The 254,065-nt window shown below is 38.3% G+C and overlaps 3 protein-coding genes and 1 long non-coding RNA gene across 7 annotated transcripts; 3 read left to right on the top strand and 1 right to left on the bottom strand.

Annotated features, from left to right (window-relative positions):
* The first annotated feature begins 25,389 nt into the window (after positions 1 to 25,389).
* Positions 25,390 to 41,225, top strand: zbtb34 (zinc finger and BTB domain containing 34). Its single transcript, XM_053624775.1, has 2 exons — positions 25,390 to 25,468; positions 39,374 to 41,225. Exon 2 carries the CDS (start codon positions 39,408 to 39,410, stop codon positions 40,920 to 40,922), a length of 1,515 nt encoding a protein of 504 aa, XP_053480750.1. The 5' UTR covers positions 25,390 to 25,468; positions 39,374 to 39,407; the 3' UTR covers positions 40,923 to 41,225.
* Positions 41,226 to 51,717: 10,492 nt separating this feature from the next.
* On the top strand, positions 51,718 to 220,865 carry ralgps1 (Ral GEF with PH domain and SH3 binding motif 1). Of its 3 annotated transcripts, none has more exons than XM_053624771.1 (20): positions 51,718 to 51,851; positions 83,303 to 83,433; positions 85,886 to 85,990; positions 87,551 to 87,601; positions 99,551 to 99,634; positions 102,936 to 103,025; positions 115,238 to 115,330; positions 130,902 to 131,028; positions 182,955 to 183,092; positions 191,333 to 191,426; positions 195,220 to 195,287; positions 199,108 to 199,234; positions 199,874 to 200,028; positions 200,798 to 200,846; positions 201,080 to 201,160; positions 206,368 to 206,473; positions 206,682 to 206,774; positions 219,029 to 219,134; positions 219,395 to 219,486; positions 219,804 to 220,865. In XM_053624771.1, exons 2-20 carry the CDS (start codon positions 83,380 to 83,382, stop codon positions 219,831 to 219,833), a joined length of 1,743 nt encoding a protein of 580 aa, XP_053480746.1. In that variant the 5' UTR covers positions 51,718 to 51,851; positions 83,303 to 83,379; the 3' UTR covers positions 219,834 to 220,865. The 3 variants fall into 3 exon arrangements, with proteins under 3 accessions (XP_053480746.1, XP_053480745.1, XP_053480747.1); XM_053624770.1 differs by lacking the exon at positions 51,718 to 51,851 and adding an exon at positions 51,860 to 52,124; XM_053624772.1 differs by lacking the exons at positions 51,718 to 51,851; positions 206,682 to 206,774; positions 219,029 to 219,134; positions 219,395 to 219,486; positions 219,804 to 220,865 and adding an exon at positions 51,860 to 52,124 and having other exon boundaries at positions 206,368 to 206,675.
* Positions 137,321 to 151,903, bottom strand: angptl2b (angiopoietin-like 2b). 2 transcript variants are annotated; one of them, XM_053624774.1, is made up of 5 exons: positions 150,474 to 151,903; positions 144,836 to 145,727; positions 139,596 to 139,789; positions 138,287 to 138,557; positions 137,321 to 137,562 (listed from the first exon to the last, which is right to left on the bottom strand). In XM_053624774.1, the coding sequence occupies exons 2-5, from the start codon at positions 145,686 to 145,688 to the stop codon at positions 137,363 to 137,365; spliced, it is 1,518 nt and encodes a 505-aa protein (XP_053480749.1). In that variant the 5' UTR covers positions 145,689 to 145,727; positions 150,474 to 151,903; the 3' UTR covers positions 137,321 to 137,362. The 2 variants fall into 2 exon arrangements, with proteins under 2 accessions (XP_053480749.1, XP_053480748.1); XM_053624773.1 differs by having other exon boundaries at positions 144,836 to 145,724.
* A 25,966-nt stretch (positions 220,866 to 246,831) lies between the features above and the next one.
* LOC128607683 (uncharacterized) lies at positions 246,832 to 253,095 on the top strand. Its single transcript, XR_008385934.1, has 3 exons — positions 246,832 to 247,081; positions 247,854 to 249,042; positions 252,101 to 253,095. It is a non-coding gene; the product is annotated as an uncharacterized LOC128607683 (long non-coding RNA).
* The last annotated feature ends 970 nt before the right edge of the window (positions 253,096 to 254,065 follow it).

The raw sequence follows: 254,065 nt of genomic DNA, 5'->3' as shown, positions 1-254,065 counted from the left end.
AGGAAATTGTTCAACCATGACTTCCTGTTTCACAGGGGTATAAATATGAGGTAACACATAGGCCAAATTCCCTTAGTCATTCATAACAATGGGTAAAACCAAGGAATACAGCTGTGATGTGTGGCAAAAGGTTGTTGAGCTTCACAAAATGGGAAGTGGCTATAAGAAAATAGCAAAAGCATTGAAAATGCCCATTTCCACCATCAGGGCAATAATTAAGAAGATCCAGTCAACTGGAAATGTTATGAATCAACCTGGAAGCGGACGTGTGTCTATATTGTCTCAATGCACTGTGAAGAGGATGGTTCAAGTGGCCAAAAAATCTCCAAGGATCACAGCTAGAGAATTGTAGAAGTTAGTTGTGTCTTGGGCTAAGTCTCCAAAACTACAATCCGAAGTCACCTACATCACTACAAGTTGTTTGGAAGGGTTTCAAGAAAAAAGTCTCTACTATCATCCAAAAACAAACTGAAGCGTCTTCAGTTTGGCAGACACTACTGGAACTTCAAATGGGTTAGGTTTCTATGGTCAGATGAAAGCAAAATAGAGCTTTTTGGCAATAAATTGGTGGTTTTGGCGCACACAGAGACTATCTCATGCCCACGGTTAAATATGGTAGTGGCTATTTAATGTTTCGGGGCTGTTTTTCTGCCAGAGGTCCTGAACATTTTTTTAGGATACATGGCATTATGGACTCTATCAAATATCAACAGATATTAATTAAAACAACGGTGCATGATGGCTTAGTGGTTAGCACGTTCGCTTCAGACCTCCAGGGTTGGTAGTTTGATTCCCGCCGTTGCCCTGTGTGTGAGTTTGTACGTTCTGCCCGTGCTGAGGGGGTTTCCAAAATGTCCAAAGTGTTTGTAGTGTATGAATGGGTGTGTTAATGTGATTGTGCCCTGCAATGGATTGGCACCCTTTCCAGGGTGTACCCGCCTTGTACCCGATGCTCCCTGGGATAGGCTCCATGTTCCCCGTGACCCAGTAGGATAAGCGGTACAGAAAATGGATGGATGGATGGTTTAAACCTCAAAGACCTTACGGTCTTTGTCAGAAAGTTTAAAATGGGCCGTGGTTGGATCTTTCAGCAGGACGATCCAAAACATGCATCAAAATCAACACAACAATGGTTTACTCACCACAAGATTAAGGTCCTGCCATCCATCCCATAGAAAACCTGTTGGGTGAACTTGAAAGCAAGGATTTTTTTTACTGATATTTGCTGCTGTTAAGCCTGAAAAGGTTATACTTCTCGATTCCTTTATTTCTTTCCAAGATAATTGTGAAATAATTTTTCAGACTTGGATATAATACATGGGGTGTCACTTAATTAATTGAATAACCGGATGTCAACCACAGCAGTAAAATCACCTTTCACCTACTTTATGTGTCTGTAAATTCTTTTTGTTTTTCCTCCCAAGAATCTGTGCTGTTAAATTACATGTTTTGATTTTAAACCTAGGCTGGAATGGTGTTTAGAGGAAGTGGTGAGAGCTGGGAGTGGGATGTTTTCTGCCGCTATGGACTTTAATTGATCCAGATATGATTCAAATGTGCCTCAGTCAGCATGGATTGTGTTCAGGGAGTCTCTGTGATGCAGAGAATGACATGTGTTCAATCGAGTCATCATCAGAGCTGCCACTGTCTAGGTTCTCCACCATCTCTCTCTCTCTCTCTCTCTCTCTCTCTCTCTCTCTCTCTCTCTCTCCAATCAAACCACTTTATTACCCAAAGCTACTGCTGCTGCTGCTGCTGCTGCATAATTGTACCCAAACTAGAGTGAGCTACTGTGTTTTGCCTTTAAGTGCATTTGGTGATTGACAGCAGCTTCAGCTTAATTAATGCAAAACTACTTTGACTGTCTATCATTTTGAGTGGTAGGTGACTGTTTGAAGATGAGTTGCTTTATATGATTGGGAGTATGCGTTTTAATAAGGAAGGCATGATCATTTGCAATGCATTGTGAATATTAGTAGTTAGTTTAAAATGATGTATAAAAGTCATGTTAGGTTATAGCGGTGTCTTATTGCAGCTTAGGGTAGAAGGTAAACTTCACTAACAGTTTACTGTACAGTGGGACTGAGAAAAGTCTCTCAGCTCAATACTGCCCCCTACACCTCAGTCTTTGTATGGCCTTAGGGAAATTTTTAATTCACGATTTATAGATATATATTACTCGATTGTACACAAATTACACTATTTTGAAATTTGAATGTATATAAGGATTTAAACTGCTTTCCTTAAACCCTTTCACATATTTGATTTATATAAATCACCGAGCTATGATAAATTTATACATATTAGGTCAATTAAAATGTTATCCATATATTATTTAAAAGTAATCTTTACTACTAAATGTGATTCTTAATAAATAAACATATCAACCATTTCTACAAATAAATATATTTTGAAATATATAATATCAATGGTGTAAGTGGTCCATTATCTAACCAGTCACCCGTGCTAATATTGCTGTTTGCCTACTGATTTTTAAGAAGTCACTATACTTAGTTATTGGCTGTGTTATTGGGTCACTTTTGCTGAAACAATTATATTGTATAGAAAGGCAATTGTGGTATGAGAAATGTCTATTTATTACTGTACACGTCTAGCATGACACAGATGATGCAAAAGACCATTATCTAATTTGTACATAATCTAATAATACATAAATGTACTGATTAACTTTATTAGTTCCAAGACACATGCTTACCAAACAATGGCTAGAATAGAAAGATGAACTATGGATACAGGGCATCCGTAATGTATTCACAGCATTTCACTTTTTCCACATTTTGTTATGTTACAGCTTTATTCCAAAATGGATTAAATTAATTATTTTCCTCAAAATTTTACAAACAAGACCCCATAATGACAACGTGAAAGAAGTTTGCTTGAAATCTTTGCAAATTTATTAAAAATAAAAAACAAAAAAAGCATATGTACATAAGTATTCACAACCTTTGCTCAATATGTTGTTGAAGCACCTTTGGCACCAATTACGGCCTCAAGTCTTTTTGAGTATGATGCTACAAGCTTGGCACACCTATTTTTAGGCAGTTTCTCCCATTCTTCTTTGCAGGACCTTTCAAGCTAAGGTTGGAAGGGGAGCGTCGGTGCACAGCCATTTTCAGATCTCTCCAGAGATGTTCAATCGGGTTCAAGTATGGGCTCTGGCTGGGCCACTCAAGGACATTCATAGAGTTGTCCTGTAGCCACTCCTTTGTTATCTTGGCTGTGTGCTTAGGGATGTTGTCCTGTTGGAAGATGAACCTTCACCCCAGTCTGAGGTCCAGAGTGCTCTGGAGCAGGTTTTCATCAAGGATGTCTCTGTACATTGCTGCATTCATCTTTCCCTCGATCCTGACTAGTCTCCCAGTTCCTGCCACTGAAAAACAACCCCACAGCATGATGCTTCCATCACCATGCTTCACTGTAGATATGGTATTGGCCAGGTGATGACTGGTGCCTGGTTTCCTCCAGACATGACGCTTGCCATTCAGGCCAAAGAGTTCAATCTTTGTTTCATCAGACCAGAAAATTTTGTTTCTCATGGTCTGAGAGTCCTTCAGGTGCCTTTTGGCAAACTCCAGGCGGGCTGTGTCTTCCGTCTGGCCACTCTACCATACAGGCCTGATTGGTGGAGTGCTGCAGAGATGGTTGTTCTTCTGGAAGGTTCTCCTCTCTCCATAGAGACACGCTGGAGCTCTGTCATAGTGACCATTGGTTTTTGGTCAACTCCCCGACTAAGGCCCTTCTCCCCCGATCGCTCAGTTTGGCCGGGTGGCCAGCTCTAGGAAAAGTCCTGGTGGTTCCAAACTTCTTCCATTTACGGATGATGGAGGCCACTGTGCTCATTGGGACCTTCAATCTGCAGAAATGTTTCTGTACCCTTCCCTAGATCTGTGCCTCGATACAATCCTGTGTCGGAGGTCTACAGACGATTCCTTGGACTTCTCTGGACTGCTCTGACATGCATTGTTAACTGTGGGACCTTATATAGACAGGTGTGTGCCTTTCCAAATCATGTCCAATCAACTGAATTTACCACAGGTGGACTCCAATCAAGTTGTAGAAACATCTCAAGCATGATCAGTGGAAACAGGATGCACCTAGCTCAATTTTGAGTGTCATGGCAAAGACTGTGAATACTTATGTACATGTGCTTTTTTTGCTTTTTATTTTTAATAAATTTGCAAAGATTTCAAACAAACTTCTTTCACGTTGTCATTATGGGGTATTGTTTGTAGAATTTTGAGGAAAATAATGAATTTAATCCATTTTGGAATAAGGCTGTAACATAACAAAATGTGGAAAAAGTGAAGTGCTGTGAATACTTTCCGGATGCACTGTTTGTGAAATTATGTACTTGCCTTCAGTTATGGCCTTATAGAAATAATTATTATAAGAAATAGCTCTTAAAGTATCCTTCATCTCTCAATAACCTGAGGTATGGGTTAAATTGCCTTATTTATATCTTATTTATAGGCTACACCAAAGATATGATAATTGTTTTGTGATAATGTAAAGAAATTATAATAAGAATGTTCTTGTTTCTGTATTTTCGTTTTTTTATATACTACTAACATATATTTTAAAAATATTTGTTTTCTTAATCTTTAAGCAATGTCATGAGTAGACACCAGAATTAAGTGACAGCAGCATAATGGTGAAAGTGTAATTTGTAATTTGCCTGAATATATACTCATCTTCCTTGAAATTTTAAGCTCAAATGAACTGTGTATTTAATTTGATATATGGGACATGATGGTTTGGTGCTTAGCACGTTTGCCTCACACCTCCGGGGTTGAGGGTTCAAATCCCACCTCTGCCCTATATGCATGGAGTTTGCATGTTCTCCCCATGCTTCAGGGGTTGCCTCTGGGTACTCCGGTTTCCTCCCCCAGTCCAAAGGCATGTGTTGTAGGCTGACTGGCATTTCCAAATCGTCCCTAGTGTATGAATGTGTGTGTGATTGTGTGATTATGCCCTGCGGTTGGCACCCCGTCCAGGGTGTACCCCATCTTGTGCCTGAGGCTCCCTGGGATAGGCACCTGCTGGGTGCCTTGTGCCCTTGTGCCCTGAGTTCCCTGTATGTATGTATATATATATTATATAGTATATATATAGTATTATAAACTCTCTCCAGCCTAGGCATCACCGGAACGGCTCTGTGCTGGGCGGAATCCTATCTCTCAGACAGATCCTTCAAGGTATTGTGGAGGGGAGGTATTTCTGAAACTCAGCAACTCACAACTGGCGTTCTGCAGGGGTCAGTTCTGGGTCCACTGCTCTTTTCTATCTACACTACATCTCTGGGGCAGGTGATTGAGTCTCATGGCTTCTCATACCATTGCTATGCTGGTGACACCCAGCTCTATTTGACGATCCATCTGTCTCTGCACGAATCTCTGCTTGCCTGTCGGACATCCCATCTGGATGAGGGAACACCACCTTAAGCTCAACCTGGCAAAATCTGAGCTTCTCGTCATCCCAGCCTGTCCCTCAATAAACCACAAGCTCACTGTACAGCTCGGATCAAGCACACTCAAGCCAACCAGGACAGCCAGGAAGCTTGGGGTGATTCTTGATGACAGCTTGACCTTTACAGACCACATCTCAACTACTGCACGGTCCTGTAGATTCATCCTGTACAATATCAAGAAAATCAGATCCTACTTCACCGAACAGGTTACACAACTACTAGTCCAGGCTCTTGTTATCTCAAAACTGCACTACTCTCGGGCCTCCCAGCCAGCTCCATCAAAGCCCTTCAGATGATTCAGAATGTAGCAGCACTCCTCGTCTTCAACCAGCCCAAGAGAACCCATGTCACACACCTTTTCATTTCCTTCCACTGGCTTCCTGTAGCCGCCAGCATCAAATTCAAGGCCTTGATGCTCACCTACAAGACCTTGTCTGGAACAGCACCCTCCTACCACAACTATCTCCTGAAGGCTTACGTTCCCTCACGCAGTCTGCGATCAATCAACGACTGACGCTTAGTAGTACCTACTCAGCGTGGCTCAAGGTCCCTTTCAAGAACCTTCACATTAACTGTCTCTCAGTGGTGGAATGAACTTCCAACCTCATTCCGGACCTCAGAATCCGTCACCATCTTCAAGAAACAGCTAAAGACCCACCTCTTCCGTGAACACCTAACCAACCCCTAAAAAAAACAAAACAAAAAAAACCTTACTCTGGCACTTACACCTCTACTCTGCACACTTTGCTTCTTCTGGAACTCAATTAATGGATCTTGTAGCACTACTCAGCACTACTTGAATTGTTCTCTGCTTGATATCGCTTTGCTTGGATTTTCTCATTTGTAAGTCGCTTTGGATGAAGGCGTCTGCTAAATGAATAAATGTAAATGTGTATATATATATATATATATATATATATATATATATATATATATATATATATATATTCTCTTTTGTTTCTTCTCATAGGAACATAAAGATAAACTTCCTGTTCCAAGATAAATCTACACAATATGGTATTTTCTGCTGTTCCGCTCAAAAGGTTGCACTTCTCTGTTCCTTCATTTCTTTCCAAGATAAATGTGAAAGCATTTTTCAGACCTGGAAATAATATATGGGTTGTCAATTAATTGATTGAATAACCAGATGTCAACTACATCAGTAAAATCACCTTTCACCTAGTGTCTGTAAATTCTTCTTCTTCTTTTTTTTCCTCTGAAAAATCTCTGCTATTAAATTACATGTTTTGATTTTGAAACTAGGTTGGAATGGTGCTAGGGGAAGTGGTGAGCTCCTCCTTGAATTATAAAACACAAAATTTACCATCTAAAATTAAGCTTCAGAATAGAACTGCTACATAAAGTACAATAATGAAAAGTATAATGGATTCACATTTGTTTGTGTCACATCATGTTCCAGCTCTACTTGGACTTTTAAATTTCTATGTATTTCTAGAGATTTTTCCTAGCAATGACTTGCCAAAGAGCAATCATTCCCAATGCTTAATGTTACCTTTTGTCTAACAAAATAACCGCTGACTCATAGAGGAACAAACAGAACTAGAGTGTTTGATTTAGAGAATCATAAAAGCAAACTGAACTTCACAGGCTGAGACAATGAAGAGGAGAGTGGGCCAAGAGCAGAAATTCCCATCCCAGCTGCAGCCAGTGCCTGATCAACATGTTGAATTCCATAGCACGGATGTGTATGATCCCTGAGGCTGACAGGGTGCAGGGATGGAGAAATGCAGGGGCTGGAGTTTGATACACTGTGCATTCTTGACACCCTTGTGCTTGTGTCTCTCTTTTGTGTGTCTGTGTCTGTTTGTGTTTGTGTGTAACTGTGTGTGTTAGTAAAACATGATGAGGCTCCCAGTCTAGACTCATCTCCCTCTCAGCTTGCCTCACGCTATGTTTGATTCCCACAGTCACCATGGATGGGCTGCAGGCTGTGGTGCAGAGGGGCGATAGTAATAATGTGGGCCATTGTGAGCCTCTCACTCTCAGATTGAGGTACAGTGCATTTCACAAAAACACACACACACCTACACACACACACACACACAGACACAGACACACACACACACACACACACATGCACACAAAGGGTTCAAAGCAGGGTTGAAGGTTCTGTGCTTTCCTATATATACCAACTAAAGCAACCACGGGAGCCAGAGAGAATTGATATGAGAGAGGGAAAGAATTGCCCTCCCACCAAAATATGTTGAGTTTATTTAGAATGCTCTGAAGCAGCGCAGCATATTTAAAACAAAGGGCAGGAGCGGATGTGTCTTCTTTGGATGGAGAGAGAAAAGTGGAGCTCTGGTTTGACGCAAATCCTGTACATTGCTGCTTCAGCAGAATACCAAATGATAAGAGAAAGAGAAAGAGAAAGAGACTCTTGTCTTCTAAATTCTAAATTCTCCCTCATTCAAGAGCAGAATATCATTTAAAGATGCATATCATTGGATTATTATCTGTCTCATTAAGTCAATAGTATGGCATTTGTAACACAACATAGAGGAGACATCACCAGCTCCTCTATGCAGATTCATTCCTCCTTCAGAAACACTTTTACTTGTGATGGCGGTGTGGACAATGAAGCCGTTAATTAAGATGACACAGACTTTTGAAGAGGAGGAATGTATTTTCCCTGGTCTAACCTGAAGGGGCATCTCTGGTCACTGTCCATTAGCTCTAACTGGTACTGCCCGCACAATGGGTGCCCTTTGTGTGTCCATGTTGGAGACACACTGCGGTAGGCTTTATGGCTGGTGGATGAATCTCCAGCCGTTTGCTCACTGGGGTGTGCCATGTCAGAAAACTGTTCATCTGATATTTCTGTCTTAGTATATCAAAACTGCAATCAAAACTAAAGTGAGAAAGGCAGTGAAAGAAAGAAGAGAGAAATAGAGTTTCACAAAATCTGCAAATTATTAAATGTTTTGCCTTTGAATGCTTCTGTGTACTTTGCTTAAAGGGTCATGCTACCAAGAGAAAGAGAAAAAAATGGCCTTTGTTTCTTCATTTCATCTTTTCGCTACTTTAATCCTAAGTTAAAAATAAAGGTCCCATGTGTGTGCTGATCCTGTGTGTTTGTTATTGGGGGAAAAAGTAGAGCAGTCTGAGCACATCTGTGTGTTTTTATAAGCGGGCAATGTATCACTAGCTAATTGTGCATTCTATATGTTTACAGCTGTTCTTTAGTTGAAGAATGAATGGCATGAATGTGTGTGTGTGTGTGTGTGTGTGTATGTGTTTGTGTGTGTGTGCATGTGTTTGTGTGTGTCTGTGTGTCTGTGTGAGTATGCTTTGTGGTGAGGGCACCCACATTAAAGTGTTCACTGGACTATGATGACACTGAGACATGAGACACGCTCATTGGTGTGTGAGGCTTATCGTCCACAAGAAGCTTGTGTGTGTGTGTGTGTGTGTGTGTGTGAGTGTGTGTACGTGTGTGTGTGTGTGTGTATCCAGGGGATAATGATAAATTCGCTCCCACACTCAGAATGCATCAGAATCTCACATCTTCTGCTATCAAACAGGTTGATTTCTGAAGAATTCAATTTAACACTTCAGTTCAAACATTTCTTTCCCTGACAAGTGGGAACTGAGATTCTTTGTAGTATCAAGTTCTTTTCTAGCATTATAATCTGTATTTTTTTCTCCCCACTTTTTTCTCCTCATACATTAGCTCCTGTCTTGTCAGCTGGGCTGCAGATCGAATTCTAGGCTCTTGGTGCTGTCCCATAGATGCCTATTAACAAGCATTTTAAGCAACAAAGTTTTACAAGATCTCCAAAGGGGCCTTTTAAAAGGACAGATACTATGTGTTCACCATCCCATGATGTGATGAATAGAGACAAAAGGAATCATCCTAGATTGAGTTACATGCTGACTTATGGCACACACTAAGAGGTGCTTCTCACAATGACCTGCAGAAAAGGCTGGACAAAAGAGTTCATTCTGGAGGAGGACAATGGAGGAGGTTGAAATGGACACCTGAGACAAGAGCAGCAGTGAGGACCTGTCTTAGAGGACAAAGTCTGATAGGGAGGAAATTATACAGTGGTTTTCATATCTATCTATCTATCCATCTATCTATCTATCTATCTATCTATATATATATATATATATATATATATATATATATATATATATATATATATATATATACATACATACACACACACACAATACTGTGCAAAAGTCTTAGGCACATGTAAAGAAATGCTGTAAAGTAAAGCTGCCTTTAAAATAATTGTTAAAAACTTTCTCAATAAACAGCAATAAAATAAGACAATCAATATTTAGTGTGACAATCATGTATGTTTAGAAATGCATCATTAGTCTCACATACATCGTATGCAGTTTTATAAGGAAATTTGCTGCTAGGTTTTTCTATCCAGCTTTCTTCATTCCAGCAGCCTGCGGTATGTTTTTGTCGGAAAAGTGGTCTATTACATCATAAGTTACTGTCTTTACTGACATATAAATATATAATTGTAACGTTTACTTTTTGTTATAAAAGTAATGTTTGAGAATCTAAAATGTTTTTTTTTTACTGACCAAATAATGCACACTATATATTATACACTACTGAGAATAATATCTCCTCACCTAAGAAGTGATCATTCGACTGTACAGACCTTTTATTTGGGGTGCCAGTCATTAAAGTTTAAAATATCAAAGTAATTTTTCTGTTTTTAGTTTGTCTATATAAGGGCAGCATTTGAGGTCGAAAAGATATTAAAGCATCCATTTCAACTTTTTATTGATTGCCTTGATATTGAGACAGATATTGTAATAGGAGCTCTTATATATACACATTAAACACAGTGGTGTGAGTCAGGGTCAGCTAATTGTGTTGCTGAACCTTCAGGTCCTAGATGATATAGTTGGATTTATTAATTAGAAGAATAAGGCATAATGGGAAGAAGTGAAGAAGCCAGACTTTTTGAAGAAGTTATGCGAGAAAGGCTGTGTTTTTACGGAGTTTATAGTGCGTGTAAGAATTATATGCAGTATCGTCCTTACCTCATTAATATTATTCTGCTAATATAAATAATGGAAATATTATTATTTGACTATATATATTATTGCATAAAAGGAATTCTCACTTTGTTAAAAGCCCAGAATCTGGGTGCCTGATTTGTGGACACATCTGACCGCTAACAGCCTGTCATATGCATTATGTCTATTTTGCAGATCAAACATCATTACAAACTACATGCCTGGATATTACCAATTAATAACTATTAAAAGAAACTTATTTCACGCAGAAATTAATGTTTTAGGTATCGCTCTGGCAGACCTTTTGACCCTCTAACTGTTCAAATTGGACTGAAACATTTTCAGAATTACACAAGAGAGATCATCATGAGACCGAGAAAATACTGTTAATAATACAATAGTTAATAATAAAGTGCTGTCAGGTGCCAATAACTGGTGAGTCTTTATCACTAGCACCAGTCAGAGCCAGCAAAGGGATTGTACTGAGGCTATTGTCTCCATTGATTTGTCTACAATTTCCCAGTATTGATTTCTCTCTGTTATCACTTTTCCATTCTAGTCATTTTAAATAATTTATGAGGAAATACTACTGAAGCCCTTGGGTTCCTTCAGTCACACAAGACATCCTCAGCTCTCATGTAGAAGCTGAGGATATTTAGAGCTAGCTGTTAAAGAATAATTTAACAAATAATGTCCTCATTTGTAAGTCGCTTTGGATAAAATCGTCTGCTAAATGAATAAATGTAAATGTAAATGTAAAGAAAGACTTGTATTTGGAGCAGCTTGTTTTGTTAGTAACATGTAAAAGCTTGTTTGCAGGTTTATTGTAATATATAATAGATCTTGGATGTAAGAGGAATTTTGGTACCCAGATTAATGATACTATCACTATTATACATTTGAAAATATCAGTAAATCACATGCTTCGATGTAGTCATGCCCAGCTTTCATCACAGGGGTGCTGCATGCAGCCTGACACAAAACACACAGAGTATGCTTGCCACTGTCAGCAAAAAGTTTAAGAAAACAAACAGCAGAGACAGGACTTTTAAGTGCTTCCCATCTGCATGTGGTTTGCATCTCTGTAAATCCTTCCATGCTTTCTCCCAGCCCCTCTTGGAGAGTGAATTGCAGATGATCTGGGAAAAGGCACAGAACAACAGATTTAAATGGGCCATTGGGCAATGTGCATCGAATCAAACCCATCTTTTATTAAAGCATTAGAAACATATTCTGTTTGGAATTTTTCATCTGTTTAGGAAAGTTATTGTGTTGGGAATAGGAAGAGTAGGCCAGAGGGATGGACTGATCACCATCTGTTTAAACATGCAAGGATTTAGGGAACTATCTATCCGTGCTAACAGATCAGTGCGTACTATAGGTGCTTTTCACAGTCACAGTCTTAATGGAATAATCCACAGTGAATGAACTAAATACTTAATTCAATTCAAATTTGTTATATCCACATATATACTGTATTACTGAGTACAATTACTGAGTTTTTTAGGTTTTTGTTTGTTTGTTTGTTTGTTTGTTTCATCATAATTGGTTAATGGTTTCCTACATTACCTACAATGCCATTTAACTACTGCTGATAGTGGTGCCAGAGGAGATTGAGCCCTTTCATCTCTACCTAATGAGAGTGATGCAGCAGCACTTTGTCCTTTAATATGTCCAGTTCTCTCACCTCATTTGTACACGCTGCTTAAAGAGATCAGGCTCCAAAGCTCATGCTAATACTGCCATCGACACCACCTTGCTTGTTATCTCTTATATCACTAACTAGCTGAGATGAGTCTCTGCCGTAACTCAGCACAACTGGGTTGAAAAGCTGCATTGCATTCTGGAACTTTGAGTTCAGTATTTGCTGTGTCATTTTGGAATTCTCATTAATGTGAGGAATCCTGGAAAATAGTGAATGAGGGAAGAAGCTCCATTATCCCTTGTGTTTGAGATTGCTGAATTGTAACTGTTCTAGCAATTTAACTACGCTAACAATTAGCCCACCCCACCCACGTCAGCGATTTAGACAACTGCTAAATCCTCACATGGATAAGGAATATACAGCACCAACATTTTATCACAATAATCGCTAAACACATTACAGATATTACAATCTAAAAATATTTAATGTGCTTCACAGTGAAGCTTTCCTTTAATGACTAGTTTTTTTCTCCCTTATTCTTGGTTTTACTACAGTGTTTGTCAGCACAACATTCTAAATTCTTAGTGAAGGTGCTACTTAATATAGTTCCAAAAGATAGCATATGGATTGTCATGTGTTGTCCCCAAAATACACATGATTACTTTGTATTAGGCAGATCTTTTACAAGGCTGTCACTGAGCTTTACTTTGAGCAGCACATTTTGGGACTTGTAAAACTTGTTTTTCTGTCTCTACTGCATTCTGTCACTCACAAGCTGGAACAGCTGCTCTATCGTTAGGAACTCAGCTGCAGAGTCTCGTGGCCTACATAAATGAACTTACATTTTGAAATGTTTTCTATCTCATTCTCTTTGACTTGTCAACATTGTTAGTCTTGCCAATATTTAGACTTTTGGATTTTTGACATGCTATGTTGACAGTATCATAATTGTGCAACGTTCTGTTTCCACTTTCAACATTATTAACATGACTGCTAACCCTCTAGTAACACACTGATGAACTTCCATGTGCATGCACTGTATGCAAATCAATAGGAAACACTGAATTTGGGTGTAATGTAGTGTATTTTCATACTGACACTGCTCACCTGCTTAATCTGGAGCTTCATGAGGCTACATCCAGCATTCTATCATCTACAAGCCTACAAATTTATAGTTTGTGTTGGTGTGTTGACACAAATCCTTTTCTTTTAGTAACCCAAGCAAGGATTTTCCATCAGCAACAGGATGTAAAAATGAAGCCTTGGTTCAGACCACAATCACATTATAGGATAAGAACGTGCCATTATGTTTTATCCAGAAATCTCTATTTGACTTTGAATGGCTGGGATTCATCTAACATTTGTGGAATCTTCAGCAGGTTACACTCCATTTGAAGGCATTTTCATTTAAGACAGCATATGTAGAATTCCCATCATAATTTGTCATTTCTGTGAAACTTGCAATAGCACTGTTCCTCTGTTTCTTCACAATTGCTTTTCTACCATTATTATGTTTTCTTTTATTCATATGATAGCCCTGCCAAGTGAATGAATCCAATTCCTGATCTTTCAAGTCACTTCCAACTTTAAGAAACCTCTTTAGGGAACATATTAAATAGTGCTATAGCTATGCGCCCATTACGCTGTCCTATTTATTAAACACTTAAAACATCACAGTTTTTGGGAAATGGACATTTTCAGTGTCTCAAGAGCCACAGTTTTCTGGCATTTTTAAGTAAGATTTTCTTGATTACCAAACCTCATTCAATGATGTCTCACAAGAAGGAAGTAATAAAACAAATAAGGAAATGTATATAGATTCCTTGAAACTGTGGAAAATTCCATGGGGCAGAGAGAGAAGATTTATCGTTGATGTTGACCCTCGGTGCTAACAGCAGAGACCCTCCAGAGGAGCTGCCTAGGGCTTTATGCCCAACACCCTAACATTTAAAGAGGTGAGGGGGAAAATATCCAGAGGAGACAAGAAACATATTGGAAGAAGCTCAAGTACCACTTTTACCCACACACATACATTTCCAGCAGCTGACCTTGCTTATTTTGGCTGGTCCACATTTGGATCATCCCCAAGGTGGTCATATCGGCTTGTTACTTGCAGGCCAATTCACCAACAGAGAGGATTATGTTTAAGGAGATGAAAAATTAGATGAAAGGGCATTTCGGGACAATTAACCACCACTGGAAGAGCCACTATAGAGCCAGGATCTCCATTTAGAAGCGGAAATCAAGCATTTGTCCAAGCAAGCTGAAGGTAATTACTGTAGGTGAAGCGCTACTCTTGGCCTGGAGCCCAACACATTCTCCCACATACTCTATGAGGTGTCATCAACTAGTTGTCTTTACTTGGCATACATTTTAACGCACAGTGAGAGCATGGGCTGCAGTTACCATAAAGGGTTAAGCTGTTCTAACATGTTCTAATATTTTTGCCCTTTCAAGATTAGAGAAATTACTGGAGCCTTCACAAATTTTCCTTCTTTGGCCTCACCATATGCTTTTCAGACAGGAAACAGACCAGTGCTGTATTGCAGAAACGTTTCTCTGCTCCTAATGGTACAGATGTTCATGCATTACATCATCAAGAGAAACCCAGAGTTGCCCGGAGAATGTCTGACCTTTCACCATATGATTATGTCATGCATGGTAAAATAAAGATAGTCCTTTTATAGGTAAATAAAGATTTCTCGCTAACATGATTCAGATCATTGTCAAGATAATGATTTTTGCCATACTTATAATTTGGCAGTGGTTAGGAAATTTATCCCACCAAAAGATAAAAACAAAGAACCCTTGTTTATCTTTAAAATGCTGTTACACCACTATAAAGTCAGAGGCCACCTTGCGCAGGTGTAGAGGTTAACCTGCTCAATGCAACTGCACAGTGCTCTTAGCAAGTTCATCCAGAAAGGGTTAAGAAAAATCTAACCATATCTCAGCTTGAGGTCATGCCTGGTTAAAGATCGCCTGGCATGGGTTATGAGACAGACAGTGCACACTAGCTTTGATTCTCTTAGGCAAGCACCTGAGTTCATTATCTGCTCCCCCTGTGCTGACCCCACATGGCTGAGATATTACTACTGCCCCGGGCTGTTGCAGTATACAATCTCTCTCTCGCTCTCTCGCTCGCTCTCACTCTCTCATCCCCCTCCAACTCTCTTCAGGTTGAACCTATAATCTAGGGGTTTTCATGAAAGATCACAGGTGCTTATTTATAAAATGACAATTTTCCATTTCCATAATTCCATGTTACCATTGCCAGATCTTATTGCAGAAGTCAGTATCTTATTTCTGAGGTTTTATAACCTAATGAAAGATGCTTAGCTCTGTTCTTCCACATGCACACACAGACACACAAACACACTTTGAGCCACAGGGGCTAGAACAACAATCTCAGGATTGTGGCATGTCTTTGACTAGGAAGCATGAAGAGGTCATAGGGAAGGCAGTCACTCAGAGCAAGTCTGGAAGTCCAGTAAATGCTTTCATCCTACCATAAAAACAGAAGCAAACCATATCTCCAAGGAAAGTCATATCGTCACATTTCTTTTAAAAAAAAAAGAGAAAACAGAAAAGATATGTCCTAAAATGCCTTATTCCTTTTCCCAGTTCTTTATTCCTAAGTCATTATTAATGTTTTGGCTGATTAGTGATCATTTATGTTACCTTCTTTAGGCCCAAAAACAAGGATGATATGTGTCCACAAACTGAGTCACTCCCTTATTATTGCTCAAATTGTGACATTTTATATTAAAATTACATTAAAACATGGATTTATCCCTACAGAGATGTGTGTTAAAAGTCAAATTTCCTGCTACCACCCCCTCTCAGCACAAACGGGACATCTCAGTCTTGGGAGCAGACACTGTCTGGGCCTCATACTGGGGAACTTAGTGCATGGAGAAATATTTTCACAGGATTAACCCTGGCCATGGTGGGCTATTCTCAACAAAGGGTTAAGAGTTCAGGGAAACAGAGACAGGGAAGACCGCCAGGGTGACTTACTTGATAGAATGTTGTTTTAAATAAATTGTCCCCCGTTGTGGCAAAGCTTGAAAAGTTGAGAAGTGCTTGTTGTGAAGCTTTGGTTGTGCTTGCTGTTTCACTGATTCATATTACACAATTAAACTACTATGCATTTCTTAGTGTCACTTTCATAACAGTCAAATAAAAAAAATGAAAAAAGGAGAACGGTAAAAAGGAAACATTGGGCCACCATTATTCTGCTGCCTCCAACAAACCCATGTTTTTGAGGAGATGTAATTTCAGCCACTTAAGGATCATTAAAAAGAGATCATATTAAATATCGCTGCTTGAGAGACATACTGAGAGAGGGATGGCGAGAGAAATACAGAGGAGATTTGTTTGTCAGTCAAATTCTGACTGCCTTAATCTCTTTAGCTGTCTGCCGAGACAGGTGAGGAAGACGCGAATGGCTGAGTGTCATTTTTCTGCAGATTTGCTCATTAAATGTTGACAAAACAGGCAATTTTCTGTAATTTTTGCCATAGCCTTCTTTCAGCACACCAGTCACTCAGAACCCCTTCATTTTAAGTAGCACCAAGACTCGACCTTTGACATGGATCTCATCTTTGGCCTACTTCTCCAGTCTGTGGAAAGGACGTAATAGTTGTGCTTTTCAGGTCAGGTGGATGCAGCTTGCAAGTTTAAGGTTTGAGGGGCCATAAAGGAGGCCTTTGTGCTTCTTTTCCCTCACAGAGCGCAGGCCAAGGAATAAGAAATGTGCTTAATAGCGCAGGAGTGGGCTTATCATCAGTTGCCATTACTGCTCCAATATCAATGAGGATGACAGACTTATCAGTGACAAAAGGCCCACGTGAAGCCTGGGCTGGTCCTCTCATTTTTGATCTCTGGTCCGCTAAGCTGGACCATTCATTCGAGCTAAGCACCGGGCAGCATACCCCTCTCTCTCTCTTTCTCTTTCTCTCTCTCTCTCTCTCCTCCTGCAGCATGCCAGGGATCACTCATTCTCTTCCTCTATCTCCAAACCCCTCTGTTGTGTTCACTCCAATTCCAGCCATTATTGACATAATTTGGCTTAATTTCTTAAGCAACTGAGATATCATGATACATCACTGTGATGAAGGTTTAAAGTCCTAAGATTGCTTTGTATGTTAACCCTTTAACCAACCAGATTGTTGTGCTGCAGAAACATTATAATGATTCTATATAAACCTTTAGACATCTTATTAGCTGCATCTATACCGAAAACTATGTGAAATTTTTAGTCTGATTTAATTCAGGGTAACGACTTTAATCCAGCAACCCTACAAAACCCAGTTACTAGCAAATCCCTATATATTCACACATAATAACATAAATAATTCAGTTAGGGGGAAAATGCACAGGAAATAAACTTATTGTTTATCTGTAGAGATGCACTGATACAAAATTTCTCAGCCGATACTGATAACCAATTATTCAGAGTGATATCAGCCGATACCGATAGTTCTGCCTTTTATGCCTTCTTATAAATTAATAATAATTAATTCCACTATTCTGAAAGAAGTGCAGATAAAAACTTTATTCTCTCCATTTAAACAAGTTGTTTCACAGTAATTGGTCTCATAAACAGAAAACACATTACGCAAATTAACATTAACACATTAATTAAATTCTGAAGATTAAAGTAAGATTTCTTAACTTATTGAATGTTATTAATTCATATTAACATTGACTGAATTCTAAAAAAAAAAAAACTCCTGTTAAGCTCACATTCACTAACCACAAACAAAAGCATTTCTACTTCATCACTGACATCAAACTGGTAATATATAATACAAACTTTTTTATATATTAACATTAACTGGATATGAAATATACTACTCCACAAATATATTTTTCTGTGCAATATATACTTTTTTGTCAACTCATCTTCATTTAAATCTTTCAACGGTGTACTGGCCCTTTAATTCAGCTCGAGGCGTGCGGCAAAAAAAAATAAAAATTACTTGATGCCGAAACTCCCGCTTCACTGCTGCTCACTTCCAGTGTAAAATTTTAGCAGTACAGAGCTTACAAACTGCAGTTTTGTCATCATTCCACACGAGAGACATCTTCTTTACACACAGCACGAAATCGATATATTTTCAGAATATACAGAATATAATAGTGTAATATGATATAATATTACAGAATATAATAGTATAATAGAATATAATAGTGGCAATATACAGAATATAATCGGCCCTGATCATCGGATGTTTTTAAACTATCGGCTGGTAGCCGACAGCGTGAATGATGGCCTTTACATAGAGATCTATTTACTTGTACTGTTTTATGTACACCAGAAACATGTGGGGAATCTCAATATACTGTATCAGTGAAAATACATTTATATAATAACATAATTACAATATATATATATATATATATATATATATATATATATATATATATATATATTTTGTTACAGTATGTAAGTACATAATTATATATCGCTGGAATCGTTTAAAGCATTCAAAGTCCACATTAACAAAATCATAATAATATACACCAATGGTCTATTGTTTTCATTCTTGCTAAAAAAAAAAATAATCTGTAAAATCATGGCTGAGCAATCTTGATCTTTTCACCAGTAAGAAAAGCTGACCCAATATGTTCTGTCTGTGTATTGAGTAACTCAGTAAGCTTCATGTTTGGAGGGAATTAATAATTATCTTTAAAACCTTATGTATTTGGGCTTGTGTCTTGCAAACATAGCTATGCATCTCGAAATGTTAATATTTTAACAAGATTTAATTCAGCCCACTATATTGATAATCTGGTTTCCTTATGGTATGTTTCAACCCTGAATTCCTTCAAATAGTAACCCTAGAAGCTTATGCCAACAAGCACTCACCCACCCACCCACCCACACACACACACACACACACACACGCACACACACGCACACACACACACACACACACACACAGACTTACACACCTGGACAATCCGAGCCATTCATTGAGAGCCATGGTGAGGAGCAGGTACAGACAGACTCAAACACCTGCTATCGTAAAGTATGTTCTCCATCACCGAACCTGGACCTTATAGGACTGGGACTCTATTGTTCTCTACCTGTGCTGACAGCCAAGGTATTTCTGGACTCCTCGAGCTCATACAAGAACAATGGCCAATTCATTGGTGTTGCGCTAGGAAAATTGTATTTCTTACTGAAAAACGTGTACAATTAGAGTTATCAAAGACAGTAATTTCCAGAACTATGTCATTTCACATAAACATTATTGCTAGATATTTTTGATTATAGAATCAGATTGAAAAAAAATTGAATAAGTACACACATTTTTGGATATTAGACAGAGGCAAATGCAGAGTTTATGGCTATTTAAAAATCTGTAATATATTCAAATGTTTTTGTCAAGTCAACAATTTCATCTGTCATTGGTTCCTATCTTTTGGCATTAAATTTAGCGATCACTTAACACCATGCAGTGATAGTCCCCTGTAATAAGGCCTTGCCAAGCCAAGAATGCGGTGCACCTGTGTGCCTGTAATCCTTTCCAGCCTGCACTCAAAAGCAAACATCACTGGCATTTTTATTCACTCACCAGTAACCCAAAGCAAAATAAAATGCAATTTATTTCTCAAAAATTTGGAGATTTTCTTCTTTCAGTTTAACAGAGAAGTCCCTCTCGATCAAATTAATATGACCTTACCATCATGGGCATTTTCATCAACTAAATTATACTCAGACCTCCCTGATTTGTTCTGCATCTTTATGGATGGCACAGAAAGATGACCCACTCCCCTTGTACACTGTGTTAAGCTCAGTTATAGAGGGGAATTTGCTAATTCATCTGGGCAAGAGGCACCTTGGAGGCCTGAGACAGCACATGGGTCTCTCAGCTCTGATCCCTCACTCCTGACCGGCCCCATTAGTTTACTGCAGAAGAATTCTCAGTCAAGTAAATGGCGGTGGTGGCAAACAAAGCCCCATTTCAAGCAAGATTACTGCTTCAACAAGAAAGCTTTTGATGAGCAAGCCTGTTTCAAAATGTTATCTATACCACCATCACTCTTAGAGGTCAACAAAACCATTTCTAATCACCCATGCCTTTGGCTACTTATTTGCTTCGCTGTGGGTGTGTCTTTCTTTCCTGGAGAATGAGAACAAGAGGGGAAAATGAAAGTGAAGTGATGTACTGAGACAGAACAGAGAAAAGTTTAACATGGAGCACTTTTGATAACATGTGAGATGACGAAGCAATTTTTGCTCTCCGTGACGTTCTCCATCTGATACTCACCCCAGAGATATTCACTCCTGGAGCCCTGCTGTCAATCAGAACTGCCGAGGAAAAAGCTGAGATGAGGAATTTTCATCTCTTTGCTCCTGTCACACAGAATGTATATGAGAAGAGTGAGAGATTTGTAAATGTTTGTCCAAATATAGCTAATAATAAAAAGGTTACATAAACGTTTAAAAGCCTCATGCCATTAAAGACTTATTTTTAAAAAATAATAATAATTTTAAAACATGAGCGTCCAGTGCTACCTACATGAAACCCAAAGATATAACTAGGTCCTTTCATTTGCTCAATTTTCTCGTGCTGATAATACTGGACATTAGACATAAGTAATTTAAAGCTTTTTTTTCTAATTCTTTCTCACAAAGAGGTCTATTGCTAAGACATTAAACAACTGCTTGTTGTCATAACTCTTGTGACGGTATCTTACATGGTAGATTACATAGTAGCATGTATTTGTTTATTCCAGTTCATTACATTACAGTCCTCTTCAAACAATACATTTTTTATTATCCTAAACAAATGCCTCTTTGACCTTGTAAGTTGCATTATTATATCACCCCCCCCCCCTTTATTTATTGATTGATTGGTTGATTGACTTATGGGGGAAAAAACATACTGGCCCTTCTCCTGCACCTATATTCTGTATGTTATATTAGACTTTTTGCCACATAAGTCATGGACCTTATTACTACAATTCTCACAATTATTTGATATTGACTCTAATGTATTTACTTACAGTTTTTACAGTACCACTTAATATAATAGTTACTTCAACTCAATTGCACAAATGATTTTCACATTGTTTCATTATGTCTTCTTTTATAGGATAGTAATATATATATATATATATATATATATATATATATATATATATATATATATATATATATATATATATTATCATTATATTTTTTTTAATTGTTAAATCTGCTCTTAGATTATCCATCCATCCATTTTCTATACCGCATATCCTACTGGGTCGGGGGAAACCTGAAGCCTATCCCAGGGAGCCTCAGGCACAAGATGGGGTACACCCTGGACGGGGTGCCAATCCATTGCATGGCACAATCACATAAACACTCACACATACACATACACTACGGACACTTTGGGCATGCCAATCAACCTACCATGCATGTCTTTGGACTGGGGGAGGAAACCAGAGTACCCAGAGGAGACCATGCTAACTCGGCACACACAGTGCCGTGGCGGGAATCGAACCCCCAACCGTGGAGGTTTGAAGCGAACACACAAAGATAATATTTATTTTACATTTATTGAATATAAGAGTACATTATACTATACAGTGCAACATACTGTACTATTTTGGCTTTTACCATTTTATCTCTTTCTGATTAGGGTTTGAACAAATTTTATATACATTTTCTCACATCTTAAAAGTTTGAAATTCCTTTTCTAATTTTTATAATCTCTATAACACAGTATAATACAGTACTGTAAAGTGTCTGTTACTGCATACATTAACTCAGTTACCTACAACTTATGTCTCTACATCTCTGCACTCTCCATGTTACATCCTCAAAATCATAGGAATTTAGGAAACAATAAATTATTTTAATTATTTTAACAAAATAACAGACTTGACAGCAAATGAATGCACATTTTGCATGCACATCCTTGGATCTAGAGAAAGTGCCTGATTGCCATATTATAATATTTAAAGTTATATAATATATAATATTTATGGGGAGCATGGTGGATTAGTGGTTAGTAGGTTTGCCTCACACCTGCCTCTGCCCTGTGTGTGTTTGCATGTTCTCCCCGAGCTTCGGGGTTACCTCCGGGTACTCCGGTTTCCTCTCCCAGTCCGTGCGTTGTAGGCTGATTGGCTTAAATTGTCCATAGTGTGTGAATGGTTGTGTGAGTGTGTATGTGACTGTGCCTTGTGATGGGTAACCCATCCAGGGTGTTCCCCGCCTTGTCTCCCAAGTCCCCAGGATAGGCTCCAGCCCGCAACCCTGTACGGTACAGAAAATGGATGGGTGAATGAATAATATACAGTATAATATGTATAAAATTAGAATTAATTGTAGCATTTATATATTTCAGTTTATAACTCTACAAAAACTGTACTTTATTATAGGAAATACGTAATAATTTATAAAAGACATTTTAAAGCTTAAGGTTTAAACTTTTCAGAAATTATAATCAATTTTGCTGAAGGGACTTATAAGCCCCTGAGTTATGATAAAGACCCTACTGTCAGAAAAGCAAGTCAGTCATTAGTATTTCACACAATTGTGATAAAAACAACAACTACATCAACAACAACTACAACAACAACACCACACAATTATTCTAGAATTCAGAGCAGACCTGCTGGCTTATAGGAATAACTGAGTTTACAATGCCCTCTACTGCTTTATGTGCCATAAAACTGTGGCCATAATGAAAATTGTGACTATATCATATTTTTGTTTTCCAGTGTGGTAGAAAAAAGTTATTAGATTTATTATTTAAAAATAAACCAAATTAATTGATTAATTAAAGAAACAAATAAATAAATATTTGAAATTTATTTAATTTATTAAAACACTTTATTAAAATCAGTATTATATTCAAAATATTGTATATGTATATTATGCATTATCTAATCTGCAGCATCTTTAAAAAATGCTATGCATTCCAAAAGAGGTTTACAACAGTTAAAACAGATCATTTTTACTTTTTTATTTTTAGCTACATCAAGAAATTGTCACTGAAACACTGTTCCTTCTGACTGCATATCAAAATGAGTGACTGATTTGAATAATCCTTTCATCATCTCTGTAACAGACATTATGCATGATGTTGTAGTTAAAAAAAAATATTCCAAACTAGTATGAAGTATTTACCCCTATATCCTATAATAACTTTCATGAAACCAGTGGCCCACGTATGGCCATATTAATTTGTATTTTGTTTTATTAGTACATTCATTAGATTAGAATTATAAGTATTAGAATAGCTTTTTAAAAAAATTATGTTTCAGACCACAGCTTAATATATGTGTCTAAAGATACTCATAGCTATACTGACCTTATATAATAATAATCATGTAATGAATTTGGCCATATGAAGAAGAAGAAAAAAGAATGTCCCGGTCTTGTTTCTTACCAATTTTGTCCAGCAATAAAATTGGTGTTGAGACTTTATATCAGCAGGAGTTACTGGGCACTGTAGGGGCGTAGAATCCACAGGGGATGTGTCTCCCGCACTTTTAATAAAACGTAAATTTTTAATAAACTTTTAATAAATCCCACACTTTTTCACTGGCCAAGGTCAATTTATCTATCTTTAATTTCTGTATGTGTACGTGTCTATAAGTTTTTACGTGACCTGATGTTGCCATGACAATTGGTCACTCGTGTCATGTGTCACGCCCATGCTCACACCCACTCTGACACTCCTTTTTTACTAATGTAAGTTCTTTTGGCATGTGGTCTTTGTGTTGCACAATAATAATTTTCTACATATTTCTTTTGAAATGCTGCCTATTTCCACTGATGAATAATTTGCAAGATTTGATGGTAATATTAGCCTAACGTGCACTTATTTTCAAACTCTTTTGTAATTTTTTTTTTTTTTATTACGGATCTGTTATCTGAGTCCTTCACATTAGAATAAGATGGTGAATTGTTAATGTTGAATTCGGATTTGCATGGATTACATGTGTCTGGATCAGGTAGCATTGCATGTTACATAATGGTTTATTTTACTGTTGATATAACATGTTATTGTACTGATATAAGGTCTCCTTACAGTGACATGTTTGTTAGTTTAGTTCAATTACAGTCTCTTTGCAACAGTGTGATTTGAGTGACATTTCTGTACTGTGGACTGTTGAATAGAACAGAATAGAATAGAACAGAATAGAATAAAGTAGTGTGTGAATATACAAGTATATATATATTATACTGTGATTGATAGATAAAAAAAAATATATACTGAAATTGATAGATAAAAAAAAAAAACAAGCAAATAAAAAAACCCAATAAGAAGTCAACCAAAAGGAGAAGAGCGCCATCTCTGGATTACAAAAGAGAGTGCAGCTAATGATCCCTTTTATGTATTAATTACGTATATAACGATTATATAAATTAGAGATCACAATTACACATACTAATAATTGTAAGTACATAAAGAATCAATAAATTAAGCGTGCACTTTAATATAAACTCATCAGTTTATAATGTATTAACCTAGCAATGTCCACTGAAAAGGAACTTATCATTTATTGATGAGTTGTATATTGCTAATCATATTTTCTCTCCAGTTGAAATAAACTAGGGTTATATAACCTACAAAAGGCTACTACAGCTTAGGTGTAAGCTTTCTCAAATATTAGCCAACTAACTTACTGACCTTTATATAATAAAAGAATAAGTAAGCTACATAGCAGAATCTGTTTGATCATCTACAATTTGATTACTGGAGAGCGTTGATCCGCGACACAGTGAGCAACACATCACTTTCGGTCAGCTGGGAGGAAAAAATGCAAACCAAGAGCTCGCTACTCCAGAGATAAGTAGCATGCATACTGAATGAACGACTATTTACAAATAAACCCCAGTGTAGTACATAATAGATGTAACGAAATTGGGGAAATGCTGCAGCTCGGAGGCTAACAGGCAGACGGGAAAATGGGTGGGGAATCTGTCAATCATTTTTTGCTTCAACCAATAAATACTGCTTGTGACATTTTGCATTGGCCAATCATTGACCGTGTTTCCGCCTACTAGCCACGCCTACTGGTGCTCTGGACTGCAGTGTAACTGAAAGGAATCATTTCTAGTGCGCATGCGTGAATGTTTTGAGCATGCGCGAATGTTTTGAGCATGCGCATTGCCAGTTGGGCCGGAGACAGAGATTGGGTAGTGACAACAGCAGCAGCAGCTGGTGTAGGAGGAGGAGGAGGAGGAAGAGGTGGTGGTGGTGGTGGTGGTGGTGGAGGAGGAGGAGGAGGAGGAGGTTGTTAGACTGGAGCTAAAGCGAGTCGCTCCGGAGGAATGGACAGCATTTAAAGCCGGAACGGTAATGAGCACATTATGTTTTCCCGGATGTATTTTAATCAGAATAATTCCTTGTTTGTGCGACTGATTTAGTCTTCGTTTAATTGCAAATGGTTATGTGGCGATCTATCTTTTGTGCTAGCATTCCATAGCTATGTAGCTAACGCTCGAACTAGCTGTGCTGGAAGTATTTCCATGAAATGTTTGCTGTTTGAAAGCTAGCGAATAGCACTGAATAACTGACCGAATAACTGACCGAATAACTAGCTGCTTTGGCGAATAATGACACCCTAATACAGGCTGTCAAAGTTGACACACTCCAAAAAAAACCCCAAAACAAACAAACAAACAAACAAAAAACATATATGTCTAACTAGCTAGCTAACTTTGCTAGTCAACTTGACGTAAGATGTTTGCTTGAAAAAAATGTTGGCTTGGTGAGTTTTTCCTTTCTGTTAGATCATTCTGCACAAGTTGTTGCAGTGTGTAGTTAGGAAAAACAAGAAGGAGCTCAGTTTAGTTAACAGTTTGGTTGTCCGGTGCTTTGCAGCATGGCTCAGGAGTGGCCAAGTAATATCCTGCTATCTACCTAGCTAAAAACTTGGAGATCACTTTGTTAGTTACTACGTACATGACAGCTGTGTAGTGAAAAGAATATTATTAGCTAGTTTGAGGCTGTAAACCGGTTGAAGGTTGCTAACTAACTACAAACTAAACAACTTATACCAGCATGTCCTTGTGAGTAATTAAAAAAAAAAAAAAAAAAGCTTCTTCACAGCAAGTTCTAAACAACTTCCTCATTTCTGATTCAGTTCTCGTTGGCTTGCATTTTTGTTTTGAATCTTTTCAAATTTCAGTGGTCTTTAGGTTAGTTTTGGCCATCTACTTTATGTAGTACTTTATTTTACATTAACTGGATGATCACTTTACATATTATTCAAACCTTAAGCCAAGTTAACTTCTGTGACTCATTAGTATGCACCAGGATGATTTGGATTAATGTTTGTCAGTTCTGGTTCTGCATATTTCACACACATGTCTGTATGTGGCTGTAAGACACCCATTTAATTAGATTTGTTGGCAACCATGAACATATTAATATCTAGCATTCGGAGATACTCCAGGACCAAGATTGGGAAACAACAGACTTACTGGATAGAAACTGAAGTGTGTTTGCTGTTGTGTACCAACAGAAAGCACTGGGCAAAGAACAGAGTTGGTATTGGGCAATATCAGGTCATGCAGTGCACGTGAATTCTCTCAAAGTTCACACAGGTTGACTGTCCTTAACAAGTTGTTTTGTACAATTTATAAAAGGCAAGGTAGATTACATGTGTATCAATAGTTAGGTTATATAGTTGGAAAGAAGAACGTTGCAGTATAGATGCGAATTAATGCAACTTGCTAAAATGTTTTTTCCCCCATTTAGCTGAAGTTGTAGCCTCACCTTTTTTGGTTTGTCCCCCAGAGTGCTATACTTTCCGTATATATTCTATAGGTAGGAGCATTATGGCATTGTACCCAGCATATAAGCGTTTCCCTGCAGGGCTTGTTACAACAGATGGAGCCAAGCCAATTAAGCCATGTGCCTGAGTAGGCCTTATTGCTTTGCATCTGGTAAACTTTTTTATGTTAGAGGTTTTATGGCTGAGTTTCTCTTTACAAGCCATAAAAGATGTTTTTGGTTCTTTGACTTGCTTGTCTTGCTATCTGCTGATTTGTAACAGTGAGCCTCAACTTGGTGATATCAGCAGTAATCGGAAATACAATACTTTTCTTTTGCTGGAAGTCTGTCCTGTCCTGGGGGATTTTGTAAGTGAAGGTAGGGCTGGGAAAATATATAGATATAATATTGTGATAAATGATTACGCAATAAGGACGCATGTCACACCTCCAGTGTTGGGAGTTCGATTCTCGCCGCTGCCCTGTGTGTGCGGAGTTTGCATGTTCTCCCCGTGCTGCAGGGATTTCCTCCGGGTACTCCAGTTTCCTCCCCAAGTCCAAAGACATGCATGGTAGGCTGATTGGCATGTCCAAAGTGTCTGTAGTATATGAATGGGTGCGTGAATGTATATGTGAGTGTGCCCTGTGATGTTTTGGCACCCTGCCTTCTTGTGCCTGATGCTCCCTGGGATAGGCTCCAGATTCCCTGCGACCCTGAAGGATAAGCGGTATAGAAAATATATGGATGGATTACGCGATAAACTTTTGAGATATCGTTGGCATGGTGATATATTTATATATTATTATTATTTATTTTATTTTTAATAATTACACATTAAATGGTACTAAATGAATGCCGGGGGGCACGGTGACTTAGTGGTTAGTGCGTTTGCCTCACATCGCCAGGGTTGGTGGTTCAATTCCTGCTTCCGCCCTGTGGGCGCAGAGCTTGCATGTTCTCCCCGTGCTTTGGGGGATATTCTGGTTTCCTCCCCCAGTCCAAACTCGTGTGTTATAGGCTGATTTGGCATTTCAAATATTGTCCATAGTATGTGTTTATGTGTGAATGTGCCCTGCGATGGATTGGCACTCTGTTCAGGGTGTCCCTCGCCTCATGCCCCTGGGATAGGTTTCAGGCTCCCTGTGACCCTGTTTAGGATAAGTGTTACAAGAAACTCCAATGAATGGGTGTAATTGATTTAACTTTTTTTTTTTTAAACTTAATCTTCTTTTGTTTTTGTAGGCATTAAAGAATGTGCTTTGCAGTTAGTTTGTTAGCTACATTATATATCATGATGCACATCGTGTATCGTAGAAATCAGGGCTGCAACTAACGAGTATTTTCATAATCGATTAGTTGGCCAATTATTTATTCATTTATTTCCGATTAATCGGATGGGGTGGGGCAAACTTTCAGTACCATTGTTTTTGTTTATTTAAAATAAAATCCACAGAGTGTTACAAATATAAACTTTAGACTAAAACTTTACACAACTGTTTGTCCAAAACAGAAAAGAACCCAATACATACACACACACACCAGAATATATATTATTAATTTAGGACTCTAGTTTTATTCCGTGCTTTTTGTGCACCCATAAAAAATAATGCATAAATACTTGTATACAATATAAACTAAAATACATGAATAAAATAAATTTTATAGATAGATAGATAGATAGATAGATACACACACATATATATATATATATATATATATATATATATATATATATATATATATATATATAAACTTATACATATATACATACATAAGCGGCCCAAGATAGGAACGCGTGGAGAATGATGATCAATAAAGTATCAGCTTCGACTAAACGGATAATTCATCATATGTGTGTGTGTGTGTGTGTGTGTATATATATATATATATATATATATATATATATATATATATATATATATATATATATATATATAATGTATGGGTGTGTATATATATATATATATATATATATGTATATAAAAATTATTTACTTTATAGTATTTCTGCATTATTTTTTATGGATGCACAAAAAGCACCGAATTAAACTACAGTCCTAAATTAATAATAAAAACTCCCTTTCACTGCACCTTGTGGTTTGTTACTCACTCCCTTTAGACATATTATTTTACTTGTGTTGACTTTTGATCATAGTCATTTAATTTGACATTACAGATCTTACTTGCACTCCCACTGTGTATCAGCGCGTCTACACCGCGCGTGATCAGCAATGTGGCCTCGTTACTTACAGATCACTTCCGTTATAATAAACGAGAGAATTTACACTGCAAGCGTGCAAATACAACATATAATGACACTAAACTTAAATTAACCTCAACATTTTAAGCAACTTGAACCAGTTTTCCCTGCCCCTTGCACACAGTGGAGCATTTTGGATATAAACATAACTTTGTGCTCGTGCATCACTGTTTGATCTCCGTGGTGTTTAATATAAAATGCCCCCCTGCCTTAGAGGACTTTCTTCCTCAGTCACTTGACGATTTTGCCTCCGTCTGATGGTGACTGAGGTTATGTTGGGGATAAAAGGTAACGTTGACATAAACAGTAAACTGAAGAAAGTCATTGTCGGTGATTCCGGGTATCTGCTAATGCTAGCGTGCGTATGACGTCATGCGTCGTCGACTAGGAAGCGGCTTATACTTCCGGTTAGTAAAAAAAAAAAACCGCTAGTGATATTTAAGATGATATTACCTTTCTAAAATCCACACACTGGACGGTAGAGTACATAATACATAGTGTAAGTGTATAGTACTTCATTTGGGACACAACTTTAGTATTTACTCTCCAAAGCGTTTTCAAAACAGAAGTAACGTAATGAGTAAATCTCCCCCGTGCCGCAATTTTCATAATGGATTATTATCGATTTTATCGATTAGTTGTTGCAGCTCTATTAGAAATGCCCTCAAGTATCATGATATGATATTTTTGTCATATCGCCCAGCCCTAAGTGAAGGCATCATGTCTGTGTCTGTTGACATTGTTAGCCTCACTAATAAGGTGCCTGTACTGGTTCTGGAACAAGTGCCAACCTCGAGTATGATGCTGGTATGAAACCACTGTTCCCAAGGCGTTGGTAGTAGCAGCATTTTACTGCCAAGACAGGAGCTAAAGCCATTTTCATGACTGCCATTTAAATTAGGACTAACTATCAATTATGTTATTAATTCGTTAATTTATCTATTATTTTGTTTTATCCTGATATATTAAATACTAAAAATATTTATTTAAATAATATATCTTATCTATTTACAGCATTTAAATCGACTAGCACTAACACAGAGCTTTTATTAAATAACATAGGCTTAATTAAATAACAGGTCATTAACCACAATGCAGCATTACTAACATTAAGCAGATCTTTTTTTTTCCCCCATTTTTTCCCCCATTTTTTCCCCCCAATTTGACCACCAGCCAGCTCTCCTCTATCATCTGACAGCTACCAAATGTGGTGGGTGTAGGCTGACACATACTTCCTCTGAGACACGGGAGGCCAGCCAGCTGCTGCACATGTTGCGTTACAGGGCAGGGTAACACACTCGAAGCAACGTACTATCGTCCCTCTTTCGCATATATGTGCTTACAGATGCCAACATTTTACAAGGGAGAGAGAGTATGTCGTCCCTCCCACCCAGAAAGCAGGGGCAGTTTTGTTCCCTTGGCTCCCATACACGGATGGCTGTGAGATTCATTATCGGGATTTGAACTCCCACTTTCTGGATGATAGGATGAGCGCTTTTCTGGTTTACCTGTATTTAAAGCCCAGATTTGTTCAATTATGATCGACCAGAAAGGCAAAATAAATTTTAGCAACGTACCGATTAGATCGCTGTTGGGGCTGATTAAGGCATTTTTCAAACTGATCGGTATCAGCTTTATTGAGCATCAATCCCAGTCCCTTGTTGTACGTCAGCTGTCACTGAGAGCACAATTTTTGGCAGGACTACGCGCCTAAAATGTCTGCTGTGTGGAAATATTTTAAATTGGAAAACGAAAGCAGTCCAACAGCCACTTGTAATGTCTGCAATGCGAGCATTTCATGAGGCTGTAGCAACAGAGTTGAGTTCAACACTATCAATTTCATAAGGCAACTAAACACTCAACAGAATACAACAAGTTCACTCGGGTAACTCAGGCAAAGGCTGCACTAAAGCAACACACACTTGAGGATACTTGTAAAAGGACAGAGAAATCCTCCTTTCCTCTTGACAAGGACAAGGCCAAAAAGATTACAGAGGGGGTAATTGAATTAATCACTTTGGATGACCAACTCATCGCTGTGATAAAGAATTTCAGGTTTTCACCAGCTTTTGGAGCCACAGTATGCTCTACTCTCTCAACTCTACTTTTCAGACACTGCACTACTGGAGCTTTATTTGTTGTTACTGTGATTGTTAAAGTTAAGCATTTACACCACTTCAAAGTGGAATTGTGATTATATTGCTCATTTTGAGTGTTCTAGTTTTACTACTACAGTGCTGCACTAAGTATAATTTAGTTTGTTTAATTTGTAATATATTATTAATAATAAAAATAACTAGACCGGTACATTTCCTGAAGAAAATGTGAGTGGTGCTTGCCGTGGCAAAATTCTGAATGGGCGCCAATACTTTCGAGAGCCGCTGGCGTAGGGCGCCAATACCTTTGAGAGCCGGACAGATAGGGCGCCAGCAGTGTTAGAGCTGGCCGTGTAGTGCACCAATACTTTTTGGAGCCGACTGTCAAGGGCGCCAGTACTTTTGAGAGCTGGCTGTGCGGGGTGCCAATATTTTTGAGAGCCGAACAGATCGGGTGCCAATACATTTTAGAGCCGAATGTGTACAGAGGCAAAACTTTTAGAGCTTTCTCTTTAGAGGGCCAATACTTTCGAAACTCAATGCAAGTCTATGGGAAATTTTCCGACTTTGTGCTTCTGTACCAGGAATACCGCCATTCCGATCGCTTATAAAAGTCATAACACACATCTCCTCAATAAGCCAATCGATTTGACACCTCACCTATCGATCTCCGACAAACGGTGCGGGACTAGTTACGTGCCGAAAAAAAAGTGGAAGAAGAAGAATAATCGTTATAATAATAAGTATGCTGAAGAACAATAGTAGTGCTTTTCAAGCACCACTAATAATTTTGTGCCATGCCCCCAGAGGAGCCCAGACTCGGTACTGAGTGCAAACTCAGGTATTTGGACCAAGTGTGAAAACACCCTAACTGTTGCCCAGGAGGTAGTCATAGCATATGTCAAGTGGCATTTAATGGAAGAAGGCAATTCTTGACCCATGTTCAGGTATTTTAGCCAGTGGGGAAAGTAAGTTAATGAGCAGGCATACAGTAGGTCAATGACCCCCCCATATGTAAAAACATGCCTAATCCAGAGGTGAATATTAATCTCTGACTAGCTTTCTAACAGTGTCGCCATATCATGAAGCATACGTACTCTGGCCATGTTCAGCTGAGAGGCTCGTTAAAACTAGAATAACTACATCCCAAAATCTGTACATTTTGTTTGGGTGCTGAAAACCTGTTCAGTACGAGCATCAGGGTCTTCATGATTACAGCAGAAGTTACGACAACACCAAACACAGATGCAACAGCTGAAGAGCTGCGGTCCCGGTCACCATCGAACATATAGTGAATGACACCCTGATGGTGACACTTAGGAGATAGGAGCTACACTGGGATTTTGCTCAATTGCAACAATAACTGAGTGTGTTTTCATTATTATTATTTTGCTTTAATCGTGCTAAGGCCATAAGCTAAGCTAATTGGCGCTTGCACTTTTGCTGCAGATAGATGGCGGCATTGGCAAACAGCGCACACTGCTTCTCCTTCATCTTGTAGGACATGATGCATATATACACTGGTGAATTTTATATAAGATCCTCTCCCTTCAAAATGTTTCATTTAAGTGGCAAGAAAACTGACTTGTTATCAAAAGTGGAATGCCCATGTTGCTATAGCAACCAGTAGTAGGAATGCCTACTGGCAACTTCATAGTATGGCGATCGGCAACTTGCAGCGATAAAATCGCTGTATGGGTGAACGTACCTTAACTCTTTCAGGGCAACTACTACTGTAGTGTTTGTGGGTGGGTCAAAGTCCATGTTCGCAAGTAACCATTGAACAGCAGAGTCAGAGTTTTTTGTTACAAACCGTTTTTTGTACAGGAGGTAAGTCTGGAATTACTGATGACTCGTTTCAGCTGTTTTTCAGAATCGGCGTTTAATTTTGGGAGTCAATAACTCCATTTGTCCTGCACTTTGTTTTTTTTAAACTTTGCAGACTTTTTACGTTCACAAACAGCTCTGTAACACTACATGGAAGGTAATATCTGAAAAAGCTTAATAGGTGCACTTTAACAAAGATATATTTTTTGGATTGTTTGATATTCATGAGATCTTTTTTTTTTTAAATTTGATCTTTTGTTAAAAAAATTCACAAGAGGTTAAACAATAAAGATAATTTTTCACAGCCTTCTTTGCTATTATTAGTGGAGGGCAGTGTGTGTGTGTGTGTGTGTCCATCCATGAATGAAAAAAAAGTGTCATATAATATTTGTCTTGCATGATTTATATATATATATATATATATATATATATATATTATTTATATATATTATATATATATACACACACAGTGTATATACAGTATCTCACAAAAGTGAGTACACCCCTGACATTTTTGTAAATATTTGATTATATCTTTTAATGTGACAACACTGAAGAAATGACACTTTGCTACAATGTAAAGTAGTGAGTGTACAGCTTGTGTAACAGTGTAAATTTGCTGTCCCCTCAAAATAACTCAAAACACAGCCATTAATGTCTAAACTGCTGGCAACAAAAGTGAGTACACCCCTAAGTGAAAATGTCCAAATTGGGCCCAAAGTGTCAATATTTTGTGTGGCCACCATTATTTTCCAGCACTGCCTTAACCCTCTTGGGCATGGAGTTCACCAAAGCTTCACAGGTTGCCACTGGAGTCCTCTTCCACTCCTCCATGATGACATCACGGGGCTGGTGGATGTTAGAGACCTTGTGCTCCTCCACCTTTCGTTTGAGGATGCCCCACAGATGGTCATTAGGGTTTAGGTCTGGAGACATGCTTGGCCAGTCCATCACCTTCACCCTGAGCTTCTTTAGTAAGGCAGTGGTCGTCTTGTTTGGGGTCGTTATCATAAACAAAATAATCATTATATAACTGTTGTAACTTCTTGTGATCTGTAAGCACAAGGCCTGGAATTAAGCCTGAGAAGGGCTCGTACTGGGTATTTCTGGTTAATCCTTGTTCAATGCCAAGAGGAAAAGGAAAATTGGGATGAAATTCAAACACTATCACTTAATGTTGGGTTAATGTAGACTCAAGCAAATGTTCAAGCTAGAACACTGAAGTGTTCACTCCGCATAGTCTAGAGATTTTTAATATATTTTGCGTAGTTTTGTCTTGCTTAACAATTGATAAAGGACCAAATCCAGGGCTGTAAACCTGTGAGCATAACCTTCTGGAGTTTAGCCAAGGACATTTGCCCCTTGAGTCCACCAAACCACTTCTGTGTACATTCTCTGGCAACTTGTCAAATAAGTACACATGGCGTAGGTGGGCAGCCTCCATTTTGCCTCACACTGTAAGATTCACCTTACATAAAATTGTATCTTTCTTGGTTATTTCTTTCAGTTTAAATAAATCAGTGGTGCTTGCTATCCACAAATGGGACCTTAAACTAAAAAAACCTTGGGAACCACTGCTTTAGACTATGCCAAGATGTAAATACATAGGTAGTGGTACAGCTGTCTTTACAAGCTGACAGGTTCTCACATTGTTGAGACTTCTAGTGCAGATGATAACTAAGGAGCTTTAAAGCAGGCTGAGGAGAGAGTAGTGAGCACTTAAACATCCTAAACATGGTTCTACTTGTTAATACATGGTTCTGCTTGACCCAGGTTTTAGTAAGTTACATATTCTAATGTCCATACAGTAACACAGCCATTCAACGCTGGATGTGTTTGATTAGGTTTTGGCTTACATTGTGGTGCACATCCTCATGACCTCATGTCTATCACAAACAGATGATATTGAAGGTGGCTTGGACTAAAAAGTACACATTCTTTGTAGAACTTGGAGAGACTTAGAGTTCTTTTCTGTATAAAAAAAACAACATTCTTTTCCAAATCATGGTGAAATTGGCCAAGTGCAGTACATCTTCTTACAGTTCATTTGGGGCCAAGAAGAGAAGTTAAAAGTTATGTTAAAAAAAATCCAGTAACATGTAAAATCCAGTAACATGTTCAAATAAGCCTTAATATTAAGAAAAACCAAACATAATTTGATTGAATCAGAGTACATCATTCTACAGAGACAAAAAACAAATCTCAAAACTGACCTAACAGAAATGGACCTAAAATCCATCACCTTCTGTTCTGTAATTGGAAAAAGATCAACAGTGGGATGGTGTGATGTGGCCCAAAATAAACAGAGTTGCTGTTATCACCTCATTGGTTATCACCCAGTTGATTATTTGCTTATAACAGCACATCCCCAAAGTGGTTTATTACTCTTATACCACATCAAGTCAATAACAGTTACACTTTTGTATTTATCAGGGATAAGTTCCATATCTTCAATTATTTGATATTTAGGTGAGTCTTTTTCCATCCTTCATTCAAGGAAGGCCAGTCATTGAGCTATATAGGGCTGTAACTAGCAATTATTTTCATAGTCGATTAGTTGGCCGATTATTTTTCAAGGGGGTGGGACTTTCAATACCCCTTTTTTTATTTATTTAAAATAAAATCCACAAACTGAGTGTTACAAATATAAATTCATACTAAAACGTTACACGATTGTTTGTCCAAAACAGAAAAGAACCCAATACACACACACACACCAGAATATATATTATTAATTTAGGACTGTAGTTTAATTAGGTGCTTTTTGTGCATCCATAAAAAATAATGCATAAGTACTTACATATAATATAAACTAAATAAATAAAATACATTTTTATGCATATATAATATTAGTATTAGTAAAAAAAAATATATATTAGTATTTATGCTTTATTTTTTATGGATGCACAAAAAGCACTGTATTAATCTACAGTCCTAAATTAATAATAAAAACTCCCTTTCGCTGCACCTTGTGGTTTCTGTTACTCACTGCCTTTAAACATATTATTTTACTTATGTTTACTTTTGATCATAATGTTTTAATTAAACATTACAGATCTTACTCGCGCTATACTGTGCATCACCGCGCTTGAGGAGCAACACGGCCTCATTACTAATACATCACTTCCGTTATAATAAACAACAGAAGTTACACTGCAAGCACGCAAATACAACATATAATGACAAACGTAAATTAAACTAAAACTTTTCAGCAATTTGCACAAGTTTCCCCAGCCCCTTGCACACATTGGAGCATTTTGGATATCTCTGCGGTGTTTAATATAAAATGATCCCCTGCCTTAGAGGACTAATCGTTGTGTGACCATTTCACCTCCATCTGATGGTGACTGGGGTCATGTTGGGAATAAAAGGTAATGCTGACATAAACATTAAACTGAAGAAAGTCATTGTCGGTGACTCTGGGTATTAGGCTAAAACTAGCGGCGTCGCATTACATGTGTATGACGTCATGCGCCATCGACTAGGGAGTGGCTTATTCTTCAGGTTAGTAAAAAAAACCTACTAGTGTTCTATTTGAGATGATATTACCTTTCTAAAATCCACACACTAGACGGTAGAGTGCATAGTGTAAGTGTATAGAACGTCATTTGGGACACAACTTTAGTATTTACTGATGCGTGTTTTCAGAACAGAAGTAACATAAATGTACCCCGTGCCACACACAGACCGACTAATCGATAATGAGATTTGTTGAGCGCGATTTTCATAATCGATTATTATCGATTAGTTGTTGCAGTTCTACAGCTGTAACATGGGCTCTGTAGCATGTGCTCCAGAGTCAACAGTTTCAGCCACGTCTGCCACCAGGTCATATACACAAGCGCATTGAAGCTTAAAATGTAATTTGTAGCCTGTGTAATAATGTCCTAAACCAAGTTTTTGGTTTAATTATCAAAAAGACAACTGATCAGCTAGTCGACTACATTTTTGAATTGGTCAACTAGTAAAAGTTAAATGGTTGTGCAACCCCTGCACTTTATTTATTTCTTTATTTTATTAGTATTTTTATGCACGTGTTGAATAGTAACTTTGGTCGAAATCTTCATCCCTAATATTTTGACAGTTATTCATTGAATATTAACGAATAGTGGTTTAGCCAGTGCACTTTGCTAGCTTGGCCAGTGTCTATGTTTCCTCTTGACATGTTTCTGTGACTATTGTGTTTCTCTGTTTAATGCAACCTGGGAATAAGCCTATACTCTGTGCTATAAGCTCTTTGCTCAAGGAGCTATACAACATGCCAAGGGAAGAGTTCTTGTGTTTTGCTGATGTGCCATTGTAGAAACACACACTGGGACAAAAAAGTAAAGCAGACAGAGATTTACAGAAGACAACAGTTTTAGTAAATTAGTTTACATGCAATGATTTCAAAATTCAGTATGAAAATTTTTCCTCATTTTGTACAGTAAAAGAGTTAAATTAATCTGCAAAATGCTTTAGAATAAATAAAAACAGTTTTTAGAAAGTTTTGTAAATTTATTTTAAAAACAAACACAAAAAAACCCAGAAAAATCTGAAAAATACCATCTGCTAAGGCACACCTGTCTGCATAAAACCTTAGATCTGATAGAGCATGTCATCAAAAAATAAGCCATGAGGTTAAAGGAATTGTTTGTAGACCTCCTAGACAAAAATTTATTCAGGAAGGGAAAGTTTATTCAGTTTTGAATATCCCCAAAAAAAACAGGCTAGAGATAATCACCCAGCCAAACTGAACAAACAAGGCAAAAAACTTTACTTAGGGAGGTGACCAAAGAGCTTGAAGGTCTCTGTGACGAAACTCTAGAAATCCTATGTGATGGGAGAATCTGCTAGAAGTACAACCATCTCTGTAGCACTTCACTAATCAGGCCTTTACTGCAGAGTGCCCAGAGGGAAGCCATGCCTCAGTAAAAGGCGTATGACTGCTCAGTTGGACTTTGCCAAAAGACATTTCTCAGGTCATGAAAAGCAAGATTCTATGATATAATGTAATGTAATTATGATTGGACCATTTGGCAGAGACAAGCGCCTCCTTTAAGGGTTTTCTTGCCCAATGTGATCAGCTGCACACATATACACTGTGGTGGAATATACATTTGCACTTTAGTCATATTAACATTATGTTTTATAAGTAATTCTGAAAAGCTTATTAGGGCTAAATGGTCAATGCAGTAGAAATGAAGAAACAACAAGCCCACAAAGGACTTGCTTAAATCTTCCCTATGGACAGTAACACCTAATTGAAAATGGCCATTTCTGACGACTCCTCTTCTTCGATTATGGTCACTCCCCTGAGTATGGCTTAGTGTTGTGATTAGACAGTGATTGTGCTTCAGTGTGTCATGACTGCATCACATTGATTTAAAGTGAAATGCAATGCAAAGAGGAATTACATTCACATCTGACAAGTCAGCATTTGATCCTTAAACATTAATATCCTGCTGCTTTTCACTGAAGAAATCATACAACCTAAGAGCAATGAAGGTTTTACTTTTCAGTGTAGAATGTTTTCTGTATGTCTCTACTGGGTACTGGGTTTAGTGTTTTTCCATTTTAAACAGAACTGCATAGTAAAATGCAGTGCAGAGGTATGGATTTCTTTTAAATGTGAAACACATTCACTTATGACATTAAGACAGCGTTTCATTTTTAATAAATGTGTTATACTTTTCTCTCTGGCACAAAATTTTCTACAAAGTACCAGATCTTTTTGCAAAATTGCCTTGCTTAAAGAGTTGATTTGTAGGAGATGCCAAGTGTCAAATTGGAATTAATAAAAAAAGAAAAGAAATAAATGAAAAGAAATAAATGTGCTGACCAAGTAAGATTTACTTTGAGAAATGAATACTTTTTTTCTGAAAAGGTTTGACAGTGTCCCTTAAATCAGAATAACACTTCACACATTCATTTGTTGTGTTGCAACCGCAATGTGTTATTTAAAGGTCCTATATCTTAGTATCTAACAACCTCATGAGACCTCATAAAGCAGTCCCTTCAATGTTAATTTGTAATTTGTTACTCTGTTAATAGCCTTCTCAACAAAAGAAGCTTTTGTAGTTGTCTTTTGACCACCTTAAATGTTTTTGATGTTTTGTATTAGACAGATTAGGTGATTAAAATCTCACTAATGATATTAATACCTAAAACCAAGAAATAGGGTATTTTTTGCCCTAAATAAACGTTTATTTCTAAATGTCTGTATTGTTCGGCCATATTTCCCAGTTTGTGTTGCTATTTGGTTGTATAATTAAAATTTATTTTAAATAATGTAATTAAACATTTTTCTGTCTCCTTGTAGGTTTTCTGCAAAGCAGGTGGGACATCAGTGAGTCATGGAGGACGACGGCGGCTTCATAGAGTTTGATGTGCCAGAGTTCAGCAACGCTGTCCTTAAGCAGCTCAATGAGCTGCGGATCCAGGGTAAGCTCTGTGATATAATTGTGCACATCCAGGGCCGACCATTCCAGGCACACAAAGCTGTGCTGGCTGCCAGTTCACCATACTTCCGTGACCACTCGTCTCTTGGCACCATGAGTGGACTCTCCATCTCTGTGATCAAGAACCCCGCAGTGTTTGAGCAGCTATTAACCTTTTGCTACACGGGACACATGGAGCTGCATCTGCGTGACGTTGTTAGCTTCCTCACAGCCGCCAGCTTCCTGCAAATGCAGGCTGTCATTGACAAGTGTACACAGATCCTGGAGGGCCTCCACTCAAAGATCACTCTGCCAGTGGTTTCTGGCCGAGCAGAAGCTGAAGAAGACCTTGATTCTAGAGTTGTACACAATGGTGCAAAAGAGGTGGGCATTTTTTTGAATCCTATCCAGATTTCCCCACCCTATTACCCTAGGAAAAGCCATCTAATGGACACAAGTGGAGGTGAAAAAGGGCTTGCGCACTTAACAGAGGAAGGGCAATCAGATCGAGGGAGCGATTGCGCTTCAGAGCAGGAGGCATCAATGGAAGCAGAGCCTGATCAAGTGGACTTGATTGAGAAGAATGGGCAAGTTGCCGACATTCACATCAAGCTGGAAAAAACAGAGCGGCCCAGCTACTCAGACAGCTCATCAGCGGGCGATGATAGCTACCACACAGAATTGGTGGATGGTGAGCAAGTCCTAGCCGTGACTGTGGGACCTTATGGTCCAGTGCCACCCCCTGCTCAGTACACCTATTCGGCACTCCCTTCATCCTGCTTTGTTGGAATCAGTCAATCCAGTCCCTCTCAGTCGATTCTCAGCGGACTTGGAGGTGGCCGCACCAGATCTAAGCGGAATATGCCAGTCCCAGTACTTTCTCAGCTTAAGCCAGGCATAGAGGATGGAGAGGGAATAGCATCAGGAGTTGTTTTTGAGAATGACGTGAGGGAAAGAGGTCTCCGTGGACATTGGTATCCGTTCAACGAGCGCCTTGTATGTGTCTACTGTGGCAAGTCCTTTAACCAGAAAGGCAGCCTGGACCGCCACATGCGTTTGCACATGGGCATTACTCCATTCGTCTGCAAGTACTGTGGCAAGAAGTACACGCGCAAAGACCAACTAGAGTATCACATCCGTGGCCACACAGACAATAAACCCTTCCACTGCCAGATTTGCGGCAAGTGCTTCCCTTTTCAGGGCACTCTCAACCAGCACTTGCGTAAGAAGCACATGGGTTCCGGCATCGAGATGAATAACCACACAGGCTCACAAGGGGAAGCAGCAGATGGCCAGCGAGGGGCACCTGTGGAGGTCTCAGAGAATGTCTTCAGTGATGCCTATAATGATGATGGGTCTACAAAAAATATGAGCGAGGAGAGTGTAAAGGGTAGTTCTGAAGAACCCCCTGGGTCCAGATGTGATTATTAAGCAATTGAGATTGTATTGGGTTTCATTCTGTGATGTGCAGCCTTTAAAAGTTGACCATGTGTAGAGAAGTGGATGTTGAACCTGCCTTGCACATTTTCCACTTGTGCATTTTGTTTAATTTTATTTATTTATTTTTTTTTTGTGATCTGGTTTAAGAAGAGAACACATTCTTAATAAGCAAGTTTTTCAAAGGTGAGGGGAATTGTAGTGAGGGAGGAGAAGGACCGAGTGGGACATGTCAAGAATTCAGGCATTTAAAGAGGTTTTTTTTTTGTTGTTGTTGTTTTATTTGTTTGTTTGTTTATATATATATATATATATATATATATATATATATATATATATATATATATATATATATATATATATATATATATATATATATATATCTTTCCATGTTTTTAAGCATAGAGTAATATAGGCATGTTGCAATAATGAATAATGTGAAAGCTCAGTTAAGATGCTTGTCATATCATGCTTTTACCTGACCATGTTTTTGCACATTTGGCATCAAGTAGGCCAATAACTCGCAAGGATTGGTTTTAGCTACCAGTGCAAAAGCTCTGTGACACATCTGTTCAATACCTCATCATACAATGTAACATACTCTCAGTAAGGCAGTATTGTCAACGTTTGTTCAGCTCCAACCAGGTTCTACCTCAGTCCAGAACCTGAAAGGAAGTGAAGAAGCATCTTGTTTTAAAAGGTTTCAGTTGCTTTACATAGCAATATTGGCACAACACATTTTCACTACATAAAGGTACTACAGTGAACTGTTTGTTTCAGACTGTATGAAATCCAGACTGCTGTCATTGGATTGGTTAAAAATGCTATGTTTTTAAGAGAGGTGCTTTTTGGGTGGTTAGGGTTAAGTTAGGTTATAGTCTACCTGCGCTATGCAGCATTAAGGATGGGGAATTACACACCAGATATTATTAATTGTATAGTTATTTACACTTTGGGTCTACAACAGCAAATATATGTAACAGCTGATTGTATTGCAAAAAAAAAAACAAAAAAAAACCCTCTAGATTTTTAGAGATTTTAATACAAGAAAGTATATTTAAAAAAAATAAATAATAATAAATCAGAAGAGCTGATGTTGATATTAGTTTTTCTATTGCAATATTCATTTGTTGGTCTTTGGCTTTCCAACAACTTCTTGTGCTGGACCACATTTTCCAGTATAAAAAATCCTGACACCCAGAAATATATCGGAGCAGCACAAGCCTAATCTCAGTACTGAAAATCATGCCGAAAATCCTCAACACTAAAGCGTCAAATGCATTTTAGGTTAGTGCAAGATTGTCAGAGTGTCAGTACATTATTTATTTCAAAGGGAATAGATTGTGTGTAGCTTTAGACATTTCTGATGAGCCATATCAACCAGTTTGGGGATGAATGTCTTTTGTTGCCTTTAAAGCTTCCTTTAAGATTTATTCTACATAACGCATACTCACTGGAGGAGATGTAAATTTGAATTCTGTTGGGATAGTCTAAACTAATATCTTTGAAGAAATTTACACAAACCATAAAATTTGTTGAAATTTCAAAGTTGTCTAAGGTCATGTTCCAAAGTTGACACTCCCTTCCTTAGCAATTTGACAAATGGGTTATGATACTAATCTCAAGAAAACCATAATTGGACACCCTGTTTCCATTGTCAAGGTGGCAAAATCTACCAAATTATAGCCTAGATACTCCAACAGTGCTGCACCATTTTACTTAAAAAAAAAAAAAAAAAAAAAAAAAAAAAAAGGTTGGAATATCAGGCGCTAAAAGTGAAATAAAGTCTTCAGCTGAAAATAACTAGGCTGTTCTTGTTCAAATTGTGTCAATATGTTTGTCTTGTTAAAACAAGAATATAAGCACTGTCAACAAGAAAATGTTAACAATACTTCTACTTACAGTCATTAGTTTTATTATTTATGATTGCAGTTTTTAGACATGAAAATATTGTTTTGAGCTGGAAATGTTTAAAAATGTAAAGCTTGTAGATACAGAATTGATTCTAGTAGTGTGTTTGGCTAACAGTTTGGGGAACACTGCTGCACCATTAGCAATATAGTCTGACTCTAGAAATAATCTACAAAACCTGTTGTTGAGAAAATTACATTAATCTGATCTCTTCAGGTTAAAATATGAGTAGTTGTACTGTTTAAAGTTGGTTTACTTTTGCTTTGACGGTGTTCTTAAAAAAAAAATCTACTGAAATTAAATTACTAGCTTTCCAATTAACGCTTGTGTAATTGATGCATGTTGACTTTGAAGGCACCCAAATTTTCATCCCCATGAATGTAACTTTATGTAGAGCAAACTTTACACTGCATGACTATAGGGTTTGCTTTCTTCACTGACCAACATAGATAACGGTGTTTGTTCTAATCTCCAGTCTCATTCTGCACATAGTTCTTGTGTGTAAAATGTGCAGACACACTTCCATTATAAGTCAGGTGAAAAAGTTTACCTGTGACAATCGCTGGAAATTTTTTCTAACAATGTTTTGGAAAACAGTGACTCACAATGCTCTATTTGTACTCTTCGCTATTTGTGTCATGTTGTTAATTCTGTCACTGTAAACTTTAGTGCTCTTTGCTCTGAGAGACACTTGTGCAGATTGCTTAACAGATACCACTTATGCTAGGCATTTCCCATTTGCTATTGAAACCCCCTTATTGAAGATCATAGCACTTAATTTGAAGTAATATGTGTCTACAGTATTGTAAAGTTTACTTTTTCCTCATTTTACAGCATCTTCTTCCCTAGACCAAAGCAGATGGTTTTATGGTTGATTTATAAATGGTGCGCTTTTTTTCTTTTCTTTTTTTTTCTTTTTTTTTTTTGTCTTTACATTATTTTGTAAACACAGGTAGTTTATTTAAATCAGTTTGTCCTTGTATTTGGATGTTTTATATTGTGATGAAACTGTCAAACCCTTTGTCTTAAAAAGTCTTTTCATCTAAGGTGAGATTTCACACTAGAGAAAAGTAGCAGTGCTTCATAGAATCCTGTGGAGGTTCTGTTCTATTTTAACTTTTAGTGAAATACATTTTATTTAGTTGTATTGTTTTGTTTGTTTGTTTGTTGTTGTTTTTTTTTTTATAAAGTTTTTCTTTTCTCTTGTGGCACATCAGTCGAAAGACTTCAAAGCCTATGTTTGCAAGCAGGTATAAACAGATGATTGCTAGTTTCATTTCTGTGTTATGTGGCAGTATGCAGTCAGCAGTGGTCCTCTGATGGTCCCTTTCCATTTTGGAAATAAAGAGTAGCTGATATTCTGCACAGCAGCAGATGGGCTACAGTCAATTATGTATGTACCATAAGATAGGTGTACATGTGCCTAGTGCCCACAGCCATTGTTCTGGTGAAAATGACATGTTTTTGATTGGTTAGATCACATGTAGAAAAGAGATTAGATTATGTCTACCTAATAGTTCATGCAATATTGGCCACTAACCAAAGAGCAAACCAAAAAAACATGCGGTGTTGGTTATATACGCTGCACAGTTGAGTGTTGAGAGCAAACCCAAATCCCACAACCAATGAGAATCATGAAACAGTTTTCCAGCCAAACACCCATGGAGTACCAGTGCTTGACTTCTTGCTATGATTTTGTTTTTTCTTTCTTTAACTGTGTATGAAGAAAAGAGAAAATCTGCTAACTTGCAGTTAAGGTAAATGTTAAGGTGACTTAAGCCATAAATATGCGATAGTAGTGGTGGAATGACTGGAGGTTTTAATTTCTTTGAAGAACAAATGATTTAGAAACATCAGTTCTTATTGAATAATCTGTATTAGGATTGAATCTGTGCCTTGCCACAAGACATGCTAATTTACCTTCTATACCCCTTTTCTAAAGTCATTTACAGGACAGATACCTTGTGCACGAATCAGTTAATTTTGGTCAATATGTATTTATCAAGTAATTGATACTTATGCTTATTAACACCACTTGTCAGAGTTCTTGCTTTATACATGCATATAATCTTTTACCTGTTGCTTTTATGTTATAATATGTTTTATGGAGTTAAGAAGTTAAATGCAGTAGCAGAGGTGTTGCATTAATATATGTAATATGCAGTTTTGACCGGAAGAGATTGTAGCAGGTCATAAAGGGACAATCAGACAGCTTCATACACGAGAAGCTACCTCTTGAAATAAGTGAATTATACCTTCAACTATTGAATTTAACTTTCAATTAGATCTTGGCTGAATGAATCTTTTCATTGTGCCAACCACTCTGCAGTTTAATGTTGAAGTGCATGCTAGACCACTTGTAGATGTAGAAATGTACTGCATGGTGGTTACCACATCTGACAAAAACCGAAATAGAGATGTTTTTTCTGTTTGTTTAATTTGTGTTTTAAATGTTATTGTCTGGCATGCACTTAAGATAAACTTTTATATAATCAAAAGATATTCTACATAGAGGGGACTAGCTTATCATATCTTACTCCTCTTTAAAGGGACTCAAATATAAGGCCTCAAATATTTCACTTCTATGGAGTTTTAACCTTTTTAATGGTGCTTTTAGACTGGTCAGGTGTATTTGATTTTATATGCTAATACATATGTACATAAGGGACATAGTGGTGATTTTTAAATATGGTTGAGTATAATAAGATTAGTATCAGTCAACTCATTTTGGCAGGATAACTGTTCACTGTTTGTGTTCAAATCACAGAAAGGCCAAACAGTTACTATGAGCTGTGCGCATGAATCAGAAAGAAGGGTTCAAAGGAATAGCTATAGGACTACTTTAAGAATTTGCAGCTGGTCCTTATATCAAAGCTGACTTGCTTCAGGTAGTTTATGAACACTGATATTAGTTATAAAGTCTTCCATTGCTTCTCTGCTTCCAACATGTCTCCACTGTGTAATATGCAAAAGCAATATCCTTTTTTTTTTTTTTTTTTTTTTTTTTTTTTTAAAAGCAGTTTGGCACTGCGGTCTGTTGCATGTTACAGAAGTATCATGTCTCAAAGTAAGTGCTGTCAGTGATATCAGGGAGACTAGGAGAGGAGGAGGATTATAATGATTATAACTAAGACTTGTGAACATTTGAATACATTGTGTGAAAATGGTTTCTTGGTTTACTACAGTTCATAGGCCATGTATCAGCTGAAGGCTGTGAGTTTCTGAGCCTCATGCATCTTTTGTCTGTGTATTTGTACTACACCTATCTGCCACTTCACTGCAGCTAGTTCAATGCTGTATCTGTATCAAATATGAACGGCGTCCCGGGAGGGATATGCTGCTTCCCTGAGAACCACAAAGATCTCTTTCATGTCCTCATGTACTTGAGCTTGAACACACCGTACTGAAAGTAATAAGTATGTCTTTTGATGGATATCTGCTATCGAGCAATCCCTGGAATTGTTTGCTTCCAGTTCTCATGTATTCTGTGATATGGCAAAAAAAAAAAGTACAACTCAGGGTTTACTAGTATTCAGCTATGGCCACTTTGGACATACAATGCATTTTGTATGTTCAAATTAATCATGCACTTTTACTTCAGGTTGGGGAAGCATGTCCTCAGTCAATGGTTCCCAAAAAAAAAAAACAGTCTGCCTCATGGGTGTCTATAAGACACCCACCTTTTTTCCATTTTTACTTTCTCTATCCATAGGATGAGCGCAGGGCTTTAGGGTCAAGGAAACGCTGGAGATCATTGGGCTTTTTCCATGGAAGTATCGCTCTGTAATCCACTATATCAATAACCTCACAAACCCTACTGTGAACCTCAGATATTCTACTGTTTTATACAATTATGAAGTACATTAAAGCTAGCTGGTGCCAATGCTGTAAAAGTTAACTCGCCATTTCTCAATTTTTTTCATAGCATGAAATAATATATTTATTCAAATTATATATTTTGCTCATAATCATTCTGTGCTGCTTTTTTTGTTTTACAGAGCTTGTAAATTGCTTTTTTATGATCTATAAATGACAATAAATGCACAAAATGCAAAATGCATTTGTTCGTAAAATAAAGATGCTGATTTGGCAAATGTGTTTTGTGTGATTTTTTTTTGTGTGCGCGCGCGAGTGTGTGATTGTGTACATCACTGTCTTCATTCCCCCACCTGATGTCGCTATTTTCACTTAAATAACAGGCCAAACACTGCCTCTGTGTTTGGTTATATGCATGGTCTGTACCTGAATTTGATATTGAGACTTGATGAGTTTGGTGATGGAGAGGCTAAATCCGGGTATTTTAAAAGTTCATATAATGCCTTTCTGCAGAATGACATCTTTCTATAATATAGAAATATATGATAGTTACTACTAATTAATGTAGTTACATGGATATATTGTTTAAATGTACGAGAGTATTACGAATATTCGTTAATCAACGTATTTGTTCTCATGGTTAAGTATCAGTGGCAGCTGGTCAATTATTTAAACATACTATTTGCCTTTTAGTCATGTTAGCATTTATTAAAAAGTCAAAAAATCTCAATTGTATTTTGTTCATATCTGTGTGCAGTGCGCCGGCCAAATGTGTGTGTATGTAGGTCCCTAAAGGGTCACGAAACCTCCCTCTTTCAGTTTAAGTCTACCTCTCAATGTTTTTGAAAAATGCAGCTTGAATGGGCATGGATGGCTATGCGAAGAAGGGAGGGGGAGGGGCATGGCAGGGAAAGGCAGGAGCGGGGGGCGAGCCTTCAGAACACTCACAGTAAAGAGGGCAAGTGCAAGTTTGCAGATGGGACAGTGGACTTCTCTCCTCCTGAATCCCCAGGGCTAAATGGTGACACGATATATAGCATTGCAGGTCCTCTGACCTATCTATTTCAACCATTAGCCCCTGGCCTGACTATGGAGGAAAAGATAAAATAAAACCGGAGGCAGCGCGAATGGGAGGAGTGTCATAATTCTTGCTAGCTAATAGGCTAGAGCTTTTCACAAATAAAAAGGCAAAGGATCTTCCCTTCAACGCAGACTCTCGTTGCATAGTTTTGCACGCGACGGCCTGCGGAGCTTTAAGCAGTTTAATTAGCTCAAAAAGCAAGTTAAACTGTCATGGTTAAAATTAGACACATACCTAATTTGAAGGGATAGAAAAGTCCTTGGGACTGAGTACCACATCATTGTGTAGCCGCAAACTGCTTTCATGAGCACGTCTGAAGTCCACCTTCCTCCAATTCTTGTAGCTCTCCCGAGAAAAATGCTTGCTACACACAAACAGTTTCTATGCATCAGTAGTTGATGGCCAACCAACCGCCCTCAGCCAGAGTGTAGGCCTGGTAGCATCGTTGGGAAAGCTATAGAACACACTCTAACTCGTACACCACTGAAATAAATACTTGCGACACATTTGAACACCTCTCTCATCTAAGTCTGTTGTAGGAAGGCACCAGGAAAGCACCAAGTGTTGTCGTGAATAATATAGAGACATCTCATAAGAACACGCAGGCTCATGAATAATTATGAGACCCCGACGGGTCATCGAAGTATTATAGTACATTGCCACATCACTGCCAGTGACAACTCCAACCCAAAGACTCGAGAGGAGAACTAATAATTCCTGTTTCCAGTACAGAACCTATGGGGATGTTGCAGCGCCTGCACGGTCAAAACAAAATGAATGAATCACTCTCGTTGTTCCCGAGTCATAGTAAAGATTCGTTCAAAATGAACAAATCGTTCATGGACGACACATCACTGCAAGACTTAAAACATCTCTCTGAAAAATGCAAATGGCACGAAAGAAATCACAGCCATCCCAGATAGCAAGCACATTTGGGCCGATTCCGGTAGAAATGCGCCACTGTCGGCTCAATGCCAGTATCGGTGAAAAGGTAATTGCCCAGAGCCCTGCCAACTGCTCGCACCACTTCTGGCTGACAGACGGTTTTTGCTATGTGGGCCAGTCTCAGCTGAAAGCAGGTGTAGTTGCAGCAGGTCCATACTTGGTGTAGCTGTGTGTACCTACTTTCGGCCCGAGTTCGTTAAATCAGTCGGACGACAGCTAGAATTAAGGAGCTCAACCGCCTGGGAAAAAAAACGTTTTGATGGTTAAATCAATTAGGATCCTTGAGGCTGCAGTCATTCTTCGTTTTTAAGAGGAATGATTTCAGCTGAAGAAGGTAAGTAAATTAATTGAGTAATTTCAGTCTACAATATTGTTTGATGTTTAAAATCAGGAAGAAAATGTTTTTAATTTCTTTATTATGGTATGTGTAATGGCGACGAGACCATAACATCAGATGGTGTACTAGCAGCTAGCTAGCCGGCTAGCTAATTTAGCTAACATTAATGATTTGTATGAGTTAGGAGGATGTGACAAATTGCCCAAATTGTGTATTCATTCATGCAGTAGATTCTGGTGGTTTTTTATTTTAATTTTATGTTTTTAAGTATTTGAATAGCTACCTCAGGGTAGCTAACACGCTAATCCTCGGACAGAAATGATGAAAGGGGGGCGGACCTTGATCTCTCAGTTTTTCTTCGCAATAACAGCAGTCGGGAGATGCAGAGCGCTTAGCATCGTCGTGACAAATGTTGATTCTCACAGCTCGACACTTTTATAAAGTTTTTTTTTTTATTGCTCTACAACTAAGGCACACACTTCGTTTATTCCTTCTCTTTCCCCTTTTATTACTTTTTTATTTTACTTTTTGTTCCCATTGTCTTTTTTTTTGAATGTTTGGTTAGAACTTTCTGGAACATGGAGCTAATGCTAATTTAATATGTTCTGTCAGAAAACCCACAGTTTGCAGCATGCTGTGGTCCCATTATTAGATCATATTGTCCACTTGGCATGATAACAGACCTGTTGTTCGGCTCAACACTGTATTTCTTATGGCATTTGTGCAACTCTTAGCCTTAGTCTAGCAATATACAATTTTTTTTTGTCTCATTGAGTGATCCTGACGGGATTGAATAATGTTTAAATGCAACTGTATTGTACAGATGGCTATAAAGAGGGCAGAAGGAAAGCCAAAGAGAGCAGGACCTGGTCAGACCTTCAGTCAGACGTGGAAGTGTCTGGACAAAGACCACCAAGGTGTAAATCATACGGATATTTGTTCAGCACATCACTATTACAATTGCTTGATGCTCTGAGGCCGTTTACATACACTTGATACTTAATACTGTGTGTCGTTACCTGGATGATCCACGACTGTGTTTGTTTTGTGATAGTTGTTCATGAGTCTCTTGTTTGTCCTGATCAGTTAAACTGCCCACTGTTCTTCAGAAAAATCCTCCAGGTCATGCACTACCCTCCAGGTAACGACACACAGTATTAAGAATCAAGGGTATGTAAACTTTTGAACTGGGTAATTTTTATAAATTCAGCTATTGTCTTGTGGACTATATGTAAAGATCTGTTATGTGAAATATTCAGGACAGCACTAAATAAACAACAACATGGGGTTTTTATGATCCTTCTTATTTTGTTAAAAGTATTAAGATTTTGCAGATTCTGCAAGGGGTATGTAAACTTCCGACCACAACTGTGTGTTCTCTGTATGTTCTCTGTATGTCTTTTCTTTACAAAACTTAAATATATTTGTTTGACTTATTATGTTATTTGTTAATAAATATTCCTATTATATGAATTCACATTGTTCATATTGTGTTTTTTAATTGTTTATAAAAGTCCTTGATGTTTTTAAGTGGTTGAATTTATTTGTGTGTGTGTGTGTTGGTAGCTGTGTGTGTGTGTGTGTGTGTGTGTGTGTGTGTGTGAGAGAGAGAGAGAGAGAGAATTTTTTTGTCTTTAAATATACTGTAAATACATTTACTTGTTGTTTTTAAAAGTGTGTTGTTAATAAATGTTCAGATTGTAGTGTATTTGTTAATGTTTAATAAAAGCCTTTAATCTTATTAAATGGTTGAATTTGTGTTTCCCTGCAAAAATGAAATACATTTAGCAGTTTCTGGGCCACATCTGGCCTGGGGACCAAGCCGACTCTCAGCCAGATCTGTCTTACAGACTGTCTCTGGGCCAGACCCGGGCCACATAAAACAATATAAGTCACTTTACAGTGTCTGGGCCGGAGGAAATTGTATGTGTCGGTTTGCAGTGTGTGGGCCAGTTTTGGGCTGAGGACCCAGGCGTATACTGGGCCAGAACTAAAGCAAGTATGTGGCGCACAAGTGGGCCAGACAAATTTTGCTATCTGGGATCTTGACAATGCTATGGCCATTGTTTAGGCAACATTACATTGTTTTTGTTTGTTTGTTTGTTTGTTTTTTGAGTGATTAGCTTGATTACTTTATAGATAGATAGATAAGTTATTGGTCCTCAAAGAGGAAATTTGTTTCCACCATGGGTGCGTAGAAAAACAAAAACATAACAACATCATACATATAAACCATCATAAACAAACACAGGTATAGAGGGGAGAAGGGGACAAAAAGAAAAACATCATATTACAAAAACATTTATTACTGATAATAAACCCACATTAAACTAAAATTCACTGATTCGTGGTAACGTATTGCATGCTTTAACAGTTGAATTTTCCATTTTTATCTAAAGAGTGGTGATACATTGTTATATCACCTGTTAAATGGCTATTTAACAATTGCATTTTATTCGCAATACCGCATTGCTAACGGTGTTATTTTAAATTCATGGTTTAAACGTATGAATTTAATCGTGTGAAATATACAGGGGATTACATTCCTAGTGAACCATCAAGGAAATGATTTAAAATGACTTTAGATTCGCTCTCTTTTAATGCCCCAGCTGGTAATCTCAGCTGGGAAGAAGTTCGGCCCGTCGTGTACTGCCGCTTATGAACTCGAAAAACAGACGCACCTGCGCGACACAATGCTGACCTAATTCACGATTGGTTGCTTTACATGGGGCGGGGCTTAATAGCAAAATACTATAACGTGATTCGTCCTTATTGCTTTCTATCAGAAACCTGATCGTACCTGACACTAACCGAGGTCCATGGCCAGCTATTGGTAAGTGGTTCTATCCGCCATCCGGTAGTAACGTGGCCAGTAACGATACAATTACATACGTGCTGCGTCATAACGCATGTCTGTGCGAGGTTCTTTAGGAATAATAATCTAAAAGCACAAATTAAACGTTGAACCAGAACAGTGCCATTTCCTTCTACTAGCCACATCAACACTGGGATTAGAGCAGGCGCGGTGGTCTGATATACGGCAGTATACATTCATGAAACGTGCTTAATCTGTGGACTCTGGCTAAAGACACAATACCTTCAACGGGTGAGTTGGAAATTAATTTTTTTTTTTTAAAAAAAAGAAGAATTACGCACATTTGACACATTAAAACACACGGTAACGACGGGGCTTGCGCATGAGACAGAAAGAAGAAGGTGCCTTTTGCACGCTTGTCAATATCGCGCCTGCGCCATTGCTTTGAAAACATCCTTCAGTACGAGATGCTATTCATTATGTCAGTACTCGGATAAAAGGCTAATATTTTGAGCGAACAACACGCTTCGTTATCAAAGAATCGTTTTTCTGTTTGTATTAGAGACAGGGTGTCTATTCACGCGAATTCTGTAGGCTACCCGGTTTGTTTTGATTGTACTTACTTCACGTTAGCGGCTGTGTACTATAAATCAAAATGACAATAGCATTTGGAAATCTGTGCTGTCAGCAGTGCAGCATATGTAGCGCGGTGAAAATCACCCGCCTACATGTTAATGGTACTATAATATACCTAAGAACCGGACAACGAAGTCTTGTGTTTATTGTTTTTGTTTCCTGTTTATAAACAAAGGCAACTGTTTCATTGTAAAATAGGAAACCTGTATTGCTAACGCTGTCGCATCAAGCACTGGTTAAAAGATTCAGGAAAGTACCTGCCTTTTACGTGTGACTTCCACTTTCACATTATTACATACTGACACGCGGGTGCACTTATAGGGAGTAACAACAGTACTAAACTGTACCTTTGCTTGTGGCTGGGGTGGTACCCTCAAAAGTACACCTTTAATTATTTTTTTTATTATTATTTTTTAAAACCTTTTTAGCATGTATATTTTACCTGGAATGGGTCATATAGTATATCATTATATGCTTGCTCTAAAACGAGGGTGTCATTTTAGGTAAACTCATGTTTTTGGTCAACGTGTCAAGTGGGCTGGACCAAAACATCGGTTTAGTAGACAAATGTCCACCGAAATGTGTTGCTGTAACTGCCTTTATCTGAAAGGTACATTCTGAATGCACACACACACACACACAAAATAAATGAAATGTAGATAACAGATGAAAGACTTTTTTTTTTTCCAGGTCATTCCACATTTTATGTCTTACAGCTTGGAACTCTATATAAATAAGTCTAGCTCAGCGTAAGAATCAATATTGTTTGCAAACTAATTCATGAATAAAAGAAATATAGTAAGATTTGCCCTGAACCCTCTACAATAGTTTGTTTGGAAAGAGACATGGTTGCAGGGTCAAATATTTAGTTTGCTAATCAAGAATTACATATTAGCACAGTTTATAGGCTTTTGCTCTGTTGTTTGTATCATAGTGGAATAACATAGACTAGCTAATTTTCAAAATTTTCAATTCAATTAAGGCCCAAAAAATGATACTTATTTAGAGCACAGATTAAAATTTAATTTGGGGAACCATACTAGAATGTTTAACGGGCCGGATCCCATGTTTCCAAGTGAAAGATGTATATTAAAGATACTAAAGATGTACCATTGTCCGTACAGGATTTAACGGAGTTGTTTTGTTTTTTTGTTTATGTATTTTTGTGTGATTATTGTGGCCAAAAATGCTTGAATTTGCTGCAGGTTTTTTTTTTTTGTGTGCAAAATTGCAGTTGTTTTGCACGGTCTTTCACATTGATGTTTGTTGGTAAATGAGCCTTTTTTTTTTTTTTTTTTTTTTAAATATAAGCTTTACTCATATTTGTCGCACGTGTCTCAAAGAGGGCTTTGACTGAATGTGCATTGTGATGTCACATGATGCGTCTTGGCCCAAATCTGCAGTAGCATTGAAAAATTGCAAGCTCCTCCAAATATTGCAGCATTTGCTTGATTTCTGCATTAATTTCCATGATCACAAAATCCTGGAAGGACTGATTTGGTTGTGCCACCCCAGCAACAAGGAAGGGTATAGCTTAGTATGTGTAATGTACAAGGGCAGCAACATCTAAATCAGCAATGCTCGAATACATGTGCTCTTACATAGCCATATGTGATGGGGATAGGTCATTGTCATACATTTAAAGAAAAACAAACTCTCATTAACGTTGATGTAAAATGTACGTTGTAGTGCCAAAATGTAAATACAGAACTGTTAAATCATCAGCTAGGGACATTGTCAGTATGTCATGATCATGATTGCAAGCACTGATTTTTGTAGACTCTAGAAGCATATTTTGCATGCATACACAGTACTTAACAGCAGTCTGGCTCACATTCTTAAAGGGAAAGTTCACCCAAAAATGAAAATTCTGTCATCATTTACTCACCCTCATGTCGTTCCAAACCCATAAGTCCATTGCAGTCTTTATGTGGATGACATTGGTATTTGCTACAGAGGCAAATTCATCAATAACATTGAACAGAAAATCCAATGACAGTTAACAGAATGCAGTCCTGGTCAGTACCAAATGGTTTTAAATTTTCAAAGACCAAAACTGTTTGTATGCATTTTTGTCAGCTACGCTCTCTCCATCTTGAGCCAGGGATATTCATGGACGATGAACACATCTGAGTGGTTAAGGAAACCAAATTTCTTGGAATAACTCTTGACAGTAAACTGAGTTTTATCCCTCACATAAAGATTTTAAATGTCTAAATGTCTTGAAGTTTCAGCTAAAACAAAATGGGGTGCAGAAAGTTCAGTTCTTTTAAAACTCTACAGAACGCTAATTCGATCATGCCTGGATTATGGATGTATAGTGTATGGATCCGCTAGGAAATTATTTATCCGACCCTTGGACACAGTGCATCATCAAGGCATACAACTGGCATTATGGGCCTTTAGAATGTCAAATTAACTTTCTCTGGAGAATAGATGCCTCAAACTAGCCCTACACTATACAACAAAGCTGAAGACCAACAAAGAAAACCCAGCTTACCATCCTGTTTTCCCAACGCCTTCTTCAAGCCTATATGAACAAAAACCAAGACATATCCGACCTTGTAGACTATGGATCAAACCACATTTTACAAAATCTCAAAGTAGATCTGAGCATACTGGAACAGATACATTTCTGTATAATCCCCCCCATGGAACTTTAAAAAAAAAATAATAATAATAATTTGAGATCTAACAAAACTGAAACCCACTCAAATGACTTTCAACAATAACAACTCTACATTAGAGAAATATCCATCATATACCAATGTGTGTATATATAGATGAACCACCAAAAAAAAAGGAATATCCATCCCCAACCACAGCTCAATATTTAAAGCAGAGGCAAACGCTATCGTCTTAGCACTGGACTTCATAAAGACTACAGAACAGCAACAGAAAAACTTTCTGATAATTACAGATTCAAAATCATGTCTTCAAGCACAGTCATCCCTAAAAAAATTATCACCCAGCTCTTGTAAAGATTCTTTGCAAATTACTGGATCTGGAGGCCCAGAATTTTTATATCTACTTCTGCTGGGTGCCTGGACAACGTAGAATCCCAGGAAATTAAAGAAGCGGATTTCAAAGAGTGTCCAGTACCTCCCATTGACCTAAAACCCATAATAAATTTGTATATTAACAACAAATGGCAAACTGAGTGGGACCAATGCACCATGAACAAACTCTATGAAATCGGCCCTATTGTTGGCAAAAGAAACGTTTCTCTGTTTTCAAATCACTGGGACCAGATTGTCTACACCCTCTGTCGAATAAGTCACTCCAGGATGACACAAGTATTTTAATATTAGCAGAAGACTCCCCAACATGTTCCAGAGTCCATTATCCTTGAAACATGCTTTTATTAGACTGTACTGGTCTTAACCACATGCGAAAGCTCTTTTGTTCAGTCATCACTCGAAGAAATTTTTAACAAAGTCAAACCTAATGCGATTTTAGAGTTTTTAGGAAAAATGGATTTTAAAAACTTTATATAGAGTTCCTTACACATTTCTCACCATGGGAATAGCCACAGAAGCTGGCATGGTGTTAAAAAAAAAAACAAAACAAACCCATAAGACTTTTGTTCATGTTCAGAACACAAATGAAGACATTTTAATGAAACCTGGTAGGTTTCTGTCTCCCTGTTTACAGTCCAAGTAACCAAAACTTTCAAGCGCCAAAAGGTTTATAAAAGCGTCCTAAAAGTAATCCATGTGACTCCAGTGGTTTAATCCCAATTTTATGAAGCGATATGAATGCTTTGTGTGTGCAAATAAACTAAAACTTTATTCATTTAAAATATCTTCTCTTCCACATAGATACTCCTCTATGTCAAAATCTGCAGACATCTTTGTTACAAAGCTTGTTCTGTGTGAACAGAAACAGTGCAACGCTTCCGGGTCCTGATGTATCGTGAGAACGTCCACTTGAAAGTTTTGGTTACTTGGACTGTAACTGGAGGGACAGAAATCTCCCAGGTTTCATTAAAATGTCTTCATTTGTGTTCCATAGATGAATGAAGGTCTTATAGGTTTGGAAAGGCTTGAGTAATTGATGACAGAATAAAATTTTTTTGGGGTGAACTATCCCTTTAAGATCAGGACTGCCTCATTAACAGGCTAATCAAAGTTATTACTTCAATAGTGCACATCCAAACCAGTTTGTGCACATACCCAGTGGAGATCAGTAACAGGCTTTATACCCTCTGTCCCAATCTGTATACCGCAGAGATGAGTTATAACGAGCAATTTGCAGCAGCATTTTGAGCCCTCTACAGCAGGGTTCCTCATCTCCAGTCCTGGAGACTCACGGCCCTGCAGAGTTTCAAGTTCTCTCAATAGTCCTTATCTAACCATAGGGAGGGCTTGATAATTAGCCTATTAGTTTAATCAGGTGGGTTTGTGAGCAGGGAAAACTTAAAACTCTACAAGGCAATGGCCTTCCATGACTGGAAGTGACCTGTGCTCTGTCTGGGATGTACTAAGCTTTAGCTTCTATTGAACAAATATACAAACAAAGATTTATATTAATGTATTCTTTCTATTACATTTTCTCGAGTAACAACTTGCACAGGGACTTGTTTGATGGATGTGCCATATAAACAAAACAAAGTGCTTTTTTAAAATTTTTTTTTTTACGTGAGCAGATATTTATTTGGCATTTTTCAGAGGGCTCTCCACTGTCAAGGCATTGTAACAGTTAGAGATAAAGCTGCTATTTTCATTTTTCCGCCATGAGAAAGTCTTCAGGATTGAGGTCTTTGTGGTTTCTAAGTAATATGACAGGCTGTAGTTTTTGTTTTATTAACTTATTAACAGAATCTGTTGAGGGAATGAAAATCGTTTTCAACGAATCTCATTATCGATTAGATGGTCTGCGTGCGGCACGGGGGGAGATTTACTTATTACGTTACTTCTGTTCCGAAAACACACTTCAGAGAGTAAATGCTAAAGTTGTGTCCCAAATGAAGTACTATACACTTACACTATGCACTGTGCACTCTACCATCTAGTGTGTGGATTTTAGAAAGGTAATATCATCTCAAATATAAGATTAGTAGTTTTTTTACTAACCGGAAGTATAAGCCGCTTCCTAGGCGACGCTGCATGACGTCATACACACGCTAGCATTAGCAAACACCCAGAATCACCAACAATGACTTTCTTCAGTTTACTTTCTGTCAGCGTTACCTTTTATTCCCAACATGACCTCAGTCACCATCAGATGGAGGCGAAATAGTCACGTGACTGAGGAAGAAAGTGTGTATCCTCTAAGGCAGGGGGGCATTTTAAACACTGTGGAAATCAAACTGATGCATGAGGACAAACTTATGTTTATATCCAAAATGCTCCACTGTGTGCAAGGAGTTGGGGGAAACTGGCGCAAGTTGCTTAAAAGGTTTGGTTTAATTTAAGCTTATTGTCATTATATGTTGTATTTGCACGCTTGCAGTGTAAATTCTGTCGTTTATTATAACGGAAGTGATCTATTAGTAACGAGGCCGCGTTGCTGATCACGCGCAGTGTAGAAGCGCTGATAAACAGTAGGAGTGCGAGTAAGATCTGTAATGTCCAATTAAAACACTATGATCAAAAGTAAAATATGTCTAAAAGCAGTGAGTAACAGAAACCACAAGGTGCAGTGAAAGTGAGTTTTTATTATAAATTTAGGACTGTAGTTTAATTCAGTAAAATAATGCATAAGTACTATAAAATAATTTTTTTTATATATATAACTTATTTTATAGTATTTATGCATTATTTTTTTATGGATGCACAAAAGGCACCAAATTAAACTACAGTCCTAAATTAATAATATATATTCTGGTGTGAGTGTGTATTGGGTTCTTTTCTGTTTTGGACAAACAGTTGTGTAAAGTTTTAGTCTGAAGTTTATATTTGTAACATTTTAAATAAACAAAAATAAAAATGGTACTGAAAGTTTGCCCCGTCCCATCCAATTAATCAAAAAAATTTAAATAAATAACAATAATCGACCAACTAATCGATTATGGAAAATAATCGTTAGTTTAAGCCCTAAAATCAAAAAAAAAAAAAAAACCCACACACACAAAAAAATGGTGTGTGTGTGATATATATATATACAGTGAGGGAAAAAAGTATTTGATCCCCTGCTGATTTTGTATGTTTACCCACTGACAAAGAAATGATCAGTCTATAACTTTAATGGTAGATTTATTTGAACAGTGAGAGACAGAATAACAACAAAAAAATCCAGAAAAACGCACATCAAAAATGTTATAAATTGATTTGCATTTTAATGAGGGAAATAAGTATTTGACCCCTCTGCAAAACATGACTTAGTACTTGGTTTAAAAACCCTTGTTGGCAATCACAGAGGTCAGACGTTTCTTGTAGTTGGCCACCAGGTTTGCACACATCTCAGGAGGGATTTTGTCCCACTCCTCTTTGCAGATCTTCTCCAAATCATTAAGGTTTTGAGGCTGACGTTTGGCAACTCGAACCTTCAGTTCTCTCCACAGATTTTCTATGGGATTAAGGTCTGGAGACTGCCTAGGTCACTCCAGGACCTTAATGTGCTTCTTCTTGAGCCACTCCTTTGTTGCCTTGGCCATGTGTTTTGGGTCATTGTCATGCTGGAATATCCATCCACGACCCATTTTCAATGCCCTGTCTGAGGGAAGGAAGTTTTCACCCAAGATTTGACGGTACATGGCCCCGTCCATCATCCCTTTGATGCGGTGAAGTTGTCCTGTCCCCTTAGCAGAAAAAAAACCCCAAAGCATAATGTTTCCACCTCCATGTTTGACGGTGGGGATGGTGTTCCAGGGGTCATAGGCAGCATTACTCCTCCTCCAAACACGGCGAGTTGAGTTGATGCCAAAGAGCTCCATTTTGGTCTCATCTGACCTCAACGCTTTCACCCAGTTGTCCCAGTTTAATATCTGTATACCATGTTGATATTTCTGTAAAGCTGCTTTGAGACAATGTCTATTGTAAAAAGCGCTATACAAATAAAATTGAATTGAATTGAATTGAATTGTCCTCAGAATCATTCAGATGTTCATTGGCAAACTTCAGACGGGCATGTATATGTGTTTTCTTGAGCAGCGGACCTTGCGCGCGCTGCAGGATTTCAGTCCTTCACGGCGTAGTGTGTTACCAATTGTTTTCTTGGTGACTATGGTCCCAGCTGCCTTGAGATCATTGACAAGATCCTCCCGTGTAGTTCTGGGCTGATTCCTCACTGTTCTCATGATCAATGCAACTCCACGAGGTGAGATCTTGCATGGAGCCCCAGGCCGAGGGAGATTGACAGTTCTTTTGTGCTTCTTCCATTTGCGAATAATCGCACCAACTGTTGTCCCCTTCTCACCAAGCTGCTTGGCAATGGTCTTGTAGCCCATTCCAGACCAGTGTAGGTCTACAGTCTTGTCCCTGACATCCTTGGAGAGCTCTTTGGTCTTGGCCATGGTGGAGAGTTTGGAATATGACTGATTGATTGCTTCTGTGGACAGGTGTCTTTTATACAGGTAACAAACTGATATTAGGAGCACTCCCTTTAAGAGTGTGCTCCTAATCTCAGCTCGTTACCTGTATAAAAGACACCTGGGAGCCAGAAATCTTTCTGATTGAGAGGGATCTGATTAATTTCTCATTAAAATGCAAATTAATTTATAAAATTTTTGACATACGTTTTTCTGGATTTTTTTGTTGTTATTCTGTCTCTCACTGTTCAAATACAACTACCATTAAAATTATAGACTGATCATTTCTTTGTCAGTGGGCAAACGTACAAAATCAGCAGGGAATCAAATACTTTTTTCCCTCACTGTATGTATGTATGTATATATATAATATATAATATACAAATTTTATTATTAGCTTATTTTACAGACATTCCATGACCTTACATGAATAGTAAGCATGACATGTTCTTTAATACATACAAATTGTAATGGTTGGCAAATTGGTGTGGCCTAACAGAAAATTACACTTTTTTTTTTTGATGAGCTGTTATTGGAAAATAATCAACTTCAGGGTGGTAAGCCAGTCCACATTATAATCCATAATAATCTTTTAACTTTAGTTACAGAATGTCCCATTGTTTTATTCCTTACTTATATTTCACACAAACATGTGCAGCAGTACAGCGGGTAGTGTTGCTGCCTCACAGCTCCAGGGTCTCTGGTTCAATCCTTAGCTCAGGTTAATGTGTGTTTCACTTGTTCTTCCCATGTCAGCGTGAGTTTCTTCCAGATTGGTGACTCTAAATTGCCCCAAAGTGTGAAATAGTGTGAGGAAGTGTTTTTGGGATAAGCTCCAGATACACATCATACTTGACCAGAATAAAGCATTTACTGAACACAAATGGATATATGAAAAATATCATATGGGAAATATCATATGGGATATGGGAAAATCTCTAATATTAAAGCCACTAGATGCCTCTGCTATCATCACTGTTGCCCAAAACCATAAACATGTTCCACCCTTACAAAGTGCTCTCTGAGGTGTTTTTTTATTATTATTATTATTATTATTATTATTATTATTATTATTTTTAAAGGTGCCTTACAAAACAGTTTTTCATTTCAGTAATTAAAATTCACAATCTCCAGTGCTGAAACTTATTCCTATCATTATGTTCATGATCCCGTTGATACCCCTCTCCCCACCACATCGCATTTCTCTGAAGCAAATGGAAAACCCACACTTTGTTGCGCACACATTGACCATTTTAACAGGTTTCTATTTGAATGTGTTTTGTAGCCCCTCTGTTGCTATGCCATCTATTTCACAGACAGCCCCTACACTGTCATTTAATGGAAAGACACCAGCATTAGATAGCTCCTTACCTGTTGGTATTAGGATGGTGGATGATTTTCAAATTTCGCACACATTTTTTTTTCTACACATGTTAACATTTTCAGACACAGTAGCATTGCTGGGGATTTTTTAACTTGATGACCACTTCAATTCAGCTTTATTTGTATAGGACTTTTTAACAGTGGACATTGTCAGAAAGCAGCTTTACAGAAATCTGGATATTCAGTTTTTAAAATTAAATCTTGTAGGTTTATGGTTCATGACTAGATCATTTTTTTTAACATACAATTTTAATGTTTGTTGATTACTTTCCATTGATGGATGAGGTAGGGGGTCCTGACACATTGTGTATAGCAACAGATGGGCTGCAGTCAGTAAGTGTACACCTACAAGTGCACTGGTGATCTCTTACCATGGAGAGTTTACAGAAATGCACGTAGTTATAACATTTCAGGTCCTTCCTAAAAGCATTGTTTAACAGGAATACAGTTTGTTAAATTAGAGTTGGAAATAAACGTTTTTAGGGCCATAGATAAACAGGACCGGACTTGAGCAGCCCTTCCCTGTGTTATACGTACACCTGAGGAAAAGGGCTAATGAACAGTGAAGTAGGGCTGCAGTAGTGTATGTACCGTTAGAATTGAAGGTACTGAGGTTGCAGTTTTTCTGGAACTGAAGGGGACCGCAAATATGTGCAAGTGTTTTAGTCGGTTCACAAGTGGTAAAGAAGAAGAAGAATGCCTACAAGAACACTGGAAAAACTACAGAAGACTATGACAATTTTAGCTCCGCCGCTACTTGTAGAGAGGAAAGGGAGCATCGGTTGCCGGTGTGCAACCGATGCTATCGTTCATTTCAAACAAAGCGAGGAAAACTTGGACTTGGGCGAAGCACCTGAAAGATTGACCCTATATTATGTTTGTTTGAGGCAGCTGGCAGCCATGAAACCAGCTAACGTTATGCTCCATGTAATGTTTGCGATAGCCATTTATTTGTTAACGACGCTAATGCATTGCAATGTTATAAACTACCTCCTAATGGGCCACCATGTATCGCCATTCAGCCTGTGTCCTTTCAGCAAAATGTAGCCTAACTAATAATTATTCAAATGTTCATGCTTTTAATAAATCTTTTTGGCCTGCCACCATATCAGTGAATTTAAACTAATGCTTGCATTCAGAGTGTAAGGGGTGTGTATATATGTGTGCGTGCGCACGTGTGTTTAGGATTGCACCTTAGCACATAGCACTGTTTTATTAGTCATTGTCAGACAGTGTTTGATAAATAAAATCTCTCTCTTTCTCTCTTTTTGCCAGTATTAGTCAGAGGAGGATATCCTCCAGGAGTTTATTTTATTTATTTATTTTTTAAAAACCACACCGTGGTATCGACTTTGGTATCGAGTATCGTGTATTTTGGTGGTATTGGTACCGACTACTAGATTTTTGGTATCGTGACATCCCTAGCTGCAACTAACAATTATTTTGATAATCGATTAATCTGTCGATTATTTCTTGGGTTAATCGGTTAGTTGGATTAAAAGGCCAGTGAAAAATATTAACATTATATTTTGAGAATAAAAAAACAACTGATTGTTCACAAGCTTTAAAACAGAAGTTAAAATTAACTGTTTGTATTTTTAACTGTATTAAAAATGTTAAACAATAAAAAAAGAAACAAAAGCACAAACTAAGTGTTAAGTGGGAAGAGGTTGAATGTTCTGCAGTAACACACACATTCACTCATTTGAACACAGTAACGTGTTACTTTATTCTGTAAATGTATGACACTTCTTACATTTATATACAATTACATGTTATAACCCATTTCAGTTACTGCTCTCATAAACACAATTACTTTTGTTTCTAAATATGCTAAATATAGCATCAAACAACATATTTGATCAAAATGAATATTTTACTCAGTTATTGTGCTTCCTTGTTATTGCACGCTGTTTGACACGCATGCGTGGACTTGCGCTCCTTCAGTGAAGTTTAATGGAGACTCGCTTGCTGGTGTCACTGACTGGGATTATCCACCATGACATCACAGACCCAACTAATCGATATTGACATTTTTTACTAAGAGTTCTTTTTTACAAGTAATTTATTTAAATGATTTTTGTTTATGAAATGTAAGCCGTTCTTGCTGTTACGAGTGTATACAATAAACAAAAAATTAATGGAACTTGGTTCCTATAATTCTGTATTGCAATTCAGTCAAGTGTAGAGCAGTATCATCCATATAAGAAATATTGTTAAGTGTTCATACCTGTTCTGTAGTTAAATGTGCAAATAAAATGCGCATATAAATCCGATCTATTTATTCCATTATAGACCTTTAAAAGTACCACAAACCGGCCGATTTTTGTCACACCTTAGTGCTTACTGTTTTTTGTAATTGTTATAAAAACAATACATCATAATTAGACACTTGGGCACATTGGGTCTTATTCAGAGATTGTATAGAAATGTAACTATGGATGTAAGTGCAATTCAGAGAGTAGAGTATAATAATAGTATATAGAGAGTAGAGTAACTATACACACAGGGTGGAGTTAAAAACAGAGGTGTGTCTATGTGGGCATGTCTCTTAACTTTGACTAAGCCCATGTTTCCAAGTGAGGAACTGTATTCAGTCCAGCACCGCTGTCTGACCATTTAATGTAGTCATAATATGTCATGCTGACATTTATGTTTTAGGCTGTAAATACAGTCAGAAAGCTATGATATGCCACTTGGGGCCAAAGTTAACTACATAAAGATAATTAATTTATAATATAGTCCCTTTAAAGTCCACAACAAGGTTTTTATTTCTACATGCACGAGATCAGAGCCTATATCCTGCGTATCTTGACCTCGATTTTAATCTCAAATAATAACGAAATGGAATATGATAGGATGTGAAGGATCAAGTGCTCTTTAATAAGATGCAATATTACGACAGTGGAAGCCATATAGTTAAATTAAACCAAATTTGCAGTGATTAATACAATCCTTGCAACCAGGACTATTCTTGCAGCAATAATTTTTTTAATGTACTATATTCCTATTAGATGTATATTTCAATACTTCCATTTTCTCATTTAGATCACCGTATTAATCTCTTTTAATTTTTAAATTGCCGCTTGTGTTTGTTTTTGCATTATATTACATTTAACCGTAAAGAAGAAAACCACAATTTCCTTTTTCAGTCTGCATCATCCATCCCTGATTTATTTCAGGATTAAAGGCAAGGGCCTGTGTTTTTAAAGGCAGTTCTGTACACACTATTGGGGGGGGGGAGCTCATCTCAGATTCAAGAAAAATATGGCAACCACAGAGGTGTGAACTATGTGCAGGTGATTTTGTATAATCTGAATGGCTCACATAGAATATGGCTTTAAGCAGCAGGGTAATCTGTATAATAGTAATATTTAGTGGAAACTCAAATTATCCAGTGAATCTTGCCTGTTGGCCATTACTGCTAAATATTTAACCATAACTTTTACTGGCATATAATTGTCCATATGTAAAGCTCTCTGAGCATTTATATTGACTAGCCCAAAGTCTCATACATTGATTATCTTCCAGTACATAAACAAGTTCAGTTGTAGTTGAACAGGTTGTGGTGAGATGTGCAAAACTTTTAACATGTTTATTTTTAATGTTATGCTTCTTAAATATTAGATCATTTAATTTTAAATAATTCAAGGAAACAAGGGCAGTCTTTTTAAAAATGACATTACAGTTGTGTAACATGATCAGTGAGAGCAAGTTTTGTGCTACCATGGCAAGTTACTTCCTAGTTAGTACTAGGAACTGCAAGACTTTGTTATACAATATGCTTAGGTACATTTTTTTTTGGGGGGGGGGAAGAATAGTCATTTTACAAATATAGATATTTACAGTGCCTTGCAAATGTATTCAACCCCCTTAAGTCATCAGATTCATCTGGATTACAAATGACACTTACACAGATTGTTAGTGCATATTTTTTAAAATTGCTAACAAGTGTTCTCTCAATGAATTTTGACTAAGACTTTGACATTTGAAAACAAAAAAAAATGCTGCCTGCGTAAGTATTCAATCCTTAAGACTAGTAAGATTGGTAGAACCACCTTTTGCTGCATTAACAGCTCTAGGTCTGTTGGTACCAGCTTTGCACACTGAATGGGTGATTTTTTTTTTTTTTTTTTTTTTTTTTTTTTTCTTTCACCCATTTTTCCAAGCAGATTTGCTCCAAGTTCTTCAAGTTGGTTGGATATTGTTTGTTGACTTCAGTTTTCAAACAGTGCTGAGGATCCTCAGTGGGATTCAGATCAAGACTTGATTTGGCCACTGGACAGTATTCACTTTTTTTGTTTTTAACCATCCCTGCATTGTTTTTGCTTTGTGACCATTATCTTGCTGAAAGGTAATGTTTCCAAACTTTAGTTGTTGTTGTTGTTGTTGTTGTTGTTGTTGTTGTTGTTGTTGTTGTGTGTTTTAACAGACTGATGCAGGTTCGTTTGTAATATCTCTCCGTTCTCCCTTCATTATTGATAATAAGCCCAGGTTCTGAGGATGAAGAGTGTCCCCAGAACATGATGTCGCCACTATATTTCATTGTAGGGATGGTTTTGAGTTATAGTCTGTGTTAAGTTGGTACCACACATGCTTTGAAAGTTGTCTTGAACAAATATCTTGATTTAGAGCTGCAACAACTAATCGATTATGAAAATCTTTGTCAACGAATCTCATTATCGGTTAGTTGTTCTGCACGTGGTACATTTACTCACTACGTTACTTCTGTTCCGAAAACACGCTTCGGAGAGTAAATACTAAACTTGCCCAAATGACGTACTATACACTTACACTGTGCACTGTGTACTCTACCATCTAGTGTAAATGAGGAGATGTATGTGAGGATACAAAAAATGAGGATTTTAGAAAGGTAATATCATCTCCAATGGAACACTAGCGGGTTTTTACTAACCGGAAGTATAAGCCATTTCCTCGTCGACAGCGCTTGACGTCACACGCGCGTAATGCGACACCGCTAGCTTTAGCCTCAGACTCACCGACACTGACTTTCTTCAGTTTACTGTTTCTTTCAGCATTACCTTTTATTCCCAACATGACCTTAGTCCTCATCAGACGGAGGCGAAATCGTCACGTGACTGAGGAAGAAAGTGTGCGACCTCTAAGTCCTCTAAGGCAGGGGTGCATTTATATTAAACACCACTGAGAAGATTTATAAACTTTATAAAGTGGAGTTTGTAGAGCACGGAAGCATGACAGTGATGCGGTCGCGAGTTGCTTAAAAGGTTTAATTTAATTTCAGTTTATTGTCATTATATGTTATATTTGCGCATTTGCAGTTTAAGTTCTGTTCTTTATTATAACGGAAGTGATCTATTAGTAACGAGGCCACGTTGCTCCTCACGTGCGATGCAGACGCAGTGATACAGAGTGTGGCGCGAGTAAGATCTGTAATGTCTATTTAAAACACTATGATCAAAAGTAAAATATGTCTAAAGGCAGTGAGTAACAAACCACAAGGTGCAGTGAAAGGGAGTTTTTATTATTAATTTAGGACTGTAGTTTAATTCAGTGCTTTTTGTGCATCCATAAAAAATAATGCTATTTATCTATCTATCTAATCTTATTTACTTAGTTTATATTTTATATATAAGTACTTATGCATTTTTTTTTTTTTTTTTTTTTTTTTTTTAATGGATTCACAAAAAACACAGAATTAAACTATAGTCTTAAATTAATAATATATATTCTTGTGTGTGTGTATGTGTGTTGGGCTCTTTTCTGTTTTGGACAAACAGTTGTGTAAAGTTTTAGTCTGAATTTATATTTGTAACACTCAGTTTGTGGATTTCATTTTAAATAAACAACAAAAAAACAAGGCACTGAAAGTGTGCCCCGCCCCGTCCGATTAATCGATTAAGCGAATAAATAAATAAATTTAGTCACCCAACTAATCGATTATGAAAATAATCATTAGTTGCAGCCCTAATATTTATCATTTGTTATTCAAACACAGTTGAGAAATTCCAAGAGCATTGAATACTTTTTGCAAGCCACTGTAAATATCAGAACACCATAAATGGGACATTGATATCAATCAGTATGAAAAAGATTTTACTGTCAAGAATCTGTCTGCATGTCTGTGTAATATAGAGGTCTTATTATTCCATTGCAGGGCTGTAATGACACTATCTCTATCAGTATCTGAATCTGTTTAGTGCTTTAAATATCTGTATTTGTCTGTCGGATCCCACTCCTGATGCACAACCTGATATCTCAACCTGTGAAGCTTTCTGGCAAACTTCCTAAAAAAACAAACAACAACAACAAAAAAAACACTACAAGAATATCAGACCTGAATGTATCTTTATTTGGGTCTTTTTAAGAACACGTTGTCTGCTTGATCCGAATAAGATATTTGTTTTCACTTGTATCTCTATTCCACTGATCATGTGTGATGTGAATTAGCGTTTTATTTATTTCTCACTGTGTTGAACAAGCGTAAAGGGCAAAACATATTTCTATGAATAAAACACATCTGAAAAACCATGGAGGTCACAGAGTGAGCTGCTGCGGGAAAAGTGCACGATCCAGGTTGTCCAAAACATGAGACCGTTTTATATTAAGCGCTTCAAACAGACTCGGGAGTGTATTAACGTGGCTTGTCGTGTCGGATGCTGCAAAAGATGTGTGTGCTGTTTACTGTGTTCCAGACATGTTTTCTTCAGCACAGAAATTAGATTTTTATGTTTGTCCTTATCTGTAAATGTTAGAAATTCATGCCAGTATTTCCGTTTTACATAAAGGCTTGTCCTGACAGCAAGCAAGTTTCCATTAAACTTCACCGAATGAGCCTGAGTCCACACATGTGCATCAATCAAACAGTGTGCAATAGAAAGGAAGCACAATAACGCAATAAAATATTCATTTTGATTAAATATGTTCTTTGATGCTATATTTTAGCTATATTAAGAAACAAACGTAATTGTTTTTTTGGGGCGTGTTTTGAGAGCAATAACTGTAATGGGGTTATAACATGTAACTGTATATAAATGTAAGAAGTGTCATACATTTCCGAATAAAGTAACACGTTACTGTGTTCAAATGAGTCAATGTCTGTGTTACTGCAGAACATTCAACCTCTTACCAGTTAACACTTAGTTTGTGCTTTTTGTTTTTCTTTTTAGCATTTTTAATATAGTGATTTAACTTCTGTTTTAAAGCTTGTGAACAATCAGTTGTGTTTTTTTTTTTTTTTTTTTTCAAAATATAATGTTAATATTTTTTTTAAATCCTTTGCACAATGTATAGCATAGGCCACATAGATACTTTTAATACCTTTTTCATAGCCTTCACTTTGCTCAATGTTTGAAGGACAGTATTGGGCAGAATGTGAAATAATAAAATTTGGGGGGAACAAAATGCAGAAAATAATAACTGGCCTTTTAATCCAACTAATCAATAATTTGAAGAAATAATCGATAGATTTATGGATTTACCAAAAATACTCATTAGTTGCAGCCCTATCATGTACTGTGCTCATGTTGAGTATAAGTGTAATGTTGCTGTTGGTCGATGCAGACTTCACTGCCTCCAGTGTGGCAAAAGAATAAGTCTATGAATGCATGGAGCTCTTTGTGTTGCTACAGAAACCATGGATTTCTCAGTGGTTGGTGTTCAACCGGAGCTTGTCTTTTGTGATGAAAAGAGACATCGATCTGAATGAAAGCTAATCACATACAGGTCACCATAGCTCTTATTTATAGAACATTCTGAATTTATCAGGGCAAATGTCACTTTGGAAATTCTGGAAAAAGGCATTACTTTCTGTTTGTTTTTGTTGTAACTCCAAATTAACAAAGTCCTAAGCATTGAGCTCCAGAATTGATGCATTTCAAATTTTATTGCACAGATCAATATACAGTATCTCACAAAAGTGAGCACACACCTCACATTTTTGTAAATATTTGATTATATCTTTTCATGTAACACCACTGAAGAAATGACACTTTGCTACAATGTAAAGTAGTGAGTGTACAGCTTGTGTCCTAGGTATGTGCACATGGTTACAAAGTGCCCTTTGGAGTCTTCAAAAGGTCATCTTGGTAAAATGCATGGACCTGCCCTTAGAAAAACATGTGTAAAATATTAGTTTTATTTGGTATTGTTATCAAATTTGAACTTGGACCAGGAAAAGCTTCATGCTGTGGTCCAATTGTGTTTTCCAGCTAATAGCTCCCAGCTGTAGTAATCTGCAGGCATCTGTATGCAAAAAAAATAAAAAATCAGGTGGGGGGAAACCCTTCTATTTCATTGTGTTCAAACTTTTATTACTCAATACCAGTAGCATTTACAGTGATCCTCTCTTATATTTGATATAGTTCATCTGTAATGTGTCATGCTTCAGAAATAAAGACTGCAGAACAGAGAGGAAAAAGTGCTCACCACATTCATTTTTCCCCAACAACAGGTGTGCATTGGGACATGCAGGCAGGTATGGTATGAATTTTGTGCTGCAAAGAAAGGCCACATTCATTATCCTAGGAGCATATTGGATGAGGCAGGTTGCTCACATGGTACTGCATGATGCATTCATTCACACATCTTGAGGAACTAGGGGTTTTCATAAGACTTGGGTGCAGTCTGGGTTCCGGCGTGGTGGCAGTGGTGGCAGTTACCCATTACCATATTTGTAAAGGAAAGCTGGCAACACTTTCTGTACTTGTTGTCAAAAGATATTTTGCCAAATAACTAATGAAAATTAGATCTAATGAAAATATACTGTATATGGATTACCTTAACTTGTACAAATGGGTAGAATAAAAGTTGAAATACATATGTAATTATTTTGAAAATGCAGCACAAGGACAGAGATGGACGGAGGATTTCTTGAACTGCAACTGTTCATGCATAACATCTTTTTTGAACCAGTCAGCACCTATTTTACATAATAGGTAATCATATGGAGTAGACAGTGTTTTCAGAAATGTCCTGAGCTGCTTTTGGGACACACTGAGCATTTTGGAACAGCATTATTATATGATAAAAAGCTCTGACCATCGGTTTGCATCAGAAAAAGGCGTTACGTATAAACACAGCCCAACTTACAGCTGGCCTAACCTAGCTTCCAAGCCAAGTTAGTTCAAAGTATGTAACGTTAACTAAGTAGTTTCAGTGTCTAATGTAACTTAATTTAGTACATATGTATGTAAGTTAGCTAGGTTAGCAATTTCTTTAGTTGTAACATAGGCTACGTTATTTATATCCTTTCTCTATCCGCTGTCACTATTGTTAACATCCACAAGAATTGCTCCCTAACAAAAAAAGTTTATACTTCATTTATTCTTTATTGAAGCTTACCTTATCGATGGTTTGTAACTTGCTTATCTGAGTTGACTATACAGAGAAATATCCAATCAGCTGTTTGATTAGCTTGGCGATGAACATCTGTCACACCAATCATACAAAAGTTCGTACAATCACTGATTGTTGATTGGCAGGTCATTCCTGTTGCCAGCTTACCTTTCCGCTTGAGATCAAGCCACCTCTGTGTTATTTTTTAAGCGCATAGAACTCTCACCATTGTTTTTATGTTCATTCTGATATGTCGTCTAAATGCTTTTTTACATTCATTCGGCTCAAGGCGCTCTGCAAAGTGGTAGGGAAAACCTATATTGCTTTATCCTGGTCAGGGTCACTATAAATGCCTTAAATTACTAACTGATTGACATAGGTTTACATTTTGTGAAATATTTCTCATTAAGTTCAGTAAAAAAAACAAACAAACAAACATTGCAGGCAGGTATAAACAAAAATAATTCAACTGCAAAAGTTGGTGAAATTAGTCAAGAGGGTCTGTGTGGATAGGTTGGAGTGGGAAAATAAAACACGTGCGACTACATGTTAAATTTTAATGTAAGCTAATCTAAGCAAGCATACAATATGAATTATATTCTGCACAGATATATCCTATGTTGCATACTAATTGTTGGTTAAGACTGTAAAATTCATGATCGATTTAGTCTTGGTCTTGGAGATGAATTGAATGCATGGAAATTTGCACTCACTGCTGTTGTGATTGTGTACATTAATTCTTAAACCATAAGCACAGAACTGGAGAAGATGGCAGATATGCAGCTAGCAAGATTATTAGAATTAAAGTATAAATCAAGATGAAGCATGACAGTGAAGATAGAGTACTGGTTCAACAATGAATGCAGTAGTTTCTAAGTTTTTCTTCTGAACAGAGGGAGGCGCCAGTGGATAATGCAAAAAAAGATTCACATATTGCTCCTAATCCAGCTGTTGCACATCAGGATTTTGGCCTTTTCCAGTGAGCTCTCCATACTGATGTGCTGGAATTCTGTGATTAAGATAAACAATCAGCAAATTGCTTGAATATGATGCTGTTAGCTTAGTGTATCTGGGTCTGATTAAAAAAAAAATAAAATAAAAAAAGGTCAACAAATGCTAAAGTTGAATTAAAGGTTCTGTTCAATCCTTATGCTAATGCTTCCTGCACAATTCTGCCCTTGCTAAAGGTTGTCTAGCACTTTGTTCCCCTTCCTTGCAATGTGTGTACGTGGCATCTGGGCCTCTTCAGATCTCATTATCATCTGTTTCATTACATCTTCCCCTTGTTCACTGGTCCATTGTAGTTGCTGGAGAAATTTCAAAATTCATTCTTGTAGTTCAGTTTCCTTCCACTTGCTTGCTAATGTCTGCCTGAATAATGGTGATTTTTATGTGCGATTCTGTGTGTGGGTTTGGCAGTGTGTATTAAACACCATATTGTTTTTATGAGAATGCCGTGCGCACCTAGTCTAATATTTATTGGCAGAATTAAGAGCTGCATGTAGAAATACTAGTGCTATACAACTGTTACTTCAGTAAATGGCTAGTAGTAGGCAATTTTAAAATAACCAAAATTTACTACACATATTACATATATTCATAGAACATATTAACTGCTATTATAATATACAATTATTTTGTACTGATTGATTGACTGATTGATTGATTGATTTCCAAATAAATAAATTCATGAACATGAACAGTGAAGACATACAGTGGGGTCCAAAGGTCTGATAATACTAGTGAAAATGCTTCTATTTTCCATTCATTTCTAATTTAATACAACAATTTTCATCACAAATTCAATTATTGACAACAAATTGAGGGAAAAGTCAATTAAATTAAATAAATTACATGGGTTTCAGAGATGCTTAGTATTAGGTACGTCCCCCTTTTGCTTTAACGACAGTGTGCACTCGAGCTGGTATGGACTACACACGTAAAACCTTATGATCCAATTTAGAGCAGATCCATCTGAGTGTTGTCCGAGCACATGCTTCACTGGAAGAGATTAGGTAGGAAAATCTGACCTTTTGTACAAAGCAGTTAACATGATCAATATAACGCCTTTGCTTACGTTTAAATAGTGACCTAGAAATATTTAAGATATTGAGCATTTTAACTTCTTTGTTTTAAATATTTCAAAATTCTAAAACGTTCTGTTTATTTCCAATTTTAAATGGGGACAAAAATCCAAGATTTTCAAGGTGGTCTCAGACTTTTGGACCGTACTGTGTTTCTGGATGAAGTTTAACTGAATTGTAATGCAGATGATGTATGTGCAGTGAGCTTAACTGCAAAAAAACAGCAACAGTACAAAACCACAATCCAAGTTTACCATGGCAAAACAAGATCACTCAAAAGGACAGTAAAATATAGAACAGACAAACCAATCTACAATGTAATCCTAAAAACAGACAATTTCAAATGAAAATTTACCTTTTCTACCCAGTTGCTACCTGATGCTACCCAGTTCATCACAGAACACACACTTGGATAGTCTGTGTTAAACGGTGCTGGGGACGCACACCGATTACATCACTTGCCCACCCAGGCACCGCCCCTACTGTCGTTTTGCTTTGTTATAGTAATAGAAATAATTTAATTCCGTTAGAGAATGGACGCTACAATTGAAAACTGAAAGCGTCTGCTCAATTCAGCATGAGCCAAATGAGTCAGAGTCGCAGCACAGATCAGCAGGAGTCAGATTTCATTTATCATGTGACGAGAGTGAGGCAAGCTGACTGACAAGACGATGGCGGAAGATTTGGATTTCAAAGTGAAATGTAAAAGCGCCTATTTGGCAGTATTTTGGATTCATTGTTGTGTTTTTCAAGAAGAATAATAATGAGCCCATTGCCCCCGAATTGCTGCTAAAGTGAAATGTGCATGGCCCCATGGGCATTCATAAGCGAATTAAAAGCAAGGGGGGGCAAAAGAGGGAAAAGCGCAGATGACGCCCCCGTATTCAGTTTGTGCTGATTAAAAAAACAAACAAACAAACAAAAAAACGCTGCAGTAAAGGTGAGGGTGTGATTTGTTTATTGGTTACTACTAGGGATGTCAATTTACACAAATTCCCATGATCGATCTTCATTTAAATTAATGATTAATTAATTGATTTATCGTTGACCTAAATACCACAAACGCCAGCTTCCTCACCCAATTGAATTTTTTTTATCTATTTATTTATTTTTTAAACTCTAAATAATAGGCTAGTAGGACTGTAAAATGAATTGATGTGATTATGATCATTTGATAAAATGGATTATTTAATAATCAATATAATGACTGTAATATACAGTGGGGGAAATAAGTATTTAATGCATCAACATTTTTCAGTAAATATATTTCCAATGAGGTTATTCACATGAGATTTTCATGAGATTTTCACCAGATTTTCGTATTAACTCAAGAAATCCAAACATCAAGGTCCATATATGAAGTTTTGTAATAAAGGAGAATGGAGCCGGGGGGGGGGACACGCTAGGTGAAATTTATTTAATACTTGGTGGAGTAGCCTTTGTTTGTAATTACAGCTTCAAGACGCTTCCTGTATGAAGAATTTAATCAGCAACAGTATTCATGTGTGATTTTAGCCCATTCATCTAAACATATTGTCTTTAAATCTTGTTCAATTGGATTCAAGTCAGGTGATTGACTGGGCCATTCTAATACCTTGAATTTTTTTTAAAAATTTCCTTCTGAGAGTTATTGAGAGTTTCCTTTGCTGTATGCTTTGGATCGTTGTCCTGCTGGAAGGTCCACCCTCGTCTCATCTTCATGATCCTGGTGGATGGCAGCAGATTCTTCTCAAGAATCTCCCGGTAAAGGGCTCCATTAATCATTCCTTCAATTATATGAAGTCTGCCAGAACCGTGCAATGAAAAACAGCCCCACACCATGATGCTTCCACCTCCAAACTTCACTGTTGGTATAGTGTTTGTAGGGTGATGTGCAGTGCCATTTCTTCTCCAAACATGGTGTGTAGTATGACCGCCAAAAAGTTAAATTTTGCTCTCGTCTGACCTGACTACACTCTCCCAATATTTCATAGGCTTGACCAAATAAGTTGTAGCAAACTTTAAACGAGCTGCGACATGCCATTTCTTTAGTAATGGAGTCTTGCAGAGTGAGAATGAGCAGTGGAGTGCATTGCCTATTGTTTTCTCTGTGACGATGGCACCTGCTGCCTCCAAGTGTTTCTGGATCTCTTTCCGAGTGGTCTTTGGCTCTTGGGCTACTCTTCTGAGTATTCTTCTGACTTCCTGGTCAGAAATCTTGCGAGGAGCTCTTGTGCATGGCCGGTTGATGATGGAGTGATGTTGCTTCCACTTGCGGATAATGACCCCAATGGACCCCAATTGTTCCTTACCTTGCCTTGGAGAACTGCTTTTTCTTAGTGTGTTCAATACTTTTTTCCTGTGTCATTCCACTTTACTTCACAACTTTATTTATGGACTTTAATGTTGTGAATTCTTTATATTTCCAGATTTCTTGCGTTAATACTGATGTCTTGTGAAAAGACAAGACAAGACATGTGAGTAGCCTCATTGGAAATATGTTTACTGAAAAAAATGTTGATGTGTTCAATACTTATTTGCTAACTAAGATGCGCACTCTGGCAACAGAGTGAATGTGAGCCTATTCATATTGTGCACGTTCATGTGAGCAAACAGGTTGTTTTGTTATTATAAGTGGGTTGTTTTTATTCCCAAATGCATATTGGATATTGTGCATATTACGGAAAATTCTGAGAATGCGAAAAAGCGTATTCTCATGAATGTCCATAACCAGTTACAGGCCTACACCATTTAGTTATTACTTCGGCGGTCCTGCTTGAAGTTCAGACTTGCATACCTCACATGAATAACATTTCATTATTTATATATTACATGTTCAGAATTTAAACTTATCCATTAGATGACATGCTGATCCATTTCAGAATCCATTCTTGACTGAATGTTGTAGTCCGGCTGAGTGAAATTTCATAACTCTTGAAAACCATGTTGCCTATCGGTGTCATCGAAGGTGATACATTATGGGATGAAATTAGTCTCAAAACTATTAACAAATGCATGCACAGTTATCCAAGAACTTGATAAATGTTGCAAATGCATCTTACTGTCCACAAACAAATGCCTTACAATTTGAGTCTGTGAAATTCGGCATTACATGAATGTGCAACTATTTGTACATATGGAAACATTTGTGAATACAAATGTTCTATTTTGTATTAATGTAACATAATTTGTGCATACAACAAGAAATATGTGCATTTGTGGATCAGGTGACACACATGCATTCATTTACATCTTTTCTGAGTCTATCCTGTTTGGTTCATTTGGATTTTGAGACTGACTTTCTGCGGTTTTCCTTGCACAATCCACACACGAATATCTCCCCGATCCACACACACCTGTGCCTAAGAAAAGCAGCCACCATGAGATGGCAGTATCCACTTTAGTTGGTGGCACCTGCCTATTTGTGCTTGATTTGAGAGCAAGTGCTACTGGATGTTTTTTGGCATCCTCCCAAAGAAACTCAGATACGTCTATTAAAATGGCTAATACTAATTTAAACCAGCAAGCTGGATGGGTAAGTACAACCAATTTGAACTATGTAACGGTCTTCAATCTTACTTGTATATCTAGTCAAAATAAAAAGAAAAAACAATTACGTGTGGCCTTTGACTTATCAGAATTTGTATCAGACTGATCAGGTAGGATTGTATACATTCTGTATTTAACTTTAGTGATTTATTTTATTTGGACAATACTTATGAACAGTCTGAACTAGTCATGCCCCTGATCAGAGTTGAATCTAAGCTTTGGAGTTGATTCTAGATTAACAACGACTCTGAATCGAAGAATTGATTATTTTTTAAATCAACTCCCAGTCATAGTAACACCTTCAGAAAGAATCAGTGCTGATGCCAGAAGAGGTCAACCGACAGTGGATTTTACAGCTGGTATTTTACACTCAGAGTAAAATATTGCTTAACTTTATTACAAAAATAAACAGTACTGACTGAACCATGAAAATGTACTATACTTTTTAAAATGGAAAAAAAAAAAAAACTAAAATAAAAAAGGAAATCACAGGGCACCATGCACACATTTGTAGTGAAAAGTTTACTCCATGATTAAATCATTTCTCTGACATGGGGTCAAGGCCTATTGATGTGGCTGGAGCATTGTAGGCAATGGGTTCAGTATATGTTTTTATTAGATATGCATGCAGGGGGGTGAGAAGACATATTTAGAACAGATGTTGGCTTTACTGAGTCAAACCTTTCACTCTCTTGTTATGTAATAGACCCACCTAGATTCCAGGAAGTGCCTCTGTATCTAAAATGAGCAACCGAAGCAGTGACACCTGGCAACTAGGCATCATTGCAAATATAAAATACTTGTATATCCACATGCATGAGACTTCTGATAGGACTGCTAATGGGAGGTTTTTGTTATTGTGGTTTCATATACAGTATTTCATTTCACACTACACAGGATAACCTGTGTTTGAGGAGATGCAGGGTTTTTGCACACTTGTCTACTGGTATTATATTTATCACAGTATAAGACTCTTTTTAATCATTGCAATATTATATGGTAGACAGACCCAGACGTTTCTACACTAAATGGCTGCCTACTAGAACATTTAGTTTATGTAAGAAATGAATGATAATTGGGCATGGTGATGTGAGAAAATAATCAACAACATAGGGCCACCTCCAAGTTGTTGACAGTGTGAAGGCGGTTGTTAGTTGGTAGGGGACTGTTGATTGGGGATATGGGGGTGTTGGTTGTTAATAGTTCGTAGGGGCTTGTTGATTGTTGACAGGGGGTATGGAATTTTTGGCTGGTGATGGGAGTTGATGTTAGGTGGTAATGGGCTGTTGGTAGGGGGTAGCGTGTTGGTAATTGGGGGGGGGGGGGTTGTAGGGGTTCTTGATGGTTGGTAGGGGGTTGTTGTTGATGGAGCATGGGGAATTTTGTTAGGTGATGGGGGGCTGTTGATATCATCTACAGTGTGACCATTTCACTCGCATTTGCGATTGAAAAGTACTTTTGTGCGACTGTGAAAAAATATTTAGGCACACCTGTGCAAGTGACCTGTTCGGAGTTGTATAATAGAATCGGAATAAAAACTTCAACTCCAAAATGCATCTACACCGCGCTTAGCTGCTTTCACACTGCTTTTCATCACGTTAGTCAACCGAACAAGTGTGCAAATACTACAAAGAAGCCATTATGATGAAAAGAGTAACACTGTACATCATCTGCATCTCTCAACTTTCCAATCTCACAAACCGCCATCTTTTATTGATCACGCAAAATGACCTGAACCTGTGACTGTGACCTGCTCATGTAGCCACAGTGGCGCCGAGCACCAGTAAATTAATAATAATGCTAACGCTACAAGCTGGGTTTAATTCAAACTTCTTTATTAAATAATTCCTCACCAATCATAATGAAGAGTAGCAACTGTTCAGTCTGCAAACATAATTTACGCTGTCGCTCTCGCTTCACTAACTCTAATGGACGTGAGCACATTCACTTCATTTAAACTCACGGTTTCCAGATATCACTATCAACTCCAGTTTCCATGTTTTCATTTAATCTCACAGAAAACACTATCATCAGCAGACATGGCAACACTGTACTGGGGGAACTGATATAAAACTGATTAACAAAAAAAACTAATAAAATGTAAAGACAGAAAATGTGCTTAGTTATAAATCAATCATTTAATATAAAAATATTAAATATTATATATTAGATATTATAGATATATATAGATATTATAATAAATTCATAAAATATAAATAAAATGAAAAATTAAATCTTTAATTACTATGGGTTGCATTTAATATCAATTTGACTTTAAACTTAGTAGGCTATTTCCTTAGAAGGCTGTTAGCCTTCTTTCTCCTAATATGGATAATTTTTGTGTTGGTCTACTTTTAATTAGGTCTCTTTCTTAAGATATTTAAAAATAAATATTTTATGCTCATCATTTACCCAACAGTATTTCTCATTGCTATTATTTTAATTAAATTAACAGTGACTATGAGCAGAGAGCTTACATTTAACTGTGTATGATAAACCTCCTGATTAAAGTTTAAACAAACAAAAAAAATGGTATGTGGATCGGTTTTGGTCGATCAAGATGACAAGAAATTGGTATCGGCCTTAAAAATCTTGATCGAAGCATCGGTAATGATCACCATTAAACTAAAGCACTTTGCATCTTACGGGTAAATGAACTCACTCAATCACATCCTATATGAGATTATTCAGATTTATACACAATATACGCAGAGCGGTTCGAGAATTGGCTCCAGCCCAGAACCATGACAGTAGAAAATGGCTAATAGTGTAGCTTTAAATATATTTAAGAGGAGCAGACTTTAAAGACTGAACATTGATGTTTATTGTATTTGTTTACAAGGTGGAACAGGTTAACAGTTGTTGTTTTTTGCATGCTGTGTTCCTAAATTCTGTCATGATTGACAAGCTCAAGTTTTCTCTTGCCTACTTGTTATATTGCGGCACATTAACATTACCGTCTCTGTTAAAACAAACAAACAAACCAACAAACAAAAAACCTAAACTTCAACAGTGCTCCTAAATTTTTGACTGTGCTCCTAAAAGAAATTGTTACCATAGAGCCCTGATAAGGGATAGGTTGTTAATGGGGAATGTGGGTTGTTAGTTGTTGATTGGTGGGTAGGGGGTGGTGATGTGGCCCAACACAAAGCACAAATATTTTTTTTCCAATAACCGCGCATCCTGAAATATTTTATTCCCCTAATGCCACATCAGTTAGACAACACAATTTTTAGTCTGTGACTTCGTGAACTGGCATGAGGATATGCTTTAGATCGAGACTACAAAGCACTTCTGTACATCTCTATACATGGATAAGGGAATCTACTAAATGTCATTAAGGACTAAATGTCATTTAAGGGCTGTCTGCAAAACAAGTTAGCTCCTGTCACTTACTGTTACTTATGTTATAGCAGATATAAACAGCTTAATTTTTCTCTGTTTTGAAATTAATAATACAAAAACTGCAGCATGCAGAGAAACTGCAATTCCCTCCATCTTGAAGTCTTCCCATGTTGGAAAACTTGGTTACAGCATTACCTCTGACACTTAAAAAGTGCTGACACTGGAAACTGAGTCCAGAAAATGCTAAATAAACATCTCCTTACAGAAAACTCCATTACATACATTTTTAATACCATTCAAGTTCAAAAACATATTGGAGTGAGCATATTAATATAAACATTTGACACAAAGACTGACACAAAAAATTCTGAGAAATCTATATTTAGATTTCTGGATCTGTAGCACAAAGACTGTGTCTTAGAAGTCCTTTGTTGTTGTGTGTTTGCTTTCTGTGCAATTGCAAACCAAATCATTGTTCACATTTTACATCAAAAGGGATATTTGAGGATGGTGAAGAGATCATTTGCACAGTAGATAGGATAATTGAAATATGAGACTTTATGGTTTCCCATTTCCCAATACAACTAATCGAAATCGCTGGCTCATTAGCTAGCCCTTGATGCGCTTAATCAGTTACTATGTTTATATGGACAGCAATAATCTAATTATTGATCTTATTCTGAATAAGACAATATTCTGATTAAGGTGTTTACATGAGTTTGCTTTTAGAATATTCCTTTCATGTTCCCGTTTAACAGGATATAGGACCTGGATCGATTAATGGCACACGTCATTACGTCCCCACACCACACCGTCCAATGTTACTTCCAGAATTTCACCTGTCCACATGCTGTTCATCTTTGTTATGGTACCATATAAAGTTTTGGGTGTTTCATTTTTACGAAAGCTTCAAGTGCAGATAATTTGTCGTCTATATGTGCAAATGGACAACTGCTTGAAGCCATGGGCTGTAAACGTACTGAGTGTCTTAGTGCAGGAAAACATGAACTTGGGCAGTGAGTAGCTGAATTGCTGAATGTAGGACACATGAATCATGAGAGGAGAGAGGCTCTTACACTGGATATGTTGAGCGTTACACACTTGACACAGTTGTAGAAATGTCAGTTTTAGAAATCTAATCTACTTTTTCATTATAGTTGCATTTTGCAAGAAAATTTTTATGTAAAAACAGCATTGTGTGCATACTTTTAAGACTAACACAGTAAGCATTGCCTATGTATACTGGTAACTGTTTGCCCCCAATACACTATACTATATACAGTTATGAGAAAAATAAAGTACACCCTGCTTTATGGTTTTTATCACTGCTTAAATCTACCATGCGATTGTCTCATTGCTGCGGCCTGGGTTTGATTCCCAGTCAGGGATCCAACCCTAGCCACTGGAGACTTGCATGAGTCAATGCACTCTCAGTGCCAGGCCCCAGGCCAGGAAAATGGGAAGTGTTGCATCAGGAAGGGCATCTGGCATAAAACTTGTGCCAGAATCAAAATATGCTGATCTGCTGTGGCGACCCCAAGTGGGAGCAACCAAAAGAAGAAAAAAGAAACATTTATCATGGCCTAAATAACAAGGTAACAAATTAACAAATAATAGAACAAGTAACCTCAGGTGACAGTAAAAAACTGAAATGATTCAGTATGTATTAATTTTTCCCCCCAAAATAAAACAACATTCAGAAAGCAGGGAGGAGAAAAGTACACTTCCAGTGGAAGCCCAGTGGGCAAAATGTTGGACTACCAATCAGAAGATTGTGAGTTCAAATCCCACCTCTATGCACAGCACCTGCTCAGTTAAAATGAGGGAAATGTAGGTCACTCTTGAAAAAGGCCACCTGCAAAAATGGCTTAAATGTACTAATGAAATGTACAAGATTACTTTACTTAACCATCAAGAAGTGTGACTACCTTTTATAAAAGAAGAACTTTTGGCACTTTCGTGCTCTGAAGCACTCGGGTGTGTGCCTACATCATATGGCCTGACCTCAGCAATTGTTTTTGCTCATCAAGCTGGGAGGGGTTATAAAGCCACCTCCAAACAATTTGAAATTCACCATTCTACACTGAGGACGATTGTTTACAAATCAAGGGGGTTGAAAATCCTATCAGGAGTGGGCATCCCACCAAATTCAGTCCAATGACCGACTATTTAATGCTCAGAGATATAAAGAAAAACCCGAGAGCTGCATCATTTGACCCACAAGCCTTTGTAAGTACATTTAAACGTTTATGTTCATGACCATACAATCTGAAAGACTGAACAAGTATTGCTTTCATGGAAGGGTGGCTAGGAAAACACCATTTCTCTCCAAAAAGAAAATGGAACAAGACTGACCAAACCACAAAAGTTCTGGAACAGTATTCTTTGGACTGATGAGACCAAGGTGGAGATGTTTGGTCCTCATGCACAGCACCATGTTTGGTGAAAATCAAACAGAGTATCACCACAAACACTTCATACCAGTTATCAAGCATGGTGGTGGAGGGGTGATGATTTGGGCTTGTTTTGCAGCCACAGGACCTGGGGGAAACTTGCAGTCACTGAGACAATGATGAACTCTATACCAGAATATTCTTCAGACAAATGTGAGGCTTGCATCATAAGCTGCACTGAAATTTGGTCATGCAGCAGGACCATGATCCCAAGCACACAGTAAATCAACATCTCAATGGCTAAAGAATTTTTTTTTTCTTTTTTTGTTTTTCTTTTAAATAGGTGTTAGAATAGCCAAGTCAAAATCCAGCCCTCAACCCCATTGGCATGCCGTGGCAGGATCTTAAGAGAGCTGTGTATAAATAAATGGCCTCAAACATCAATGAACTGAAGCAATGTTTTAAAATTTCTCCAAAATGATGTGAGAAACTAATGAACTGCTACAGAAAACATTTACTTGAAGTTATTTTTCTTTCTACATGTTACTGAATTGGGCAGGGCAGTGAGTAGCTGAATTGTTACATTGTAAATGTTGGTTTACTTTTGGGGGGAAAAAAATATATTAACCAGATACAACAGATTTTAATGTTTTTGTTGTCATTTCAGGGTATTTGTTTGTTTATAGAAGTTGGTTAGGACCACACTATTTAGTACCTGATAAATAAATAACCTAGAATTGAAGGAGGGTGTACTTTCTTTTTCCCATGACTATACACACCATACTGCCTCGGTGAAACACAAATGAGAGTCTTAACTTGAACTGCTTGCTCTTAATCATTATGCTGTGCCAAACAACTCTGGTGCTAAGATTCACTGGATTCTTTTTGATTACAATTGGACTGTATGTGATTAATGACCCTAAACCTAGAATTATGAATATAGAATGATGCATTTTGAATGAGAAGATCATAGGATCTATTCCAAAAAATAGATTCTTGAGGATTGCAGGTCGGCTCCTAACGTTCAACTAAAAGTGTCAAAAAGTCAACTTGTTCACAAACAATACAAAATATCACTAAATACAGACATTCATGTGAAGTAAATCTAACATAACTGATTTACAAAAATGACTAATGATTACTACAAATGCACTAACCTATGTTGCTATATTTATAAACGTCAGGGCAGTTGGATATATATGGATGTAATATTTTGCATACCTCTGTGTAGTCAAAGAATGCAGATAAAGTACATCCAACTTGTCAACTGAAGCCAAATGAGTGCAATGAAATTTCGCAAAAATCTGTTTTAAGGGATGGCTGAGACGTCGTGTGCGTCAGTGACCAGCTGAGGTCTGCTGAGAGCTCGCTCTACTCATCTGGCTGAGAGCATGTACAGGAAGAATGGACTCCCTGTCAGTGTCAGCATCACCTCTGCCACCCAGGTATGTACGCGCACACACACACTTTATTTAACAAGTATCGTATTGTGTGTTTCCAATTATATGTAGTGATTACTATGTTTAAAACTTGTGATATCATAGATAAAATGTTTGAAGCTTAGCAGTTAAAGCAGAGTAGTCGTAGTAATGATGATAATAATGAACAATATTTTCTAGAGCGCCTTTAAAAGCAGGTTCTCAAAGCGCAGTAGGAAGTTATAACAAAGTTCTGTATTATTTCTGTATCATAATCATGTCCTCAGACAACACATGCATTTAGGCACTGACATAATGAAATATACTGTATATGTATTAGGGATGTACATTTATTTGTAATGAACAGGTAATGTGTCCTAAACTGTGACTGTATTTATGGGGGAGGTCATGAATGGTGTTTAAAAGTGAAGCCACAGTGTCTCTGAGGCCCTCTAGTGGCTGGCCTCAGTACATTTACATTTACATTTATTCATTTAGCAGACGCTTTTATCCAAAGCGACTTACAAATGAGAAAAATACAAGCAAAGCGATACATCAAGCAGAGAACAATACAAGTAGTGTTACCATACAAGATCTATTAATTGAGTTCCAGAAGAAGTAAAGTGCACAGAGTAGAGGAGTTGGTTAGGTGTTCACGGAAAAGGTGGGTCTTTAGCTGTTTTTTGAAGGTGGTGAGAGATTCTGCGGTCCGGATTGAGATTGGAAGTTCATTCCACCACTGAGGAACAGTTAGCGTGAAGGTTCTGGAAAGGGACCTTGCGCCACGCTGAGTGGGAACTACTAAATGTCAGTCGCTAATCGATCGCAGATTCCGCGAGGTAACGTAGGCCTTCAGGAGAGCGTTGAGGTAGGAGGGCGCTGTTCCTGACAAGCTCTTGTAGGTGAGCATCAAGGCCTTAAATTTGATGTGGGCACCTACAGGAAGCCAGTGGAGGGAGGTGAAGAGGGGGGGGACATGGGTTCTCTTGGGCTGGTTGAAGACAAGGCGCGCTGCAGCATTCTGAATCATCTGAAGGGGTTTGATGGAGCTGGCTGGGAGGCCTGAAAGCAGTGAGTTGCAGTAGTCCAGTTTAGAGATAACAAGAGCCTGGACTAGTATCTGTGTAGCCTGTTTGGTGAGGTAGGGTCGGATTTTCTTGATGTTGTACAGGATGAACCTACAGGACGTTGCAGTTGAGATGTGGTCTGTAAAGGTCAAGCTGTCATCAAGAATCACCCCAAGGTTCCTGGCCATCCTGGTTGGCATGAGTGAGCTGAGCTGTACAGTGAGGTTGTGGTTGATTGAGGGACAGGCTGGGATGACGAGAAGCTCAGATTTTGCCAGGTTAAGCTTAAGATGGTGTTCCCTCATCCAGACCAAGATGTCCGACAGGCAAGCAGAGATGCGTGCAGAGACGGATGGATCGTCAGGCTGGAAGGACAAATAGAGCTGGGTGTCATCAGCATAGCAATGATATGAGAAGCCATGAGACTCAATCACCTGCCCTAGAGATGTAGTGTAGATAGAAAAGAGGAGTGGACCCAGAACTGACCCCTGCAGAACACCAGTTGTGAGTTGCTGAATTTCAGAAATACCTCCCCTCCATGATACCTTGAAGGATCTGTCAGAGAGATAGGATTCCACCCAGCGCAGAACCGTTCCAGTTTTGCCCAGGCTGGAGAGAGTTTTAACTCTCCAGTACAGTTTTAACTCTGCCCATTCCCATGTTCGTGAATGGACAACGAGCCAAGCTTACATTTTAAGTTACTTCTCTGCAAATTATTTTCAGGAATAGTGTTTTGTTATTTTTACAAGTTCAGCTGACCTTGATATCGTCCCCCAATATTTTTCTTTACGATAAATGAATAAAATGGCATGGTTGATGAACTAATTGACAGGTTTGGACATAAAGGTGCTTCATGAACATGGATGTCCTTTCCAACACACACCTGAAGCTTTTGACAGTTTGGTATCAAAACCATGTCTTGTTCTGCAGTAATTGTTGTAACAGACCCTAAGAGGAGAGTGCTTGACAGTTTTTTCTGGTATGTTGCTTTTGATATTGTTATGCTTTTGACAGTTTGACTAGCAAACCAAACGTAACTGCATAAATTAATACAGCTAATACTAGCTAAATGTTATATTTACATAACACAGTTGTAAAGTTGAGCAATAGCAGTTAATTTGATTAAGCCTTCATTGTAGAAGAATCAGCATGTTAGTCCGGTTTTCATTATTGATTTATATTGTATCCTGATTTTAAATGCTAATTTTTAAGGCTCCTGTACACATTTCATAATTTTTGCAAATTGATTTTAATTTAAACACTAGGTTAGATCTTCATGAATTTGTGCTGCTGAAGAGCCAGCTCGTTTAACCTTAAATTAAGATCATTATGAACTGTGCATGCATCATCTTATTGTGCTTCATACTTTCATATTGTATTAATATGCACCTTACATGGTTGTGTACTTGCAGGACAGCAGTAGTTCGGAGTCTTTGGATTGGCAGAGTTTGGATTCCGCTAAAAGCTATGACGCGGTGGTATTTGACGTGCTCAAAGTGACACCTGAGGAGTTTGCTGTGAGTTAGTTACTGTACACAAATATAGCAGTGAACATCGTCCTAAGCACTGCTATTGGTCCCTTAGAAGGAAAATATTTTGGATAATCTCACCTGTATACTGTAGATTTCTATCTTCTAAGAACTGTTGATGCAATAATAAAAACTCTTATTCAAAATATTCTTATACTGAACATTATCTCAACACACGGTACTGTTTGCAGTCACTATTCTACACCTGTATACTTTAATGATTTATAATCTCATTATTTGGTGTCACCCAGGAGAGGATGGGCTACTTTTTAAAGTCTGGTTTCTACATCATGTTTCAGGGCAGCTCTCTTTGCCACTCTTGCCTCATTAGAGGTCTAAATCTACATCCATATTTCTGAAAATCTGCTTTGTGATGGTGTCTATTGTTGAATTGAAACATTTACCTTCTAAAAGGGAATTTAATAGAGCATTTGACAAGTCACATAACACAAAAAGCCTTAATTAAAATGGACCAAATTAGACCATGTTTTATGCCTCACTGTTGGGTTTCATGGTTTCAGGTGTGCAGTACTGAACTTTTTTTTGGTTAAAAATGAGCTAAAATCAATTATCGAGCAAGTACATAAAATAAATCAGTGTTTAAAATTGTCTCCTTATCTTATTTTCTTCTCCTTATCTTTCTAATATCTTATCCTTACCCGATTCGCAACAGTAAGCTTATAATATGATTTATAATTTGAAATGTTGGGTCAGATTTCGCAGGAACCATCAGTCTGACCGCATTTGTCTTTGCATGGTTGCATCACATCCGTAAAAAGAAAGAAGAGCTGGCTACTATATCGTGTGTGGGGGCTGAGGATGGTGGAGTGTTTGTAGCTTGTTCTTAGAACAGTTGCTGAGAATTTAAATGTGTAAACTTTTAATCTGGATAGTTCTAAACGCAATCATTGACATCTGGAGAATCGGCTGTTGTCAAAACCAAGAAGCCTCAATCTGCGGATAGCCTGCAGTCAAAAAAGGATAGTGACCGAGAATAAATATCGGCATGGCTTTTGAGAGGTGGTGACAATCTGAAGGGATTGAAGACTCGGAGAAGGCTTTTTTTTTTCTGATGAACAGATAAGATGGCTCAGTAGGTGGCTAGCTAACATTAGCATACTTGTTCGCTTGATTCAGCTAGGTATCAAGTTTCCTGTCTGGTTTTTTATTTATTTATTTTTTTTAATTGTTTGTTTTTGATTCGCTTTGGTCAGTGTGGTAAATTGCACTTATTTTCTGCTAGCTATGACAGAGAGCAAGTCACCTCCACTCCAAGAAAACTGTATCCACCACCACCTCCGTTGTCAAGTATTGGAGCTAATATACAGCCCATACAGTACATATACCTGAAACCATCAGATTCATTTGCACAGAGGTGCAGTTTAAAAAAAAAAAAATACTAAAAAAATAAACTCCCCAAGTAACTTGCAATTTTATGTTTCAAACAGATTTGACAATAGAGAGGCAAAAGTTCAGTACTGCCGCTTTAATGAAATGTTAGGAAATGTCAACTATTAACAGTTTTAAACTTTCTTTCTTTTTCGGAAGGGCCAGATCACTTTGATGGATGCTCCTGTATTCAAAGCAATACAACCTGAGGTAAGGTTCTACAGCTACACTTCATTTTACCAACCTATGTAATGATACTGAAACACTGAGAGGCATTGGGAATTAAAGAATTTTTAATTGTTTTCAATGATTTTATTTGCAAAGCAGTTCACATGCTATAGCCTTTCATCTGTGGAACATCAACCCTTCACAAAACATGTACAGTGCCCTCCACTAATATTGACACCCTTGGTAAATATGAAAAATTGTCTTTGTTTAACTTTTGGAGGTTTTGTTTAAAAAAAAAAAAAAAAAAAAAAAAAAAATCACAAAAATACTCTGCTCTCATGGATAACAAACAATTGCAAACACAACACAGGTTTATTAAAAAAATCTTTGTCAAATATAGGTGTGCAACAATTATTGCCACCCTTTTAGTCAATACTTTGTGCTACTTCCCTTTGCCAAGATAACAGCTCTGAGTCTTCTCCTATAATGCCTGATGAGGTTGGAGTATACATGGCAAGGGATCTGAGACCATTCCTCCATACATCTCTTCAGATCCTTCAAATTTCGAGGTCCATGCTGGCGATCTCTCCTCTTCAGTTCACCCCACAGGTTTTCTATGGGTTTCAAGTCAGGGAACTGGGATGGCCATGACAAGTCTTTTTTATTTTGTGGTCATTAAACCATTTTTGTGTTGATTCTGATGTACGTTTTGGATCATTGTCCTGCTGGAAGATCTAACCTCGGCCTATTTTAATCTTTCTGGTAGAGACAGTCAGGTTTTCATTTAATCTGCTGATATTTGATAGTCCATAATGCCAAGTATCATAACAAAATGTCCAGGTCTTCTGACAGAAAAACAGCCAAAACATTAGAGAGCCACCACCATATTTAACTGGGGGCATGAGGTGCTTTTCCATATGGCTACCTCTCTGTGTGTGCCAAAACCACCTCTGGTGTTTATTGCCAAAAAGTTCTATTTTGGTTTCATCTGACCATAGAACTCGATCCCATTTGAAGGTCCAGTAGTGTCTGGCAAACTGAAGACGCTTGAGTTTGTTCGTGGATGATAATAGAGGCTTTTTTTCTTCAAACCCTTCCAAACAACTTGTGGCGATTTAGGTGACGTTGGATTCTAGTTTTGGAGACTTTCTGACCCCAAGACGTAACTAACTTATGCAGTTCTCCAGCTGTGATCCTTTTTGGCCACTCAAGCCATCCTCTTCACAGTGCATTGAGGGTTAGGGTTGGCGAACTAGCTTTAATGGAATATGTGTTGCCTCATATTTATACTCCTGTGAAACAGGAGGTCCTGGTTGAACAATTTCCTGCTCCTAGTCACCCAGGGGTGCTTAATTTTTTTTTTTTTTTTTTTTTTTTTTAATATCAATGGGAATATATTTTTCTCATACACATTCATAGGGGTGCCAATAATTTTTGCCATCTATATTTAACAACTTTTTGATAAACCTGTGTTTGCAATTGTTTGATATCCATGAGAGCAGAGTATTTTTGTGAATTATTTTGTACAAAAGATCAAAAGGTTAAACAATAGACAATTTTTCACAGCCTTTTGTTGCTCATATTTACCAAGGGTGCCAATATTAGTGGAGGACACTGTACTTGAGCATAAATATTTGTACACTTATTTATTTCTTTATTTCTTTCTTTATTTTTATTTATTTTTTTTTACATGTATTACGTGAATAAAATGCACATTTTAAACTATAGCACAGTTCTTAGCATATAGCTAAGAAATGCAGTAGAGGCATTGTAGCATTTAGAGGCTTTAGGAATGAAAGTATTTTAAATAATATTTCTTTCTTTAGTAGTTCAGAGATAGTAAGCCATGTTATAGCCATGTACCTGTGTCCTTGTGAACCCTTGTACTCAGTCACTGTTGAGATTTTACTGATGTTGCAGATGTGTGTCTGTGACAGACTTCCTCATGCTACGCGTTACCAGCTGGTACACATCACAGTATGCCAAAGATGTTTCTCTTCTAAACTATTCTATAAACTATATTAATCAGTTTAATGAAGTGTGGATGGAAAACAGTCAGGTTTTTTCCTTGTAGAGAGCCAAAATTAATAACCATAACCTCTTCCAAGTGTTCCAGACAGTCTTTCTAGCAATGATGTCATGCTGAAGTGTTCTATACTTGGCCCATGGTTCTTTTCTCCACCATCCGCTGTTTGGATTGTCATAAAAGCTTTTTTTTCCTTCTTCTTCTTCAAATCTGTCATTATGGCCTTTCTCAGCTATTCTGTCCTTGCATCATAGAAACAGAAATGATAGTATTGTCTTCTATTTAAAGTAACTGAGTGAGACTGTGTATGGAAGGTTTAAGCTTGTTCCAGTGTTTAGATTGGTGTGTCTGAGTAACAGTAGTGTCATTAAAGAATGATGTGCAAGTGGTTGACCTACTTTCCAGCAGTCCTTGGTTGCCATGTGTCTCTGCTTACACAACGCTTGGGCACATATCAAGGAAGATGCAACAGTTTTATGCAGCATGTTTTACAATCAATAACGTGAAGCACATTTATCTTTTCCACAAGCTGTTTGGTAAGATTTATTTCTGATTTCTGCAACAGCAATCATGTTCCTGTGAGTATCACATCATTGTGCTAATGTAGAGTCCCACAGCTTCTCTTGGCGCTGTTTACTGTTGAGTACGGTTATCGTTTCCATTCTCGCTTCATTGGAAAACATCTCTGCGGGATATGTTATCAAGGAGGCACATCATGGCTTTGACATTTATACTGTTCCAAATCTGTAATAACGCTAATAATAATAATAATAATAATAATAATAATATATAGCTGCAAGCAGCAATTAAGGGGCCAAGCACTAAAGAGGCTAAACGAGGAGCTAAACAAACATGGCATGGAGCATCAAGACCAACTGCAAAAAAGAGCAATTTTAGACAGTGGTATATGATTTTAGGCAAAATGGTTGAATATTCATAAATGCAATCAATTATGATTTAATTGCTTATCATATTTGACCAGTAGGTGGTGTTGTGACCAAATTGATCTGATATGGTCAGTGTGGGGTCACAATGATGCACACAAAGTTTGGCATCAATATGCCAAAGCCTTGAAGAGATGCAGCCTCTGAATAGTTTTGCCATCGTGCCATCAACTTTGTTGATGCGTTAAACAGTTTAGTATATGAACACAAAATCCATAACTTTTGCCAACATGGTCTGAAGATGATCTGAATCGAAATTGGGCCAATGCTCTAGAAGGAGTTCGAAAAAGATTTTCAACAAAATGCAAAACTGTGGACAGCAAGTTTGATTGACCATGGCATAATTGGTATCATTGTTCTTGGCATGATTCACAGAATCTATCAACACCAGTCTCATTACAATGGGCAAAAGGAGTCAATAGCTATTAGCATTTTTTAGAAATAGCATTATAATTTTTGATCAAGGTGGCGCTTCCCTAAACTTTGAGTCCCTTCAGAGCATGGTGCCAAAGACACATACTGAGCTTTGTAACAATATTTCAAGTCGTTCGTAAAATACAGCATTTTATGACTAAATTCAAAATGGCCGACATAGGAAGTTTTCATATCATTGGGCTTTGTATACCCCAGTGAATGTAAAGAGACAAATTTTATGACAAACTGTTCAGAAGTTATAAGCAAAAATGTGCTTTTTTCATATCTCATGATCACTAGGGGGCACTGTTCCAAAACTGAGCAGGCACCCTCAAGTCATGATGCCTATGACAAATAAGTTTGGTATGAATATGCTAAATTGTTGGAGATATACCCTCCTGTCTATTTTGGCGTGCTCTTTGTCGAATTTGTTGAAGTGCCATTCGAAAATGGTATGATTTATCAAAATTCTGTGAATGTTTTTGTTGTAAGTGTGTACATGATGCACGCCAGTTTTCATGCAAATCGGACAAACAGCCTAAAAAATAGGTTTTTCTGAAAATTCAAAATGGCGGAAAAATTACTTCATAGGGTGCAATCGAATCATCTTGAGCCAAGGAATCAGAGGAAAAAGAACTTAGTTTCTAGGACTTCTGCTTAAAAGTTATTGACATAAACGTGAGTGCAACTTTGGACAGTTGGTGGTGCTAGAGGGATTGAGTTAGAGACTCCAAATTTGCTGGATTAACAGTTCAGTCTGTCCTCTCTGTGTGCCATAACTTTCATAACTTTCCCGCAAGTGGTTCTATGGGCTGCCTTAGACTCAAGAGCAGAAGAAGAAGAAGAAAACTAATGAAAACAATGGGGGTCTTCTCTGGGGCTTGACCCCTAATGACACACATGCCTTCCTGTCCTCCTCCAGAGCTTCATCATTTACTGATCCAGCCCTCTCATATTTAAAAATGAATCCGTGTATCAGGATTCTCTGATCTGAAGGTGGCAATTCAGTGGCACTGGTTTCGTAATGCACCAATAAATTATAATGGATTTTATTAAAATAAATGATCCTGTATTCACATTTGTCATATTTGACCAAAGAGTAACTAAATGTTGTGAAAGGTGTGTATCTTTGATGCGTTAAATTTACACCACTGGCCGAAAACCCCAGTTTCTTTCGTTCATTCATTCATTTGTTCATTTGCATAGTAGTTTTGAGCTAGGGAATTGCAGTGAGCATGAACATCAGGCAAGTGTAGAATACATAAGGAAATTCTGATTTTTCAATATATTGCATATGCAAGCTTGATTTCACAAATGTTAGACATCAAATTAATTTTCATGTAGCATCAGTGGGTGATACCACTGACCTCAAATCCTAATTCACGATACTGTAGACCAATTTCTTACATACTAGATATCCAGCATATTTTAAGATTTATGGATGGTGATTTTATTTTTAGAATTAATATTTTTAGAATTACTTATATTTTTAGAATTAATTATAATTAATAGCAAAAACAGATTTGGCAGCACAACAGATATAGTTAGATATGGAAATAGTTATGCACTTTTTTTTTCCCCTTTACTTTCTTTTGCATTTATTCGTACTTGTTTCAATCTGTAGTGTAGTCTACCAGTAATAAGTGAATTAAAATGCACATTGTAGTTGCATGACATTTAGTGCAAATAGCTTTAAAAAAAAAAAAAGTCAGGTTATGCAGCTAATAATCCACTGGAGGGCTGAGTCAGTCAGTGTTCCCTCCACACCACAGGATGTTAATTTTACACAGGGATGTGAGTAGATGGAAGGGGTTATGATTTTACACAGCTCACACCACAGGATAATCTTGGAAGATAATAGTTTTAGACCAGCCACAAATTGGGACACGTTCTGCGATCATCGGGAGATTTCATCCTGATTCAATTAGAGTAAGATTAAAATAGATGTGAAATCCCCCCTGTATTTTTTGTAACCTAGTAAATACCTTTTAATTATTATAAAGCTTCACGAAAAGAACAGGCCCAACATGCACTGGAGAGAATTGGTCATGGCTAGGGGGCACAATAGGAGGATATTGCTAAAGTATATTTTGCCTGATTTCCTAAACCTAACAGCCTACATTTTGAGACAAATATCAAGGCTAAGAGTTTTAAATAGATATTCGAGCAGGTTTTCTAACCTTATAACTTCAATATTTGTGCTGCTGCTATGTTACTTTCTTTAATGTGACGTACTATGATCAGTGTTCTTTGCTGACTTCTAGAAAGCACTAGATTTGTTCGTTTTATAGAAGACAGAAGAGTGCTAGAAGACGTGCTTCACTTCAGTTTGAATGTGTTTGGGCTACAGGTCATGAATCAACTTGGGTGGTCTAAAATGGTCGCATTAACAATATTTTTCCAATAAGGATTGAATGCAAAACTGCTAAAACACGTGAAATTTCAGCTTCCAGAAATCATGATTTAAACACTTCTGAATAATTCCATCTTTATTTTATCTGTGTTGCCTGAAGGCCTGCTGGAAAACTGTACCATCTGAGCATTTCCATACTTTATGTGAACCTGAGACTCGATCATGGGGATTTAAACCATAAAATAACCCATAAAGTTGGGACTTTATAGCATTTAAAAAAAATAATAATACAGATCACAGCAAATGGTTTGACAGCAGTGGAGCCATTTGTAATGAGAAGGATATGGAACAGATCAGGCAGATACAGAGATAGTCAGAAAGGTAATGGGTTTCATATTATCCTAATTTGTAACCATGACAATGGACTAGAATTCAAGAGCTCTGGTGGCCAGGATGTTTATTGCAGAGCAATGGTATGACCACATTGAGTCCTTATCAGGGTAAGTCCTCGTCATAGGCAATGCCTAGGGTGCAATTTAGAGAAGGGCTTCATTTTATCCGGTCATCAATACATGTTGACGCTCCTGAGTGTTTCTATGACGTGCCAATGCCACTCTCCTTTCCAGCTGTCAAAAACAAAGCATTGATTATACACATTGTAATGTTGTGCTACACTGCAACTGAGCTTTGCACTGGGACTAGTAATACAACTGCACTGGTTGTCAGACTATTGTAAACATTCATTACTGTAAGTGATCAGATCATGTTCATGATTTTCAAACTTTGAGGTTTAAATTACAGCCACTGCTCCTGCAGAAAGGCTGTAGGCTGAAATGGCCTATATACTGTTATGTGCCTAGACTTCACAATATTGCATGTGGTATCAAGCCTTCTCTGATTAACAAAGAGTGTTGCAAATGACTACTGTGGTGCTGATGTTGCCATGCTTGTTGTAAATTGGAATTTTGGACAGGATGTTTAAGAGCTCTGCCCCTGGCCAAAATTTGGTGTTGGTTACTCCATCCAGTGTGTAGCCATTAAGCTCTACAGAGAGGCAGAGGGCAGACATGCTTCTCCCGGATCTCTTTGACTGGATGCATATACCACATTCTTTAACATGTTTCATCTTTGTATTATAAGCATACTGTTGGCTAGTACAGTGGTTTTCAAAGTGGGGGCTGACAGGGGGAGCCCGGGGGGCCTCAACATTTTAGTGTGAAAAATAAATTCTCACTCTCAGACAACCACAGACACACACACACACACACACACACACACACACACACACACACACACACACACACAAACAATCAATTCCTAATGTATTGTAATGTAAAGATGCAAGATGTAATTATTAATAAAAAAAAGGGGGATATATTCAGAAGTCTGTATTTTTAATGTGTGTTGCAAGACATCTTGCAAAAGGGGGGCCTCGGTCAAATGTTAATGCCATTTGGGGGGCCTTGCCCTGGAAAAGTTTGGGAACCCCTGGGCTAGTATTGGATAGAACAACAATAAGCTTTATGGTGGAACACTTTTTTTTTTAAAGGATTATTCAGATCGTGTTAGGATTATAAAATATTCAATTTTGATTGTCTGTTGATGCATTCCAAAATGTTCTTAGCCTATAAACAAATATTTTAATTTGAAATTTAAATTGGTAGCAAATCTGCTTGTGTGTTTATATGTTTATATATAAGTATCTCACAAAAGTGAGTACACCCCTCACATTTTTGTAAATATTTGATTGTCTTTTAATGTGACAACACTGAAGAAATGACACTTTGCTACAATGCAGAGTAGTGAGTGGGCATGGAGTTCACCAGGGCTTCACAGGTTGCCACTGGAGTCCTCTTCCACTCCTCCATACTCACAGAGCTGGTGGATGTTAGAGACCTTGTGCTCCTCCACCTTCCGTTTGAGGATGCCTCACAGATGCTCAATAGGGTTTAGGTCTGGAGACATGCTTGGCCAGTCCTTCACCCTCAGCTTCTTTAGCAAGGCAATGGTCGTCTTGGAGGTGTGTTTGGGGTTGTTATCATGCTGGAATACTGCCCTCTGGCCCAGTCGCCGAAGGGAGGGGATCATGCTCTGCTTCATTATGTCACAGCACATGTTGGCATTCATGGTTCCCTCAATGAACTGTAGGTCCCCAGTGCCGGCAGCACTCATGCAGCCCCAGACTATGACACTCCCACCACCATGCTTGACTGTAGGCAAGACACACTTGTCTTTGTACTCCTCACCTGGTTGCCGCCACACACGCTTGACACCATCTGAACCAAATAAGTTTATCTTGATCTCATCAGACCACAGGACATGGTTCCATAAATCCATGTCCTTAGTCTGCTTGTCTTCAGCAAACTTTTTGCGGGCTTTCTTGTGCATCATCTTTAGAAGAGGCTTCCTTCTGGGATGACCGCCATGCAGACCAATTTGATGCAGTGTGCGACGTATGGTCTGAGCACTGACAGGCTGACCCCCCCATCCCTTCAACCTCTACAGCAATGTTGGCAGCACTCGTACGTCTAATTCCCAAAGACAACCTCTGGATATGACACTGAGCATGTGCACTCAACTTCTTTGGTCGACCATGGCGAGGCCTGTTCTGAGTGGAACCTGTCCTGTTAAACCGCTGTATGGTCTTGGCTACCATGCTGCAGCTCAGTGTCAGGGTCTTGGCAATCTGCTTATAGCCTAGGCCATATTTATGTAGAGCAACAATTCTTTTTTTTTTTTTTTTTTTTTTTTTTTTTTCCCCCCCAAGATTCTCAGAGTTCTTTCCCATGAGGTGCTATGTTGAACTTCCAGTGACCAGTATGAGGGAGTGTGAGAGCGATAACGCCAAATTTAACACACCTGCTCCCCTTTCACACCTGAGACCTTGTAACACTAACAAGTCACATGACACCGGGGAGGGAAAATGGCTACTTGGGTCCAATTTGGACATTTTCATTTAGGAGTGTACTCACTTTTGTTGCCAGTTTTTTAGACATTATTGGCTGTGTATTGAGTTATTTTGAGGGGACAGCAAATTTACACTGTTACATAAGCTGTACACTCACTACTTTACATTGTATCAAAGTGTCATTACTTCAGTGTTGTCACATGAAAAGATATAATCAAATATTTACAAAAATGTCAGGGTTGTACTCACTTGTGAGATACTCTGTGTGTGTGTGTGTGTGTGTATATATATGTGTGTGTGTGTGATTTTTTATATATATATATATATATATATATATATATATATATATATATATATATATGAATGCGTTTCATAACATTTTTTTTTTTAGTAAATATATTTCCAATGAAGCTATTCACATGACATCAGTATTAACTCATGAAATCCACACACAAAGAAATCCAAACATTAAAGTCCATAAAAAAAGTTGTGTAATAAAGTGGAAAAAAGTACACAGGAAAGAAGTATTGAACACGCTAACTGAAATGTATTTAATACTTAGTGGAGAAGCCTATGTTTGTGATTAATTACTTCATACAGGAAGCATCTTGAAGCTGTAATCTGCCGCAGTATTCAGGTGTGATTTTTGGCCCATTCTTCTAGACATATTGTCTTTTTAAATCTTGTTTATTTGGATTCAAGTCAGGTGATTGACTGGGCCATTCTAACACCTTGATTTTTTTTCTCTGAAACCAATTGAGACCAATTTTCCTTTGCTTGTATACTTTGGATCGTTGTCCTGCTGGAAGGTCCACCCACTTCTCATCCTGGTGGATGGCAGCAGATTTTTCTCAAGTATCTCCCGGTAAAGGGCTCAATTCATCGGTCCTTCAATTATATGAAGGTGTGCCAGTACCATATGATGAAAAACAGCCCCACACCATGATGCTTCCACCTCCAAACTTCACTGTTGGTATAGTGTTTTAAGGGTGATGTGCAGTGCCATTTTTTTACCTCCTTACATGGTGTGTAGTATGACAGCCAAAAAGTTGAATTTTGCTTTTGTCTGACCAGACTACATTCTCCCAGTATTTCATAGGCTTGTCCAAATGAGTTGTAGCAAACTGTAAATGAGCTTTGACATGCCTTTTCTTTAGTAATGAAGTCTTGCATGGTGAGCGTGAGCAGTGGAGTGCGTTGCCTATTGTTTTCTCTGTGACTATGGCACCTGCTGCCTCCAAGTGTTTCTGGATCTCTCTCTGAGTGGTCCTTGCCTCTTGGGCTACTTATATTTCCAGTTTTCTTGAGTTAATACTGATGTCTGGTGAAAATTTCATGTAAATAACCTCATTGGAAATATATTTACTGAAAAATATATTGACTCGTCCAATACTTATTTCCCCCACTGTGTATGTATGTATAATATAAACTGTTGATGTGCACAAAAGTGGTATGGGATTACATTTAGTTTTTTTTAATGGAGAAGGAGTATATTTGTTGTAATAGATGGCATTTGTATATAATATTTAGATATATTATATTTAGGTTAATTATTTATTGCCTCAATGTTCTTAAAATTTTGAGACTGTATGTTTATTAGAATGTCTATTAAATTAAAAGTCTGATAATGAAATATGAAATTTGAGAGTTACCACTGAGTGGTTGGTGTTATGGATAAAAATGACATGAAATAAACATGAGGGAGACCTAGTATGAGTAATATGTAATTTTATTGAAAATTCACAGGACTGGTGGGTGCGTAATCTTGAGGAGAGCGGTAGGGGGAAGAAAATGGGGTGTGTCCTGGGGACATGGGATAGTCAGCAAATGTGAAATAAGGAGACCACTGAGAGTAGGGCGGACTGACAGGTGAGAAGAGGGAAGAATGGTCAGAGCCCAGATCAGAGAAGGTGACATCATCCTCAGACTGAAAGCTGGTGGGAGGGTCTGTCTGTGTAGAGGCGTCAATACACACATTCACGGGGTGGATTCTGTATCTGGGGGGGGGGAACCCTGCATTTCCATTTCCAGAGGGGGTGCTGCGAAGAACATTAAGTAGCACCATGATGTCAGCAGTGAGATGCGCGAGCTGATAGTGAGTGTTCAGATCCAAATCCAGTAAAGGGGAGAAGAAGAAATGACGATGGGCACCTAGACACACAGAAGCGGTATTAGGCAGATATTGACAAATTGGATTCACACTTTAAGATCTTTTAAGAGTAACACACTATGGTTTATTAGTCACAAGGAAGTATAAGAGCTGAGGAGTGCAAGCACACACACACACACACACTCGTACAGTCAAGGGCAGGCATGCAGACATAACACACACACACTCTCTCTCACACACACATAACATTATAACTTTATAAGAATAATAAAAAGGAGTATTAAGATATTATAAGGGTAATATAAAGAGTAGTAGGATATGTAGGATAGTAGAAGGGTAATATAATGATATTATGAAGTAGGAAGTACAGTAAACCATTTTGCAAGCAGTATAACTATATATAAAATAGAGATATAGAGCAATTATGAAAATAAGTTATAAACCAGAAATATAGAAAAATGTAACTTGCTCATAATTCAGATGGTGAAGATTCTTGTCTCGCAAGGAAGGCCTTAATTTTAAGAGAAAACCATGAGGAGCCATTTATAAGGGTAGCTGAGTCAAGCTGCCCCCGCGAGATAATAGTGAGACCAAGGTCTCTCTAAATTGTTTTGTCTCTCTCCACTTTCGAACCTAATGGTATCCAGAAAGTCCACTTTCAAAACATAATGGTAAATTTGATAAGCCTCTTTCAAAACGTAATGGTAATGTAGATGAGCTCTTTTTAACCCTATTGGTATTGATATAATAGTCTTTCTGAAATATATTGGTTATCTACTGTGTAAATACAGTATAAATACTGGAGCTTGAGCTCCAGGTGTCAGATCACTTCTGAGAATTCTCATCGGTGTGGATCTCGTGTGGTGGAACTGAACCAATAAATCTGGACCCTTGCTTCTTCTCACTCACGGCTGGTGTCTTTTTTTTTTTTTCTATCTCCAACTGGGTTCAGAGATGTGAGTATTTTGCTTCTGTGTTGAATTTTAAGTGTTTTTGAGTAATAGGCTAAATTTGGGCCAGCATTGGATATAAAAAGCTTAAACTGCAATATTAGTGTGCAGCACATGATTGGTATGGTATTGATGCAAGAGTAAATACTGATTGTCCTTCAGACACATAGATAATATTATAAGGTTCCCATTCATTCTTGACATAGATAGAGCCATATCATACTAAGTATTAGTCAGTGGCCTAAGAGGATGGAATGTTTTGTTTTTGTGTTTCAAAATGTTTCAGGAGTTGGCCAGCTGTGGATGGAATAAGAAGGAAAAGCACAACCTTGCACCCAACGTGGTGGCCTTCACCCGGAGGTTCAATCAGGTGAGTACTGTGGTTCTGATTAATCTGTGAGGAAGCTTTTTAGGCTTTAAAAATTTGTTGGGCAAAAAAGAGCCTGATTGCCACTGTTAAGTATGGTGGAAAAGCTGTGATTTTGTGGGGCTGTTAATCAGAGACCCTGAAAACCTTATTTGGATACATGGCCTCGTGGATTCCATGAAGTACCAGGAATTTTTATATAAAAACCTGCTTGCTTGCTGCCAACTAACTTCATCTGGATTGTGGTTGCATCTTCCCGTAAGACAATGATTAAAAAAAAAAAAAAACATCCAAGTAAAACAAATCCATGCAAAAATGGTTCAGTGACCACAGAATCCAGCTTTTTGACATGATCTCCTAGTCCCCTGACTTAAACCCTGTTGAAAACTTGTGAGCTGAGCTGAAGAGGAGAGCCCACAAGAGACGACAGAGGACCCTGCAGGATCTGGAGAGATTCCGTATCGAGGAGTGTCTCGGATTCCTTTCTTTGTATACTACAATCTCAAGTATTAAAAGAGGAGACTGTGGTGTCATGTTGTCAAATGGAGGTTGTACAAAACCCTAAATATAAGGGTATCAATAATTGTGACACACATTTTACTAAAATATATAGCATACCAATCATTCTGGCACTATCTAGAAGCAAGACTGGAATAAAAAGAAACCAAGGCTTAGACGTGCAGTATAAATATCATGCCAAACCTCCGTAAGAAGGCAGGTTACAAACAAAGGCTCCCTTTACACCTTGCACTGACATGTTTTTAGTGATCCAGTTAGGATCTGATACTTGTTACCCCGCCAAAATGCCTCCAGGATAAAATTAAAATTTCAGTGGGTATCAGGGGTACTAATGTGTGCCAGGAAAACATTTGTCACATGCACCAAATTCAGATACTTCCATCAGCATGATTCAAAAACCAAGCAACTTCTTTGATACTTCTCACTGCTCCAGCTCTAATGATCCCATGTCCATGGGAGATGCACTTTCTTGTTCATCTCCAAGCTTTTTCTGTAGTCTAATAAAAAAAGAAGTCCAATAAATGGGGCCTTTTTGAGATGACATTCTGCTGCCCAATGTTTATTTTGGATGTGATTGATTGTAGCCCTTCTGGTGGCTTACATGCTTCTTCCACAATTGTTTTGCTTCCACAGGATCAATCACAGGTAGCGCTTTGCTTTTTCAGTCATTTAGCTTGAAATATTGTATAAAAGGCACAGGGTGACTGATTGAATTTATATGCCTGACATACTATAATTCCACATTCACTGTCGGCAAGTAACTAGTTTTGCCCATTCCTTCATTGAAGGTAAGGTTTTTATCTATCTATTTTGATGTTTTAAATTTTATTTGTTTGTCTTTATGGTTTAATTATTGTTCAAGCATTTCTTTCTTTATTTGCTTTTGTTTGTCTTACAGTTTTATTATGTAACCCTTTCTTGTGTGGTTTATGCTATTTATTAGTGGTGTAACTGCATCACGATGCAAAAATGTGACTATGTGCATTGTGGAAATGTGCAGTTCTTTATAATAATTTTATTCAAAATATTCTGAGAATTGAATCATGAGTATATCATTACACCCCTACTATTTGTTACTTTATCTTGGTGCTTTTATTTTGCTTTCTTCTTTGACTTGTACTTACCTTTTTTCTCCTTTATCAAGATGATTTGCGTTACCAATAATTATTATATACTATCAGTATACAAGCATAAATCTGATTATACAGTCCACTTTGGAGCTGGCTTTCAGTGACTCACTTTTACTTTCCACTTCCCACTTTCCAAAAACCATGCCAGTAGATGGATCGGCTATGTTTAATTACCCCTGTGTGTGTGTGTGTGTGTGTGTGTGTGTGTGTGTGTGTGTGTGTGTGTGTGTGCATGGTGCCCTGAAGTGGACTGGCCTCCCATCCAAGCTGTATTCCTGCCTCATGCCTAGTATTCCTGAGATAGGCTCCAGATCAACAGTGACCCTGACCAGGATAATGCAGTTACTGAAGATGGATGAATTAATGCTTTTTGATCACATCCTTGGGCATGTTGGAAAAAGGCCAGCATGCACTGTATATGGAAGTGATTCCAATTTACCAAGAGTGAAATGTCATGGAACATTACTATCAGAAAGCATCATATTTCAAAATGACTTTTTTTTTTTGTCATCCTAGTGCCATGTTTTAATGTGATGCTTTTGTTAAGGCAATTATTTCAAGAATGGTTGTCTCCTAAGAGGTACCTAAAATTTCGGTCTTGCTGCAAGACATGTGTTTCCTACATAGACCATGAGAAGTCAGCATTTTCAGTGTGCCTCTTTTCATCTGTAGGAATGATTGTATTCAAGGCAAATAATGGCATGTATTAATTTTTTTAGAGGGCATACCAGATTTACAATGCTTTCCCTTTAGGGGAACTGCAGTTTGCAGCCTACTTACTCTTAAAAGGTCTCCTACTCTTTGGTGGTGTGTTCTTAAGAGGACTGGGAAATAGCTTTAGGTGAAAGGTTCAGTATGAATGAGAGACACTGGAGCTACAACACATGTTTCAGTTTGAAAGAGTGCTTGGACTGTTTTTCTTTGCAAAATGTTGCATGTTCTTTCTACTTCTGCTAATGCTTATCATAAAGATCATTTGCAACTAACAGAATGAATGAATAAAGTGAAACTGTTATGTCTACTATAGCTTTCCAGAGTTTTCTATTTGTTCACAGTGTGAGCGAATGTTGTTTTTATGGATTCCACCCTTGTGTTTTGAGTCTTTTTGTACTCGTATCTGTATGAGTATAGTTTTTTTGTTTTTTACTAGCTCAAATACAGTGCCCTCCTCTAATATTGGCACCCTTGGTAAATATGAGCAAAGAAGGCTGTGAATAATTCTTTATTGTTTAACCTTTTAATCTTTTGTTCAAAAATGTACTCTGCTCTCATGGATATCACACAATTGCAAACAAAACAAGCTATATATATATATATATATATATATATATATATATATATATATATATATATATATATATATATATATATAAAATGTAAATAAAATCTAAATTGTTCCAGGATTAAGTGCATTTTATGTGAATACAGTATAACATACCCGTTCTGGGTATGTTTAAAATATGTTGTCGAGGATGTTAATGAATAATAAAATGATCAGTTGTTTCAACTATGGGGACACATTTTTGAGTGCAGTTACATTGATTGAATGGAGATACTGTAACATTTTAAAATGACTGAGGTTCTGAACTAGGTGAACCATATTCTTTCTTTTTTAATTAAATTTGTTGTTGTTGTTTTTTTAAATCTTTGTTCAGGTCAGTTTCTGGGTGGTGAGAGAGATACTGACAGCACAGACTCTGAAGATCCGTGCTGAAATTTTGAGCCACTTCATCAAAATTGCAAAGGTGGGATATGATTGTTCTTAGTCATCATTTCATCACCACCTTTTCAAATAAACTTTTATTTCTGTTTTATGTTATGTTATGTAACTTGATTTTTAAAGCACTTTCTATTTGCTTTCTATGCGATTTTCCATGGGCTTAACCCAGTCCAGAATGGAACCAGTCTCAAAATCCTGTGAGCTGAGCCTGTTAGTACCTGACATTTATGGCTGTGTTAACAGCCGTGTGTGGTTACGAGATTAACAAGCTTCTTGGTAGGCACTTGAGGAGCACAGAAAATATGCAGACCTGAGTCTGAGCTTTCTAAACTTTTTGCGTTTGCAAAAAGTGTTGATTTTTAAAAAAATTTTTTTATTAACTTAATGGAGCTCTTCTGATAAGTTTAAATGTCTGAGATTTTGCAATGGTTTGTGTAAACACCTCTAGCTTTTATATACCCCACCTGGGTTGGTACAAAATATCTTTCAAAAAACATGGAAATTAAGAAATAAAGTTTTTAATTCCTAACTTAAACTAGCTCATCTTTCTCTTTACATTGTTTATTGAATTAGAAATACACACACACACACACACACACACACACACACACAAAATACATAAAATTGCTCTGTTTTGTATTTCCATTCAGCTGGTTAGTCATAAAACACTATCTTAAGGCTCCACATGGTGCATTTAAGAGCTGTCATGAGTGTTTTCTTACTCTGAATAATGCCTGGTAGTAAATTCAATTAGAATTTATTAGACCAAAATAGATGTTTTAAACACAAAATAGTATTTACTTTCCATTTTCATGCTCACTCTGCCTCACACAGGATGGCTAGGCAACCACATTCAGTAATTGCATTACCATCTTTCCCCCTGCTACCTCCTGGCATGCTTCAGAGAGCTTGATGTGGCCATGCTAACAAATAGTCTAATGGCCAAAACAGATGAGCAAACCTTAGAAAACTTTTTCAGCAAAAGCCATTCAGAAAGACATGCTGTGTAAACTTAAGAAATGGCAAAAACATTGACATCATCTGTGTGCAAGTAAGCTGGGAAAAAATAAGAGGGTGGAAATGATGACTCCCTGCTGTTATATCCCTGTGAATATCAAAGGGACAAGATCTAAAAACTTTCTTCTTCCAAAACAGGCCAACCACCTGCTATGTAAGATTGAAAAGGGGTTCATTCTTAAACTCTACATATATGCATAAAAGAGGTGTGTGTGTGTGTGTGTGTGCGTGCAGTTTCTGATCATCGAAGATTTGTGCCATATGTCTGTCCATCCATCTAAGTTCTTGTTAGTGGGATAGTTCAAGAACGACTGGTTAAAAGTTTGTCTGGATGGATTTGTATGGAATTACCATTGTACCCAACGGATGAACTGATTAGATTTTTTTATTTGATCCAAACAGGGTCAAGGTCACAGCAAGGTCAAATGTCTGCAATAGCTTTTTCTTCCATAGGTTTCTTCCTGTTTGAAGTATATTTTAAGGGTATTTGAGGCATACAAATGAACAGCAAGAAGGACTAGACTTGTTGGCGGTGGAGGCATTGTAGTTGTGGTCATTGGTGTTGAGGTCTGCTTGACCTTACATGAGAGCACATCGAATTAACAAGATAAGTGGCATTATTTTATTCATTCAATTTAAAATGGAGAATTCAAAACACAATAAAATAGCCTACACCCCCACCCCCACACACACAGCGATTTCATGACCTTGATTTAGCCATTTTCTGGCTTCGTTATGTTGTGTACAAGAGTAACTGCACAACATATAAAAATGCATCGCAAGATTATAGGATATCCTGGATCAAGGTGCATCCTATATATTCCAAGGTGACAAATAATGACATGTAAAACATAGGACTAATCATGCATTAATATATAGGTAATGTACTAGACTCCTATTAGATGTTTTTCAGCACTTGGAATCCTCTCATTCATATGATATCATTAAAAGGGATTTTTCTTATTTTTAAATCGTCCCTTGCTTTTATGTTACATTGGACAGCAAAGGGGAAAAAAAAATACTGGCTGCCTCTTCAGTCTGTATCTCTTGTTTTCAGGTTTAAAGGCAAGTGCTTATGTTTAAAGACAGTAGTCTAAATGCTATTGAAAAACCCTGAGTCTGAATGTGTAACTTTCCCCACGTATATATTGGCATAACTTTTGCACTCAAGTCGCCTGAATAACTCATAATTGAAAAATTCTGCGTGCGCATGTAGATTTCCCCAAGTTATAAGTTACAAAAAAAGTTACTTTCAGTATTGGATACAGCAATTTACAGGATTCAGAATTGTGTTTAAAGATCTTAAGATCTTAACCCTCATTTTGTATTTGTCAGATGTTTTTGCTTCATGATGTGTCTTCAAGGATTTTGTATGTGATTTTGTCAGGTGGTTTGCATTTTCCTCACTTTCACGCACTGTGCGAGTGGCAGCCTGTTGAAGCAGCTAGTCACATAGTTTTTATCTATTGTGCTTTTAATTGCTTAGTTTTTTTTCCCTTCTTGTGCAAATTCCGTTATTTCTTTTGCACTTTATTTTCCAAAGTCATTTCTTGCTCTTTCTCCTGCTCTTTTGCACTTTGATTAACTGTTTACGATGTCTGCTTTGTGTTCGGGTTCCATTTGAGTTGAGGAGATGGTACCAGGGGTGTAGAGTTGGGATCAAGCTAAGGGTAAAGAGGAGGAACTTCAAACCCTAGGAAAAATCATGGGTAACACCTGGTCGTTGGCGAATAAGATTGATGAGCTTTGTGCACTGATAAAGACCCTGTGGGAATACAGAGACTGCTGTATTCTGTGCTTTATGGAGACAGCAGCGCTACCATTCCCAGCTTCAAGATGGTGCGAGCTGAAAGAGACCTTACACTCCTCAATAAAAAAAAAAGGAGAGTGGATTGCTGTTTGTTAATGAAATGTGGTGTAATCCTGGACATGGTACTGTGAAGGAGCATCTCTGTAGCCCGAATATCGAACTGCTTGCTGTGGGAATGCAGCCATACTATCTGCCACAGGAATTCACCTCTGTGATTATAGCGACTGTTTACCTTCTGCCATCAGCTGTGGCAGAAGGTGCATGTGTCATTCATTCGACTGTCGAAGTTTTTAAACAAATATCCCAACGCTTTTGTGACTGGGGATTTCAATCATCTCTGTCTCCTCAGTTCTACACACTTTCCCTGAATTTTTTGACTGCATTGCCAGAGAAAATTAAACACCTGGACCTTTTGTATGCAAATGTAAGGAATGCATATAGTACCACTGCCCTACCAACTACAGCTGGGAGTTGACGATACTCTCACCTACTTGCTTCAGCAAGCACACTCTCACCTTGATAGGGCTGGAGGTGTTGTGAGAATCATGTTCTTTGCTGGTGATGCATAAAGCTGAAAAAGCTAATCAGGAAATCTGGCTCCGTCCTAGGCTGCAAACTGCACACCCTGGAAGTGGTGGTGGAAAAGCGGATGGTGGACGAAATTGAGAGGATCATGGACAATAGCAAACACCCCCTCAATGCCACACTGGCCAAACAAAGGCACTTCTTCTCCACTAGATCATGGTAACTTTTGCTGTAACAAGGAAAGGTTCAAGAAGTCATGTTGCCCACTGCTATTAGACTCTGTAATGAATCAGCAATTTTGTTGGGGAGCTTTGTGGACATTACAGACAATGGACATGTCTACTGATTTTGCATACCCAACTACTACACTGCATATTGCACAAAAATGTTTACATAGGGTATCTGCACTTTTTTTTTGACCACTCTTCCATGTAAAATTATCAGTTGCAAGATGTTTAAGCGTTTTCTTGCATGTACTGCCTGTTTCAAATCCTGCCACAACATTTCAATGGGATTCAAATCCGGGCTTTGATAAGTCCATTAATTGCTTCTTTTTGAGCCATTCTTTGGTGGATTTGCTAGTGTACTTAATGATTTATTATCCTGTTGAAAGGTCCACTTTCGGTTCAACGTCAACTTTTGGTCAGATGGCCACACATTATTTTCAAGCACTCTTTGATATGATGCAGAATTCATACCTTGAATCAATGAATGCATGCTGTCCAGTCCCTGAGGCAGCAAAGCAACCCCAAACCATAACATTCCCACCACCGTGCTTCACAGTTGGCATGAGGTGTTTCACCTGAAAAGCCGTCTTTGGTCTGCACCAAATATGTCTGCTGTTACTGTGGCCAAACAGCTCTATCTTTGATTTGTCTGTCCAGAGCACATTATTCCAAAAGGCCTGGTCTTTGCCTATATGCTCATCTGCAAACTGTAGTCTTGCAAAGGCTTTTTCCTTGCACGCAACCCATGCAGGTCAAATTTGTGCAGTCTCTTTCTGATTGTAGAAGCATGCACTTTGACACCAACAGTTGCAAGAATTACTAGCAGATCCTGTGACAAAATTTTGGGGTTCTTGGAGACTTCTTTTTGCATCAGACAGTCCGTTCAGGGGCTGAATTTGCTGGGATGGCCAGTCCTTGACAAATTGGCAGTCGTTTGAAACCTGCACCATTTGTATATGATTCTTTTTTTAAAGTGGAATGATGTATTTAAAATAATTTGGAGATCTTTTTAAATCCCCTACCAGACTCCTAGGCATCCACAACCTTTTTTCTGAAGGCCTTACAGAACTCTTGAGATCTTGGCATGGTGACACCACATACCTCAATAGCAAAGGTAACACCAGATTCTAGATATGAGATGGGTATAACTAAGACCGGTTCCACTTGCACTCCCCAAATAGGTTCTAATCACTGGCACCCAATCTTGAATTCAAATTATATGGATTTGAAGGTGTGATAAATGTAGGGGTGTACTTACATTTTCCATGTGACTGAGCTGTTTTTTGTTAATTTAAAATGAGAAAAATACTAAAAAATGTCAATTTAATGACATTTTATAGTGTATCAACTTTATTAATAGGCACTGCTTCAAAGAGGATCAAATATTTGCTTGTCCAAAAAATAAATAAATATATATAAATGTATATTAATTACAGTATCTCACAAAAGTGAGTACACCCCTCACATTTTTGTAAATATTTGATTATATCTTTTCATCTGACAAGACTGAAGAAATGACACTTTGCTACAATGTAAAGTAGTGAGTGTACAGCTTGTGTAACAGTGTAAATTTGCTGTCCCCTCAAAATAACTCAACACACAGCCATTAATGTCTAAACCGCTGGCAACAAAAGTGAGTACACCCCTAAGTGAAAATGTCCAAATTGGGCCCAATTAGCCATTTTCCCTCCCCGGTGTCATGTGGCATGTTAGTGTTACAAGGTCTCAGGTGTGAATGGGGAGCAGGTGTGTTAAATTTGGTGTCATCACTCTCACACTCCCTCATACTGGTCACTTGAAGTTCAACATGGCAACTCATGGCAAAGAACTCTCTGAGGATCTGAAAATAAAGAATTGTTGCTCTACATAAATATGGTGTAGGCTATAAGAAGATTGCCAAGACCCTGACACTGAGCTGCAGCATGGTGGCCAAGACCATACAGCGGTTTAACAGGACAGGTTCCACTCAGAACAGGCCTTGCCATGGTCAACCAAAGAAGTTGTGTGCATGTGCTCAGCATCATATCCAGAGGTTGTCTTTGGGAAATAGACGTATGAGTGCTGCCAGCATTGCTGCAGAGGTTGAAGGGATGGGGGGTCAGCCTGTCAGTGCTCAGACCATACGCCACACACTGCATCAAATAGGTCTGCATGGCTGTCATCCCAGAAGGAAGCCTTGTCTAAAGATGATGCACAAGAAAGCCCGCAAACAGTTTGCTGAAGACAAGCAGATTAAGGACATGGATTACTGAAACCATGTCCTGTGGTCTGATGAGATCAAGATAAACTTATTGGTTCAGATGGTGTCAAGCATGTGTGGCAGCAACCAGGTGAGGAGTACAAAGACAAGTGTGTCTTGCCTACAGTCAAGCATGGTGGTGGGAGTGTCATGGTCTGGGGCCGCATGAGTGCTGCCGGCACTGGGGACCTACAGTTTATTGAGGGAACCATGAATGCCAACATGTACTGTGACATACTGAAGCAGAGCATGATCCCCTCCCTTCGGAGACTGGGCCGCAGGGCAGTATTCCAGCATGATAACAACCCCAAACTCGCCTCCAAGATGACCACTGCCTTGCTAAAGAAGCTGAGGGTGAAGGACTGGCCAAGCATGTCTCCAGACCTAAACCCTATTGAGCACCTGTGGAGCATCCTCAAACGGAAGGTGGAGGAGCACAAGGTCTCTAACATCCACCAGCTCCATGATGTTGTCATGGAGGAGTGGAAGAGGACTCCAGTGGCAACATGTGAAGCTCGGGTAAACTCCATGCCCAAGAGGGTTAAGGCAGTGCTGGAAAATAATGGTGGCCACACAAAATATTGACAATTTGGGCCAAATTTGGACATTTTCACTTAGGGGTGTACTCACTTTTGTTGCCAGTGGTTTAGACATTAATGGCTGTGTGTTGAGTTATTTTGAGGGGACAGAAAATTTACACTGTTACACAAGCTGTACGCTCATTACTTTACATTGTAGCAAAGTGTCATTTCTTCAGTCTTGTCACGTGAAAAGATATAATCAAATATTTACAAAAATCTGAGGGTTGTACTCACTTTTCTTAAATTGTGTGCGTGTGTGTGTGTGTGTGTGTGTGTGTGTATATATGTATAATTAGAGATGCACCGATACTAATTTTCTCAGCCGATACTGATAAATGAATAAAATATAAAAATAATTCTGAAAGAAATGCAAATAAAAACTTTATTTTCTCCATTTCAACAAGTTGTTTCACAGTAACTGGTCTCATAAACGGAAAACACATCACTCTAATTGACATTAACACATTAACTAAATTCTGAAGATAAAACTAAGATTTCTTAACTTACTGAATGTTAATAATTCATATTAACATTGACTGAATTCTAAAAAAAAACCTCCTGTTAGGCTCACATTCACTCACCACAAACAAAAGCATTTCTACTTCATCATTGAACATCAAACTAAATGATATATAAACTTTTTTATATATTAATATTAACTGGATATGAAATATACTACTCTACAAATATATTTTTCTATGCAATATATACTTTTTTGTCAACTTCATTTAAATCTTTCAACGGTGTACTGAGGCTTTAATTCAGCGCAAGCAGCTCGGCAAAAAAATTAAAAATTAGACTCGACGCCAAAACTGCTGCTCACTACTGGTGTAAAATTTTAGCAGTGCAGAGATCACAGAGCTTACAAACTGCAGTTTTGTCATCATTCCACTCAAGAGACATCATCTTAACACACAGCACGAAATCGATGCGTCTTCCCGCCCTCTTTTGATTGACCAGATATAACCGGCCTGATTATTGGATGTTTTTAAACTATCGGCTGATGTCCGATAGTGTGAAAAATAGCCTTTTCATCGATGCATCTCTGAAATATATATATATATATATATATATATATATATATATATATATATATATATATATATATATATATATATATATATAAAAATAATAATTGTGTATATGTGTGTGTATGTATGTATGTATGTATAAAATCAGTGCCCTCCACTATCGGCACTCTTGTTAAATAAGAAGGCTGTGAAAAATTCTTTATTGTTTAACTTTTTGGTATTTTGTTCTAAAAATACAAAAAAAAAAAAAAAAACAATTGCCAACACAGGTTTATCCAAAAAGATCTTTTGTTAAATGTAGGTGTGCAGCAATAATTGGCACCCCTATGAATTCATATAAGAAAAATATATTTGAAGTATATTCCCATTGATATTTAAAATTTTTTTTAGTACATCTAGTTGACTAGGAAAAGGAAATTGTTCAACCATGATTTTCTGTTTCACAGGGGTATAAATATGAGGTAACACAGGCCAAATTCCCTTAGTCATTCATAACAATAGGTAAGACCAAGGAATATAGCTGTGATGTGCGGCAAAAGGTTGTTGAGCTTCACAAAATGGGAAGTGGCTATAAGAAAATAACACAAGCTTTGAAAATGTCCATTTCCACCATCGGGGCAATAATTAAGAAGTTCCAGTCAACTGGAAATGTTATGAATCAACCTGGAAAAGGATGTGTGTATATATTGTATCAATGCACTGTGAAGAGGATGGTTCGAGGATCACAGCTGGAGAACTGCAGAAGTTAGTTGTGTCTTTGGGTCAGAAAGTCTCAAAAAATTACAGTCCAAAGTCACCTATATCACTGCAAGTTGTTTGGAAGGGTTTCAAGAACAAAGCATCTCTCTCATCCAAAAACAAACTCGAGCGTCTTCAATTTGCCAGACACTACTGGAACTTCAAATGGGATTGGGTTCTATGGCCTTATGAAACCAAAATAGAGCCTTTTGGCAATAAACACCAGAGGTGGTTTTGGTGCACACAGAGAGGTAGCCATATGGAAAAGGACCTCATGCCCATGGTTAAAGATTGTGGTGGCTCTTTAATGTTTTGGGTCTGTTTTTCTGCCAGAGGACCTGGACATTTTGTTAAGATACATGGTATCATGTACTATCAAATATCAACAGATATTAAATGAAAACCTGACTGCCCCTGCCAGAAAGCTTAAAATTGGCTGTGGTTGGATTTTCCAGCAGGACAATGATCCAAAACAAAATCAACACAAAAATGGTTTACTGATCACAAAATGAAAGTGCTGCTGTGTGTGTGTGTGTGTGTGTGTGTGTGTGTGTGTGTGTGTGTGTGTGTGTGTATGATATACAGTACTGTGCAAACGTCTTAGACATATGCAAAGAAATGCTGTAGAGCAAAGATGCCTTCAAAAGTAATGAAATTAAATGTTTTTCCATTAAAAATAAAATACTATAAGGGGCAGTAAACAGTAGTAAATGAAACAAAGGTAATATTTGGTGTGATGACCCTTTTGCTTTAAACAAACAAAAAAACGTAGTCTCGGGGAGAACTAATGCAATTTTATAAGGAAATGAGATGCACCTTTTACTGAGTATCTTGGAGAACCAGCCACAGTTCTTCTAGAGACTTTGACTGTCGCACTTGCTTCTTATTTTTGCAGCAAAATCCAGCAGCCATCATTTGTCTCTTACAACTTAATATGCTGCTTTCTTAACTGACATACAAACATTTTTCTGTAACATTTAATTTTCTTCTGGAAAACTAATCTTTGGAAATCTAAAATGTTTTTGTACTGACTCAACAATGTAGACATCATAAAATAAAAAAACCTATAACAAAGTTTGTACTAAAAAAATAGGCTGCCTTAGAATTTTTTTTGTGTGTATATAATATATATATATATATATATATATATATATATATATATATATATATATATATATATATATATATATGTATGTGTGTGTGTATATATATGTATGTGTATATGTGTGTGTATGTATAATATAAAATACACACACACACACACACATGGGTATGGTGTGTTTTTTGGGGTAATTTTGTGTCTGTTTTATACCAGATTTAACGGGGCCCTGTATTCTAAGCAGTTCCACTTTCGACTCATTAGTTCCACAGAACATTCTCCCAAAAGGTTTGAGGATCATTAATGTGTCTGAATTTTGGCAAAATTCAGATGACCCTTAATGTTCTTCTGGGTTACATTTGTGCTTGAAAGTTTGTGAACCCTTTAGAATTTTCTTCATTTCTGCATAAATATAACCTAAAACTAGGGATGCACCGAATGTTCGGCAACCGAAACTATTTGGCCGCAAATAGCAAAAAAAAAAAGCATTTTCGGTGTTCGGCCGAATAAGTGAAAAGGCCGAATAAATTTGACCGAACAATGACGTGTTTGATGACGCGCCAAATAGCCTAGCAACCAGAGTGAGATGCGCGAATTTCACGACCTCCACTTCCAGCAGCGATGAGGGGGCGCACGCATGCCCGAACTACGTGCACGAGCGCATGCTCTTCGTATGTTGACAACCGTGACATTGTTTACTGTGGAGACGTGCGTTTAATTGTTTCTGTTCCGGAGTATTCTGTCACGTCGCGAGACGTAAGGGAGTAAAGTACGGAAGCAGGTAAAGACGTATTTATTTAAGGGAACATAACATTAACAACGTATCTAACTATACTATATCTACTATAATACTCCGCGAGGTGTACAGGGACGCGAGCGGTACATATCCCCAATATAATCAGCCGTATAGTACCGAATAGAACCATTTTTTGCACTCTTGTCAATGCACTTTTTTGTTGTAGGCCAGAGACTGTTACATTCTTTCAGCAGTCAGTTAAAGGCCTAACATAGGATATTCAAGGGGGGCTCGAAGATGACCACATAAAAATATTTTTATTTTACCAATTTATTTATTTAAAGTTATATTGTGCCTTGTTGGTAGCCTATACCTGCTGGAATGAAAAAAAATGTTCAGTGTTAAATAAATATTTTGAAATTGTAGTTTTTGTAATTGATTTTTTTTTTCTTTGAAAAGCAAGACAAAATAGTAAAAAGCACATTTTGACTATTTAATTTATGCAATGGTGAAAAAAATGGTAAAATAAATGGGAAAAAACGCGAAAAAACGTGTTCAGTATTCGGCCTTCGGCCAAGTTTTTCATTATATTCGGTTTCGGCGTCGGCCAAGAATTTTCATTTTGGTGCATCCCTTTTGCTTTCGGTGCATTTGCTTTCAGTATCTGGTGTGACCTCCTTGTGCAGCAATAATTATCAGTACTGCACATTGGCTTGGAGGAATTTTAGCCCATTCCTCAGTACAGAACAGCTTTATGTTGTTGGGTTTCCTCAAATTAACTGTTGGCTTCAGGTCCTTCCACAACATTTCTATTGGATTATGGTAAGGACTTTGATTCGGCCCTTCCAAAACATTAATTTTATTCTTCTTTAACCATTCTTGGGTAGAACCACTTGTGTACTACAAAATTCATTGTTCCATCAATGATAGCAAGCCGTCCACACCCAGTTGCAGCAAAACAGGCCCAAACCATGATACTACAACCACCATGTTTCACAGATGGGATAAGCTTCTTATGCTTGAATGCAGCGTTTTACTTTCTCTTAACATAATGCTCCTCATTTAAACAAATAAGTTTTATTTTGGTCTCATCCTTCCACAAAACATTTTTCCAATAGCTTTCTGGCTTGTGCACATGATCTTTTGCAAACTGCAGGGGGTAGGCAATGTTCATTTTTGGAGAGCAGTGGAATTCTCCTTGCAACCCTGCCATGCACACCATTGCTGTTCAGTGTTCTCCTGATTGTGGACTCATGAACATTCCTTTGTGACCTCATGGACTATTACACGTCTTGCTCTTGGAGTGATCTTTGTTGGTCGAGAAGAGCACACTTTGATAGATCCCTGTTCTTTAAATTAAATAGGGTGCTCACTCACACCTGATTGTCTTCCCATTGATTGAAAACACTTGATTCTAATTTCACCTTCAAATTAACTGTGCATACTTCTGCCACTCATAGATATGGAACATTGGATCATTGGTCACTTCAGTAAATAAATGACCAAGTATAATATTTTGTTTCATTTGTTTTATTGGGTTCTCTTTATCTACTTTTAGGAATTGAAATCTGACTGTTTTAGTTCATATTTATGCAAATATACATATACAAAGTTCTAAAGGGTTCACAAACTTTCAAGCATCACTGTATATTCTGAGTTTATTGTGTATCTTCACCTTGCCACTGATCCATGGATGCCATTTTTGCCTAGTGTCTATCTGATCGTGGATTCATAATCAGTGACCTTTAGTGATGTAGGTGAGGCCTGTAGGTCCTTTTGATGTTGTCCTTGGGTCTTTTGTGACTTCCTGGAGGAGTCGTTGCTGTGCTCTTGGAGGAATTTTGGAAGGTCGGCCACTTCTGGGAAGGTTCATTACTGTGCAGAGTTTTTTTCATTTGGAGATAATGGCTCTCACTGTCATCCTTTGGAGTCCCAGAGCCTTTGAAATAGCTTTTTAACCCTTCCTAGACTGATGTATTTCAATCACCTTCTTCCTCATCATTTCTGGAATTTCTTTCAATTTTGACATAGTGTGTTACTGGGTAAGACAATTTAACCAACTTCATTCTGTTGAAATATTTCTATTTAAGTGTTGATTTAAAAGAATCTTGAACTGGAATGCATATACTTTAAAAAAGTATCTGTGTTCATGGGACGTGGTAAAACAGGCATCATACTGTTGTGACACCAATAAAGGTATCAATAAAGTACTCAATCTCTATCTATCCCTGCAGAAGCTACTGGAGTTGAATAACCTGCACTCTCTGGTGTCTGTGGTGTCGGCCTTACAGAGTGCACCGATCTTCAGATTGAGCAAGACCTGGACAGTAAGAACACAAACACTTTCTGTTCCAAATGAATATTCATTTAAACAATTGTGATACACTTTATTCTCATCTACCACTTTTGTCTGACTGTTAAAAAGAATTTGGTAGTAACAAGTAAAAAAAAAAAAAAAAATTGCACTTACACCTCTACTCTGTGCACTTTGCTTCTTCTGGAACTCAATTAATGGATCTTGTATGGTAGCACTACTTGTATTGTTCGCTGCTTGATATATCGCTTTACTTGTGTATTTCTCGTTTGTAAGTCGCTTTGGATAAAAGCGTCTGCTAAGTGAATAAATGTAATGTAAATGTAACCCTAAAAACAAGACAACAAGCCCAAATGACTACTATTGGCTTATGTTTTGTCTTGGTACAATAATAGTAAGACTGTGTAGAAAAGTTTAAAGCTTTTATTTTTTTTTAAGACTCAGAAGTGCAGTTCTCCCACTCTTCATGCTCAGGCAAGCTCTTTTTGATCACAAGAAAAAAAAAAAGTTTTCAGAGACACTTGTTTCATATTGGACATTTTGCATAAGCTTGTAAGGACAGTCCTTAAGAGGGAAATCCCATGCTTTGCTCTTCAAGAATCATCGTGGATGGAATTTCCTCACCCCTTTCAGAAAGGTTTTAATAAGAGAAAAATGCTATCCATGGGGTTGTGACTTTCTGTAATTGTGGCCACATATTTTTAGTGTAGATGAGGATTTGTTGCTGTCTAGTAGTTGCTGAAGAAAAGTTAGTACGTTTGGGAATCAGGCAGTGAAACTGATCAAAGCAAAGAGGTAAACGTCTTCCACAAAACAGCTTCCACCTATGGGCCTTATATGTCCTTGTACTAGAGTCTTGCATTCAGTTGTGTTTCCTGGACTGCTAGGTCTTAGTCTTCAGTTTGTGATTCATTCTAGGGGGCCAAATGCACGGTTAAGGGTGCCAGTTATTTGGGATAGCAGATCTGCTTGAGGTGCATGCCACCTGGGTGTCCCAGCTACTAGGAAAAATGGTGTTGGGAACCAAGGCCTCGCCAGCTTAGCATGACTCTGTGGCAAAATTGCAGAATTCTGTGCAATGGGTAGAATTGGTGGTAGAGGAGGAAAGATGTACAGTAGCTGTTCAAGTCAGCACATCCAGTGGGCTGTCCAGCTCTACCAGGGAGAAGCACAATCAGCAATGTGTTGACTTTGTATTTGCGAAGATGTCCTCCTCTGTCTTGCCAGATGGTCTGCTGAACCATTGTACCATGCCAGGAGGTGCGTTACTTTGTCAATCTAACTGTGGCTGTGCCCACCTGAGGAGTTTATGTGCAAAGCAGAGAGAGTCATCTGACCTAGTGCTGCACTGAAGATTGATGTGTCTGACTGTTGAAACAATGTCTGTGTCCCCAGCCACTGATGCAGGCATTCACGATTACTTTGGGGAACTGATCTTAAGTCAGTTATTACATTGGTTCTGGCAAGCCCAAAGAAAAATAACGCTGTCTGCTGTCAACAATCCTATCATCCTCAACAGGAGGCAGTACCGTACTTTGCAACCTGGCTGAATCTGATGGCAGTGGAATAATGTCTGCCACATTATTAATCTACCTCCGCACAGTTGAATTGTTTGGCCTGTTTCAGGGCACCCTTTTCTGAGTTCACAGTGAGTCTAAGCACCTCAGTGTGTCTAAGGTGGGTGGACATCTCTTGTTAGGCCTGTTCCTTGGTGGATGTGTACAGTCATTAAATTATGGCAGTATCCTGATGTATCTGGCCATTTGGGGAGATAAGGCTGCTTGCATACAACTGAAACACACCCGTAGCACTAAAGAGAGGCTGAATGGTAGAATCTTGAATTGGAATGCATATACTTTAAAAAAGCATCTGTGTTCATGGGACTTGGTAAAACATTGGCATCACTTAAATCCAATGATGTGAACCAGTTCTGTGGTGTGTATATATATATATGTATATGTATTTGATTCCCAAGCCTATTAACATTGTGTGGGTAGTATAAATTGAATTAATTAGTTTTGAGCAGACAAATTAGTCTCGGGTAGTGTGAAATAATGAAATGTTTGACCTGTACAATAATCTAAATAAAGAACATCTCAATTTCTGAAAAGATTAACGTTCACTGTTTGGCGCTGGACTTTTGGCTGATGTTAAATGTGTTTGAAATAATTTTACTCTAATCAGTGTGAAAGCATGCTGCTTCTGGGGTTTGCACATGACATTCTGGAAAACAATGTAAGCCTATAAAAAACAATGAAAACAACAAAACCTATTAAAGCAAAACAAACAAACAAAACAAGAATATAAAAAAAAAACAGCCTTAGGGAAAATTGGAGAAAAAAAAACAATTGGAAACCTAGGCTACATGCCAGTAAGTCTATAAATTCTCATAGTTTTTACTAGTTTCTACTTTTTAGCCTACCAGTAAATGTCCAACCACTTCTTGGCCTCTAAAATTACATTTATGAGGCCTGATTTTGGGTGATCTCTCACTAGAATGGAATTAACCATGTGTTTGTGTAAGATAAACACAAACGAAGGCAGCATTTTGACAGCATGGCAAACTTGTGCCCCAAGATGAGCTGAGTTCAGATCAGAGTACCTTACTCGCACCTTCGGCCAGTCCTCAATTTTTCATAATGTAGGCTAGTAATGGACCATTACCTTTATTTAATGCAAGTAGTTATAAAAAAAATGACATTTTGACATTTTACTATTATTGTGCAGCTTAACTCTGTAATAAGATGCAGATACAAATATAATACAGATGCTTACCAGCTTTAGGGACTGTGATTTTGCTAGGCAAAACAAACAAACAAAAACATCTTTACTTAAAGCTTCAGTACTGAACCTTTACTTCTCTATCGCCGTCTCTGTTTGAAACATAAAACTACAAGTTACTTGCAGTTACTTACGATTTTCTTGGAGTAGTGGTGAATTGCTGTCTCTCATAGCTAGTAGATAAGTGTAATTTACCACACTGTCCATAGCAAAAAAATAAATAAAACATAGGAAACTTGATACCGAGCAGAATCAAGCGAACAAGTACGATAATGTTAGCCAGCTACCTATTGAGTCACTGAAATGTCTTACCTATTCAGCTGGAAAAACATGTATGTCATTTTTGTAGGGCTGCAAATAACGATTATTTTCATAATCGATTAGTTGACCAATTATTATTATTTTCCCCGATTAATCGGATGGGGGCAAACTTTCAGGTTAGTAAAAACAAAACTAATGTGTTCCATTTGAGACGATTGAGGCTATATATTTAACAGTCATTTCTATATATGTTGCTTTATTTTATTAATATTTAACATTAATAGTATTAACATTAAAATTGAATCAAAACATTTCAAGATTTTAGTTTTTACATTTTAAATTTTTTATTACGTACACAATTTGTATTTAAATCGAGTGTCCCTGGAGAAAGAGAAAAAAATTACACATGAATTCAGCAGGACCAGATGGGAGACCAAGGCCAAAGTGCACTGCTGTGCTTTTTAAATTTTAGCAATGTAAAAAAATTTTATTAAAAAAATAATTGTTCAATGTATTTTATGTAAGCACTATTAATTATTTCCTCCTATGACTTTGATGCTTTAAAGCAGCCCAGTCTGCTGTGGTTGGGGGGAAAAAATATTTTTGTCTTTACTTTGATGTCACACAGGTGGGAGTGGGGTGGAGAGTCCTTTGTCCCTGAGAGGTGATATGCAGTAAATCCCCATTGTCAGATTCTTTGTCAAAAACAGAAAGAATTTCTTTGTTGCTGAACCCAACCTGATTTAAGTTCAAGTCTGATTTAGTTAACTAAATCCTCATCATACATTTCTTGCATAAATTAAGCTGCTGGCTCAGTTTTCTATCATTGTGATCATGTCGTTTTTCTATGATTAATGTTATTCCCAAAATGATACTTTAGTCTCATAATGCTATGACTTTTTTCAACAACCAGAAAAACATGGGGGCTATAGCCCTAAGCTAGCTATGCCTACAAGACTGTGTACTTAACGTCCTCAATGTGGGAATGAACTTCACTCCCATGAAGCATTGCAAATGACAGTCAAATTAAAACTATGCAGAAATCTAAAACTATGGGCTCCTTTTTACTATTCAGTACACGTCATTCATTTATTTGTTTATTTTAATGAAAACTTTAGTTTTATAATGAAAAAAATTAATATACTTGCACATATTGCACATTTATATTTTTTGACAACAAGAATGCGTTGCAATTTAAACATGTAATGTAAAATAATGCTTGAATGTACTACTAATTCTTTCATTCTATGGCTTTGATGCTTTGAAATCACCCAGACTGGTGTGGTTTTATTCCTCAGTTTGATATCACATAGGAGGTGGTGGGTGAGGAGTCATTTATCCCTAAGATGTGATAATAGGGGGGAGGGGGAGATCCACGTGTCAATAAATAATGGTGAAAAAGTAGCAGCAATCACCCTGGTTCCCTCAACAAAAAGCCAATAGAATTTTTCCTTGGGCTTTTGGATTATTGCAGAAAATAAGCTCTGTGACCAACAAAAGTTTGATTCTTATGTTTTGTTCATCAAGATAATCTTCACAGATTAACATAACTGTTATGAATTTTGAAGTCTCAATACAATTGCCAGAAGCAAAAGCTAATGTTAGGCTATAAACGAACTACACCACTGTCACATGACTGCAAAGTCACCACCGCTACCTTCCGACAACTCTTTCAGTCTATATTTAAAAAAAACAAAAAAAAAAACACTACAATTGGAAAATACTATAAACTGGTAAATCTACAAGTTTGTGTTTGAATAGTTTGCAAGAGCGCGAGTATAAACACAACTAGGCTGCAGTAGATGATATTTCCTGTTCGGTGTGATGACGTTTAATTTCCTTGACAGTCTCTGTTGTCCCATTTAGCCACTTGTTAGCAAACGCCTTTTTCAAGACATGTAAAAACTTAACAAAATCATGAGTAGGGTATTACTGATGTATTTTATGTCGTAGTACAAAATGTGAACATATTTTGAGATTGTGTTAACCACAGACCTCATTTCAGGCATTTAACCAAAACCTTGCATTGATTAAGCTGCTGGTCCGTCTTTCTATCATTGTGATAATCATGCCGTTTTTCTACCATTAATATGTGACATTATCTAACATACCTTAATATATAATATTATATTATGACCTCAATCTCATAATGCTACATTTTTATTTTTGAAACGTGCTCTTGTACCCGGGCAACATGCCCTGAGCGGGGCTCAAACCATCATCGACTGGAATGGGAGGCAGACAAGCTAAAGAATACGCTAAAGTGCACAACCTATAGCATACTGTTCAATGAAATTACTGTCACTATAAAATTAACACAATAATAAAACAGTGGTCAAATATCAGAGCCTTAGCTTTTAAATAACATATTGTCAATAACGATGAGGTAATTCGTTTTAACTGTTCGATGTAATGTCATGTTCACTACACTATTAGAAATCAGTTTGCTCGCTCAAAGAATGTGGCATGACTGCACCTAACAGTATTGTTTCGCCAGTGGTGACTGACTGAATGACATACCGCAGCATCCACGGCGTACTGCAGGATCGCGTTCTCTTTCTCACGCATTTTTAATGGCCACATCTGTAGTTTCTGAGGCCAAGGGTGTACATACTTTTTCCACAGAATAATGTCTCATCTATTGATATTTCTGTTGAATAAATTATTTGAAAATATAATTTTCCGTGGATTTGTTCATCAACTTCATTAATAGGCACTGTTTCAAAGATGATCAAATGTTTGCTTATCCAAAAATGTCAAAAAAGCCAACAATTTCCATATGGTGTACTTACTTTTTCCACATGTCTGTGTTGCATACAATATGCAGACATTATACCTAGACCATAGCAACCCTGCTCACAGAAGGTAAAAAACAATTAAGTTGCACTGTGCACAGAGCTACATATCTGGACGTCATATCTGCTACCATCCATCTGTCTCTGACACATTTAGACATAAAGGACAATTATGTAAGGATGCTGTTCATAGACTTTAGTTCGACATGCAACACAATCATCCCCCAACAACTGATAACAAAGCTGAGCCTGTTGGGTTTAAACACCTCCCTCTGCAACTGGATCCTGGACTTTCTGATTGGGAGACCCCAGTCCGTTAGAATTGGCAACTCCACCTCCAGCACCACCACACTGAACACCAGCGCCCCCCATGGCTGTGTGCTCAGTCCACTGCTGTTTACCCTCCTGACTCATGACTGTGATGCTAAGACCAATCCTAATCATATCAAGTTTGCTGATGACACTACAGTTGTGGGCCTCATCAGCAACAGTGATGAGTCAGTGTACAGGGAGGAGGTGAACCAGCTCACAGAATGGTGTAGAGACAACAATCTATCTCTTAATGTTAATAAGACTAAAGAGATGATTGTCGACTTCAGGGGAGACTTTTTTTCTTTGTATACATTGTTGCACTTGTGTGACACTATTGTGTATTTGCACTTTATGTAGTCTTGTATATTGTTCCGTTGTGTATTGTTCCACCATTTTGTTCTAATGTATACAAGCTATATAGAGGAATGACAATAAAAACCCACTTGACTAAATCTGATCAGATATTATTAGATGGGTATTGTCGTCAACTTTAGCCTAAATAAGTCTCTTGATTTGGGTAAGACATCGTAGTTAGCTTGCTTACTCCGTCACATTAGAAGATTTCCAAATTCAAATTTACCGGACATCTGGCTCAGGAGTTAAATATGTTATGTTCTGCAAATTTATATTTTTGGGGGGAATAAAAAGTTACTTCTTTTTCCAGCAGCCCTGTTTTTATTTTTTCACTGTTTTTTAGTGTTTCTATTGCATTAACATAACATCATAACATAAAAAATCCCTTCTGATACAGGCCCTGCCCACTTCCAGTTTAAATCCAAATATGAAAACAGATACAAATATTTTGAGCACTAAATAGATACAGATAATGGCATTGCATTCCACCTCTAATGCATACATACTGTAATTATTATTATTATTATTATTATTATTATATATACTCACACATGTTTATGTATATAAAACAAAGTACATGACAATCTCACAAACACTTTAGATTCTGTGAACCAATCTAGTTATTAATTAACCAGATTGTATCAATCAGTTCATGGTGTATGATATGATTGCTTGAAGTACCCAAGTAATATTACAATGCCATTTCAGCAGTTTCCAAACTGATGTACAATTATAAAACTGTACTGGAATATCTAACCACAAAATAATACAGTATTACTCTTTATGCCCAAAATGATATTTCAAAACATTGTCATAATATTATTCTTTCCACACCAAGTAAGAGCTTTTTGATTTATAGCTCATTTTAATTTTCTTACCATAGTTCTTCCCACTGTTTCTCATTTCATTTTAAGTAAACACAGCCCTCCACCACATCCTCTTTTTCCATCCTCCATTAAAGTGGTCAAGGAAAGAATTCAGGATGTCTTCCATTCAGATGCTTCAGTTTGGGCCAATAATTCCAGATGAAAAATAGCAGTTGTGCATTTTCATTATGGAGAATAACTGAGGAGTGAAAGAGCCAGGTTTCTGTGAAGTATATTATTTGGGTCACAGCCTATAATGGCCATATTAATGGTTATGTAGAACATTTATACAAATACAGTGAAATAAAAATGAGAAGGAAAAAACATTAGTCTGCATTAGTAATGATATTAATCATATTTTCTGCATTGCACAAAAGAGCAGGTTATTAGGCATCTTATAGTCACTTGTCAGGATGAACCCAAATCTTAATTCTGTCCTTTTTTTCTTCCAACTCAGTTACAGGGTTTGTATTTGGGTTCAGTGGGGTTTGAGTTTGAACAGAGAAAAAATGTACGTCATCAATTAATTAAGAAATAGTATCTATAAACTTTAACTTCTCAGTGGAAGTGGCATCACATCTGTTAATAAGACTGAGTAATAAGTTAATAATCACATTTTCCTTGCAATTTTAACTAACCATTTCCTTGGTTTCAAGTAGATATCAAAGCTATTTTTAAGAGTAATCTCAGAAACTGCACCGGACAACTTTAATGCCTAATGTCGAGTGCACGCTATAAATCTTTCAAAATCCCAGAATTTTTGACTCTTTCATGCTACACAACTTTTAGAAATCTGAAATTAAAACTAATTAGCATTATTAAGCCAGTGAAGAAAAATACTCATTAAACACTGTTCTTGAAGTTGACATGTAAAGCTTATAATATTTTTGTCACTAGTGTGATTGCTTTTCACTTTTTTCCCTTTCGAGCCTTGATTTCCCAGGTGCCAAATAATTTTGAGGCTTGGTCACTATTCTCTACATGACCCCAGACACTCAGTGGTTGTTTTTCATCGCTGTACTTGGGACTAGTTGCAAGTACAGTGAAGAGACCCATCCAATGAGAGTCCAAGAGGAAATCAAATTCATCTGCTTTTATACACAACAGATCCCTGAGCCCAGTTGAAAATCTATTTGTGGGGAAGGCAAGGGCAAAATGCATGCAAACTAACATTATTTAGTATCTTATACCCAAGTGGTCAGTAGAAACAGCAAAAAAAAAAAAAAAAAAAAAAAAGTGACTTCACTGTATAAAAATAGTTGGGTCCATAAGTATTTGGACAGTGACACAATTTTGCCTCTGTACACCACCACAATGACTTTGAAATGAAGCGATCAAGATGTGTTTTCACACATGAAGTGTAAACTTTTAGCTTTAATTCAGTGAGTTTAAGAAAAATATTGCTTTAACTGTTTAAGAAATTGAGTTCCTCCATTTTCTTATTTATGAAACTAAAACAATCAAATATTAGAATTATTTTTATACTTGTATGCAAATACTTCGCAGTCGGTGACTGCCTAAAGTCTGGAACCCATGGACATAACCAAATGCTTTGGGTTTCCTCCCTTGCGATGCCAGGCCTTTACCTCAGCCACCTTCGGTTACTGTTTGTTTGTGGGTCTTTCTGTCTTCAGTTTTGTCTTCAGTAAGTGAAAAGCATGCTTAATTGGGTTGATGTCAGGTGAATGACTCAACCATTTAAGAACATTGCTTTGGATCATGAGCCCTTCCTTTACTTCTCCAAACTGTTCTCTTCCCATCATTCTGGTACAAGTTAATGTTAGTTTCATCTGTTCAAAGATTTGTGTCCCAGAAGTGTCCGGATGTTTTCCAGCAAAGTCTAATATGGCCTGTCTGTACTTGAGTGTTATCAGTGGTTTGCATCTTGGGGTAAAAACCCTCTGTATTTACATTCATGAAGGCATCTCTCAATTGTAGACTTTGACAATGATGCACCTACCTGCTTGAGAATGTTCTTGATTTGGTTAGATGTCGTGAAAGGGTGGTCATCCCCTTTAGTTGTCTTCTGTGGTCTTCCAGGCATTTTGGTGTTGCTGAGGTCACCAGTGCATTCCTTATTTTTAAAGAATGTACCAAATTGTAGATTTGCCAACTCTTAAAGTTTCTGCTATTTCTCTGATAGGTCTGTTTTGTTATTTCAGTAATGATGGCCTCTTTTACTTGCATCAACACTTCTTTGACTGCATATTGAGAGTTCCCATGAACAGCTAGTAAATGCAAATTCAATATGAGGAATCAAGTCCAGACCTTCTATCTTCTTAATTTGTCATGAAATAACAAGGAAACAGGCCACACCTGGCCATGAAACTGCTTATCAGTCAATTGTTCAATTACTTTTGAGCCTTTTGAAAATGAAAGGACTATGTAAAAAAAAAAAAAAAAAATGGCTGTAATTCCTAAACCATTAATGCAGTTTTTTTGTTAAACCACTTGAAGTAAAGCTGAACGTCTACACTTCAATCACATCTTGATTGCGTCATTTAAAACCCATTGTAGTGGTGTACAGAGGTAAAACTGCGAAAATTGTCACAGTCCAAATGCTTATGGACACGAAGGTAGCTGTTTCCTTTCACTATATCTTCAATTCTACTTGCAAAATAACCCTCCCTGCCTGCATCTCTCCAACAGTTTTTTCCACAGTATTTGCTTATTTCTCTCTGTTTTCATACAAAGTAGTGATTAAAAAAAAGACAGCTCTAGCGTTCACTTTTAGAGAAAGTGGGATTTCAATGGGTCCTAGTGAATTGCAGAAAAAATTATTCAGTAGAGAGCGGCACATTTTGTTGACTGTATTAAAAAATGACTCGGTCTGCATCATGTACAGTGTGGATTCAGCTGGTGCTGACATTTGTTGATACTAAACCTCTGCTAAGAATGTGATGGAGTGATAATTCCAGATGGCTGTGGTTAAAGCAAAAAGTATCAAATCAACTGATAGAGTTTTTGGAAATGTTCTTTCCTGGTTTGAGGTGCTGTTTTGAGATACATGTTTTGGAGTGACTTGCTTAATGGCCAATTGCTACAGAATACAGAAAACATTGTCGGGGAACCTGAAACAATTTTTTTGTCAATGACTGATAGTGCTGAATGGGCTAGCCAAGAAGAGACATTTGTGCTAGCTGAGCCCCAAAGTGCTGTGAAAAAATTATTTGATTTCTTCTGTTTTGCGGTATATCTCATACTAAATTGTTTCAGAAATTAAAACAAAGGCAACCTGAGTAAACACAAATACAGTTTTTAAATGATATTTATTGAAGCAAAAAAGTTATGCAATACCAACTGGGCCTGTTTGAAAATGTATTTGTCCCGTAGTTACTAATTCCCCAAATCTATGAAACTACATAAATAATGGAGTTCAGCTGGACTAGACACAACCAAGCCAGATTACTGCAAACCCTATTCAATCAAATCAACAATTAAATTGAATTTTTTTCAACAGCATGAAGTTGGTTAAAAGGTTTTACCCAGTAACACACTGTGCCAAAATTAAAAGAAATTCCAGAAATTATGAGGAAGAAGGTGATTGAAATACGTCAGTCTGGCAAGGGTTACAAAGCTATTTAAAAGTCTCTGGGACTCCATTATCTCTGAGCCATTATCTCCAAAATTGGGGGAAAAAACTGCACAGTAGTGAACCTTCCCAGAAGTGGCCGACCTTCCAAAATTCCTCCAAGAGCACAGCAATGACTCATCCAGGAAGTCACAGAAGAGTGCAGGACAACATCAAAGGAACTACAGGCCTCTCTTGCATCAATAAAGGTCACTGTTCATGACTCCACTATCAGAAAGACACTGGGTTAAAATGGCATCCATGGAAGAGTGACGAGGTGAAAACCACAACTAACCCAGAAGAACATTGAAGCACGTCTGAATTCTTTCAAAACACACCTTGATGATCCTCAAACCTTTTGGGAGAATGTTCAGTTCTATGGACTGATACTAAAGGAGAATGTATAGTCTTCGGTCCGTAAGTTGAAACTCAAACGCAACTGAATTATGCAGCTAGACAATGATAGGAGTACATCCAATTCTGAATGGCTCAAAAAAAAAAAAAAAGCTAAATGAAAGTTTTTGGAGTGGCCTAGTTAAATTCATGATTTGAACCAATTGAGGTGCTGTGGCAGAACCTTAAACAGTCAGTTTGTGCTCGAAAACCCTCCAGTGTTGCTGAGCTAAAGCAGTTCTGCAAAGAAAACTGAGCAAACATTCCACCACAGTGCTGTGAAAGACTAATGTCCAGTTATCGGAAGCGTTTGATTGCAGTTATTGCTGCTAAAGGTGGCACAACCAGATTTTAAGTGTAAGGGGCAGTTTTTCACATGGGTTTTTTTTTTTTTTGCTTCAATAAAAAAAAAAAAAACAACTGTACTGTGTGTTTACTCAGGTTGCCCTTGTTTTGTGTTATTTCGTTTGAAGATCGAAAACTATTTAGCATGAGAGATGCACAAAAACAGAAGAAATCAGGATAATTTTTCACAGCACTGTATCTGTACAATAGGTGTGATATACACCTAAAACATAGATGAGCACTCTAACATGTTTGTTAATCATGGAGGAGTATAAAGGATCGCTTAGATTTTTCCCAAGCTGAAGCTAGATTCTGGAAAATGGAAATGATTATCCTGCCTCTGGTGTGAGCAAACAGAATGGTATCCTGGTAGGGCTGCACAATTAATCGGATATCGATTACGATTTTTACTGCCCACGATTAAATGAACATGAACGACTGCGATATTAATGTTTAAATTTCATTCTCCACTTATAGAAAACTCCGCTGCAGATCAAATCAAGCGCTTCCTAAACTTACAGCCAATCGCCATAGAGTGGCACAGGGATTATGTCATTTTGTAGTGCCAAAACCCGGAAATGGTGTGAGCATTTTAGCGCTCGAGCGGCCAGCTTTGCTGCACGCTCCAGCGCTTTGTGCGCGGGGAAATCATGAAACTAACATGATACTAAATTGCACTACAGAGGTTGTCGGGGACATTAAAGGTCATCACACCGAACAGGAAAAAAAACTTTGCAGATAAACTCAGGGCTCTAGAGTGTGACCATTTCACTCGCATTTGCGATTGAAAAGTATTTTGTGACTGTGAATAAATATTTAGGCACACCGGTACGAGTGACCTGTTCGGAGTTGTATCATACAATCGGAATAAAAACTACAGGAAGTCCAAAATGCATCTACACCGTGCAACAGTTACTTTCACACTGCTTTTCATCTTCTCCGTCAACCGAATAAGTGTGTAAATACTGCAGGGAAGCCATTATGATGAAGAGAGTAACTCATCATCTGCTTCTCTCGACTCTCCGATCTCAAAACCGCCATCTTTTATTGATTCCGCAAAATGGCCTAAACTTGCACATGCTCATGTAGACACAGCATCTTCGCGCGGAGTAATTAATAATAATGCTAATGCTACAAGGTGGGTTTAATTCTAACTTCTTTATTAAATAATTCCTCACCAATCATAATCAAGAGTAGCAACTGTTCAGTCTGTAAACATACAGTACACTGCCGCTCTTCTTCACTAACTCTAATTCACTTCATTTAAACTCATAGTTGCCAGATATCACTAGAAAAGTCGACTCCAGTTTCCATGTTTTGATTTAATCCCCCCCAAAACACAATATTATCAGCAGACATGGACACTGTGCTGGGGAACCGATCTAAAAGGAACAACTGATAAACAAACAAACAAACAGAAAACTAATAAAATGTAAAGACCGAAAATGTGCTTAGTTATAATTAAATAATTTAATATAAAAATAGATATTATAATAACTTCATTAAATATAAATAAAATGAGAAATTAAATGATGTTTCATTACTCTGGGTTGCATTTAATATCAATTTGACATTAAGCTTAGTAGGCTATTTCCTTAGAAAGCTATGAGCCTTTTTCCTAATATGGATCATGCTTGTGTTAGTTTACTTTTAATTAGTACTCTTTATTCTTTAAGATATTTAAAAATAAATATTTTATACTTGTTTATTTATCAATTAACCAACAGTATTTCTCATTGCTATTATTTTAATTCAGTTAACAGTGACCATGAGCAGAGAGCTTACATTTAACTGTTTATGACCTCCTGATTAAAGTTTAAACAAAAAAAGATTGGTATGTGGATTGGTTTCGGTCGTAAAAATCCTGATCGGAGCATCAGTAATGAACACCATTAAACTAAAGCTCTTTGCATCTGATGGGTAAATGAACTCACCCAATCACATCCTATATGAGATTATTCAGATATGTACACAATATACACAGAGCGGTTTGAGAACTGACTCCAGCCCAGAACCATGACAGTGGAAAATGTCTAATAGTGTAGCTTTAAATATATTTAAGAGGAGCCGACTTCAAAGACTGAACATTTGAGGTTTATTGTATTTATTTGCAAGGTGGAAAAGGTTAACGGTTGTTTTTTGCATACAGTCTGTTAAATTTACTGAAAATATTAAATATAGTTTATCAGAAGGCAAATTAATGTGTCTTAGCTCACACTATGTTCCTAAATTCAGTCATAATTGTCCAGCTCAAGTTTTCTCATGATTACTTATATTTACTTATATTGTGGCACCTTAATGTTACCATCTCTAAAAAATAAAAAAAATAAACTTCAGCTGTGCTCCTAAATTTTTGTAATTAGGAGCACAAGTGCTCCAAAAGGAAAATGTCTTGCGTCTCTCCACCTGTAAACACTGTTAAAGATTTGTACAATTGCAGGAATGTAGCACAACATGGAGGTGAAAGCAGTGGTCTGTTTATTTAAATGTGAAAGTGCAATAAAACTATGTTGTCCCTAAAATCAATGAATAATCGAGATCTCAATATTGATCAAAATAATTGGGATTATCATTTTGGCCATAGTTGTGCAGCCCTATATCCTGGTACTAGTCATTAAAAGCAAGCACAAATAAACAGTATACCTGACTATGAAGTTGTGAAGAAAAGCACTTACCTATGTAACTCGTCTCATCTTGCCTGGTACCAAACTACGCTTTAGACACCAGAGACCCTACAGAGAAGGGGTATTGTGTAGCTTGTGATTTCTAAACTAGCCACTAATGCTAACACTATTTTAAGGAACACATAAAAGTGGTTAATTACGGTCTTGTTGTTTGTCTAATGAAGCCCATATTAGACACTTAGACACTTGTAAAAGGTTTTTTCACTATGCATTATTCTTTATGCAAAGTTCTCCTGATCGCTTTCAAAGTCTTACCTGGTCTAACCACCTCATACATTGCTGATCTCATCCATCCCTATACTCCATCACGTTCTTTCAGGTCATCTGATACTGGGCTATTATTCCATCCACATTACAAGCTGTTCTCACTCGTGGTAGGGCTTTCTAATTGTAAAGCGACCTTGAGTGTGTAGTAAGGCACTTTATTAGTAGTAGTAGTAGTAGTAGTAGTAGTAGTAGTAGTAGTATTTATATGTAAATACCAGTATTACTACATAACTGGAGATTTGTTATGTAAAAGTGACTAATAAATGATGCCACAGCCATCCATATCCAGGAGGCAAGGGAGAAAAATGGGCTGTTTTCTCTGGGTTAGAGGAATAGCATAGAGGAATAGCTGAATGTGGACATCTGTGAGCTCATCAATTATTTGTAAATCCTAAATAACATTTAGGATTTTGAAAGTGTCAAGTGACTGCATTTTATGACTTTGACTGTGGTATGGTTGCTGGTTTAAGCATTTTAGAAACTGCTGATCTGGGATTTTTCACTACAACAATTTCTAGAGTTTACACAGAATTGTGCAACAGCAGAAAGAACCATCAGGTACCACGTTTTTTCCCCCCATACTGATGTTTGACGTAAACATGAACTGAAGCTCTTGGCTTGTATCTGCATGATTTTATGCATTATGCATATGTATCCTTTCTGTCCCCGGGTTCAGTTTGATACCAGGATCCTCATTTCTCTCATCTCATCATTCTCTCTATTATAGATATTAATTGCTATACTTTTTGTATGATTTCTAGAGTCTTGTGAATGACTATGAAAAGTTCAATTGGCAGACTGTGATCCAGTAAAAACGTGGCTTCACGAGTCTTGTTTGATCGGCAGCTATGCTAAGCCTATCCATTAAACATATGTCTCTTTAAGACCAAAGGAGGTCATGTCACCCCTCCTTATTGAAAGCCAATGCACTTCTTTTTGTTTTGCTTTTAAATAGCTCATCAGTCGAAAGGACAAGGCCACTTTTGAGAAGCTGGACTTCTTGACATCAAAAGAGGAGAACTACACCCGGATGAGAGAGCACATCAAGTCCCTCAAAATGGTTCCCTGCATTCCTTATCTGGGTGAGTCTCACAAATATATGGATGTTTTATGGATGATTCTTGTTAATCTCTAACAATTAAGTATCCATGAGAAGACAAGTGATTTGAAAATGATTTGGTGTAGATTATTTATTGCCTCATTGTGGAAGTGGTGATGTTAAATCTAGTTTTTTGTCAGGTTGACTGTTTATGTAATTACTATGCATGCTTTTCATACTGATATGTTCTTCAGCATCATTTGTCTTTTCACTGGTTACCAGTATTCACTTCTGCTTTAGATCAAGTGAGTGCTTGTAAAGATCCTAGGCTTTTCACCAAATTTGAACATTTAATGAATAGTTACCCCATTAATGGGAACATATACTTTTATATGCCTTGCTGTTTCCATGGGGCTCTGTGATGTGTTGATTTGCCAGCAAAAGTTCCATTGCCACAAAATCCTCTTTGTTACCCATATTTTTTTAAAATGGTATGCTTTGTCATACTACTGATTTACACTAATTTTTAAAAATGAATGATTAACATATTCTTGTCAGTCAGCATCACTTTATGGTAATCAACTAGTCAGAGGAAGATTCAGCTCTACATTCATTTGAACTATTCATGTGATTAGAATACATTTTAGAATAAGGATCCCTTGTCCGTACATGGCTTTATTTTTATAGCAATAGAAATCCATGACATTTAAGAATGTGGATTCAACAGGGTGGAGTGGTCTGTAATTACAATCACATCATTTCATTGACTACGTTTACATGGACAGCAGTAATCTAATTATTGACCTTAATCTGACTAAGATAATAATGTGATTAAGGTGTTTACATGAGTCGCTTTTAGAATACTCATGTCATGTTCCCATTTTACATGTTTTAGAACATAATTAGATTAACAGCCCGCGTCATTACGTCACCGCGCCACGCCGTCCGACGTCCCTCCAGAATTTCACGTATCAACATACAGTTCGTCTTCGTTATGGTACCGTATACAGTTTTGGGTGTTTTTATTTTTTTTTTTTTACGAACGCTTTAAGTGCAGTTAATTATTTGTCATGCTATACGTGCTAATAGACAACTGCTTGAAGCGGTGGGTGTGTCCCAAATCGCGTAGTTACCATCTATATAGTAGCCGAGATACATGTATTTTTCCCCACTACAGGCCTATAGTAGGAAAGTATGCGATTTGGGACACAGCCGAACTCTCTTGTTCGCCGTAAAAAGTAAAACTGCCGTGTGTGATCGTGTCCTGTCGCAAAATGCGGTGAAAACTCCCACACAACGTTCATAATGTGATTAAGGTGTTTACATGTCACTACTACACATCCATAATGCAACTAAAACAGGAGTACTCCACCTGTCTTAATTAGATTATTGCTTACTTCGATTATGACCTTAATTAGATTAAGGTAAGTAAAAATTGCTGTTTACATGGTAGTTTCTTAATTAGAGTATGGTCTTAATCGGATTAAGAGTGGATTATTGTTGTCCATGTAAACGCAGCTATTGATGTCCTTGTTTCAAATGAAAGTTTCAAAGTTCATTTCAAAGTCTTCCATTCTGGTCGCTTCTTATTTTTACTGTATGTTGTAGATAATGTACATCAGTGTTGATGTTTTGTCAATGTTTAGAGAAGACAGCATTGGGATTATATACGGTTCAAATGTCAACAAGGAATGCTGATCCGAACAGACCCTTTGTTACCAGCCAGATACAAAGTGTGTGTGTGTGTGTGTGTGATGACTGAAATGTCAGGTATATAAATTGAATACAGTCAGGCTTTGGTACTCTATTCACTTATTTATGTACTGAAGAATAAGGACACCTGGCATCCATTTTTCAGCCATTGTAACCACACTCAAATAGCATTGGTGTATAGATATAAATAGATATTTATGTTGTGTGAAATCCATTTTATTAACTGCACTGAAACACTTAAGCAGTTAAATAACAGCAATATTGCCTCTCCACATCTGTGCCATAGATAATGACTAGTACATCACCACCAACACCTGCCCATGGTATTTTCCCTGTGTGTCTATGGAAAATAACTGACAGAGGCACACACGGATGTTAGACAGATCCTAGTAAGCAGGGATTTACACACAAATTAATCTCCCATGGAAATTCAGAAGAGATTAATGGCAACACATCAGGTGAATTCTTCCATCCTGAGTTCATCCAAAACCAACACCCTGCTGTGAAACCACTTCAGCTCATTGAGTCTTACTCATGCTTATTCATTGTAGTTAGCATGGCAGATTCATTATAATGTCTCCAGCTGCTCTGCTCCCATTTGAACTGAATCCATGGGCTTGTTAAACATGTTCAATCTTTGGTCAGGCTTTGCTACACTCCTTGCGTACATGTCCATAACTTTTCATTTAATTTCCTCCTATTGGCATTGGCTTGTTGCATGTAGAAAGTAACTTCCATTGGTCTACCCAGTATCCGTTTGCTATTTTGATTTAGACTAACAGTGGTATTCTAATCAAGGGTTTTCCAGCTTCACCAGGAAGGGGCTCAGGCATGCTTAAGTTTCAGTACACTTTTCCTCCTGATTAATTATTGTGGGATTGAGGTACACTGCAGCGCTGTGTTCATCCTGTGCAATAAAAATTATACAGTATATCTTTTATTATTTATGCTTATGTATCCATGTGCACACTTTGCACAAGGTATGTGCACAATAATGCAAAATGTCTCACCCATTTTGCACAAATTCATTTTTACCTTCAAATAAATCTCATAAATCTGTATGTCTGACTTGTAACTTGGAAAATACAAAGAAATTACTTGGAATTACTAGTTGGAAATTGGGACCATCTATCATATGCACCTTCCTATAAGTCATGTATGAAAAGTTATTTATAGAAATATCTCAGTTGTCTGTAATATAGCGCCTTCCACTAATCTTGGCATCCTTGGTAAATATGAACAAAGAAGGCTGTGAAAACTTGTTTTTATTGTTTAAACTTTTGATCTTTTGTTTAAAAAAATCACAAAAATACTCTGCTGTAATGGATATCAAACAATTGCAAACAAAACACAGGTTTATCAAAAAAAAATCTTTGTTAAATATAGGTGTGCAACAATTATTGTCACTCTTTTAGTCAGTACTTTGTGCCACCTCCCTTTGCCAAGACAACAGCTCTGAATCTTCTCTTATAATGCCTGATGAGGTTGGAGAATACATGGAAAGGGATCTGAGACCATTCCTCCATACAGAATCTCTCCAGATCCTTCAAATTTGGAGGTCCACACTGGTGGACTCTCCTCTTCATTTCATCCCACAGGTTTTCTATGGCCTTCAAGTCAGGGGACTAGGATTGCCATGGCAGGACCTTGATTTTGTGGTCAGAAAACCATTTTTGTGTTGATTTTGATGTGTTTTGAATCATTGTCCTGCTGGAAGATCCATATTTAACTGTGGGCATGAGGTACTTTTCCATATGGCTAACCTCTTTGTGTGTGCCAAAACCACCTCTGGTGTTTAATGCCAAAAAGCTCTATTTTATTTTCATCTGGCCATAGAACCCGATAGTAGAGGCTTTATCGGGTTCTATGGCCAGATGAAAATAAGCTGTGATCCTTGGAGATTTTTTGGCCTCTCGAGCCATGCTCTTCACAGTGCATTGAGACAATATCGACACCCTTCCAGGTTGATTCATAACATTTCCAGTTGACTGGAACTTCGTAATTATTGTCCTGATTGTGGAAATGGGCATTTTCAATGCTTGTGTTATTTTCTTATAGCCACTTCCCATTTTGTGAAGCTCAACAACCTTTTGCCGCACATCACAGCTATATTCCTTGGTCTACCCCATTGTTATGAATGATGAAGAGTTTGGCCTATGTGTTACCTCATATTTATACTCCTGTGAAAAAGGAAGAATTTTTCTCATATGAATTCATAAGGGTGCCAATTGTTGCACACCTATATTTAACAATGATTTTTTTTTTTTTTGCAAAAAAATTAGAGTATTTTTGAACAAAAGGTTAAACAATAAAGCCATTTTTTTCACAGCCTTCTTTGATCATATTTACCAAGGGTGCCAATATTAGTGGAGGGCACTGTATATGACCCTAATCTGCATAGTAAAGATGTTGTCTGACAGTTTCTGACACTGTCGGTGCTCTTACCAAGTTAGAACAAAATCCTTATAATGAAATCTGTTCAATTTTTAGCCATTTTGACAGTGTTTTTTCAGTGTAAATGTACTTTTGGTCTTTGTAGTTTCAAAAACACACCAAAATCCAAAGGTGCTACTTCACATGCATGCAAAAAGCAGGGCAGAAACAGTAAACTTATTTACAGCTGTTTTGTTTGGTAGCACCAAGAGTAGTTTGGCACATTAGTAAGATAAGAAAGACGCATTAGTAATGAATGTGTGTGTTTTTTTTGTTTTTTTTTTAAGAAAACGCTGTCTTGGGTGGTGTCTTGAAAAACAGAGCAGCTGCATGAGCTTCCTATTTCATATATTGATAGATATGTTAGATAGATTTGATAGATATCTTCGCGGTAACTGTTTCTCTTTGCAACTAATTCTCAATAAACTGTATCTCATATATATTCTTTATTAATTATTAGGTTTGGCTGCTGCTTTTGGCAGGGAGAAAGAAAATAAAGCATAATGTGTCTGTTGTGAGAGCTTGCTTAACATTAATCAAAAAAACAGTCAGAGCTGTAGCAGTGATAGTTGTGCCATACACCTGTCTTTTCTTGTTACATATTTACTAACAAGACTATTAGATTCAGCAAATCTCCTCATGTACAAGAGGCTGTACATTTTTGTTTATTGCAACAATTGGATGATGAAGGTACATTTGTTACACTTGAAGGATAAACATTTTCTCCAAAATTATATATACAGAAATATGCTGGGTCTCATTGGTTCCAACATTTAAATTTGTACATTATGTACAATTTTCTGATTATTCAGAAGCAAACCTGGACATGTAGTAAAATCTATAATAAACACAAGTAAAACCTAATCTTGATAGTGACATAGTACAAACTTCATTTTATATCAAAATATATGGCCAGGAACTTGACCAGGAGGTGATGGAATTGATGATAGAATCCCCTGTACCTCAGGCTTTTAACATACTTTAACTGCTTTACTTATACTGTTGCTCTATACAGATTTTCATTCCTAATACAGCTTTATTAATTCATATAATTCATAATATTGCATTTCATTATAATAGTAGTAATACTAAAAAGATGTACTGTAATTGTTTATCGTGTTACATTGATATCAATAGTGCAACAATTTCATATGTTTTATATTGTCTTTAAACTTCAAGAACGTATAAATATGTACCAGATATATGACTCATTGGAACTCTCTCTTTTTTTAGATAGCACCAGAAAGTTTTGCCTGTCTGTTGTTGTGTAGCTCATTAGGTTTGTGATAAGTATCTCTAGAAAGCCATTGTGGGTGTTTATTCCCACTTTTAATAGGTAGTGTCAGCTGCCTTATTCACAACCTAGCCACTGGATTTTTATTTATTAATTTTTTTTTGCCTTTGACTTTTTTCCTTTGGCATTTTTAACTGCTAACAGCATGAAATACATCAGTGAATGGGCATTCTTTGAATATATCAGGACTTAAACATTTCAGCAATTCCAATGTACAGTTTCCCAATGTGTTTCAGATATTTTCCAGCAGACTTATACTTGTATAGGCAAGGCATCAGTCTGCTACTAGACCTACTACTTATGACCTGTTATCCCAATTTCTTTCTGGTATTGCAGATCATCTGTGCATACATTTTCAAGAAATTGGACAGTGATTTGGAATCACTGAAATAAATAAGCAACCATTTATTTTATCAGGAATATTTTTTTTCTTTTTTTTTCTTTACAAAAAACTGAAAGAGCATAACTTGTCTGCCACCAGATTGTGCATCCTGTGTCTTGTCACATAAAATAGTTTTTTTGAAAGGTGTAATTCCTTGCTGTACTATCACGTATTTGATATGACCACTCAAAAATAGATGACTATTCCATATGAACAGAAGTTATAGAGTCTATAAGAGGGCAAGCTGTGTTTTTTGTTCTTTGGGTAAACAAATCCAAATTATATTGGAAATAATTTCTCCAAATTAACTGTTATGACAAGTGCAATAAGGCCATATGTTTTCTTGATGACAATAATTTTTCCCCTTTATCACTCCCAAAGTTGCCTTTTACCATAAATATAAAGATCTTAGCCTTTTCTGTATGTTTAGTATGTTCATATATATATATATATATATATATATATATATATATATATATATATATATATATATATATAATATGAGCATGGATGTTAAGGGATATTATCAGTCTTTTCTTCTGATTTGTATGCTGTTCAGTGAAAAGTGTTGGGGTTGGGGCGGATCATCATCACCACTTTCTTTAGGGAGTAGGCTCCTCCTCTGAATTCAGCCCAGTACACGCCATCTTGGTAGCGGCTGCGGTAGTGCCCACCTCGATACCACACGCCATTGAGGTTGGAGTGGGCACAGGAGTTATACCACCAGCCTCCCTTCTGATAGTGAGCACAGTTACCTGAGAGAAAAATAAGCTGGTTATCTGGTTGTCCAATTAAGCATTCATAAATAGTTCTAATAGCTCAAGTTATTAAGTGTGTTATTTACAGCAGGGTCCAGCACTGCAATACCAACTGGACTGGTTTAATTTATTTTCATGATTATTAAAAAATGAAATAATGTAATGGTATTTTCTAAAAATCCTAAAAAGGAACTTCTTACATGATTTTTAAAAATATAATGTCGTTCACACACCAGTAGCTTATTTTCTTTTAAATCATTGATGACATGTAATTCATTTAAATACAAAAAAAAACCTGTATGAACCTTATACAGTGTTTATGAACCTAATACACACTTTCTCTTAATAAGCACCTGATATTAGAACATGCACTCTATACATAACTGATATGTTACACTTAGAGGAAAATAGCTGATTTTAGTCCCCCTGATGCCCCCCCCCCCCCCCAGCTTATATTACATAAAAACCTTTCTTAGTAGTGGAAAGGGGCTTTTGGACTGTACTTTAATGGCTGTGTAAAAAAATTAAGTAACCTTGATAACTAGGTAAATGGTAAAATGTGTGGAACCATTCACTAACTTTGGTACTTGTTTAGATTACACCTTTTGTGAATGTTTCACTGGTCTTGCCACTAGTTGTTTTGTTATTGTAATATCATGTACAATATTACACATATGATGTATATCATAAATTCAATAAATCAGTAAATTCTAGTCCTTACCGGTGTATGCATCATGATCTCTGTCCAGTGTGGTGAACTGTTTGCCGTTGTGCCAGGTGAGTGAATCACCAGCATTGCCATGGTAGCGTCCCACCCGTAGTTTGTAGAAGTCAGCCTCAGGTTCCAGCCTGAAGCTGGCGTATTCTGCAAATGTTTTGCGCCCAGCCCAGTCCTCCAGGGTCACCAGAAGCTTGTAAGTGGCCTGACTGGTCAGCCAGTAAATGTTCTCCAGCCCTAGCCAGTACTCTCCATCTATATTACCAAAGCCTTGCTGTGAGAATAAAAAGAGACTGTAATCCGAGTAAGTAGTGATATGATGTACACTTCCTGGTTCTCCATCAAAGCCCCCCTGTTCAGTATGGTATTTTGTTCTTTAATCAATAGCATAAGCTATAGTAAAATTGTTTGCTTGGATGTTTACTTCTTATTAATCACTATTTACCATATAATCCATGCACTATAACATACAGGAAAATGGAGCACTCAAATATATGATCTGCAAAATAGAGTATCTTAATACACAGAGATTTTTAATGTGTCCTTGTAATATTTATAAATATCAAAAACCTATAGGTTAACGTTAAGCTTATCATATTACATTCAGGTCTATGTGGATGTAAGGATATTGTGGTTCTAAAGATTCAGCCTCTCCAGCTGTTTTTCTCATGCATATGTTTTTTATCAGTCACCATATGCTTTCAATCAGTGTTAAAATACTTCCTTTTGTGTTTCCACTATGATCAAGCATATCTTACAGACCTGATTTGTCAGTTGTCCATTGTTAATTCTGGAAAGGATTCAGCTAATATTCTTAAAGTATCTGTCTGAGGTTTACTATAAATTTACCAACATCCTGTTGCAAGGCTTGGGACTCTTGTCCAAGATTGCTTAAGTAAAAGATTTGTATGCATGTTTCCCTTCCTTCTTTGTAATAATGTTACATATCCATTGCATAATTAAGTAATGACTTGCCATGTGTGGTCTGGTGATTGTGATTTAAAGGCTTGATGCTGGATAACCTCCGGTCCAGATTATGTCAATCAAATTACATAGTCAGACGCTGTTGTTCATGATGGATTGACTGAAGAGGTCATGGCATCAGAAAGTAGGCATCACTAATCAAAGTTCAGCTCATTAATTTACTTCACTGGTATGCAGCTGAAAATAAATGTAATGCTATGGTTTTGTACTGCCACCACTAGTAAGGTGTGTATGTGAATTTTTAGAATTAGACATAATGCACTGGTCATACTTAAATATATTTCCCAAGATAAAATACTAAGAATCCATTCCCATGTTTTACTCTCACCTTGTAAGTCTCCCAGTTCCTGAAAAAGTTCACAGAGCCATCCATGCGTCTCTGGATGACTGTCCAGCCTCCAGGGTCCTGTTTTTGGTCACACCATACCTGCATCAGCTTGTTGGTATTCTCAGGCTTCACTAGGTACATGCCACTGTTAGTGTGTCCATCTTCCACGGCCTGCAGACAGTCTTTCCAGGGGCCTAAGACAAAAAAAAGAAGCTAGATGACTAAATAAACAATGTGCACCTGACTTGAAAGACTAATGTGAAGGCTCTTCTTTGTAGTGCTTCATTCATATCCCATAGTTTGAATCATAGCCCTCTCCAACAATGTTCTCCTCTTTGAGGAAGTCTCTTACTATTTCTAGTAGGATTCCCCTGGGTTCACATTCCAATTTTGGGATTACTGTAGTGTGGAGGGGGTTATTCTGTTTCAGTGGGCTGCCCACAGTGATCTACTGTGGCTCATGCCTTTGTTTCCTTTTCTCTTCAGCTGGTAAATCTCTCAACATAACACTGGCATTGACTTTGGCTGCCATTTCTGGCCTTGGAAAATAACTGCATTTTGCAGGCCAAGCACAACATGAACGCTAAAGAGTGGCCTGAATCTAATACAGTGTAACAGTTGCAACTTGATTAATGCACTTCCTATTTCTAAAGCTCCCTAGTCAAGTATAATGTTTTTATGTAGATGTGTCAGAAATTATACAAGTTTCATATTTTCCAGTAAATGATATTTTATATAAGCTCTCAGAATCCTTAAGAAAAAATATTTTTGCTCTTTTGGTTTAGTTTTGTTTTAGCCAGTTTTGCATGAATTAGTGCCAAATTTCTTATTGCTCTGAAGTTCTGTGACACATTGCCATAAGCTTTTAGTATTTACTACTAATTTAGCAGATTGTAACTTAATGTGGTGGTATAACTCAAATTTAAAACTCATATCCTTTCAAATCACAATGTACCAAATCTCCATTTGAGGTTCACAACCCTGAGAGCAAATTTGAGTGGCAGTCTGGGAAAACCCTTTATGTGGTGAAATGTTGACCATTTCTATTAATGGAATATGAATATATTATTTAGAATGAACAGATGCATTTACAGAGATATATTTATGGTGTTAATTCATTCATTCATTATAACTGTTTGGTCAGGCTACTAGTTTGTTTAGGCCTATTTTGGGAAATGCAATAGGCCCAACTAAATTTAGGTAGCAATTATCTGGGTTCAAGCCATTTAGGGCCCTTAAAGATGTTAAAAGATATTACTTAATATTGTGCACATATAAGCACCTTAATCAAAGAAAAGGCAAGATAATTTAAAGAAATATCTGCTTTCATTAAGCTTGTCTAATACTTGCTGAATATTGCTCGACCAACATCTTCCATGTTTTTCAAGATACACAATTGTCCTCATATATGCTAATTGGGTCTTGGACAAGGACAATTCTTGCAAGATTTATTTATCAAGTGTATTCGGCCACATTTACTGCCAATTTCATGTTTTGTTCTGCTATAACACCACCAACTGGTCACACGCAGTAATGATTTTTTTTTTACTATCCTCAAATTGAGCCCATACACACGTACCCCAAGTTTCATGAAAATATGTAATTCCTTTCGAGTTATAGCCATTTAAGTAAAAGTGGCCATGTCCACTTGAAACATTTCGATGTGCTCTTGCGAGGGTAAATTCAAAATTTCAAATTTTTTGATGATTATTTATATAAAGTATCCAAAGAATTTTCCTGCAATAGTGTTGTTTCAGTTGAGTGAAAGACCTAGGACTACTTTGCAAAATGAGGGTTTTTTTTTAATAATCTCAAATATTTAATGAACAATTTGATTAACAGCAGTGATTCTAGAGGCAATTTTTTCAGAGCCAGGAGATCTAATATAGTTTACAAAGAACGTGTATCTCTGAAACATTGGGATAATATACAATCATATACACACCATTTATACGTCATTTTAATGTTTTTTTTTATTACTATAGTGCCACCAATTGAGCTCAGACTGAGGCCTTACATAAGCATATCAAGATTGGTGAAAATATCTCCTTTCGTTTAAGAGTTATTATTATGTAACTAATGTGGCCAAGTCCACAAACTTTACTTTTGGCATGCTGTCGACACATAAAATCGAAAATATATATATATATATATTTTGATAATTATTTGTAAATAGACTCCACAGAATCTTGTAGCACTTGTTCATTGATATTGAATCATTTGCCACTGATGTGGTCCCGATCAGACGAAAAATCTAGGATTAATAATAATAATAATAATAATAATAATAATAATAATAATAAGTAGGTTTTACAAAAAAAATCCAAAATAGTGGCAAATTTTTATAGGCGGAAATTAAATATATTTTGGAGATATACATTTAGTTTGGTTTTCACTTGAGTCTACGACAAATGGTCTAGGTGTTATGAGCAGTTTCGTATTTTTGATCACTGTAGCGCCCCCTATTGACTGATTTGGTCAAGTCCTTGTTTCTGAGTAGCGAGCAAAACTACTACCATCTAACCAAGTTTAAAGTCTCTAGGCCTTACGGTTTGGTCTGCCCAATCAGTTTTATGCCATAATAGTAATAATTACAGTAGGGTTTCAGTGCTACACCTACTGTAACCCCTAATAATAATAATAATAATAATAATAATAATAATAATAAAAAATATTTGGCACAGTTAACAGACGCAAATATGTCCGAGCAGGCTGATGAACTAAATACACAGGTTTAGTAAAAACCCTTTTTGAACAGTTCTTTAATTAACCAAAGTAACCCATCACTTGTACCTTTTGTGTAAAATGTGTCTTTGTGTACTTGCCTGGCAGTGTGTTGTTTTGTTTTATACTCAAAATAAGCCAAAGCTTAATAAATATTTATCCTTGCATATTATCAGCCTCAGATTACTTGATAAATGGCCATCCGCAATAAAGCTCTACTGATCTTCTTAATCATCAGTCTAACTACAGTGACAGGCTGTCTGGCTTCCAGTTTTCATTATAGCCTGATGATGTGAAACACCACAGAAACACTGCTGATAAACTTCTCATCTCAAGTAGAGCTGGTTGCAGCATTCTTCTTATGAAATTACCAAAACACCACTTTGTGTAATGTTTTGTTTTCACTCAGTTGATCCCTTAACATTCTAGCATGGACAATAGTTCCTTAAGCTAGATATCAGTGGTGAATATGATTGTTGTCAAACTTGCAAATTAAGAATTGAATCCTGTGCACGTTCTGATTTTCTGAAGTTTCTGAAGTTCTAGATGTTTTCTAGCTGAGCATTAGCTCAGTGTACTAGTCCTGTTAGTATTCATAAAAACTAGCAGACTATTAGACTATTATGTTTGTTGGCTTATTATCCTGGAGCCTGTAAGGCGTTCTTACAAACCTGTGTGTCAGCATTACTAAACTTTCTCCTGGAATCCTCCCCCTGTTTAATTGGTGGTGGAGGATTTTCCAGTATGGACTGGTTGCCACAACACAGACCTTTTTCCAAAAATATGCAATTATGGAATAAGAGGCAATACTTATTTCCCAGCTAGTGGCTTCTATTAGATAATCACTGTGTATATTATTCTTTTTTTCATATTATGTACAGTATTTTCCTGTACATGTTTTAGTTAAGCCATTAAAAGTTTTGACTTATTATATGTTAATGTTTCCACTATGAACTGTTATGAATTGTTCCTGATTTTATTAAATATTCTGTGGCTGATTTGATTTTAGCCCCAATAGCTTTAGGTGTTCAACATAGGGAAGGAAACAAATGGTCGAATGGATGGCTCATTTTTCTAATTTTTCTCCACTTCCCCTAAAATATCTATCACTCTCTATCACATCAATTCAGTTTTATTTTTATACCATAGATATTAGACAATAGACATTGTCACAAAGCATCATTACAGAAATTTGTATGTGCAGTAGATTTGTATTTAGGTCCCTTCTGAGAAAGACAACAGCAATAGTGGTCAGGAAATACTGCCTGAATTTTAAACCCAACCTTTTCCTTACTGTCACCTCATTGTGAGAGCTGTTTATATTTTGTTTTTTTCCATTCATTCTGTTAATTACTCTGCTTCCCATATATAGCCACTTATGGGCAAAATACATAAACCCATAAGTGTCATTTACTCTGAGGTATGATAAGTAACCACAGATATAAATTTCTTTTTCATTTTTCCATTGAGTTTGGTTGCTCAGGTAAATAATAAGGTTATGTTATTGTCACTGCAGAGTTAACAGGAAAATACACAAACTAATTCTGCGGCATAACAAAAGCCTCAAATTCTGATTGTTAATAGCAGGCAGTCTATGCAACATTGAACTGATACAAAGGCTGCACTATGTTACAAAGACCGTTGTGTAAACAAAGGTAAACTGCAGACAGATGTGCAGGTTGAACAACGTGAGCTACCACTGCCTTTTTCCAGGTTTAAACAGATTTGGTGTGGCTTTTTGACAAGAGTACACTCAAGTCTGTTAAAGTACATCTTTGTAAAATAAATGAACACAATCCCTAGAAGGATCAGTTATTTATTTATTTATTTATTTATTTATTTATTTATTTGATGGCTGGTTGGTTGGGGGTATTTGTTTGACTGTTGAATGACTTCAGGTGGAATGATTGTCTTTTTACCACTCTGGTAGTTTTTAGGAAACTGTTACCTGGTCCTATTGTTCTTTTATATTACCATGCTACTGTATTGTATTACATCATGGTCCTGAAGAAATTACATTTCATTTCAGTGTATTTAATTTATTTGAAGGAATGACAATAAAAAACTTGATTTGTATTAATGTTTAAGTCTTTAATATGTGTTTCCTGGGTTTTAGCAGATTGAATGTATTCTCTGGTCAACTGTTGAGTTTTTTTTTTGGTTGTTTTGTGGTTGTGGCCCCTTTGAGAATACAATTGTCCAATTACTTATGTTATTCTAAAATAGCTTGGATGGGTCTATATATGCAAAGGACTGTGATCTCCCATGTTACCATTGTCCAGTTACCAGTTACTGTCATGTAAATTGTTTATTTATCCTTTGGATACTTAATGATGTAATGTTCTTAATACTTGTATGGATCCACAAGTAACCAAACTGAGATGACAAATAATATACCATACTGGAAATCAGTAAGTTTAAGTATACAAAATTCAGACTATAGATAGTACAATTCTTACAGTGTCTAGTGACCTCACTAGTTTAACCCTAGCTTTAGAGTAAAAGCTTAAACTCACCAGAGGGCTTGTTGGTTGTAGATGGACTGTGAGTGCCACTTGGCATGGTGGGTAGTGGTGGTGGAACTTTGAGATTTTGATCACTCTGGATCTCATTGGTTATCTGGTTGTTGCGGTTATACATAGGTGGTTGGTATGACTTGTTAATAGGTGGAGAGGGCCTGGGTTGAGGTTGTGGCTGGGGTTGGGGCTGTGGTCTAGGTGCCATCACTGGGGGTCCCTTCTGACACTGTACCTCAAGTAGAGCAATTAGAGCTGACTGATTGTTTGCCAGTGATGACAAATGCTGGTACTTATGTTCCAGATCTTTGTAGCGGTTGGAAAGCTGCAACAACTCTGATGTCTGGTTCAGAATCTTGTTCTCCAGTTGAGAAAGCTCCAGTGCATTGTCTCGCTTGCGGATGATCTCATGGAGAAGCTGCATGTAGAGTTGTGTTACGCGAGAATTCATGTTGCGCGATTCTTTGCGCAAGAGTTTCACCTCATTGACAATACCACCATCAACTTCCACAAGCTGCTGTAGAGTCTCAATCTGCCTCTTCTGCTTGTGGAGCTCAGTGTTAACAAGTTCCAGCTCCTGCTTATTCACCCGATTCTCCAGTACAGCCTCGGGCTCCTTTGAATTAACGCAGATAGCCCCTGTGACCTTCTGCTGGGGAACAATGAAGGTATAAGAGCACTTGTCCTGGGCAGTAACTTCTGGGGCCCTGCGGGTGCGTGAACCTGAGAGGAATCCAGGCTCTGGGCCTTCATCACTGTTGTCAAACTCCTGAACTCCAGTGCTGCCTTCCAGTAAGGGGAACAGATCACACACCAGGAGTAAGACCATCAAGACCAGTGCTGGGACTTCCATGGTAGCACCAACACACACACCTAATTGTGCTGTGAGCTACTGTCAGATAAGGGGGAGTGTGAGAGATGAGGGAAGGGGAATTAAAGAGTACAGAGAGGAAAGAAAAACCTGTAAAAACTGTCAAACATGCAACTAAAGAATGTTTTCCCTTATGAAACTAAGAGAAACTTACTAAGAGAAATGGGAAACCTGCCTAACTCCACAGCTGGCATAAAACCTTACATTCTTTGAAGACTTTGTATCCAAGTTCTAGTTTACTAATCATTTGAATAAATTGTAAGATCCTCTCATAGCATGTTTTCCAAATCCACTTGCCTGCACATGCCTCTCTAAACTATATAATACCTCCTGCTCTGATCCAGATGGGCAGTGTGTCACCTTTGCTTGCTGAGCTATAGACATGCCAGAGAGTTTGTTAGCACCAACATCAGGCTGCTTCTGTTTTTAATGCAGTCTTGGTCACTCCTGGCCTCCAGGGATAGGTTACATTTCAACAGGAAGAGAGGTCGGACATATTACTATGTTCCTATACAGCTGGTAGGGGAAAAGTGAGGAGTGTATTGGAAAGTATTCATTTGTTTGTAGAGATTATGGCACATCATTGACCTCAGTTTGGAAAGCTCTTAGCCTGACTGGAGATTTCAAAATGAACCCACATTCTTTAAAGCTTCAGATGAGACAGATTATGATTAGTGTTTGAGGTTCAACATTTGTTTACTTAGCGGTGGGTCATTAGACTTAGCAGATAACATATATTATGGGTTCCTATAATAAGCTAACTCTCCCACATTCTCACAATAGTCCATCCCTGACATCCTGTTCCACAGCAAGCGGCCCACACATTGCACCAGATAAGACGCCTAAATCTAGTTGCTAGGTGATTGGGACTGTTTTTAATGATGTAAGTTGAATTTGTTTGTATGGATGTCCTGGCATTGGTTTGATCTGGCTATCTGCCACACCCATGAGTGTTTGCAGACGCCACCTCCTATCTTTGACTTCAGGCCTTAACCTCACAGAGAGTGGAAAGTCTGATGTGTCCAGCAGTTTAGGCCAAATCGCACTTTGTGGCACTTTGATGAAAAGTGCAGATGTTGTTACCTATGATTTCTAACTAAACCTTACAGCAATCAGGCAGTCTGAGATCTAGTCTGTCACCATTTGCCTGCTATAATTCATGCTGGCAGTTATCTGTGATGTTTAGCTAAATTTTAAATTGACTTGACTTTGGTTTCTTATTAAGAAAACTGAATATAGACACATGAATGGAGGTGAATGAGAGGCTTCTACATAGGAATAACATGTTGTCTTGGGGATTGTAATGGAAAGCTGCTGGTGGATAAGATTACATAAAAATGCTCTACCACACATAGACCATTCTGTCCATATGCATGTACACATAAATCCAGTACTTCACTGAGGTTGAGATAGGTCATTTAAATGTTAAAGTGCTTACAAGATTCACTGTCTCTAGAGTTTGTGTTGGCTTTTGTAAATAGTGTATTGAGATTTTGCTCTAGTCAGTATTTTTTCAACTTCTCTTTTTTTTTCTTTTTTTTTCTTTTTTTTTTTTTTTTTTTGAAGTTGTTGTGCATTGAACAGCCTGCTGTAAGCTTGAGCTTGAAATATATCTGTTAAAATGTTTACTCATCTTTCCTAGTCTAGTAATCAAGAATATTAGTCATCTTGTTCTCACTGATCAGAAGACGGACACATTTGACCTTGGGCTCTGTTTGGAATCCTCTGGAGATAATGATGGGAGTGTTCACTTCTTTTGCTTTTCAATATCTTTGTAAATCTGGGAGTAAAGCCAGTGTGGATTAAGTCTCCCTGCTGTCCATGTTAAAAATAAAAAAAATATTACTACTAAATATTACTACAGATGATTGGGTTATGAAAAACACATCTGGGGAAAAAAAAAACAGAGAATAAAAGACAGTTGTGTAATTAGGAGTTGTGATAGCAAGGAACGAGACTGGGGTAATATATACTGTCACATGGAAAGTGTACATGCATGATCTGGAGAAACTGTGATGAGTCTAGATCATTTATTCTGATCAGCCATTTATCTCACCCTGACTAGCCTTTAAAAAAAAATGGATGTTGACCAAAATGCAGCCACTGTCATATTCAGTTTGTCACCTAACTGTAAATTTATTACCAGTCTCACAGTCTCATAGAGCATTCTCTGAGTTTTTGATCACTGGTTATGAACAGATAAAATTATTTTTACAAAGCTCAGCACTTTGTCCAGCTGCTAGTTGAATCAGTGAGATCAAGCACAAAAAATTCACTAACAACCACAAATCCTTTATTTAAATAAATAAAAAAAGAGAATTTCTCGACAGTTCCTCGCCTTGTCTGTAAAATAATTCTCGTAAGAACAACCCTGATCTCATCAGTTTTTCCACTTTCGTGCTTCAAGGAAAAAATAATAAGGCATTCCTTTGTGGGAAGTCTATTTCTCATGGGGCACATGGAGAAAATCCCTGACAGCAGTTCTAATAGATGTGTAATGATGGGTTGAACAGTCAACTGGAGGAGAAACTGTTACTTGACCAATGAGAACTCCCTCTCAACAGTTACTGTCAGCCATGAGGCAGTGCCAGTGTTTAACTGTAGATCAGTTGTGGTTTCACTCTAACATGTGTGGATTCATGTTTGCTTTGAGGAACATGACTTGTGTGTGTGTGTGTGTGGTTGTGTAGATCCCTTTATAAACTGTGTGGAGATCCACAACTGTAGAAACACAATAATATTTGTTGAGTGTGTGTGTGTGCGTGTCTGGGTTTGTGAGTCACAGTGATGGGGCAATCTCCTGGCTAGTGGGGGGGAGGAGAAGATACTAGGGCAGATGTGACTCTGTGAGGGTAATAGTAGAAGAGATTTTGTAAACAAATAATTGTCTCATTTCTACCCCTTCTCCTACATGTACACAAACTCACACCAAGCAGGTCAGAGTGTGATGGTCTCTCTTTTATCAGTCTATGGAAACCAGTGACAGACTACATGCAAGTATCTTATTCAGGCTTTGTAGGTATTTTGGGAAAGCTTGACTTTAAATCTTACATTTACAGCAATTACAGTAATCATGAAAAACATGGTTTAGTGTTTTTGTGTCACACTAAACCTCTGTCTAAGAGACTAAACCTTGGTCTCAGGAGTGTCTACTGTACAGAACAACCAGGTGACAGAAGAAAATTCCATTAGTACAGCCTGAGGTGTCTGTGCAGCTGTGTTTCAGTTGATAATTAGAGGGTGAGTGGGCATGCCTACTATCTTTTGTTCTCTCTCTCTTTCTCTCTCTCTCTCCCTCCCTCTCCCTCCCACCCTCCCCCTTTCTTTCTCCCTTCTTTCTCTCTTTCTCACTTCCTCTCTCTGTTTTCCCTCTCATTTTAACGTGAGCATGGCATTCCATGAATGCTTTCCTTGCCCATTAGAGCAAACTGAGATCCTCTCCCTTCCCACACAAACATGTAGCAGCTGATGAGACTCAAACTCCTGAATACGTGACCTCATACTATTACCTTCACTCCAGGTGCACTTTTAATATCTGACTAACTCCATGTTCTAATCTATCATTAGCCGGATTTTCAGCTTTACAAGTATTAAACCATGTAAGCATCTACTTGCTGAAATGGACAAAATGTTTCATATACATATTCTGTTGTATATCATACATGCTTTATTGAGACAAAGTTGTCTTTTTTCCCAACAATTTATCCATAAATTGTGACTGTAACAGCTGCATATATCACCAGTTGTATATATCACCGGCTACATACTGTAGTGAATTCTGCACTGACACTTATTCAAGTGCAGTTTCTCTGATAAGCCACAGTGATCATCCTAAAGCTCAATTATCCAAACAGAGCCCTGGCAAAGTGTACAAAGCCTAATTCAGTCCTCTCTTCCCCCCTACCTTGTTCTCTCCAACACTGCAGCTGGACAGGGCTTCCTGAGGGATGAAACAGTCCCTAACAGCAGCTTCATCCTGTTCTGTTTCTAACTATGAAGTGTCAGAACATCTTTCTCCCAGGACTTCCATCATAATCTCTTTTCTTTCTACCTGGTCTGTGTTTAGAGTACTCATTTCATTATGAGGGGAAAGGATCTGATTCTCATGTCAAATCATTTATCATTGCCTTCTGCTTCATTGAATGGTAGGTGTCTTGTTAGTAGCAAGTATCTCTTTTAATTTCTTTTCTCTCTATACATTCAAATCTGAAAATATTACTCATGATATGAATAATTATTTTGACCTTGTGGGGAAATATTTGGCTGATCCTCAAGAAAAAAAAGTTTTATGGTTGGGTATAAGCATAGCATTATTTGTATGCATATGTATTCACATCTGTGATGAAAAGGTGTGAATTCATTGTTTTTTAACAGAGCACACATGACCCAGATCTCTCAATCCTCTTGTCTGTGACTCACCGTTGGTTTTCATTTTAACACAGAAGAACTTGGCCCCCAAATTTCAATTTGTCCCATTGTCCTGTGTATCTGACTGAATTTGAGCTCCCAATAGCTCCTAATAAGAAGGCAAAGTGTTTACAGAATAGCTCAAACTACAAAATCTGAACATAGCTTTCTGTTTCTTGGTTTTATATTTCCTAACTTTTGGTTTAGGTAAACACCATGCAATTAGAAAATACAAGAACGTGTTTTTTTGTTTGTTTGGGGTTTTTTTTAAATGTGACATTGTGGTAAGCCAGAAGCAAATATGTTTGCAACTTGTGAACCATTTTCATTTGCAGAGAATGAAGTAAGTGGTTGTCTTACCAGATAATTTCACCACCTTCAGCAGTAGTGCTTCAGTATCTTGCAGACGTTTTAGGAAGATTTACAAAGTCTCTCTGTTACAGCTTGTGATGGCGCTAGGATCCCCCTCACCCTCTTTCTTCTCCCAATCTCTGTCTGCTTTTAGTGTGTAAATCTCCTGCTGTTTGCTGGTATGTGTCCTAAATGTAGTGGAAACAGGTCTCTCTTCCCAAGCTTCCAATTAATCAGCTTTGGCCATTTGGAGACACTAAGGCTGTGAAAGTCCCAAACACTACAGTCCTCTTGAAGACTTCAAAATTGATTAAATTAGACAAATAACCTCTGGGACATGCGAAGTCCTATGCCCTGGAAATGAAAATATGAACCAGTAGCCTTTGATTTAGATCCAAAAATCTTGGTTACAAGACCATGTGAGCTGAACCAGAAGTCCTTGTTTTGTAAATAGATCCTCTACTGTGGGATCCCAGAGGAACCCAGAGCTGTCAGGGAAAAGCGGATACCTTCCAAAGAGAACATAAGAGGAAAAGACCGTTGGTTTAGATCTTCTCCAGGCTTTCCGTAGCAGAGAAGAGCAGCTGCTTGAAGTTCCTCAGTGCTTTGGGGAGACATGAGAATCCCCTAGCGTCAGCCAGCCTGTGGGTGTGAGAGCGTGAATGTGTGTCCTGTCACTTTCTCCAAGATGAATACATCACCTCTGTCATACTAGTGTACATAAGCTCTCTTCAAGTGTATCTCTCTTCCCTAAATGAAAAACTGTTCTGGTACAATGTCTCAACAGTAATGTTTGATAGTACCGCCCCTCTGCCTAGTTCCCTGCCTCTTGGCAAACAGTATCTATGAGCAGGATACAAATCCCCCACCCAGTCTCTCTCACTCTCTTACTCTCTCTCTCACTCACTTACTCTCACACACACACTCTCTCTCACTCACACATATACATATATACACACACAGACCCACACACATGTACATGCACACATAACCCCTCACCTCTCCTCTGTCTGTGGTTATTCCTGTACTGTTGGCTGTCAGCTGTAATTTGCTGAACAAATTTCTAAAACTCTCATGTCACAGCGACACGATTAGAGTTGGTCAGGAATATGAAAACAAATTAGTAGTAGCAGGTAAAATTATTGGGGCAGGGGTGATTTTTTTAGCAATGTTATTAGACTTTGTTAGCTGGTAAACATTTTATACAATTAAAATTAAATCCTAATGTTAACCTCAGTGGTTTGATGGTTCCTTAGCTTTCATACAAGTTGCCTGTTTTTGTTGTTTTTTAAATTCTGGCAAATTTGAGATAATGAGTGCTGCTGGTGTATATATAGGAAATATACCAGATTCTGTATTTGTCTTTTCAAATTTTCTTCAAAATTCAAAATGTCTTTAGTGTTAATAAAGACTTAAGGCCCTGAAAGTAGCAGGGCTCATAAATCTTGCAAAGTCTATGCTAGTGCTATTAAAACCCTTAATTCCCAAAACAGGCAGTGAGTTTTAGGATATTTACAATCTGCCCCATCCCCTGCTCCCCCAGAGTAGGCCCACTCATAGAGAGCTTACTTACATTAGATGTTCCATAAGAAGACAACCTTTATGGAAACGGCAAGTTATTTAACATGTATAAAGAAATCTGCTTACCTCCACACATTCCATTTTGGAAATCTGATCAATGCATTTACAAGCACTTCGGCAATCTGATAATGGAAAACTGAGTCATGAAAACATTAGTCGCTCAAGAATCAGATTTCTTTTTTCACCACTAGAAATAGCCGTCCAAATAATTGTTTGAGTTAGGGTAAAAAGGCGCAGGTTACTTGTTACACAGAATTTGAATTTTAGAATAAGCAGTGGTGATGAGGTAAATAAATGTGAAAATAATTTAATCTCTTGTGATTAAAATGATGTATTACTACATACAGACAGTACAAACTGTTCTTTTTCTATACTTCCACATTCACATTCATGCTTTCAAAAATGAGTACAGTACCAAAAATGTGCCCGTCTCTAACCTCTAACCAGCTTGTTCCACACTTTGGCACCAGTAACTGTGGAACTGTTTCTTAGCTTTTGTCCATAACCATTGGAGTTTATTAGTTTTTAGAACTGGCATACCTATGTATATAGGTTGGCAACATTGGCAGCACAATGTATGTAGGTCTATACTACACAACAATAATCAATAATGGTTTTATATTGTCTTTATTATGTCAGAAACCTGCATTTTGGCCATAAATTGGTTGAAGTTAGAGCTGCAACAACTAATTGATAAAATCGATAATAATCGATTATGAAAATCGTTGCCAACGAATCTCATTATTGATTAGTTGGTCTGCGCGCGGCACGGGGCATGTTTACTCGTTACGTTACTTCTGTTCAGAAAACACGCTTCGGAGAATAATTACTAAAGTTGTGTCCCAAATGAAGTACTATACAATTACACTATGCACTCTGCACTACCGTCTAGTGTGTGGATTTTAGAAAGGTAATATCATCTCAAATAGAACACTAGTGTTTTTTTTACTAACCGGAAGTATATGCCACAATGGCGCATGACGTCATACGTACGCTAGCGTTAGCAAACACCCAGAGTCACCGATAATGACTTTCTTCAGTTTACTTTCTGTCAACATTACCTTTTATTCCCAACATGACCTCAGTCACCATCAGACGGAGGCGAAATCGTCCAGTGACTGAGGAAGAAAGTGTGTATCCTCCAAGTCCTCGAAGGGGAGCATTTTAAACACCATGGAAATCAAACTGATGCATGAGGACAAACTTATGTTTATATCCAAAATGCTCCATTGTGTGTAAAGGGCAGGGGAAACTGCTGCAAGCTGCTTAAAAGGTTTCGTTTGATTGCAGTTTCTTGTCATTATATGCTGTATGCTGTATTTGCGGGCTTGCAGTGTAAATTCTGTCGTTTATTATAACGGAAGTGATGTGTTAGTAACGAGGCCGCATTGCTGATCATGCGTGATGCAGACGCGGTGATAGAGAGGGAGCGCGAGTAAGATCTATAATGTCTAATTAAAACACTATGATCAAATGTAAACACAAGTAAAATAATATTCCTAAAGGCAGCGGGTAACATAAACCACAAGGTGCAGTGAAAGGGAGTTTTTATTATTAATTTAGGACTGTAGTTTAATTGGGTGCTTTTTGTGCATCCATAAACATAATGCATAAATAATATAAAATACGTGTCACCCGGACACGTATTTTATAGTATTCATGCATTATGTTTATGGATGCACAAAAAGCACCCAATTAAACTACAGTCCTAAATTAATAATATATATTCTGGTGTGTGTATTGGGTTCTTTTTCTGTTTTGGACAAACAGTTGTGTAAAGTTTTAGTCTGAATTTATATTTGTAACACTCAGTTTGTGGAATTTATTTTAAATAAACAAAAAAATGGTACTGAAAGCTTGCCCCGCCTCCATTTGATTAATCAAAAAAAAATAAAATAATAATAATAAAAAATAATCGGCCAACTAATCGATTATGAAAATAATAGTTAGGTGCAGCCCTAGCTGAAGTACATTTTTGGTAATTACCCATCAGTTTCAGTTTCTGACCACAGGGCCATTATTAATTGGAGATTTTTATTCGATGCACTGTTTCTCAAACCGACAGTGTTACCGAGATGTTTAATCCTAGCAATGCTGCTGCACATGATCCATTTGTACCAAAATCACACACACTATCATGGTCACTCTTGTGCTGTGAATGAACCACCATCCAAATAATATCTAATAAGCTGTAGCCATCAGCCATAGATGGATGGGGTAGACAAGGTGCTGACACATTGTGGATAGCATCAGATGGGCTACAGCCAGCAAGTGTAAATCTACAAAGTGTAGCTGAACCTAATAAAATGGTTACAGAATGTGGGGAGAGTGACGTACAGTCATGTGAAAAAATAAGAACACGCCATGGAAGTTTTGGCCTTTTTCTGTGGAAAAAGTAAGTATGCCCATGGCCTCAGAACCTAGTATTGCCTCCTTTAGTAGAATTAACTTCTTGTAAGCATTTTGCATAATTGTCCTCCAGGCTTGCTGGAATTTTTTGACCACTCCTCCATAAAATATTCTTTCAGTTGCAAGATGTTTGAGGATTTTCTTGCATGTACTGCCCATTTCAAATCCCCCCACAACATTTCAATGGGATTCAAATCTGGGCTTTGACTAGGCAATTCCATAACCCTCCATATCTTCTTTCTGAGCCATTCCTTGGTGGATTTGCTAGTGTGCTTAGGATCATTATCCTGTTGAAAAGTCCACTTTCGGTTCAACTTCATCTTTTGGTCAGATGGCCTAACGTTATTTTCAAGCGCTCTTTGATATGATGCAGAATTCATACCTTGAATCAATGAATTCAAGCTGTCCAGTCCCTGAGACAGCAAAGCAGCCCCAAACCATAATATTTCCATCACCGTACTTCACAGGGGGTATGAGGTGTCTTTGGTCAGCACCAAACATGTCTGCTGTTACCGTGGCCAAACGGCTCTACCTTTGATTCTTCTGTCCAGAGCACATTATTCCAAAAGGCCTGTTTTTTTTGTCTATATGCTTATCGGAAAACTGTAGTCTTGCTCTAATATTCTTTTTAGACAGCAAAAGCTTTTTCCTGGTATGCCTCCCATGCAAGTCAAATTTATGCAGTCTCTTTCTGATTATAGAAGCATGCACTTTGACAACAACAGTTGCAAGAATTGCTAGCAGATCCTGTGATGAAATTTTGGGGTTCTTGGAAACTTCTTTTTACATCACAGTCTGCTCTTGGGCTGAATTTGCTGGCACGGCCAGTCCTGGACAAATTGGCAGTCGTTTGATATCTGAGCCACTTGTATTCAAATTTCAAATGATTTGGAGATTTTTTTTTTAAATCCCTTGCCAGGCTGATAGGCATCCACAACCATTTTTTCTGAAGGCCTAACAGATCTCTTTCAGTTTTGGCATGATGATACCACACACCTCAATAACAAATCATTTTTTCTTCTACTTGTTCTGGGAAAATATATATATTATATATAATTGAGGTACGTTTCATGAAGACAGAATGTTGAGCTATTAAACAAAATTGTTTTGTGTCATATCTGTGATTTTTGTTTATTTGCTACAAAGTGAAAAAGCCAAGTGAACATCCTCTAAGTATGGTGATTCCATCATTTTGCCAGTGGTTATACAATATTGTAAAGGATTGTGTAAAGCATATCTAGCATTTAGAAATAATTTCTGTAACCTCCTGATATGACTAAAAAGAAGTACCATTTTGTGTGGTAGGTATGTACTTAAGCACTCTGGTCACATGGATAAGGAAAATATCTGTGATCCCAAGGTACTTGGAAATAATTATATGCTGCTTCCTGATATGGCTTGCCATAAAGAAGTAGTAAAGTGTTGTGTGGAAAGTATGTACTGGAGCGTTTTTAGTAAGATGTGTAGGAAAGCTGTGCACATCTGCTCTTGAAGTTGTTCTTTTGCTCTGATAGGTAAGATGGAAAAGAACAAAGCCACAATTGTACAGAAAGCTTATTGTGGTCAATAGACTTCAAAGAAATTTGCTAATATCTGGGGTTTTTTTTGTTGTTGTTGTTGTTGTTTTGTATAATCATGAATACATTGTGTATTGACATTTTTATTTCATGGTGCTCTTATTAGGCTAAATTATAGCCTCTAAGAAAATTGACATCATACCTCTTAAGATGTCTGACTCAAAGAATTGGCAAGGTGAAACCTATAAAACAATTACCATCAACCAATTAGCACTTTGGTTTTGTTTTTTGTTTTTTTTTTAAATATGATGAATTCTTTTGATGTATGTTTTTCATACTCTAATACCTCCACAGCAAGGTTTCTAGACTGACAATGCCCTTAGTCCCTGACCTATTGAACCAGATGAGCATGTATTTATTGATTGAGACTTCAAAGCACTTCTGCAAGCTGCTCTGGATAAGGGCATCTGGCAAATGCCATAAATGTAAACCACAACTCTACTCTGTAGCTTACTTATCCTTCCATTGCTAACTAAAAACCTGTTCAGAGAGGGTTGTCAACTAATCGCAGGGTTTGCAGTTCAATCCCTGGCCCACATGACTCCACATGTCGAAGTGTCCGTGGGCAAGATACTGAACCCCAAGTTGATCCCAATGGCAGGCTAACGCCTTGGTTTGTGAGTGTGTGTGTGTGTGTGAGATAGGGATGTCACGAGAACCGATACTTCGGTACCAAGTCCGTACCAACGTTCTTAAAACGTGACGGTACTTGTTTTTCTACAGTAGCGTAGGTACCGAGGTTGCAATTCTTCTGGAACTGAAGGGGGCAGCAAATATGCGCAAGTGTTTTAGTTGGTCCACAAGTGGTAAAGAAGAAGAAGAACGCCTACAAGCACATGGGGGGGAAAAACTACAGAAAATTGCGACAAGTTTAGCTCCGCCCCGACTCGTTGAGAGGAAAGGTAGCATCGGTTGCCGGTGTGCAGCCGAAGCTATTGTTCATTTCAAACAAAGCGAGGAAACACCTGGAATTTGGCGAAGCACCTGAAAGATGGTCCTATATTATTTTTGTTTGAGGCAGCTGGCATTGTGGCCGTGAAACCAGTTAACATTATGCTCCATGTAATGTTTGCAATAGCCAGTTATTTGTTAACGATGCTAATGCATTGCAGTGTTATAAACTACCTCCTAATGGGCCACCATGTATCACCATTCAGCCAGTGTCCTGTCAGATAAATTTAGAATAATGTCACAAATAATTATTGAAATGTTAATGGTTTTAATAAATCTTTTTGGCCTGCCACCATATCAGTGAATTGCATTCAGATTCCTTGCATTCAGAGTATAAGGGGTGTGTGTGTGCATGCGCGCGCATTTAGGAGTGCACCTTAGCACTTGTTATTAGCACTTAGCACTGTTTTATTAGTCAGTGACTACGTTTACATGGACAGCATTAATCTAATTATTGACCTTAATCTGAGTAAGATAATAATGTGATTAAGGTGTTTACATGAGTCGCTTTTAGAATACTCCAGTCATGTTCCCGTTTTACATGTTATAGATCATAATTAGATTAACAGCACACGTCATTACGTCACCGCACCACGCCGTCCGACTCCCTCCAGAATTTCATGTATCAACATAAAGTTTGTCTTTGTTATGGTACCGTATACAGTTTTGGGTGTTTTTATTTAATTTTTTACGAACGCTTTAAGTGCAGTTAATTATTTGTCATGCTGTACGTGCAAACAGACAACTGCTTGAAGCCAATGGGTGTGTCCCAAATCGCGTAGTTACCGTCTATATAGTAGCCAAGATACATGTATTTTTCCCCACTACAGGCCTATAGTAGGAAAGTATGCGATTTGGGACGCAGCCGAACTCTTTTGTTCGGCGTAAAACAGTTGCGCTGCCGTGTGTGATCGTGTCCTGTCGCAAAATGCAGTGAAAACTCCCATATGACGCTCATAATGTGATTAAGGTGTTTACATGTCTGTAATACACGTCCATAATGCGACTAAAACAGGAGTACTCTACCTGTCTTAATTAGATTATTGCTTACTTCGATTATGACCTTAATTAGATTAAGGTAAGTAAAAATTGCTGTTTACATGGTAGTTTCTTAATTAGAGTATGGTCTTAATCGGATTAAGAGTGGATTATTGTTGTCAATGTAAACGCAGCTACTGTCAGACAGTGTTTGCTAACTAAAATATCCCCCCTCTCTCTCTCTCTCTCTTTTTGCCAGTATTAGCCAGAGGAGGGTGTCCTCCAGGAGTTTAATTTTATTTATTTATTTATTTATTTATTTTTAAAACCACACCGTGGTATCGACTTTGGTATCGAGTATCATGTACTTTTGGTGTTATCGGTACCGACTACTAGATTTTTGGTATCGTGACATTTCTACTGTGTGAATGGGTGAATGAGAAACAGCGTAAAGTGTTTTGTAGAACCGCTAAGGTTAAAAGGCGTTATATAAGTGCAGACCATTTACCATCTGTGGCAATTTTACAGTTCTCATCATTACATGCTTTTAAAGTAAAATGACCTTCCATAAGCTACAGATACACTATATGGCAAAAGGTTTGTGGACATATGACCATTACACCCACATGTGGGTCTTCCCCAAACTGTTGCCACAGTTTGGTTGCCCGCAATTGTATAGGATTTCTTTGTATGCTACAACTTCCCTTCACTGAAACTAAGGGGCCCAAACATGTTCCAGCATGACAATGCCACTGTGTACACAGTGATGTCCGTGAAGAAGAAGAACTCTTTGTCACGTACAGAGTTGGGTGTAACACGTTACAAAGTAACGCTTTACTGGAATCTGATAAATTTTTCTGATGCCAGTTACTGCCAGTTACTGATGCCAATAAAATTGTTACTTGCGTTACAAATTTATTGTTAAGATAAATTTTCCCCTTGACTCCAAACGGGCATAGTTAGAAAAGTTTTATATATTATTGGTCTGGTCACTACAAACAGCGACAAGTCCCGAGGAAGGTTTTATGATAAATCCAACTTTTTCTGATCATGTCATACATTGAAACGCGCTAAAATTACTGAAAGAACTACGAGTTTCTTTGTAGTGTATTTTTTTTAGGTTTTGAAAGTAATGTGTTTTAAAGTAATTACTTTTTACATGCAGTAATCAGTAAAGTAATCAGATTACAGTTTTAAAGTAGCAATTAGTAATCTGTTCTGGATTACTCTTTTTGAGTAACGTACCCAACACTGGTCACGTATACATTACAGCACAGTGAAATTCTTTTCTTTGCATATCCCAGCTTGTTATGAAGCTGGGATCAGAGCGCAGGGTCAGCCATGATACCCTTTGAACAGATCTGGGTTAAGGGCCTTGCTCAAGGGCCCAACAGTAGCAGCCTGGCAGTGCTGGGACTCACCTACTGATCAGTAACCCAGAGCCTTAATCACTGAGCCACCACTGAAGACATGGTTTGTCAAGTTTGGAATCAAAGAACTTGAATGGCCTACACAGAGCCGAGACCTCAACCCCACTGAACACTTTTGGGATGAATCGGAATGCTGACTGTGTCCCAGACCTTCTCTTCCTCAGTAATGCTCTTGTGGCTGAATTGACAAATCCCTACAGCTACACTCCAAAGTCTTGTGTAAAGGCTTCTCAAAGAGTGGAGGTTATTATAACAGCAAAGGCAGGGATTAAATCTGGAATGGCATGTTCAAAAAGCACATGTGGTTGAGATGGTCAGGAGTCCACAAACTTTTGGATATTTATTTCATTACATTTCAAAATAACATGCTACTGTTCAGCGAATGTCCTTGAGAGGCCCAGCCAGAGACTGGATTTGAACCCAATCAAACATCTCTGGAGAGATCTGAAAATGGCTGTCCACTGATCGTCCCCATCCAACCTGACAGGATCTACAAAGGAGAATGGCAGAAAATCCCCAAATCCAGGTTTGTAAAGCTTCTCGCATCATACCACAAAAGACATGAGGCTGTAATTGCTGCCAAAGGTGCTTCAACTAAGTACTGAGTTATGGGTCTGTATTCTTGTTTATTAAATATTGTCACTGTGATATTTCACATATTTCAGTTATCACAAATCTGGATTTTTTTTGTTTGTTTGTTTTTTGCTTTGTCATTATGGGGTATGGTGTGTAGATCGATATGAAAAAAATAATTTAAAGCATTTTAGCATAAGGCTGCAACATAAATTGTGAAAAAATGAGGTCTGAATACTTTTTGAATGCACTGTAGGATTGCAGGGCCTTTTACATTTTTATTTAGCTGTACTTGCCAACTTAACTTTTAAGATACTGTAACATTAGTTACCATTTTAAACATAGTTTGCAGTAGGCACTGAAAACTAAACTAAGAAATAATATGAATATTATTCCTGTATACCAGAATATACATTTATTCTTTTGTGTTATTCTGATAAGTGGCAAATGTAGAGTTAGCATCCTCTTAAGTGGTAAGGACTAAATTTTCTGACTTTTAACTTTTTTTTGTTTAAACTTGATTGATCACTTATCAATACCATAAATTTAATCTCCATAAGAGTATAAGGAACTATGCTTTGGTTTTTATACAAGTATATATAAGTTAATAACAAACTTAAACATTTAAAACATTTTAGTGAAATTTTATTTAAACACTCACTAAAAGGAAGGAGATATTATGCTGAAGCTTTTGTCAGTTAAGAATCTAGGAAGGCATCGGGTGATTTCTTGCTAGGACTTGTCATTACCTAAATGTTTTCCATGGCATAATTCTATTAGCATGTAAACTGACCTCACATAGGAAGAGTATCCTTTTCCTGAACCTTGAACCTCTTGTGATTGCCTGATCATGTATAAGGCTGCAGGCACATGCCTCAAATTTTCCATTCTTGGAAAAAGTTAGAATACAAGGTCATAGATTTTCTTTTCTATTTTTTAAATTGCTGTTAATGCGTTATGTTTTAGTTTGTTAAATTTGTTGGTTTTTTATTTTATTTTATTGTATCTCATTTACTAAGGATTTAATGCCAACATGTTTGTTGTGGTGAGAGTTATGTTCCGTTATGCAACATTGTCCATTATGTGTATGTTGTAGGGCATCGTGTGTTTAAAATGACATGTCCCCTGTCATGCTGTTATGTGTTTGAAGTATCATTGCTCATAGCAACGTGAAGGGGGTACCTGTTTTAAGTATTGTCATTATATCCACTAATCTTCCTCCATTTACAGTGTTTTGATGTCTCCCTGAGAGCTTGTTCTGGGTCATAAAGCAGTGATCCCTGCTGGAGTATTTTTTCCACAGATCAGATTAGTGGCGACGCAGAGACTGCCAAATGAAAGAGTCTGATTATAGCTAAACAAAACAAGGGAAAATCAATGACATCATTCAAGCTGTGAGGTCAAGTGTTACTGGCTAGTATAAACCCCTTCTTTGTGCTGTTGCTGATATTGTAAGATCCTTATTCATGAGGAGTAGATCTTTCTCCCCAACAAACATACACACACTCTCCTTATTTTCATAACTTTCTACATGCCTGAATAGGTACACACTCAATAGCTATATTTTGTACTTGAAGTAGAATCACAGGCACTGGACAAAAGCATCTGGTGAGTGAATGAATGTAAATGTCAATGCATTGTTTACTAAAAGCAGTAGCTATGACAACACACAATGCATAATTGAGTAACAGCACTCTTTCTTTCACATGTACATACACGCTAAACTAGAGCATGTTTCTTCTACTGTGGTGTTTCCCATCATTCCTTATGAGGACTTGGAGCATGTGAGAACCCCAGATGAAAAATCTATTCATTCTGCACCTGCATGCCTATAGTTACTGAGAAATAGAAAGGAGTAGGAGTGTTGAACATGTGCTGTTGGTGTTAGGGTATAAAGATATATATGTGGATCTGGGTGTGCCCCCTTGTCATGGTGGAAAGATTTGTGTTCCAATAGACTTTAGAGAGATGCCTTTTGGGAGTGGTGGGGTTGATGGATCTGTTCCATGTCAAGTATGATCTAAACAAACATAGAGGTTGGACTGCATACTGGCTAGCTCTGAAAATGAAATTCTAGCAGTCTTATCTCCTGAAAATCTGCAACTCTATATGTAATTGCTTACCAAGAAAAGGCAAGTTAACCATTATCTGATCCTTCCACCCTTGGGTGGTTAAACATAGTCATCAGTTTTTCCCTTTGATGTTCACACACAATTTGACACTCAAGTTAAGAAGACAGGGCTTTAGATGTAGATGGATTGACCTCTGTGCTCATAAGCATAAAAAATCTCCACATTCACTAACAAAGATCGAGCTGATTTCTACTTCTGTAAAGAAGAATGGAAAAGTATTAGTGCCACTGATATTTACACCTAAAATCCCTTGGCTTTGCTACCAGGTGTACTGGACTAAATGCAGGACTTGTACAAGTGCTTATACAGTCCGCTTCGAAACTATTACCTTTTTTTTTTGCTGTAGACTGAAGACATTTGACTTTGAGATCAAAAGATGAATATCTTTTGGGCCCTTGAGCAAGGCCCTTAACCCTCTCTGCTCCATGGGCACCGTATCATGGCTGACCCTGCACTCTGACCTTCTAATATGCTGGGATATGCAAAGAAAAAAAGAATTTCACTGTGCTGTTATGTATATGTGACCAATAAAGACTCATTACAAGAAGTGAGTTTAGAATTTCAGCTTTTATTTCCTGGTATTTATAAGTAGATATGTTCAACGACATAGAACATAGCCCATTTTGTATCATACCACCCAATTTGTAGGCAAGCAAAATACTGGAACATGTGAATGACCGGTGTTTCTTGTTATCCAGGTGTGTCCTGTTATATTGATTGTTTAAACAATAAATAGCTCTGAACATCTAATCTTTTATTTAGGTTTTTTTTGTTTTAGCCTTCAGTTTCATCTGTGAAGTCTGCATTTATTGTTGAAAAGGATAAGCCAACATGAAGATCAGAGAGCTGTTGCTGGGAGAAAAGCAAGCCATTGTGAAGCTGAGAAAAGAGGGTAAATCAATCAGGCATTGGACAGTGGACGTAGCCAATAAAACAATTTGGAATGTCCTGAAAAAGAAACCACTGGTGTACTGAGCAACCGAATGGGTCAGCCAAGGAAAACAACAAAAACAGCTGTTGACAGAAACATTGTGAGAGCTGTGAAGAAAAACACAAAAACAGCAGTCAGTGACATCACCAACAACTTCCACAGGGCAGGGGTGAAGGTATCACAGACTGAGAGCAGAAATATACAGGCCATACCACAAGATGCAAACCACTCATCTGCAGTAAGCATGATTAGGCCAGATTGGAATTCATAAAGAAATACAGAGATGAGCCAAAATTGTTCTGGAACCAGGATTAACCTCCACCAAAGTGGTGGAAAGGCCAAAGTGTGGAGAAAGAAAGGATCTGCTCAGGATCCAAAACAAACAAGCTGATCTGTGAAACATGGTGGAGGTAGTGTCATAGCTTGGGCTTGCATGGCTGCTTCTGGAACAGTCTCACTAATCTTTATTGATAATGTAACTCATGATGATAGCAGCAGAATGAATTCAGAAGTTTACAGGTACATTCTGTCTGCCAATTTACAGAGAAATACATAATTAACATACATTAATCAGGAGGAACTTTATCATACAGCAAGACAATGATCCAAAACACACTGCCAACACAACAAAGGATTTTATCAGAGGGGACAAGTGGAAGGTTTTCAACTGGACAAGTCAATCACCAGACCTTAACTCAACTAACCATGCAGTTCACCTCCTGAAGAGGAGACTGATGGGAGAAACCCTCCCAAACCAAACAACAACTGAAAGAGGCTGCGGTAAAAGCCGAAAAAAGCATCATAAAACAATTTGGTGAGGTCAGTGGCTTGATGCAGTTCTTGCATCCAAATATTAAATGTTATTTAATTTAATTTACTTCAAGACTTATCTGTTCCTATAATTTTCTACTTAAAAATTGGTTCTATGTTTTATGTTAACACATGTAGAGCCTATTTTTGTCCTAAACCTCGTTTCATATCCAAGTTTTGATCTCTTACCCAAATATATTTGGTGTATAGCACAAACAAATGAATTGGCCTTGCCATTCCAGTAGTTTCAGAGGGGACTATAATTATAAGTACTTATCATTTTCAGAATGATGCAACAGTGAAGATCTGGAGGTGGGCCTGAAAAATGTCATGTGAGCCAAATGTTGGCATAATATTGCCACAGATGATCCTCAGTATAATGTTAAAAAACAAAAAAAATCTTCTCTAGTTGTAAATCTGTGCCAACATGAGTTCCAACATAACTCAATTGATGAGCCAAGTGTCTCAAGACTGTATAGTAGAGTGACTAAGAGAATCCAGAGAATGACGCCCCTCTATCTAGACTAGTTCATGGACAAAGCTAAAGTAAATCTATGAATCCTTACTTAACAAAAGAAACCACTCAAATCCATCTATTCTTGATACACTTCCAGGCATTTCATCAGTTAGCTCACTTGATAAACCCTGACTTCACAGACATCCTAAAACCAAAAGGTTATCTGAAGGACAAGAGCTTGGGCTCTGCTGAGATCTTAAAAAGGGGAGTATACAGTACCTTCTCAGAAGATTTCACAGCTCACAAACTTCTGGCACAATGAGACTGTCCCTAAAGATCTATGTGACTGTAACATTGTCACCATTTACAAGAGAAAGAGACACCTGGACCATGCAGAAACATGTCATGCCTCATCATATGCTGTATTCCTTGGCAACTCATAGAGGATATTCCTCCAGGGACAGTTTTATCTCAAGCACACTAAACATGATATTTGACATAGTCACACTTCTATTGCCATACACTGTGAAAGCACGTTACAGTTGACTATGGTTTGTTATTTTTAGTGCTTCAGGTGTAGTAGGTGTGTAAGTGGGAAGTAGTCAACAGTCCCCCGTGTGTAAATGTAGGGGTGAAGCAAAGGTGACAACTGACCCAGGTTAATAATCTCAAATCTGGCCCACATACCTCTAGATGCATCCTGATGCTATGCAACATGCTCTGAACATTGTATCCTGTGTGAAGTTTTTTTTTTTTTTGACAGTCAAAACCCGCTACACACAAAAAACACATCTTGAAACAATTAAATACTTCTGTACTCACACACACACACACACACACACACACACACACACACACACACTCTGTATGGAAGTATTTATATCCTAGAGCATATGGATGGGTCCTCCACCACTATTATTGTCTCCTCTCATTGACTGCAAACACACCAGTGTGCTACAAATTTAATAAAAGAGATCCTGGTCACGATGTCAAAAAAGTTGCAATAAGCTGATAAAGGGCCTTTAAAAAAAAATCAATCAATCATACAATTTTGCATATTCCCTACATCAAGGATGTTCTCATACAAAGGTTCCATATGCTTGGTCTACAACTGTCCAGTATCAGTGAACCTGTGCACAGTGTCTCCTCAGATTCCTGTTCTTGGCTGATAGGAGTGGATCCTGATATGGTCTTTTTCTGTTGAAGTCTGTGAGTCACGGTTTGACGTGTTGTGCATTCTGAGATGCTTTTCTGCCCACTACAGAGTTTATTGCTTATTACAAGAGTAGTTATTTGAGTTACCATAGCATTCTTGTTAGCTCAAACTAGTCTGGCCATTCTCCTCTGATCTCTCTAATCAAGGCATTTCTGCTCACAGAACTGGTGCTCAGGAGAGATTTTTTTGGCACCATTGTGTGTAAACTCTAGAAACTGGGGGTAAAAATCCCAGGAGATCATCAGTTTCTGAAATACTCAAAGCAGACCATCTGGCACCAACAACGCTGCCACAGTCCAAGTCACTGAGATCACATTTTGCCCCATTCTGATATTTGAAGTGAGCATTAACTGAACCTCCTGACCTACTGCTACATGACTGGCTCATTGTATGGGCAGGTATAAAGGTGTTCCTATTAAAGTGGTCAGTCAGTGTATCCATGCACACACAGGCATTGGTTGTGGGGTTGTTTTGTTTTGTTTGTTTGTTGTTGTTTTTTTGTTTGTTTGTTTTACATATTTTAAAGCTTCTAAAAAACCTGATATCCCATCTTATAGTCAAATGTTTAATTGGTAGGATAAGGACGTGTCAAGAGAGGATGCATGAACTTAAAGTGACTCAACTGTTCTTAATAGATTCAATCAGTCTGTTATCAGCAACAAATCACCCCATTCCTTCTCTGATTTTTCTGTTAGCAGATATTGGATAAGACTTCTGCCAAAGTACTTTGAATGTTTTCCCTTCCCTTAAAAATGGCATTCAACTGCCAATAGCACTTACTTAAGCGTCTCAGAGGAAAAATGGACACGTCAGCTTGGTCTGACACTACAAGGGAAAAAAAGATTTTCCTTATACCATTAAATGCATTCCCTTGAATACTGGAAAATGGCAGGCTCCTATTCATTTTCCATTATCCTTTAGATTTTTTTCTGGTATGTCAATCACAATGCGAAACCTAGTGGCGTATCCGTTTAGTTCCATCAGGCTGCAAAAACTGGGTGAAGGGGCTCAGCAACATTTGCCCATGTTGCTGCAGAAAGTTTGTGCTGTATTCTCCTGGATCTTGATGTCTCACCAAAAAGGTTATATATTTTAAAGACACTTTGGGGGGGAATAAAATACAGCAGTAAATCATAGTTGGCACTGACGTTCACACTCGCACTGTTTCTTGGTTCCAGCTGTGGAGCCTCACAGAACAAGGTGTGCTTTGTTCATCCGTGTTTGTGTTCAGGTCTACTGGTTTTAATGTGCAGAACCAAAAGACAGTGATGGGAGGTGTCTGGGCAAGAAGCTGAACATCAATTAGAACCTATTCAAGACTATGAATTGTGGTTCACTGCAGGAATACCAAATGCAGAATTAAAGGCAAAAGCAGGATTCCTTTAGTCTGTGAGCACAGAAATGTTTATTAAATAGAAAATAAAACACTTTTAAATAGACACTTTTAAATAGAAAAGTGTCATTTTTGTGTATTTTTTTTATTGTATACAAACATTTTGCTTATTTTTGTAAAGCCTGATAAAGGTTCTGTAGTTAACTGTGGATAGCGACTGCAATAAATGCAAAATAGCAAAAGGGTATTCTTTTCTTTTTTCGGCTACCTACTTCCTTTTCCTCTTTTATTTTAATAAACCTTTTTTCAGCCAAGCCTTTCCTGTTTTATTTATGGCTAGATCCTAACAGAGCAAAACCCTTCTGTAGAAGCCTAAATGACCAGCACTTATTTGGATTTTTCCACAGATGGGTACTAGACTTCGTCTACTGCCCTCAATATGTGTCATCTAATTTAGAGGATTATTTCAGAAGTTAGAGTTGACAGCATAGTTTCATTCAAATTATGTAAGGAGTAATAAGTCTTGTTAATGAGTTTATAAGATGTGGTAGCTTGTTTTTGAAGCTCTCCATGTGCTCTGTAAAACAGTGCCTGGGATTTCAGTGACACGTGTAAAATGTGAGCACCATGTGTGCGGAGAGCACCAGCATGGTGTATGTCATTCTTCATTGGAATGGATGACTTGTTCAGCTTTTCCTTTGTTTTTTCCTGGGGGGGGGCTAATTTCTTTTTTTTTTTTTTTGTTAAATCACAGCAGAAGCCAAATGATCACTCATAAATCATTGCCAATTTTGCTGTACACTCAGCCCTCACATTTTTGGTTACTTTAAGATTTGCCTTTGTGTCCAACAGTTACTTTAAATCTTTTAAATGTAAGAAACAGATGGGTTGCAGAGATTGTCTGGCGTCTGGCATTGTGCTACATTTGAGTCCTTTAGACTATACTGTGTACTGTAAGTAATGCAACCCAGAGTGTTAGATGTGATGTGGCCACTGAATTTATTCTCATCTGCCTTTTTTTATTATGGACTGCAGCTTGAGGATATCGGCCAAAGGGTTTTTTTTTTGTTTTTGTTTATTTTTTTTATTTTATTATTTTTTTTTTACTAAATATTAGGCCAGGTCAAAGATCAGACCCATATAAAGTCACATCCTGTCTGCAAAAGCCATCCATGGGAAAGAAAGAGGGCCAACAAAGTAAATTCATGATCATTCACCAGATATTGTTTTTCCCCCTCCATATATCCACAATAAAAAAACTTATTAATTTTCAGTATACAGTTATTTACCAAAGATCTGGGTTTCTCAAGTTGTCACCCCAGCTCCAGGAGCATTGGAAATATTATTTAGCGTATAGATCACCACATTTAAACACAAGCACTTGCATTTACGCCCCTAAAAAAATATCAAGGAGAGAAAATGTGGACATAAGTAGGGAATGGTGATTATTTTTATCCTTTGCTAGAAAATGTAATATGATGCAAAAAAAAATTAAGAACCAATTTAAAAATGAAAAATCAAAAAGACTACTATGATATATGAATGAAAAGATGGGAAGCATTCCAATAAAGATCTAATGGGGTCTAGTATATTGGCAATATATTAATGCATGAACAGTCCTCATTGTATTTGTCACATTAGTCCGTGCAACTTTGGTTTAACTGAATTTCAGCATGACACATTGTGGTTACATCACCCAAGAAAAGTGTGCTTAAGTCCAAGGTCAGAATCATGAATAACTGAGAGATGCCTCTATGCAATTCTAGTGTAACTTCTGAATGGCACTCAAAGCTGTAGTTACATTCAAGGTCTGAATAGCAATGTGCTAAATGTCAGTATTACATCCTCACTATGTGTACTTAACTCTGAATGCAACTCTTTGTGTTTTTGTTGCATTCTTCAGACGTGCCATCATTAATGGTTTAGCCATAGCATTTACGATTTTTGACCCCTTGCTTCGGCACTATTGGAGGAACCTGAAAACAAGCCTGAAACTATTCAGTGTTAGAGATTTTATTGTTCGTATCTTGTTAAGTAATGAACTGTATTCAATATTATGACCTTGTTTCTCATGAAAACCTCACGGTTGTCTGGAATTTTACTTTCAGAGAAAAAAAAACTGTAGCACATTCTCCAAAAAGCCTGGAACAACCTACACTATATGGTCTTCCCTAAACTATTGCCACAAAGTTGAATATCTAGAATGTAGACGGGTCTAAGGGACCTTAACCTGTTACAGCATGACTGACCCTGAGCACAAATCAAGCTCCATTAAGACATGAGGCCTCATTTATCAGTCTTTTAGCAGTGCCTGACTTCACTATTGCTCTTGTGGCTGAATGAGCATAAATTCCCACCCATGAGGTGTCCACATACTTTTGGCCATATAATATACTAGCAAATTTCCTTAGAAAACTACATCACAGTGTACCTAAAAGAATGTCTTTAGTTTTAATTGCAACAGCTAATGATGATTAAGTTGTTTATTGAGTGTTTTCCTGTTTGCTGTTTAATATATAATTTTGAAACTTTGATAATTTGTTAAATTCTTCTTTGATTTCTGACTACAGTCCTCATGGCTAAATGTTTGAGATGTAAATGTACAAAACAGCCCAGTTTGTAGAGATACTATAAACACATATTTTAAAGGGAAATGTCAAATGCTAATTAAGTAGTTGGGTTTTGCACTTTGCTGTTTTCCCTCAGTAGTTTCTAACTACTATTACGTTATGATAGCATTCATTACACAAACTGTAATTAATCAAACAGATCTGAATGATTGTTGCTGGGACTAACAATTTATGCAGCTGACTTTTGAATTTTTTCAAAAGGATTGAGCTGACTTTTGAATTTATTTCCAAGTTAAACTCATATGTAGTGTGTTTATGGGACTCATTCAGAAGGTACTTTTGTTGTCTTGTTCCCTTCTCATATTATGTATTCCCTATGACCCTGGCATCCTACTGTTTTATGAGAATTGTGAATAAGTTGCTGTCATCAATCCTTCTGTGAGAAATGCCGAGAGCCATGAGCAATTTAAGGTGATAGATACTTACGCAGACAAATGTTGGTAATTGACACAATCTATTTCAAGCTTCTTCTTTTCCAAAATTGAACGAGATATTATCAGCACATTGAGCACTATGGAAAAACCAGGAGCTGGGAATCACTGTAGTGCAGTGAATAACCGTGGAGCCCTCCCTTGTTATTGCTTTCCATGTTCTTAAAACTGAGTAATATCTTCCACGTTAAAGCAGCTGGCTGTTCAGACCTTATTTCAGGAGTTGCAGAACCGGAGAAGCCACAAAAAGAGAGCCCTTTCTGTTTTCCGCTATGTATGGTCTAATGTGCTAAAAAAAAAAACACATCTGGTTTTTAAATGTCGCTGACTAGCTGAACAATATTTCCACAGACATCTCAGCAGCACATTTAAACACTTTTTATGTCTTTTTGAACTAGCGTTTCCTGTACTTGAGATGAAATGGGTTGTAAATTTGGTGCAGTCAGAATGAGTCCTTTGTTTTGTTTCTGACAAATCTGTGACAAAACCATGATAAAATGATTGTTGTATTCCAAACCTTCCTTCAGCATTTCCTTGCTAAAAAGGCTGTTCATAAGGCTTTAGTGCAGCCTTCTTAAGCTTTGTTTCCCCAGTGGGACACTGTGGCTGAATCAATTATTTATTATGGAATATATATTTTAAAGAGTAGTTCTTCCCCTGAACATTCAACAAACAAGGAAAATCCAGCACAGCACAGAGGTCCATAATTTTCAGCCTCAGAGAGACTATGCTGGGTACAAAGCTGTGTACTTGGGTGAGAGGATATGGAAAATCCACTTTCTCTACAGAAACTCATGAGCTCATTGTTTTGGCAAGAATCTGCAGAGCTGAACAGTGGCATTAACCATGTCCAGTGAACTATATTACCTTCTTCCTGTACAAACTACATTTTGTAATGTGACCATTTCGTATATCCACATGACACAGTGAACTAATGTGTGGGATAATTACTGTAAAGTGATCTGATTTAGTCAGTTATTGATCAGATAAAGCACTTAATTATAAAAAAAAAAAAAAAGGGTTTGGTTATAGTTTCTTGTAATGCTCTTTAAAGTTAAACATACTGTACATTAGCCGTATGTTAGGAAGAAAGCCACAGTTGTGTTACTGTTAATTGCTGTGTGACTAATGTTCTCAGAAAACGCAGGCAAAATCTGAAACTATCACGTTACACTTACACACACTAAAGAAACTTGCATTGTGCCCAGCTGGCAAAATGTTCACATTTTACTTCTGATTCCTTCTGAAGTTTAAATGCAGAAAGTGATGGACTTCATTTTTACAGACCTGTGCTGAAGTGGCTAAGCTAGCTGTGTCTGTCTATGTCCAAGGATCACTGTTGAGCAAATTTAGCTGTAATTATTTAATAAGCTTTACTGTCCCAGTGGTTTCTCCTGACTCATTTTACATTATACAGGGGTCCAAGAAGTCTGGAACCAATGGGAATACAGTGCATCCAGAAAGTTCAAAAGCTTCACTTTTTCCACATTTTGTTATATTACAGCCTTATTCCAAAATGGATTAAATTCGTTATTTTCCTCAAAATTCTACAAACAATACCCCATAATGACAATGTGAAAGAAGTTTGTTTAAATCTTTGCAAATTTATTAAAAAAAAAACAAAACACATGTACATAAGCATTCACAGCCTTTGCCATGACACTCAAAATTGAGCTCAGGTGCATCCTGTTTCCACTGATCATCCTTGAGATGTTTCTACAACTTAATTCAGTTGGACTTGTGTCCACTTGTGGTAAATTCAGTTGATTGGACATGATTTGGAAAGGCACACATCTGTCTATATAAGGTCCCACAGTTAACAATGCATGTCAGAGCACAAACCAAGCCATGAAGTCCAAGGAATTGTCTGTAGACCACCGAGACAGGATTGTATCGAGGCACAGATCTGGGGAAGGGTACAGAAACATTTCTGCAGCATTGAAGGTCCCAATGAGCACAGTGGCCTCCATCATCCGTAAATGGAAGAAGTTTGGAACCACCAGGACTCTTCCTAGAGCTGGCCGCCCGGCCAAACTGAGCGATCGGGGGAGAAGGGCCTTAGTCAGGGAGTTGACCAAAAACCCGATGGTCACTCTGACAGACCTCCAGTGTGTTTCTGTGGAGAGAGGAGAACCTTCCAGAAGAACAACCATCTCTGCAGCACTCCACCAATCAGCCTGTATGATAGAGTGGCAAGACAGAAGCCACAGCCCGCCTGGAGTTTGCCAAAAGGCACCTGAAGTACTCTCAGACCATGAGAAACAAAATTCTCTGGTCTGATGAAACAAAGATTGAACTCTTTGGCCTGAATGGCAAGTGTCATGTCTGGAGAAAACTAGGCACCACTCATCACCTGGCCAATAGCATCCCTACAGTGAGGCATGGTGGTGGCAGCATCATGCTCTGGGGATGTTTTTTTCAGCGGCAGGAACTGGAGACTAGGAGACTAGTCAGGATCAAGGGAAAGATGAATGCAGCAATATACAGAGAGATCCTTGATGAAAACCTGCTCCAGAGCGCTCTGGACCTCAGACTGGGGCAAAGGTTCATCTTCCAACAGGACAACGACCTTAAGCATACAGCCAAGATAACAAAGGAGTGGCTACAGGACAACTCTGTGACTGTCCTTGAGTGGCCCAGCCAGAGCCCAGACTTGAACCCGATTGAACATCTCTGGAGAGATCTGAAAATGGCTGTGCACCGACGCTCCCCATCCAACCTGATATAGCTTGAGAGGTCCTGCAAAGAAGAATGGGGGAAAGTGCCCAAAAATAGGTGTGCCAAGCTTGTAGCATCATACTCAAAAAGACTTGAGGCTGTAATTGGTGCCAAAGGTGCTTCAACAAAGTATTGAGCAAAGGCTGTGAATACTTATGTACATGTGCTTTTTTTTGTTTTTTATTTTTAATAAATTTGCAAAGATTTCAAGCAAACTTCTTTCACATTGTCATTATGGGGTATTGTTTGTAGAATTTTGAGGAAAATATTGAATTTACTCCATTTTGGAATAAGGCTGTAACATAACAAAATGTGTAAAAAACTTCAGCATGGACATTCACAAATGGATTAGAAAGTCTAAACCTCTTACTGCAACCACCTCTGGTCCTGCCTCCTCTCAGCCTACCAGGTGAAATATTTTCCCATGCTTTTGAGGGCTAAATAATTGGTAAAAACTGCTGAACTGATGTATCCAAGACGTATCATTTATATTTGTGATGGTGGCTACTCCATCTATTAAAAGACAGTCTATATATATCTTTTGAATGTATAATATATTTTGCTTTTTATTTTAGTATTATATTGTCATATTAAGATGAGGCTATTCAATACTCTGTGTGAAAAAGGTTCAATAAAATTCTTTGGTTGCCCATTTTTTAATTATAAAGTGTGTGGCAGCCACATTTATCATACCCAGTGACCACAGCCTATGAGAAAGCAAAAAATTCTGCTATCTAAAATGTATTGGCTTGTGTCATGTAATGCAAATCGGGGGGTGGGGGGGTGATACGAGTATTGCCTGATGGGCCCGAAAAATTTCAAATGTCTTCCGCGGTCCATGACATACGGGTTGTATATTCTTGTCACTGTACTTCCAGTAACATGATTCTACATGGTAGCATACACCAACAGACCACCCTATAAATTTGTGCTATGGTAGGATGTAGGGCAGTTCGACAGAACACTGGCCCTACAATAACGTGGATTCTGACCTGCATATGTTTTTCTAGTTGGGAATATTTTGCATTACGTCATCGCCTCCTTTCGGTATTGCAAACGCCCCCTCTTCGGTATGCCACTGATGCTGGACCTGGACCAGTTCCATATTGCACGATTCACTTCTTTTAATGCATTACATTAGTTGAGTACTGACACATGAACTTGAAAGAGAAGTAAGAAAAGGAAAAGGAAAAAAGGAAAAGGAAGAGAAGGAAAAGGGGGAAAAAAGATAACTGTCCACAGGAAAACACAAAAGAATAGGGTATGCATGATGTGCAGATGGTGGACTGCCTGGGATGGGAGCACCTGGTGGGGGTATGGATGATGGGTGTACCGTGGGCCTGGCAGGGTTTTTTATTGACCTACTCCTTATGGGGCCTGTCTCACTGCAGCCATGTGGAGGTATGGGGTAGTACATCAGAATTTAAAAATAAATAAATAAATAAATACATTTCATACATATATTTTTATAATTGCCCATACATACATGATATTACAAATATACAGTGCTGTGAAAAAGTATTTGCCCCACTATGATTTCTGATTCCTGTTTGTGCATATATCGCATACTAAATAGTTTTAGATCTTCAAATGATATGCAACATAAAACAAAGGCAATCTGCGTAAACAAACAATACAGTTTTTATTTATTTATTTTATTGAAGCAAAAAAAAGTTATCCAAGACCTATCACCCATGTAAAAAAAAAACTAACTGCCCCTTTTAAATTGAAATCTGGTGGTGCCATCTTTGGCAGCAATAACTGCAACCAAACACTTCCAATAACTGGAGATCAGTCTTTCACTAGCTTTTAGGACTAGGACTTACTCCTATGCTTTGGATCATTGTCTAGCTGCATAATCCAGTTGGGCTTGAATTTAAATTTACGGATTGAAGACGTTCTCCTTTAGGATTTTCTGGTAAAAATTCATGTTTCCCATCAATTATTGAAAGTTACCCAGGCCCTGAAGCAGCAAAACATCCCCACAGCATCACACTTCCACCACCATGCTTGACCATAGATATTATGTTTTTTTTTTGTAGAACTCTGTGTTTGGTTTATGCCAGATGTAACGGGACCCCTGACTTCCAATCAATTCCACTTTCGATTCATCAATCCACAGAACATTCTCCCAAAAGGTTTGAGGATTATCAAGGTGTGTTTTAGCAAAATTCAGACAAGCCTTAATGTTCTTCTGGGTTAGCAAAAGTTTTCACCTCGCCTCTCTTCAATGTATGCCATTTTTGCCCAGTGTCTTTCTGATAGTGGAGTCATGAACAGTGGCCTTTATTGATGCAAGAGAGGCCTGTTGTCCTTGGCTCTTTTGGACTTCCTGGATGAGTTGTTGCTATGCTCTTGGAGGAATTTTGGAAGGTCGGCCATTTCTGGGAAGGTTTACTACTGTTTACTACTGAGTTTTTTTCCATTTGGAGATCATGGCTCTCACTGTGGATTTTTGGAGTCCCAAAGCCTTTGAAATAGCTTTGTAATCCTTCCCAGACTGATGTATTTCAATCACCTTCTTCCTCATCGTTTCTGGAATTTAGTGTGTTATGTTCTGTTAAAATGCTTCATGCTGTTGAAAAAGTTATATTTAAGTGCTGATTTGATTGAACCTTGTTCAAGTCCTGGTTGCATCTAGTCCAGCTGAACCACATTTTTAATGCAGTTTCATAGTTTTGGGGATTTAACTAAGGGGCAAATACATTTTCGCACAGGCCCAGTTAGTATTGGATAACTGTTTTGCTTCAATAAATAACATTGTTTAAAACTGTATTTTTTGTTTTACTCTTTGTGCCTTTGTGTTATCTTTGATTTTGTTTTAATTTCAGAAACAATTTAGTATGAGATATACACAAAAAGAAGAAATCAAGATGGGGCAAATACTTTTTCATAGCACTGTAAAAACACGCTCACACATGCATCAACTACAGTACGTGCCCAATCATTAAATACATACAAACTACACACTAACACATTTTTTAACACATACTATCATAATGTTTTTTTTTCTCGTTTTGTCAAATCATCTTGTCTTTTCTCTACTCTGTCTCTTGCTGTTTTCCTATCTCCCTCACTGTAACATGAGTACTTAATATTTGTCACATGTAGGATTGCAGCGGTATCATTTTCGACATCCAGGCTTCTGGCTACATCTGTGTTGTCTGTCTGTTCAGTAACCTCTGGCTTACACACATATACTAACTATAAATGACTTGCATGTGCTTCAGACCGCACAGACGAAATGCTGTTACAAACTTCGTTATCTTGCACTTGGAGGCAGATGCCTGATATTTGGGATGACAGCTTTTGGCTCAGGCATTTCAAAATGACAAAAACAACATTTGAGATGCACCGAGATTGGTCCGCTGGTTAGTGCAATTATGCGACCCGCTGCGCCCCAGTTCCCACAGAAAAATACGTTGCCATTGCACTGTACAAGTTGGCCACAAGCTCATAAATCTGATGTTATTTTTCATTAACTTGCTATGCTAACATCTAAACAATAAGTTAATAAGTGACTTGCATATTAGACTCAGTATTGTCCGTTTTTGTTTTATTTCACTGAAAATAGTTCCAAACAAAGCCACGACAGTTCCTGCTCCTTTTTTTCCTAATTTCTTTTGTTCAAATGAGAGATTTTGTACTTATTTTATTCATTTTCAAAAAGGAGACCTTTATATACATACTTTCATTTAAAAAAAAAATGTTTTCAAGTTTCAATTAGAATAAAGCATTAGTTCAGATAACAAGCCCTTCTGTTTTCATTCCTTTAAGGGTCATTGTAACTGATTATTATTATTATTCTCCAATACCGTATACCATGAAACCTTTTTTACATGTGACTAGGGTTGCAATGGTATATGAAAAACTCATACCATTGCAACCCTAGTCACATGTAAATGTTGCCATCTTGTTTTCCAAGAAAAATAAATAAAGTGATTTCATATATAAAAAAATATATATATACCATGGTTGAATGCTGGAATCTGATTGGTTGTAAGATGTGCATTATTTTCATACACCACCACAGGTAGTTCTGGCTGTAACATGAATGACAGGATAATATCATTCTAATATGTTATTGTTTCTATAGTTACAGCTCATATACCAGGACTTCTTTGGTGGACACTCCAAATAATCCTAGACTAATAATAAACAGATTTATGGAATATTAAATAGTGTTCCACAACATTAAATCAAACTATAAACTGTTAAAATATGCCACATGTTCATTAACAAATTAAACTATGGTATGTTATGTGACAGTCAGCAAGGAGAGAAGGATTAGGAAAATAAATATGCTTGTGCTGTTTTAGATCTCTGGTGCATTCCAAAACTACAAGCTAAAGCAAAAATAATTTCAGACATTTATGAATTATTTTTTAATTACCAAACTGTACATTTTATTACTTCCAGTTGGTCTTGGAGCACCATTTCTCTTGTTCACTCTCTCAGAAAGACCATTACGTAAGCCTGTCTGTCAGACTTTCCACAGAGTCTGAAAGAATGTGTGCTTTTTCCAGTCTTTCTGTTCGTGTCCTAAAAGCCCCATGCAAACAGGTTATACACCTTATTACGCAATACTGCTGTCTTTAAATTTCATCAGCAAATTCAAACACTCTGTCTGGGAAAGGTTTTGTTCTGCAAGCGTAAGTTCACATCACTGATAACTGCATGAATGAGACTAAAACATTGCAGGTTTTTGGCAGTGGCAGCGTGAAATTTTACAGATAAGCACAGTTTAAGTCAGATGGAAGTGTTTCCCTAAACCTGTCATGATCTTTGTCAGTACTGTACTGTAGTTTCACTGTTTGTGTATTGAACACAAGTTGCTCCCGATGGCAAGTTATCGCCTTGCATGGCAGCTCTGCTACCATTGGTGTGAGTGTGTGTGAATGGGTGAATGAGACACAGTGTAAGGAGCTTTGGATAAAAGCGCTATATAAGTGCGCTATTTACCATTTATATCGTCTCCATGCACTGTGAAGAGGATGGCTTGAGTGGCCAAAAAATCTCCAAGGACCACAGCTGGAGAATTACAGAAGTTAGTTGTGTCTTGGGGTCAGAAAGTCTCCAAAACTACAATCTGAAGTCACATCCAATCTCATCCAAAAACAAACTCAAGCGTCTTCAGTTTGCCAGACACTACTGGACCTTCAAATGGGATCAGGTTCTATGCTCATATGAAACTAAAATAGGTTTTTTTTTTTTTTTTTTTTTTTTTTTTTTTTTTTGCAATAAACACTAGAGATGGTTTTGGCTCACACAGAGAGGTAGCCATATGGAAAAGTACCTCATGCGCACGATTAAATATGGTAGTGACTCTTTAATGTTTTGGGGCTGTTTTTCTGCCAGAGGACCTGGACATTTTGTTGGTATACATATCATCATGGACTTTATCAAATATCAACAGATATTAAATGAAAATCTGACTCCCTCTTAAAGCTTAAAATGGGTTGTGGTTGGATCTTCCAGCAGGACAATGATTCAAAACGTACATCAGAATCAACACAAACCATTTACTGACCACAAAATCAAGTGACAGCCATGGCCATCCCAGTCCCTTGACTTGAACTCCATAGAAAACCTGTGGGGTGAACTGAAGAGGAGAGTCCACCACCGTGGACCTCAAAATTTGAAGGATCTGGAGAGATTCTGTATGGAGAAATGGTCTCTGATCCCTTGCCATGTATTCTCCAACTTCATCAGGCACTGTAGGAGAAGACTCATAGCTTGGCAAAGGGAGGTAGCACTAAAAGGGTGCCAATAATTGTTGCACACCTATATTTAACAAAGATATTTTTTGGAGAAACCTGTGTTGTGTTTACAATTGTTTGATATCCATGAGAGTAGAGTATTTTTGTGATTTTTTTTTTTTTTTTTTTTTAAACAAAAGATCAAAAGGTTAAACAATAAAGACAATTTTTTATAGTCTTCTTTGCTCATATTTATCAAGGGTGCCAATATTATTGGAGTGCACTATTGGTAGTTCTTGTCATAAACATTTATCTTTTTAATGGCAGGAACTACCCACTGTTAAGATTTTGCACATGTACTATGAAAGCATAGAGGCGAATGATCTGTGCTTGTGTTAACGCCCTATTTCTGTAGAACCAGAGGTCCCTGCCAGGTGGAAATACCCTATTTTCCTGCACCAACATCTTGCATGAACTCATACAGCTGGAATGTATTTCAGCCACCTCCTAGGTCAAGTCTCAGCACCCCCTCCATCTGTTTGTTGAGAGATGAACATCTATCCATCCAGACTCAGTGGACCATGTAATTAAAAGCTTGCCACCCATACACGCACATCTAAGTGCTGCTCTGCCTCAGATTTTCTACTCATTCCAGTATTGCCATCTTGAGCTTGTTTACCATGATTAATAAAGACCCTTGGACAGAGTAACTGTTCCATTCAGAGTTAGGGGAGGACCTAAAATATTTGAGCATGCCATTACAGACTGATGCTGCTGTTGCTATTGTTGCATTATTGTTGGTGATCGAACAGCAGCATACTGAGCACCACACTATTATCAGTTTTATTCCATCATTCTTTTAAATGTACAGTATATAAAGCACTTTTAACGTTGTCTTTAAACAGCCTGGATTCCCTTTCTAAACGTATGCCATTTTCCTTCAGTTTTGGTGCCTTATGTTAATAAACTATTCTATTATTGATTATGACTAAAATGGTGCACAGGTTTTCCACCATTGCTTTGAGTGAGGTTTTGGTATATTTTCTTCTTAAACACCTTTAACATTATTGCAGTGGTCCTGATCATCCCAACTTGCAGCTTTTAACTTATAAAGCACAAACAATACAAATATTAAGGCCAGCCATTCAGTTACCAAGTGTATTAATTCAGATCTGTTTCTCTTGTTCAAATTATTTATGGAAAAAAAAAAAATATATATATATATATATATATATATATATATATATATATATATATATATATATATATATATATATATAAAAGAATATAAAATGTCTCTACCAAATTAGTATTTGCTGAATTTCAAGGGATATATTTCGTTGCAGGGTAAATGTTTATATGAAATGCCCCCCCTCCCCCCCCCTATTTATACATTCTAAATCTGTAACTGGACTTCTGAACATTTATTCCCAAGTGTCATCTCTATCCATGTCTGGATGCAAAGCAGTCACATGTGATCAGATTACTCAGATTGTTATTAATACATAACAGCTGATGGACTTCAGTCAGCAGGCTTTTTAAGACATTAAGATCTTAAGATCCAAGCTACATTTGCCAGAGAAATTTCTTAACACAGCCCTGTTGTCAGACCCTCTATTATAAGCATTTCTATATGAGTAAATGGAAGGTAATTAATGTGAAAATCTTCTCTAAATCATTCCATGTATGCTACCTTAAAGTTTGATCATGTGTAACTGTATTTATATTTGTTTTGCTTTGATGACATTTAAATATATGGTAAATATAGGTTATATATTTGTAATGGCATAAGACTTCAGGTAAGTGAATGTATTTTCTTTCCATCTCCATAGGGAAATGGAAAATGAAACGAGTACACTCATTTCCATAAAGACCATCCATTTATTTGATGTTGTTTAATAACCCTCAGTATGTTTTTTATGATTTTGTGTGTGAGTGGGTGGGTGTCTGGGTGTGTGTTGGGCGATGTTTTTCAAGTTATGTCACCAGGAACAAGCCTAATTCTTTGTGACTCATTTGTTGGCTAACCACTTTAATAAATCAAACCGGCCTGAAACGCTTTTCTATTGCGTAAAACTATTTTCATCAGTTATGTCTTATAAAATTATTCTGTGGCATACCGTCAAAGTATTTATTTCATGGTTTTGGTTTTGCAGACATAATTACACAAATATGTCTAAGGATTTGTTTACAGTTTTTCCTCTGAATCACCCAGACACAAGTAACAGACATGTACTTTTCCATACAATACATGCTGAACTGCTTGGATACATTTTTCCACTTAACTGAATTGAAAACCTAGTTTTTATATGATTATTTGTAAATGTCTATTTCATGAGTGGTCGTTTCATTCTATTTCACTCTGAAAAGAAAAAATTCTGTAATTGCTCTATAAGAGCTTTTTATAGAGCATGGAGCCATCCTCTGACCTCCCTAACCACCCACTGCCCCTTCCCAACCACCCCCCCCCCCCACACACACACACACACACTCGTCTATTTCTGTAACCTTAAAGGACAACTTAAATGTCAACCATTAGTTTACAACTATATTCTATAGTAGCTGCTCTCCTTGACGTTTTATCCCTTATTAATTTAATGGGCAAGTGTTTTAAAAACTTCCCTATTGACACATTTTAAGTTATTTTAGAAAACAGGAAGGCAGATTTTTTTTCCCCAAAGGTGTTATTAATTTTCTAAACAAAAATCCTATTCAGCAGGGTTAGTCAGTCAACATGATTATATTTTACCCCACCCAATTGCTAGGGGCATTGAGAATCACCTGGATACCTTCTTGTGCTTGTAGGAATGCAGGCCAAGGCCTTCCAAACTTCTTGTGAAGTTGGAAGACTTCACTAACATGCATACAGGGGTCAGAGTTGGGATTCCCTCCATTCCTCTTATCTCTGTCAAGTGGGGCCTGAACACTCAGTCCATCGGTCCCAGCTGACCGACACTGTCATCTTAATGACCAGCTAAGCATTGCTAGCATGTTGAGATGCTAAACACTAAGCATTAAAGCTTGTTTTATACATAAATACATCCATGTGCTACAACATGCTTGGGATACATGTTACAAGATTTGGATACAAGTGAGAGCATTTTTATTTTGGCAGTAATGACGGTGTCTACTTACCATATAAGCAGGATAATTAGCCTCATTATACATAATAATAAAGATGAAAATGCAGCTTGTTGTCTGACAACTTGTCTCTCAAACCAGACTGTAACCAGTCCTGTCCTGTTTTTGGACACATCATACACAAAACCATTTCTCACTTCCAGTGCCAGTAATTCTACACCTTAAGGGGCACGTTATCTCTTGCTGCTAATTACAGAGATGATCCCATCCTGTTGAAGCAGAAACAGTGCACAAACAGACAGACTCTCAGCCACCACTGTCCTGCAAGCTGGGTTGCCTTTCCCTTCTTCTAAAACCCTGCATTTGGTGCAGAAATTCGAGCAAAATAACTGTCATTTTCTGGGTTTGGGAACTGTAAAATATGTCTGTCACACTCATATCACAGGTGCATCTCCCAAAATTTGTATATTGTGGAAAAGTACCTTTTTTTCCATAATTGAATTCAAAAAGTGGAACTTTCATATATTCTAGATTCCTTACAAATAAAGTTAAATATTTCAAGACTTGTTTTTAATCTTGAGGGTTACAGCTTATAGCTCATGGAAATCAAAAATCCAGTATCTCAAAATATTAGAATAAAGAGTTTATAATACAGAAATGTCGACCTTCTGAAAAGTATGTTAATTTACTTGGTCGGGGCTCCCTTTACATGAATTACTGCATCAATGCCGTGTTGCATGGAGGCAGTTAGCTTGTGGCATTGCTCTCGACTTGAGAAAACAGTGGTCCAACACCAGCAGATGACGTGGCACCACAAATTATCATTGACTGTGAAAATTTCACACTGGACTTCAAGCAACTTTGATTCTGTGCCTCTCCACTCTTCCTCCATACTCTGGGGCCTTGATTTCCAAATGAAATGTAAAATTTACTTTCATCTGAAAATTGATTGTGGTTGTGGGTAATGAACCAGACTGAGAGATTAAAGGCTCAGGAAACCTTTGCAGGTATTTTGAATTAATTAGCTGATTAGAGCTTTGCTCAGGTCAACATTTCTGTATTATAAATTCTTTATTCTAATATTTTGAGATAGTGGATTTTTGATTTCCAAGAGCTGTAAGCCGTAATCACCCAGATTAAAGCCAAAAAATGCTTGAAATATTTCACTTTGTGTAATGAATCTAGAATATATGAAAGTTCCACTTTTTGAATTAAATTATGGGGAAAAAATTAACTTTTCCACAATAATCTTTTTTTTTTTTTTTAGATGCACCTGTAATAAATGAGTCAGGTTATGTTTCAGTGAGCTAGTTTGCCAGTAATTATGAGACTCTTTAAATATGCAAACATAAAAGTATATGCATTTGTAGCATTTGTTCTTATACTAACTGGAATTGTAAATAATGACAGAATGCCATGAGATTTTTTTTTTTTACAGAGGAAATGTCTCATGTCATGTACCAAGGATTATTCATATCTGAATTTACATAAAGTTTTAATTAAATGCAAGTTGTAAATTATTGTTTAATCTTCCCTGTCGTCTTATTTTCCAGGAATATATTTGTTTGATATGACCTATATCGACTCTGCCTACCCAGCCACCGACAGCATCATAGAGACCGAGCAGAGAACCAATCAGATGAACAATCTTCTCCGGGTCATCTCTGACCTTCAGATGTCCTGTAACTATGGTCAGTCTCTCACACATTATGACAATGTATTCTGGAATTTATGGATAAGAATAAACTGTGAACTGTGGTGGATCAAAACAGACTATCAGTAATGCCAGCAGAGGGGAACCACTGAGTAACTATTGAGGAAAAAGAAGGGGAAAAATCACCTGTGATTTATTTTCTTTTGTTGATTCTAGACAACATTTTATGATTTTGTTTGTTTATTGTCTTACAAGTGCCTTGTGCAAGTACTCGGCCACCTTGAACACATTTTGTAGTGTTAAAACCTGGAATTAAAATGGACTTGGAATTTTCATTTGCACAATATGTCTATCATCTGAGATTATTGTGAAATAAATTTGTTCCTGGCAAAAATCCAAGCTTGTCAGATTGGATGAAGACTGGTGGTGAACACCAATTTTCAGTCTGATTCGCAATCATTTTGAGGTCTAGCTCATCCTAACACATTCAGGTTTTGCATTTGAACTACTCTGGTTTAGTTTTAGCAGTATGCTTAGGGTCATTGTCCTGTTGGAAAGTGTACCTCTGCTTCATTCCTCTCAAAGGATTTCAGAACCTGGAGAGAATCCCACAAAGCATTTCATATGGCTTTTTTCAATAATGGATTTTTCCTCACCACTCTTCCACGAAGCCCGTCTTTGTGAAGTGTCTGAGTTATGTTTGTCCTGTGAACAGTCATGGTTGTCCTATAATCTTTCTCTCTTTTTTTTTTTTTTTTTTTTAACTGTAAATAATTTTGCAAACTGTACAGAATTTTCTCTACTTCAGTATTATGGGCTATTTTGTATAGATTAATGATGTATAATCCCAGTTACACCCATTTTAGTTCAGAGATGTTAAAGTAGCAAATGTTCAAAGCTATATACAGTGGCTAAAAGTTTGTGGACACCTGACCATAACATCCATATGTGGTTCTTCCCCAAACTTTTCCCACAAAGTTGGAAGCACACAGTTGTATAGGACAGGGTGTCCGCAGGTCCTTTAAAAAGTTTTAAAATGTCTTAAATTCCTTAATATAAAATAAGGCCTTAATTAGCATTAAAATGTCTTAAATTCACGTTTCACAGCTCTTAAAAATGCAATCGAACCGACACCGTAATGAAGATTTAGATGTTATTTTGGCTCGTTGCTGTTTGAAATGGTAAACCCATGTCAGTGTTGCACTCATTGTGTGTGGCTCATCTGTGTTTTAGAGCGGCTCGGTTCACAGTAAATGCCACTCCACACCAACTTCATCTCTGTCTGTGCTGTGATTTTGAGTCGCTTTTAACGTGTGTTTAGAACCCAACACGTGCCAGATTCACTTTGATTTTACGTTAGCGTAATCTCAAACATTTTTGTGGGCAGAGATTTACAGCATTTCACCTAATGAGAAGTGAATTTTAAAAAACTGTTGCCATCTAAAAGGAGGTCTTCCTGCGGTTTTCCGCCAAAATAAAAGCCACAACATCTAACACATAAAAGTGAATTAAGTCAGAAATATATTACTGTTGTTATATTACTAATTGTATGCCAAAAAAATTTTTTTTATTATTATCATGGAATTAAATGAGAAAAAACTGCTACAAGGTGGTGTCTAATACAGCTGCTGAGGGAGTTGACATCTTTTCCTCTTCTGACTGCCGTAATCCTTCTTTATATATTTTTTCGTCTCTTGGAAAGTCATGGGAAGGAAATACTGGATTTTTTTTCTTTCACTGTTGGAGCAAATGGTAGTGCAAAAAGGATATTTGCTCTGGTCTCCCATATACCGCTATAGAAGTTTACCCTGCTATAGTTTACTTAAACCCAAAAATGAATGTATATGCATGAACACAATCCATTATAGCTGACGTATCGTGTAGCACAGTGGTTCTCAACCAGCGGTTCCAGAGATCAGCAGGGGGGCGCAATTTGTTTTCAAGAAAAAAAACACTGACAGGGCATCATTTGGGTACTCAGTATATTTTATTGGTTTTCAAATAGAATGTGCATAATTGGAAAAACCTAGCGTTCTCTCTCCCTCAGTATTTTCTTTTTGCTGGGGAGAGGCGGAGCTTAGCCTGCCTTTTATCTAGCTGTCAGTGCAGACCAGTATTGCCAACTTAGCGACTTCTTTGCAAAAAAAAAACCAAAAAGGTCCCTAGCAATAAATCTAGTGACTTTTTGGACAAACTTTAGCAACTTTCCAAATGTCACCAGTACTGCCTTGCAAGCCGCGAGGTCTTGCTTTCCTGCTGCACTCACACCTCTCTCTGCGTCTGCTCTGTTCTGTGAGTGGCTGAGAGCCAGAGATTTAACAATTTCACAGATAATGAGACATGCCCTTCATCCCAATTTACATAATTCATATGTGAATGTTTTTAGAATGCAAGATGAATGGAATGCAACATGTTTTACATGTAAAATAGTACACAATAGTTATTACAGCCTAGTTCTCTTGTTCAAAGTAGTTATAGTGTTCAGAAACATTTGTGATAATTCATGTTCCATACCTGTCCGTTATATAGTTTTATAAAAGTTATGAAAAGTAATTAAAAAAAAAGTACACAGAAGCAAAAAAAAATCTATCCATCAAAACAGATTATAGATTAGGTTATATATATAGGCTAATTTTATATAGAATAGATAATCATTATACCTGGTCTCCTCCAATATATGGGGGGGGGGGGTTGGGGGGAGTGAGTTACAAAAGGTTGAGAACCTCTGGTGTAGCATGATTGAGGTTTGAAGTGACATGCAGGTCTTAAAAGTTGTTTTGAAATGTCTTGAATATGGTATTAAAAAGTATTAAATTTGAAATGCTGATACCTGCAGATCCCCTGCTAGGATGTCTTTGTATGCCGTAGCATTAAGATTTCCCTTCACTAAGGGGCCCAAACATGATCCAGCATGAGAATGCCCCTGTGCACATAGTCAAGTTCATATGGACATGGTTTGCCACAGTTGGTATGGAAGAACTCAAGTGGCCTGCACAGAGTCCTGATCTCAACCCCACTGAACTGGAATGCTGACTGAGCACCAGACCTCGCTCGACATCAGTGCCTGACCTCTCTGGTGGCTGAATGGTCAAATACCCACATCAGTACTCCAGAATCTAGTGGAAAGCTGTCCCAGGAAAGTGGAGGTTATTATATAACAACAAAGGGGGACCATATCTGGAATTAAATGTTAAGAAAGCACATACAGGCTCCTAATAAAGTACATACAAGTAATAAACCAATGGAGAGAAAATGTAAAAAATAAATAAATGAAACAAAGCAAAAACTAATAACTCCAAGTTAAAGTTTTCAAGTTGGATTAGCTGTTTTTTCCTTGTACATTGTACGTGATCAGTCAATTACCTAAGTTACACAAAAGCTATGTATATGCAGTACCACTAGATATCAATCAAACAAACAATAAACAAGCATCTACAGTCCCCTCTGAAATCATTGTAACAGCAAGGCCTATTCTTTAATTTTTTTTATTTTAATTTTTTATTTATTTATTTATTTTTTGCTATACACTGGAGACACTGGAGACTGGTTTGAGATCAAAAGATGAACATGAGACAATAGATCAGAATTTCAGTTTTCATTTCCTGATATTTACATCCAGATATTTTAAACAACTTAGAACATAGCACCTTTTCTTTGAACTCACCCATTTTACAAGTGATCAAAAATAATTGGTTTGGCAGTTGGCAAAAAGACTGGCTTATCTTCAGTGTATAGCAAAAACAAAAGAATTTGCTTCAATAAGAAACTGCAATAAGACGCTTTCCAGAAAAAAAAGGTATTTAATAGTGATGTTCAGCAATTAGGATTCTTTCATTTTGCTTATTAGCTAGATACCCAGAAGGCTTCTCCTTGTTGCACAATTAACAGCTAATGATACCATTGGAAATTTGATTTAGCTAGCCAACTAGATTGCTAATGGTGTGTGTTGGTCTGTTTGCTTGGCTTGGGTCTTCTGAGCAGTCTGGGCTGACTGCCAGGCATGAGTTAACCTTGAACACTGGTTGCTTTCAACATACATATATTATTTTCTGTTTTTTTTTATATATAAACTAATATTAGCTGTCTTAATATTATCATAACTGTTCCAGAAAATATTTCATCATGTCATATTTATCAATTTTAATCAATTTATTCAGACTAAAATGGCATTGAATATTAGACAAGACATTTTAGTTGATGAGAAAATGCAAAAATTAAACCAAATATTCAAATTGCATTAGTGCATTGTTAATATTTTGCATAATTTTTTAACTGTATGTTTTAATTAAAATCTTTGCTAGTGCTTGCTCCATTTCTTAATTTCAAATGCACATTTTCAATTGAATGTGCATTTTTTTCTTAAATTTGAAGGCTATTCAATGTTGAATTGAAGGCTATTGAAATGTTAAATTAACAGCACTAGAACAGACGAAAGGACAGAAGCAGCACGAATGGCTAAAATGTTGGTGTCAGCTTTTTGCCACCTGACTTTGCTGAGCCTTTTGTTTCATGGTGTTATCCAAGTTATTGACCTAGTTCTGTTTGTGTATTTTGGATTTTTCCTGCTTTCGCTGATTGCCTAACCTGTGCCTGTGTTTTGTTTACGGATTTTGATTCATGATTTGGATTTGTCTGCTTGCCTCCCAAATAAAATGCTTAAACTGCATTTGCATCTGTCTCTACTCACCGAACATGACTTGGTGACATTCATTCTTATGTAAACAAGCGTGTATGTAAACACAATGGGCAATATTGAGGTCAACAAAAATTATCAAGGTCATGTCCCTATAGCTTACGATAAGTCGATAAAGTAATTATCGTGACAGGCCTACTGATGATGTCTGCCAGGCCTGAGCCTGCATACACAACTGGGCTCAGAAGACCAAAGTTGGTCAACTTGGCTTCTGTTCTGGAGAATTCTATAAACCTAAAGCAATTTATATTAATGCAAAAATCCCACATCAAATTCCAATTGATAGTGTCTACAGATGGCCAATAGAGACCATTAAATACTTATTAAATAGGTCATACCCACCTTCTATAGATAGATTATACTATACCAACAAAGATAGGTCAGTTCATATTATAAATGATTTAACCTGTTGGCTAACATTACCTCAGTCTGGATGAAATGAATTTGTACATATGAACATCCTCACAAACTATTATAATTATCATATACAGAAGATTCCTATCCCAGAATCAAATTTTCCCATGTTACACTTGACATTTTAAAAAATGAACACCTACGTTATTAAAATTTGGAGAGACGACTACAGAAAACATACAGTATCTCACAAAAGTGAATACACCCCTCAAATTTTTGTAAGTATTTGATTATATCTTTTAATGTGACAACACTGAAGAAATGACACGTTGCTACAATGTAAAGTAGTGAGTGTACAGGTTGTGTAACAGTGTAAATTTGCTGTCCCCTCAAAATAACTCAACACACAGCCATTAATGGCCACCATTATTTTCCAGCACTGCCTTAACCCTCTTGGGCATGGAGTTCACCAGAGCTTCACAGGTTGCCACTGGAGTCCTCTTCCACTCCTCCATGATGACATCATGGAGCTGGTGGATGTTAGAGACCTTGTGCTCCTCCACCTTCCGTTTGAGGATGCCCCACAGATGCTCAATAGGGTTTAGGTCTGGAGACATGCTTGGCCAGTCCTTTAGCAAGGCAGTGGTCGTGTTGGAGCGGTGTTTGGGGTCGTTATCATGCTGGAATACTGCCCTGTGTCCCAGTCTCCGAAGGGAGGGGATCATGCTCTGCTTCAGTATGTCAAAGTACATGTTGGCATTTATGGTTCCCTCAATGAACTGTAGCTTCCCAGTGCCAGCAGCACTCATGCAGTCCCAGATCATGACACTCGGATCACCATGCTTGACTGTAGGCAAGACACACTTGTCTTTGTACTCCTCACCTGGTTTCCGCCACACACACTTGACACCATCTGAACCAAATAAGTTTATCTTGGTCTCATCAGACCACAGGACATGGTTCCAGTAATCCATGTCCTTATTCTGCTTGTCTTCAGCAAACTTTTTGCGGGCTTTCTTGTGCATCGTCTTTAGAAGAGGCTTCTTTCTGGGACGACAGCCATGCAGACCAATTTGATGCAGTGTGCGGCGTATGATTTGAGCACTGACAGGCTGACCTCCCACCCCTTCAACCTCTGCAGCAATGCTGGCAGCACTCATACATCTATTTCCCAAAGACAACCTCTGGATATGATGCTGAGCACGTGCACACAACTACTTTGTCAACCATGGTGAGGCCTGTTCTGAGTGGAACCTGTCCTGTTAAACCACTGTATGGTCTTGGTCACCGTGCTGCAGCTCAGTGTCAGGGTCTTGGCAATCTTCTTATAGCCTAGGCCATCTTTATGCAGAGCAATAATTCTTTTTTTCAGATCCTCAGAGTGTTCTTTGGCATGAGGTGCCATGTTGAACTTCCTGTGACCAGTATGAGGGAGTGTGAGAGCGATGACACCAAATTTAACACACCTGCTCCCCATTCACACCTGAGACCTTGTAACACTAACAAATCACATGACACCGGGGAGGGAAAATGGTTAATTGGGCCCAATTTGGACATTTTCACTTAGGGGTGTACTAACTTTTGTTGCCAGCGGTTTAGACATTAATGGCTGTGTGTCGAGTTATTTTGAGGGGACAGCAAACTTACACTGTTACACAAGTTGTACACTCACTACTTTACATTGTAGCAAAGTGTCATTTCTTCAGTGTTGTCACATAAAAAAGTATAAATCAAATATTTACAAAAATGTGAGGGATGTACTCACTTTTGTGAGATATTGTCTTTGATCAAGTCCATGCATAATTAATTTCCCTACACAATATCTAGAATCAAAGTTTTAAAATTAGTTTAGACATGGCCTCAACTATATACCATTTATTTAAATTAGGAAAGTTCAAGTCCTTTGACCAAATTACGGAGTTTGACCTGCCTAAAACAGATTTCTTTAGATAATTATAGAACAAGACTTTTAATGAGCACAAATATATTAATTTATGTTTTCTTTTACCAGATGCTTTAGGATTTTGTTCATATCTTCTCCTAATATAAAAAACTGAGTAAATATTAGGATTATATTTATGATGACTTTGTTTTTAATGTACAAAACCCTAAAGAACCACTTGTGTCATTGCTGGGTAAAGTTGCAAACTGGTTAAAGACTGTTCCAAATTTTGAGTCCTGGATTCAATGCTTAGGTGTATTATATAAAATGGAGAAAGTAACCATGTCTCACTGCAGGGGCAGAAATTATGGAATAAAGCTATGCCAGTAATGCTCTGAAGATTATGTGCTCAAATGTGGACCATACCATATGACTTGCTCCAATCTTGTCTTCCCCTTTCTTCCCTTGCCTTTGCTTTTTTAGCAAAATATATGGATTTATACATATAAAAATATATAGGTATTATTCAACCTACATTTTATTAATACAACATTACTGGTGATGGTGTTATAATAATTTTATGATTATTAAATAAATTAAAAGAAATGATTCAGAACAGCCAAACACTCACCATGAGCATGCCAACTAAAACGTACTAAAAACAGCTACATAACTAATATTAGCTATAACTAACTAAAAAAAAAAAATCCTTTATCACGGTACCTCTTGGTTCTAATTTGTATACATTCCATCTTGGTTTCATACAACTCTGAGAAGATATTGGTAGATTTTTGGTAGTTCTATATACTACCAAAAAGGTTCTTTGTCTTATAATATGTGCTAATTAACAGAAACACAAGCAAGATGCTTGGAAGCTTAATTTATTTTGCCTTTCTTTTCTGCCATGTAACCTACAACTCCAGAAATATAGCAAAACAAGTAGTTATTAAACATTCATTGTCAAAATGCCACCTTAAACAGCATAACTAATCTAAACTGACAGTACTACAGTAAATATTGCAGTCAGTTATTTGAAAATGATCACATCTAGAATGTTCTCTCAAGAGGTTTAGCTAGTAGATGTCTGCCCTAGCCGTAACTCAGCACATCAACAAAACGTATAAACGTCTGCACTAATAAGCTAATGTTAAAAATATATACATTCTGACTTGAAACTGGCAAATTTGACTACAGAACTAGAATATTAGTTGGATAGTTTAGCTAACTTAGCTAGTTAACAATACTTCACCTGAACCAACAACTTGGTGATAGATTTGTAGGCAACTGTCATATAATTTGAATATCATTAAATGTAACATACAAACTGTTTTTTTTCCCCCTTTGGCAGATCACTTGCTGACATTACCACATGTACAGAAGTACCTGATGTCAGTGCGCTACATTGAGGAACTGCAAAAATTTGTGGAGGATGATAATTACACGTATGTTTGTTTGTTTTTTTTCTTGAGTGGAGAGTAATATACATTATTTTTGTAAAAAAAAAAAAAATTCCCTTCTAAGAAAGGAATGGCTGGGAAGAAAATCAGAAACCAGTAACAAAAATATAATAAGTGTCCAAAATATCAAAACAAGTGTTTTTATTAAAACATTTAATCTCTATATCTCATTTAAACATTAAAGTAAATCATTTTCTGTGGTTGAAAATTACTTCATTATGTCTGTACCCATACGTGAAATTCGCTGTAGTATGTAGTAAAGCATGTGGTGTATGTGCTTAAGCTCCATTTCACTTGGCCACATGACTGGTACTTCAAACAAACTCCTCTACATTAACAGTCACTGCTATACAGGTTTTAATACACAAGCCCCCTGTTATATTTTGTGATTCTTTTTTCCTTTTAATGATAGAGTCTATTGGTCACATATACATATGCACAGTGAAATTCCTTTCTTCGCATACCCCAGCATGTCAGGAAGCTGGGGTCAGAGCGCAGGGTCAGCCATGATACAGCACCCCTGGAGCAGAGAGGGTTAAGGGCCTTGCTCAAGGGCCCAACAGTGGCAGCTTGGCAGTGCTAGGGCTTGATTTTACTTTCAGCTCTCCTTTTTAAGCACACTTTTCTGAATAATTCAGTGCTTTAAACCCCCATACCATTCTAGTTAAGAGGTGACTTAATCCAGGTAAACAAATATGTAGAGATTGTGCCTGCTTATACCATAAAGAAACACACAGTGAGGGTTTCATATGATGACATGATCTCCAGTAGTAGGTTCCCCAACTTCCTCTCCCCAGTACAAAATAATAATCATTATTTCATCCTGTGACAGTACTGTGTGGTCCATTCTGCCTGGAGTAGCTTTCTTGCTCAGAGGGTTGCAGCCTTCTTACAGCATGACAGAACTTTCTGTAAAAGATATACTATAGTATTTATTTGAGTCTCATGTTTTTCCTTGCAGAAAGTAAGATTATGTTCTCCTGACGAGATCATTCCTGTGTGTGCAGTGTTTATTATGATGTAGATTTATTTCATGTAAGCTCAATTTACATGGTATGAGATCATCTCATGTAAAATAGTATTTTTTAATGGCCGTTCCCCTCTGGACATCTCCAATGTATTCATCAAAATGTAAATGTTATACCAATTCTCTTTGAAGTTAGCTAACTTTTCCCTTAGACAGAGTGAAAACATGTATTATCGTAAATAGATATTCATCAACAAATATTGAAAATATGAAGTGAGGAGAAGAGTCCTCGAAGAAAGTGAACTATTGCACATGCGGTTGCAAATGGGGTGGTGGGATTTTTGCATTTGACAGGAGGAATGACATCATCTGGCCTCATTCATGCTTACATGGCAAGGGCTGCACACTGGTTTCTCCATAGCTTCATACACAGGGTCACACTTCTTAAACATATATTGCTTTGCCATTTTCACACCAATATTGCTAACCCATTTTTGCTTTGCCAAATCTAATCAACTTATAATATAGAATAACTTTAAAATAAATGCAGTTCTACTTCTGATTTCAGACTGCCCGGTGGTAATTAAGTTTTCTCATTTTCTTGCTGAGTACAAAGATTAAAGTCATCACCCTGTGACCATGACCTCACATGTGCAACTTAGAAACGGCACCTTCTATGTCACACTCATCTTCATCCCTGTTCTTTTCTTGTGAGGGAGTTGAGGAAGTGGATTCAAGACACTGAGTATAGCTCTCTAATCCTTTGATTTTTGATCTTGGTGAGTGTAAGTTATATCACCAATACATTTGCACTCTTGCTACTTTCTCTTAAGGAAATAATGTTCACATGAAGAGATGCAATGAGATGTTACAGACAGCACTTCAAGATATGGGACTCATGGCAACAGGATTGCATTTTAGTGCTGCCAGAACATGTGAACGAGCCTCTAAATTATGATTTACTAAAACTGCCAGGGGAGCCCAGCATCAGTGAGATCACTTGACCAACACTGTGTTGGTTTTCCCCTCTGCAACTAGAGCAATGAAGCTCAATTACAACAGACCAGTGGCTACTGAGCACACTGTTCACCCGGGTATCATTTATGGTTTCTCTGTCAGCCACATATAAACACAGGGGTCTGTGAACAGAGGTGCAAGAACCAAGCCAATCGTGCTGTCACTACTAGAACAAAAGGCAATACAAATAATACACAGACCAGAAAGCCTGACCTTGATGCTTTTTTTCTACGTATTTTCTTATTCTGAAAAAAAGGAGGCAGAATCTACCACCATTTTAGATTTGAGAGACGTCTTTTTAATGTCTTCTTTAAAATGTCTTTTTAAAATGACTACCATTTCATATGCAATGCTTAGCAAGTGTGATGCGTGTGTTGAACAAACATAATTAGTTTGTAACCATAGATCTAAAGAATGCACATTTCCTTATTCGAATTGCTGTGGAGCACAGATGATTCCTTGTTGAAGTCTTGACATCAACATATTAACATCCATAAAACGAAACTTGTGTGGCTAATTCTGCAACATTTTCAGGAAGCCCCAAATTGGATCACATATAGTACAGATCAACAACATGGTGGTATTTTGCATCAACCACCAAGGGGCATAAAATCCCCAGTGATGTTGAGTTGGTCAAACAAGTGGGTGGATGCACACTTTCTGTCTCAATGAAAAAACCTACTAGTCCGATACAATCAGACAGCAATTGATGTAAGCCTTCCCACACATTGAGTGTTACAGATGACACTAAAGCACATTCAGCAGACTATGCAACCAGTATTGCTGATTCTGGCCAAATATACTACAATTCTACTACACTACTCATACCAGACCTACTGTCCCAGATGAATGGTCACTGTGGCATAGCAGAGCACACGCCTTGAAATTACGGGTATGGCCCAGGAGAGCGACCCCAGCATACTAGGATGTGTGCACGGGATCAGGCTCCACTGTAAATGTGCCAGCTGTATGCAAATTGTATTTGTGAAGCTGCACAACCATTTACATTAGTACAATTTTACAGACTAAATGTAGCTTTGTCAGTGCTCTGTAGTGAGTACATTAATGCAGTATCATGAATATCCACAATATGAGTGATTCTCAATAAAGCATGGTGTTGGCACTGTTTGTGAGTGCTGCCTGTTATTGCCTAGTAAGATATTACATCAGGACATGTTATGAACCCTTGTGACAACTTTCATACACAGCCTTGAGCAAACTGCTCTGGTGATCCAGAGTAAATGGCAGTAGAACAGAAAGCTTCATACTGTATGTAACCATAGTTCTATGACTGAATGGACATCTGTCATGCCACACGGGTCACGCAGGTTCGTGAGAATGGCTAAAGGATGGGAATGACATAGCGGGTGCCTGTTATAGGCTGCACACATGAAGTCATGATCAACAGGAAAACTCCACTCAGTCACAGGAGGAGAATGCCCTGTTGGGCTTCCATTCAATTGTAGAACCATGATTATATATATGTAACCTTCCATTTTGTAGCAGGTTTTCAGTGTATGTGAGTATAATATGGACACAAGCCATTTCCAAAGAAAAAAGTGACATAGCAGCAGAAACGTTATCTATAATGAGCTAAACACACCTCTTCCTATTTTTTCCATTTTCTTTGTGTCCCAACATTAAACAAAGAGTACAGTGTGTGAGTCAATCAGCAGTGGCAGCAACATTTTTAGCTAAATGGCAATTTTTTCTCTCTCTCTCTCATTAGTTTTGACAGAACTTGGTTGTATCTCTGATATTTTTAATATTTCTATTCAAATTTATTCCCTGCAGGTTGTCTTTGAGGATTGAACCTGGGAGCAATTCGCCTCGTCTGGTATCTTCCAAGGAAGACCTTGGAGGTACTGAACTGTTTTTTAAATGTAATTTTCCTTGACCTCAGTATTCATCTGGAAGACGAGATCATGCACTCTGACTGTATGGTCTTATGTAATGGGATTCTTGCTCAATCTGGGTAAAGATGGCATCCTCTGCGGATTAGACAGTGTCTGGAACTCATCATGGGTTGAAGGGTTTTGTAGATGGTTTCTGGAAGGACTATGAAATAATTATATTCTATAATAGAGATTACTGGCCTGAATGCTCCCAGTGTACAGTTAGTTGTTTTTTTTTTCCAGCAGAAACCTCCACTCAGTTTCTTTATGAGCCAATGCTCACCAGGCTAAAGGATTTAAAGCCCCTCTCTGACTAAGCTGATTCTCAAAAGTCCCACTTTCCTTTTCCTGTTTGTGTCCAGTGACTCCTAGATCATGTGAGGTTTGGGCTGGCTTGTCATGGTTATGCGTAGCCTCTAGTGTAGAGTGTCAGTCTAAGATAAAGATATAGAAATGTTTTCTGTTCAGTTATGTAATTGAGAGTTATGTCAATTAGAGACTACAAAACACTAAGTAATCCAGAAAATTTCATCCAAGGCACACTTCCAATTTAGATTGTTAAAAAGCCTACAATTAAATGGCTATTTCATAGTTATTTTTTTTTTAAGAGAGAGAGGGAGTAATGTGCTGCAGACCCACATGTTTCAGCAGAAATATCTCCTTCAGGTTGCAACCCTACAAACACAAAACTGCCTCAAAGGGGCTCTCATCTAAAGCAGCTAAATTAGACACACATGCCTAAATTAAATGACAAACATAAGTGCCTAGTTTTGGAATGCCACTAGGTGGAGTACATCTAGAGCTAGTTTAATAGGACACCACTAGATGGTGCCACAATGAGATAAGATAATTAAATATAAACAGAATGATGTATACAAAAGTTCAAAAATATTTGACATATACAGTACCATGCATTGGAAAATTGAATGAGTGATTTCAGAGAAAAGGACTAAAATCAGTTTCTTCATTTAGACCAGGAATGTCCATTGCCTTCATGTGATGTAAACGTTTCCCTTTGTAATAATAATTTCAAATGATCTCCACCTCCACGGGTATTTGTTAATCATCCGGGGCTGAGCCCGGATTCTTCTCCATGCACTTTTTCCAGTTCAGCTAGTAGCCTAAGTTTTGTTTTATGGACGCTGAGGTAACTTAGCTGTCAATGTAGGACATGATCAGAAAAAGTTGGGTTTATCATAAAACTTGCCTCGGGTGTTGTCACTGTTTTTACGACTGCCAGACCAATAAAATATAAAACTTTTCTTACTAGGCTAGTTTGGTGTCACCAGCCAAGGGGAGGCACAACTAAGCTATTGGTTTAGCTGCTACAGTGCCATGCAAAGTACATTATCTTTCCTTATTCTCTGCTCATATCATGTTCACGTAAACTGGAACTCATATAGACATTTACACCCCTTGTTTTCCTCTCAGCATGAGAGGATATTACTGTTTCACTTTCAACCCTTTTACTAGTTTAAAAAAATATTTTTAAAAAATCAATGTATATCCATTTTTCCTCACACTAACTGTAAGCTAGCATTTTGCAGAATCGAGAGCTGTCAGCCAATAAGACATGAGTGCTTCGACGTATTTTCCTGTAAACCCTGTCTGATTGGTTTTGCCTCCATTCACTGAAGATATAAAATTACAACACCACTGTCTTCTTTTACTGACATTCATGGACAGGTTACGTCCATGTCCACTTTGTACATTAGAGGAAACCCACAAGGACACAGAGAACTTCCAAAACTCCACACAGACCATAACCTGAGATCAAACTATATACACTGGAGCGGTCAGGAGGCAATGCTACTTGCTGTGCTAGCTTGCCACCCTTTTCCAGTCTTAGCCATAGTCATAATGTAATTATGAACTAAAATCAAAATATTAAGCCTTTACTTACCTGCACATTTAATAATTGCTTTTTTGGTACAGTGGCACAGCATGTATTGATGATGTTGATGAAGATCCAGTCTGATACAGACACAGACTTATGTTGTTAACAGATATAGGACATAGGATATTGACTATTTGTAACAAATAAATAAATATAAATCATCAAAGTAAGGTTTTTTTTTTTGTTTTTGGTTTTTTAGTGGAAAGAAATTACAATATCTTAACCTTTTGGTATTCATACAAATGCTAGGCCTTTTTCTGCTTTTTCAGTACTTTTATTACTCCAAAATTCATACTGTTGAGCACATATCATACAACCTTTCATTTTATTACACAACAAGCTGTTATTAACAAGCCCTTGTTCAAACAAATACAACAATTTCTCCTACTTTCACAAGTACACGGTTCAGCATTAAAGCCAGTAGCATCTTTTTCTGGCCCTAGGCATCTTTGTAAAACCTCTCACAATGAAGTCACTGATGGTTGTGGTCGGAACTAGTGCTGACTACCATGCACTAATTGGAAAGGAAAGTCTGTTTCCAGTTAGGGGAAAATTAAAGACACTCATGGAGTCTGGGACTTTTGCAAATGCCTGCTTGCTTCAATACCACAAATATCACCCTGATTTAATAGTGCAGTGGAAAAAGACCCCAGACATGACTGTAAGGAATATATGCAGGCTTTATCAGTAGATAAAAAAAAAATAAAATAAAAAAACATTTCACAGTTAGGTAATTGTTCTTGATGTTATTTTGTTTCATTAGGAAGGTTTTTGGTTCTCAGGCTATACTTGAATTATAAATTTGCAGCAGTAGATAATTGAAGATATTTTTAGTTAGATTACTGCTAATTGTGGCTCTCATGAAAAGAAACTGATGTTTTCTGAAGAGGAAAATGAGGTGTAGATCCAAGAATGAGGCTTAAAACCACATGTTTGGCATTAAAAAGTGCAAAAGACTGTTAACTAAGTAAGTAAGAGCAATTTTCAGAGTTGGCTGCTTAAGTCAGCAACTTAATCCAAAGTATGTACATGGGGAAGGTTAGTAATGTATAAGTAAGTCATTAAGGAAAACACGAGTAAGGATATTAAGTATAATAAAAGTACATATGTTAGTAAGGTAAAAGTAAGTAAATAAGGTAAAAGTAGGTAAGTTAATAATTTAATAAGTTAAAAATAAGTAAAACAAAGGTTAAAATAGGTAGGTACATCAGGTAAAAATAATTAAGTACACTCATAGGGGGAAAAGAATAGTAGTAACAATTCTGGGGTCCTCTCCATCTTCTACAATCAAACAAATAACCTCAGGGGACAATAAAAAAAAAGTAAACCAACATTCAGAAAACAGGTGGGGGAAAAAATAAGTACACCCTTCCTACTTCCACGGTGATTAGGAGAGCTGCCTTTATATATTCTTTATACCAGAATATTCTTGAGACAAATGTCTCAAGTTGGTGAGGACCACGAAATTGTTAATTAGGCCCTATAAATAAAAACATAGAATTGATGGAGAAAATTGATTTTCTTTTTCTCATGGCTGTATGTAAGGTAACATATGTAAGTATATAAGGTTAAAATAATAATTAAGTTAAAAGCAAGTAAGTATGTAAGGCAAAAGTAAGTAAAGTTAAAATAATTAAGTAATTTAGGCAAAAGTAAGTAAGGTAAAAATAAGTAAGTATATAAGGTAAAAGTCAGTAAGGTAAAATTAAGTTGATAAGATAATAAAAATATAGAAATACAAGCTACTGGAAGAGCGCTCTTTAACTGTACTCAATCTGGTAAATAATCATACTTGATATTTTATAGAAAAAGATTATGTAATTGGTAACACTATCTAAATTGAGTATTCTTTATAAGTTTGATGTGTGTTTGTGTTTGTTTTCACATCAGGACCATCGGAAGAGTCCTTCTCAGTGAAGTATAACCGGAGACCAACCTGTCCTGATACGTCAGTTGTATCTCATTTGCCTACACCCCCACCAGCCCGGCACAGAAAGAGTCACAGTCTGGGAAATAAGTGGGTAGCATCCACTGCAATTAAAGCTACAATGAGATAAAATTCACTAGTCACTATGCAGTTCTCCTCATTAATTGACATACCCCTGGAAGCATATGCAATATTTCCCATTTTATAGAAAATATGAGTCATAAATCATAAAGTATTTTATTTAGTAATAATGCTCACATGAAGCTATTTATCCTCACAAAAAAATGTATGTATTATATTAATCATTGCAGCCAACCTTGCATAGATGACCCTCACCAATAGTTTCATCATGTGTTGCCTCGTAGAGCATCACTGACAACTTGCAGCCTTTTGTGATTGTTTTGCATAAGTGCATTTATTTTCTTAGGTGTTAATTTTTCCACATTATTCTTGGCAAAACATCTCCAAGGTTTGTAAATTCTTTGGTTGTCCTGAGAATTTTTTGTCCTTAAAATGGGGTCACTGGCCAAAAAAGGTTGCAAAGCACTGGTAATATTAAACTCAATAAAACTAAAACATAACTAAATTCTTTTTTGGAGGCTGTATAGTCAGCTAGTTGGTGTGTGCTGTTTTCTGGCTCTTTTGCCAGCATGTGATATCATTATTTACAAAAAGAAAACATCTAGTTTTTAATCCCTCTCTCCCTCTCTTGTTCCCCTCTTTGTTTAGCATGATGTGCCAGTTTGGTGTAGCAGAGAGTAAGAGTACCACTTTTTCTGTGAAGGAAAAGGCTCGTCATCTACTGGACGACAGCTTTTTAGAGTCGCACAGCCCTGTCAGGAATCACACACACGACTCTGTCTTCACCAACGGCATCTCATTAGGTCCTTTTCTTTACACACTGACTTTCTTCATACCTTTGACACCAGAGTCTAAATTATTACACTTACAATGCATTCCTTGAGTCAGGGAAGAAAAAAAAACAACTCTCCAACATACATTTTAATGTTTTGGGATGCATAGATTATACCTCTGCTCAATTATGGCACTTATTGTCATTCCCCAACCCCAATAATATCAGCGTCATGAAGCAACAATGGCATCAGTCAAGCAGGATAACATTAGCTAAGTAGCTAAAAGAGAAACCAGACAATTCAAATTAGATTAGAGAACAGAATACACAGATCAGATAACAAAATGCACAGATAATACAGTCCATGTAATGAAAATACTCACACTGCAAGCCAACAAGCATAAGCTTTTATGGAAGTAATGTTTTATGGTTTACTGTCACTAGAGGGCAGAATTTTAAAGCAATTAAACCACTATTTTTTAAGTACATAATAATATCTGTGCCATTATTACCCAAAATTGATTTTTTTACTTGACCATTTTCAAAACAAGTGCAAATATATACATATATCTATTCTATTTTTTTTTTCATTCATTCACATTATAATTTAATCCATCAAAACCTATAGGATGGACTTTTTGTTTTGCTGTTCACCTTTTTACCCTTCCTGTGGATTGAAGTAAATCTAGAGCCACAGTTTTGCTGTTACCTCTAATGTGTACTGAGAAATAAAAATGGTTGCTTGTCTTCCATATGGTTTTAATGATTTGTTGTTGTTGTTTCATTTTTATCTTCTACAGGTAGTAGAGAAAGCATCTTCAGTGATGAGTTGTCATCTACTGTTGAAAGGTGAAGTGCTTCAGTGTTTTGTTAAGTATTCAGTCACATAAATACCAAAAATAGGCCAAAATTATACATTGCATGCACATAACAAGAGTTGCTCCTACACTGAGTTTGGAAGTCAACATAACTTCTGTGAGAAAATACTGATGATAAAATAACTGCTATATTGCATCATGTACCACTATCAAAAAAACAGAGGCTTTTCATTTAATTAAAATTATGTGAACTGCTGATTTCAGAGGTCGTATGTATGCTACTCTTGGCCCAAATTGGAGGGTTCCAGTCCGTAACTCTCCTAGAAGCAGAAGCTATGTTTACAGGTAAACACTCACTGTATGACCTTATGATTATGCTGATGATGAAACTACAGATAATTAATTTATGTCTTGTGATGAACTTCTGGGTTACGCATGTAACCCTGTTCCCTGAGAAGGGAACGAGACGTTGTGTTTAGCATAACACTATAGGAGCGCCTCTCGCGTGCGACCGGCATCTGAAGCTTGTGTAAAATCATGCCTATTTATAGGCCTGCCGTGATCAGGTGACGTGGCAATTAAGCGCGTCGCGTGATATAAATATGGCACCTGTGAACCACGCCATCAGCCTCTATTATCTGAAGCGAAGACGCAATTCACAGGCCTGCCCTGGTATGACAAAGCTATGCAACGTCTCGTTCCCTTCTCAGGGAACAGGGTTACATGCGTAACCCAGACGTTCCCTTTCAAAGGGAACTTCGACCTTGCGTTTAGCATAACACTATTGGAACGAGAATACCCACTCCGTCATAGTGAGGGTATGGCCTGTTCAAAAAGACCCAAGCTTGAGGGTCACTGCAAGACACTCGAGCCCGGGGTGGAATGAATATCCAGGCTGTAATAATGAATGAATGTGTGTGGCGTAGACCACCCTGCAGCAGCACACACATCCTGTAAGAACATCCCTTTGGACAAAGCCTTCATGGAGGTGACCGCCCTAGTGGAATGAGCCCTTATGCCCAGAGGCATAGCGAGACCGCGCGCCTCATAAGCAATAGAGATTGCTTCCACTATCCAATTAGAGATGCGCTGCTTTGACACAGCATCACCTCTACTGTCGCCACCAAAGCAGACCAGCAGCTGCTCCGACTTACGCCACTGGCCGGAGCAGTGGACGTAAGTACAGAGAGCCCTTACTGAACACAGAAGGTGCATTCTCTCTTGTTCCGGTGTGGGGAATGGAGGAGGGCAGAGAGCCTGCAACACCACAGGGTGGGCAGCCGATGTAGGCACCTTAGGAATATAAATCGGCCTAGGATACAGGAAGGCCTTGGCTAATCCAGGGGCAAAGTCAAGGCAGGAAGGGGCAACAGAGAGAGCTTGTAGATCTCCTCCTCGCTTGAGAGGTGTCAGGGCCAGCAGAAGAGCTACCTTTAGAGTCAGAATCTTCTCAGAGGCTGACTCTAAGGCCTCAAATGGGGCCCCTGACAGACCTTGCAGGACCACAGAAAGGTCCCAGCAAGATATGCGCGGCCTGCAGATCGGCCTCAGCCGCCTGACACCATGCATGAACCTCGAAGTTAGAGGATGTTGCCCCACAGAGATTCCATCAACAGGGGCAGGGCTGGCCGAAATGGCGGCCATGTAAACCCTGATTGTAGAAGGAGCCCACCCCGCTGAGAAACGTTCTTGTAAGAACTCCAGGACTGTAGCTGTTGCACAGTTCACTGGGTCTAGCTGACGTTCCTCACACCACATGACAAAAAGCTGCCACCTGAGTGCATACAATTTCCTTGTGGATGGTGCTTTAGCATTTAACATGGTCTCTACAACCTCACTTGTGAGACCAGAATCTATGAGCTGGTGCCCCTCAGGGGCCAGACCCACAGTTTCCATAGTTCTGGCCGAGGGTGATAAATCAGCCCTCCGGTTTGAGACAGTAGATCCACTCTAAGGGCTCAAATGGGGCACCTGACAGACCTTCCAGGACCACAGAAAGGTCCCAGGAAAGTATGCGCGGACTGCAGATGGGCCTCAGCCGCCTAACACCATGCATAAACCTCGAAGTTAGAGGATGTTGCCCCACAGAAGCTCCATCAACAGGGGCATGGCTGGCCGAAATGGCGGCCACGTAAACCCTGATTGTAGAAGGAGCCCACCCCACTGAGAAATGTTCTTTTAAGAACTCCAGGACTGTAGCTATTGCGCAGTTCACTGGGTCTACAGTGGATCCCTGCAGATGGGAATATCCCAAGGAGTGCCATCTAGCAGGAATATTATCTCTGAGAACCATATTCGAGCTGGCCAAATATTCCCAGAATGTACATTACACTCACTGACAAACTTTCCTTCTGCCCAGAGAAGAATTAGTTGCGCCTGCCTGAACAGGGGACACGGACATAATCCTCCCTGGTGGTCAATATATGTGTGTTGTCTGTAAACACATGGTGACCTCTCAATTGAGGAAGAAGGAATTTCAGTGCTAGAAATATGGCCCACATTTCTAGGCAATTTATATGCCGCTCCAGATGAGGGCCGCACCAGAGACCGTGAGCTGGACAGCTGTCTAAAACCGCACTCCAGCCCGTGAGGGAGGTGTCTGTCATTACCGTCTTGCGCTAAGGAGACACCCTTAGAGTGTGACCCAAGGCTAGAAACCGGGGACACTCAAATTCTCAGAGCACGTAGACATTGCCGCGTGACACTGATTATTCTCAGAGGTTTCGTCCTTGGATGAGACCCCCAACTTCTCAGCCACCACTGAATGGTCTCCTGTGCAATAGGCCCATAAGCGCCAATAGTCTCCCAAGATCCAGCTTTTTCTTGCTCAGTGTTGATAGGATTGACCCTACGCATGTTGGGGATAGAAACGCCCTCATCGTAGTAGAATCCTTATAACCCCTAGAAAAGTTGTCCACTGCACTGGGGAAAGCATACTTTTCTGAGGTTCAACCTGAGCCCCAAGCTTTTCATGTGGGCGAGAACAACATCTCGATGTTGCACCGCCAGTTCCCTGGATCGTGCTAGATTTAACCAGTTGTCCAGGTAGTTTAGAACACGGATGCCCTGGAGTCACAATGGAGCCAGAGTGACATCCATGCACTTTGTGAAGGTGTGAGGGGATAAAGCTAGCGATATTTCTATGTGGAAATATGCAACTTTTAGATCTATCGTCACAAACCAGTCCTCAAACTGAATCTGTGGAATGATAAGTTTGGGCGTCAGCATCCTGGACCTGTATGTCCGAAGAGTACAGTTCAGATGACGCAGATCTGAAATTGGCCGCATACTCGGCTGTAAAAACCTGCCTCCCTCAGGGAACAGGGTACATGTTCTATGGCCCCTTTGTCCAAGAGGGATCTTACTTCCTGCGCTAACGTCGGGCTCTGGTCTGTCCCGACTACTGTAGTGAGCACACCTCTGAACCGGGAGGGTCGAGCTATAAACTGGACCCGGTAACCCTTTTCTACGGTAGGCAGAACCCATGGAGACACATTTGGCAGTAGTTTCCAGGCTGCCAGATGGTCTTTTAGTGACGTTAACTATTCCACATTCTATTGGAGGGAAAGCATCAGAATTTCCTTGACCTGTGACAGCTCGCTGACCAGAGAACACTGAAAACTTGGGACCGCCTTGGCTAGGGTAGGCCCTACAGTAGCACTGGGGGCTAACTGGCCTAACAACCTCATGTCCCCTGATACGTCCCTCCACGGCCCCTCAGGACCGCTCTTCTTTCCCTGCTTGGCCTTTATGACCATTCTCATATCAGGCCTAGTAGCAGGCTGCAACTGTGGTCGCCCGGTTCCCCTGGCTGTCTGAGGGGGTTGGCGCTCTGCCATACTCGCCTTCTGGGTCTCCCTCGCACTAGTGCTGGCCCACTCGTGGAGCCCGGGAGAACTCGAGACAGCGGGGAAGGAACTGGCTGAATGCCGCCATATGTCTAGCTCACTCGGCAGATCTGCTTGGTAGGCCTGCAACACTGTCATTGTCTGCAGTGACCCACAAGCAAGACTACTACCACATAGGCCTTGCCCACCAATGCCACGGTGGCCTTACACGGTGGATTGGATGGCAAAGCCGGCCCCCCTAATTACCTGCCGTCGATGGAGAGAGGTAGCTCGCAAGTGCCTCCTATACACCTTCAGCATAGCTAAATAGCCATGCTGTTCATTCCCCACAATGGCCGAATAATCCAGCATCGTGGGGTTATAGATACGGCTTATGCATGGTTTTCCCCCAGAAGCCTGATATTTTGTCATGCACTTCTGGGAGGAAGGGGAGTTTCTGCAGTGTGAGGGATTTACTTTCACTGGGGAGAAAAAGGCTCATCCAGACTTAGTAATCACTTCAAGCAGCTCTTTATATGCTGCTCTCAGTTTTTAGCACATCCTTCTGGCTCGGAGTCAGAGAGGAATTATTACTATTATTTTTGTGTGTGTGTGTGTGTTTTTTTCCCCCTTTTGGCTTTCCATAGCGGAAGGAGGAGTCGCAACGCGAGCTCCAAAATCCAGCGGAGAGCCGAACCCGGAAGAAAGCGCAAGAGATAGAGCAGCGCTCGTCTCCGGTTCCTCTTCCGGATCCATAAGAGATCCCCCGAACCTGAGACAGCTAGCTGCCTTGGCAGAGGCCGGCCCAGATCCGCGAGGCTCTGAAACCCAGCTCACTTCGGCTTCCGAGAAGAGCGCAAGTCGCCAGCCGAGCTGCTTAATGAAGGCATTACCATGCACAGCCTCTCGAGGCTGCCATAGCATACTACATCCCTAGACACTTCACCCAGAAAGTGTGCACTATTCCCCTGATGAAACGGGCACAAGCTGTAACACACTTCCTGAATTCTCTCACTCAGAAAAGATAGCGATAAAATGAAGCATCTTTTTGTTTCTTTACACAAACAACTGACATGCAGTCTTTCGCTGAAGATAATAAAGGCTGATGGCGCGGTTCACAGGTGCCATATTTATATCACACGACTCGCTTAATTGCCACGTCACCTGATCATGGCAGGCCTATAGATAGGCATGATTTTACACAAGCTTCAGATGCCAGTCACGCGCGAGAGGTGCTCCCATAGTGTTATGCTAAACGCAACGTTGAAGTTCTTTTTGAAAGGGAACTGCCTCTGTTCGTTACCATTCTGGGTTTTTTATTTTTATCGATATTATAGTAACATTAGTTGTACATCTATATAATATGTTTTCTGCAGATCAGGGAGACTGCAGGATTGAGACTGTGGTTTGTCTTTACAAGTGTGAAGAAACTTGTTAAGTAAAGGGATATTATAATTAATGCAGATGTGCTCTTTATGCCTTTCCAGTTCAAATATCTATATTGGAGTAAATGAACAACAATCTTCTTAAAGAGGACCCAAATAAGATTAACTGCTGCTACAAACTACACAAATCGATATCAGTATAAATTCTGCATTTTCATTTTTGCTGTATGTATGTTTGTGAGAAATCCATTAGAAAACAATACAGTACTGTATGTGCTATATTTGTAGTGCAAAAAGGTTACAAGATTTTAGTTGTGTTTTTTTTTCTTCCTTGGCCCAGTGCCTCAGGGGCCATGTCCAGTTATGAGTGCAGCTCATTAAGCAGTATCACCATTGAAGGGCCTCTGCGGAGGAAGACTGTGATGAAAGAGGGCAAGAAACCTACAGTGAGTGTAATATCACATGTCCTAAATCCAATTAGATAAATATACTGACTGTAAAAAATATATATATATTGTTTGTGTAAACCACCAGGAGAAACATCATATCATGTCAGTCAGCGGAATATTTCTCAAATCTACCAAGTGCAAATCTGCCAGGCCTCAATAATGTTTGTGATTCATCTTCTATTCTTTTATTCTCTTTTGGTCCCAGTTGTCATCATGGAAGCGATACTGGATTGTTCTTTCTGGCTCAACTCTAATATACTTTGGCTCTAAAGCTTTAAGAGCAAATGAAAGGAGACATGTAAGTGGTCAATACTATATCATGTCTGTTTTTAATGAAAAAAACCCTGAAACCACCCTGAAACAAATTAAATATGTTTATATTGAAATATGTGCGAAGTGCTAAGTGATTCTGAAATTTGTTGGTTGATGCTTTATTTTCCTTATTCCTATGAAAAGATTGCCATTTTGCAGTTACAGTGGGACATTACTAGTGCAGTCACAGGGCATTTAGTAGGAGAAAACATTTCAGTGATCTGTAAGTGATAACAAAACAAAAAATGAGCAACAGCTTCTTCTCTCACTCACCATTTGACAGTCAACATTGTATTATCATCATACATATAGGTAGAGATGAAGCGAGGGCTAAATCCTGCTGGTGCCAGTAAAAGCAGGTAGTTGAACGGCAATGTGGGAAACCATTAGCCACAGTAAATAAAATAGACCAATGTGTCAATGAAAGATGTTTAATAAAAAAAAAAGTCATCTCAGAACTTCATTACAAAATGAATAATAGATGCCACTGAAGATAACAAAAGATTAATACGCAAATCATTCAGGGTGGTTTTTTTCTTTAAATGGAAAAATATTAGTGCTATTTCCGTGTTATTGTTAAAGCACAGCTATAGTTATAAATATTGACCCCTAAGTGACACATGTCACACTGACATCAGCTGTGCCTCCTGGTTGCAAAAACAAAGTGAGTTTTAAGAGCAAGCCAGGGTTTGTTTTTTAAAATGCCACACTGTGCTGTTGGGTGTCAGAATTAGAAAAGTGTTCATAAACATGTTCATTTTTACCACATCCTATTGAATCAGACACCATTCTAGACACCAAGAGAAGAAGGTTGTAGTTACAGGCAATTAGGAGGGATAATTGGTCTGAGGAGTTCTGTAGTGCCCATTTTATCTCTGCTAGGTAGCTAACTTTCCTTTCACTGAAGTTGCCATGTTAACTATAAATTTAACAGGCTTACCTTGCTAGTTAGTTAACATGCCTAATTTATATTGCTTTAACAAACTTGCATACAACCCCTGGCAATAATTATGGAATCACCACACTTAGATGATCCTCACCTGGATTTTTTACTTCATAGCAAATAAACAAATCACAGATATGACACAAAACAATTTTTGTTTAATAGCTGAACATTCTGGCTTTGTGAAACGTAAGTCAAACTAGATAAATTAAATTATTGTAATTAATGGCATATTTTTTTCCAGATCAAGTAGAGGAAAAAATTATGGAATCACTCAGTGTTGAGGAATTACCTTGTAATTTTAATTTCTAAAACAAATACTAGCACAAGTCTAAAAATGCTAACTAGCCTGCAGTTACAAGAGAGTGCTTACAGACCTTAAAAGAGTGCTTACAGACCTTAACCTTGGACTTTTTGAAAGATAACATGGCCCCAACAAGAGAGTTGTCAATTGAAACAATGGAAAGGATTATAAAACTCCTTCAAGGAGGAAATCCAACACAGAGTGTGGCAAAAGATGTTGTAAACAAAATGGGAAGGTTATAAAAAGAAAACATACAGGTAGACCAAGGAAGATGGCAAACATCGGATAGAAAACTCAAAGCAATATGCCTTTAAAATAGAAAATGCACAATAAAACAAAATCTAAAACAAATGGGCAGAAATAGGAGTCAATGTTTGTGACAGAACTCTAAGAAATCTGCTGAATGAAATGGGATTTACATATAAAAAAAAGTCAAACGTAAACCAGCACTAACACCTAAACAGAAGAAAACAAGGTTATAGTGGGCTAAAGAGAAGCAGTCATGGAGTGTGGATGATTGGATAAAAGCGATATTCAGTGATGAATCATGACTCTGCATTGGCTAAGGCGATGATGCTGGAATTTTTGTCTGGTGCCATTCTAATGAAACATATAAAGATGACTGCCTGAAGAAAACAATAAAATTTCCCGTCTTTTTGATATGGGTGACATGTCAGGTAAAGGACCAGGGCAGACCTCATTAGTCGATGCACAGGTGTACTTTGAAATTTTGGACACTTTTGGACACATTCCATCAAGAGAAAATAGGTTTGGTGATGAAGTCATTTTTCAGGATGATAATGCATCTTGCCACAGAGCAAAAAAAAAAAGCGTTTCTTTAGGAAAGGCAGATCAGCTCAGTGACATGGACAGCAAACAGAACGGATCTCAATCCGATTGAAAATTTATAGTGGAAATTTTTTTTAATTGGTCCATGACCAGGCTCCATCATGCAAAGCTGATTTGTCAACCTCTATTTGAGAAAGTTGGAACCAGCTTGATGGAGAATATTGATTTTCATTAGTGAAGTCCATGCCTCAAAGAATTCAGGCTGTCATAAATGCCTGAGGAGGAGGAACAAACTAATAATTGTGATTTATTTTTGAAGGTTCCGTAATTTTTTCCTCTACTAGATCTGGAACAAAATATGCAATTAATTAAAACAATTTAATTTGCATTTTGTTTTAATTTTGTTTGAGGTATGCTTCATGAAGCCAGAATGTTGAGCTATTAAACAGAAATTGTTTTGTCATATCTGTGATGTTTATTTGCTACAAATTAAAAAAGCTGGGTGAGCACCCTCTGTGTGTGATGATTCCATAATTTTTGCCAGGGGTTGTAGCTCACCTAAAATCTACAGTGCCCTTCACTAATATTGACACCCTTTGTAAATAAAAGCAAAGAAATTTGTGAAAAACTGTCATTGTTTAACCTTTTATTCTTTTGTTAAAAAAAAATTCATAAACATACTCTGCTCTCATGGATATCAGACAATTGCAAACAAAACACAGGTTTATATAAAAAAAAATCTTTGTTAAATATAGGTGTGCAACAATTATTGGCACCCTTTTAGCCAATATTTAGTGGTCAGTAAACAATTTCTGTGTTGACTTTGATGTATGTTCTGAATCATTGTCCCGCTGGAAGATTCAACCATGGCCCATTTTAAGCTTTCTGACAGACACAGTCAGGTTTTCATTTAAGGTCTGTTGATGTTTGATAGAGTCCATGATGCCATGTATCCTAACAAAATGTCCAGGTCCTCTGGATGAAAAACAGCCCCAAAACATTAAGAACAACCACCATATTTAACTGTGGGAATGAGGTACTTTTCCATATAGCTACCTCTCTGTTTGCGCCAAAACCACCTATGGTGTTTATTGCCAAACAGTTCTATTTTGGTTTCATCTGACTATAGAACCCAGTGCCACTTGAAGTTCCAGTAGTGTCTGGCAAACTGAAGATGCTTAAATTTGTTTTTGGATGAGAGTGGAAGTTGTTTTCTTGAAATCCTTCCAAACAGCTTGTGGTGATGTAGGTGCCTTCAGATTGTAGTTTTGGAGACTTTCTGACCCCAGGACACAACTAACTTCTGCAGTTCTCCAGCTGTGATCCTTGGAGATTTTTTGGCCACTCAAACCATCCTTTTCACACTGTGTTAAGACAATATAGACACACATCCTCTTCCAGGTTGATTCATAACATTATCGGTTGACTAGAACTTCTTACTTATTGACCTGATGGTAGAAATGGGCATTTTCAATGCTTTTTCTATATTCTTATAGCTACTTCCCAAGTTCAACAACATTTTGCTGCACATTACAGCTATATTCCTGGGTCTTACCCATTGTTATGAATGACTATTTGGGAAAGGGAATTTGGCCTATGTGTTACCTCATATTTGTACCCATGGGAAACAGGAAGTTATGATTGAACAATTTCCTGTTCCTAGTCACCCAAGTGTACTAAGAAAAAATGTAAAATATCAATGGGAATATACTTCAAATATATATTTTTTCATATGAATTCATATGGGTGCCAAGAATTGTTGCACACCTACAGTATCTCACAAAAGTGAGTACACCCCTCACATTTTTGTAAATATTTGATTATATCTTTTCATGTGACAACACTGAAGAAATGACACTTTGCTACAATGTAAAGTAGTGAGTGTACACCTTGTGTAACAGTGTAAATTTGCTGTCCCCTCAAAATAACTCAACACACAGCCATTAACCCTCTTACCCCGTATGGCCGAAAAACCGGCTTGCCCGTCTTTGATCTATTCCCGTAAGGACCACATACCGGCTTGGTCGTCTATGCCAAATCCCCGTAAGGACGATATAGCGGCTTTACAGTGTAAACGTTATCCCCGTAAGGCCGGTGTACCGGCATTACTCTGCTATGATTCCTTACTTATTTAATTATTATTTTTTGACCTGGAAGGTTGATGACGTCACGACGTGATTACGTTATTACGCCGACATTACGATGAAGCTGATCCAAGCGTGAATATTGGTGTAATAGTAGAAGTGAACTAAAAATGCCAAAGCGAAAAGCTAATTGTGTTCCAGCTAAAGTTACACCTACAGTGAACACAGGTACATCTAAAACAGTGAAAAAAAAAAAAAAACATACACAGTTACACAGGCGAGAGCGAGGATTCTAGATAGTGACAGCAGTGAAAGTTCAGGCGATGTTGAAACCGAAACTGATAGAGACGCAAACTCTCCTGATTCAGACCCTGATCCGTCTTCATCTTCAGCATCAACCAGTGCGAATGACACTGCAGGGGTCTGGAGTCATAACGTGACCATTTCTGTGCATTCGTGAAAACACTACCTGCTGGTCTGATTATCACCAGAAACTTGACTTTTGGCGCTAAAATGCATTTATTTATTTCTTTATTATTTACTTGAATTTATTCAAAGGCATTGACCACGCTGATGCTCGTATGGTACTTCTAAATGAGTACAAGGATTTTAGCGAGCATTTTTCGTCATTTCTCTAGTTAAGAATTGTGCTCTAAGTGGAGTAAAAACACTGAACTGCTTCAATTTCAAAGTAAGATTACACAAATACATTATTATAAGTTGTTTCAAGGCCTAAAAATGTTAAAATTAAAATGTTGATTTTGGCCCAGGAACTCAGGGTTGGCATGCTGTTTCTCTGGGGAATATAGAGTTATGGGACATAAGACTGTGGGAACTTAGGGGTAAGAGGGTTAATGTCTAAACCGCTGGCAACAAAAGTGAGTACACCCCTAAGTGAAAATGTCCAAATTGGGCTGAAAGTGTCAATATTTTTTGTGGCCACCATTAATTTCCAGCACTGCCTTAACCCTCTTGGGCATGGAGTTCACCAGAGCTTCACAGGTTGCCACTGGAGTCCTCTTCCACTCCTCCATGACGACATCACAGATGTCGACTCCACCTTCCATTTGAGGATGCCCCACAGATGCTCAATAGGGTTTAGGTCTAGAGACATGCTTGGCCAGTCCATCACCTTCACCCTCATCTGAAGGTGTGTTTGGGGTCGTTATCATGCTGGAATACTGCCCTGCAGCCCAGTCTCTGAAGGGAGGGGATCATGCTCTGCTTCAGTATGTCACAGTGCATGTTGGCATTCATGGTTCCCTCAATGAACTGTAGCTCCCCAGTGCCGGCAGCACTCATGCAGCCCCAGACCATGACACTCCCACCACCATGCTTGACTGTAGGCAAGACACACTTGTCTTTGTACTCCTCACCTGGTTGCCGCCACACACGCTTGACACCATCTGAACCAAATAAGTTTATCTTGGTCTCATCAGACCACAGGACATGGTTCCAGTAATCCATGTCCTTAGTCTGCTTGTCTTCAGCAAACTGTTTGCGGGCTTTCTTGTGCATCATCTTTAGAAGAGGCTTCCTTCTGGGACGACAGCCATGCAGACAAATTTGATGCAGTGTGTGGCATATCGTCTGAGCACTGACAGGCTGACCCCCCACCCCTTCAACCTCTGCAGCAATGCTGGTAGCACTCATACGTCTATTTCCCAAAGACAACTTCTGGATATGAGGCTGAGCATGTGCACTCAACTTCTTTGGTCGACCATGGCGAGGTCTGTTCTGAGTGGAACCTCTCCTGTTAAACCACTGTATGGTCTTGGCCACCGTGCTGCAGCTCAGTGTCAGGGTCTTGGCAATCTTCTTATAGCCTAGGCCATCTTTATGTAGAGCAATAATTCTTTTTTTCAGATCCTCAGAGAGTTCTTTGCCATGAGGTGCCACGTTGAACTTTCAGTGACCAGTATGAGGGAGTGTGAGAGCGATGACACCAAATTTAACACACCTGCTCCCCATTCACACCTGAGACCTTGTAACACTAACAAGTCACATGACACCGGGGCCAGAAAATGGCTAATTGGGCCCAATTTGGACATTTTCACTTAGGGGTGTACTCACTTTTGTTGTCAGCAGTTTAGACATTAATGGCTGTGTGTTGAGTTATTTTGAGTGGACAGCAAATTTACACTGTTACACAAGCTGTACACTCACTACTTTACATTGTAGCAAAGTGTCATTTTTTCAGTGTTGTCACATGAAAAGGTATAATCAAATATTTACAGAAATGTGAGGGGTGTACTCACTTTTGTGAGATACTGTATATTTAACAAAGATTTTTTTTTTAATAAACCTGTGTTGTGTTTGCAATTGTTTGATATCCATGAGATTTTTGTGAATTTTTTTAACAAAAGCTTAAACAATAAATGCACATTTTCACAGCCTTCTTTGCTTGTCTTTACCAAGCGTGCCAATATTAGTGGAGGGCACTGTATATCAAGGAACTTCTGAATTTATTTCAGTTTTATTTATATAGCGGTTCTAACAAGGGACGCTGTCGCAAGGCAGCTTTAGAGAAATATGGATATGGATTTTGATTTAGATCCCTAGTGAGCAAGCCAGAGGTGATATTGGCAAGGCAAACTCCCTGTGACAAAATGATGAAGAAACCTTGGAGCTATTAGTCTTCCACCACTGTATACTATAGAGTCAAGCAGTGCTAAGTTTGTTGTAAGGATCTTCAGTACAAGCATCAGCGTAATTTTTTATGTCATTAGAGTTTTAGCTTTATGTAGTACATAAAGCTAAAGTATAGTATTCAACTGAAGTAATCCACTGTATTATAAATGAGACTTGGTCATAAAGTGTTTTTAGCAAATGCAGTCATTAGGGTATCCAAGTGAGACAGCATTCAAATATTCCAGTTTACCAAAACACTCTAGGCCCATGAAACCTCCAAATCTGTGCCTTTACCTAAGAGAAAACTATTAACAAAAGGCTTTTTCAGCCTAAACTTAAAGACTGATACTGTGTCTGAGTCCCAAACACTAATTGTAAGGCTGTTCCATAACTGTTCCATGGGGCTTTGTAAGGAAAAGCTCTGCCCCCTGCTGTAGTCATCATTATTCTAGGTACCAACAAAGAGCCTGCACCTTTTGATCGAGGTAGGTGTGATGGATCATAAAACAAGAAGTTTGCTCAGTTGTTGGACTGCGAGACGATTCAGTGTTTTATACGTTATTAATAGTATTTTATAATCAGTGTGATTGTTTAATGGTGTTACGACCCCGATATAAGTCCAGGGGTGACACAGAGTCAGTAACTTGTGACTACCACTACTGAAACCGCACGGAAGGGCCAGCTAGTCGGAATAATACCAACAAAGGAAAAAATGTATGTCTACAGCCACCTCTTTAGTTTACAAAATGTACTGTGCTTTCTTGATCACCAGTGTATTACGTTTTAAAGACTTCATTTAACATTAACATGCCAGACATGAGACAACTATTTACAGAGTATTTACAATGAGTTTGATGATAAAGAAATGAAAAAGGAGCTGGACTATGGCAGTGCTAAAGGAAAGCATAATATAACAAACATGCTTCCCTACTCTCAGGTTCTACACACGGTCATCTACAAACAAAAGTAAAACTAAAAATGTCTAACCACGTTGGTCTTCCCTCACAAACATAAATACAGGGGTTGGCACTCACTGCTTACCTAGTGTGCTTAAACAGATTACTGCCTACGTGTGGCAGCATGTATGAGCGTGCCCTTTCTTACCTGCCCAAGCCCTGAAAATAAAAGAAAATAGTGTATAAATGCTGAGTCTGTTTAAGAATAATTGGACCCAGAACAAGCATATATAGAGAAAAGAGCAATGGGCCTGAAACAGAGCCTTTAATTTAGTATGCATAGAGAAGTCACCATTTACATCTACAAACTAATAACAATCAGTCAAATAAGACCTGATCCAGGAGAGAGCTGCATCCTTCAACATTTTTCTAGTCTATCTAGAAGAATATTTTGATCAGTGTTGTCATAAGCTGCACTAAGGTCAAGCAACACAAATAAGGATACACAACCCTGATCAGAGGCCAGTAGTAGGTCATGTATCACTTTAAACAGTACTATCTCAGTGTGATGAGGCTTAAATCCTGAATGAAAGATTTAATGAATGTTATTCCTATGCAAGTATGAGCCTATAGTTAAACAGCTGACAACAGTCGAGGTCAGTTTTTTTTTAATCAGGGGTTTAATAACGGCAAGTTTAAAGGATTTAGGCTCATAGCCATTGCAAAGGGGGGAATTGATTATTTTTAATGGTTAGTAGGATCATCTGTTATCTTTTGTTTATGGAAAGTGTAAGGGAAACTGGCAGACCAGCTTAGAGGGAAAATTTTGCAACTATATGTCCAGCGATAAGTTTAAATTAGTATATTAATTCTGCATGGGATACTAACTCTGTGGCCACCGGCAACAAGATCCTAAATATAGTGAAAACACTATATTAAGAGCACAATAACACGATCGGCAGTTTAATACATTAACATGTAAGCATGAAACAGAAGAAACACACTTGCCTTTAAAATCAAACGAGACTTTATTAGACTTTTCTACTACACAAACTAATCTAAAATATAAACACACAGACAAAGGATAATGAAGAAGGGTTTAAGCTCCAAGCCTACTGTTGGCGATTTTTTTTGCCCAGTAACTGTCTTCAGGAAAGGCTGCCTGCACTTCCGAGGTGGGTCCCCTCTTCGTGCTGCACCTGGAATGAGAAGTCCTGTAATGAGACGAACCCACAAGTTACTCGGGCATTAGTGTCATTGGCCTTGGCCATTCACTGGTGCATCGATTCCTTGATGGCTCACTTTATCGCCACGGCTTCTCATTCGATTACAGCTTCCCTGAGGTGGTGGAGGTGGTCTGAACAGGTAGTGGAATGGATTACAACATCACCCAGGTAGGCCACTGCAAACTGCCAGTGGGGGTGTAGGACGCTGACCATTAGGCGCTGGAGCATCGTGGGAGCGTTCTGGAGTGTTCCAGTGACCATTAGCCGTACAAAATGCTGTTTTAGGAGACAGAAGAACCGGGATTAGACAAATTATTTAGCTCACCTTCTGCTCCCGCATTGGCATTGTCCTCTGCATGGGCAAGATAGGTTGCCCAAACCGCAGAAGAGCTCCTCTGCGGTTGTCTCCTTTGCCGGCTGGAGCTAGCTGTCCTGGGGACTGCAGAGGGACTGCTAAAACATTGGCCAGTTCCTTCCCAGGATTAGTGGAACTGGGAATTTCAGCATGACCCCTACCAGCAACGGCCACTCGCCCTAACGATCACCAACCAGACCTTGGCAGCAGGGACCTCCCTGACATCTCTATACATGCAGAAGACCAAGAGGCTCCCACACACCTTTGCAGCACAGGGCAGAATTGCCGGCCAGGCAAGCATGTCCCAGTGGGGGTCAGTGACTGTGGCAGGCGGAGGGCCAGCAACTCCTCTGTGGCAGTGCAAAGCCCCTTTACCAGTTCTTGCGTCACTGTATGTTGTTGGAGGTTGGACTTCCGCAGGTATTTCAGCATGGGGTCCATGGTGGGGGTCTGGTCTGCTTCCTCTGCCAGCATTCAGCACCAGTGTAGCTACTCATAGTTTTGACGAGCAGAACAGAGACACAGAATAAGCAGGATTAATGCAACCAAACATGTATTTCTTATTTTAGTGCAGTAGTGAGAGGGGATGAGGTTTTGGTGAGTAAGGAGAAGGGTTGGAGAAACGCTGTCTTCTGTGCGTGGTAGCATGGGTGAGCAGATGCGGTGTGACAGCGCAGAGTCAGGAGGTGTCCTGGGAATGCGGAGGTTGTAGACACAGCATGACGTAGGGGGAGAGCGATGTTTTTGGCGCGGTCTTCTGTTTCTGGAGAGAGAGAGAAATGAGTCAGCATTTCCATGAAAACAAAATGCGCTCAACTCTCTGTGTCCGCCGCACCCCTTTATCCTCTCCAGGCTTCTGCCCCTTCGACACCTCAGTGGCAGGTGCATGAGGAGCATGCAGCATTTCATGTGCTATGGCTGGAGACCTGCCGCCAAAAATGGCTGTTGTTAATACACTGTTCAACAATAATAATGCATGCTAAATAAACAAACAAGTAATAGTGCCCTTGTGAATGTATGCATAATACATACCAGGGGCGGATTTAGTGATTTGGGGGCCCTAGGTAAACTGTAGGAATGGGGCCCTCATTTCAGTGTTTTAACATCGATATTTTCAGCATACATTATTTAGCATTAATATTCAGGGGCAGACTGGACCAAAAAGGCCCACCACACCCGGCCCACAACACGCCACATCATAACACACCGACTTGTTGATGGTTAGACCAATTGTTAACACCACTTACTAGCATAAAACATAATGCTGTTTAATATATATTTAAGTAACACTGAAAAATAATAATAATTGAAATAATAATTTAAAACAATCAAGACAGCTTGTTAGTTAGTTAGGGGGCACCATCTGGGTGCAGTGTAGGAGAGTTGCCCCACTCAGCTGTACAATTCCTGAATCAGGACAGAAACTTTATTTTTAGCACTAACATTAATTCACATCTGAATAGCACACTATCATCATGTGACATTAAACTAACCTATGATCATGTCTGCAGAGTTCAGGGTTTCTTTTGGGAGTAGGTCAGCAGAGCTTTAGGAGGAAATGAGGAGGAGAAGAGGGGTGTATACATATAAAAATGTGTATATGTGGATGACGGTGTATATTTAAGAGTATGTGTATGAGAGAGAGTGTTTGTGTGTCTGTGTGTGTATGAGAAAGAGAGAGAGAGAGAAGGAACCCTGCTGCCTGTCCCAGCCTCGCTGTCCTTGGCTGTAATGCTAGAGCCGTAATCACCTGCAGAACTGCAACTTGCCTTCACGCCAAAGGCAAAATCTGTTCATTTAAAGCATTTTGAAGCATCTGCCTCTAGAGGCTTAAACACCTTAGAAGAGGTATGGTGATCTAGCGTCTCTAAGCACCTTTCTACAGCTAAGAAAGCTCTCCTTCCATGAAATTAAGAATACTACCAATTTAGTTTATAATATTTGAATGCTCTGTCTAACACTAGATAGATAGGTCATTTTCTTACTATAGTTTTGTCTATATGGGACAGATTTTACTTGCTAATTTGTTGAGGTAACAAATGAATTTATAGCATCTGGTTGGGCAGCACCTTGACTTTCAGTGTAATTACATCCTGTAATTGTAAAACATGCCCAGAAAATCAATGTTGACTTTTATGCCTTTGGTGTCACTCTAGTTAAATGCTCTGAGTTTCAGTGAGACAAGTATGTGCACCGATCAGCCATAACATTATATCTACCTGCCTAATATTGCATAGGTCCCCCTTGTGCCACCAAAACAGCTCTGACCCATTGAGACATGGACTCCACAAGATCACTGGAGGTGTGCTGTGGTAACTGGCACCAAGACATTAGCTGCAGATCCTTTAAGTCCTGTAAGTTGCGAGGTTGGGCCTTCATAGATTGGACTTGTTTGTCTAGCACATCCCACAGATGCTCGATCAGATTGAGATCTGGGAAATTTAGAGGCCAAGTCAACACCTTGGACTATTTGTCATGTTCCTCAAACCATTCCTGAAAACATTTTTGCAGTGTGGCAGGGCACTTTATCCTGCTGAAAGAGGCCACTGCCATTAGGCAATATTGTTACTATGAAGGGGTGTACTTGGTGTACAACTATGCTTAGGTTGGTGGTATGTGTCAAAGTAACATTGACAAGAATACCAGGACCCAAGGTTTCCCTGCAGAACATTGCCCAGAGCATCACACTTCCTCCACAAGCTTGCCTTCTTCCCATGTTGCATCCTGGTGTCATCTCTTCCCCAGGTAAAGGGAAGAGCACAAGCACCTGGTTGTCCATAATATCCATAAGTATATTCTAGAGTTACACCATTTGAAAGTATTTTCTTCAGTCAGATTATAACCAAGTATCTTATCAGTTAGCTAATCTACTCAGGTCTTTTAGCAACCAGGTTGCACGCACATCTCTACACTAGTCAGCAAAGTCCAAAATTAAGAAAGTTTTGCACAGCAAAAAGAGAGACACTGACAATGCTGTGCAATTTTAACTTTCTTGGTCCTCATGTCTTCTAGTACAAATCCAGGCCTTGTAAGAAGATCTCATTAACAGGCTGGATTGTGGTGTTGCCTGATGACCCTGAGCATCCAAACATGTTTCAGCTCAATGACCCTGATAAAGGTAATTCTGCCTATGCAATTTCTTTTAGGTGTTTGGAGTATCCTAAAGATAGTGTCTAATGTTTATGTCCTACAATTGTCATTTGGAGCTTTTGCCTTATTTTTATGCTCATTAAAAAAAGATTTTTGGTCTAATATATTTGTGACAAAGTTTAGAATGTGTTTTCTTTCTACTTATAAGATACCCAGGAAATGTTGGTGATGCTCTGTAAATTTAGATGTCAAACGTGTGTGTGTGTGTGTGTGTGTGTGTGTGTGTAGGTAATGTTTACAAGTTCCAGACTGGATCTCGCTTCTCTGCAATCATCTGGCATAAGCACCTGGCTGAGGCCTGCCGGTGTATAACGCCACAGGTAATTCTGAACCATTATTATTGAAAAATAGGTTAAAACAAAATGACTGAATAAAAGTCCACATAATTAACCATATTTTGTAATTCATCTAATATTATGTCTAAGAATGGAACTTACAGGTAAGAGTACAAATTGATGTTAAACTAATCTCACCCTTCTTGATCAGCTCATCTTCAATTAAACTTCTACCATATTTAAGTTGATATTTTTTATAGTTATAGCAAGGAAAAAGTAACAAAACTAATAATAATAATAATAATAATAATGGCAAAACTGAATGCAAATATAAATCACAAATATTATCTTGTCTCTTGCAGATACCAGCCAACTTAATGTCTTTTGAATAGCTGCCACCTTGTGAAGGACAAATTTGGATGGAAGTCAAGTTTAAAGCTCTGTGGTGTTATGGTGATCATATTTTGTCATGTGTTTATACAACAACCCTGTTGATCAGGGTACAGTACATGTGGAATTTCACTTTGTGGGTTTTGTGCAATCTAGAAAAAATGTGCCGAAGAAGAACAGGAAAAATAGAGAGCATAATGATACCAAAAATGTCATATACTGAGAGGAACACTGCAGGATTATAGTCAGTTGTTTCTGCTGTAATTTAAAGTGAATCAAGTTTGCACTCAGACTGTGAAACAGGCTAAGGTTTATACCCAAAATATCCTCGTGTATTAACTTGGATATAATCTAATTTCCACCATTTTGGAGCACCACAGTGACACCTGAAAGAACTTCTGCTCTGAAGAGATTAATTCAAAGCTGGTTTATTCCATTTAAGGAACAAGAAAAAATTGGCCAGATTTGTTTAAAAAAAAGAAAAACTAAATGTATTTTAAATATCTTCTTACATCCAGCAAAGGGAGGGCTGTGCTTGAATCCTGCCTGCAAAATTATCATTGCTAAAATTATTCTCTTTTGTGGACTACTTTGGCCACAATATAGGGGGTGGCGTACAAAATAATTTGTCACATTTGTTAAATATTGTACATATACCCTTGTTAAATATTGTACATACATACTACTGTGTGAAAGATGTCAAACATTTTGTGTACAAACTAATACTGTTTTATTTATATGTTTTCATGTGAACAAGTGCCAAAAGTTTGTATTATAAATGGTATAATTATTTGATTGTATTTTGTGAATTAAGTGAAAAGGCCTGGAAAATGTGAAAAGTATTGCAGAAGAATGAGACGTCCCACTATAGAATAAGCAATTTTTTTTATGTATACATGCACCTAACTTACAGTCCCTCAGTTTATGAACATCCTAAAACAGCGAAAAGATTAAACATATACTAATAAACTTGCAAATGCAAATGGATTAATCATCCTTTCATGGTTTCAACTGAATAATAATTTTTGTGAGAAATTTAGGAGATTGCTGTTTCTTAGTAATGGAACACATCTTTTTATATATATATATATATATATATATATATATATATATATATATATATATATATATATATATATATAAATTATATATATATATTATATATATATATAAATAATATATATATATATACACACACACACACACAGTGCATCCGGAAAGTATTCACAGCGCTTCAATTTTTCCACATTTTGTTATGTTACAGCCTTATTCCAAAATGGATTAAATTCATTATTTTCCTCAAAATTACCCCATAATGACAACGTGAAAGAAGTTTGTTTGAAATCTTTGCAAATTTATTAAAAATAAAAAACAAAAAAAGCATATGTACATAAGTATTCACAGCCTTTGCTCAATACTTTGTTTGCACCAATTACAGCCTCAAGTCTTTTTGAGTATGATGCTACAAGCTTGGCACACCAATTTTTGGGCAGTTTCTCCCATTCTTCTTTGCAGGACCTCTCAAGCTCCATCAGGTTGGATGGGGAGCGTTGGTGCACAGCCATTTTCAGATCTCTCCAGAGATGTTCAATCAGGTTCAATCAGGCCACTCAAGGACATTCACAGAGTTGTCCTGTAGCCACTCCTTTGTTATCTTGGCTGTGTGCTTAGGGTCGTGTTCCTGTTGGAAGAATGTCCTTGAGTGGCCTGATTGAACCTGATTGAACATCTCTGGAGAGATCTGAAAATGGCTGTGCACCAACGCTCCCCATCCAACCTGATGGAGCTTGAGAGGTCCTGCAAAGAAGAATGGGAGAAACTGCCCAAAAATTGGTGTGCCAAGCTTGTAGCATCATACTCAAAAAGACTTGAGGCTGTAATTGGTGCAAACAAAGTATTGAGCAAAGGCTGTGAATACTTATGTACATATGCTTTTTTTGTTTTTTATTTTTAATAAATTTGCAAAGATTTCAAACAAACTTCTTCCACGTTGTCATTATGGGGTAATTTTGAGGAAAATAATGAATTTAATCCATTTTGGAATAAGGCTGTAACATAACAAAATGTGGAAAAAGTGAAGCGCTGTGAATACTTTCCTGATGCACTGTATATGTATGTGTGCGTGTGTGTGTGTGTGTGTGTGTGTGTGTGTGTGTGTGTGTGTGTATATATATATATATATATATATATATATATATATATATATATATATATATATATATATATATATATTATAATGTATATGTATGTATATATATATATATATATATATATATATATATATATATATATGTGTGTGTGTATGTATATGTAATGTACTCCACATCTGCATTGGTTTTGTGATTGCATTTCCCATTAAATTCTGAAGCAGCCGATTAGGTTGTTAATGTATGTGTCCGTGTAAGTCAGCATATTTTACTACATTTATGAGCAGCAATATCAATATTGACACGTTATTGAACTTTCGTTCTGGTTTTACTTCCCTCCTGAGTTTACTAAAATTTTAATCAATTACACAAAACATTACACGGATAGTTGGATACATTTTTCTCATGTGCATGGCATAATTCTTCAACAATGTGATAGCAGTGAAGTATTGAGAGCTTTTGTCATTTCTTTTTGTACTATAAATTAAATAAGAAATGATAAAACCTTCCCAAGTACAGTGCTGTGAAAAAGTATTTGCCCCATCCTGATTTCTTCTGTTTTTGTGTATGTCTCATGCTAAATTGTTTCAGAAATTAAAACAAAGTCGAAGATAAAACAAAAGCAAAAGGAGTCAACAAAATTTATTGAAGTAAAAACGTTATCTAATACCAACTGGGCCTGTGTGAAAATGTATTTGCCCCATAGTTACTAATTCTCCAAATCTGTGAAACTGCATTCATAACGGGGTTCAGCTGGACTAGACGCAGCTAGGCCTGATTACTGCAAACCCTGTTCAATCAAATCACCACTTGGATAGAAATTTTTCTACAGAATGAAGTTGGTTAAAAGGTCTTACCCAGTAACACACTATGCCAAAATTTAAAGAAATTCCAGAAATGATGAGGAAGAAGGTGATTGAAATACAGCAGTCTGGGAAGGGTTACAAAGCCATTTCAAAGGCTCTGGGACTCCAATGAACCACAGTGAGTGCCATTATCTCCAAATGGAAAAACTTGGCACAGTAGTAAACCTTCCCAGAAGTGACCGACTTTCCAAAATTCTTCCAAGAACACAGCAATCACTTATCCAGGAAGTCAGAAAAGAGCCAAGGACAACATAAAAGGACCTACAGGCCTCTCTTGCATCAGTAAAGGTCACTGTTCATGACTCCACTATCAGAAAGACATGGTGCAAAAATGGCATCCATGGAAGTGTGGTGAGGTGAAAACCACTGTTAACCCAGAAGAACATTAAGGCTCATCTGAATTTTGCCAAAACACACTTTGATGATCCTCAAACCTTTTGAGAGAATGTTCTGTGGACCGATGAGTTGAAAGTGGAACTGTTTGAAAGACAGGGGTCCTGTTACGTTTGGTGTAAACCAAACAGAATTCCACAAAAGAACATCATACCTATGGTCAAGCATGGTGGTGGGAGTGAGATGCTGTGGGGATGCTTTGCTGCTTCAGGGCCTGGGCAACTTGCAATAATTGAGGGAAAAATTAATAGTGCTCTCTACCAGAAAGAATGACCAGTCTTCAGTCCATAAGTTGAAACTCAAGCTCAACTGGATTATGCAGCAATACAATGATCCAAAGCATAGGAGTAAGTCCTAGTCCTAGAAGTATCTAAAGTGTTTGGTTGCATTTATTGCTGCTAAGGGTGGCACAACCAGATTTGAGACAAGTTTAAGGGGGCAATTTGTTTTTCACACATATAGTGTGTTTAGTCAGGTTGCCTTTGTTTTTTGTTGTATTTTGTTTGAAGATCTAAAACTATTTAGTATGAGAGATGCACAAAAACAGAAGAAAACAGGATGGGAGCAAATACTTTTTTTTACAGCACTGTATGGTTGCAGAATGTTATCTAGCATCACCACAGTGGTAGGCTAAAGAAGTAATTGTGTTTGCTATCTCCTATTGTTCTTCTTTTATGTATCTATATTTTTTGTTACACATGTAGACCACACATCTGAAAGTGAGCATAGGGATAGGTTTGTTGAATGTTTTGTGTTTTTCCTAGAGCTGGCAAAGATTCTAACACCAGAAAATGTGCCTGTTGGTTAGTCATTATCTGTACTGTACGGTGTATGTGACATCAATGTATCCTTGTACTGTAAACCGAGCCTATATCTGTCATTGGCATTTCTTCTTCTTCTATCATTATCTATGCTTTATACATACTTGTTTTATTGTGAGCACTTGTTATAAACATATTCTGCATCACCCATGTGTTTGAGTTCATATCTTTAGATTTGCCAAGTTATCGCAGATATATTGCACCATTAAAGGTGCAAAACTTTTATTAAAACCCTAAGAAATGGTTGTGAACACTCATGAACAGTATCAGTTATTTAAAGTTAGGCTAAACGTATTCTCAAAGTGTGGAGAAATGCTGTCACTGACAGTTGAGCCTCTCACAAATGAAATTTTCGCTGACGATTAATGGTTGTACAAAGAACTGCGATTAACAATTTAACTGATGTTTTGTTGACATTATGCCACTTTAATACAATAATATGAACATAATTATAGCATATTTATTAAATTAATACACAAACACAGCTACTTCCTGGTATTTATATGTAGATCTGTTAAATGACATTGAACCTAGCACATTTTGTATCAGACCACCTGTATCAGGAACATGTGACTGACAGGGGTTTCTTGTTACCTAGGTGTGTCCTGGTAGATTGATTATTTTAAACAGTAAATAGCTCTGAACATCTATTCTTGGTTTTAGCCTTCAGTTTCACCTGTGAAGCATTTGTTGTTAAAAAAAGATAAGCCAACCTGAAGATCAGAGCAATGTCTATGGACGAACTACAGAGGCCATTCCACAATGTGTAAACCACTCATCAGCAGTAAGAATTGGAAAGCCAGATTGGAATTCACAAAGAAATTCAGAGATGAGCCACAATAGTTCTGGAACCAAGATTAACCTTTAATGAAGGGATGGAATAGCCAAAGTGTGAAGGAAGAAAGGATCTGCTTATGATCAAAACATACAAGCTGGTCTGTGAAACATGGTGGAGGTAGTATCATGGCTTTGGCTTGCATTGCTGCTTCTGGAACAGGCTCACTAATCTTCACTAAACTAAAAATTGATGATGTAACTTATGATGGTAGCAGAAGAATGAATTCAGAAGTTGACAGGAACATTTTTGACTGCCAATTTACAGACAAATGCATCCACATTAACTGGGAGGAACTTTATCATGCAGCAAGAAAATAATCTAAAACACACTGCCAACTCTCCAAAGGACTTTATCAGGGGAAAAGTGGAAGGTTTTACAATCCCTCCAGGATTTTTCCAATTTTGAGAGTGAAGACATTAATGCAAAATCAAGGAAAGTCTGTAATTTTTGCAGGAGCTTGCAATTTTTCAAAATTACCACAGATTTGGGCCAAGACACGTCATGTGACGTCATCACAACGCAAATTCAGCCAAAGCCCCCTTCCAGTCATATGCTTCGAACATATGTATAGCTAAAAGGTAGCCTTCGCTATTCGAGGTACCGACAAATAGCCTGCACCTTTTGATTTAAGTAGGCATGGCGGATCATAGCAGACCGAAAGTTTGCTTGGGTATTGTGGCGCGAGATGGTTTAGTGCTTTATAGGTCAATAGTAGTATTTTATAATCAATGCAAGATTTCACTGGGAGCCAATGCAGTGTGGATAAGATCAGGGTGATGTGGTCGTATCTTCTGGTTCTAGTAAGGACTCTAGCAGCTGCATTCTGGGCTAACTGGAGTTTGTTTATGCACATACTGGAACATCCAGACAGTAAGGCATTACAATAATCTAGTCTAGAGGTGACCAAAGCATGAACTAATATTTCTGCATCATGTAGTGACATTGTATTTCTTATCTGAGCAATATTTCTGAGATGAAAGAAGGCTATCCTACTAATATTATCTACATGAGCGTCAAATGAAAGACTGGAGTCAATAATCACACCAAGGTCTTTTACTGCTGCACATGACGAAACGGAACAATCATCCAGAGTAACTATGTAATCAGAAAGCTTACTTCTAGCGACACGTGGTCCTAGTACAAGTACTTCTGTCTTGTCAGAATTAAGTAAGAGGAAGTTAATAAGCATCCAACGTCTAATGTCCTTTACACATTCCTCAACTTTATTAAGTTGCTTTCTGTTATCTGGCTTTGCTGTGTTTCATCAGTATAACAGTGGAAGTTCATTCCATATTTACAAATAATTTGACCTAGAGGTAGCATATATAAATTAAAAAGCAGTGGGCCTAAAACAGAACCTTATGGAACTCCAAATTTAACCTCGGTATGCGTGGAGAAGTCTCCATTTACATCTACGAACTGATAGCGATCGGTCAAATAAGACCTAAGCCAGAAGAGGGCTGTTCCCTTAATGCCAACAACATTTTCTAGTCTATCAATGAGAATACAATGATCTATAGTATCAAAAGCCCTACAGTTATGGAGCAGCCTTCCAATTAGTGTTCGGGACTCCGACACAGTCTCAGTGTTCAAGTCCAGGCTTAAAACGTATTTGTTTACTCAAGCTTACCATGAGTAGACTTTCTTTTACGCAAAGCACAGTCTTACCTAACAATCTATTCCCACCCTTTACCTCCCTCTCCATCTCCCCTTCTGTTGAGCTACACATGATTTTATGGAGATGCCAGTGATCCTGACCCTTTCTGTTCTCCGGACCTGCCTGATCCGTTCAGATGCCCTACCTCTGGGTGTAGCGCTCATCAACTGGAGGCTACAGCCTGGAGATTGATTAGGATGGTACCGCGTGAAGTACCATGGAAATGGCTTCAGTAATCTCTACACTGCAGTATTCCATGCACTTCAGTATTCTGAAGTGTAGGGAGTACTGAAGTGTCTACGGAACACAGAAGTGTAGAGAATACTGAAGTGTGGCTTGAGCCCATCTCCCTCTCCACATGTTTTCATTTATTTATTTATTTGTTCGTTGATTTTTCTGTGGGCGCACAGTGGCTCAGTGGTTAGCATGTTGCCTCCAGGGTCTGGGGTTCAAGTCCCGCCAGGGCCATGTGGGTGCGGAGTTTGCATGTTCTCCCCGTGCTGCGGGGGTTTCCTCTGGGGTTTCCTCTGGGTCCAAAGACATGTGTGGTAGGTTGATTGGCGTGTCTAAAGTGTCCGTAGTGTATGAATGGGTGTGTGAGTGTGTATGTGATTGTGTGCCCTGTGATGGACTGGCACCCTGTCCAGGGTGTACACTGCCTTGTGCCCGATGCTCCCTGGGATAGGCTCCAGGTTCCCCGTGACCCTGAAAAGGAGTAAGCGGTAGAAGATGGATGATTTTTCTGTTTTTAACCAGGCAGTATAAAAGAGCAAATGGTACTTAAAAAGAAAGAAAGAAAGAAAGAAAAATTAAATTACCATTATAACAACAACCACAACAAAATGTCAAATGGAGCAGATGTACATTGTAAATTTTCTTTCTTTTTTTTCTTATGGCACTCTTCACATGGCACTGGTTGTTGTGATGTCATTTTGCTTCTATTAGAATTTGCTGGGCCTATATAAATTAGTCGTAGCAGCTAGAAACAGAAAGCCAGTGGCAGTTTTCTGGCTAAGATTAAGTGTTGTATGTGCCGTTTTTTTTAACCTGGTGATGTCCTAATGAAATGCTATATTTTTCACTGACTTCATAAACATTCTCAAGACTTAAGAAGTTACTATTTTGAATGTTTGGTTAGATGTAGGCTTTGATTAGAGATAGACATGGGCTATTATCTGTATTAAAACCTGTTATACCCCTACATTTTCACTAAGTAGTGCTGAAAACTTTACAATGTACATCTGCTCCATTTGACATTTTGTTGTTGTTGTTGTTGAATGTGCTTGAAGTGTGCATGGACGCTAGAACTGTGTTAAGTGTTGCCAGCTGTCAGCAATTAAGAGAATGCTGACTGGTTATTTAAACCCCTTGCGTTGCTGCGCACATTATGTGGTATTAAAGTAGAGAAAAGACTAACAGAGAAAAAGACGGAATGAATAATGTTACCATACTCTGTCTGTTTTCCTGTTCCTTAGTTCATGTTAAAGTTAGATGAGTGTTTCCTGCCATAGTTAGATGAGTATTTTCTGCCATAGTTAGAGGAGTGTTTCCTGCCATAGTTAAGAGTGTTCATGCCATGCCATAGTTAAGACTGTTTATGCCATGTCATAGTCAAGAGTGTTCATGCCATGCTATAGTTAAGTGTGTTTATGCCATGCCATGTCATAGTCAAGAGTGTTCATGCCATGCCGTAGTTAAGAGCATTCATGTCTTAGTTTAAAGAGTCTTCATGCCGGTGTTAAGAGTGTTCATGTCTTAGTTTAAGGAGTGTTAATGCCTGAGTTAAATGAGTGTTCATGCCTGAGTTAAATGAACGTTTCATGCCTGAGTTAAATGAATGTTTCATGCCTGAGTGAAACGAGTGTTTCAAGTCATAGTCTTGTTCTAAGTTTTGTGCTTCATGCCTCATTCCGAGGGGATAAGTGTTTAAGGTTCCGGTCCTTAGCTTAAGTCCAAATAAAGATGTCGCTCCTGTGCTTACTGCCTGCTTGAGTTGTGTTTCATAACAAAAACTTTACAATGTACATCTGCTCCATTTGACATGTTGTTGTTGTTGTTGTTATAATGGTAATTGACTTTTTCTTTCTTTCTTTCTTTCTTTTTAAGTACCATATGCCACTTTGCTCTTTTATACTGCCTGGGTAAAAAACAGAAAAAATCAACCAACAAATAAATAAATAAAAACATCTAGTGGAGAAAGGAGACGGGCTCAAGCCACCATTCCCTGAGCCAGATTACTACTGTAGTTTCACAATCACTTCTACAGGTAGTCAAATTTTCCCCCATTCAATCAATATGGAAGCTGTCTTGGAATTGTTTCTAGGGCTGGGCTTACATCATTGAGTTCTATTCCGCATCAGTCACATGGCTCTGGTTGTTGTGACATCATTTTGCGTCTATTAGAATCTGCTGGGCCTATATGAGTCGTAGCAGCTAGAAACAGAAAGCCAGTGGCAGTTTTCTGGCTAAGATTAAGTGTTGTATGTGCTGTTTTTTAACCTGGTGATGTCCTAATGAAATGTTATATTTTTCACTGCCTTGATACACATTCTCAAGACTTAAGAAGTTACTATTTTGAATGTTTGGTTAGATGTAGGCTTTGATTAGGATTAGAGATAGACATGGGCTATAATCTGTATTAAAACCTGTTATACCCCTACATTTTCACTCAATAGAGCTGAAAACTTTACAATGTATATCTGCTCCATTTGACATTTTGTTGTTGTTGTTATAATGGTAATTGACTTTTTCTTTGCTCTTTTATATTGCCTGGGCAAAAACAGAAAAATCAACCAACTGTTATGTTACCTTGTCGGAGACAAGCGCAGACGAACAGGACCAGGGTACTGGGGTCAGGCGAAAGACGGAATGCTGAAGGTCAGTCGATCAGGTGAACAATACCAACTGGGCTATGCAGGGAACCGTAATCCAAGAACAGGCGAAAACTCCAAAAACCTTAGAAATCCAAATCGTGAACAAAGGCTTGGTGAACATCAGGAAAAGGGTTGCTGAGCGTTTACTTCGCGAAGCGCGGAAGTTAATGAGGCCTTATATAACCTATGGTGCTACACAGGTGTTCTCACTCAGTATTCCGGTGAACGTGAGCATGTGCATGGTCGGGAAGTGTAGTTCTCGTCGGCAATGTTTGTAGTTGGCACTGCCCTCTGGGAACTGTAGCTGCGAACTCACCATGATGTGACCGAGCCCCCCCAAAGGGCTCACTCTGGGAGCCGAATCCTTCCGAGGCCTCCCTCTCCTCCGTGGTCTCGGTCTAGCTAGGTGAGCGGCATGGAAGTCCCTGCGCAGGTTTGGGTCCAGAATGTCCTGGGTTGGGATCCAGCTCTGCTCCTCTGGGCCATACCCCTCCCAGTCCACCAGATACTCGAGTTTACCTCTCCTACATCTGGAGTTAAGGATGTTGCGACCGCGGTAGGCTGGGCAACCTTCAATCTTCAACCTTCAACCTTCAAGCCAAGGGAGCCGGTATCACTGGCTTAAGGAGAGAGACATGGAATGATGGGGCAATGCGCTATGCTTGGGCAAGTCCAGGCGGTAGGTGACCTCATTAATTTGTTTCAGGATTCGAAAGGGGATATACCTGCTTTAGGTCTCTCGTGGAAAGCCACACCCTGTCTCCAGGTTGATAGTTGGGATGATCCCTCCGGCGACAGTCCGCCTTTCGTTTGGCAGTACAGGAGGCCTGCACCAACTGCTGATGTGCAGTTGATGTCTGACGTCCCAGACCTGCTCACTCCGGTGGAACCACTCATCCACCGCTGGCGAGGCAGTGGGGATGGCGTTCCAGGGAAATAAAGGCGGCTGGTAGCCGAAGACACATTGGAAGGGGGTAAGTTGAGTGGCGGAGTGTCGTAGGGAGTTTTGTGCATACTCCACCCATGGGAGGAATTGGCCCCAGTCCTCCGGATGGGTGGCACAAAAGGTTCAGAGGAATCTAACGACTTCTTGGTTAGCCCGTTCTGCCTGTGCGTTGGCCTGGGGGTGGTACCTGGAAGTGAGATTAACGGTGACACCCATTTTCTCCATGAAGCTGGCCCAAACTCAAGACGTGAATTGCGGGCCTCTGTCACTCACAAACTCTTCCGGTATACCGAAGTATCTGAACATGTGTTGGAACAGCAGCTCGGCTGTAGCAAAGGCAGACGGGATGGCAGGTAGTGGATTTAAGGCGCAGGGACTTTGAAAAACAATCGACGATCACTAGTATTGCGGTGTTACCTTGTGACTCCGGCAAGTCCGTGATGAAGTCTAGTGCCAAGTGGGACCACGGGCGTACAGGGGTAGGTAGGGGCACCAGTTTACCGGCTGGTAGAGTATGCGGTACCTTAGCGTGAGCGCAGGTGGAGCATGAGGATACGACGTGCTATACTTCCCTAGGTATATGGGGCCACCAGTATTTCTCGGCCAGTAGTTGGTAAGTACGATGTACTCCCGGATGGCCCATCACTAGTGTCGTGTGGGCCCAAGTGATGAGCTCCAGACGGTATCGCTTCGGGACAAATTGCTTGCTGGGAGGACATGCTGCCGGGATTCGTGACCTGGGGAAGCATGTTAAGGCCTGATCCAGAGTCCACTCTGTGGCGCTAACAATACAGGCGGGGGGCAAGATATAATCTTTGTGGTCCGCTCAGCTCTCAGGGCAATGGATACATGACAGAGCATCGGCCTTAGTGTTCTTGGCTTCTGGCCTATATGATAGCGTAAACTGGAACCTGGAGAAGAACAGGGACCAGCGAGTCTGGTGGGGCGTGAGACGTTTGGCCATCCTCAGGTACTCTAGGTTTTTATGGTCTGTATAGATGATGAATGGGTGGATGGCAACCTCCAACCACTCCTCCAGAGTCAGTTTAACTGCCAGGAGTTCTCGGTTCCCCACGTCATAATTGCGTTCAGATGGCGATAACTTTCGGGAGAAGAGCACTATGGGGTGCAGCTTGGGTTTGTCTCCAAACCTCTGAGAGAGAATGGCCCCGAGGTGGACTGGCTCCGGGTAGGAGGTCTATGGCGCAGTCGTAGGGTCGGTGTGGTGGTAAACCGCTTGCTCTCTCCTTGCTGAACACCTCGCTGAGGTCACGATATTTGGGAGGGACCATGACTAGAACATGAGACATGGAGCTCTCCACTGACGTGGTGACCACAGGGACCACGGGGCCATTTAGGCAGTTGCTCAAACAGTACGGGAACCATTGGGTAACCTGCTTGTCCGTCCAAGAGACCTGGGGGTTGTGAAGCTCCAGTCAAGGAAGGCCGAGAATGACGGGGTGCCTGGCAGAGACCGTGATGTACAGGACGATGGTTTCGTGGTGGAGGGCACTAACTTGTAGTTTTAGTGGCAGCGTGCAGTGGGATATGACTCCCCCTCCTATGGGGGACCCATCTATGGACTGGATTTGTCGTGGCTGGAGCAGGGGGCGTACAGGGAGGCCGAGATTCTGCGCCGTCTTCTGATCTATGAAGTTCCCAGCCGCTCCTGAGTCGATTAGCGCTGAAAGCAAAACAGAGTGGCCTGAATGCTCTATTATAACGGGCAACACAAATATATGAGGAGTGTAAGTGCAGATTGAACTCACCATTTGACGACGAGGTTGGCGGTCCGCGCCCCCCTCGGCTGATCTTGGCGTCTTGTGGGGGCACTGACGGACGAGGTGGGTGCCCTTGTTGTCCCCCTATCTATATAGAGGAGAAATAAGTTACAAGCATGACGGTCAGTGTTACTTCCATGAGAGCTTTACTCAAATGGAAGGTATATGGGCGGAGACTAAAGCAATCGATCCCAGAGTGCAGGATTCAGACCATCCTAATAGATGACTGATCAGCGTTATACTAACTTAAATCATCAATGTATTAACACATTAAAATGGAACAACAGCGAAAAATAAACACTCTTTTAACTCTTTTTTTTAAACATTTGACTATTTAACTTATTACACTCTCCCCTACAAAATAAATGTCGTCTCAACATTAAATCAATCAAACAATTGTTCTTTAAACATTCTCTCAAGAACTTGACACTGGAAATCCTCTTCTGTAAGGTGGTACTTAGGCCAAAGTTCACAGTTCAAATATGTCAACTGTCCATATTCACAGTACATATCTGTTGACTGGCTACTGTATAAACAGTCCATAAAGAGTCTTTGCACATACTTTTGATCAACAGTCCATCGGTTTCAATGATCTGTGCAGTCTGTAAATTCAAAGTTAATTTCAACAGCCCGTGAAAACAGTCTATGAAAACAGTCCATTAGTAGTTCATGGTTCTATTTCTTTATGTCACTTCTGTAAACTCACGTTTGCTGGAGCCCATACATACAGGGTGGCTGAAAGTAGTATGGCTGCAAGGGTGGCAACCATGGGACCAGTCCTGGTGCAGGGTAGAAAGGCAACAACTGCGGCTGTGGCTGGATACTATAGCAGGACGGAGTACCCAGCTGATCGTAGGTGATGCGCCTTGGCGGGTGTCTCTCTCTCTGTGGTAGCTGGTAGGTCGGCTCCTCAGGTTCAGCAGCACTTGATGCAGGAGAGGCATCTGCTGAATCAGGCAGATTCTCTGCAGGTACATTCATCTCCTCATCCGGCACGTTTTCAGGTGTGATGAGCTCTTCCGGCTGATCTCCAATGAGAGGCTGGGTTGGCTTGGCAACCATACTGATGCCATATTGATGCCATACTCTCTGAGGCGTTTCAACACTTTTCGCACATCCTCCACATAATTTTCAAAGCTTTTGCTGAAGACCAGTTTGTCGTCCAGATAAGGGATGCAGATGTCATCCCGGAGCCCTTCCAAACATTCCTCCATACAGCGTTGGAAAGCAGCAGGGGCATTCATGAGCCCGAAAGGGATGCGTATCCACTCATAGAGTCCCCATGGAGTCACAAAAGCTGTCATTGGTCTGCTCTCTTCAGAAATAAATCCCTGGTGGTAAGCTTTTCCCTGGTCCAGGAAAGAGAACCAGGAATTACCACCCAGACTGTCCATGATGTCTTGGACCCAAGGGGTGGGCTGGCGGTCGGGATGGGTCTTACTGTTCAGGTCTCTGTAATCTATACACAACCGAAGGGTGCCATATTTTTTTCTCACACACACAACAGGTGAAGAATACAATGAGTTCGACTTCCTAACCCAGCCCTGTGCTATTAGGTCATGGAGGTAACCTTTCATGTCCTGGTACAGTGGCCTGGGTACTGACATGTATGTGCGTTTGACTGGTTCTGGGTCTTTAAGAGAGATGGCCATTTGCAATCTTTCAATACAGCCAATATCATTGTCTGATCTTGAGAAGGAATGACACTCTTCTCTGAGCATTCGTCAAACTATCTGTCTCTGTTCCTCTTTCAAGTAACTTACATCTACAGGTGGATCCCACTGTTCACTACCATTACATGGGGCCTGGATGCTGGTGTGGTTCACGGTGGCTGGTGATGAAGCCTTTTCAAAAATCTGGGCAGGTAACATAGTCATTACGGTTTGTACTGTGCCAATTACAGTGTGCCCTGGCAAAACAATGTCGTGGTCAGTTGGGTTAGAAACATCAACAATGATGACTGGAAAAACACCTTTCTTGACTCTGACTAGTGTGTCATAGAACTCAAAATCATCTGGCCACTGGGGGTTCAGGTCTGGTGGGAACAACATGGTCATGTCATCTTTAAAAGGCTGGGCAGCTACACGATCTACAATCTGAATGCTACTGTGTTTTGGTACTGCACCCATCTCTTTCTTTGGTTTCACTGCATACTCATCTACCTGTTCTGCACTAACAACCCTGTATGAAAGCTGTCACCTTATTTCTTTCGAGACTTGGGAAAGATTTCTTCACAGTACTGTACTTTTTGCTCTTATCAGTCTTTGCCAAGATGTGCTCGATGACATTAAAACCTATGATGGGATGGGACAGGTGACACCCTTTCAGCACAATCATTGGAATCAGCAGTTCATTGGCTTGGTTAGTTTCTGAGGCGAGCTGGAAGGTTGTCTCAATCCATCCCAGGTAAGGCATTTCAGTTCCTTTTGCTGCAGTCAATGTGAGTCAGGTGAGTTCAGGATTTCTGAAACATCTCTCAGTCTGAAGCTCAGTAAATATTCCTCTTTCCATTTTTCATCAATGACTGACACCTGGGACCCTGTGTCCCATAAAGCTTGGAGTTGGTGACCATTCAGATAGCATTCAACAAGACATTGTCTGCCCACTAGTGAGGTGATTTTGCGCAAGTTGCCAACTGGAGCTAGGGGTGGCAAGTAGTGTGCATTTTTGTCTTTGCAAGGAGACTTTCCATTACCCTTGTCAGTAATGGAATGGCCCCACAGATGCTCAATAGGGCATCTATTTTTTTTAGGCATCTTTCTTCAACCAAAAGACTTTCCATTACCCTTGTCAGTTATCAGGTGAGTGCATTTCTTTTTGTGTTCAGTCCAATGTTGTTGTTAACATGCTCTGGAACAATACAGTGTCTCTTTACAGGATGAACACAGCTCCTTTGGTGAATCTTTCTTGCCACAATTTGCACAGTTCTGGGACGTTCCACTGGCTATGGTTAACACTCGTCCCTCAGTGGTAACCCTCTCTCGTTTAAAGGAGCCTCTCAATGGTCTAACTCCTCTGATTTTGCACCCATCTTAGAAATGTTCTCCACTCCCACATCGGTAGCAGTGCGTGCAACATTCATTGGATCTGGTCTACTGGCAGACAAAGCACCTCCTTCGGACGTGAGCAGAGTAGTTAGTGTACAGGTGAGGGGCATACTGGGGCTGTGTTGGGGACGGGGCTTGGGACTGGCTCTGGCTGCCATAATACTGCTGGTGGGAAACTGGCTGGGGGTCTCTGCTTGACATCCTCGCTGAAGGTGGCCCATAGAACTGGGGCTGAAACATAGGCTGTTGTAGTGTGTCCTTAATCTGAGCTATTTCTGCACTAAGACCCTTAAGAGAAGCAAAACCTGTCTTAAGTTCTGCTAACTCTGTCATCAGTTCAGCTGGTACCTTTGCTCTAGCTTCTTTCACAGAGCACTTTGTAGGTGGTGGATCCTCTGACTGGACCACACTTACACTTGTAGCTGGCTGCGGGGTGCTATACATCTTTCTATTTCTTTGTTCTGCCTCATTTGCACAGACAATGTTTAACCTCTCTAACAAAAGCTCATCTGAGGTTTCAGTAATCTAGCAGAAGGGGCTGCATGTCTATCCTGATACTGTCATTCTGGAGACCAGTAAGCACTGTGTGTAGACTCATATGCTGGACTAGAGCTGGGTCATACTTAAGCCCTGATTCTGACTCTTGTGATGCAAATAATACTTTCTGTCTCAAATCTAAGACCCGCGTTACAAAGCTTTGGGGTGTCTCCTTGCTATGCTGTGCTTCTGAAGCTAGCTGTTTGTAGAGATCGGTGGCGTTCTTTTCCTGGAAGTGGGAACGCAGAATGCACCTCAGTGCGGGAAGAGTTAGGTGAGGTCTTCCCTCCAAGTACCTGCGAAGCTGCAAGCCTGGAGAAATAGCTCTGATCACAGCATCCATAATCTCTATTTCAGGATAACCTCTGTTTAGTCCATTCTCAATCTGATGAGCAAGGCTGGAAAATGTCAGTTTATCTCTCTGGCCAGGTTCGCCTATTTGACCAGAAATTTTGAAATCTTTGCACCAGTGTGGGCTTGGCTGCTGCTGGGCATTGGCTGAAGATTGGGTGTTTACTGGAGAGCCTGCAGTAGCTTGGTGCACAGGACCATTAACAGCAGCACTGACTGCAGTAGTCTGCATGACTCCAAATTTTTGCTGTTCACTTGCAATACTTAGTTCATCCATTTATTTCTGTGTCACTGTCTCCTGAATGTCATGTTCAGTGTGTGCCCTTTCACTATTGATGCCACTTAACATATCTGCAATTTTGTCTTTCAGTAGTAATAACTCTGACATCCGGTTGTCTTCTAGCTCTGCCACTTCCTCTCTTTCAAGGTGCTTCAGAATGTGAGTCACCAATGAGATGTGTGATTTTCCTTTAACATCTGCTCTTTGTACGCCTGATATCTTCAAAAAGTCACAGATTCCAAGTAAATTGTCTCTATTCAGGGTGTGCAACACTCTTCCTACCTCTTCCTGTAGCTCTTCCAGGGCTGACATGTTGACAGTGCAGGGGCCTTTAACTGTGTAGGAGTTGCTTCTGAACTGGTGGGTCTCTACTGTCCCCGATGATCTCTAACTGGCCTCAGGAACGTGTACTCGACCACCAACTTCCAGCTCTCCTTAAACAGCAACACGTGCCTCGCTGCAGCCTGCCTGGGTGTAGTATGGGGAATTTAGCTGGTGCAGAATTCAATGTACAGGCTATGGACACTGGACATCTGAGCAGCAATCCCAGCGGTGCCTCCAAAATGTTGTCCCCCTATCTATATAGAGGAGAAATAAGTCACAAGCATGACGGTTGGTGTTACTTCCACGAGAGCCTAACTCGAATGGAAAATTACCACTTTTCCTCCAGGTATATGGGTAAAGCAATCGATCCCAGAGTGCAGGATTCAGACCATCCTAATAGATGACTGATCAGCATTATACTCACTTGAATCATCAATGTATTAACACATTAAAATGGAACAACAGTGAAAAATAAACACTCTTTTAACTCTTTTTTTGAAACATTTGACTATTTAACTTATTACACCCTTGCCGCAATAGAAGCAACGTGACTCACGACGTCGCCTCTCCCTCTCCTCCTCACGGTTCCAGGTCCAACTGAGCTGCATGGGTTCGGTTGGCGGGGCTGACTCTGGTGGCAGGGGACCCCACAGCACGGGGCGGTTTGTTCGGTGCAGACGGTCCAGCCGTATTGCCAGATCTATGAGGTCATCCAGGGTGAGCTTCTCGCCCCGACATGCTAACTCTCGTACCAACTCGGGGTTTAGCCCCTGACGGAACGCGGTCTTGAGAGCCGGCTCATTCCACCCGCTCCGTGCAGCAACGGTGCGGAACTCCAAGGCGTATTCCACTGCATCACGAGAGCCTTGCGTGATCTTCATGAGCTCCTGGCCGGTCTCCCAGCCATCAGGGGAATGATCAAAAGCGCGTTGGAAGCAGGAGAGGAGGTCCGCTAACGAGGGTCTGGTACCGGCTCCTCATTCCCACTCCGCCGTAGCCCATGCCAGGGTGCATCTGGTAAGTAGCTCCATGAAGTGTGTAACTTTACGGACCTCCGGCATGTGAGGGTGGCTCTCAAAGAACAACGAGCACTGTAGCAGGAAACCCTTGCATCGTTCCGGCTCTCCAGCGTATCTCTCCAGTGTAGGCAGAGGCGGATTGTGCGCAGGCGGCGTGGCTGGAATGTGCGCAGCCGGCACTGGTTGGGCATATGCTGGGGTTAGAGGCGGAGTGCACGTGGGTGTAGCAGGTGGTGTCATGGTCGGAAGCGTGGAAGCGTGGAGGCGCACAGGCGCGACACTTGCTCCTTTAAAAGCAATATCTGGTCCCGCTGTACAGCTATCATTCGGTTTTGCTCCAGGATGTGGCATAGCCACTCTGGGGCATCCGCTGCCTCCATAGCAGGCAAAGTAATCTGTTATGTTACCTTGTCGGAGACAAGCACGGACGAACAGGACCAGGGTACTGGGGTCAGGCGAAAGACGGAATGCGGAAGATAGCTGAAGGTCAGGCGATCGGGCGAACAATACCAACTGGGCTATGCAGGGAACTGTAATCCAAGAACAGGCGAAAACTTCAAAAATCGTAGAAATACAAATCGTGAACAAAGGCTTGGTGAACGTCAGGAAAAGGGTTGCTGAGCGTTTACTATGCGAAGTGCGGAAGTTAACGAGGCCTTATATAACCTATGGTGCTACACAGGTGTTCTCACTCAGTATTCCGGTGAACGTAAGCGTGTGCATGGTCGGGAAGTGTAGTTCTCATCGGCCATGTTTGTAGGTGGCACTGCCCTCTGGGAACTGTAGTTGCGAACTCGCCGTGACGTGACACCAACAAATAAATAAATAAATGAAAACATCTAGTGGAGAAAGGAGATGGGCTCAAGCGACCATTCCCTGAGCCAGATTACTACTGTAGTTTCACAATCACTTCTACAGGTAGTCAAATTTTCCACCATTCAATCAATATGGAACCTGTCTTGGAATTGTCTCTAGGGCTGGGCTTAAATCAATGAGTTCTATTCCACCTCAGTCACATGGCTCTGGTTGTTGTGACGTCATTTTGCTTCTATTTGAATTTGCTGGGCCTATATAAATGAGTCGTAGAAGCTAGAAACAGAAAGCCAGTGGCTGTTTTCTGGCTAAGATTAAGTGTTGTATGTGCTGTTTTTTAACCTGGTTATGTCCTAATGAAATGTTATATTTTTCACTGCCTTGATACACATTCTCAAGACTTAAGAAGTTACTATTTTGAATGTTTGGTTAGATGAAGGCTTTGATTAGAGATAGACATGGGCTATAATCTGTATTAAAACCTGTTATACCCCTACATTTTCACTCAATAGAGCTGAAAACTTTACAATGTACATCTGCTCCTTGTTGTTGTTGTTGGTTTACTGAAGTGTAGAGAATGCTGAAGTGCACTTCATGTAAGTATTCCTTACACTTCAGTCTTCCCTACACTTCAGTATTCTCTACTCTTCAGTATCCCACACACTTCAGTATTCTCTACACTTCAGTATTCCCTACACTTCAGTATGCCCTACACTTCAGTATGCCCTACACTTCAGTATACGCTACACTTCAGTATTCCCACACACTTCAGTATTCTCTACAGTTCAGTATTCCCTACACTTCAGTATTCTGTACACTTCAGTATTCTCTGCACTTTAGTATTCCATGCACTTCAGTATTCTCTACGCTTCAGTATTCTATACACTCCAGTATTTCCACTAATGGCTGTGTGTCGAGTTATTTTGAGCAAATTTACACTGTTATTTACGCTGTACACTCACTACTTTACATTGTAGCAAAGTGTCATTTCTTCACTGTTGTCACATGAAAAGATATAATCAAATATTTACAAAAATGTGAGGGGTGTACTCACTTTTGTGAGATACTATATATATATATATAATTCACCTATCAATCAAATAAATAGCAGGTTATTAGTGTTAGAACACAGACTAGGAGCTCGATGCAAGTGCAGGTAAAATGGCGGTTTTAGAGGCAGATAAATCCAAATCGTAAGGCAAACAAAAAAGCGTGATAAATAGTCTAGGGTCGAGCGATCATCAAACAGAGTAACATGCAAAACTAGTGATGTGCGCTTTCAAAACACTGCTTCTTGAAGCTCGAAACCTTTGCGAATCTTTTGTTTCGAATCAAGTCACGTGATTTCAGCAACCGGGGCTTCGTTACGTCATTACTGTTTGGAAATTTCCGTAGTTCGCCGCTAGGGGGTGTTGATGTCCAGGTGAACCAATGATCCAATGTTTAATGTATAATTTGAACTGTTCTCCGGTCAGTTTTATCACGTAGGTTTATAAAACTGAAATTATTCAATAGTGCTTGGACTGATCCATGGTCAGTGCTCGCCTCAGGATGCCTTGTTAATCATCTGACGTGCAATCCCAACAAATTTCCTGATAAAAATAAAGAAGACATGGCCAGATGTTGTGGGTTAGGCGAGAGAGAATTTGGACAGTTTTGCATTTATTAATCTTAATTTTTCATGACCAAAATTACATATAGTTATTCACAATGAGGAGCCTACAGGTTACAAAACCAAGCTCATTTAGTTGTCAGACAGAGATTACAAACCTCAACACTAAATACTAAAATACTAAGAAGAGTACGAATTTTAGAAAAGGAATGCCGTCCATTTGTAAATCCGGTTTGCTCCTCTGAAATAATGCTAGGGAGAATCCCCTCTAAACGAGAGGCCAAAAGTTTGGTTAAAATCTTGGCATCACCATTGAGGAGGCTAATAGGTCTGTACGAATTACATAATGTTGGGTCCTTCCCATCTTTAAGCAATAGAGTTATAGATGCTTGTCTTATAGAAAATATCTATGAATTGTAAACAACATGTGTAGCTGACATTTGGATATGTAAATGAAGTGTATTCAATATAACTAACTTTTGGATATGTTAATGAAGTGAATTCAATATGTAACCAACATTTAGAATTATTACTTGAGCATAATCATATAATCAATATTGGTTAAAAAACATAATCTATATTTATAATCAACAGTTAGAAGCATAATTATATCCATAGAACAATGTTTGATCAAGTTATATTCTGAGTGTGGATTGAGTTAGAAGAATTCTGTGTTTTACTAAACAGTAGGCCTAATTGCTTTCTGTGACAAATCTAAAACTATAAAACACTTCCAACAGGTGGTCTTCTAAGTGTGTAAAGTAAGAACCTGTGTTTGTCTAAACTCAGCTTCACTTCTAAGTGTGTAAATTAGGTGCTTTTGGTTTGTCTAAAGCAGATTCACTCTATGGTAGTAAATTAAGAACTTGTGTTTGTCTAAACGCAGCTTCACTTTTTGGCAGTAAATTAGACACATTCCAGAACTGGGTTTCTGAATTGGGCCCCCTGGGCTTGCAAATCAGTAACATAGGAAGAGATAAGAGTTCAAGGGAAGGGTACCAAGATGAGGCTATGGGGTGAATTACATGACATGGTGGAGAACCCAGGTCTGGTAAGACCTTTGAAGAACATACAACTGGCTGCGCATGCGCCACAAAAGTGTGGTATCATATGGATATGAATAATTAGTTAAGGCAATGGAGATTGGTCTGTTCTAAAAAGAAAAGTTGAATGCCACACCTAGGGATAATTTTACTGCTTATCGGAGGTATATAAAGACATGTTTATGTATGTACAATTCGGACACTCTGCAGACTGTCACACTTTGTTGGTTTTCAATAAAGTTTATTTACTTTTTGACATCTACTAAACTCTCTGTCTCTGAAGTTTTTGACTTAGGCTAAAAAGGTTGAATTTATTCACGACAATCTCAATGTTTGTGGCAGCATACCTAGTTCTAAGGATTCCTCAAATACAGCCAAAAGTAATGGGGCCAATGTAACATGAAATTTCTTATAAAATTCGGACGGAAACCCCTCAGGGCCAGGTGATTTCTTAGATTGCAATGAATTGATTGAGTTAATGATCTCATCTAAGGTGATGGGGCTGTCAAGTTCAGATGCCAATAGAGGGTCAACTTTGGGAAAATCAATATTTCTAAGAAAGTGGTCCATGTTACCTGAATTGTCAGGAGCTCCAGCTGTGTATAAAGACGAGTAAAAACTTTTAAAAGTTTAATTAATTTCTACAGGATCCGAGGTTAATGCACCACTGGACTGCATAATTTGAGTAATAGAGCCCGAAGCTGTTCGGCTACGCAGTTGGTGAACCAGCAACTGACCGACTTTATCCCCATATTCAAAATAATTGCCACGCGTATGTAACCAAAGCCTCTCCGCCTCACCTGTCAATAACAAATCGAACTCCACCTGCAAATTAAGCCTTTGTTTATGCAGCTCAGGAGTCGGGTTGTGAGCATATTGGTCGTCAATAGCTCGAACATTATCAGATATCTCTTTTTTCTTATCCTTACGTTTCTTATTGGCATGAGCAGAGTAAGAGATTATCTGTCCCCTTAAGAAGGCCTTTAGAGTTTCCCAAAGTAAAGAGTAAGAGATTGAATCAGTTTGATTAGTAATAAGAAAATCATCTATTGAAGTAGAAATATACTTGCAAAATGCTGAATCGGATAAAAGTAGAGAATTAAGCCTCCATGGTGGGCGAAAGGCACGACGCGAAAGTCGAAGAATGTCAAGAATTAAAGGAGTGTGGTCTAAAATAAAAATTGGTAGATATTCTGAGTTTACAACCTGATAAATTAATTATTAATAAAAAAGTAATCAATGTGAGAAAAAGATTTATGTACATGAGGAAAAAAAAAGAATATTTTCTCACTGTGGGGTTGAAATACCTCCACGGATCAATGTAACCATTCTGAACCATAAACTCAGAGAATACCTTTGCCATTGCAGAGGGAGCCTTTGTAACAGTGCTAGATTTGTCCAAAACTAGGTCAATAACACAGATTAAATCTCCCACAAATATCAAGAGATGTGTGTTCAAAGCAGGAATTTTTGACAACAAATTCTGAGCACAAGGAGAATTATCAAAATTCGGGGCATATACATTTGTTTGTGAAATTTTCCCTTCCACAATCACATATCAACCATTTACATCAGAAATAACTTTAACAAAAGAAAAGGGCACAGTCTTACTTATCAGAATAGAAACATCCCTGGACCTGGAATCAAAATTGGAGTGGAACATATGCGATATCCAGCAAGCTTGGAGTCTGTGTTGATCCCTGAGATGGAGATGGATTTCCTGAAGAAATGCAACTTCAGGTTTTTGTAGTTTTAAATGTGTCAGAACCTTGGATCTTTTAATGGGACCATTCAGACCTTTCACATTCCAACTTAGGAATTTGATCAAGCTTTGGGTATTTTCCATCAATTTAGATTAATACAGAATGAAGTACAGAGAGGTTGATATCAATAGGAAAAAACAAAGAGAAAAAAAACAAAAAAACAAAACACAACCAATAACAACACAGCATCCATCCCCGCCTAACACCCCACCCTCCCCGCCTCCCACCCCACCCTCCCCCACCCTACTCTGAACATCAGTTAACTTCTCTCCCTTCCCAAACAATGGAGGCAGAAGCCTACAACACTGGAACATCCGATACTTGTAAACCATACCTATTCTTGTTGTGTGAAGTCACTCCTGAGCATAAAAGGTACCACAATTACCATGTATCTCAGGCAACCTATAGATTTACATGGAAACTGATATAGTTGCCTACACCCGCGTAGTTTTACAGTCACATTACAGGTATTAATAAATTGGTTAACTGTCATGTAGGCAGCTTAAGATGAAGGATACCGTTCATTAAACCATAGTTGCGCTTTTTTGGGGCAGTTGAATTGAAGTCTCTCATCACTGAGGTCTATCCATAGGCGAGCAGGGTATCTGAGAGAAAACTGCACATTTCTCTCACCGCAGCGAAGGCCGCCCTCCTCTTAGCAATGCTAGAGTTAAAGATGAAGACCTTACGGCCCTGTTGGAAAAGTTGATTCCAGTTCCTGCGGCGAACAACTTTTTCTCTGTTGTGAAAGTAGTGAAACCGCACAATCATCACTCTGGGCCTTTGATTCTCACGGTCCGCTCGGTGCGCTCTATCCAGCAATGGAGCGGTTGGAAAGATTTCCGATCCAAGGACAGCCTGAAAAAATTAAAAATATTTTGACATAAACGTTTCTGGATCGCTCCCTTCTTCTCGTTCCAGAATACCGACGACTCGGAGATTGCAGCGCCATGAATGGGAATCCAGGTCCTCCACTTTATCGGTGAGTTGTTTGTTAGCCAAATTTAGCTTTAGCACCGTCTGTTCCAGTGCTATAATGCGGTCACTGTAATTGTTCAGGTGCTGGTCAAGCTCGTCAATACGTCGCCTTTGTGATTCAATGCCTGATTTAAAACTCTCAAAAGATGCAACAACTGGGGCCAGAGCAGATTCAATAGCTGCTTTCACCTGTACTGCGATGGTAGATGTCAGCTACGTGATCAAAGTGGTGTGGAGGTTTTCCAGGTCAAACGGTAGCTTTTCGCCATGACTTGTCATGCTCTGTGAAGATTTAGGTTTCCGTAGTCTTTCAGAAGCCATAAGTCCTTTCTGGTTATTACTGTAAACCGAGTAATTGAAAAAGAAGGCACCAAATGTCTTAGAAAAGATTCAGGTTGCCTGAAAAGCACAATTAAAAGATAAAATGCTAAAATGAAGTGTCTTCTCACTCACATGCTCAGCCGGAAGTCCAAATGAAATATTACCCAAATATATTGATTTACAATTAAAAGGAATTGCCACCACAAAAACAGCTTCCAAATTCCTTTCATTCTCTTGCCAATAAATATTCCCAAAAATATGATAATGGTTGGCTTCATTTGCCCCCCATAATCTCCAGCAGCTTGCTGCTTTCCCCAGATATATTTTCTGACATGGTATAATAACCTAATAATGTTCTCCCAACAGAATTCTGTCCACATTGCTGACCTTGTAGATTTTCAATGTGTTTTACAAATTTCCCCCAAGCCTCGACTGAGATAGTCAAATTTCCCTCCTTCTCCCATTTTCTTTAATGTATAATGGAGGCTTAGTTTGGATAAATTCATCATGTATCTTTGAAATAATCTTATTACATCGGTGAGACATACCTACTGATAATCCATCCATCCATCTTCTATACCACTTATCCTACAGGGTCGTGGGGAACCTGGAACCTATCCCAGGGAGCACTACCCGGAGTACCCGGAGGAAACCCCTGCAGCACAGGGAGAATATCTAAACTCCGCACACACACAAGGCCATGGCGGGCATCAAAACCGCAACCCTGGAGGTGTGAGGTGAATGTGCTAATCACTAAGCCAGTGGCGTCCCACCTACTGATAAAAACACATTTATTATTCCTGTCTCAGCTGATTCCAATGCTGATCTGATATTACAGTCAACATAATGTTGTACTTGGAGGTATCTCAAGAAATCACTTTGACTGAGTCCATATATACATTTTAGAGATGCACCGATGTATCGGCTGATAGTTTAGAAACATCCAATGATCAGGGCCGATTATATCCTGTCAATCAAAAGAGGGCAGGAAAACACATTGATTTTGTGCTGTGTGTAAAAATTATGTCTTTTGTGTGGGATGATGATAAAACCAGTTTGTGATCTCTGCACTGCTAAACTTTTACACCGGACGCTGCAGCAGTGAAGCGGTAGTTTCAGTATCAAGTCTAATTTTTATATTTTTTTGCCGAGCTGCTCTTGCTGAAAAATATATTTGTAGAGTAATATATTTTATATCCAGTTAATGTTTATATATATAAATATATATATATATATATATATATATATATATATATATATATATATATATATATATATATATATAAAGTTTATATTATATGTTACCAGTTTGATGTTCAATGATGAAGTACAAATGTTTTTGTTTGTAGTGAGTGAAAATGAGCCTGTCATGATTTCCTCTCGCGCTAAGCGTTGGAGCACGCAGCGCTCTACGAAGAGCAAGCGCGCTTTCGGGTTTCAGTGACACTGACTTTGTTTACTTCGGACACGTGTTTTTTGTGATTTCTGTCCTGTCTCTGCCCCTGTATTGTCATTGGTTGTTTCCCGTATGTGTCATTAGTCTCAGCTGTTTTGTTTCACCCCTGATTATGTTTGTCATTTAAACCCCTCGTGTCTTTGTCATTCGCAAAGTATTACGTGAGTTTTCAGTAGCCTATACCAAGCGTGTGTTCCTCGTTTCATGTCTTATAGTTTTGATCTTGTTCTCACGCTCGTTCTTCGATTTTGTTTAGCCTAGTTTAAGCCTGTTTGCCTGACCCATTGCCTGTTTTTGACCACGCTATTGTCTCACGTTTTGGATTTGTCTGCCTGTCTCTACTCCAATAAAGCTCTTATTTGCGTTTGCATCTGTCTTAACCTCCATTACGTGCTTAACTTGACAGAGCCTAACAGGACTATTTTTGGAATTCAGTCAATTAAATCTGTTAATTTGAATTTTGTTGCCTAGCCCAGATTTGGATTTTGTCATCTATTGTTTGGGACAAAATTGGTGTCGAAAGACTCTAGATGCATCTTCCAAACTACATAATATCTCACTCTCTTGCCAAATTTTTAATGATCATTTAAGCCATAGAATTGTCTCATGAGCCATTCTATTCCTTCATTTGTTATCAGCAATCAAGGCAGCTAATGGAATTTCTTCCATCATTGCACCTTCTATATCCATCCATCTTGATGAGTATGTTGGGGAACTCCAACAGACCTAACCAGCATGGGAGGCCTAACCCATCTTTTTCTTTAATTAGTTGTAATGTTTTGTGTGTGTGTTTTCATTGATGTTGCAGTAAACAGACTATTAATATATTAGTCACATGTTAAACTGATCAAACCAGTGTGATGTGGAAATTATTGTGACAACTTTGGACACAATATATAATAGTATATCAAAAGTAAACTGCACATCCCTCCAAATATACATTAGTATTCTTGTAGTTTCCTTTGGTTAAGTAAATTTGGTTGTATTTTTTCATTAATTTTACACATACAGTCCCCACCCAGAAAGTACTGGAAGGGAGGCCAATTTCTTTTTGCTTTTGCTATACACTGAAGATATTTGTACAGAGCCCCCCTAGTGTCAGGTAAAAAAAAAATAATAATAGCCATGTGTAAACCGTGCGCTCAGATTCGTAATCTGTGCCCACAGATTTGTAAACCGCGCGCATGGTTTTGCAATCCGTGCCCTCAGATTTGCTATCAGTGCCCTCAGATTTGTCAACCGTGCGTATGGTTTTGCAATCCTCGCCCACAGTTTTGCTATCAGTGCCCTCAGATTTATCAACCTTGCGCGCTTCCTTCTTCCTTCACTTCTTTCTGCAGAGAGCAAGAGACCATATAACTTTTCAACGGTGTACATCTGCCTGGTAAATCAAACTTATCTAGGTTTAAGGGTAGATTTAATGTTTTGAACTGCATGTTTCACAGCTTTAATTGTGTAACACTGTATTTATTGTGCTTTGCACTCCAAACCCAACCTTTTGGTTTGAGGCTTGCAGGGAAGCAGCTAACATTAGCTTCCAAGGCTTTCTTGTTAGCCAAACTTTGTGTCTGAGACTTCCATTAATGATGCGACGGCTTGTCCAGTTATGAAGTTCCAAACAGAACGTTTTGAATTTCCATTTACTCTGTCTGGTAAGTGACCAGATTTTCAAAACCCAAACTGGAACACTGTGGTGCCATATACTTATTACATGCACACGCGTAGTGTTGTGTCCTGCATCTGTCAGTAATGTAACATGGTGATGGCTAATAATGTTAGTAAAGCCTTGGATTTAGTTTGTCTTACTGGTGTTGCAGTATACCTTCACTCCATTCCAGTGCTTATTACTTGACTACAGTGAATGGACAGGGGAAAAGTAAGTAAAGAGAACAGGAAACTCAAACTAATAGAACTAAAACTCAAGGAAAATCAATCCAATTGAATTTATCAGTGGGAGACATTCAGTTCAGTTTTAACTAAAATTAAGCAACTAAAATCTGCTGCTTTCAGTAGCCTATCTCAAAAAAAGTGCAGAAAGTGCTTTTGGATGAACTGAGAGTATTCCTGGTGAGTTTGTAACAAAAAATGTGTAGAATAAGGTGTTGAGTTCATTGGAGTCACTAATAATCCTTCTCCTTGTCTGTTTCTCTCTTTAGGCAATGTGTTAGTGAGTCCTTGATGGATCTACAATCCATATATATTCACTTGGATAGACTGGAGTTAAAAGAACTTTATTTTAACTTGGGCCTCACATATACAGACATCCTCCACATTTTGAGTGTTAAGCACTGGATTGTTCTCAGTCTGACAACCATAAAACGAATCCTGAAGAAGAATGGACTGTTCTGCCGGAAACAATTTGACAGTTTAGCAGAAACTGTTCAATTCATAAGGGAGGAGCTCCAAGGCTTAGGGGCTTTGCATGGCTACAGGTGGATGTACACTAAGTGCAAAGAGAGGGGACTGTATGTAAGGAAAGAGGATGTCCACCTAATTCTATCCACTCTTGACCCAGAAGCCACAGAAATCCGAAGACGTAGAAGATTGAACAGACAAGCATACTTTTCCAAGGGGTCAAATTTTGTGTGGCATGTTGATTCTTATGACAATTAAGGGCATTCTGTATATGCATCAATGGAGCTGTTGATGGGTTCTCAAGAAGAATACTGTGGTTGAATGCATACAGTAGTGACCCCAAAGTTAGAGGAGGTTATTTCTTAGAGACAGTAGGGGAACTAGGTGGATGTGCCCGTATCGTCAGGACAGATATGGGGACGGAAAACAGCTCTATGTGAATTTGCAACTGTACCTTTGTCACAATGATAATGATGGTTATGGGGGTGATAAAGTTTCATTTATGGAAGAAGCACAAGCAATCAGTGAATAGGGAGCTGGTGGGGCTTTCTCCATAAACAGTGTGTGGACTTCTGGCTCGACCACTTTCACCGACTTAAAGATGTAGGTGATTTTGTTGGGGACTTCTTTGACCAGAATCGCATGTCATTTTGCTTCCTTGGTTTGATACAGGCCAGTGGCATCAATAGACAGTGGGTAATGTATGTTTAATAATCTGTGTTTTTGCTGAAATCAGCAGTCCATCCCAACATCCATAACATGCTACATGACGAGACATAAAATTTGACAGAAATACTTTTGTGCTTGTGTTACAACCCACTATCTTTGGGATGGGAAGTTTTTTTTTGTTTCTGTGTGCTGTGCCATATTTTTGTGTGCAGGTCCGAACTACCTCCCAGAGTTTCCAGCCTGCCCTAGCCTGCCTTGCTCCTGCCTCACTGGATGACATCACTGATTGACGACCATATTTAATTTTTGACGACCTTTTAGGTAAGCTAACCTAACAAAATAATTATTTTGTTTATTATTTTGGCCTTGGCCCACCCTGAAGTTATGCCTGGTTTGGTTCTTTGTACAGTTATATGTATATAATTGTGTGTGTTACAACATACCACAACCTTTTTGAACAACCCTGTTTGTGTTATTCCGGCTCCCTCATTTTATAGGTCAATTCCATTTGAATCGTGAGTTGGTTACTCTGTGTGGCCTAACCTAGACTGGGCTGTAACACTTGTTACAAATGTAATTTAATTCAATTTTATTTAATTTATATAGCACCATAAACAATTGAAATTCTCTCAAGGCGCTTTACAGAGCCCTGAGCATGAACCCTGAACCACCTAGAGCAACCAGTAGGGTGACAGGGGCAAGGAAAAACTCCCTTTTAACAGGAAGAAACCTTGAGCAGAACCTCGGTTCAACGGGGGTATTCCCTTGTGCCAGTGGCTGGCTAGGTAGTGTATTTGATATAAGGGGTGGGGGGTCTCAGAAAGGAGGGGAGTAGATACAAGCATATACATATCAGGATAAAATGGACAGAGCCAGGATTCAAAATATTGGTTGTAGAACAGCTTAGTGGGTACACAGTGTGCACATAGGGTTACTATTAAAAGGATAAGTAGAGCAATTAAGCGGAAAACTGTCAGTGATGGCATAGGGTTATAGTACTAGGTACATAAGCTGGCACAAGGTATGTAAATGAATTATAAGCAAAGCAGGTTTTATGCACAACAGTTTGGTGGGAATGGGCAGCTGTAAGCAGAGTCTTTCTACAAGTGGATGAGGTGGAAAGACTACAGCAGCATCTCACAGTAGAGACAGTCTAGAGTAGGAGCAGAAGAAAAGAGACAAAATGAGTGGACAGAGCTAGGTTGCCTTGTATGCATATATGGTATTATAGGTTATGGAGATGGGAAAACAATTGTTTCTAGATTTCTCCAGTAATCATGATAAGCTGACTATCTTTATTCCCAGCCATTCCCACAAAAATATTAACATCCAGCTTAGTTCATATTCATTGATCCCAACTAAAACTGCATGTGACTTGGGTGTTATAATTGATGACTAATTTGAGTTCTTTGAGCATGTAGCCTCTGTTTTGAGGTCTTGTTGGTTCTCACTTGATTCGGAAGATCAGACCCTATCTCACACAATATGCTACACAACTCCTTGTGCAGGCCCTGGTTGTTTCTAAACTAGACTACCGGAATGCAACTTTAACGGGCCTGCCAGCAGACCGCTGCAGATGATTCATAATGCGACAGCACATTTGGTCTTTGATACACCGAATAGGATACATGTAACTCCTCTGCAACCCATAGTAATTAAACATCATTTAATTTCTCATTTTATTTATATGTAATGAAGTTATTATAATATCTCTTTTTTATATTAAATTATTTATTTATAACTAAGCACATTTTCAGTCTTTACATTTTATTAGTTTTCTGTTTGTTTGTTTATCAGTTATTCCTTTTAGATCGGTTCCCCAGTACAGTGTCCATGTCTGCTGATAATATTGTGTTTTGGGGGGACTAATTCAAAACATGGAAAGTGGAGTTGACTGGATATGACTTCTAGTGATATCTGGCAACCGTGAGTTTAAATGAAGTGAATTAGAGTTAGTGAAGGAGAACGGCAGCGTATGTTTACAGACTGAACAGTTGCTACTCTTGATTATGATTGGTGAGGAATTATTTAATAAAGAAGTTTGAATTAAACCCACCTCGTAGCATTAGCAATATTATTAATTATTCCGCACAAAGCCGCTGTGTCTACATGAGCATGTGCAAGTTTAGGCCATTTTGCGGGATCAGTAAAAGATGGCGGTTGTGAGATCGGGAAGTTGAGAGAAGCAGATGATGTACAGTGTTACTCTTGTCATCATAATGGCTTCTCTGCAGTATTTACACACTTATTCAGTTGACTGAGGAGATGAAAAGCAGTGTGAAAGTAACTGTTGCGCGTTGTAGATGCATTTTGGACTTCCTGTAGTTTTTATTCCGATTGTATTATACAACTCCGAACAGGTCACTCGCACCGGTGCGCCTAAATATTTATTCACAGTTGCACAAAGTACTTTTCAATCGCAAATGCGAGTGAAATGGTCACACTGTAGAGCCGCACTGTAGAGCCCTGAGTTTATCTCCAAAGTTTTTTCCTGTTCCGCGTGATGACATTTAATGTCCCCGACAAACTCTGCAGTGCAATTCAGCATCATGTTAGTGTCATGATTTCCCCTTGCACAAAATGCCTGAGCGCGCAGTGAAGCTGGTCGCTCGAGTGCTAAAATGCTCACTCCGTTCCCGGGTTTTGGCACTACAAAATGACGTCATCCATTTACCACTCTATGGCGATTGGCTGGAAGTTTAGGAAGCACTTGATTTGATCTGCAGTGGAGTTTTCTATGAGTGGAGGACGAAATTTTAATGTTAATATCGCAGTTGATCATGTTCATTTAATCGTGGGCAGTCAAAATCGTAACTGCGATCGATATCCGATTAATTGTGCAGCCCTAATTAAAATTCACTGGCATTCCCTATTTTACATTTTCCATTTGGAAAAAAGAGTTCTTTGCCAGCCTCCAACCGCTGTGTTCAAACGTCTGGTCCCTCCTTCCCTTTTCTCTTTTACCTGAATACAAGAGCCCCTTACTTCTTCAAACAATCCCATTTGTAAAGCAGGCTCCATTTTCAGAGCATTAGAGTTCCCAGACAGTTTTTCGGAACGATGTTCCCCATGACTTCTCTTGGAGGCCCATCTTTGATTTATTTTTGCCATCAGGCTTTCTGTAGCCTTAGAGATAGTTGTGGTGGTTCCTTCCAGTGCAGTCACTTCTCTTCTGCAGTACTGCCGAATAGCTATCTGGTCTCCAATTTTGGGCATGTATTTAATTAGCTGGTCATCTGTCATCCCATGGACAGTGTTGTAGACTCCCTGACTTTATGCAAATTATGTCCTACAAAGAATGCTTATATCTGTATTACATATACTCTGCACTATCATTTGTGATTAATACTTAGAGTCAATGTCTCCTCAACTTGCTCAGCGACAGCAAAACTCAAGACGTGAAAAGAAGAGAGAAAAGAAGAAGAGAAAGAAGACAAAGGAGAATCAAATCTGTCCGTCCTTCTTCTTCCCAGACCGGCCGGAGAACCAGATTGTAGCCGCGCTAGGCAAAGGCAAGCTGATATCCAACGCCTAGCAAATGCACACAGACTTTTACACACAATTGAAGAACAGTTTGAAGACATTGAACAAATTGAAGTAAATATGTTAAGGTTGAATGTTAATCTGGAGGGGATGAGAAAAGAGGCAAGTAAGAAACATGATAAAGTTGATAGGCGCATGAGAGCGCACAAAGGGGCGATTTACCACCACTATGGAGCACAAGAGGCAGAACAAATCTTCCTTGCTGCTCAATCTATTTCTACTGTAGATAATCCAGGTAAATCTATCCATGAAGAGATAGAAGAATCCTGTGTTAAATTACTTGGCCTTGAAATCTCAACCCTGAAGGATCGCTCGGATCCATTTAATCCTCATCTCAGTGAGAGAACAGGATGTCTCTAAAAAAGGGTCATGTAAAGTTCATGTATCCAGTGTGTGTGTTAAAGCTTCACCCTTAGTGCACTATGGAAAGGAAGTGCCACCGGTCTAGCTAAGAAGTGCACAAGCACAAATGTATTTACTCTGCTACTATTCCACCTTATGCAGCGTGCACTTTACTATGTTTTATGATATGCACTCTAATGTGATGTGTATTCAAAAGGTTACCTGCCAATATACTTTACTTTGTTTATAAGATACACTCACCATATGAGTATATATACTGCCTGTCTGTTCATTGTAATTTGGCCACATCTCGGGTGAAGATATCTTCGTTGCTGATTTCTTGTTCCAGAACATCCTTAGTGATTGTTAACTATTATCTTTTACCTAGAAGCAACACTGTATGCTATTTTTCTGTTATTCCTTATTTGATACAAAGATAATTGTAAGACTCCAGGTTATTCAATAAAATGAAGCCCATATCTTGGGTGATTCGAGAACTTTAATCTTCTGTATTAAGACTTGTTTATCCAAGAATACATAAGCCTGACTCAAGGAAAAGAACTTCAACTCGAGCCCAGAGGCACGACTCCCAACTGGGAACACCTCAGCAAGGTAAGACTATTCATTATTCCTTGAATAGTTAAACAGGGAAACTTGTAGGAAATTAGGGAATTTTCTGGGAAATTCCCATGGGAATGAACAACAGCATAGCAGTCAATCTGGAAAAAAACACATTAAATTACAACACATATGAAACGTCTATTCACCTCATTTACTCTGCTGCAATATTGGTCGACATTGATGCAATGAGGGGTACTGATGCGGATACAAATGCAGAAGTGCCCAGTCACTGAGATCACATGGGTTGTTGTAATGTGAGTGAGGGTCCTATCAAACGCTGCTGTGATTATAGGGTCAGGTTTAGATTAGGCTACATTTCATACCGCAACGCATGCATTTCTATTGTAAAGTGACAGTTCTTTTTACACAATAGGTTTAATGGCCCCAAAGTGTGCTAAGAAAACATTCTCTACACCATAACACCACCTCCACCATCCTGGACTGTTGACTCAAAGTAGGTTGGGTCCATGGATTCATGCTCTTGGTGCCACATTCTGGCCCTACCATTTGTGTACCTCAGCAGAAACTGAGATTCAAGGCCAGGCTACATTGTTCCAATCTTCAACTGTCAAGCTTCGGTGAGCCTGTGCCCACTGCAGCCTCAGCTTTCTGTTACTGGCTGACAGAAGTGGAACCTGATGTGGTCTTCTACTGTTGTAGCCCATCCGCCTCAAGGTTTGATGTGTTGTGCATTCTGGCGCTTTTCTGCTCACCAGAAGTGTACAGAGTGGTTATCTGAGTTACTGTAGCCTTTCTGTCAGCTCGAACCAGTCTGGCCATTCTCCATTGACCTCTCTCATCAACAAGATGTTTCCATCTGCATAATTGCAGCTCACTG

Source organism: Ictalurus furcatus, chromosome 5 (genome assembly GCF_023375685.1).
Source record: "Ictalurus furcatus strain D&B chromosome 5, Billie_1.0, whole genome shotgun sequence".
Lineage (NCBI taxonomy): Eukaryota > Metazoa > Chordata > Actinopteri > Siluriformes > Ictaluridae > Ictalurus > Ictalurus furcatus.
Note: the sequence above shows the minus strand (reverse complement) of the source record. Positions and strands in the feature narration are given on the sequence as shown.

Coding starts and splice junctions, on each gene's coding strand:
- zbtb34 (XM_053624775.1), top strand. CDS start 39,408: ATGGAGGACGACGGCGGCTTCATAGAGTTTGATGTGCCAGAGTTCAGC.
- ralgps1 (XM_053624771.1), top strand. CDS start 83,380: ATGTACAGGAAGAATGGACTCCCTGTCAGTGTCAGCATCACCTCTGCC. Junction 87,602..99,550: donor TCAAAGCAATACAACCTGAG/GTAAGGTTCTAC, acceptor AAAATGTTTCAG/GAGTTGGCCAGCTGTGGATG. Junction 219,487..219,803: donor GCCGGTGTATAACGCCACAG/GTAATTCTGAAC, acceptor TGTCTCTTGCAG/ATACCAGCCAACTTAATGTC.
- angptl2b (XM_053624774.1), bottom strand. CDS start 145,688: ATGGAAGTCCCAGCACTGGTCTTGATGGTCTTACTCCTGGTGTGTGAT. Junction 139,790..144,835: donor TACAACCAACAAGCCCTCTG/GTGAGTTTAAGC, acceptor TTTTTGTCTTAG/GCCCCTGGAAAGACTGTCTG. Junction 138,558..139,595: donor GGAACTGGGAGACTTACAAG/GTGAGAGTAAAA, acceptor TTATTCTCACAG/CAAGGCTTTGGTAATATAGA.